The sequence below is a fragment of the Oncorhynchus nerka genome, linkage group LG24, assembly GCF_034236695.1.
Source record: "Oncorhynchus nerka isolate Pitt River linkage group LG24, Oner_Uvic_2.0, whole genome shotgun sequence".
NCBI lineage: Eukaryota > Metazoa > Chordata > Actinopteri > Salmoniformes > Salmonidae > Oncorhynchus > Oncorhynchus nerka.
Genome location: NC_088419.1, coordinates 80,549,087 through 80,753,691, shown reverse-complemented (window position 1 = coordinate 80,753,691; position 204,605 = coordinate 80,549,087). Strand labels below are relative to the sequence as shown.

The following is a 204,605-nucleotide window of genomic DNA, read 5'->3' as shown; positions in this document are numbered from 1 at the left end:
CCCATCCCTCTCTCGCTCGCTCGCTCCCTCTCCCCATCCTCTCTCTCCCCATCCGCCCCTCTCTCTCCCCATCCCTCTCTCCCTCTCTCTCTCTCTCTCCCCATCCTCTCTCTCTCTCTCTCTCTCTCTCTCCTCATCGCTCTTTCTCTCTCTCCCCATCCCTCTCTCTCTCCCCATCCCTCTCTCTCTCTCTCTCCCCATCCCTCTCCCTCTCTCCCCATCCCTCTCTCTCTCATTCCCTCTCTCTCCCCATGCCTCTCTCTCCCCCATTCCTCTCTCTCTCCCCCATTCCTCTCTCTCTCCCCCATTCCTATCTCTCTCCCCACCCCCTCTCGCTCTCTCCCCATCCCTCTCTCTCTCACCATCCTCTCTCCCCATCCCTCTCTCTCCCCATCCCCCCTCGCTCTCTCCCTCATCCCCTTTCTCTCTCTCCCCCATCCCTCTCTCTCTCTCCATCCCTCTCTCTCTCTCCCCATCCCGCTCTCTCTCCCCATCCCTCTCTCTCTCCCCATCCCTCTCTCTCTCTCCCCATCCCTCTCTCTCCCCATTCCCTCTCTCTCTCTCCCCCATTCCTCTCTCTCTCTCTCCCCCATTCCTCTCTCTCCCCATCCCCTCTCGCTCTCTCCCCATCCCTCTCTCTCTCTCTCTCTCTCTCTCTCTCACTCTCTCTCCCCATCCCCCTCTCGCTCTCTCCCCATCCCCCTCTCTTTCTCTCTCCCCATCCCTCTCTCTCTCTCCCCATCCCTCTCTCTCTCTCCCCATCCGTCTCTCTCTCCCCATCCCTCTCTCTCTCTTCCCCATCCCCTCTCTCTCTTCCCCATCCCTATCTCTCTCCCCATCCCTCTCTCTCCTCTCTCTCTCTCTCTCTCTCTCCCAATCCCTCTCTCTCTCTCCCAATCCCTCTCTCTCTCCCAATCCCTCTCTCTCTCTCTCCCCATCTCTCTCTCTCTCCCCATCATTCTCTCTCTCCCCATCCCCTCTCTCTCTCCCCATCCCTCTCTCTCTCTCGCTATCCCTCTCTCTCTCTCTCCCTATCCCTCTGTCTCTCTCCCCATCCCTCTCTCTCTCTACCCATCCCTCTCCCTCTCCCCATCCTCTCTCTCTCCCCATCCCCCTCTCTCTCTCTCTCTCCCTATCCTCTCTCTCTCTCCCTATCCCTCTCTCTCTCTCCCTATCCCTCTCCTCTCTCTCTCCCAATCCCTCTCTCTCAATCCCTCTCTCTCTACCCATCCCTCTCTCGCTCGCTCTCCCCATCCCCTCTCTCTCCCATCCCCCTCTCTCCCTTTCTCCCCCATCCTCTCTCTCTCTCCCCATCCCTCTCTCTCCCCATCCCTCTCTTTCTCCCCATCCCCTCTCTCTATCCCCAATCCCTCTCTCTCTCCCATCCCTCTCTCTCTCTCCCCATTCCTCTCTCTATCTTTCTCCCCATCCCTCTCTCTATATCCCCATCCCTCTCTCTCTCTTTCTCTCTCCCCATCCCTCTCTCTCTCTCTCTCTCTCTCTCTCCCCATCCCTCTCTCTCTCTCTTCCCATCCCTCTCTCTCTCTCCCCATCTCTCTCTCAAATTCAAATTCAAGCTGCTTTATTGGCATGAAAAACATTGTGTCAATATTGCCAAAGCAACAATGTATACAATATACATTGTAACAAAATTATAAATGATAGCAAATAATAATATAAAATGGTAGTAAATAATAATACAAAATGAAATACAAAAATAATAACAATAAAATGGTAACAGTCAATAGTAGAAATGTAATAAATATAATTATGGAAAATGAAACTATAACTAACTTATAACTAAATAACGGTCATCTTCTTCTTTATATCAATACTACAACTACAATCATCATTACTACGACTACTACTACCATCACTAAACTGTTATCACTACAATTACCAACCATATTTGGAATGATAAACATTAATAATTATAGTAATAACAATAATAGTAATAATAAGTAAGTTACTGTTTACTATGCAGATGTTATTATTCAGTGTCCCTCAGGCTATGGCAGGAAAAAACGTATTTGGCTGCAAGAGGAGCCATTGCTCCTTCGCCCATGAGTATTCTTAGTTTTTCCTCTGGGTTCAATTTGTAAAAATTTGGAATATATGTAGTCATTTCTGTGAATAATGAATCTCTTTGTGAGGAATATTTATCACAGTAAAGGAGAAAGTGCATCCCTGTCTCTACCTCCCCTGTCATGCAGTGACCACATACACGCTCCTCTTTGGGTAGCCATGTCTTTTTATGTCTGCCGGTTTCTATTGCCAATCGGTGGTCACTCAGCCTGTACTTGGTAAGGATCTGTCTCTGCTTCGTATCTCTGACAGAGTAGAGATAATCAGCCAATTCATATTCTCTGTTTAGGGTCAGATAGCAATTTAGTCGGCTTTGGGATTTTGTTTCGTTTTTCCAGTATTGTAAATATGATTCCTTTGATTGGTTCATGATTTTGCTTATTGGAATTCTTTCTTTTGAAGCAGTGCTGGTGTCTGATTGGTTGGTGAGGTCCAACACCAGCTGACTGAGAGGACTCGTTTCTGGGCTCAGCTCTTGGGCTTGAAGTGCTTTAAATTGCAGACTCGAATTTGGACTTGAATTTAGATGTAGCCAAAATTTTAATGATCTTTTCTGTATCTTCATTATTACTGGAAAACGGCCCAATTCTGCCCTACATGCATTAGTTGGTGTATTTCTCTGGACTTGTAGGATTTTCCGACAGAATTCTGCATGTAGGGCTTCAATTGGATGTTTGTCCCACATTTTAAAATCCATTTTATTGAGTGGCCCCCAAACCTCACTTCCATAAAGTGCTATTGGTAGGATTACACTGTCAAATATTTTAGTCCAAATTTTAATTGGGATGTTGATTTTGAATAATTTCATTTTTATTGCATACATTGCTCTGCGGGCTTTTTCTTTGAGTGCATTCACTGCCATATTAAAGTTTCCCGATGCAGATATGGTCAGACCAAGGTAGGTGTAATTTTTTTGTGTGTTCAATTAAGGTATTGTTCAGGGTGAATTTACATTTGTGTTTCTGACATCTCGTTTTTTGGGGGAAAATCATGATTTTAGTTTTTTGGAAATTTACTGCCAGGGCCCAATTATGGCAATATTGCTCCAGAATATTAATGTTTTGTTGAAGACCTTCTTTGGTTGGTGATAGAAATACCAAGTCATCAGCATATAGCAGGTATTTCACCTCTGTGTCAAATAGTGTGAGTCCTGGGGCTGGAGATTGGTCCAACATGTCTGCTAATTCATTGATATAAATGTTGAAAAGATTTGGACTCAAATTGCAGCCTTGTCTCACACCTCGACATTGTGAAAAAAATTCTGTTCTTTGGTTTTTGATTTTTATTGCACACTTGTTTTCTGTGTACATACATTTTATTAAGTCATACACCTTACCACCAAGCCCACTTTGTAGAATTTTGTAGAATAGCCCTTCGTGCCAAATCGAATCAAATGCTTTTTTAAAGTCAATAAAGCAAGCAAAGATTTTGCCCTCTTTTTTTGGTGGACATGTTTATTAATTAGTGTGTGTAAGGTGTATATATGGTCAGTAGTGTGATGGTTAGGAAGAAAGCCAATTTGACATTTACTTATTACATTTTTTTCTTGAAGAAAGGTTTGAATTCTTGAATTCAAAATGCTACAGAAAATCTTTCACAAGTTACTGTTGACGCAAATTCCCCTGTAATTATTGGGGTCTGATTTGTCTCCACTTTTGTGGATAGGGGAGATGAGCCCCTGTTTCCAGACATCAGGGAAGCAGCCAGAAGTTAAAACCATGTTGAACAATTTAAGCACAGCATTTTGCAACTCAGGTGTACTGTTTTTCAGCATTTCATTTCTGATGTTGTCTACACCACAAGCCTTTTTTGATTTAATAGATTTTAGCTTTTCATTTAGTTCTTGTTGGGTTATTGGGTAATCTAATGGATTTTGGTTGTTTTTAATGACTGATTCAAGGATGTTCAATTTTTCTTTAATTTCTAATTGGTTCTGTTGTAAGTCGTTTTGTGGGATGTTTTTGTATAGATTATCAAAATAAGTTTTCCAAATTCCAACATCTTGTATGACGAATTCTTGTGGCTTTGTTGTGCTTAAATTGTTCCACATGTCCCAGAACTGATTTTGGTCAATTGCGTTTTCAATTTCATCAAGTGTCTTGTTGGTATAATTCAATTTCTTGCATTTCAGTGTTTGTTTATAGTGTTTCAGAGTTTCAAAGTATTCATATCGTAGCTCTGGGTTGTTTTGCTGCTTATGTTTTTTGTTTGACATTTGTCTTAGGTGTTTTCTAATTGTTTTACATTCATTATCAAACCATTTGTCAGAAACATTTTGATTTTTGCTTCTGATGTTGCATTGCTTTGGTTTTCTCAAATTTGCTTTCGATGCTGCTTTTTGGAATATGCAATTGATGTTTTGGGTAGCTGAATTGACACCATCTTTATTGTTTTGGTACTGTGAGTTATTGAAAAACTGTATAGAGTTCATCATTTCATTTGAGTTCAATGTTTCAATGAATGTCTCTGCACTGTTTGGAGCCCATCTGTATGATTGGTTTATGTTGTAAAGTTTATTGGGCTGTTTTTTTGAATGAATATTGCCGGTTAATTTCTTCAGAAACACGTTGATCTGACTGTGATCTGACAATGGTGTCTGTGGTCTGACAGTGAATGCACTAATGGAGGAGGGGTCAATGTCAGTGATGGCATAATCGACTACACTTGTCCCAAGAGCTGAGCAGTAAGTAAACTGACCTAAAGAGTCCCCTCTGATTCTACCATTAAGCATGTACAGGCCTAAGGCTCGACAGAGATGTACTAACTCTTTTCCATTTTTGTTCAGTATTTGGTCAGGACTGTTTCTATTATTTATAATAGGGCTACTGTACAAGGAGGGGTGTCCAAATATGTGGTGGTTACCTCCCGCATCAGTGTAGTCAGGCTCAGAACCTGTTCTTGCATTGAAATCTCCACAAAGAAGCACTTTACCCTGCGCCTGAAATGTAATGATTTCTGTCTGGAGATTGTCAAAAAACTGATCATCATAATATGATGAATCTGAAGGAGGAGCATAAGCTGCACATATGTATACATCATTGTCACAATAGATTGTACCTTTGTTAAGTTTTAGCCAAATGTGAGTGGTACCTTTTTTCATTTCATTCAGTGCTAAGTCCTGCTTATGCCAAATGATGATTCCACCTGAGTCTCGGCCCCGTTTAACATTTTTATGTTTGATTGATGGTAGTAAACTTTCTCTATAGCCTGAGGGACACAGAGTATCTATGTCTCCACGACACCATGGTTCCAGTAGGATTATGATGTCCTGTCCCTTGATGTTTTTAATCAATTCTGGATTTGTTGTTTTATAACCAAAATGTGAAGACTATAGGCCCTGGATATTCCAAGAGCTGATAGTTAATGATCTCATTTATAATAAGTGATATTCACTGGTTTGAGTAAAGTACATCTCTCTCTCTCTCTCTCCCATCCCTCTCTCTCTCCGCATCCCCCTCTCGCTCTCTCCCCCATTCCTCTCTCTATCTTTCTCCCCATCCCTCTCTCTCTCTCTCTCCCCATCCCTCTCTCTATATCCCCATCCCTCTCTCTCTCTTCTCTCCCCATCCCCCCCTCTCTCTCTCTCTCCCCATCCCCCTCTCTCCCCATTCCTCTCTCTCTCCCCATCCCTCTCTCTCTCCGCATCCCCCTCTCGCTCTCTCCCCATTCCTCTCTCTATCTTTCTCCCCATCCCCTCTCTCTCTCTCTCTCTCTCTCTCCCCATCCCTCTCTCTATATCCCCATCCCTCTCTCTCTTTCTCTCCCCCATCCCCCTCTCTCTCTCTCTCTCTCTCTCTCTCTCTCTCTCTCTCTCTCTCTCCCCATCCCCCTCTCTCCCCATTCCTCTCTCCCACATTCCTCTCTCTCTCCCCATCCCTCTCTCCCTTTCTCTCCATACCTCTCTCTCTCTCTATCCCCATCCCTCTCTCTCTCTCCCCATTCCTCTCTCTCTCCCCATTCCTCTCTCTCCCCATACCTCTCTCTCTCCCCCATCCCTCTCTCTCTCTCGCCATCCCTCTCTCTCTCTCTCTCTCTCTCTCTCTCTCTCTCTCTCTCTACCCATCCCTCTCTCGCTCGTCTCTCTCCCCATCCCTCTCTCTCTCCCCATCCCTCTCTCTCCCCATCCTCTCTCTCTCTCTCCCCCTCTCTTTCTCTCTCGCCATCCCTCTCTCTCTCTCCCCATCCCTCTCCTCTCTCTCTCCCCATCCCTCTCTCTCCCAATCCCCTCTCTCTATCCCCAATCCCTCTCTCTCTCTTCCCCATCCCCCTCTCGCTCTTCTCCATCCCTCTCTCTCTCCCCATCTCTCCCAATCCCTCTCTCTCTCTCCCCATCCCTCTCTCTCCCAATCCCTCTCTCTCTCTCCCCACCCTCTCTCTCTCGCCATCCCTCTCTCTCTCTCTCTCTACCCATCCCTCTCTCGCTCGTTCTCTCTCCCCATCCCTCTCTCTCTCCCCATCCCTCTCTCTCCCATCCCTCTCTCTCTCCCCCATCCCCTCTCTCTCTCTCCCCATCCCTCTCTCTCTCGCCATCTCTCTCTCTCTCTCTCTCTCTCTCTCTCTACCCATCCCTCTCTCGCTCGTTCTCTCTCCCCATCCCCTCTCTCTCTCCATCCCTCTCTCCCATCCCTCTCTCTCTCTCCCCATCCCTCTCTCCCTCTCTCTCTCTCCCATCCCTCTCTCACTCCCCATTCCCCTCTCTCTCTCTCCCCATCCCTCTCTCTCTCTCCCCATCCCCTCTCTCTCTCTCTCTCTCTCTCTCTCTCTCTCTCTACCCATCCCTCTCTCGCTCATTCTCTCTCCCCATCCCCTCTCTCTCTCCCCATCCCCCCTCTCTCTCTCTCCCTATCCCTCTCTCTCTCTCTCTCCCTATGCCTCTCTCTCTCTTCCCCCTCTCTCGCTCTCTCCCCTTCCCTCTCTTTCTCCCCATCCCTCTCTCTCTCCCCCATCCCGCTCTCTCTCTCTCCCATTCCTCTCTCTCTCTCCCCATCCCCCCTCTCTCTCTCTCCCCATCCCTCTCTCTCCCCATCCATCTCTCTCTCCCTATGCCTCTCTCTCTCCCCACCCCCTCTCTCTCCCGCTCTCCCCATCCCCTCTCTCTCTCTCTCCCCATCCCCCTCTCGCTCTCTCCCCATCCCTCTCTCTCCCCCATCCCCCTCTCTCTCCCATCCCTCTCTCTCTCCCCACCCCCTCCCTCTCTCTCTCCCCCATCCCCCTCTCTCTCCCCATCCCCTCTCTCTCTCTCTCCCCATTCCTTTTCTCTCTCTCCCATCCCCTCTCGTTCTCTCCCCTTCCCTCTCTTTCTCCCCATCCCTCTCTCTCTCCCCATCCCCTCTCTCTCTCCCATCCCTCTCTCTCTCTCCCCACCCCCTCCCTCTCTCTCACTCCCCATCCCCTCTCTCTCCCCATCCCTCTCTCTCTCTCTCTCTCTCTCTCTCTCTCTCTACCCATCCCTCTCTCGCTCGTTCTCTCTCCCCATCCCTCTCTCACTCCCCATTCCCTCTCTCTCTCTCCCCATCCATCTCTCTCTCTCCCCATCCCTCTCTCGCTCGTTTCTCTCTCCCCATCCCTCTCTCTCCCCATCCCCCCTCTCTCTCTCTCTCTCCCATCCCTCTCTCTCTCCCCCATCACTCTCTTTCTCTCCCCATGACTCTCTCTCTCCCATCCCTCTCTCTCTCCCCATCCATCTCTCTCTCCCATCCCTCTCTCTCTCTCTCTCTCTCTCTACCCATCCCTCTCTCGCTCGTTCTCTCTCCCCATCCCTCTCTCTCTCCCCATCCCCCCTCTCTCTCTCTCTCCCCATCCCTCTCTCTCTCCCCATCCCTCTCCCCCTCTCTCTCGCTCTCTCCCTTCCCTCTCTTTCTCCCCATCCCTCTCTCTCTCCCCATCCCTCTCTCTCTCTCTCCCATCCCTCTCTCTCTCTCCCCATCCCCCCTCTCTCTCCCCATCCCTCTCTCTCCCCATCCCTCTCTCTCTCTCTCCCTTTGCCTCTCTCTCTCTCCCGCCCTCTGTCTCTCTCTCTTCCCATCCCCTCTCTCTCTCTCTCCCCATCCCTCTCTCTCTATCTTCCCATCCCTCTCTCTCTCGCTCTCCCCATCCCCTCTCTCTCTCTCTCCCCCATTCCTTTCTCTCTCTCCCCATTCCTTTCTCTCTCTCTCCCCATCCCCCTCTCGCTCTCTCCCCTTCCCTCTCTTTCTCCCCATCCCCTCTCTCTCCCCATCCCCCTCTCTCTCTCCCATCCCTCTCTCTCTCTCCCCACCCCCTCCCTCTCTCTCTCTCCCCATCCCCTCTCCTCTCTCTCTCTCTCTCTCTCTCTCTCGCTCTCTCCCCATCCCTCTCTCTTTCTCTCCCCATCCCTCTCTCCCCATCCCCTCTCTCTCTCTCTCTCTCTCTCTACCCATCCCTCTCTCGCTTGTTCTCTCTCCCCATCCTCTCTCTCTCTCCCCATCCCTCTCTCTCTCTCTCGCCATCCCTCTCTCTCTCTCTCTCTCTCTCTACCCATCCCTCTCTCGCTCGTTCTCTCTCCCCATCCCTCTCTCTCTCTCCCCATCCCTCTCTCTCCCATCCCTCTCTCTCTCTCCCCCATCCCTCTCTCTCTCTCTCTCCCCATCCATCTTTCTCTCTCCCATCCCTCTCTCACTCCCCATTCCCTCTCTCTCTCCCCATCCCTCTCTCTCTCTCCCCATCCCTCTCTCTCTCTCTCTACCCATCCCTCTCTCGCTCGTTCTCTCTCCCCATCCCTCTCTCTCTCCCCATCCCCCCCCCTCTCTCTCTCTCCCCATCCCTCTCTCTCTCTCTCCCCATCCCTCTCTCTCTCCCCATCCCTCTCTCTCTCTCTCCCTATGCCTCTCTCTCTCCCCACCCTCTCTCTCTCCCTCTCCCCATTCCTTTCTCGCTCTCTCCCCATCCCCCTCTCCCTCTCTCCCCTTCCCTCTCTTTCTCCCCATCCCTCTCTCTCTCCCATTCCTCTCTCTCTCTCCCCATCCCTCTCTCTCTCCCCATCCCTCTCTCTCTCCCCATCCCTCTCTCTCTCTCCCCATCCCTCTCTCTCTCCCATCCCTCTCTCTTTCTCCCCATACCTCTCTCTCTCTCCCCCATCCCTCTCTCTCTCTCCCCATCCCTCTTTCTCTCTCGCCATCCTCTCTCTCTCTCTCTCTCTCTACCCATCCCTCTCTCGCTCGTTCTCTCTCCCCTCCTCTCTCTCTCCCATCCCTCTCTCTCTTTCTCCCCATCCCTCTCTCTCTCTCCCCATCCCTCTCTCTCTCTCCCCCATCCCTCTCTCTCTCTCCCATCCTCTCTCTCTCTCTCTCACTCTACCCATCCCTCTCTCGCTCGTTCTCTCTCCCTCCCTCTCTCTCTCTCCCCATCCTCTCTCTCCCCATCCCTCTCTCTCTCTCTCCCCATCCCTCTCTCTCTCGCCATCCCTCTCTCTCTCTCTCTACCCATCCCTCTCTCGCTCGTTCTCACTCCCCATCCCTCTCTCTCTCCCCATCCCTCTCTCTCTCTCCCCATCCCTCTCTCTCTCTCCCTATGCCTCTCTCTCTCCCCATCCCTCTCTCTCTCTCTCTTCCCATCCCTCTCTCTCTCTCTCCCCCATCCCTCTCTCTCTCCCTTCCCATCCCGCTCTCTCTCTCTCCCCATTCCTTTCTCTCTCTCCCCATTCCTTTCTCTCTCTCCCCATCCCCCTCTCGCTCTCTCCCCTTCCCTCTCTTTCTCCCATCCCTCTCTCTCTCCCCCATCCCTCTCTCTCTCCCATCCCTCTCTTTCTCTCTCTCTCTCCCCACCCCCTCCCTCTCTCTCTCTCCCCATCCTTCTCTCTCTCTCCCCATCCCTCTCTCTCTCCCCATACCTCTCTCTCTCTCTCCCCCATCCCTCTCTCTCTCCCATCCCTCTCTCTCTCGCCATCCCTCTCTCTCTCTCTCTACCCATCCCACTCTCGCTCGTTCTCTCTCCCCCTCTCTCTCTCTCCCCATCCCTCTCTCTCCCCATCCCTCTCTCTCTCTCCCCATCCCTCTCTCTCTCTCGCCATCCCCCTCTCTCTCTCTCTCTACCCATCCCTCTCTCTCTCTCTCCCCATCCCTCTCTCTCTCTCTACCCAACTCTCTCTCCCCCAGGTGTTTGAGAAGCTGAAGGACCACATGTTGATCCCAGTTTCCAACATGGAGAAGGTGAAGGTGGATGGAGCCCTCACCTGCTGCTCTGTTCTCATCAACATGAAAGCCAAAGTCTGATCTGCTCTGTTGGGGGTCTCTCAGGCAGACCTGGGTTCAAATACTAGTTGAAATCGTTCACATACTTTGATGTGCCAGGTTTGCCAGTTTTGGACTATACTATTGGGCCATTATTACGCCAGGCAAACTCAATCAAGCACAGACAAAGTATTTGACTTGATTTCAAATAGTATTTTAACCCAGGTCTGCTCTCAGGGCAGGGTCGGCCCACTGCTGCCACCTTGCCCGGTTCAGAACCCCAACTACCTAGCCTGGGTGCAAGTCTGTTTCTGGCCAGTCTGTTTCTGCTGTCTTGCCCCCGAAAACAAATTGGCATCAAGGTTACCAACCCCCCTCCACCTTATGAAAGTGCTCATGTGTCAATCAATCCCTCTGCTTACTGGTCAATGTTTACAACCCTTTAAAAACAACCACTTCTACTATAATCAAATCAAATGTATTTATATAGCCCTTCGTACATCAGCTGATATCTCAAAGTGCTGTACAGAAACCCAACCTAAAACCCCAAACAGCAAGCAATGCAGGTGTAGAAGCACGGTGGCTAGGAAAAACTCCCTAGAACACAGGAGAGGTAAAAAGGACAGTCTGTTTCATAGAATGGTTTGGTGGAGCTATATAATGTTACGGTATAGTTAGTACAGAATATGCATAGTGCAGTAGCCGGTTTATAAAGAATATAAAACGCAAATATATTTACAATCAACTGCTGATTACTCTATACATATTTGTAATGATTTATTTTTAGATTCAATTCATCATGATTCATGCCACATAACAAGTATACGTTTTTATTGAGGGGGAGAAAGGAATTAAATCAAATCTACCTAGTTATGGGCAATTTCATGGTGACGGAATTACGCTGAGACTCTGATTCTTCACTTTTAAAATGTATATCAAACAAAAAACTGACTGAAAAGTGTAATGAACCACATAACTCTATAGACAAGGACTACTTTTAACAATTTACACACAAAATCTTACAAAAGCATATTTACAGGTAAAGCTGTAGATACCGATCGGTATCAAACCAGGATGTGTCACAGCCGGCCGCGACCGGGGGACCCATGAGGCGGTGCACAATTGGCCCAGCGTCGTCTGGGTTAGCTGAAGGTTTTGGCCGACTGGGTTGTCCTTGTCCCATCGTGCTCTAGCGATTCCTGTGGAAGACCAGGCGCAATGCACGCTGACACGGTCGCCAGGTGTACGGTGTTTCCTCTGACACATTGGTGCGGCTGGCTTCCGGGTTATGTGAGCATTGGGTTAAGGAGCAGTGCGGCTTGGCAGGGTCGTGTTTCAGGAAGGACGCACGGCTCTCGACCTTCACCTTACCCCTTTTCCTGCCCAAGTTTGTGATATTCAAAAATGTATAAAATGAAAATGTATAAAATAAAATCTGTGCTGGTACAAAGTTTAGTAACCGTAATGCTGTCCCCAAACTGCATATGGATAGTTTTTCAAGGTAAATGTTTACTTTTTTACTGTGTAAATTGTTCAAAGTAGTCATTGTGCATAGAGGTGCATGGTTTGTTGAACGTTGAAATCCATGGTTTTTATTTGGCATACATTTTAAAGTGACAAATCAGAGTCTCAGTGTAATCCCCTGACTGTGGGATTGCCCTTATCTTAGTCATATATAAATAGTGAGCTTGTTCTCTCTGTCTGCCATGGAGACCTGAGTTCTCTTACTTTACATCATTGTTGATTAAAAATGTATTGTTATTGATTATTGGACATGAATGTTGATTGATCCCTAGCAGTGTGGGGGGGGGGGTGCTAGTTATTCCACCTGGCTGATCAAGGGGTTATTTCTGTGATTCTGAAGTCTAAACCCAGGGTCGGAAATGAACTACAAAATTCCCCTGAAAATAAAATGTCAAAGGATGCAAAGTAAAAGTGAATTTCCTACCCTGTCTTAAACTAAGCTGTGCCCACTTTATAAAAGACGGAGACACTGTGTGACGTATATTTAATTAGGACCAATTGGCTTGTCATTACTCATGATATACTCTCAGAACTTTTAACATGCCTCAATCTGCTGTGTGCCTCCATCGAAAACCAAGTGGCTTAAATAACTACTGCTCTATACTCTAGTCAAGAAGCCTTTATAGCAGATTTCAATGCTTTTTGTTGAGTTTTTTAAGCCCATTGTCACTGTGTTGACTACTGATACTGACCCTGGTACTTCCTTCCTGTTATGCTCTTTCTGTATGAGAGCATGTTGGGAAATCAACATGAGACTGTTCCTCCAGCTGGAGAGACGATACACACTTAGTAGGGTCTCGCCACTAACCACCTCTAATCTATCCTGCTGTGTTTACATTGCATAGATAGCCTTTAATAAGATCTTTGAAGTCTGTTGACGACATAGAAATACATGTATAAATACTCAAACGGGATCTCCCATTCAAGTCAATGGACCGTGATCGTTGGACTGGTGGACACATGGAGTCTACATATGAGGGTGCAGACTTTTTCACCATTCTAGTAATTCTATTTCTATGGTTAAGGAGCTCTTCCCAACGGCCTCATCAGACATGAGCGTATACATCTCCAGCAGAGGTTTATGAACATACAGATGGCTACCAGCATCCACAACCAAAGCCTATTGCAGAGTGGGGCAGATGATGCTGAGCAAGAACCTGAAAATGTTTACTTTCGTTTGACACTTTTTCTTTCTTAATAATCTGATGCAGATGAAAACTATTTCTTCAAAGGAAGTGATGTCTTGCAGTAAGGAGCACAGCTAGAGACTCTCAGCTTGACGTCCATTGCTCTGGCCTGGAGTGATGTATAGCCTAGTCTGCGGCCGTTCAGGAATGGGCGAGCAGAATCATTGTGAGGAAACATGGAAAGAATTCATTTTGGAAGAGAGGCTTGTAAGCCAGTAAATACTCACTCTCTCTTAAAATGTTCTCTCTATAATTCTCTCCCCCTCTTTATGTATATGTATATATATATGTATGTATACATGATCCCTTTCCCTGCTATTGCCTCATACAAATTTCTGGGGTAATTTATGACAATGATATCATACAGTCTGGCAAAAGGGCGCAATGACCTGCAGTTAAAAAACATAATTTGTGACACTAGCAGTATATTTTACAGGAGGCCCTTGGCAGGTCCACTGATGATACCATAGTTGCTGTGTATCTAGCACAGACCAGAGCTGACGCAGTCAGTGGCTGTTTACATCCCAAATTGCACCCTATTCCCTACATAGTGCAATGCTTTTGACCAGAGCCCTATGGACCCTTGTCAAAAGTTGTGCATTATATAGGGAATATGGTGCAATTTGGTATGTACAATTTTTATGGAGGACAAAGCACCTGCTGCATTTGTAGCCTACTGCTGAAAGTTAGAATAATCGCAATATCCCACCTATCACACTGGCTGTTGCTTGTGATAATCTGAATTTTAAATCAAGTCCCCAAAATACAACTCTATTCAATCTTCCTTCAATTTGAATATTTTTTGTTGTTGATCTATCATCTTTTCTATTGGTGGTGACAACTTTCATTACTGATAAATGTGCTGCTCCCACTGCCAGCAACATAATGTGCTGTTCCACATGAGAAAGTGTTCCACTGGTAGCCTAGGTTGAATTCCTCATAAACTACAATAACATTTTAAGATGGACGTTTTGAGTGACCCTGTGTATCCCATAGAAGTGCTGTGAATTGTCCATTTTGTCTCAGGTTTCTTGGTTTTCGTGTATTGTAGATGTTAAGTTGTGTGGTAGCCTCGGTCAGCCATTTAACAGTATTTTTACACTGCATCTTGATTTGAGCTTTTCATCCACTTTCTACAATAAACTTCATTCTAACATCAAATTGAAGGGTTAACTTATTGTGCATTGTATGGGTTTATACTGCAGACTAACCAGGTTTCCATCCAACCATTTCATGCGGATGAATTACCTGACGCAGGAAAAAAGTCACAACCGTGCTAATGGAAGCAAACAGGATATGCCGGTACCATTTCATATAAAGACACTGCTCGTCGACATGGTGGGATGTTTTTGGTAATTATGCGAGAAATGGCGGTGGAAGCACCTTTATGTGCAAATATTGATATAATAACCATCATATCGAAGTAAACTTGGAGTTACGCGAAGACATTTTGTGTGGTCCTTCCACTACGACTCGGGAAAGCATGCAGTTTATTAGGCTACATATCTGTTGTGTGGTCCTCCCACTACGACTCGGGAAAGCATGCCGTTTATTAGGCTACATAAAGGATGAAGCACTTCACAGGGTGGTGAAGGTGCAAGTTGATGAGCTTGATGCACCTTTCCAATAAATATCGCGAGGGTCTTATTATGGTAACATGATGATCGGTGCTTGGCTGACGTTTGACAAATACAAATAATTTCATAATGTAGATAGTCTACCCGCACTGTATCTGCTAGCTGTTGGCTAGAGCGCATGTTTGCTATATATCCTAACCAACAGTTTTTGTGACAAAAACATCAGGAGTTGAGAATGTACAGAATGTAGTGTAACGACCCTGGGTTTATAAGCGCGGAAATCGACTCGATAACGCGCCGGACCTCGGGCTCGAAGTGTCAGAAGTGGGATGTACATGGGAATTTATCAGCAAAAGTATGTATGTGCACTATGTCATTACACATATACTTTTATCCGCAAAAAGTCCATTTGATGTAAACACAACTTTTTTTAAATGCACATATTGTTTTAAGCAGATTTTAGAATGCTCGATTCAAAATCTCGCAAATTGGATGGAAACCAAGCTAGTGATTGGGCTGCCCAATCAGTCAATTGCGTCACACATTCAAAATGAAGTGTTATATCGCCACATTGTGGTCGTATATGGGATAATAATTATAAAAGCCTTTCACAACTCATGGTTGCAAAGAGGAACATGAGCACAAATTTTATGGAAAATCTGTTAGGTTTTATTTATATATAAAAACACGTTGAGTATGATAAATAAATCATCAAGGACCTGAGCCACGGCCTAATCACCCCACTACCATCTAGAAGCACGGTGTTCTACTAAGCTAATATATGAAATTGTTTTAAGATGGTCATACCAAGGATCATTAAGCTATTTGATTATGAATTTTAGGACCCTTTTTTGTAGGTATAAAAGTGTATACTGAACAAAAAAATAAACGCAACATGCAACAATTTCATTGCTTTTACTGAGTTACAGTTCATACAAGGAAATCAGTCCATTTAAATATTCATTAGGCCCTAATCTATTAATTTCACATGACTGGGAATACAGATATACATCTGTTGGTCACAGACACCTTAAAGAAATGGGTCTTGCAATGTATTTTTGTGCATTCAAATGGCCACCAATAAAATGCAATTGTGTTTGTTGTCTGTAGCTTATGCCTGCCCATACCATAACCCAATTGCCACCATAGGGCACTCTGTTCACAATGTTGACATCAGCAAACCGCTCGCCCACACAACGCCATACACGTGGTCTGTGGTTGTGTGGCTGGTTGTATGTACTGGCAAATTCTCTCCAAACATTTTGGAGGTGGCTTATGGTAGAGAAATTAATATTAAATTATCTGGCAACAGCGCTGGAGGACATACCTGCAGTCAGCATGCTCCCTCAAAAATTGACACATCTATGGCACTGTGTTTTGTTATGAAACTGCACATTTTAGAGTGGCATTTTATTGTCTCCAGCACAAGGTGCACCTGTGTAGTGATCATGCTGTTTAATCAGCTTCTTGATATGCCACACCTGTCAGGTGGATGGATAACGTTGTCAAAGGAGAAATGCTCAATAACAGGGATGTAAACACATTTGCTCACAAAATTTGAGAGAAACAAGCTTTTTGTGCATATGGAACATTTCTGGGATATTTTATTTCAGCTCAGGAAAAATGGGACCAACACTTTAATTGTTGTGTTTATATTTTTGTTCAGTGTATACATAAAATATTTGATGAAACATTGAATTTGGCTTTACTGCTATTAGCCCATAGAAATGCATTGAATAACAGATAGTACAAGAAAAATCAGAAGGATTTGGTTTTGAAGTGTCTGTATCTGAGAGATATAAGAAAAATCAGGAAATTATTTTAAAACATGTTGGACACATATTTGACCCCTGTTTAAGGCACTGAGTCTTGTGGGTGTCCTCAGTTGCAGCCTCGGCATCCTAGATCAAAACAACTGACATGTACAGTCGTGGACAAAAGTTTTGAGAATGACAAATATTAATTTCCAAAGTTTGCTGCCTCAGTGTCTTTAGATATTTTTGTCAGATGTTACGATGGAATACTGAAGTATAATTACAAGAATTTCATGTGTCAAAGGCTTTTATTGACAATTACATGAAGTTGATGCAAAGAGTCAATATTTGCAGTGTTGACCCTTCTTTTTCAAGACCTCTGCAATCCGCCCTGGCATGCTGTCAATTAACTTCTGGGACACATCCTGACTGATGGCAGCCCATTCTTGCATAATCAATGCTTGGAGTTTGTCAGAATTTGTGGGGTTTTGTTTGTCCACCCACCTCTTGAGGATTGACCACAAGTTCTCAATGGGTTTAAGGTCTGGGGAGTTTCCTGGCCACAGACCCAAAATATCGATGTTTTGTTCCCCAAGCCACTTAGTTATCACTTTTTCCTGATGGCAAGATGCTCCATCATGCTGGAAAAGGCATTGTTCGTCACTAAACTGTTCCTGGACAGTTGGGAGAAGTTGCTCTCCGAGGATGTGTTGGTACTATTCTTTATTCATGGCTGTGTTCTTAGGCAGAATTGTGAGTGAGCCCACTCCCTTGGCTGAGAAGCAACCCCACACATGAATGGTCTCATGATGCTTTACTGTTGGCATGACACAGGTCTGATGGTAGCGCTCACCTTGTCTTCTCTTGTCTTCCAATCGGAAAGGGGATTCATCAGTGAAAATGACTTTATCCCAGTCCTCAGCAGTCCAATCCCTGTAACTTTTGAAGAATATCAGTCTGTCCCTGATGTTTTTCCTGGAGAGAATTGGTTTATTTGCTGCCCTTCTTGACACCAGGCCATCCTCCAAAAGTATTTGCCTCATTGTGCATGCAGATGCACTCACACCTGCCTGCTGCCATTCCTGAGCAAGCTCTGTACGTACTGGTGGTGCCCCGATTCCACAGCTGAATCAACTTTAGGAGACGGTCCTGGCGCTTGCTGGACTTTCTTGGGCGCCCTGAAGCCTTCTTCACAACAATTGAACCGCTCTCCTTGAAGTTCTTGATGATCCAATAAATGGTTGATTTAGGTGCAATCTTACTGGCAGCAATATCCTTGCCTGTGAAGCCCTTTTTGTGCAAAGCAATGATGGAGGCACTAGTTTCCTTGCAGGTAACCATGGTTGACAGAGGAAGAACAATGATTCCAAGCACCACCCTCCTTTTGAAGCTTACAGTCTGTTATTCGAACTCCAGCCTTGTACTCGTCAACACTCACACCTGTGTTAACGAGAGAATCGCTGACATGATGTCAGCTGGTCCTTTTGTGGCAGGGCTGAAATGCAGTGGAAATGTTTTTTGGAGATTCAGTTCATTTGCATGGCAAAGAGGAACTTTGCAATTAATTGCAATTAATCTGATCACTCTTCATAACATGCTGGAGTATATGCAAATTGCCATCATACAAACTGAGGCAGCAGACTTTGTGAAAATTAATATTTGTGTCATTCTCAAAACTTTTGGCCATGACTGAACATGACTGGTCAAAAGTTTAAGTACACCTACTCATTCAAGGGTTTTTATTTTTACTATTTTCTACGTTGTAGAATAATAGTGAAGACATCAAAACTATGAAATAACACATGGAATCATGTAGTAACCAAAAAGAAGTGTTAAATAAATCAAAATATATTTTATTTTGGGATTCTTCAAATAGCTACCCTTTGCCTTGATGACAGCTTTGCACAGTCTTGGCATTCTCTCAACCAGCTTCAGCTGGAATGCTTTTCCAACAGTCTTGAAAAAGTTCCCATATTCTGAGCACTTGTTGACTGCTTTTTCCTTCACTCTGCAGTCCGACTCATCCCAAACCATCTCAATTTGGTTGAGGTCGGGGGATTGTGGAGGCCAGGTCATCTGATACAGCACTCCATCACTCTCCTTCTGGTGGTTGAGAGAATGCCACGAGTGTGCAAAGCTGTCATCAAGGCAAAGCGTGGCTATTTGAAGAATCTCAAATATATTTTGATTTAAAAACATTTTGGTTACTACGTGATTATATACTGTATGTGTTATTTCATAGTTTTGATGTCTTCACTATTATTCTACAATATAGAAAATAGTACAAATAAAGTAAAAGCCTTGAACGAATAGGTGTTCTAAAACTTTTGACTGGTAGTGTACGTGTTTGTGAGAGTCACCTTTCCATAGGTGTGTAACCCAAACTGTTCAGACGCTACAGGCAGAAGTTGGCAGACAGGCAGTACCGATTTCAGACAAGTCCCGTGAAGCTTGTGGGGGTCGTAGAGCAAAACGGAAAAACACATTGTGTTTGTAAGTATCATCTTTCCATAGAGGGGTCATAGTTTCTAGGCCAAACCGTTTGGAAGCTACAGACATTTTCGGGATGTCTCACGGTCTGACAAACACACTATCTCTGTCACCTTTCACAGCAGATGTGGAAGACAGACATGGATTGATACACAGCCCATGCAACAAAAAATACCAGATTACTCTCAAACAGAGCTATTATGCTGACTAGATTTCTGTGGTCACAGACATCGACTTTAGGGGGTTTAAATAGTTACCTCTAGCCGGCCTCTGCCCAATACCCTGCCCTGAACCTTAGTCACTGTTACTAGCCGGCTACCACCCAGTACTCTACCCTGCACTTTAGAGACTGCTTTGCCCTATGTACATAGAGTAATTGAACATTGGTCACTATTAATGACAAATTGAGACTGTTGAGGGCAAATGGGGAAGCAAGTAAATATTATGAAGTGGTTCCTAATGTTTTGTACACTTAGTATATGTACTGTATTCTAGTCATGGCTCATCCTATATAACTGCAAGTGCAGGTCTGAACATTTTCATAACAACTTCATTATGTTATTCATAAATTCATTTTGAAATGCTTATTTTAAAATGATTGTAATTTGAAACCTAAGGGATCAAATTGATCAGTCTTACATCACCTGTTTGTTAACCATTATGACACTATAGTGAAGACATTTGTATGATCCAGGCCTACAGTTATAACATGACAGACAGCTAGAGCTCAGTCAATTCACTTTTCACAGAGGTGATGAGAGCCTTCTCCTTTTGGGTTACTATTACTTTATAGAGTTAATCTGCACCTTGCCACTTGAGAATGGAGGAGAGGAGTACTGGGAGAGAAACGCAAGCAAGCGGAGTGATTGATTGTTCACAGTTTCAGGTAAGAGCTGTAAATAGATACAAATAGTCCTAAAGCCTAGAATAGATTCAATTCGATCCGTGGAAGATCTGCTTTATAGCCGCTTGACATTTAAAGGTAGCCTAATTGTTGATTGAGCCAACATATGCTGCATTTCGCGTACTGTGTATGAGGGAACATTGCCTTTAAAATGTGCATCCCGGCCTAAATATAGAGGCATGGCAGGCGGGCTTGATAGGTCTATAACAAAATAGTCTACTCTAGTATCCTTTGGGCGGGGCAACTGCCAATAATGTTGCCAAGCACGTGCACCAGAGTGTGCCTTGCAGCTTACAGTTGTCCTCTTGACCCCGCCAGTTAAATGGCCTGTAGGTGTAACATTTGTATTTATGAGACTAGTCTAGAGTAGACCTAAGAGGCTACAGTGATATCATAAATATTCCCTATATAATTACAGTGATATCACAAATAGGGCCCTATATAATCGAGTCTCTCGAAAAATGCCTACTTATTCTGCGCAGGTTGCAACAAAGCAATTTGCAAGGTTGATTACCCCCGGACAACACCCTAAGTGCAATCAATCACCAAAATATGTCTGTGTCCCAAATGGCACACTATTCCCTATAGGCCCTGGTCAAAGTAGTGCACTATATGGAATTGGGTGCCATTTGGGGAGCAGACATCATAAAATAAAGGCCTGAAAGTGAAAGGTCACCTAATTTCTGTTGTTGATTCAGTTATGAAGGGCAAGCTCATTCAAGCGGACCTAAAAACACTTTAGATGTGTCCTCACATCTTCAGCATGTTGTCCCCTTTGTTTGTCCCGCGTTTCCCCAGTGTTTCCATTCCTATAGGTCGGTGGTAGTGTCAGTCGCACTGGTGTCACAGGGGCTCCTGTGACCTTGACAAAAGAGAGCCTGAACCAGGATGCTTCCGAGGCCACTGACCTCCACGGAGGTCAAGGATGTACCTGCTGAGGGAGTGGGTGGAGAAGGAGGGAAAGGAGGCCGAGGAAGAGTGGCAAAGAAAGATTAAGGAGGCCGAGCTCCGGCCCTCTGCAATGGAAAAGGACTTGGAAAGTGAGAAGACCAGGGCCTCCTTGCTTGAGAGGGAGCAAGAGGACACAAAGGCAAGTCTTAAAAGAAGTGAAGTAAGCAGGGCCTTGCATTTGAGAGCCATTGAAGAGGGACAGAGGAAGGTGGACAGGGTGGAGGTCAGGGTCTCTTGGAGGGAAAGAGGCCTGTAAGAAACATATCTCCAACTGAAGAAAGAGCAGAGCTGGAGACAATGAAAGATAAGAGTTAAGAGCAGTGAGGACTCTGAGCGCAGGCCCTAGAGATGGAGAATGTTAACACCAGAGTGCAGGGCTTCAAAGCTGGCCAATGCTCTGGAGGAGGAGAAAAGGCGTCAGAGGTCAAGGGAAGGACCTCTGGCCGAAAGAGAAAAGGAAGATGGAGCTTGACATCAATCGAAAGATTGAGGCAATCGGGGAGGTTGAGGAGAACATTAAGAAGGCTAGCAAGAAGAACGAGGAGGTGGTGAAGAAGAAGAAAAGGACCATTCAGAACCCGTGGGAGGTCCTAAGGGAGAAGACTGTCAAGCTTGAGGAGGATACCCGAACACTTGTGGCCAAGAAAGGGGGAATGACAATAAAATGTCAACAATGAATAAACAGCTAGAAAGGACTGAGGAAGAAAACAATGCCCTCAAGGACAACATCAAGGTCCTTCAGTCTAAGATTGAGAAGGATGAGGAAGACAGAGGGGCGGAAAGCACTGCCTACTGTAAGTTTAGGAGTGAGATAGGAAACATGGAGGAGGAGAGAAGGGCAGAGAACATCACCTACGACCAGCTGAGGAGTGAGCTGGAGAAAATGGAGTAGGAGAGTCAGGAGGAGAAACTTTCCTTCAACCAGCTCAGGACTGAGCAGGAAAACAATCTGGCAAGAGAAAATATTGTTTTGGAAAGGGCAACCCAGCTAGCACATTTGGTACCTCGGAGGTTCTGTGAACGTAAGTTTTTGGTTTCCCATTGGTTCTGGGAATGAACCCATACGTTTCCTGACTGGTAAAACTAAAAGTTTTTTTAAACATTCTGAGAACAGAAGTGACAATTTTGCCTGTTCTGGGAATGTACATTTTTAGGTTGCAGGGAGGTTCTGATAATGTTTTACTATGGTTCCCTGAAAGCTTTCCTGGGAGGTTTAATTCATGCTCAGAGAATGGAAATTATTGGTTATTTTGAGTTTTTTTTTGTTATAACTTGCTTAACTTTCACTGAATGTTTCAATAATACTTTTAATCATGCAACCACATGCATTTTTATTGTGACACACCATCACCAGGATGGAGCTAGCATGCCATGTTTTTTTTACACATACTAAGCTGTTAATTTTAGTCTATTTAAACAGTCAAAGGAAACAGGCAGTTTTTTATCCTATCAGTTTCGAAACATGGTCCAATGATGCACAACGACCATTCTCTCTGTGGGGTGTTTTGGGAAACACATGATACATCTTCGACTGTTGTAGGAAAGATGCATTGTTAAAACATGTGTAAGCCGAAATTCCATCGCTATCGGGAAAACGGGCCCAGGTTAGGTGTACGTGTATCACCTTTTCAGTTCAAGAAACAGGTTTCTCTGTCCGAGTAGAAGAACGGAGAACTTCCAGCTCAGGGGGAAAGATGGCGGAAGCGGATGATGAAGTGGATTCTGAATACAATGGCTGTAAAATCAAGGAGAAGTGGAGTATTGTCCAAAATAATGGAAAACGGAGCAAAGTGGTATACAGTGATGAGAATGACCCTTCATATCTAGTAGGAGTACGGTTTGTTAATGAGGAGCAGCTGAGCAGAGTACCAATCTTTAGAAACCATTTGAGTTCTGAAAACTGGTGGAGGGATTGCTGGGTAAAGGGAAGGCTGTGAGGATCACGAGAAGTGGGCTTGTTTAGATTTTTTGTGCTTATGCGGATCAGAAGGAACGTGCGTTGTGTCTTAACCAGTTTGAAGTGTCGTGTATGCCTCTTCGGAACAGGGCACCCCTCAAGGGGCTATATCAGGCGTCTCGTGGGAAGTTGATTTTGAAGAGATGAAAAATATTCCTGGAGTAATTGAAGCGCGTCGGATGAATTGTGCGGTGAATGCTGAAAAAGTGAAGAGTCTTTCTGTTCTTCTGTTTTTTGACATGGAGTCTCTCCCTACTCAAGTGCAGTTAGGGTATATTAACTACAGAGCATTTATCCCAAGACCAATGCAATGTGATCATTGTAAAGCTTTTCGTCATGTAGCAAGTGTTTGCAGAAGGGAGAATCTGAGATGTCCAAGTTCTGGATGGATCATATTATGTGTTGTAAAAGTGATGAATATGTGACATGTTGCAATTGCGGTGGGAACCATGAAGCCACATCTTCCGAATGCCCCACAGGGGTGAAAGAGAATGGGGTGGCCAAAGTCGGGGTTATAAAGGGCATTTCATATGCACTAGCTGTGAAAAGGGTTGAGGGTTTGAATGGTGCACCAGAAGAGTCCATGGTAGTGGATAGGCCTACACTGTAGGATGCAGGGGTTGCCTTTCACCAGCAGGATCCTGAAATGTTAAAGGTTAAGAAGGTGGACTTTGTGGCATTTATAGCTATGGTAATTAATGGGACTGCCAAGGTGGAGAGAAGGTCCAGGAAGATAGAAATCATAGTGATTGTGGTGTAGCAGTTCCTGGGGCTGAAAGATTTCACATCAGAGGAGTTAAATGGAATATTGGCACAATTCATACCACCCTCTCAGGTCCTAGAGCCTGAGAAGGGAGACATGGAGAACTAAAAGAAGGAAGAAGTGGGAGTTGTTTATTTTGGCTATGTACTATTTTTATTAGGATGGATTAAGTTACTATCAGTATTACGTATGGATTTATTTATTTTTTGGTTTCAAACCGTCCAGGTGGTGGCGGCAATACAACGTTTTGAGTGTAGTCCACCATAAAACCCACAGAAGAAGAAGCAGAACACAAGCACTTATTAAGGTCAGGTGTGGCCAATTATTGGGTGCAGCAAACACATCTGAACACACTTAACAAGATAGATCATGTTGATGACGCACAGAACAGAATGGATGTTTTAAATAACATTCTTAGAACGTTCTCTGAACGTAACTAAAGTTTTATTGTGGTCTTTATGGAAAGTTTTCACGTTCTTGGAAAACGATTGGAGAACATGACTTTAAATAAAACCATGAGGAAACAATGGGTCCGGGTTAGGGTTTGGCTGGGGTAGGCCGTCATTGTAAATAATAATTTATTCTTAACTGACTTGTCTAGTTAAATCAAGTTCAAATAAAAAATTGAGCATGACGAAAATAACTGCTCATAAAAGTTATGTCGCGTCTTGAAAAAAAATGGACTACTGCTCCTTTAAGAAAATATATTTTTACGACCATGTTTTTACGTCATTGCGTACTCTTTTACGGCAACAGTCACTCAAAATGGAGTAACCAGCAAAAACATCAAGCTTGCTTGCTAATTAATTAGGGGCATCATCTTATCTCTAAAGTTAAATTCATCGTATTACTAGCTGAGGTAATAATTTTATCAGTATGGCTGATAAGAAGAAACCGGACTCTTTCCATTACTTCATGAGTTACGATGATTTGAGTGACAGTAGCGATAGTAACAGCAGCGATTCTGATGAAGCGGGCCAGAAGAAATCAAGGGGGAAGGGGGTGACCGATGCTACTGGAAGCGGTAGCAAATCCCCCCAACACGGGACCAAGCGGGCTGCCAGTGGAGCTCCTCTACCAAAACCCGACGAGCTCTTCAAATCTGTCTCTAAGCCGTCCTTTCTGTACAACCCGCTGAATAAACAGATCGATTGGGAGAGCCGCGCCGTGAAAGCTCCAGAAGAGGTACTGCGTTTAACCAGCCAGCTAGCGTTCGTCCATTAGCTAGTTGTTGTCGTAACGTTCGTTAGCTTGGTCAACAACTAGTTAACTACCTACTTACTATGTATACTGACGAAAAATAGAAACACAACATGTAAAGAAAGTGTTGGTCCCATGTTTCATGCGCTGAAATGAAAGATCCCAGAAATTGTCCATAAGCCCAAAAAATGTGCTTTTCTTTCAAATGTTGTGCACAAATTTGTTTACATCCCTGTTATTGAGCATTTATCCTTTGCCAAAATAATCCATCCACCTGACAATGTGGCATATCAAGAAGATGATTACACAGGTGCACCTTGTGCTGGGGACAATAAAAGGCCACTCTAAAATGTGCAGTTTTGTCACACAACACAGTGTGTGCAATTTGTATGCTGACTGCAGGAATGTCCACCGGAGTTGTTACGAGAGAATTTAAGTTATTGAATCATCAACACATGATACATCTTTGACTGTTGTAGTGTAACAGTATAACTTTAGACCGTCCCCTCGCCCATATCCGGGCGCGAACCAGGGACCCTCTGCACACATCAACAGTCGCCCACGAAGCATTGTTACCCATCGCTCCACAAAAGCCGAGCAAAAGCAGAGCAAGGGGAACTACTACTTCAAGGTCTCGGAGCAAGTGACGTCACCGATTGAAACGCTATTTAGACCGCACCACCGCTAACTAGCTAGCCTTTTCACATCCGTTACAGTAGGAAAGATGCATTGTTAAAAAATGTGTAAGCATAAATTCCATCGCTATCGGGAAACCGGGCCCAGGTTAGGTGTACGTGTATCACCTTTTCAGTTCAAGAAACGGGTTTCTCTGTCCGAGTAGAAGAACGGAGAACTTCCAGCTCAGGGGGAAAGATGGCGGAAGCGGATGATGAAGTGGATTCTGAATACAATGGCTGTAAAATCAAGGAGAAGTGGAGTATTGTCCAAAATAATGGAAAACAAGCCCTCATTTTAGAGAATTTGTCAATACGTCCAACCAGCCTCACAACCTCAGACCATGTGTAACCGTGCCAGCCCAGGACCTACACATCCTGCTTCTTCACCTGCAAGATAGTTTGAAACCAGCCACCCGGACAGTTGATGAAACTGTGGGTTTGAAATTTTAGCAGAAATGATCAGAAACAGTCTCAGGAAGCTCATCTGCGTGCTCGTCGTCCTCACCAGGGTCTTGACCTGACTACAGTTCACATTGGAACTGACTTCAGTGAACAAATGCTCATCTTCGATGGCCACTGGCATGCTGGAGTGGTGTGCTCTTCACGGATGAATCTCGGATGAATCTCGGTTTCAACTAACGGGCAAATGGTGTCATGAGGGCAAGTGGTTTGCTGATGTCAATGGTGTGAACAGTGCGCACCATGGTGGCGTTGGGGTTATGGGCGAGCCAGAATTCTTGCTTGTTTGTAGGTGACCAAATACTTATTTTCCACCATAATTTGCAAATAAATTCATAAAAAATCCTACAATGTGATTTTCTGTATTTTTTTTCTAATTTTGTCTGTCATAGTTGAAGTGTACCTATGATGAAAATTACAGGCCTCATCTTTTTAATTGGGAGAACTTGCACAATTGGTGGCTGACTAAATACTTTTTTGTCCCACTGTAAATAGGGGAAACCTATACTTTTTCAATTGAAAAGATGAGTTACTTATAATGAACTTTTCCTGCAGCCTGCAAAGGAGTTCAAGGTGTGGAAGACTAACGCGGTGCCCCCTCAGACCTACGCCACGGAAGCGGAGAAGCCAAAGAAGGGAGCTCCCCCAGGGATGGACATGGCCATAAAGTGGTCCAACATCTATGAAGATAACGGAGAAGACGCTCCGCAGCCTCACACCGGCAATGCTGTCTTCCTGCCCACAGAGGAACAGCCATCAGATTCCGGTAGGGAGAAAAGTCTTACCCGTGTGACTGACCGCATTCTGCCTGCTTAGTATTACATCTTCCTCCCTACAAAGGTTAGTGGTACACTGTCCATACATCTGCTCGAACCAGAGCCCTATGCCTCGCAAACACACATAACTGCCCGCTTGACGAGGTACTAGCCACTTGCGCCACCAAAAAGCTAGCAGCTATGCGACTGGTATGCAGACATTTCAAGCTGTTGTGTGGGCTTACGGTACCAGCTTTACCTCTATCTGCTTATGCCTGCACATCTCTAAATCATTTTCTGCCTGAAAATAATTGATCTCTCTCCTCTGACACACAGTAACTTGATATTTACAGCAGGGGGGGGGGTGTATCGGTGCTGGTTATGCAGGATACAGTACGCAGCTGTGCATTCCCAGTTCATTTCTGAATGATTATGACGTGTTTTCTCCCTGGTGTAGATGAGGACGGAGACAAGGCCTCTGCGAAGAAGCGTAGGGTGGAGAGCTTCCAGCAGAAGGAGAAAAGGAAGAGGGATCTGGGCCAGGCCACATCTGACAAGAGTTTCGTAGAGGAAGAGAAGAGGATCCTCAGGCAGAATGCGGATTGAGGCCCAGATCTGGTTTGAAGCTCGGGTCTCGCTGCCCTAAGCCTCTGACTGTCCTGCAGCATTACCCCAGACACCCAACACTTTCCCTTCTTCTCCTCTGTGTCCAGCCCCTGGTTATGTGAATGGTCCAGTACTCGTCTACCTAGGACACATGATATAGATGTTATTGTTCTGAAAACTTTTGGACTGTTATTTTTAATCCCTTGTTATATCTTTGAGCATATTATCCAAACACTAGTGGAAAACGCACGTATTACTGAGTGTGTCTAGGTATTGATCAATGTTTCTTGTAAATACACAACCACCTGATCTACATAATATAGTCTGGATTTGGATGAATATCTCTGGACTGCGTTGGGCAAATCAATGTGTTCATCTGTTTGGATCATGAGCAGATGTATTTTTTTATATGGCAACTTATTTTTGAAAAGCAAGAAATGTATGGTAAATACATTTAGATTATTACTGTCTCTACATGTCTCTGTTGGTGAGACATTAGGTCAAGAAAGACTGCATTTACTAGAGTAATAAACTGTTCCTCAACATGTAATATTCGCTAGATGGCAGCCTTGGACCACATTTGGTACACAACCTTTTCACTGGTGGGGAGTAGTATCTTAAATGTTGCCATGTCTTTTAATGCGTCTATACAATATGTATACAGTTAACCACACACTGACAGTTTTGTCTGTTTTGTAGTAAATTCCGTTGTCTTACACAACTGATGCAATAAATGGAATGTGAATATAAGGTTTACTAATTGGCTCTGTCTTATCTTGAACTTAGAAATCAGCATTGATGTGAGAGTACTAGTAACACAAGCATAACTCTACTGAACAAAACAAAATGGTGTGTTTTGGATCTTAATGATCAAAGTGCTATATTTAAGCAATAAGGCACGTGGGGGTGTGGCATATGGCCTATATACCACGGCTAAGGGCTGTTCCATTATAAACTGGTTACCAGCGTAATTAGAGCAGTTAAAATGTTGTTATACCCATGGTATATGGGATGATATAGCATGGCTGTCAGCCAATCACCGTTCAGGGCTGGAACCACCCAGTTTATAATGTGAAAAGTGTGTGGCTTTTGTTGTCGAGAATAACTTAAAACTACTTTTGGTCATTCTGTACAGACAGTGTACTTCAGATAAGTCAAGGATGTTTTTCATTACATGGAGACACCTGGGAAGTTATTCTGTCAAACATTAACCCATGTTCTGGATTTGTTTTTAATGACTAAAAGTCCTTTTATAGCTACTCATTTAAAATGAAACTACACCTTGGTGATATGGGCATACTGCACTATTAATGAATACAGTGTTCCTTTGGTCTTACATTGACTTTGTTCATATTCAATTCATTGACTTGTTTTTATAACCTGGATTTCTGAGAATGTGCTCTGATTGACATGCATGAAATGTGAATTCCCTATTTAAATTTCTTTAGTAGTAAATGGAGCAAATATGTTTTTTTAGCCCAAGAAAAAAAAGCTGTGTTTCCGCAACGCTTCTGTGATCAGAGGAATTCCTACCATATCAGTCATCGACCGCTGACATGAAATACTGGCAAATATGCTTTTGATAACATTCCACCTCCAGGTATGTGCCTGGCCTTGCCTGAAATGCATACCTAATCCAGTTTTGGAAGAAGAAACATTGCTATTCCACAATACTAACTTAATTAACAGAGTGAAAACAAATAAGCCTCTACAGAATACAAATACCTGCCTGCTTTCCACCAGTGGAGGCTGCTGAGGGGAGATTTGTCAAATTATTTGACCTTTATTTAACTAGGCAAGTCAGTTAAGAACAAATTCTTATTTTCAATGACATCCTAGGAACAGTGGTTTAACTACCTTGTTCATGGGCAGAATGACAGATTTTTTACCTTGGGGATTCGATCTTGCAACCTTTCGGTTAGTAGTCCAACACTAACCACTAGGCTACCTGCCGTCCCAGAATGGAGTCAATGGAATGGTATCAACCACAAACACATGGTTTCCATGTAGTTGATACCATTCCATTGACTCCATTCCAGCCTTTATTATGAGCCGTCCTCCCCTCAACAGCCTCCACTGCTTTCCACCAGACACTGGGAAATTAATTAACCTTTCAGCAGGACAAGAATCTAAAACACAAGGCCAAATCTACACTGGAGTTGCTTACCTAGGAGACAGTTAATGTTCCTGAGTGGCCGAGTTAGTTTTGACTTAAATCTGCTTGAAAATCTACGGCAAGACCGGAAAATGTGTTTTGTCTAGCAATGATCAACAACCAATTTGACAGAGCTTGAAAAAATGTGCACATGTTGCACAATCCAGGTGTGGAAAGCTCTTAGAGACTTACCCAGAAAGACACTGTAATTGCTGCCAAATGTGATTCTAACATGTATTGACTCAGGGGTGTGAATACTTATGTCACTTTTGACTGGTACTGTAATCTCTATTAAACAAAACAAAACAAACAGATCATTCTGGAGTTCTATTTTGACAGTAGAATATAGCAACTGTTGTCTAATTAGTAAACCAAAATTCATGACAATCACTGTAATAGGTTGCACAAAATATCTTGAGTCATGCATTCCTCCTTGGACGTGTTAGTTATTCAAGTTATTTCTTGAATACGTCAGTGGTCTATTTGTTACACTTCCTATAGAGCACTAATAGAACAATCTTACTTTATAAGATGATTACTCATTATCTGACCAAATCATGGGCTGGTGCCACCAACTCTAAAAGTTAGTTGCAGCAGTGATACCAGAGGAAAATGTTAGTCTGGAGCCCTGTAATAATAGTAATTAACACTTAGGGTAGGTGTTGATTCAGGAGTACAGATATGCCAATTTACCACTGATTTGCAATATATCTTAATTATTTGGCTTGGCTTTTATAACTTATAAGGCTTAAGCAGACAGGCAGGCAGACAGACAGGCAGTGCAGCAGATAAGATGCTGATAGAGATGGACAGGCAGACAGACCGTGACAGCAGAGAAGATGCTGAGACAGGCAGACAGACAGACAGACAGACAGACAGACAGACAGACAGACAGGCAGGCAGGCAGGCAGACTGAGAAGATGCTGAGACAGGCAGTGCAGCAGAGAAGATGCTGATAGAGATGGACAGACAGACAGACAGACAGACCGTGACAGCAGAGAAGATGCTGAGACAGACAGACAATGACAGCAGAGAAGATGCTGAGACAGACAGTGCAGCAGAGAAGATGCTGAGACAGACAGACAGACAGACAGGCAGAGAAGATGCTGAGACAGACAGACAGACAGGCAGACAGACAGAGAAGATGCTGAGTCAGACAGACAACGACAGCAGAGAAGATGCTGAGACAGATAGACAACGACAGCAGAGAAGATGCTGAGACAGACAGACAACGACAGCAGAGAAGATGCTGAGACAGACAGACAGACAACGACAGCAGAGAAGATGCTGAGACAGACAGACAATGACAGCAGAGAAGATGCTGAGACAGACAGTGCAGCAGAGAAGATGCTGAGACAGACAGACAGACAGACAGGCAGAGAAGATGCTGAGACAGACAGACAGACAGACAGGCAGACAGACAGACAGACAGACAGACAGACAGACAGAGAAGATGCTGAGTCAGACAGACAACGACAGCAGAGAAGATGCTGAGACAGACAGACAACGACAGCAGAGAAGATGCTGAGACAGACAGACAACGACAGCAGAGAAGATGCTGAGACAGACAGACAACGACAGCAGAGAAGATGCTGAGACAGACAGACAATGACAGCAGAGAAGATGCTGAGACAGACAGTGCAGCAGAGAAGATGCTGAGACAGACAGACAGACAGACAGACAGACAGACAGACAGACAGACAGACAGACAGACAGACAGACAGACAGACAGACAGATAGACAGAGAAGATGCTGAGACAGACAGACAGACAGACAGACAGACAGACAGACAGACAGACAGACAGACAGACAGACAGACAGACAGACAGACAGAGAAGATGCTGAGCCAGACAGACAACGACAGCAGAGAAGATGCGGAGCCAGACAGACAACGACAGCAGAGAAGATGCTGAGACAGATAGTGCAGCAGAGAAGATGCTGAGACAGGCAGACAGGCAGAGAAGATGCTGAGACAGACAGACAACGACAGCAGAGAAGATGCTGAGACAGATAGACAGCACAACAGGGAGGCTACAAAATGGCTAGAGCAGAGACATAGTTATAGTGTTACCTCCAGTAGAGTGGTACATCCTCTGAATGTAGTTTGTATTTGTACATCACTACGAGTGAACTACTTCAAGTGTAGGAAACCTGTTACATACAGGTTTGATAACAGGCATGAGTTGATACGTTTACTGTAAGGTCAAGTGTATGTCCTTTATAAATGTCATGCATAAGCGGGGTTGGGTAGGTTACTTTCTAAATGAAATCCGTTACAGTTACTATTGACTTGTCCAAAATTGTAATCAGTAACATAACTTTTGGATTACCCAAACTCAGTAAGTCTTAGGATAAAGTAATCCTTCTTAGGATAAAGTAATCCTTCTCACCCCCTCTTAAAAGATTTAGATGCACTATTGTAAAGTGGCTGTTCCACTGGATGTCATAAGGTGAACGCACCCATTTGTAAGTCGCTCTGGATAAGAGCGTCTGCTAAATGACTTAAATGTAATGTAAATGTAATCTGATTACACTTTGTTACTTTTAGGTTACTTTCCTCTTACGAGGCAGTAGAAGAAGACAAAAATGTATGTTACCAATTGAACAACATCTATTGCAGGATAAATCAATGTTAAAGTCTACATAGCTGGCCATATATGGATGTTCAATTTTACTTTATGGGTTGGTTATGTAGGCTTCTTCTAACCAATCGCTTTCTACTCCATATAATAATATGATTCAATTATATCTTTACATTAAAAACCAAAGTCTATCAGAATTCCAGTCATTCCAATAAATGTTACACCCCTCGATCTTCAAGAACAGGACTTGGAAATATGGAAGTACAGATTAGCCAAATTGTTTTACCTGAGCATGACCCCAAAACTCTGTTGTTTTTCATTTTGTTGTCATGGAGAACTGATTGAGCTCATTGAGTTGAGTTGAAAAAGAAATGCTGCGCTCATGGAATTGCATGCTTTGAGCACTACTGAAAAGTGCTATTTACATGTAAAAAATGAATGTCATATGCTGCATTTGCTACAGGCCTATTGTTTACCTTTTTGTTGGTGACACTTTGATATGCTAATAATATGCAGCTGTTTAAAGAGAAAATCCAGAGATGAAACAATAACAAAACGGTTTTGGTAAAAAGCTGAGGGATGGGCCTGGAGAAATGTAACCACTCTCAGATTAATACACAGAGCTACGGATGCAAGGACTGACCCTCCATGAAATCCACATTTGTGTTTTAACCATGTTATGAGGCTATACAGTGTTTGTTTACAAACATTGGAGAAAACAAGCTTATATTTTGGGTTCTGATGGAGTGTGACAGTTGAACTAAGCTTGTGAAGCATGTATAAGTTATATTCTTCAAGAATCAATGGATATACATAATTTATAAGTCCAAAAATAGATGTAGCAACTACAGATACCCCCTTTAAGTCTATCAAAAGTCTGGGCTTTGACTTGGCCATTCCAAGACATTTAAATGTTTCCCCTTTAAACCACTCAATGTATTTAGCGCCATCCATCATTCCTTCAATTCTGACCAGTTACATTCGTGGACTCATCGAGGAGGAGGCTGAAACGTTGGTCACTCACATCTGCGACCAACTCAGAAAGTATGGTACTAGAACACCATTCATCATTTCTGTACACTTTGTCCTGTGGATTTTGAAGTGGGTAGCAGCTGAGAAGTAGGTAGCAGCTGAGAATGCTTCTCCAATGTGATCACATGCCAGCATGGTACAGTGTTCAGCGATAGCTAATGCCATGGTGGCCTCAGCCTTTTTTGCAGAGTCAATTCTTTTAACCATAAATGGCAGCTCAAAAGGCTTAGCCTTTTAGAGTATGTTTTTGAGTTTACTTGTTTTTTTTACATCACTAAGTTTGGCGTAGAAATCAGCCTTACAATACAGGCAGAATGCCCATGTATCATCTCCAATAAATGGCTTCAACCAGCCTTTGAATTCAGGGTTTGATTCCCACTCCTTTCTGTATTTTTGAGTGTACAGTTTAGACTGAGACATGATGAGCTAGCCAGCTAGATGTTTAGCTTATGTCACAGAGAGGCATACACACAGTGGACAAGGTGAGTAAGTGACAGGCTGTGTGAGTCAAATGCAGTGATTTATTTTTGTGCAGTGATTTATTTTAGACAGAGAACATTTTACATTTACATCCCACCCTGAATGTAAGCCAGGGCGGGATCAGCCAGCGGAGGCTTCCCTCATGCGCGATTCATTTGCAGTCTAGACGTGGAGGGGTGAACATCTCCTGCTCTGACTGCAGCTGGGAGGGACTGGGCCGCCTGTGAGTGCTTTTGGACGGGGTTGGGGCCCACGGCAGCACCTGCTGCTCGTTGAGAAGAGTAAGAACGATACGTGCTTTCACATCAGAGTCTCCAAAAGTCTCCAATAACACCAGAAAAAGTCACTAAATTTGTCGCTAGTTGATTTTTTGAAAATGTGTCGCTAGACGGGTCTGAATACTCGCTAAATATAGCGACAAAGTCGTTAAGTTGGAAACACCGCTCTTCCTTCTCTCTCGCGCCTTTACTTCTCACAGGGAACAACAGAACTCTGACCAATCTGCGCGGCTTTAAATGTTGCTAGGTTTCTCATGGGCATGGTTTTGCATCAAGTTTGGCGTGGATATAAAGGACACCTACCTCCCAGACAGTCCTAGCAAAATTCTTGCTTGAGAAATAGTTGTGTGCTAAAAAGCTATTTTTGGCCATTTTAATGGAAATCTATTACAGTACTTAATCTATTAAGGTACTTCATTCTTACTCAGAAATAATTTGATATTGATATAAAAATGGCTGCATTGGGCCTTTAACAATGCACTTTGTTTTGTGAAGCTTGCATTCAATTGATTTAAGTTATCTCTGTTACTTTATTTGACACTTAACAGGCACTAGCTATAGTATTATTATTTATTTTTTTATCTATTGAGATGGGAAATCATGTTTTTTTAGGTTGAAAATTAGCTGGTGAAATCAAAGGTTTTCTTTTGACAAAGTTACACTTGGTGGAAGTTACACTTGGTCCACAGTTGGTGGAACGACCACATTTTATACTGTATTTTATGTGTCATATAACCAGTAAAATCAAGCCTTAATGATGATGTCCAGGCATGACAAACAGAGTGCACTCTGGGACAAGACCTCTTTAATCCATAGCTCTGGCTGCTACTGCTCTGCTCTTAAAAATCCTTAACTACTCATTTCCAGTGAAACTGTACCTGTGTTATGGACATACAGTTAAAGTCGGAAGTTTACAAACACTTAGGTCGGAGTCATTGAAACTCGTTTTTCAACCACTCCACAAATTTCTTGTTAACAAACTATAGTTTTGGCAATTTGGTTAGGACATTTACTTTGTGCATCACACAAGTAATGTTTCCAACAATTGTTTGCAGACAGATTATTTCACTTATAATTCACTGTATCACAATTCCAGTGGGTCAGAAGTTTACATACACTAAGTTGACTGTGCCTTTAAACAGCTTGCAAAATTCCAGAAAATTATGTCGTGGCTTTAGAAGCTTCTGATAGGCTAATTGACATCATTCGAGTCAATTGGAGGTGTACCTGTGGATGTATTTCAAGGCCTACCTTCAAACTCAGTGCCTCTTTGCTTGACTTCATGGGAAAATCAAAAGAAATCAGCTAAAACCTCAGAAAAAAATTGTAGACCTCCACAAGTCTCATTCATCCTTGGGAGCAATTTCCAAACGCCTGAAGGTACCACGTTCATCTGTACAAATGATAGTACGCAATATAAACACCATGGGACAACGCAGCCGTCATACTGCTCAGGAAGGAGACGTGTTCTATCTCCTAGAGATGAACGTACTTGGTTGCAAAAAGTGCAAATCAATCCCAGAACAACAGCAAAGGACCTTGTGAAGATGCTGGAGGAAACTGGTACAAAAGTATCTATATCTACAGTAAACGGAGTCCTATATCGACATAACTTGAAAGGCCGCTCAGCAAGGAAGAAGCCACTACTCCAAAACCGCCATAAAAAAGCCAGACTATGGTTTGCAACTGCACATGGGGACAAAGATCGAACTTTTTGGAGAAATGTCCTCTGGTCTAATGAAACAAAAATAGAACTGTTTGGCCATAATGACCATCGTTATGTTTGGAGGAAAAAGGGGGAGGCTTGCAAGCCGGAGAACACCATCCCAACCGTGAAGTATAGGGGTGGCAGCATCATGTTGTGGGGGTGCTTCGCTGCAGGAGGGACTGGTGCACTTCACGAAATAGATGGCTACATGAGGGAGGACAATTATATGGATATATTGAAAAAACATCTCAAGACATCAGTCAGGAAGTTAAAGCTTGGTCGCAAATGGGTCTTCCAAATGGACAATGACCCCAAGCATACTGTAAAGAATTGCTATTATGCAGGAGACCAATCTACTGCTAAATACATGGCTATTGCATTGTTATAACTGAGACAACACATAGCAACGTATTTTCACAGTAAAGCCTGTGGGGTCCCCTACAGGATAGCTCCCACATTACACACATAATCTCCCTTTTAACCGAACACTGTGTGCCCGAAGAAGATTCTACGATGACGGACAGACAACTGAGCCAATGGCGGAAGACTACAGACTACAACCAGCTGAACCAATCCGGAGATCCGATCTTCCTAGAGTCAACCTACTTTCTGTGACGTATATAAGGGCTGTGCTGACTGTTTACTCTCTCTCTGCCTGCTGTTCCAACACGAACTAACGGAAGAGCCGTATTTACGTGTACCAGATATTCTCACTCTGAAATAAACTGTCGCTTGTCGTACAATTTTAACACCTGGTCTGAATCGATCCTTAACCGGCTCACCCTTCTAATATCCTTTTATCAACAATACTTCCAAAGTTGTGGTAAAATGGCTTAAGGACAACAAAGTCAAGGTATCGGAGTGGCCATCACAAAGCCCTGACCTCAATCCCATCGAAAATTTGTGGGCAAAACTGAATAAGCGTGTGTGAGCAAGGAGGCCTACAAACCTGACTCAGTTACACCAGATCTGTCAGGAGGAATGGGCCAAAATTCACCCAAATTATTGTGGGAAGCTTGTGGAAGCCCCCTGAAATGTTTGACCCAAGTTAAGCAATTTAAAGGCAATGCTACCAAATACTAATTGAGTGTATGTACATTTCTGACCAACTGGGAATGTGATGAAAGGAATAAAAGCTGAAATTAAATCATTCTCTCTACTATTATTCTGACATTTCGCATTCTTAAAATAAAGTGGTGATCCTAACTGACCTAAGACAGGGAATTTTTACGAGGATTAAATGTCAGGAATGGTGAAAAACTGAGTTTAAATGTATTTGGTTAAGGTGTATGTAAACTTCCGACTTCAACTGTAGTTAATGAAGACATTTTTTTCCATAATGTGCTAGTTGCAGTATCAAACCCAAATTATGATGGTACATCCACTTATAATTTCATCCCATGACTCTGGCCACGGCTATTATCTAACTGCTGGTGAGCTGTGTGCTGGTCTGTATTTACACCCTGAGGACTGCTAAGTGCCAGGAAAAAGGGCTGTCAGGCTGTCACCAAGGCTCGCTGGGAATGCTAGGTGGTGGGTGCTGTGTAGAGGAGCAGACCTGGGTTCAAATACTATTTCAAATTTCAATTACATTATCTGTCCTTGATTGAGCTTGCCTGGCCAATAGAATTGTCCAAAACCTGCAAACACCGCCCATCTGACAACTCCAGACAGGCAAGAGCAAGAGCACAAAGTATTTGAAAGATGACGAGTAGTATTTAAACCCAGTCTGCTGAGTGCTGAGAGAGGTGTCTTGTGTTGTCTCTCTCTTCCCACTGCCAGCAGGGGCCACAGGCAGATGTTTCTTAGAAGTTACTTTTCACACCACTGGCCGGCCCATACTGACAAACAGATGTTGCACAGTGGAAAACACGGAATAACAGCTAGTAGGGACAAATAATTTCTTAAATCTGTCATTAAATGCTTAATGTAAGGCAACATAAGCAGTGGTAGGAAAAGGCCCCAAATCCTGGTAACCTCACATAGGTCTTATTCCAGACTAAAGGGGAATATTAACTTGTGTAAATCAATTGTATCTGCTGTGTAAGTACAGGTAGTAACATACAAATATATGTAATATAGAATGAAAATACAGAAATTGTAAGGCATAAATGATAAGAACTCATTCAAAATCAATTGTTTTACCGTTGATTGATGCAGGCACGCAATAGGCTACTTTGTAGACATTAGAGTTTATTCATTCATCCTTCTCTGTGCTTTTACTCAGTGGTGGAAAAAGTACTTTATTGTCATACTTGAGTAAAAGGAAAGATACCGTACCTTAATAGAAAATGACGGAGGCGGCTTAGGGTAGAGAAATTAACATTCAATTCTCTGGCAACAGCTCTGGTGGACATTCCTGCAGTCAGCATGCCAATTGCACACTCCCTCAAAACTTGAGACATCTATGGCATTGTGTTGTGTGACAAAACTGCTGCACATTTTAGAAAACTGCACATTTTATTTCAGCTCATGTAACATGGGATCTGCACTTTACATATTGTACGATTTTCTTGTTTTTTAAAGTTACGGATAAAGGGCACACTCCAACACTCATAATTTACAAATAAAGCTTTTGTGTTTAGTGAGTCTGCCAAATCAGCGGCAATAGGGATGACCACATGTTTTCTTGATAAGTATGTGAATTGGACCGTTTTCCTGTTCTGCTAAGCATTCAAAATGTAATGAGTACTATTGGGTGTCAGGGCAAATGTATGGAACTAAAAAGTACATATTTTCTTTAGGAATGTAGTGGAGTAAAAGTAAAAGTTGTAAAAAAATATAAGTAGTAAAGTACAGATAACCCCAAAAATGACTTAAGTAGTACTTCAAACTATTTTTACTTAGTTACTTTACACCACTGAACGTAAGGCAACACGTTGCTGTTGCAGATGTACATCAGACGTGTGTTATTGAGATGTGTGTGTGTGTTTTGGGCAACACAACATAATCATTACATTTCTTTACAGGTAGTGTTATAAACCTACACTGAGGTTACAAAACAATAAGAAAATCTTCCTAATATTGAGTCAACAGCCTCAATTTGTCGGGCATGGACTTTACAAGGTGTCGAACGCATTTCACGGGGATGCTTTGCCCATGTTGACTCCAATGCTTCCAACAGTTGTGTCAAGTTGGCTGGTTGTCCTTTGGGTGGGGGACCATTCTTGATACACACGGGAAACTATTGAGCATGAAAAATCCAGTAGCGTTGCAGTTCTTGACACAAACCAGTGCGCCTACTACCAGACCCGTTCAAAGGCACTTCAATGTTTTGTCTTGCCCATTCACCCTCTGAATGGCACACACATGCACAATTCATGTCTCAAGGCTTAAAAACCCTCCTTGAACCGGTTTCCTCCCCTTAATCTACACTGATTGGAGTGGATTTAACAGGTGACATCAATAAGAGATCAGAGCTTTGACCTGGATTCACCCGGTCAGTCTATGTCATGGAAAGAACAAGTGTTCCTAATGCTTTGTGCACAGTGTATAGTAGACCAGGGCATTTGGTGAGTGGTATTGTGAGTGATTTTATAGAGGAAAGACAAACACACACACACAGGCCATGGCCCCAGTCACTTAATAGAACCTGGACAGGCCTGAGATCAATGATGTATGGCAGTAAAGTGGAGCCAGACCCAGAGAGGAGAGATTGGTGATGAATGGTGAACAGTAGCAAAGAGGTAGACAGGAGACAAAGAGTCTGACTGTGATGATAAACATGTCAGTGGCTGTCTGTTGATAAAGCCAAGCAGAGGGAAAGGCAGGGCAGGAGGGCTAGCCCCAACCCACTGAGCCCAGCCGGTAGCCTGAGCGATAGCCTGATAGCCAGCCTGGACAGCAGTAGGCTAATAGGAGAGATGTGTATCTCTACATCTCTGTCCAGGTCTTGTCCTGCATCAAGAGGCTTAAGTGGCCGGAGCAGGTCGAGTAGCAAACACATGCACTGGATTGGAGGCTTAGAGATAACACTGCCCTGGTCTGGGTGTGTCAATTTGTTGGTGAGTGTGTTGTCTAGATGCTTAACAGTGTGTACTACTAATAAAGCTGTGTCAAGATTTTAGGGAAGGGGTTGTGATGTTGTGATGTCAACATATTGTTTGGCAGTGGTTGGAGTACAGATTAATGTCTGCATTTCAATGTATAAACAAATAAAAAATGTTCACTTTAGGGACAATATCACAATAAACTGTCAGTTTGACTGCTACTGTATTTTCCCAGACATTTTGAAAAGAGAATAGAACATTTAACAACTGTGTTCTCAACTGAAGACATACAATATTGGGTTTGTGTTGTTTTTATGGTCTTCTCATCATTCGGCATTTTGTCTTCATCATGTCCTGCGTATATATACTTACATCTTTTCTTCAAATATCTTTTTATATATATATTTTCTTTTCTAAAAACTCAACTTCAAAACACTCTCCTGCAACCCGCCTCACCAAATAAAAAATAAAAAGTATTATTCACCTCAAATCTGAAATCCACAATAGAAGCTAGCCAGAAGCTAGCCAGAAGCTAGCCAGTTTACTGGCTAATGTTTGTATTCAGCTAACCAAGGTTGGTGGTCATCAGCTATCCTTTAGCTCAAAAAGCTATCGCCAGTTTTGTACAACGTGACTCAGACCAGAGCATACCGGACCTAATTTCTCTCCATATCTCCGGCTTCCAACCGCAAGCTCCCGACATTTACACCTGGATCTTGCAGCTAGCTAGCTGCTATCCAAGTGACTATTGGCTTACGTTGGTCCCGGAGCAAACATCAATTATTCCGGAGTTAGCCAGCTGAAGAGTTCCATCAGCCACTCCTGGGCTACAAACACCTATCCGGACCCGTTTTACTGCCGATGCGGGCCTTCACGACGGTACTACCGACGTTATCTGCCCGAGGGAGTTATCCAACTGGCCTCTCCGTCGCAACGTTACCTGAACACCCATCTGCGGCTGTCTTATCGGCTGCTATCTGAATAGATCTATCGGACAATTTTCTTGGGTCACTATAACTATATCTATTTTGACAATTGGATTGGTCCCCTCTACCACACGGAACCCCACTAATCTACCGACAGAAACGCACGAGGTGGCTAAAAACAGAACTCCATCCTCTGCCGGCTTGCTACCGATGGCCCGGCTAGCTGTCTGAATCGCCGTGACGCCAACCAACCTCACTACTCACTGGACCCTTATGATCACTTGGCTAAGCATGCCTCTCTTTAATGACAATTTGCCTTGTCCATTGCTGTTCTGGTTAGTGTTTATTGGCTTCTTTCACTGTAGAGCCTCTAGCCCTGCTCATTATACCTTATCCAACCTTTCAGTTCCACCACCCACACATGTGATTACACCTGGACCTGGTTTCAATTATGTTTCTAGAGACAATATCTCTCTCATCATCACTCAATGCCTAGGTTTACCTCCACCTGTATTCACATCCTACCATACCTTTGTCTGTACATTATACCTTGAAGCTATTTTATTGCCCCCAGAAACCTCCTTTTACTCTCTGTTCCAGACGTCCTAGATGACCAATTCTCATAGCTTTTAGCCGTACCCTTATCCTACTCCTCCTCTGTTCCTCTGTTGATTTAGAGGTGAATCCAGGCCCTGCAGTGCCTAGCTCCACTCCTATTCCCCAGGCGCTCTCTTTTGATGACTTCTGTAACCGTAATAGCCTTGGTTTCATGCATGTTAACATTAGAAGCCTCCTCCCTAAGTTTGTTTTATTCACTGCTTTAGCACACTCTGCCAACCCGGATGTCCTAGCCGTGTCTGAATCCTGGCTTAGGAAGACCACCAAAAACTCTGAAATCTCCGTCCCTAACTACAAAATTTTCACACAAGATAGAACGGCCAAAGGGGGCGGTGTTGCAATCTACTGCAGAGATAGCCTGCAGAGTTCTGTCCTACTATCCAGGTCTATACCCAAACAATTTGAACTTCTACTTTAAAAAATCCACCTCTCTAAAAACAAGTCTCTCACCGTTGCCACCTGCTATAGACCACCCTCTGCCCCCAGCTGTGCTCTGGACACCATATGTGAACTGATTGCCCCCCATCTATCTTCAGAGCTCGTGCTGCTAGGTGACCTAAACTGAAACATGCTTAACACCCCAGCCATCCTACAATCTAAGCTTGATGCCCTCAATCTCAAATCAAATCAAATTTTATTTGTCACATACACATGGTTAGCAGATGTTAATGCAAGTGTAGCGAAATGCTTGTGCTTCTAGTTCCGACAATGCAGTAATAACCAACAAGTAATCTAACTAACAATTCCAAAAATACTGTCTTATACACAGTGTAAGGGGATAAAGAATATGTACATAAAGATATAAGAAACCTAAGATGACCTGGGGTAGTAAGAAATAACACGTAAAAAAAACAAAAAAACTGCATAGTTTCCTAGGAACGCGAAGCGAGGCGACCATCTCTGTTGGCGCCGGAAGTGCAACTTCTCACACAACTGATCAATGAACCTACCTGGTACCACCCGAAAGCCGTAAACACGGGCACCCTCATAGATATCATCCTAACCAACTTGCCCTCTAAATACACCTCTGCTGTTTTCAACCAAGATCTCAGCGATCACTGCCTCATTGCCTGCATCCGTAATGGGTCAGCGGTCAAACGACCTCCACTCATCACTGTCAAACGCTCCCTGAAACACTTCCGCGAGCAGGCCTTTCTAATCGACCTGGGCCGGGTATCCTGGAAGGATATTGACCTCATCCCGTCAGTAGAGGATGCCTGGTTATTCTTTAAAAATGCCTTCCTCACCATCTTAAATAAGCATGCCCCATTCAAGAAATTTAGAACCAGGAACAGATATAGCCCTTGGTTCTCTCCAGACCTGACTGCCCTTAATAACCAACACAAAAACATCCTATGGCGTTCTGCATTAGCATCGAACAGCCCCCGTGATATGCAACTTTTCAGGGAAGCTAGAAACCAATATACACAGGCAGTTAGAAAAGCCAAGGCTAGCTTTTTCAAGCAGAAATTTGCTTCCTGCAACACAAACTCAAAAAAGTCCTGGGACACTGTAAAGTCCATGGAGAATAAGAACACCTCCTCCCAGCTGCCCACTGCACTGAGGATAGGAAACTCTGTCACTATGCTTTCCACCTGGCTACCCCTACCCCAGTCAACAGCACTGCAGTTCCCACAGTAACTTGCCCAAGCCTTCCCCATTTCTCCTTCTCCCAAATCCAGTCAGCTGATGCTCTGAAGGAGCTGCAAAATCTGGACCCCTACAAATCAGCCGGGCTAGACAATCTGGACCCTTTATTTCTAAAATGATCTGCCGAAATTGTTGCAACCCCTATTACTAGCCTGTTCAACCTCTCTTTCGTGTCGTCTGAGATTCCCAAAGATTGGAAAGCAGCTGCGGTCATCCCCCTCTTCAAAGGGGGGGACACTCTTGACCCAAACTGCTACAGACCTATATCTATCCTACCCTGCCTTTCTAAGATCTTCGAAAGCCAAGTCAACAAACAGATTACCGACCATTTCGAATCCCACCACACCTTCTCCGCTAGGCAATCTGGTTTCAGAGCTGGTCAAGGGTGCACGTCAGCCACGCTCAAGGTCCTAAACGATATCTTAACCGCCATCGATAAGAAACAATTACTGTGCAGCCGTATTCATTGACCTGGCCAAGGCTTTCGACTCTGTCAATCACCACATCCTCATTGGCAAACTCGATAGCCTTGGTTTCTCAAATTATTGCGGCAGGGGTATCCTAGTGGTTAGAGCGTTGGACTAGTAACCGGAAGGTTGCAATTTCAAACCCCCGAGCTGACAAGGTACAAATCTGTCATTCTGCCCCTGAACAGGCAGTTAACCCACTGTTCCTAGGCCGTCATTGAAAATAAGAATTTATTCTTAACTGACTTGCCTAGTTAAATAAAGGTAAAATGAAATAAAAATTGCCTCGATTGGTTCACCAACTACTTCTCTGATAGAGTTCAGTGTGTCAAATCGGAGGGCCTGTTGTCCGGGCCTCTGGCAGTCTCTATGGGGGTGCCACAGGGCTCAATTCTTGGGCCGACTCTCTTCTCTGCATACATCAATGATGTCGCTCTTGCTGCTGGTGAGTCTCTAATCCACTACGCAGACGACACCATTCTGTATACTTCTGGCCCTTCTTTGGACACTGTGTTAACAACCCTCCAGATGAGCTTCAATGCCATACAACTCTCCTTCCGTGCCCTTCAACTGCTCTTAAGTACAAGTAAAACTAAATGCATGCTCTTCAACCGATCGCTGCCTGCACCTGCCCGCCTGTCCAGCATCACTACTCTGGATGGTTCTGACTTAGAATATGTGGACAACTACAAATACCTAGGTGTCTGTTTAAACTGTAAACTCTCCTTCCAGACTCACATCAAACATCTCCAATCCAAAGTTAAATCTAGAATTGGCTTCCTATTTCACAACAAAGCATCCTTCACTCATGCTGCCAAACATACCCTCGTAAAACTGACCATCCCACCGATCCTCGACTTCGGCGATGTCATTTACAAAATAGCCTCCAATACCCTACTCAATAAATTGGATGCAGTCTATCACAGTGCCATCCGTTTTGTCACCAAAGCCCCATATACTACCCACCACTGCGACCAGTACGCTCTCGTTGGCTGGCCCTTGCTTCATACTCGTCGCCAAACCCACTGGCTCCAAGTAATCTACAAGACCCAGCTAGGTAAAGTCCCCCCTTCTGTCAGCTCGCTGGCCACCTGTAGCACGCGGTCCAGCAGGTATATCTCTCTGGTCACCCCCAAAACCAATTCTTCCTTTGGCCGCCTCTCCTTCCAGTTCTCTGCTGCCAATGACTGGAACGAACTACAAAAATCTCTGAAACTGGAAACACTTATCTCCATCACTAGCTTTAAGCACCTGCTGTCAGAGCAGCTCACAGATTAATGCACCTATACATAGCCCATCTATAATTTAGCCCAAACAACTACCTCTTCCCTTACTGTATTTATTTATTTAGCTCCTTTGCACCCCATTATTTCTATCCCTACTTTGCACATTCTTCCACTGCAAATCTACCATTCCAGTGTTTTACTTGCTATATTGTATTTACTTCGCCATCATGTCCTTTTTTGCCTTTACCTCCCTTAACTCACCTCATTTGCTCACATTGTATATAGACTTATTTTTCTACTGTATTATTGACTGTATGTTTGTTTTACTCCATGTGTAACTCTGTGTTGTTGTATGTGTCGAACTGCTTTGCTTTAACTTGGCCAGGTCGCAATTGTAAATGAGAACTTGTTCTCAACTTGCCTACCTGGTTAAATAAAGGTGAAATAAAATTCCAGATAGCGGGAGGATACAGCGGAAAGCATGCGAAAAGAATAGTGACTCTTGATCATAGAGGAGGCCCTTGGCAACGCTGCAGTTCTGACAGTTAGGGATCCAGTCTAATTTATACCCAGAGAAACACTCAGTGTCATGGACATACATTTAGTTGTGGTGCACACTGAGAAAAGGAAAGGCCCATAAAATAAGCTAGGGGGAGAGACTGGGAACAATGGTCAGCCATCAGGACAAGCGCTCCAGCAGCTGCAAAGCCCTCTTTCCAACACACACAAACACACACTCCCTGACCAGGCTGGCCTGAATGGGGGCCAGCCAAGCAGATGTTCTGCTTTGCCATCTCAAAGAGGAAAGCGAGTGATTGAAAAAAGAAAAAGAAATGTCCCGTTCTTTGTTCTTTCCCTGCTGTATCAGGGAGTTGTAGAAAAAGATGCAGAATAAATTGCAATGTGCTCTTACATGTACAAGGCTAAGATGCTCTCACTACTTGGCAACGCTGGTTGTTGCACAACTTTAATGTTACTAAGATACTAGCATTCTACTAGAGAATGTAAGGAATGTTGCTTTGCCATGTGACATCACTGACAATGTTATGCTTTAGGACGTAAGACTAAACTGACATGTCTGTGTTTTATAGGTTAATCTATGATAGCCTTGAGTAGTTATCCTGTAATGTTGATGGTATAAAACAGATCTATTACACAGTAGTAACACTGTATTTCTCTCTTCACTATTTCAGATCATTTGAGTCATCCACTGCTCACTTCTGTGATTATTGTTCATAGTTGTTTAAGTAGCTATCCTCTTTTACTAGTATAAACATGTAGCCTATATCAATCAATCAAATGTATTTATAAAGCCCTTTTTACATCAGCAGATGTCACAAAGTGCTTATACAGAAACCCAGCCTAAAACCCTTAACAAGCAGGGCAGATGTAAAAGCACGGTGGCTGGAAAAAAACTCCTTGGAAAGGCAGGAACCTAGGAAGAAACATCCTCTTCTGGCTGTGCTGGTGGAGATTATAAGAGTACAGTGCCTTCGGAAAGTATTCAGACCCCTTGAATTTTTCCACATTTTGTTACGTTACTGCCTCGTTCTAAAATTCATTCAATTTTATTTTTTTCCTCATCAATCTACACACCCCATAATAACAAAGCAAAAACATATTTAAAATAACCCCCAGAAATATCACAGTATTTAGACCCTTTACTCAGTACTTTGTTGAAGCACCTTTGGCAGCAATTACAACATCGAGATTTCTTGGGTATGACGCTACAAGCTTGGCACACCTGTATTTGGGGAGTTTCTCCCATTCTTCTCTGCAGATCATCTCAAGCTCTTTCAGGTTGGATGGGGAGCGTTGTTGCACAGCTATTTTCAGGTCTATCCAGAGATGTTCAATCGGGTTCAAGTTCGGACTCTAGCTGGGCCACTCAAAGACATTCAGAGACTTGTCCTGAAGCCACTCCTGCATAGTCTTGGCTGTATGCTTAGCTGTCATGTTAGAAGGTGAACCCTCGCCCCAAGGAACTCTCTGTACTTTGCCCTGTTCATCTTTGCCTCGATCCTGACTAGTCTCCCAGTCCCTGACGCTGAAAAAGATCCCCACAGCATGATACTGCCACCACCATGCTTTACCGTAGAGATGGTGCCAGGTTTCCTCCAGACGAAACGCTTAGCATTCAGGCCGAAGAGTTCAATCTTAGTTTCATCAGACCAGAGAATCATGTATTTCATGGTCTGAGAGTCTTTTAGGTGCATTTTGGCAAGCTGCAAGTGGGCTGCCATGTGCCTTTTACTGAGGAGTGGCTTCCGTCTAGCCACTCTACCATCAAGGCCTGATTGGTGGAGTGCTGCAGAGATGGTTGTCCTTCCAGAAGGTTATCCCATCTCCACAGAGAAATTCTAGAGCTCTATCAGAGTGACCATCGGGTTCTTGGTCACCTCCCTGACCAAGGCCTTTCTCCCCTGATTGCTCAGTTTGGCCCTGATGGCCAGCTCTAGGAAGAGTCTTGGTGGTTACAAACTTCTTCCATTTAAAAATAATGGGGCCACTGTGTTCTTAGGGACCTTCAATGCTGCAGAATTGTTTTGGTACCCTTCCCCAGATCTGTGCCTCGACACAATCATGTCTCAGAGCTCTCCAGACAATTCCTTTGACCTCGTGGCTTGGTTTTTGCTCTGACATGCACTGTCAACTGTGGGACCATATATAGACAGGTGTGTGCCTTTCCAAATCATGCCAATGAATTGAATTTACCGCAGGTGGACTCCGATCAAGTTATAGAAACAGCTCAAGGATAATCAATGGAAGCAGGATGCACCTGAACAAAATGTAGAGTGTCCTAGCAAAATATCTGAATACTTATATAAATAAGGTATTTATGTTTTTTATTTGTAATAAATTAGCAAAAATGTTTTAAAAAAATGTTTAGTAAATAGTAATAACCTGAACCTGGTTATGGCAATAACCCATGGTCCCATTTCCAGGCTCCTGCTTTCCATGTTGCAAGTTGTTGTGCGATGAGACATCTTTCACATACAAAAATGTTCACTTATGCCGTGTGCCATAAGTTATGCACAGTTGTTGTTGTGGTGGTCTGCATATAGAATAAAATGACCTCTCTTTCTCTCTCTCTCTCTCTCTCTCTCTCTCTCTCTCTCCCCCTCTTTCCCTACCTCCCTCTCTCTCTACCACTCTCTCCTCCCCCATCTCTCTCTCTCCCTCTGTCACTCTCTTCCTTCCCATCTCTCCCTCGTCTCTGTGCTTACCTGTAGGCTTTGACCTGTAAATATCAAATCAAATCAAAGTTTATTTGTCACATGCTCCAAATACAACAGGTGTAGTAGACCTTACAGTGAAATGCTTACTTACAAGCCATAACCAACAGTGCGGCTTTTAAACAAAAAATAAGAGTAAATAGCTGCCCAGACAAGGTCTAATCTATCAGTGAGGCACGCAAAGGTGACAGGTCTACATGGCTCCGCAGCAATAACAGATGCTTATCATTGTGTTTTACTTGGGGGTGCATGCGATCATTACAGACATTGTACTCTGTTTTATTCTCCTAAAACTGGATTCCCCAACTGGATGCACGCAGACCGAACATGTCCCGCGAGTCATTTTTAAAAATGTTTTTATTGTTGAACAGAAAAGACTGTAAAACACCAGCAAATCAGCTCCAAGTAATTTAAATTTTGGAAATCTGTTCCAAAGTATTCCCACACATAATAGAGAGATATACACCTGCGTGTACAAAACATTAAGAACACCTGCTCTTTCCATGACATGACCAGGTGATTCCAGGTGAAAGCTATGATCCCTTATTGATGTCACTTGTTAAATCCACTTCAATCAGTGTAGATGAAGACAGGTTCAATAAGGATTTTAAACCTTGAGACAATTGAGACATGGATTGTGTATGTGTGACATTCAGAGGGTGAATGGGCAAAACAAAAGATTTAAGTGACTTTGAACGGGGTATGGTAGTAGGTGCCAGGTGAACTGGTTTGTGTCAAGAACTGCAGCTGGATTTTTCACGCTCAACAGTTTCCCGTGTGTATCAAGAATAGTCCACCACCCAAAGGACATCCAACCAACTTGGCACAACTATGGGAAGCACATTGGAGTCAACATGGACCAGCATCCCTGTGGAAAGCTTTCGACACCTTGTAGTCTATGCCCCGACGAATTGAGGCTGTTCCCGAGGGCAAAAGGGGGTAGGTGCAACTCAATATTAGGAACGTGTTCCTAATGTTTTGTATACTCAGTGTATATGATCATATACAGATGTAAGCTGTGACTGACTTGGACTGAAATTGGTGCCGGTACTGTTTATATTTAGGTGCAGGAGCTCCACAATACTGTTGAGCTAATATTCTACAAGAGGAACTGGAGCTCCTAAAAATCTGCCCCTTTTGCCTGTGGTCAAGTGAGTTTTGGATGACGTTTTTGGCTGATGTTAGCATGATGAGAAATCCTCTTTAACATAGAAAGGATAGAGAGACTGTGTTGTTATTCCTCTAAATATGGAGTCATACTGAGGAGGAGATGTCTCCTGAATGGTTCCTTACACACCCACCATGATTATCCAGACTTTGTTCAGGGCTACTTGCATAGAGGTAGGGGTGCTGACGATTCTGCAGCACCCCCTGAAAAATCTAAATAGTTGTGCTCAGTTAATGTTGTGGTGGTCTGCATACAGAGTAAAATGCCCTCTCTTTCTCTCACTCCCTCTCTCCTGAAAATGCATCATATTTTTTCAAAATGAATATGTATATACTGTATATTAGCAGACCAATATAGCTGTCTGTAGCGCAGGCAAAAAACAAGTTAATCATATTTATCTGTATGGACACTCTGTCCAACATGTTTCCCTCTGAGGCAGGCAGAAGACAGATGTGTCTCTCTCTGCTGAAATGCTTCACAGCTATCTACCAGTGAAGGTGTTGATTTAAAACCTGATCAGAGTCTGGTCCTGTACTTTCATTAAACATATCAGGACTGGGATTTGAATGTGAAAAAGGATTTTCACTTAGAAGGAAGGAATTCCATGGGGTGGCGCACAATTGGCCCAGCGTCGTCCATGTTTGGCTGGTGTAGGCCGTCATTGTAAATAAGAATGTGTTCTTAACTGACTTGCCTAGTTAAATAAAGGTTAAATAAAAAATCAAATCCTGGCAACCTCACATAGGTTTTATTCCAGACTAAAGGGGAATATTAACTTGTGTAAATACATTGTATCTGCTGTGTAAGTACAGGTAGTAACATACATATGTAATTATATGTAATATAGAATGAAAATACAGAAACTGTAAGGCATAAATGATGAGAACACCATAAGAAATCAAGTGTTTTACAGTTGATTGATGCAGGCACGCAATAGGCTACTTTGTAGACATTATTCATTCATCCTTCTCTGTGCTTTGGTGGAAAAAGTACTTTATTGTCATATTTGAGTAAACGTAAAGATACCTTAATAGAAAATGTCAAGAACAGATCTTGAGATTGACAAACATGTTGCTAATAAACACTTATCACAGTTTAAAGATTATAGCTATCAATTGTTATAGATTCTGGACTGGCTTATTACTTAATATTATCATGAATTATTATTATTATTATGCCTATTTTGACTAGACCTATATGGACTCAGTGGGGATTTATTAATGCGTTTATAGCTTCACTGGAATATAACCAGTGATTTGCTAATCTGTCACATGTTGCCTCTAGGATACAATGGCACATGTTGTGTCAGTGGCATACTAGGCTGCGTTTACACAGGCAGCCCAATTCTGATATTTGTCCTACTAATTGGTCTTTTGACCAATCACATCAGATCTTTTCACAGCACAAGCTCTTATTCACAGCTGATCTGATTGGTGAAAAGACCAAATAGTGAGAAAAAAATATCAGAATTAGGCTGCCTGTGTAAACGCAGCCAAATGTTGACAAATTCTTAACATATTGTCGTGAAGTTCTACAATGTAGCAGGTAGCTAAATATTATACTGCTTGCGTACGAGTTTCATCCCCCGCCAGAAAATATTCCAAATATTTGAACAGCAAGCGCAGAGAGGAAGGGGCCGGAGAGCGGAGAGAGAAGAGAGAGAGGCGCAGTTGAGCAAGTGAGCTAAGTAGCTAAAGCCAGTCAGTGAGGCCGAGGCGGACAGTTTTGAGGTGACAGTGGAGAATGGGGAGGACTTTGCACGCCCGGCGAATTTTGTCCGCAGAAAGGGTGCTCAAACTCGATCTCTACCCATCTGAGAGCGTGTGCTGAAACTGGAGAAACACCGGTGGACAGGAAGGAATGGCTGATCCTCTGAGGAGGAATTTATTAGCAAAACTTCGGGGGAAGAAATCTAAGAAAGGGACGCCGGCTGGTGGATACGGCGCTGCGACTAATGGGGGCAGAGCAGGTAAAGGAAAAGTTTCTCAAAACCCAGACGGCCAAACTCCTCCAGTAGTAATGTTCGCAGAGTTGCATTGTCTGACAGACAACATCATGAGAGGTAACGATTGTTACGTTAACGACATTGTAGTAAACAAGGTTGGATTAGATCAAGAGCAGAGCACGGTAGGAGTTGTTGAGACGAGTGAGTTTCCCCAGCAGTACGAGGCTTCAGCTAACATGCACATAAACACTAGCCGGGGGCCGGGGGACAATCAGGGTAGCGGGTGCTCCGGGATTAGGGGTCGAGTAAATGAGGAACTCTTGGGGGTCTCACTTCAAAGAGCAACTCAGTACGAGGGGAACGATAGAGACGAGATGATCAGAATCCATAAACAAGGGCCCGGCTACTTCTCTGGACAATTACAACAAGGACACATAGGTAGAGCGCACGAACAGAGAAAACACTTTGTCCCCATTCCGCGACAGTATAGCGCAGGGGATTCAATAGGGTTTGGGAGCAATATTCCTAATAATCACATTATATACCACAGAAGGCCTGATGGGGTAGTTAAAATGACAAATGGCCACTATCCTGCTTCAAAGAGTAATGGAACAAATGTCTGCTTTGACAAAGATCTAAAGACTCGAGTAAGCCACGGGCAGACAGACGACTCCTGCCATCAAACTGTGTACAACTACAAGGCAGACAACGGGCAGAGGTCTATAAATGATTTCAAAGTTACGGCAAACGTGGATCCTGGCCACAACCAAATATTGAAAACAAATGTTACAAATAACGGGACGCAAATGTGTCCGCCGGGTATCCCGTGTGCGCATCATCTGGACAGTAATTACACCGAGGAAAACATTGTGATTAGAAACATAGAGAGTTACGGGAGCTCGCATGAATTTACAGGGGACAACATTAGGGTGACCCATTTGCAGAGCCCGACATTTTTCCCCACTGAATTGGAGATATGCGACGTTAACGTGGCCTCCCACTTCATATGCGCAAGAGAAGGAGCACTCCGACACTACTCTCTAGATAGCGAGGATGATGATTATTATGATAATGTAATTCTTCCCTTTTATGTATCTGAGTCATTAGGTCCAAATGATAGAAAAAGCTCAGATAAAATAGAAGCCATAGAGTCGGGAAAAGATGTTCCTAAAGGACAAGTCATTAGCGACAGTGTGCAGGAGACAGACAGACTGCGGAGCCAGTTGAAAGAGGCCTATTACCTTCTTATAAACACCATGCACGATATTAGTTTTGATGGTCAGGTCAGTGTCAACGGTTTTATGGATCAGGCAAGTTCCTCCAGTCACTCTCGGGACAGCATGTGCTCACGGTTGTCCATCAAGCACGTGGACAGTGATGCTTGGTCGTCGGGAGAGCACAGTGTCCAACAGGTGTCTGACACAGACTCCATCCTGTTGTGCCTGCTGAGTGAAAACCGAGGGGATCCAAGTCTAAAAAAAAATGTCATTAGCAAGAGCCTTGTGAATCTATCTGCCAGCAGGATTGGGCCTCCCTTACTGCGTTCCACTAGTGACAGAGCTATCAAATACCGCAGTGGTGCGCACAATGCACCCTGCATCCAGGCCCTCGGTTCCCAAAGCCCTGCCTGTGAGAATGGGGATGGAGCAAATAGGCCACAGGCTGTTGGAGCCTCTGACCCGTTTGAGAAACAGGCCAGCTACAATGGTGACACGAGCAGCGACGACCTGCTTCAAGACACCGGTGAAGACTTCAAGTTGAACGAGAGTAGTGGCTCGGTCAACAGCCTCACTGGATCGTCCGACAACGCAGACACCCAGCAGGGTGGTAACAGCAAGCGAGATGGAGAGATGAGCGCATGGGACCGGGGAGGCTCTGCCAAGCCCCATGGAGTCACCGTCAACAAGATGCAGGAGTGGATGCACAAAGGCCGTCTGTTGTCTTCGGAGATGAAGCAGCGCATCGCGGGGTCCACGCCCCAACCCCATGGCACCCACTGTGGCCTGGATAGTGCACCACGGCCCAGCCAGGGCCAGGCCAGCTCAGTTCCAGGTGGATCTAAACCAGCAGCCCTGACGACCAGAGTTCACGGGGCCATACCCGCCACTGTGGTCCCATGCCAGAGCCAGGCTTTGCATCAGTCAGGTAGGAAGGGAGGTGGTGGCCCCCCCTGGTGGAGCCACTCTCCGGTCCAGGGAATCTCCCCCCTGTCGTCCTCCTCCATCCTCCTTCACCCATATTAAACTGCTCCGTCTGGTCTGGTGGTGGTCTCACTTTCTCTCCCTCTGGATGCAAAGCAAAGGGACGGAATGAATAACTGCCTGTCTGACCGGCCCCTTTGCTTTCCTAGTAGGATTCTCTAGTCTAACTGGTGGCGGGTTCTGGTTCTTCTTCTTCACACACTAATGTAGGTTCCATTTTAACACTGAATAGCACATTGGTTATAGTGGGCCACACTGTAGTAGTAACAATAACCACTAACTCACTCTGTAGTCTCATGGTGTTGATAACAGTGATAATGGTTGTGGTGGGTATGAACATTACTCTTGAACAATGAAATGTATAATGTGTATTAATGTTTGTTTGAGACCATCATTTGAGATGAAAACATCTGTATCGTGAAACACAAATGGATATCCTGTTTTGATATTACCATGTTATTATGGTATTACCACAAAACCTGTCCTTTCATCTGCTGACCTATTTTTTAAGGAAATGGGATACATGTCTACTTTTGCAGGTTGTAAGGTTTAGTTGGTGAGGTGACATCTCTTTCTTGTTGTTTCCCTGTGATATTTTCTATGGTTGGTATGGATGTGTGTGTGTGTCAGGTTGGTGTTCCATGGTATGTGTATGACTGGTGGGTTGAGCCTCGTCCAGGGTAAATAGGGTGATAGGCCACATGTACCGGGTGCTGTTGTTGACTCTCTCTGGTGCAGGGCTAGAAATAGAGTGTGATCTCCGGACTGCAGCGGAGAGGGAGAAAAATAAAGAGGGTGAGAGAGGAGGAGGGAGAGAAGTAGGGAGAGGGGGAGCATGGGGAGGGAGAGGGGGAGGGAGGGAGATGGAGGGCAGCTGTTGGCTCTTCCGAAGATGGTTTGGCTGCTAACTTTCTACTTTCTCTATTTTTCTCTCTCCATCTCATATCTTTGTCTCTGTTTCTCTCTCTCCCTCTATCTCTCATGTCTCTGTTTCTCTCTCTCTGTCTTCATCTCTCATGTTTCTGTCTCTCTTTCTCTCTATCCCTCTCTTCATCTCTCATGTCGCTGTCTCTCTTTCTCTCTATCCCTCTCCATCTCTCATGTCGCTGTCTCTCTTTCTCTCTATCCCTCTCCTTCATCTCTCATGTTTCTGTCTCTCTTTCTCTCTAGCCCTCTCTTCATCTCTCATGTCGCTGTCTCCTTCTCTCTAGCCCTCTCTTCATCTCCCATGTCTCTGTCTCTCCTTCTCTCTAGCCCTCTCTTCATCTCCCATGTCTCTGTCTTTGTTTCTCTCTCCCTCTCTTCATCTCTCATGTCGCTGTCTCTCCTTCTCTCTAGCCCTCTCTTCATCTCCCATGTCTCTGTCTCTCCTTCTCTCTAGCCCTCTCTTCATCTCTCATGTCGCTGTCTCTCCTTCTCTCTAGCCCTCTCTTCATCTCCCATGTCTCTGTCTTTGTTTCTCTCTCCCTCTCTTCATCTCGCTCTGTCTTTCCCTCTCTGTCTCTCTATTCATCTTTGTCTACTCTACTCTCTTCTTCTCTCATCATAGAAAAGGTCAGCCTCTTCTGCACTTTTCCACTGTCTAACCATACCTGTTGAAGTCGACAAACAGGAGAAGACAGGGGAAAGAGAGGACAGAGAGACATAGAAGCCACTAGCTGTATGAAAATGGATGTATAGAAAGACTAGCTCAGGGACCTGGGAAGAGAAAATAAGGTTTCTCTCCCTGTAGGTTGTTTTATTCACTGTCGTGTCCCCCACTCCTTCCTTCATAAGTTCCATGGTAACTTGCATTTTAAAAGGACCTGGGAGTGAATATTTAGAATGCCAATCCTGTTGTTTAAATTGTTTGCTCCCTGTTACTTAATTCCTTAGTATGAATGAACAAAATGGGCAGCGATGAAGTATTTATTAAGGTCAGCCCCAGAGCTTATCTTACCCCTGTGGATCTCTCTCTCTTTCCCCTCTCCCTCTCTCTAGATCTCTCTCTCTCTCTAGATCTATCTCTAGATCTCTCTCTCTCTAGATCTATCTCTCTCTAGATCTATCTCTCTCCTCTCTCTCTCTCCCTCTCTAGATCTATCTCTCTCTCTCTCCTCTCTAGATCTCTCTCTCTCTAGATCTATCTCTCTCCCCTCTCTCTCTCTAGATCTATCTCTCCTCTCTAGATCTCTATCTCTCTAGATCTATCTCTCTCCTCTCTCTCATCTCTCTCTCCTCTCTCTCTCTCTTGATCTCTCTCTCCTCTCTCTCTGCTCCACAAAGAGCCATTTAAAAAAGTAATACCAAAACCTCTCAAAGCGTGACTATAAACTTAGACTATAAACGTTTCTTTTATAGGCGCTCTTTTAATTTATGCAGATATGTGTCTTGGCTGACACGCTAAAATGGTCCCCATTTATCCCCCTCCTGGTTTATTTATTGGAAATTAGAACTCACTTTGAAGTCATAAATATAATGCAGTTGATTAGGAGTGTAAAATAGATTTGACGACAGTCCTTTTAAAGTGTCTGTATGGCATCTTTGTACTTTTATAATTAGTGTGAAATCCCCCTGCATATATTCATCACCCACAATGTGCTATTCACAGTGATGTGTGTGTGACTGAGTGTCTTGGGAAGTAGGTTAAAATAGAGTAGTGAGAAGTTGTTAGATGGCTCATTGTGTGTGTGCATGTGTGCATATGTGTGTGTGTGTGAAGTGGGACCACCACGATATTGTTGATGGTTAAGAAAGATAGGGAAGATCTAGAATGGTACGCTGGGAAAAACACTGGCTGAGTTGTGTTGAGTTCAGTTATCTCCAGGTGTCTACTACCATGTGTAGCATGCAGGCAGTAGGTCTCTACTCAGTATTTTTGTTTTCCTCAGTTTGGGGCTCAAATGAATGGGGATAAATCAAACCTACTGTAGACCAATAGCTATGCCAGCCAGTAGGGTGAAAGGTCCACCAGACTGCTGTTTGAACTTTGAAGATTTGATTTTCTCTTTTTCTCAGTACCTGTTATGGCTCAGTCTGATCCCCTCGTGAGAGAATAATAACCAGCCTCTGTCTGCATGCTTTGGATATTAACCTTATTGGAAGTCACACACCTGAATTGGGATTATGGGTAATATTTGTCAGAGGTCACAATATATCATTTACAAGGCGTAAAGGCTTCATAAACCCTGACATATATGCTTCACAAATCATTTATATGCAAATGTCATACTTTCTACAGGTGATATATCTGGTCTTATAGGGACATTTTAAAACATGTCTACTCTATATTCATGATGTCCAGCACCACGCCAACATCAACATACTGTGAAAATGGCACATTTCTGTGTAAAAAAAAGACACAGGAAGATAAGTGATTCCAGTGACATCAAACCATTAGTAGTCAATGCCTCCTCATCATTGGTTAAAATCACTGATGCTTTTCCAAAATTGTGGCGTAACCCTTTTGCTGTAACATATAACCCAAGGTAAAGTGATCTCCCCTGCTCTTGTTAATGTATTAAAGTGGCTACAATATCAAATAGGCAGGAAATATTCAATCTGATGCTCTTTGCCAGCTTCCCTCCACTGTTAAGTCGTGTTAAGACTGTGTCGCTCTCTGTGTCTGCATCAAGCCAAGTCTTGTTACTGAGCTGCACTGTTTTCTCTCATAAACACACGTAGCACCAGTTCCAGATTACCAGGTACAATGCTTCCTCCTGTCTGCTGTTTGTGATACTAAAGACAGATCAGATGATGAATGAGATAGAGGAAGCAGCATCATGGTAGTAGAGCCAGACATCTTTATGTAGAGGGTGAGTCAAATACTAATCATAATACGATATTCTCTCCGAGTTTGTCTGTTGACTCTGCCAAGTCAAGCACCAGCATCTTCATTTTCATGTGATGTCTCAGGCAGGAAGTTATGTTTTTTTAATGTGTTTTTCTAGTTTAAGATTCCAAAGAAAAGGAGATAGCAGTATGAATGAATAGGTCGGAGAGAATAGGAACAATGATAAGGTGGAATTCTTGTTGTTTTTTCTGTTGGTATTCTATGTGACGGGGAGAGTGACACCATTTCCAATTCTCACCTCTGCAACAGGGAAGAGGACTGACTGACACACTCACACAAACAACACTGCATTATTTGCCCAGGCCATATGTTACCCCTAAGGTCTTGGGTGTTCATTGGGCAGGCATGCCACTCTCACAGGTCTCAGTCTGCATTACTTTTAATTGGCTGTGCGTGTGGTGACCACTGTGGACACTATTGGTGAAGGTTACCGGACTCTCATGCCAACTAGAAGCCAAGGGCGAAGGAAGGCTCAGGTCTTGGCAAGCTGTGTCAATCAGCGCAGAGTGCACTAAAGTTATCTCAGGGTCAGGTTAGGGCACGCACAAACACAGCGCACACACATACACAGCGCACACACACATTGCGTTCCCACAGATTAGGTTTATAAGGGCAAAGTCATATGTCTCTATCAAGGAAGTGTTGACCCAGTTTAAGTGTTTGTAACAGCTTTCCTCCTGGGAAGGGGTGGCGAACCAAAATGTAGCGTGGTTATAGTTCATGTTTTTTAATAAGAAAACTGAACATGAACAGAATACAAAACAAGAAACTTGAAAACCCAAAAACAGTCCCGTGTGGCACAAACACTAACACAGGAGACAACCACCCACAAAATACCAAAAGAATATGGCTGCCTAAATATGGTTCCCAATCAGAGACAACGATAAACACCTGCCTCTGATTGAGAACCACTCTAGGCAACCATAGACTTCCCTAGACAACTACACTGAACACAACCTCATAAATCGAATAAACCCCTAGACAAGACGAAACACAATAAATCACCCATGTCACACCCTGGCCTAACCAAAAGAATAAAGAAAACACAGATAACTAAGGCCAGGGCGTGACAGTGTTTTCACCACTGCTTTAGTTCTCACACAGTTTACTATGAATTAACATGTTTAACTGGAATCCCAGGACATTCCTGGGAACTCTTCACATCTCATCAATAAAATGACAAGACCAGAGAAATGACATTTTCCCCCAATATGGCACTAATGCAATTCCTCAAAATGCACAACATGTCAGCAGTAGATTAGCACAAAAAAAACACTAGAAAGTGACCATTCTGGATTATTTAGGACCAATGCCGATTTTGGGGTGTCAAGGAGGCTGAAGGCCACTAATACATAACAACAAAATGGCAATCATTTAATTTGAATGGTAAATGTCTTGATAAACTGGGTAAATGAAGATGGCATAGGCCTATTCACAATACAGGTGAATGCATATTCAATAGGAGTGTGTGCATGCATTGAGTTATTGAGCTTGTTTTGGGTGATCAGTGGAGTCTATGGTGCTAAGGATGACAAACAATCTGTTTGTCTTCCATTTGGGACTTAATATTATCCTACTGTTCAACAACATTTGCAAAGAAGCACCACTCCCGCATGTCACGCCTATATGGAAGGACATCATACAGGCACTGCTGTTAGTTTGAAGAGCATCTATGGGTCCAAAGTCATTTCATGATTTGATTTGTGATTGTGATGTGTGATCACTGGGGATGCACGCTATATCGGTGAAGATATCGGAATCGGACGATATTAGATAAAAATGCCAACATCAACATCAGCCCGATGTCTAGTTTATCGCTGATGTGCAAAAACCGATGTCAAAGCTGACATGCATACTTATATAACGTAGGTACATGACGTAATGACGCCGTGTACAATCTGGCACTGAGGAAAGTCCTATTTCATGCTCATGACTGTGCTGGTTATGCTGGTTGTCATACCGCAGCTGCCATTTCAATGGCATTTGAGAACATGTTGGAAACTTGGAAACATGAACACACTAGCTAGCTCCATTCGAACAACTGACTCGAGAAATAAGCTCATAATTTGCGCCTGCAGCAGACGTGATACCCTCTTATGGCATTGAAACGCCTGCTCAACAAAACTGCCGACCCAGGCTGTGAACAAGCGGTTCGGTGGCATTCTCTCTTTACTGTGTCACCACCATGCTCGATGCGATGTACAAGGACCACTACTTCGATGCAGACAAGAAACAGGGCTTACGTGACATGTTACAGACACAGCTGGACAAGGTGGAAACAGACACAATGACAGTGCGCACCGAGGAAAAGAGGCCATGGACAGACAGAGCTGAAATTTCACTGCTTGACATGTATGATGAAATCCTGGTTGAGAATGAAACGACTGAACAAATGAACAACAAAACAGCACAGCAAGTAAGTGAAAGAAATAGGTTTTGATTATGTTTTACTGGTAATGGGGTCATGCTAACAAAATAACTTTTTGGTCAGTGTGGTGTGTGTGTGTGTGTATAACCTTTATTTTACTAGGGAAGTCAATCAAGAACAAATTCTTATTTACAATGACGGTCTACCCCAGCCAAACCCGGACAACACTGGGCCAATTGTGCGCCACCCTATGGTACGCCCAATCTTGGCCGGATTTGATACAGCCTGGATTCGACCCAGACCCTGTAGTGACGCCTCTTGCACTGAGATACAGTGCCTTAGACTGCTGCGTCCATGTGTGTGTGTTAACTATTTAACTGTACTAGAATGCTTCAAAGGCCGCAAAAATGTTAAATATCGGTTATTGGTATCGTTTTTATTTTTGGTAAGGAAAATAGCCAAAAATGATCACGGATGCTTATGAAATTAGTATTTTCTTCTCATTATCTTTGGCTAGGATTTTTTATATTTTTTTCAGCTGTCAGGACACATCTCTTAACATCTCTGCTGCCAGGACGAAATTCTAAACAATTCAATTGGCTAGTTCAGCTATCTGTCAAGAAATTGCACGTTGTAACTTGATCCTACTGCTACGATGGGATAGAGCTAAGCTGTAACTCCGCTCCCTTTCACATCTCTCTGCATCGCTCATATCACTTACTGCTGTTTATTGCTACTATGAGAACTAGTTCAATAGCGATGGCATTTTCTTATCAAGCCATAAATGGGCATAATATCTTACAAGGAAAAAAAGGTGACACAATGATGCAAGTTCTGTCTGAATGACTCAAATCTTCCCATAGTTTGCAAAGTGAGAAGGTACACACACGTGCTGATCTACAGCTTTTTTGGTCCATAAGCATGCAGGAACATTCTTAGGTAGCTACACCTATTGCCAACCTTTATTTCGGCATTTTAAAACAGTTCCTTCTTTCTCTATTATGACAATCATCTAATCCAACTATTAACTGTAAATTTACTGAAACGATTGTGGTTGGTCAGGTCAGCACACCAGTAAATAGCTAACATTACACCGCAAATCAGATGGCTCCTTGCCGGAAATGGTGCATGTTCAAAATGATAACCCACTAACTTTAGCTAACTATGTTGGCTATTAGCTCCTATCTGATATATTATCACCATGTTTATCTAGCCAGCATAGTAGCTATAGATAGCTATCTAACGCCACAGATGAAAGGATTAGTTATCGTAATCTGTGCTAACAGGTCACATAGCTATCTGCTTAGCTAGCTACCTAGCATATTGCATGCATGTGCGGGCACGTCAACACAAGCCTTATTATTAGTGAATTAACTAAACTAATATCTGCAACAGGAGTTAGATTTTGGCCACTGTGTCAATTCATGCATTTCTCAATACTGCAACGTTCTGTTTGAGAATGATTTATCTTGCTGCTGCTGATTTTCCCAGTTAGACATTCCTCCGCATTGTGCAGTGCTCGTGGCTCAGGCGGTAAATTGCGGCTGGCCTAGCAGCAGTTTTGCTATGTAGAGGGACTATCCGCAAAGCCGATAAAGAAGGACCCAATATTTTGGCTCGACCGATTATCGCTTTTCTCTAAATAGCACATTATCCAAATAGGCTGTCGCATGGTAGCCTTTAGCCTAGAGTATTTACTTCATACAAAATCGGCATAAATTCAAAGTACATGCATAATTGACACTGCCGGACTGCACACGTGACCTGAATGCAGTTAATAAACCCTACCGGAAACCATATAGCCTATAAAATAACGTATACCTCTTTGAGCTGCTATTGTGACTGCAGACAGTCACACATTTGATAAGCCTATGCAGAGTTCACTACATAGGCATCTCTGCCACAGACAATGAAGTCTGTTAACAATTCATAGAGGCACGAGGGAAAATTATATTATTTTCCTGTCCTAAAGCCTAGGCTATTTTCCTATCCAGTCCCAATTCCAATGAAACCCAAAATCCTGTCGTGCATGACAATTCCTCATTTTATTCTGTAATCAATAGGTTGCATTATCAAAGCATGTCTCTTGCCAATGCACGTCAAAATAGCGATATAACATTTCCCCCGCTTCTCTGCGCTGTCTCGTACTTGCTGCCCATATGAGAGCTTCGGTAGAGAATATGTGATCGATAAACGGTATGAGAGTATATATGGATATTTTTAAAACAGGTTAAGATACCTTGATATTTAAACTATTTCCACTATTTAATCTGGTCTGCTATATGTATAACCATCAACCTGATTTTGCCAAATATAGGAGATATTCTGTCATTCTTTGATGGAAGTTATTTAGCAAGTTTAGCAACTTTGGTCATTTGACTTTTGTTACTGCCGTTACAAAATGTGTATGATTCGACAACGCTATACTCGAGGGACGCTCTGTGCATCTTGAGCGCGCTCTGTGTCGGGATAGCCTACTGCTGAAATGTACTGAATTGAGGAACATAACGTTCAAAATTGACGAATGGCCTGTTTCGCAATTCACAACAGTGTCATTGGCGATCAAAGACAGTTACTCTATCATTACTAAATATCAGTTTAATTTGCTCTGAAATCTTTACATAGTGGCACAGCACCCCTCTTATTTGGGGAGAATCCTGGCATAGTGACCATACAGAATCTTGGTTTCAAACACTTTAAATGGACTTCAGATTTTCGCGGTATTTCCCGGGACAATGTGGATAAATATGAATTATTCCCGGTATTGAAATTTGGGTGATTTTCTGAAGAATATTAATCCCAACAGTTTACTGAGTGTTCTAGAACCCGCACAAGTTATTTTTCAGTTGGTTCTTTCCACTGCTTGAGGCTCCATGGCAAAGGTTGTGACCTACATCAATAGTATTTTTTGTTTTCAGGGCATTGATATGAATTCAATATGCGTTTACAGTTTGAATGTGATGGTAGAGTGATAGTAGGAAATGGATGGAGGGATGTTGGAGGAAGGCGGTGCCGTGCCATGCATGATGAAGGTGTGAGAGGTGTTGAAGAGAAAACTGTCAATCTAGAGGAGCTGTGGTCTGGAATGTCCTACATGTGGGAACACGCTACCTCTGTTATTGAAGACCCCTTAAAGGAGACAGCTCTGCAGTGACCAGCTCAACTCACGCTAGGCTATACCACAGCAGCCTCTAATTCAACTTGAGCTAAGGCTAGCACTAATGCTAACATGCCATCCCCATGCTAAGAGCCTATTCTCATTGACGAAAGTTTAAGCAGAGGCACTACGACAAGATTTCAATTGACATAATATGTACATCAACTGTTTCAATATACATGACATTCTTGTCTTCCTTACATTTCGTTGAGGCTGGCAACGTGACATTCTTGCTCTGCAGCTCCAATTTACCGTAAACATCACAGTAGCCATTAGCAATGCAAACTATTCAACAATGCGAGTAGGTAGCAAACTAAACAAAAGTATTTCTGCATTCTCCCTAGTTACATCATAATAGCTGCATTAGCTAGTTAGCCGAATGCGGATGTTTGCTAAAACTGGAACTGCTTTGAGGTCCCTAAAAAATTATAATAATGTACAATAAATTAAGACTACAGATTATTGAATGGGATAATATACACCATTTTTTGAGAATGATAATTTGAAACATACAGTTTTAATGAGTAAATGTATTTATACATGTTTTCATTTTGATAAGACATTAAACTACAATGGATTGAAGGTTATTTGTTGATGTAAAAATCTAAATGTACCGATTTTAAGGTTGTGCCATTAGATTTGGGGTGAGGTGGGGTCACGGAAAATGTTTGGGGGAAAAAATGGGGTCTCCAGAAATTGTCTGAAAAAATGGGGTACCCACTGAAAAAGTTTGAATACCACTGCCAGGCTTAATTTTATCAATATCATAGAGCTCTTTATATGAGGTAAAAAGTTAATGTGCACGCACACACACACACACACACACACACACTGTGCCTTTAGGGCCCATGTCAATAAAATCAGCATAATCAAATCAAATTTTATTTGTCACATACACATGGTTAGCAGATGTTAATGCGAGTGTAGCGAAATGCTTGTGCTTCTAGTTCCGACAATGCAGTAATAACCAACAAGTAATCTAGCTAACAATTCCAAAACTACTACCTTATAGACACAAGTGTAAGGGGATAAAGAATATGTACATAAAGATATATGAGTGAGTGATGGTACAGAGCGGCATAGGAAAGATACAGTAGATGGTATTGAGTGCAGTATATACATATGAGATGAGTATGTAAACAAAGTGGCATAGTTAAAGTGGCTAGTGATACATGTATTATATAAAGATGCAGTAGATTATATAGAGTACAGTATGCACATATACATATGAGATGAATAATGTAGGGTATGTAAACATTATATTAGGTAGCATTGTTTAAAGTGGCCAAGCAAAAAATAAACTTAGTTTCAATCTAGTGAACTCGGAATAGCTTCCTTACGCAACTTTACAGGCCATGTTCCACTAATTTGATTGCACTGGTTAAAAATAAACGATTTATTCTGACACGCTGGTACTTTTTAATAGTACACTTCTTCAACCCTGCACACACACACACACCAACACCCAACTCTGGACCCTATGTATGTTGTTTTATAAGTGAAAACATTCTCGGTATCCAGTCTGTAATTTGGTGGTTGTAGCGCAGCTTGCAGGAAATCTGTTTCCTTAAGGGAAAGAGAACTTGTCATTAGCGTCTACTGTGGAGGGGCTCGTCTGGGCTGAGAGGAGAATGCACGTATCAAAACAGTCTTTACAGAGAGAAGACTGCCATGCGATGCGTGTTGCAACAGGACCCAGCCCTCATCACTCAGATCCAGCCTGTCTGTTTCCCTCTCTCTTTCCCAGCAGGCAGCATCTGCTCATCAGCCCATGGCTTGTCAACACTGCCTGCGGAAAAACAAGACCTGTCAGACAAACAATCTTTGCATGATTTGCAGGGTTACTTGCTTTGCGATTTGTAAGAGATTTGGCTTCTCTTTTTATTATCTGTTAGGTAAACTGTACACACAGAGCTGCGAACTGTACAGACACACAGAGACATCTCTTGTTGCGTTGAATGTGGATGGTACTTTCTGAACCCTTTGAAAAATGTCAAGCCAGAAGCTGCCTCATCACCACATTTTTTATCTGCCCCTATTGATGCTCATATCGGCGCTGGTTTTACTTATGTCAACTGACCAAACCATCCTCCTCACCCTCCATCCCATTTGCCTCATCCCTTCATCCCATCCTCCTCACCTTCCTTCCCCTCCTCGTCCTCCTGATCCCTGGCACCTCTATTTTCACTGCTGTCACGATGGCTGTGATTTTTCAGATTTTTCCCCCGCTCTGTTTATCGGAGCTCTGACTCTATCCCGTCTCTCTCTGTGTGTGATTTTCCGTTAGGTCTGAGCTCGCACATTCCCCAAGCTGACATTCCAGGGATGGGAAGTCATTGGAGGAGATGTGCCAGTGTTGCGAGGCGTTTGTGTTACAAGGGCCTGCCACGTAGTAATGATGTTTTGTGTTTTAGTCAAAATATAGCAGAACCAGCAGTGGAGAAAAATACCAAAACACACATTCTCATTCTGTCTATCAGAGGTGAAATACAGACGTGAAGAAAGATGATGTGTTTGGATTTTGAGTAGCTTGTGTGGTTGTATGTGAGCGTGAGAAGAGAGGGGAAAGTCCCTACACATTTCTCCATCCCAAGGCTGGGTAAGTCACTGTTGGTAAGTCACCTATGGTTTCATGATACAGATGTTTTCATTTAAAGTAACAAAGGCACAACGTTATCCTCGCAAGGCAAATATAATCAGGTAATCAAATGTTGGGGGGAGGCTATAAGTGGGAAGCTATGATTCAACAGGTTATAAAACATCCCACACTGTTTCCATGGTGATAGTTGCCAGAATATCTCTTTGTGTCTTAAGGCTCCTGTATGAAGGGATACAGGTGAGCAGATGGTGGCAGTGAGATATCAGTACAGGAATGCATCCAAAATGGCACCCTATTCCCTACATAGTAGTGCTTTACTTTTGACCAGATAATAGGATGCCATTTCAGATACAGCCTCAGTCTCTCCTGCTCTGCAGTCTGACACGTCTCTCTTTCTCTCACTCTCTCTCCTGCAGCTCTGATAGAGAATGTCCACTCCTCCTCCGACAGGCACGAGGTTGGCGAGGGCAAGGCCAGCGAGCTGTCATTATGGAGACCCCCACTCAACACCATCACCGTTTCCAAGAAACGCAACTGGCTCCAGCAGAGCTCTGGGAGGCCGCATCACACCACTCAGGATGACTCCCAGTGCATTCTGGGAGCAGAGGAGGACAATGGACATGGACATACACCCCGACCCCCTCCTAGCCCCTCCCCGGAGTACCTAAAACCCCCCGGACCGCCGCCCTCCCGGCCCCTCCGCCTGCACCTACCCCAGGTGAGCATGTGCCACGCCCACGTTGGACCCCAGCCCAGGTGTGTGGACCCGGCCGAGGAGAATGATGCGGATGACGAGGGGGAGATCTGGTACAACCCCATCCCTGAGGATGAAGAACCAGAGCTACCTCACATTTACAGACCCACCACCATCCCCCAGGTCAGACTGATGGTCCCTACACGGCCCCAGGAGCCCCAAGCCCTCCAGATCCAGAGGAGGCCCAGCCGGGAAGGGGTGGCCGGGCGGACCCTGGAAGGCTGCAGCCCTGACCTGGAGGGTGTGGGGGAGAGCCTGGGTGGCGGAGGTGGAGGTGGAGAGGGGAGTCAGCAGGGGAATGCTGTACATTCCATGGAGCCGTCGATACAGCTGCACAGACAGATGCTGCACACATGCAAACCTCAGGAGGAGGGGCCAGCCAGTTCCAGCAGAGCCACAGCTGCAGGTAAATAACCTCTAGAACTACGTCTATCCATCTCCCTCCTCCTAGTCTTACACTCTTTCTAATCTACTCTCACTCACTCTCTCCTTTTCTTTTCTTTTACTATCCCTTTCTTCTCTTTCTCTGTACTCACCTCTTTCCCTTCCTCAACTTAGTGCCGGCGGCTGTCTGTCTGTCTCTCAGTCAATCAGTCTTTCAATCAGTCTTGAGACACCACGCACACACACATACCTCTCCTCTCTCTAATCATATCTCTACATAGTGGTGTCAGTCATTAGGTTAGCTAAACCCACCCACATTAGTTAGCCAGGTGGAATTAGTTGGCATTCCTGAAGGGAATAAATCATTTTTTCTTTTTGACTGAAGCTCATTCCCGGGATTAAGCAACGCTGTAGACTAGGGCTGTCCGAGTTAACCAATTTACTGAAGTTCACTTTTTGTAATTTCAGTGCACAATTTGTTTATTTATTGCGATTAATCGCAATGTCTGAAAGCATTCAAAATACACTGGGTGTGTGTGGGTGGGTGGCAGGCCTGGAATTTTGTGATTTTAGTGGTAATCTACCAGGGCACCAAGGCCATCTGCTAGGGCACCAAGGCCATCTGCTAGGGCACCAAGGCCATTAACCAAAATAGCCAATTAAATTGCTTTGAAAACAGAAAAACAGTAGCCATTCTTTAAAAAAAAAACATATGTCTATGTAAATGTACATAAATAATTAGCCTACAGTACATCTAAAGTGTGCCCCCCTCATGTCAGCAGTAGACCGATGCTGACATGAGGGAGGCGCCAGAAAATGTAGCCACATTTTAATGAGACTTTTAATGACATGTACTGTATATACACTGCTCAAAAAAATAAAGGGAACACGAAAATAACACATCCTAGATCTGAATGAATGAAATATTCTTATTAAATACTTTTTTCTTTACATAGTTGAATGTGCTGACAACAAAATCACACAAAAATTATCAATGGAAATCAAATTTATCAACCCATGGAGGTCTGGATTTGGAGTCACACTCAAAATTAAAGTGGAAAACCACACTACAGGCTGATCCAACTTTGATGTAATGTCCTTAAAACAAGTCAAAATGAGGCTCAGTAGTGTGTGTGGCCTCCACGTGCCTATATGACCTCCCTACAACGCCTGGGCGGATGGTCTCCTGAGGGATCTCCTCCCAGACCTGGACTAAAGCAACCGCCAACTCCTGGACAGTCTGTGGTGCAACGTGGCATTGGTGGATGGAGCAAGACCTGATGTCCCAGATGTGCTCAATTGGATTCAGGTCTGGGGAACGGGCGGGCTAGTCCATAGCATCAATGCCTTCCTCTTGCAGGAACTGCTGACACACTCCAGCCACATGAGGTCTAGCATTGTCTTGCATTAGGAGGAACCCAGGGCCAACCGCACCAGCATATGGTCTCACAAGGGGTCTGAGGATCTCATCTCGGTACCTAATGGCAGTCAGGCTACCTCTGGCGAGCACATGGAGGGCTGTGCGGCCCCTCAAAGAAATGCCACCCCACACCATGACTGACCCACCGCCAAACCGGTCATGCTGGAGGATGTTGCAGGCAGCAGAACGTTCTCAACGGCGTCTCCAGACTCTGTCACGTCTGTCACATGTGCTCAGTGTGAACCTGCTTTCATCTGTGAAAAGCACAGGGCGCCAGTGGCGAATTTGCCAATCTTGGTGTTCTCTGGCAAATGCCAAACGTCCTGCACGGTGTTGGGCTGTAAGCACAACCCCCACCTGTGGACGTCGGGTCCTCATACCACCCTCATGGAGTCTGGAGGTCATTTTGTAGGGCTCTGGCAGTGCTCCTCCTGCTCCTCCTTGCACAAAGGCGGAGGTAGCGGTCCTGCTGCTGGGTTGTTGCCCTCCTACGGCCTCATCCACGTCTCCTGATGTACTGGCCTGTCTCCTGGTAGCGCCTCCATGCTCTGGACACTACGCTGACAGACACAGCAAACCTTCTTGCCACAGCTCGCATTGATGTGCCATCCTGGATGAGCTGCACTACCTGAGCCACTTGTGTGGGTTGTAGACTCCGTCTCATGCTACCACTAGAGTGAAAGCACCACCAGCATTCAAAACTGACCAAAACATCAGCCAGGAAGCATAGGAACTGAGAAGTGGTCTGTGGTCACCACCTGCAGAACCACTCCTTTATTGGGGATGTCTTGCTAATTGCCTATAATTTCCACCTGTTGTCTATTCCATTTGCACAACAGCATGTGAAATTTATTGTCAATCAGTGTTGCTTCCTAAGTGGGCAGTTTGATTTCACAGAAGTGTGATTGACTTGGAGTTACATTGTGTTGGTTAAGTGTTCCCTTTATTTTTTTGAGCAGTGTATATAGGCTAAACACCAGTTATGTTTGGCAAATATAATCTAGGATCATTCTTAATAAAGGCTTGATTCTGTCGACATACAGTGCATTCGGAAAGTATTCAGACCCCTTGACTTTTTCCACATTTTGTTACGTTACAGCCTTATTCTAAAATAGATTATAAAATGATTCCTCATCAATCTACACACAATGCCCCATAATGATGAAGCAAAAACAGGCTTTTAGAATTTGTTGCTGTCCCGTTTTTTTCTCTCCATTTTATGAGGCATGTCTTACCATGTTCTGACCATAGGAATGTTAAGGGGATTATTTTATAAACACTTCCTCATATGTCATTGAAACCAGTATTTATTTCATGTTGTCAACTTTCTTTCATTGTCCAGCAGCCAAAGGCACTATCCTAGTCATATTACCAACCCATGCTAGTTTTTGAGTCTTGTCCCGAAGCCGCTCCCGCGTTGTCTTGGCTGTGTGCTTCGGTCGATGTCCTGTTGAAATAGTTTATCAACATTTTAAGCTTAAACCTTCTGATCTGTTGCATCAGCCTCATTGCTTTTAAAAGTTTTTTTTAATGTACAGGGGTTGTATTCATTTGGGATCTATCGCGTCCCAGTACTGTCCCAGAGTATGTTTAGAATATTTTTTTCTTGCACAGAAGGACAAGCTGAACAATAGAATATGTCAATGTTTGTACATTGACATAGGCTAGTGCTTTTGCTGTTCGTTATTCTTCTTGTTAGCTGACGAAAAGTAAATGTGGACAATAACATCTTCAATATGCGCCTCGGATTTGGATAAGAAGGATGCGCTCCTTTGCATCCCAGGTGTGTCTTCACTTGTAACCTACTTCTGAGTGGGGATGCCTGTGAGAAGGACCCGATCATGTGACGGGCATTGGCTAATAAGAATTTAGATGTTTGAGAGACCCATGTGAGTGATAGGTGCTTCGGAGCATGGCGATTGGCAGCCGGGAGAAAGGAAAGGAATTATTATATTCAGCCCAAGGGCACAACGGCCACTTTGGCCACAAGACATGAATTCTTTTAGGCTTCATTGCTGGGAAATTTGAGGCCTGGTGTGTGTGTGTTTCTGTGTTGAGACTGTGCAACACGATTTTAACTATTATGTAGGGTGTCCTATCAAAAATGCATATTTTGACCAACTTCTTATCTCTATCATAATCTGTCCAAACTGTATTGAAGTTTTTACCCTTGTAGCATGGCCAGAATTAGGGTGACTAAATCAATGGAGGAAAGAGACAAAAGTGGTAAAAACATCTGGAAAATTGCTTTGCGTCAGTAAGGCTGGATTCTGTACAATAATTAAATCTACATGGCTACCTGACAGGCTCATCTTTCTTCTCGAATCCTCAGGACATGAAACAATATAGAGGTAAGAGGGATATCGATTTAGAGACATGACATGTAGTATTTTCATATTTTAGTATACGTTTAATTTGAAATTTCTCTTCTTTTTCGAAGATTGAAAAACCCCACTGAACGATTCAGAACATAAAAAAATATATTTGTCTTCACATAAGGATTTAAAATTTCATCACCAAAGTGCGTTTCACCCACTCTGGGCAGAGAGGGTGTACCCCCTATATTGTGATGACAGCCCCTACACAACTCTCTTAGTACGTTGTATTTTTAATTTTTTTACTTCTTCTTTTGACTGCTCTGATGTGGCAACACGGTTGTTTGGACATTTTGACAAATCTTGAAGTGAACCCATAATTATGACTTTTAACTACTGTCTTCTATGGCACGCAAAAGAGCTTTCTGGTTGTTGAACACAAAGCGAAGCTGAATAGCAAGGATATACTTATCCCTTCCGCATAATTGGCAGCAGCCATAGCAACAGAAATTCTTTATGAAAGCCATAACAAGCCTGACATGTGCACTGGTGTTGCTCACTTCACTTTGACTAAATGTATTAGTGAAAAGAGCAAACTACCAGATATCTATTGGTAATACTAGTTGGTTAGAAGTTTTAAATGTATTAAAACACTTTTTACATTTGTCTGAGTGAACAACAGCAAATGTTTTGGAACCTCCTTCATCCTACATCTCCAGTCTTGTCTTGGGGACATTCCCTCCAAAACAATGTGTTCTGAGGGGACATTCTCTCTCTGAACGTTTTTTGTGAGAGTGAGTGACATAACACAAGCGTGATTGACAGGTAGCGGCCAACAGCTAGAGCTCGGCCAATGGGTAACAACAAAGCCCCGGCTCACAGTGACATCACATGCTGAGTGGCCAAAGTCTCAGTCATGAAAGACTTTACATGCAGGATCAGGATTAGCCTTAGGCCAGGGCCTGAGTGGGGTCTCAGTGTTCCAGCACATGAATGCTGGAATAGCCACAGACACTGATTATAACCAATTAAAACTAAGCTATTTTCTGCTCTTGTCATTTGATATGGTACAGTGTGAAATTCCAGATATTTCCCACAGTCTTTCATGGTTAAACGATGAAAGGGGAAAGCACGTAGAAAGACTCCTCTGTGTAGAGAGAAGTTGCATGATTATTATGTTGGTTTATCAATCTGTTCTTATTCTGTGAACTGTGTGTGAATTCTGTGTGATTGATTTGTGACTGAGACAGAAAGGCATTTACAGGAACTTGTGTCATAAATGAGTCAGTATGTTGTTGTGTTGTGTGGAATGTGGCGTCCTTGTGATAGTGTAGGTTGCCTAGTTATCTGGGAGATGTGCTGCTTGCTGTGTTCTGTGTTGTGCATGGTGGGGAGTGTTCAGTGAGTGTTTTGTGTTCCAGTGTTCCACACTGGAACTCCCTGCTCGTTGTTGACTTTGCGGTCGGCTCCTGTGGTTTAGCCGACGCCACTCCACACTTCAACCAGTGTCTCAACAAAAAAGAACCTACCGCATTACGTGTCCTCAAAGAGAAAGTGCGTGTGTGTGTTACTACGTTGTGTGTGTTACTACGTTGTGTGTGTGTTACTACGTTGTGTGTGTTACTACGTTGTGTGTGTTACTACGTTGTGTGTGTTACTACGTTGTGTGTGTGTTACTACGTTGTGTGTGTTATTACGTTGTGTGTGTTACTACGTTGTGTGTGTTACTACGTTGTGTGTGTGTTACTACGTTGTGTGTGTGTTACTACGTTGTGTGTGTTACTACGTTGTGTGTGTTACTACGTTGTGTGTGTTACTACGTTGTGTGTGTTACTACGTTGTGTGTGTTATTACGTTGTGTGTGTTACTACGTTGTGTGTGTTACTACGTTGTGTGTGTTATTACGTTGTGTGTGTTACTACGTTGTGTGTGTTACTACGTTGTGTGTGTTACTACGTTGTGTGTGTTATTACGTTGTGTGTGTTACTACGTTGTGTGTGTTACTACGTTTGTGTGTTGTTACGTTGTGTGTGTTACTACGTTGTGTGTGTTACTACGTTTGTGTGTGTTACTACGTTGTGTGTGTGTTACTACGTTGTGTGTGTTACTACGTTGTGTGTGTTACTACGTTGTGTGTGTGTTACTACGTTGTGTGTGTGTTACTACGTTGTGTGTGTGTTACTACGTTGTGTGTGTTATTACGTTGTGTGTGTTACTACGTTGTGTGTGTTACTACGTTGTGTGTGTTACTACGTTGTGTGTGTTACTACGTTGTGTGTGTTACTACGTTGTGTGTGTGTTACTACGTTGTGTGTGTTACTACGTTGTGTGTGTGTTACTACGTTGTGTGTGTTATTACGTTGTGTGTGTTACTACGTTGTGTGTGTTACTACGTTGTGTGTGTTACTACGTTGTGTGTGTTATTACGTTGTGTGTGTTACTACGTTGTGTGTGTTACTACGTTGTGTGTGTTACTACGTTGTGTGTGTTACTACGTTGTGTGTGTGTTACTACGTTGTGTGTGTTACTACGTTGTGTGTGTTACTACGTTGTGTGTGTTACTACGTTGTGTGTGTTACTACGTTGTGTGTGTGTTACTACGTTGTGTGTGTTACTACGTTGTGTGTGTTACTACGTTGTGTGTGTTACTACGTTGTGTGTGTGCCAGCTAGGCCCCCAGTGAGAGGTGACTTTACCTATTTATCCATCAGTCAGTCACAGTGGTTGTGAACGGTGGTGAGCCCTATAATAATAATAATGATGATGACGACGATGATGATGTATGTGTCCAGGTCTCTGTAATGTGGTAAAAATACTCCCATAATCCTTTGGGATGTAACAGGAGCTGAGTGCCGAGACGCTGTCACGGCAGGAAGTGGCAGGGTGACAGGCCGTGTTTTGGGTTTGCAGGAGGACAATGTATCAGACATGTCCCTGACTTAACCCTATACATTCTGTATACTCCCCTTGTCCCATTTTTTGAGCCATTGCCACCACCCACAAGGTGTATAAACATCAACAATAAATACGAATAAAATAAGATAATAGATACAAAACAAAAACAAAAACGTGAAGAACATAAATCAGTCAATTCTAATTAGCACATGTAGGACAGTGTGCAAGTGTGTGAGCATGGACTTTGCAGATATTCTCACATGTGCAGCACATAGTTACATTTACATTTAAGTCATTTAGCAGACGCTCTTATCCAGAGCGACTTACAAATTGGTGCTTTCACCTTATGACATCCAGTGGAACAGCCACTTTACAATAGTGCATCTAGGTCTTTTAAGGGGGGGGGTGAGAAGGATTACTTTATCCTATCCTAGGTCCTTCTTTGGGGGGCAGAATTGGCATCTCTTCCTCTTGCCTGCCCCAGCTGCAGCCTCAGGTGGATCAGGACAAGATTCAGCCCCCTGAACAGCTTTCACAAGCGCTGCAGAGGCTGCTGTGCGGGGGAGGCGCTCACTTCTTTAAATATGTGGGGTTACAAGTGCCTTTCCCAGCTGCTCCAGGAACCCCCTCCTCTTGTTCCGCTTATCAGGCAACCAGGTAGGGTTGATCTTGTTCCATATCACGAAGGAATTGTATGAGGACACATCAATCATGTTATGGAAGATGACCAGGGGCCAGCGGGCAGTCATCCTCCTGCAGCTGTAAGTCCCAATCACCTTGTCAACGTTGTCCATGCCTCATTTGTTGTGGTTGTAGTCCAGGATGATGGTTGGCTTCCTGTCCTCACGATCACTGATCTCAGCCATTTTGTGCAGTGTGCTCAGGAGGACCACATTCTTGTTCCTCTTTGGAAGGTAAGAAACTAGAGTGGTGGTGGGGGTGAAGGCAAACTTTGATGAGAAGGCATCTCTCCCTCTTGTTGCAGGGGGAGCTCAGGCTTGTTCTTTCTAACTGTGCCAACCATGGTGATCTTCCTCTTCATGAGGTGCTGGCTGAGTTCATAAGAGGTGAAGAAATTGTCACGTGACATTGTGCCCCCTTAGTCCATCTGTCACATCAAGCACAACCCGCATCCCCTGGTTCTTCTCCGGGCCTCCACTGGTTGGCTTCCCTGTGTAGACTTGCATCTTCCAAGCGTAGCTGGATTGTGCATCACAGGCCACACATATCTTAATGCCATACTTTTCTGGCTTGCTGGGCATATACTGCCGGAAAGGACAGCGACCTTTTGACAAAAGAGATCACTATCAGTAATTAGTATCAGTGTCACAGAAAACAATCACATAAATCAATGATATTACAGCAATAGATAATAAAATGAACAGTGAAAATCACTTCCATTACAGATATGAAAATCCACATTTACCTCTGAATGGAACTAGTTGCTCAACGGTGTTACTTCAGGGTCGTAGAGGTACGGCAGACGCTCCACCACTTCTCCCAGACCTCTCTTGTCAAATCGTAGCATTCTTGAGAAAGTGTGAAAGACTTTCAGTGGCATTGTGGCACGGAAAATCGACCAAGTTTGTCATCTCCAGGATGATTGTTTCTATGGCTGGTGTGATGAACATGTAGAATGTGGAGGTGATGTCCTGGGCATGGGCAACTGCATGTCTTGTGGGTCATGAAGTCATCCTTATGACTTTTTGTGCTGCCATCCTGCCCTGGCTGTCATATGTTGACAAGGACCATGTTATTTTACTGTTCTTTGACAAAAATGTCTCTCTTTCAGCTTGGGGGATTTCTTCTTCATCTGAAGATGAGGCATCGTGCTCTGGGTTGTGTTCTTCTTCATCTGAAGATGATGCATCGTGCTCTGGGTTGTGTTCTTCTTCATCTGAAGATGATGCATCGTGCTCTGGGTTGTGTTCTTCCCCATCTTCTTCTTCAGATACCTCCTCCTCTTCTAAATCATTGTTCTCTTGTTCCTCCTGGACATCTGACAAAATCAGATCAACGACCTGTTGTGCACTGAGAATCATGTCTTCAGCTTAGTAGAGAACTGGGGGGACTGTCATCTGCAGCACCTTTATAGGGGGGACTGTCATCTGCAGCACCTTTATAGGGGGGGACTGTCATCTGCAGCACCTTTATAGGGGGGGGACTGTCATCTGCAGCACCTTTATAGGGGGGCTGTCATCTGCAGCACCTTTATAGGGGGGACTGTCATCTGCAGCACCTTTATAGGGGGGACTGTCATCTGCAGCACCTTTATAGGGGGGACTGTCATCTGCAGCACCTTTATATGGGGGGACTGTCATCTGCAGCACCTTTATAAGGGGGGACTGTCATCTGCAGCACCTTTATAGGGGGGACTGTCATCTGCAGCACCTTTATAGGGGGGACTGTCATCTGCAGCACCTTTATAGGGGGGGACTGTCATCTGCAGGACCTTTATAGGGGGGCTGTCATCTGCAGCACCTTTATAGGGGGGCTGTCATCTGCAGCACCTTTATAGGGGGGACTGTCATCTGCAGCATCTTTATAGGGGGGACTGTCATCTGCAGCACCTTTATAGGGGGGACTGTCATCTGCAGCACCTTTATAGGGGGGGACTGTCATCTGCAGCACCTTTATAGGGGGGGACTGTCATCTGCAGCACCTTTATAGGGGGTGACTGTCATCTGCAGCACCTTTATAGGGGGACTGTCATCTGCAGCACCTTTATAGCCTCTGACTGCATTCCCCATTAGTAAACAACGCTTTCAAGAAATGTTTATTTTGTCTGAAATTTTGTTAATTTTGTCTGTGAACTTGAGTCATGTGTGGGGTCGTGGAGGGGAGATGCTGCACATGCACAAAAAAGTTGTAGTTTTGTCTGAGTTCATCAGTAGCACGTATAATCTCAATATCTCATTGTGTGTGTGTGTGTGTGTGTGTGTGTGTGTGTGTGTGTGTGTGTGTGTGTGTGTGTCTTTGTGGTTTTTGTGGTGTGTAAATTATTTTATAACTGCCGGGTCAAAAATGACCCTAAGACAATCTTTGTACCCTGGTGGTGTACAGCTTTCATGGAAATATGAACAAAGGCGATGTTTCACTTTTTCTAATGTTGGGGTCTCTCTAGGAAAAGTCATCAAATTTGAAGCTGGAAAAAGATCATTTAGAGGTTTTTCTCTGCTGTTAAACATAGTGGGGGGTCATTTTTGACCCTTAAGACAACACGGTTAAGCAGGGTGTACTATTAGCTGGTTGGTGGGGTTATTGGGAGGGGAGGTAAGGTTGAGAACTTAAGTTTAATGGACAAATGTCTGCTGTGCTGTGTGATTTGGCCTTCTAGTCATGAGTGACTGACTGACTGGTCATGGAATTGTTTCACCCCTCTCCCCACAGGGAGTAATTGAGACCTGTCACTCAATCTGCTTTCCACAGACTACAGGGAGGAACAGACATGGGGGTAGTATGGTCACTGCTTTCAGTAATGCCATGTTGTCCACATGCAGCATGTAAAAGAAGGCCCTAGATAAGAATAAAAGGGGGATAGTAGAATGGAGAGGGGAACTATAGTGTCCTACTCCTTTTTCAGGTTTTTGTGATGCCTACATTCTATCACCCTCCTCCTCTTCTCTTCTCCTTTACAAAGTCTCAATCCCCTCTTCACTCAGAGCCAAACCCGCTAGCACAGAGGGCTACTTTATTACAAGTGGCTAAAAATGGATAACACTTTGTTACTGGCTTTGAATAATAAGAGTGTCTGTTGAATAATAATTCATTTATGCACGTTAGATTAGAATGACCCAGTCCAACACTAGACCTTCTATCTCTGTCTGTCTGTCCGGCTGGTTGGTTGGTTCTTTTTCCTAACCGGATACACCCTAGACTCCTCATAGGGCTGTCATTGACTGCTCCTTTGTCTGGCTGAATGCTGTGTTTGTATGGAGGATAATGACGGATGGACTATAGAGAGCATGTAGAGGCAGGTGTGTGTTCCCATAGCGCCTGGACAGGAAATCTGGAAGTTGGGCCGTTGGGGTCAAATGTGGTCAGAGCTATTTTTATGGTTGTTTGGATCGGATCAGCCTGCAAAAGTGAAGCGCTGCAGTAAATGAAGGATCACTTCATTCATTTTGACTCTGGTGATCACAAGAGTGAAAACACACACACACACACACACACACACACACTGGGCTGAGTTGGAATGCCTGTGGCAGTAGCCTTAGTCTACATAGAGAGCAAGACAGGCTGCGTTGGCAGGTAGCCATGTTGTTGTGCTATTGGAAGTATAGAAAGCATAGGGCCTGCCTGCCATGCCTGGCTATGGGTGCATCCCAAATGGCACCCTGTTTCCTATTTAGTACACTATAAAGCCCATAGGGTACTGGTCAAAAGTAGTGCAGTAGTGCACTGTAGGGAATAGGGGACGTATACTATATTTGGTCACCATTGTAATGAAACACCTCCCGTGGCTGCCTCTGAAAGGATTCCAGCACTGAATGATTTAGGCCCCAAGGAGAGGAGAGCCACCAATACAGTGTCTCTGTCTGTGTCCCAAATTGCAGCCTATTCCCTATACAGTGCACTACTTTGATCAGAGTCCTATGGTCCCTGGTCAAAAGCAGTGCACTAGAGAATAGGGTGCCAGAGAACAGTGCACTAGAGAACTCTCTTTCCTTCTCTGTTTGTGTCTATAATGAGTGTGTGAGTTTGCAAGGGAGAGGGCAGTTTTTCACTTTAAAATGTATGCCTCCCAAAAAAACATGATTGCAAAGTTAAAGGGATATTTTGGGATTTTGGCAATGAAAGCCATTATCTACTTCCCCAGAGTCAGATTAATCCGTGGATACCATTTTTATGTCTCTGCGTGCAGTTTGAAGGAAGTAGCTAACTAGCATTAGCGCAATTGCGAGCTAGCATTAGCGCAGTTAGCATTGGCTCGCAAAACTACCTCTAACTTCTTTCAAACTGGATACAGAGACATAGAAATGGTATCCATGTAGCAACAGTCATCAAAATTTTTAAAATGTTTTAAAAACAATTGTAATAAATGCAACAGTTGGAGAATATATGAAGATACTGTCGTTCTGTCCCTGAACAAGATAGTTAACCCACTGTTCCTAGGCCGTCATTGCAAATAAGAATTTGTTCTTAACTGACTTGCCTAGTTAAATAAAGGTTAAATAAAAAACTAAAAAACTAAATCCATCAGATATTGACAGAATTATAGCATATTCAACATTTTACTGGCATGGACAAATAATAAATGAAATTCAGGAATTTTGTTGGGAATTCAGGTATTCAATATAATGTCAAATATCACTTTTTTTTCATAGAATGTACTCATATTTACATTTTCTAATGCTATCAGGTCGGGTCGCACAAAAAGTTACATATGGCAGCTTTAACAATTTCCACAGAAAATGGTGCAAAAACAGATTTACTTGAAGAAAAGTGCAGATGCAAGGTTTGGTAATAGAATGACAGCACAAACAGCACAGACCATCATTCTGTTATCAAACTTTTCATCTGCACTGTTCTTCAAGTAAATGAGTCTCTGTTACTGTGGAATTGCCTAGGGGTAATTAAGGACATCAACTTTGTCTCCTATCACCTTCTGTCAGAGGAAGTACACTCATACACGCACAGTTACTGTTACAGAACACAGTAACTTTCTCACACTGCCGCATTCACACATACTATGCCCCCCCCACACACACACACAGTCTCTCTTTATGCCCACTCCTTCCACACACACACACCGCTCTCTCGCTTAGCACCTGTCTGGGCCCAGAACTTTTTTAAAGGCAATCAAGGGCCATAAATTCCTTTTCTTTGTTAGAGGGGTGTCAGTGACAGTCTGCCCGGGGTGGGCCTTGGGGTCATAAGGGAGAGGGGGGTGTATGGGGGCGACACTGGTCACCCAGCTCCGGTTCCAACGTGCGGAATGCTACCCTTTGCCCTTTGACCCTATGAACATCCCCCGGGGGTTAAGTATCAAACAGTTCCCCTGATCCTCAGGTAGAGGGTGTCGAGTGTCTGTCCCTCTCTTTCTCTCTGACGTTGCTGTAGATGTTGCCACAGGGTAAATGGCTACAGAATAGTGAGGGAACTATGGAGAACAGCACAGTAGTCATTGGATTTGTTTTAAAGGTAATGTTATTCTACTTGGTAAATGTTATATCCACCAGATTTAACTCAGTTGGCTGTTGTTGTGGATGAGGGTTCTGTTCATACCATTAGATTTAGGATAATTGCCAAATACATTTCCACATCATGTACTCATCTGAAAATGGACATAAAATCAGACAATACATTTGAACATACATTTGCTTTACAAGTAATTTACCTTTATTATAGGAGATTTTGAAAGTTGATTGGTCCAAAATGTGTTCCAGTGGTTTCAGTTCCTTCTGAAGGCATGTGAGTTTGGCCAAACCTAAACCTCAGTATCTGGGACCCACCGTAGATGTTGTTTGGCACTTCTTCCAGAGGTATTTTGCACCTTTGGTCTGGCTCTCTCCCCCTTTCCCCCTCTGTGTGCTGGTATTTGTTATTGTCAGGAACCACTAGCTAACAGGGATTTATATTCAGCAGCCTAAGGAAAGGGAATGGAGGCTAAACATGGTTTATTATGGAATGTCAGATAACACCCCCTTTCACTGGCCAGGCCTCTGATTCGCAGTACAAGGAGTGCCTTTGTCCCCCTCATACCCCCCCCCCCCCTCATCTTCTCTCTTCCCCTTTTCATGCATGCAGCAACCCACTCTGCCCTACTGCTGCCTCCATCTTACCCCCCCTCGCTACACCCTCCAACACCTCCTCTACCCCCTCCCTGCCTCCCTCTTACCCCCTCGCTACACCGTCCGACACCTCCTCTACCCCCTCCCTGCCTCCCTCTTACCCCCTTGCTACACCCTCCGACACCTCCTCTACCCCCTCCCTGCCTTCCTCTTACCCTCTTGCTACACCCTCCAACACCTCCTCTACCCCCTCCCTGCCTTCCTCTTACCCCCTTGCTACACCCTCCGACACCTCCTCTACCCCCTCCCTGCCTTCCTCTTACCCCTCTCTCCAGAATAGCACAGCAGGCCCCTCTGAAAATAGAGCAGGGGATGTTGGCAGGTCATGCTACCCTCTTCTGTGCTCTCTCTCTCTTTGCTTTCTTTTTCTCTTCCTCTCACTCTTTAACTCTCTTTCCCTCTATCTCTCTTTCTTCTACTTTCTCTTTCCTCTATTTTACTCTCCTTCTCCCCCTTCCCCTCTCCTTTGCTCTCTTCACAATGAATAGCCAACAGAATCACTCCTTTGTTTCAGCAGTGTGGAGGAACTTGCGGTTTGAAAACAGAAAACTGAAAATGATACGCAAGTGATAACTGTAAAGAGAGAATAAGCACATTGTAGTGTGTTTTGGAGTGATTTAATGTCTTATATTCAACTGTGTGGTTTTATCCCTGAATTCTGATTGGCTGAAAGTCATGGTATATCAGACCGAATACCACGGGTATGACAAAAGTTTTAGTTTTACTGATCTAATTACATTGGTAACCAGTTTATAATAGCAATAAGGCTCCTCTGGGGTTTGTGATATATGGCCAATATACTCAGCGTTATGTCGTGCATAAGAACAGCCCTTAGCCGTGGTATATTGGCCATATACCACACCTTCTCTGGCCTTATTGCTGAAATATTCAACTGTGACAGAATTGTGCTCAAAAAGTAACTGAATGTTGAAGAAATGAAATCAAGTTTTTGTTGTACTTAGTTACTGACTTATTGTCTTGGAAGGCCATGAATGTAGATACTACTAGTACTGCAGTGCACCAAATCATAAAGGTCTCTTAAAATGGTGGTGATGCAGACTGGTTTTGGTTCTGTACAATATATAAATGAGTTACCTCAGCCATGTTACATGTTTTGGACATTCTGTCCCTTGAAGCTGATGGTATTTCCCTGTGATGTGTGGAAAGGGGAGAGGATAGAAAACGGGAAAGGTTAGCAAAAGAGGAAATCCTATTAGGAAAGGGAAAAGTGCTCTTCTCTGTTTGAAACGGGCTCAAGAATCCCATCGGGGGACCAGCGGGACACTTCAGTCATCTAAACTGTAGCTGGCACAGCCTGAGGCTGGAGGGTGAGGGCTGTCCTGTCCATGTCCTCTCTGTCCACCGCACCTGGTGCTGGCTCGCTGCTGGGGCAGGCCAGATGGATTTCTTTAACCTGACAAACTTCTACTGAAACAAACTAATAGAATAGTTTGTCGCAAGAGGGGTGGGTTGTTGTTGTAGAAACAGAGTATGGCTGGATGGATGGATGGATGGATCATGGAAGCAGGCAGAGCCCACTGAAGGACAGTGCCTTGGGGGAAAGATTCTGAGAAGGAGCTCCCAAATTCAGTCCCACTTCATAGGCTTTCTTTCGACTAGACTCTCACTCTGGCCCCAGGCTACTGGTTCAGAGGCTTTCGACTCTCACTCTGGACATAAGACTACTGGTTAGGAGCTTCTCTCCAGGCTGTAACATTCCTGAGTGTAATTTAGGCAACTTGTAGATGCATACCATTGAATGGATGTGTTAGTAATGGGTTCTCCCTTCAGTAACGTTAGCCCTGAGCCCTGAAGCAGAAGTCTCTAATTCCTCTTTATGTAACAATTTGCTTCAGAGACCTGGCTCGCTCACACCTTTGCTAATAAGATCTACCGTAATCTAGAATTTACCTAGCATTTCATTTAGTTAACCACATCACAGGAGTTCATTCTTAGTTAACAACTGACCTATTTTTTCAATGGTGAAGTTTGTTACGGTCTGATCTGGAATGCAAGCTGTTGCTGATGGTGTAAAGCAATTGAATTTAGTCCCATATTAGTCTCATGTCAACCCCTGTCTAACTGTCAGCCGTCTAAAAAGTATGACATATACATAACTCAATTTATATTTGTTTAGCCTTCAACAAATCTTCCCAGTGCCCTTCTTTAGTATCTAAATGTTGAGTGTTGTGTCTATCTTTGTGTATTTTCTCTGGTGACCTCTGTGAGTTTCAACATGGTCTCTCTCTCTCTCTCTCTCTCTCTCTCTCTCTCTCTCTCTCTCTCTCTCTGTCTGTCCTTGTTGTTCTCACTGCAGCAGAAGGCCCTGACCTGGCCACCCCCGGCTTCTCGCCTCCCTCCAGCCCCAACCCTGTTAAGAAGGGAAGCTCCCTCAACTGGTCATTCCCGGACAAGATCAAGTCCCCGCGCACCGTCAGGAAACTCTCCATGAAGATGAAGAAGCTTCCGGAACTCAGCCGCAAGCTCAGCGTCAAAGGGATCCCTAGCAACAACAACACCAGCGGTAACGGAGCCAGCGCGAGCAGCCAATCAGAGACAAGGACCCAGTGTCCCAAAACCAATAGTGGGTCAGAACCAGGCTCCGCTCCTCCCAGGTTGTCCCCAGGGGGCGGGCAGGGGGCGACCGCCAGCCGTAATGTGATCTCGAGATATCACTTGGACAGCAGTGTGTCGACACAGCAAAGTTACAGCAAGAAGAAGAGCAGCGGGACCTCCATGTCGGCTAGCAAGGGGGGCTACCTCAGTGACGGGGACTCCCCAGAACTGGTGGCCAAGTCTGGGAAGCACGGGCCCTCAGAGGGCAAGGGAGGCAAGGGGAAGGAGAAAGACCCAGCCACTGGAGGAGGAGAGAGAACAGGAGCAGGAGGAGTAACAGGAGGAGGTGGCAGCTCTAAGCTGCACGGCACAGAACTAGACATTGACGCGTTCCGTCACTACGCCTTCACAGAACAGCCCAAGTGCACCCAGTACATCTCAGGCCTGATGAGCCTGCACTTCTACGGCGCCGAGGACCTCAAGCCGCCACGTGTCGACTCCCGGGACGTCTACTGCGCCATCCAGGTGGATTCGGTCAACAAGGCACGCACTGCCCTGCTCACCTGCCGGACCACCTTCCTAGACATGGACCACACATTCAACATCGAGCTGGAGAACGCCCAGCACCTGAAGCTAGTGGTGTTCAGCTGGGACCCCACACCCAAGAAGAACCGGGTGTGCTGTCATGGCACTGTGGTGCTACCGGCTCTCTTCAGGGTGACCAGGAGTCATCAGCTGGCCGTGAAGCTGGAGCCACGAGGCCTGATCTACGTGAAGTTGAACCTGATGGAGCAGTGGCAGAACTCCCTGGATGGAGGCTACGATGGGGACCGGGAGCGACAGATGTTTGGGGTGGAGGCCTGGAGGGTTGTGGAGAGAGAGAACTCAGGACTCATGGTGCCCCTGCTCATCGAAAAGTGCATCACGGAAATTGAGAAGAGAGGCTGCCAGGTGAGTTCAGCTCATGAGAGTTCATGTTTAATGTTTGTTTGGCAGATTTAGCGGATTCATCTCTATGGTGGTAGACTTGTGTGAATTTGATGAAATGTCATATTCTTCAAAAATGTAGTTATTGTAGTTATACAGTACTAGCTGTATGTTGCAGAAAACCATGTGAAAGTGATTAGTTTGGCATGATACTTGAAACTAGCTAACTTAACATACTGGATAGACTTGCTGAAATCAGACATAATGCCCTCTACCTCCTCCTATACTCCTCTTCTTCTTCAAAGGAGAGAGACTCCAGCTTTGGTTTATTTTAATTAGTTGAGACTCCGCCCAGCAGTAAAATTGTCTGGCTACAGCCAAGGGGGGGGCCTGAGAGGCTACGCCTTGGTGGGGGGGCAACCTCCTTGGGTCTTTCGCCATTACTTTCTCCGGGCCTCTCCACAGCTAATCTATCAAATGGAGGAGTACAAAGAAAACAAGTGGCCTGAGGTTTTATTTATTTGATTTATTTCACCTTTATTTAACCAGGTAGGCAAGTTGAGAACAAGTTCTCATTTACAATTGCGACCTGGCCAAGATAAAGCAAAGCAGTTCGACACATACAACGACACAGAGTTACACATGGAGTAAAACAAACATACAGTCAATAATACAGTATAAACAAGTCTATATACAATGTGAGCAAATTAGGTGAGAAGGGAGGTAAAGGCAAAAAAGGCCATGGTGGAAAAGTAAATACAATATAGCAAGTAAAAACACTGGAATGGTAGTTTTGCAATGGAAGAATGTGCAAAGTAGAAATAAAAATAATGGGGTGCAAAGGAGCAAAATAAATTAAATACAGTTGGGAAAGAGATAGTTGTTTCGGCTAAATTATAGGTGGGCTATGTACAGGTGCAGTAATCTGTAAGATGCTCTGACAGTTGGTGCTTAAAGCTAGTGAGGGAGATAAGTGTTTCCAGTTTCAGAGATTTTTGTAGTTCGTTCCAGTCATTGGCAGCAGAGAACTGGAAGGAGAGGCGGCCAAAGAAAGAATTGGTTTTGGGGGTGACTATAGAGAGATATACCTGCTGGAGCGTGTGCTACAGGTGGGAGATGCTATGGTGACCAGCGAGCTGAGATAAGGGGGGACTTTACCTAGCAGGGTCTTGTAGATGACATGGAGCCAGTGGGTTTGGCGACGAGTATGAAGCGAGGGCCAGCCAACGAGAGCGTACAGGTCGCAATGGTGGGTAGTATATGGGGCATTGGTGACAAAACGGATTGCACTGTGATAGACTGCATCCAATTTGTTGAGTAGGGTATTGGAGGCTATTTTGTAAATGACATCGCCAAAGTCGAGGATTGGTAGGATGGTCAGTTTTACAAGGGTATGTTTGGCAGCATGAGTGAAGGATGCTTTGTTGCGGAATAGGAAGCCAATTCTAGATTTAACTTTGGATTGGAGATGTTTGATATGGGTCTGGAAGGAGAGTTTACAGTCTAACCAGACACCTAAGTATTTGTAGTTGTCCACGTATTCTAAGTCAGAGCCGTCCAGAGTAGTGATGTTGGACAGGCGGGTAGGGGCAGGTAGCGATCGGTTGAAGAGCATGCATTTAGTTTTACTTGTAGGTCTGGCCAATGTGCTATTGGTTTTAGCCACTGGCCAAGTACGTTTATTAGTTGCGTTTTCTTTGTACTCCTCCATTTCTCTCTCTCTCCCCCCCTCTCTCTCTCCCCCTCTCTCTCCCCCTCTCTCTCTCACTCTCTCCCTCCTCTCTCTATTTCTCAATTTCTCTCTCCCTTTCTCTGTTGATTCAAGAGACAAACATAACTCAGACACTTGGTAGAATTTGTGTAGGGGAGATGATTATCACTAGATGCAGTTTGGAGCCATCTTTACCTGGGTCCCCTAGGGGCCCCGTTTGAGAGGGGTTAGGGGGGATCTACATCAGATTACACAGGAATGTATAGGACGTGTCACAGAGGCATGCAGAGAGAGCCAGACACACAGCATAGCATGTCTTTAGAAATAATTATGTGTATCCCTAGATGGAGACTACTCTCATTTCAGTGTCTCCATAAATGCATGGCCTTTGGGGCTGTAAAGTCTTTAAGGTACTGGATGAATGTGGCTGTTCTGAAACAACTGCTGATTGGTGTCCCAGAAGCGAGTTATGTGTGTGGGGTTGCTGTAAGGCGTGTTTTTGTATTTGTAAGAGACAGATGCCCTTTCAGAAAATGTATCTGTCTGATATAGTCCTGTGTGGTTCAGTTGGTAGAGCATGAGGCTTGCAATGCCAGGGTTGTGGGTTCCATTCCCATGGGTGACCAGTAAGGAGAAAATGAAAGTATGAAATGAATGCACTCACTACTGCAAGTTGCTCTGTGTAAGAGTGCCTGCTAAGTGATGAAAATGACATATGTTGAGACAAATAACTATCTGATATCAGCTCCACTAGTTCGATTATCTTTAGTAAAAAGTCAGTGAATTTTATTGCATTGTTTTCCTAGAATGGGGTCAGAAGTTTGTGAATGGTGCAGGTGCATCCATCTATTTGCTATCTGTCAAGATCGCCTAATCCCATCCCTACTGATTGGCTTAGTTAGGGGTCCAACAAGCCTGTGTGTGTGGCTGGGTGTGCGGGTGGGTGGGGGTGCATGGGTGCCTGCCTGTCCTCATGCTCGCTCATTCAGGAAGTCTCTGACTCACCACGGGAAACCATTCTGTTGTTTTTAATTAAGGCAAGGACATACCATTGTTTCCTATTGGTGTGTGTGTGTGTTGCTCAGCAGCAGATAAGGCCAAGGCCTCTTCACCATCAGCTGTCACACTACTGCCTGTCTGTGTGCTCTCTGCTCTCTCCTCTCAGAGCTGCTACTCACCCTAAACTAAAGAAAGAGCTTTTTCTCAATAGGCTTGTTGTTCATTGTGCCCAGTGACTTCTGTTTACTCTTGCACGAAGCTAAATCCCTGCCTAATCTGCCCATTTTTTACCCTCTCGTGTGAGTGAGTGGGGTTTAGAAATGTTAGACAGAACAGAGAGCTCTCAGTCACAAACAGTGTGGCTAGTGGCCTGTGTAGACATTAGTGGCGGTAGTCTGGAGGCCTGTTAAAAGTCATAGATAACCAGCTATGTACCAAGCTAGGGTCTGGAGCCTAGAGGCCTGTAAAAAATATACAGTGCATTCGGAAAGTATTCAGACCCCTTTACTTTTTCCACATTTTGTTACGTTACAGCCTTATTCTAAAATGGATTATATTAAAATTTTTCCTCATCCATCTACACAAAATACCCCATAATGACAAAGCAAAAACAGGTTTTTAGAAGTTTTTGCAAATGTATTAAAAATAATAAAACATAAATACCTTATTTAAATAAGTATTCAGACCCTTTGCTATGAGACTCGAAATTGAGCTCAGGTGCATCCTGTTTCCATTGATCATCCTTGAGATGTTTCTACAACTTGATTGGATTCCACCCGTGGTAAATTTAATTGATTGGGCATGATTTGGAAAGGCACATACCTCCATTTACATTTACATTTAAGTCATTTAGCAGACGCTCTTATCCAGAGCGACTTACAGATATACCTCCCTATATAAGGCCCCACAGTTGACTGTACATGTCAGCGCAAAAACCTTAGAGCTCAGAGACAGGATTGTTTTGAGTCACAGGTCTGGGGAAGGGCACAAAAACATTTCTGCAGCATCGAAGGTCCCCAAGAACACGGTGGCCTCTGTCATTCTTAAATGGAAGAAGTTTAGAACCACCAAGGCTCTTCCTAGAGCTGGCTGCCCGGCCAAACTGAGCAATCGGGGGAGGTGGGTCTTGGTCAGGGAGGTAACCAAGAACCGGATGGTCACTTTGACAGAGCTCCAGAGTTCCTCTGTGGAGATGGGAGAGCCTTCCAGAAGGACAACTATCTCTGCAGCACTCCGCCAATCAGGCCTTTATGGTAGAGGGGCCAGATGAAAGCCACTCCTCAGTAAAAGGCTCATGACAGCCTGCTTGGAGTTTGCCAAAAGACACCTAAAGGACTAATTTAATCAATTTTAGAATTAGGCTGTAATGTAACAAAATTAGGAAAAAGTTAAGGGATCTGCATACTTTCCGAATGCGCTGTAGATTTCCAGCTATGTGCCGAGCTAGGGGCTGGAGCCAGGAGGCCTGCAAACACCGTAGATATCCAGCTATGTACCGAGCTAGGGGCTGGAGCCAGGAGGCCTGTAAACACCATAGATATCCAGCTATGTACCGAGCTAGGGACTGGAGCCAGGAGGCCTGCAAACACCGTAGATATCCAGCTATGTACCGAGCTAGGGGCTGGAGCCAGGAGGCCTGTAAACACCATAGATATCCAGCTATGTACCGAGCTAGGGACTGGAGCCAGGAGGCCTGTAAACACCGTAGATATCCAGCTATGTACCGAGCTAGGGACTGGACCATGGAGGCCTGTAAACACCATAGATATCCAGCTATGTGCCGAGCTAGGGGCTGGAGCCAGCAGGCCTGTAAACACCATAGATATCCAGCTATGTGCCGAGCTAGGGACTGGACCATGGAGGCCTGTAAACACCATAGATATCCAGCTATGTGCCGAGCTAGGGACTGGACCATGGAGGCCTGTAAACACCGTAGATATCCAGCTATGTACCGAGCTAGGGACTGGACCATGGAGGCCTGTAAACACCATAGATATCCAGCTATGTGCCGAGCTAGGGGCTGGAACCAGGAGGCCTGTAAACACCATAGATATCCAGCTATGTACCGAGCTAGGGGCTGGATCCAGGAGGCCTGTAAACACCGTAGATATCCAGCTATGTACCGAGCTAGGGGCTGGAGCCAGGAGGCCTGTAAACACCATAGATATCCAGCTATGTGCCGAACTAGGGGCTGGAGCCAGGAGGCCTGTAAACACCATAGATATCCAGCTATGTGCCGAACTAGGGGCTGGAGCCAGGAGGCATGTAAGCACCATAGATATCCAGCTATGTACCGAGCTAGGGGCTGGAACCAGGAGGCCTGTAAACACCATAGATATCCAGCTATGTGCCGAGCTAGGGGCTGGAGCCAGGAGGCCTGTAAACACCATAGATATCCAGCGATGTGCCGAGCTAGGGGCTGGAGCCAGGAGGCCTGTAAACACAGTAGATATCCAGCTATGTACCGAGTTAGGGGCTGGAGCCAGGAGGCCTGTAAACACCGTAGATATCCAGCTATGTACCGAGCTAGGGGCTGGAGCCAGGAGGCCTGTAAACACCATAGATATCCAGCTATGTGCCGAGCTAGGGGCAGGAGCCAGGAGGCCTGTAAACACCATAGATATCCAGCTATATACCGAGCTAGGGGCTGGAACCAGGAGGCCTGTAAACACCATAGATATCCAGCTATGTGCCGAGCTAGGGGCTGGAACCAGGAGGCCTGTAAACACCTTAGATATCCAGTGATGTGCCGAGCTAGGGGCTGGAGCCAGGAGGCCTGTAAACACCGTAGATATCCAGCTATGTGCCGAGCTAGGGGCTGGAGCCAGGAGGCCTGTAAACACCATTGATATCCAGTTATGTACCGAGCTAGGGGCTGGAGCCAGGAGGCCTGTAAACACCATAGATATCCAGCTACGTACCGAGCTAGGGCTGGAGCCAGGAGGCCTGTAAACACCATAGATATCCAGCTATGTGCCGAGCTAGGGGCTGGAGCCAGGAGGCCTGTAAACACCATAGATATCCAGCTATGTGCCGAACTAGGGGCTGGAGCCAGGAGGCCTGTAAACACCATAGATATCCAGCTATGTGCCGAGCTAGGGGCTGGAACCAGGAGGCCTGTAAACACCATAGATTTCCAGCTATGTACCGAGCTAGGGGCTGGAACCAGGAGGCATGTAAACACCATAGATTTCCAGCTATGTACCGAGCTAGGGGCTGGAACCAGGAGGCCTGTAAACACCATAGAAATCCAGCTATGTACCGAGCTAGGGGCTGGAACCAGGAGGCCTGTAAACACCATAGATATCCAGCTATGTACCAAGCTAGGGGGCTGGAGCCAGGAGGCCTGTAAACACCGTAGATATCCAGCTATGTACCGAGCTAGGGGCTGGAGCCAGGAGGCCTGTAAACACCGTAGATATCCAGCTATGTACTGAGCTAGGGGCTGGAGCCTGGAGGCCTGTAAACACTGTAGATATCCAGCTATGTACCGAGCTAGGGGCTGGAGCCAGGAGGCCTGTAAACACCGTAGATATCCAGCTATGTACCGAGCTAGGGGCTGGAGCCAGGAGGCCTGTAAACACCGTAGATATCCAGCTATGTACCGAGCTAGGGGCTGGAGGGCTGTAGATATCCAGCCAGGAGGCCTGTAAACACCATAGATATCCAGCTATAGGGGCTGGAGCCAGGAGGCCTGTAAACACCGTAGATATCCAGCTATGGCTAGGGGCTGGAGCCAGGAGGCCTGTAAACACCTAGATATCCAGCTAAACTAGGGGCTGGAGCCAGGAGGCCTGTAAACACCATAGATATCCAGCTATGTGGAACCAGGAGGCCTGTAAACACCATAGATTTCCAGCTATGGGCTAGGGGCTGGAACCAGGAGGCCTGTAAACACCATAGAATCCAGCTATGTACCGAGCTAGGGGCTGGAACCAGGAGGCCTGTAAACACCATAGATATCCAGCTATGTCCGAGCTAGGGGCTGGAGCCAGGAGGCCTGTAAACACCGTAGATATCCAGCTATGTACCGAGCTAGGGGCTGGAGCCAGGAGGCCTGTAAACTCCGTAGATATCCAGCTATGTACCGAGCTAGGGGCTGGAGCCAGGAGGCCTGTAAACACCGTAGATATCCAGCTATGTACCGAGCTAGGGGCTGGAGCCAGGAGGCCTGTAAACACCGTAGATATCCAGCTATGTACCGAGCTAGGGGCTGGAGCCAGGATTCCTGTAAACACTGTAGATATCCAGCTATGTACCGAGCTAGGGGCTGGAGCCAGGAGGCATGTAAACACCATAGATATCCAGCTATGTACCGAGCTAGGGGCTGGAGCCAGGAGGCCTGTAAACACCGTAGATATCCAGCTATGTACCAAGCTAGGGGCTGGAGCCAGGAGGCCTGTAAACACCATAGATATCCAGCTATGTGCCGAACTAGGGGCTGGAGCCAGGAGGCCTGTAAACACCATAGATATCCAGCTATGTGCCGAGCTAGGGGCTGGAACCAGGAGGCCTGTAAACACCATAGATTTCCAGCTATGTACCGAGCTAGGGGCTGGAACCAGGAGGCCTGTAAACACCATAGAAATCCAGCTATGTACCGAGCTAGGGGCTGGAACCAGGAGGCCTGTAAACACCATAGATATCCAGCTATGTCCGAGCTAGGGGCTGGAGCCAGGAGGCCTGTAAACACCGTAGATATCCAGCTATGTACCGAGCTAGGGGCTGGAGCCAGGAGGCCTGTAAACTCCGTAGATATCCAGCTATGTACCGAGCTAGGGGCTGGAGCCAGGAGGCCTGTAAACACCATAGATATCCAGCTACGTACCGAGCTAGGGACTGGAGCCAGGAGGCCTGTAAACACCATAGATATCCAGCTATGTGCCGAGCTAGGGGCTGGAGCCAGGAGGCCTGTAAACACCATAGATATCCAGCTATGTGCCGAACTAGGGGCTGGAGCCAGGAGGCCTGTAAACACCATAGATATCCAGCTATGTGCCGAGCTAGGGGCTGGAACCAGGAGGCCTGTAAACACCATAGATTTCCAGCTATGTACCGAGCTAGGGGCTGGAACCAGGAGGCATGTAAACACCATAGATTTCCAGCTATGTACCGAGCTAGGGGCTGGAACCAGGAGGCCTGTAAACACCATAGAAATCCAGCTATGTACCGAGCTAGGGGCTGGAACCAGGAGGCCTGTAAACACCATAGATATCCAGCTATGTCCCGAGCTAGGGGCTGGAGCCAGGAGGCCTGTAAACACCATAGATATCCAGCGATGTACCGAGCTAGGGGCTGGGGCCAGGAGGCCTGTAAACACCATAGATATCCAGCGATGTACCGAGCTAGGGGCTGGAGCCAGGAGGCCTGTAAACACCATAGATATCTAGCGATGTGCCGAGCTAGGGGCTGGAGCCAGGAGGCCTGTAAACACCATAGATATCCAGCTATGTGCCGAGCTAGGGGCTGGAGCCAGGAGGCCTGTAAACACTGTATATATCCAGCTATGTACCAAGCTAGGGGGCTGGAGCCAGGAGGCCTGTAAACACCGTAGATATCCAGCTATGTACCGAGCTAGGGGCTGGAGCCAGGAGGCCTGTAAACACCGTAGATATCCAGCTATGTACTGAGCTAGGGGCTGGAGCCTGGAGGCCTGTAAACACTGTAGATATCCAGCTATGTACCGAGCTAGGGGCTGGAGCCAGGAGGCCTGTAAACACCGTAGATATCCAGCTATGTACCGAGCTAGGGGCTGGAGCCAGGAGGCCTGTAAACACCGTAGATATCCAGCTATGTACTGAGCTAGGGGCTGGAGCCTGGAGGCCTGTAAACACTGTAGATATCCAGCTATGTACCGAGCTAGGGGCTGGAGCCAGGAGGCCTGTAAACACCGTAGATATCCAGCTATGTACCGAGCTAGGGGCTGGAGCCAGGAGGCCTGTAAACACCGTAGATATCCAGCTATGTACCGAGCTAGGGGCTGGAGCCAGGATTCCTGTAAACACTGTAGATATCCAGCTATGTACCGAGCTAGGGGCTGGAGCCAGGAGGCATGTAAACACCATAGATATCCAGCTATGTACCGAGCTAGGGGCTGGAGCCAGGAGGCCTGTAAACACCGTAGATATCCAGCTATGTACCAAGCTAGGGGCTGGAGCCAGGAGGCCTGTAAACACCATAGATATCCAGCTATGTGCCGAACTAGGGGCTGGAGCCAGGAGGCCTGTAAACACCATAGATATCCAGCTATGTGCCGAGCTAGGGGCTGGAACCAGGAGGCCTGTAAACACCATAGATTTCCAGCTATGTACCGAGCTAGGGGCTGGAACCAGGAGGCCTGTAAACACCATAGAAATCCAGCTATGTACCGAGCTAGGGGCTGGAACCAGGAGGCCTGTAAACACCATAGATATCCAGCTATGTCCGAGCTAGGGGCTGGAGCCAGGAGGCCTGTAAACACCGTAGATATCCAGCTATGTACCGAGCTAGGGGCTGGAGCCAGGAGGCCTGTAAACTCCGTAGATATCCAGCTATGTACCGAGCTAGGGGCTGGAGCCAGGAGGCCTGTAAACACCGTAGATATCCAGTTATGTACCGAGCTAGGGGCTGGAGCCAGGAGGCCTGTAAACACCGTAGATATCCAGCTATGTACCGAGCTAGGGGCTGGAGCCAGGAGGCCTGTAAACACCATAGATATCCAGCTATGTACCGAGCTAGGGACTGGAGCCAGGATGCCTGTAAACACAGTAGATATCCAGCTATGTACCGAGCTAGGGGCTGGAACCAGGAGGCCTGTAAACACTATAGATATCCAGCTATGTGCCGAGCTAGGGGCTGGAGCCAGGAGGCCTGTAAACACCATAGATATCCAGCTATGTACCGAGCTAGGGGCTGGAACCAGGAGGCCTGTAAACACCATAGATATCCAGCTATGTACCGAGCTAGGGGCTGGAGCCAGGAGGCCTGTAAACACCATAGATATCCAGCTATGTACCGAGCTAGGGGCTGGAGCCAGGAGGCCTGTAAACACCATAGATATCCAGCGATGTGCCGAGCTAGGGGCTGGAGCCAGGAGGCCTGTAAACACCGTAGATATCCAGCTATGTACCGAGCTAGGGGCTGGAGCCAGGAGGCCTGTAAACACCGTAGATATCCAGCTATGTACCGAGCTAGGGGCTGGAGCCAGGAGGCCTTCCACAGTCAGTGCAGTACCCCTCTGAGTTATGCAAGAGAACGTGGTTTCTGCACTGTACTCATTAAACCTATTGTTTAGTAAGAAACAAAGCAAAGAGGCTTCGTACCACCCAGAACCATAGATAGGTGCTGCACTACCTGGAACATGGCAGTTCCCTGGCCGGAGATTAGGAAGCTGTATCATTGAGCTATTCATAACAGTGTAATTAAGTGTATATTGTGATCAGCCAGTACACACAGGCTCCGTGTTCCCATGGGTTTTCCATGGTGCTTTCACTGGTCATGTAACTACTCTGTTGCTACTCTAAGAGGTTGTTTACAGTGTGTGACTGCCATGGTTTGAACTGACAGCTGTGGGATCCTTGCTAGTCATTAGTGCTGAGCAATTAACTGACATTTCGGTTTTCAAACAACTAATTGACAGACATCGGTTCAATTATTTGAATTCCATTTTGTAAAAAATAATTCTGTCAGCTCAATGCACACGTTGTGCAGTTTCTGTAGAGATAAATCAGATCATGCCCGAAGTCTGTGATGAAGTAGGGAGTTGTAGTTTCCAACAGGCCAATATTCTACATAGTTTAGCGCAGAAATAATGTTAATTAACTACAAAGACCATAATCCATTGCACGCCTACTTGTCCGATCTGTTTCTTTTACACCTGTTTTGTAAAAGAGACAGAAGAATGCGCCATAGCACGATATGAAAGGGATGAAATACATGATCTAAGCCAAGGTTTCTCAAATTCAGTCAAGTGTTTATTTATATTTTACACTTTTAAGGGAATAGTGCCAGATTGTGGCAATTAAGCCCTTTTTATACTTTCAGAGTCAGATTAACCCATGGATACAATTTGTATTTGAATTGCCAAAATCGTATACTATCCCTTTAAGATCAGAGTGACAAGTTACAACATATATTTGGAGCAAACATAGCAAGTAGTGGTGTGAATGAGAGCCACGAGCGTCCAGCCACAGCTTGCTCCTCATAATTTCTACAGTGCAGTGGTGCACATCAGTTATATTTCAGATGTTGTCAACCTCATGTAATTTTTATGCATTTTGGAGTAGAATGTCTTTTTAAAGATCACCAGAAGTGCCTCCCTCCGCCCGTCCACTATCTGCTGAAAATCCTAGGGGAAACACTGTTGTATATAGATAATGGTATAACCCTCTGTGTATGACTCATGTATTTGGGACGGTGAGTATTTAACCTAGTCATGTGAGTGATTTTAGCAGGTTTTGTCTTTGTGTTTGACCTAGTTGTGTTTTTGCAGTTTTTTTTGTTTGCCTGTATTTGACCCATGTGTGTTTTTGCAGGTTGTGTGTATTTAACCTGGTTGTGTGTGTTTCTGCAGGTTGTGTGTATTTAACCTGGTTGTGTATGTGTTTTTGCAGGTTGTGTGTATTTAACCTGGTTGTGTGTGTTTCTGCAGGTTGTGTGTATTTAACCTGGTTGTGTGTGTTTCTGCAGGTTGTGTATATTTAACCTGATTGTGTATGTGTTTTTGCAGGTTGTGTGCATTTAACCTGGTTGTGTGTGTTTCTGCAGGTTGTGTGTATTTAACCTGGTTGTGTGTGTTTCTGCAGGTTGTGTGTATTTAACCTGGTTGTGTGTGTTTCTGCAGGTTGTGTGTATTTAACCTGGTTGTGTGTGTTTCTGCAGGTTGTGTGTATTTAACCTGGTTGTGTATGTGTTTTTGCAGGTTGTGTGTATTTAACCTGGTTGTGTGTGTTTCTGCAGGTTGTGTGTATTTAACCTGGTTGTGTGTGTTTCTGCAGGTTGTGTATATTTAACCTGATTGTGTATGTGTTTTTGCAGGTTGTGTGCATTTAACCTGGTTGTGTGTGTTTCTGCAGGTTGTGTGTATTTAACCTGGTTGTGTATGTGTTTTTGCAGGTTGTGTGCATTTAACCTGGTTGTGTATGTGTTTTTGCAGGTTCTGTGCATTTAACCTGGTTGTGTGTGTTTCTGCAGGTTGTGTGTATTTAACCTAGTTGTGTGTGTTTCTGCAGGTTGTGTGTATTTAACCTGGCTGTCTATGTGTTTCTGCAGGTTGTGTGTATTTAACCTGGTTGTGTATGTGTTTCTGCAGGTTGTGTGTATTTAACCTGGTTGTGTGTGTTTCTGCAGGTTGTGTGTATTTAACCTGGTTGTGTATGTGTTTCTGCAGGTTGTGTATTTAACCTGGTTGTGTGTGTTTCTGCAGGTTGTGTGTATTTAACCTGGTTGTGTGTGTTTCTGCAGGTTGTTTGTATTTAACCTGGTTGTGTATGTGTTTCTGCAGGTTGTGTGTATTTAACCTGGTTGTGTGTGTTTCTGCAGGTTGTGTGTATTTAACCTGGTTGTGTGTGTTTCTGCAGGTTGTGTGTATTTAACCTGGTTGTGTATGTGTTTCTGCAGGTTGTGTATTTAACCTGGTTGTATGTGTTTCTGCAGGTTGTGTGTATTTAACCTGGCTGTCTATGTGTTTTTGCAGGTTGTGTTTATTTAACCTGGTTGTGTATGTGTTTCTGCAGGTTGTGTGTATTTAACCTGGCTGTCTATGTGTTTCTGCAGGTTGTGTGTATTTAACCTGGTTGTGTATGTGTTTCTGCAGGTTGTGTGCATTTAACCTGGTTGTGTGTGTTTCTGCAGGTTGTGTGTATTTAACCTGGCTATCTATGTGTTTCTGCAGGTTGTGTGTATTTAACCTGGTTGTGTGTATTTAACCTGGTTGTCTATGTGTTTCTGCAGGTTGTGTGTATTTAACCTGGTTGTGTGTGTTTCTGCAGGTTGTGTGTATTTAACCTGGCTATCTATGTGTTTCTGCAGGTTGTGTGTATTTAACCTGGCTGTCTATGTGTTTCTGCAGGTTGTGTATTTAACCTGGTTGTGTTTCTGCAGGTTGTGTTTATTTAACCTGGCTGTCTATGTGTTTCTGCAGGTTGTGTGTATTTAACCTGGTTGTGTATGTGTTTCTGCAGGTTGTGTGTATTTAACCTGGTTGTGTGTGTTTCTGCAGGTTGTGTGTATTTAACCTGACTGTCTATGTGTTTCTGCAGGTTGTGTGTATTTAACCTGGTTGTGTATGTGTTTCTGCAGGTTGTGTGTATTTAACCTGGTTGTGTATGTGTTTCTGCAGGTTGTGTATTTAACCTGGCTGTCTATGTGTTTCTGCAGGTTGTGTGTATTTAACCTGGTTGTCTATGTGTTTTTGCAGGTTGTGTGTATTTAACCTGGTTGTCTATGTGTTTTTGCAGGTTGTGTGCATTTAACCTTGTTGTGTGTGTTTCTGCAGGTTGTGTGTATTTAACCTGGTTGTGTATGTGTTTCTGCAGGTTGTGTATTTAACCTGGCTGTCTATGTGTTTTTGCAGGTTGTGGGCCTCTACCGTCTGTGTGGTTCAGCGGCAGTAAAGAAGGAGCTTCGGGAGGCCTTTGAAAGGGACAGCCTGGGTGTAGAGCTCTGTGAAAACACCTACCCTGACATCAACGTCATCACAGGTAACATTACACTGCAAATAGAATCAGAACCTCTGTCCTGTAACACCTATTCAAACTATTGCTGTGTGTGTGACATGTACAGTGCCTTTAGAACGTTGTTTACAACAAGGCACTGAATGAATACTGCAAATAATGTGGCAAAGCAATTCAGAAAAAAGAATGGAGCTAAGCACAGCAAAAATCCTAGAGGAAAACCTGGTCCAGTCTGTTTTCCACCAGACACTGGGAGATGAATTCACCTTCCAGCAGAACAATAACCTAAAACAGAGTTGCTTACCAAGAAGACAGTGAAGACAGTTTTGATTAAATCTGCTTGAAAATCTATTGCAGGACCTGAAAATTGTTGACTAGCAATGATCAACAACCAATTTGACAGCTTGAAGAATTTTGAAAAGAATAATGGCCAAATGTTGTACAATCCAGGTGTGCTAAGCTCTTAATCGCTGGTAAGATGTAATCGCTGCTAAAGGTAATTCTAACATGTATTGACTCAGGGGACTGAATAGTTATCTAATCAAGATATATTACTGTTCTATTTTTCATATATTTTTTACAAATGTTATAATTTTTCTTCCACTTTGACATTACAGAGTATTTTGTGTAGGTCTTTGACCAAAAACGACAATTCAATCCATTTTAATCCCACTTTGTAACAAAACAAAATGTGGAAAAAGTCAAGGGGTGTGAATACTCTCTGAGTGCACTGTACACACGTCACACATGTGTCTGTGCATGTGTGTGTGCGTTTACATTTACGTGTGTGTGTGTACGTGTGTGTGTGTGTGTGTGTGTGTGTGTGTGTGTGTGTGTGTGCGTTTACATTTACGTGTGTGTGTGTACGTGTGTGTGTGTGTGTGTGTGTGTGTGTGTGTGTGTGTGTGTGTGTGTGTGTGTGTGTGTGTGCATGCATGCTTACTTGCATGTTTTTGTTTGTTGTAAAAGCATTCCAGTCAGCATACCACCAGCGTGTGAGTGTATCTGAGAGGAGAGCCCTCACATCAGCCAGCCAACCATCCAGACCAAAGTGCATTTAGGTCATTCCTTCATTTCCCTTCCCCAGGTTTAGACATGCCACTCGCTCTGACCACCCCCGCTCTGACACACACACACACACACACACACACACACACAGACCCCTGAACATAATTCACGCACTGAGGGTTACCATTATTTACATATTAAATAGAGGACAATAACCCAGTTTCACTCTGCTTGAAGTAATGTAATTCCTCACTGGTTTCTATCATTATCAATGACAAACTAGGACTAAACTGTTCTGCTTGGCCATGTTGGGATTGGAGTGAATGTCCAATATTCCCCTTCGCTGCAGCCTGCAGAAGGATGTTAGCCTGATCAAAATAGCTAAACAACACCAATGATCTGTTAACTTCCAGAGTATGTCTGCCATGTCACTTGTTAACCAGTGAATTCAGATTCCGGAATAGACAGGGGAGGGGCAACAGTTAAGAGAAAAATCATTTAAAAAAATACTTGTTCACGGATTATTATTTTCTTCCCACCGAAAAAGAGGAAGACCATGGAAGCCCCTTGGCATTGTGGGAGCTGCTGTTGGTTTTGGAAAGAGGCCCATATAGGCGTCCTCGTATCATGCCTGCTTCGATCCAAATGCATTAGCATGGCAGGGCAAAGAACACAGTTAACAGTTGAGCGGGTTAGAAAAAAAGGGCCAGCACCAGTGTGGATTGTTGGTTTTTGCTTGCTGTCTAAATTTACTCTGCCGAGCGTGTGGCTGTTGCAGATGGGCTGAGGGAGTGAGAGAGAGAGCGCGGGGGAAGGGTGGCTGGGCTGAGAGCAGTGATAGATAGAGGGGGATGGGGTTGGTGGTTTGAGTGTAGTCAGGTCAGCCAGAGAGAGAGACAGAGAGACTAGCTAATAAGCAGGCCAAATGGATGAGCTAAGAGGAGGCGGCGAGGTCTGGGTTGTCACCCGGCTCATTTAAAAGGCAGAGGTATTGAAAGGGATTATCCCGTGTCAAAGTTCAATCCAAAGCTTGCAAAACATGTGAACTGCCTAGCCTTACTTTGTTTCAAACCATGATCCCAGACAAAGGAAACAAGTCATCATGATTGTCATGCTCTGAATAGAGAATAGTTATGGTAACATACATGAACTGAATTTAGCCAATGGCTCTTTTTTGTCTCAGGCAGCGGAATTTCTGAGTTAGATTTTTTTATTGCGATACAGTATTTTTAGGTACAGACTTTTTTGGTATTAACATTAAAACTTGTCAGTACATTCAGAAGTTGTATGTAGGTTAACATGGATGACAACAGGAGTCTAGATGGTGTAGGTCTCTACTGTAATTGAATTAGTGTTGACAGCTGGGATGTGACTTAAATCAAGAAGGGTGGTGGAGGGGGGCAGGAGCTCTCTCTCTCTTTAGCCCCCTTTGACTCAGAGACATTCCTCCAGGGCTGTGAGGGCTTTGGCAGGACCCCGTGTCCACAGACCCGCCCCCCCCAGCCCCTTCAGTCAGGAGCACAGATGGAAGGACAAGCTGCTCATTTTAGTTTTAGTCATGGTGGTGTGCTTCGGTCACCGGCCAGGCATTACTTCAGACTTCTCTGGTTCTGATCTCAGAGAACGCCATGCTTTACACAAGGAGGCTTCTGAGAGGCCGACTAGGTCAGTCACAACATCTGCCATTTTGAAGTTATTATTGAAGTATTATATATTTCTAGTCTATGTAACACAGCAATGAGACTGTACGAGGATCATTGTAGATGTAACTGATGTTGTTTCTCCACCTGGTAGCTAATGCATGGAGTCCCATCTATCAACCCTTTCTTGGCAGGAAGCCAACACAACAAGAAGCCTCAGTGATGCGTTCTAAATTAAATAGAGCAAGGGTTGATGGTGAATCAGTGTAATTTCCCTCCTCTCCGTGAAAGGGAAGATAGTGGTTCGGGCTTAGTTCAGAGTCTGTACGTGTGACAAAGGTCATTACAAACCGAAAGCTTAGAAAAACGAAAAAATCTGAAATTGAATCTGATTTAAGAGACACCCTTTGTTAACAAGGATAAAGAGTCTAGTTTGTAGCCCAGCTAGCTGCCCTTCCAGTCCTCTAGTCCAGCCCTCCCCATGCAGTAAATATATGGAAAGTCATTAATAGTGCTCTCTTTGATGCAGAACACACAGATGGTATTTGGTTAAGTGGAGGCATGGTGGCTTAGCTGAACTCTAGGCCGAACAGGAGGCAGGAAGGGCCCGTCATACAAACACCTACAGTCCTTGTCCAGTGTGAGTGGGTGGGTGTCAGAGAGAGAAGCGGGCAGGGCAAGGCAAGGCCCCGCCCCCTGTCCTCTACAGCCCCTCTGACTCTCTCTCTACTGGTCTGGGAGTGTGGGGAGAAGGCAGGTGTTGGAAGGGGAGAACAAGCCCCTATTTGTTTCTTTAGGGCAGCATCGACCGACGGCAGCAGTCCCCTGTAGTTTTGTTTGAAAAAGGTGTTGGACCATTGCCATATGGGTCTTGTAGTGTTTCTTGTAGATATTCTGCAAAAGTCTACAATTTCAGTTGTGAGAAACCGTATGTGTAAGATTTGCCTGTCAATGACTAAACTTTGGACCAAAAACACAACACATTTCTCTATCAACTCAAAGCTCATTTCTGCCACCAATTCCCCTACAGGAAAATCCCAAAACAACTTCACTGAAAAAACAAAACACCTTCCCTGAACAACAACATTCCTCGTCTCCATGATGTGTTTGTTGCCTAACACATCACAGGCTGTGAAAATAAAGTCAACACCTGCAGAGGAAGGCCACCTGTTCCAAACTGAGCATGACCTTGCCTGGTGTGTGTGTGTGTGTGTGTGTGTGTGTGTGTGTGTGTGTGTGTGTGTGTGTGTGTGTGTGTGTGTGTGTGTGTGGCAAGCCCCAAAAGGGGTTAAGGTACTCCAACGGCAGAGTAAACACAGAGCTGTGTCATAGCAGGCTAATCATTTACCCCACACATAATGGCTGCATTCTCTCTGCTCTGAGTCACTACACATGCACACACACACAACACACACACACACACACAAACAGGGGACCAGTGTTTATATCAAAACTACTGCGGAAGGGAACATAGAATATTGGTGTGTATTGAGTTATAGGTGTGTTGTGTTCACACAGAGATCATTAAGGTGGTATAAGTGAGAACCTATAATCTATAATTATTTGGTCAGTAGTAAAAAAAAAAAAAAGAAGGTTATTTTCATTGTCACATTGCATTTCAAACTTGGTCCTAGTACAGCACTATGTTAGTTGGCGATGGAATAACTAGATTAAACTGAAGTTGATGAATCTATTTGTTTTTGTGAGGACTGATAGAACACTGTGTTTTGGTTTTGCTGGAGGATGTTCACAATCACTGCTTCTATCTGTCTGGGAAATCAGCATGTCTAAGGAAGTATCCAGAGAGCTAGAAGTAAAACCCTGTTACATTTATCTCCTTTATCTGTACTTATCTAACACTGCACATTCTAACTCTTTAATACCTGGTACCTCTGAGTCAAATGGGGAAAAACATCATGAATGAAAAAGCAAACAACATTGTAGCTGTTTGTCAAATGTTTCAAAAGCTCAATAGTAAACCAGGTAGAGTCTCTGCCCAGACTGTTGTTAAAGAGGGGCGGGCTGACTGACTGACTGGCAGGCTGGTTGGAGTGCTATCTATCACCAGGCTCCCTGAACAAAAATGTCCTTTTCATATCTGCTGTTTTCATCTAGGCATGCAGTCCTCCAGTCTGAACAGAGACCTGTCATCATTGTAGATCTACCTAAGAGAAAGGGGGAGAATGGTGGGGGGCTGGGAGAGGGGAGAGAGAGAGAAGAGAGAAATCACAAAATGTGACAAACACCTAATTGAGACTCTGCATGCAGAATTCTGCAAAAATATCCTATGTGTACAATTTAAAGCTCCAAATAATGCCTGCAGAGCAGAATTAGGCCGAAAGCCGCTAATTATCCAAATCCAGAAAAGAGACGTTACATTTCTACATTTCTTCCTAAAAGGAAGCGATTCCCAAACCTTCCATAACAAAGCCATTATCTACAGAGAAATTAACCTGGAGAAGAGTCCCCTAAGTATGCTGATCCTGGGGCTCTGTTCACAAACACAAACAGACCCCACAGAGCCCCAGGACAGCAACACAATTAGACCCAACCAAACCATGAGCAAACAAAAAGATAATTACTTGACACATTGGAAAGAATTAACAAAAAAACAGAGCAAACTAGAATGCTATTTGGCCCTAAACAGAGAGTACACAGTGGCAGAATACCTGACCACTGTGACTGACCCAAACTTAAGGAAAGCTTTGACTATGTACAGACTCAGTGAGCATAGCCTTGCTATTGAGAAAGGTCACTGTAGGCAGACCTGGCTCTCTAGAGAAGACAGGCTATGTGTCATGCCCTGACCTCAAAGAGCCGTTTTATTTCTCTATTTGGTTAGGTCAGGGTGTGATGTGGGGTGGGCTTTCTATGTTTTGTTTTCTATGTTTCTTTATTTCTATGTTTTGGCCGGGTATGGTTCTCAATCAGGGACAGCTGTCTATCGTTGTCTCTGATTGGCAACCATACTTAGGTAGCCCTTTTTCCCTCCTTCAGGGTGGGTAGGTAACGTTGTTTGTGGCACATAGCCCTTAAGCTTCACGGTTGTTTGTATTGGTTTTTGTCTGCGTCATTATCCTAAATAAAAGGAATATGTACATTCACCACGCTGCTCTTTGGTCCTCTTCATTCGACGCCCGTGACACTATGTGCACACTGCCCACAAAATGAGGTGGAAACTGAGCTGCACTTCCTAACCTCCTGCCAAATGTATGACCATATTAGAGACACATATTTCCCTCAGATTACACAGACCCACAAAGAATTCGAAAACAAATCCAATTTTGATGAACTCCCATATCTATTGGATGAAATACCACAGTATGCAATCACAGCAGCAAGATGTGTGACCTGTTGCCACAAGAAAAGGTCAACCAGTGAAGAACAAACACCATTGTAAATGTAACCTATATTTATGTTTATTTATTTTCAGTTTTGTACTTTAACTATTTGCACATTGTTACAACACTGTATATGGACATAATATGACATTTGAAATGTCTTTATTCTTTTGGAACTTTTGTGATTGTAATATTTACTGTTCACTTTTGTTTATCCATTTCACTTGATTTGGCAATGTAAACAGATGTTTCCCATGCCAATAAAGTCCCTTGAATTTAATTGAATTGAGAGAGAGACAGGATGATGCTTTAAGTGCCTACCGTGATGGCTTGACACAGCAAACTTAGTTGTTTTTTAGTAGAATCAAATCTGCAGCACCACCATGGCTATGTGGTGTAGGAATGCACAAACGGCAGACTCTGTCCTCTGCACTGCTATGTTGAGGCATGTTGGGTCTTGAGTACAGTTATGGAGGGGGCTCAGATTCTGACTCCTGATGTGAAAAACAGACCTGAGTTAGGGACAGAGGAAGGGAAAGAAACGGTCACACCCCTGAGTTTTATGTACTGTAGGTCAGGAGCGATATAGGAGGGAAATCCTTTCTTACACAGCAACAACTTTAAAGAGCATACAGTATGTATAAATCTTTAACATAGGGTCCTACTATATATATTTTCCTTAGATTCGATTTGTAATCAGTCTTACCACTAGACTATGCTCTTGCCAGTGTGTTTGAAGCTAGAATCCTTAATGTTGAAAAGGCCATGTTGGTTTGTGATATTACAACAACAAAGAAGTTACTGAAAACAATGGACACTGTCACCTCGGACATCATTGCACTCGCGACTGAAGAGCACAATATGTACTGCAACAACAACACAATCTCAGCTCGACAACGAAACCTATAACAGCTGTAGTGGGACAGCCAGCGGCGCTGTTTCCCCTACTGCAGATCCCATCCTTAATCTGCAGGAGTCTGGTGATGAGTAAAACACAACTCAGCCTGATGGGCATCTGGGAGTTTTCAACAGTGGACTGAATCTACATCACTCTGTCAACAGAAGTCCACCTACTGCATTCCCGCCAGACTACATGCTCTGGATGAAGAATAGAATAGTACTTTATTAGTCCATCTCTGGGGAGGAAATGCTGGTTATTCCACACACTAAAAAGCAGCCTAATCCCAGATCCCCAGTATGATTTCAGTCTGCTCTTTGTTTCATGCTTGTTTCTATCTGGATTAGAGGGTAGCATGGATAGAGATTATACCAGGCAGTCTGAAAAAGACTGGACAGCATTAAGTTAATGACTCCCTCTTCCTTAAGTGAACAACGGGATTGGACAGGATTAAAAAGTGAACATTGATTCATGCTCTTATTTCTCCTGTAAAGCTGTTAGGGAAGACGACTAGACCGTGAGTTAGAAATAAAATATGGGTAACAATTTACATAAAGTTCTTCTTATACCGTTGTAGTTATACTCTGGAGAACGGTTGTGAAAAAAGCCAAAACCCAATTAAGTGTACTGATTGTACTGGTTATATGCCATGCTTAATTGATTAAGCAGCTCTATTTACAGTGGCTTAATCTGGATGTTATTGTCAATCTAGTCACGTACATGCGTCTGAACTGAAGTTGTCTTTGTATGGTAATGGACCTGTAGTAGTTACTAACTGAAACAGCCTCAGTCTCTGTCTCCAAATCACTGAGGACCCACTGACTGCCCAACTCAAAGCTCTGCTCTGAAAAGCGATAGCTAGTTACGCACAGAAAAAAATATTATAATATCAATCCATTCCACCGCTGAGAATTGACACGCTGCCAAGACGTCTTTCTTTATTTCCATATTTGTCTGTTATTTTTTCTCCTCGCCTTTGAGGAAAATAAAATACTTTTAAGGGGGCTTAGTGGAGACAGACAGTGTGGGTTTCATGTTTGCTCGCCTCTTTTGTCTGGGCCTGTTGAAGGCTGAATGTGGCTGGAGTTACAGGTTTAAAAGTCTCCACCATCACAGAATCGAGTCCCCCCACCCCCTCTTCAACATTCTCAGGCTGCCATGTCACGCCCGATTCCAATCAGGCATTGCCCTAGATGCCCCCAGAACAGAGCCCACCACAACAATGGGTCCTAAAATCCTTGGCAGCCAGCAGAGTGTGTACCAGGCCCAGCCTGCTGTGTAAAAGTAAGGGAGAAGAAAAGCCTTTGATTTCTCAATAACGTCTCTTCATAAAGATTATATTGTTAGCAATTTGTCAGGTATTTAAGCTGTCTTGTGAAGTACATAAGAGGTAGTGTGTTTCACTCGATTGAGCTGTGAAAAAAGCATCTAAAGCCCAGCTGATCGAGCCTGAATCAGGTCCAGATGGCACAGACAGACAGTGGTGTTCTTCATGGTCTTCTTTCTGGTGAAAATCTTTTCTGCCCTCTGAAGTAACATCTGGTTGCTGTCATCATCGTTGCCAGAGTTGTTATAATCAGAGCTTATTATTCTGTTCATTCCATAAAGGGTTTCTCATGCTCCCCCCTCTCTCGCCGCCCTATCTCTCTTGCCTCTGTCTCTCTCTCCCTCCCTCTTTCTCTCTGTCCATCCCTTCCTCTCTCCAGGTGTGCTGAAGGACTACCTGCGTGAGTTGCCGTACCCCCTCATCACTAAGCACCTGTATGAGGCTGTGTTAGACTCCATGGCTAAGAGGCCTCTGCGTATTGGAGCAGGAGGATGTGAGAACGACCAGGCGGACACAGAGCAGACTGTCAGCCTGCTGGAGAACCTGCCAGAGGTGGAGAGGGTAAGGAGAAGATCCTTTTAAGGGCTTTTCACACTACTGAGCCGTACCTGAGCCAAACCAAGCTGTACTGAGCTGGCCTGATTATGAATCCTCCCTGTAGTTTCTGGAACCATGCTGTACTGAGCTGGCCTGATTACGAATCCTCCCTGTAGTTTCTGGAACCATGCTGTACTGAGCTGGCCTGATTACGAATCCTCCCTGTAGTTTCTGGAACCATGCTGTACTGAGCTGGCCTGATTATGAATCCTCCCTGTAGTTTCTGGAACCATGCTGTACTGAGCTGGCCTGATTATGAATCCTCCCTGTAGTTTCTGGAACCATGCTGTACTGAGCTGGCCTGATTATGAATCCTCCCTGTAGTTTCTGGAACCATGCTGTACTGAGCTGGCCTGATTATGAATCCTCCCTGTAGTTTCTGGAACCATGCTGTACTGAGCTGGCCTGATTATGAATCCTCCCTGTAGTTTCTGGAACCATGCTGTACTGAGCTGGCCTGATTATGAATCCTCCCTGTAGTTTCTGGAACCATGCTGTACTGAGCTGGCCTGATTATGAATCCTCCCTGTAGTTTCTGGAACCATGCTGTACTGAGCTGGCCTGATTATGAATCCTCCCTGTAGTTTCTGGAACCATGCTGTACTGAGCTGGCCTGATTATGAATCCTCCCTGTAGTTTCTGGAACCATGCTGTACTGAGCTGGCCTGATTATGAATCCTCCCTGTAGTTTCTGGAACCATGCTGTACTGAGCTGGCCTGATTATGAATCCTCCCTGTAGTTTCTGGAACCATGCTGTACTGAGCTGGCCTGATTATGAATCCTCCCTGTAGTTTCTGGAACCATGCTGTACTGAGCTGGCCTGATTATGAATCCTCCCTGTAGTTTCTGGAACCATGCTGTACTGAGCTGGCCTGATTATGAATCCTCCCTGTAGTTTCTGGAACCATGCTGTACTGAGCTGGCCTGATTATGAATCCTCCCTGTAGTTTCTGGAACCATGCTGTACTGAGCTGGCCTGATTATGAATCCTCCCTGTAGTTTCTGGAACCATGCTGTACTGAGCTGGACTGATTATGAATCCTCCCTGTAGTTTCTGGAACCATGCTGTACTGAGCTGGCCTGATTATGAATCCTCCCTGTAGTTTCTGGAACCATGCTGTACTGAGCTGGCCTGATTATGAATCCTCCCTGTAGTTTCTGGAACCATGCTGTACTGAGCTGGCCTGATTATGAATCCTCCCTGTAGTTTCTGGAACCATGCTGTACTGAGCTGGCCTGATTATGAATCCTCCCTGTAGTTTCTGGAACCATGCTGTACTGAGCTGGCCTGATTATGAATCCTCCCTGTAGTTTCTGGAACCATGCTGTACTGAGCTGGCCTGATTATGAATCCTCCCCTGTAGTTTCTGGAACCATGCTGTACTGAGCTGGCCTGATTATGAATCCTCCCTGTAGTTTCTGGAACCATGCTGTACTGAGCTGGCCTGATTATGAATCCTCCCTGTAGTTTCTGGAACCATGCTGTACTGAGCTGGCCTGATTACGAATCCTCCCTGTAGTTTCTGGAACCATGCTGTACTGAGCTGGCCTGATTATGAATCCTCCCTGTAGTTTCTGGAACCATGCTGTACTGAGCTGGCCTGATTATGAATCCTCCCTGTAGTTTCTGGAACCATGCTGTACTGAGCTGGCCTGATTATGAATCCTCCCTGTAGTTTCTGGAACCATGCTGTACTGAGCTGGCCTGATTATGAATCCTCCCTGTAGTTTCTGGAACCATGCTGTACTGAGCTGGCCTGATTATGAATCCTCCCTGTAGTTTCTGGAACCATGCTGTACTGAGCTGGCCTGATTACGAATCCTCCCTGTAGTTTCTGGAACCATGCTGTACTGAGCTGGCCTGATTAGTTTCTGAATCCTCCCTGTAGTTTCTGGAACCATGCTGTACTGAGCTGGCCTGATTATGAATCCTCCCTGTAGTTTCTGGAACCATGCTGTACTGAGCTGGCCTGATTATGAATCCTCCCTGTAGTTTCTGGAACCATGCTGTACTGAGCTGGCCTGATTATGAATCCTCCCTGTAGTTTCTGGAACCATGCTGTACTGAGCTGGCCTGATTATGAATCCTCCCTGTAGTTTCTGGAACCATGCTGTAAAAAAAGAACATATCTGAGGCAGCGCAGTACAGTTGTGTTAGCCTGCCCTGACCCAGCATGCTCTCTGTCTGTGTGATCCCAGTTGACCCTGCGGAGGCTGCTGGACCACCTGAAGCTGGTGGCGTCGCACCACGACGTCAACAAGATGACGTGTCAGAACCTGGCAGTGTGCTTCGGTCCCGTGCTGCTCAGCCAACGCCAGGAGGCCAGCTGCCATAGCAACCGCGTCTTCATCGACTCAGAAGAGCTGGCCAGTGCCCTGCACTTTAAGAAGCACATCGAGGTGCTGCACTACCTTCTGCAGCTATGGCCAGGTAACCTCCACCATAGAAATGCAATATTACTAGAGTGACCTATGTCATAAACCTTCATAACTCTAGAATGTAGCCGATTATGGAAGCCATCTTGGTCAGGGATAAATGAAAATCTAGTCAACTTCATCCTTCATCCATTTTTATAGTTCATTAATGACTAGCTTAATTACTAGGTACTTTATCTTGCAGTGGATGTATGAGGCTTTAAGATCAGGCGGTCTGTGATTATGAACATCCTGGGCATTGTGAAACACTGAGCCAACAACTTAATAAACAACTTATTACATTTACAGATATTAAAAAGCACTCACCCAAAAGCAAGACATTTCCTAGAAGGGCACTATGTTGGTGGAACTGCTTTCTAGTGCAAATTGCTCCTAGCTCTGTGGTTCTGTTCCAAACATGACTTTAAAAGGCTGGGCTGGCTCTTTGATCTCTGGTGGTTTGGCTTGGCTGACACACACAGCAATTAGCCATTCGCTGCCATCTGTTCGATCGTCATAGATGAAATGCTCCCCAGAGTGCTTCATCATATTGGGAGGGCCAAAGCCTTGTTGTAAACCAAGCTCATTGGGTAGCGCCGCTTTTATATAAATCACTGTCCAGAGAAAATATGGCACCCTATTCCCTATATATTGCATTTATTTTGTTCAGAGCCCTATTGGCCCTGGTCAAAATAAGGGCACTATAAAGGGAATAGGGTGTAAAGTGTTGAATCAAAAACGCATCTTTTGACCAATGGGTAACATACTATGTTAATTGTGTAGATACAGTGCATTCAGAAAGTATTCAGACCCCTTGACTTTTTCCACAATTTGTTACGTTACAGCATTATTCTAAAATTGATAGTTTTTTTCCCTCATCAATCAACACACAATACCCCATAATGACAAAGCAAAAACAGGATTTTAGAAATGTTTGCAAGTTTATTAAAAATAAAAAAATGAAATTTAAAATTTACATAACTATTCAGACCCTTAGTACTTTGTTGAAGCACCTTTGGCAGCGATTATAGCCTTGACCTAGAGTCTTCTTGGGTATGATGCTACAAGCTTGGCACACCTATATTTGGAGAGTTTCTCAAATTCTTCTCTGCAGATCCTCTCAAGCTCTGTCTGTCAGGTTGGATGGGGAACGTTGCTGCACAGCTATTTTCAGGTCACTCCAGAGATGTTCAATCGGGTTCAAGTCCAGGCTCTGGCCAGATCTAGGAAGAGTCTTGGTGGTTCCAAACTGTTTTGGTACCCTTCCCCAGATCTGTGCCTTGACACAATCCTATCTCGGAGCTCTACAGACATTTTCTTTGACCTCATGGCTTGGTGTTTTGGTTTTTGCTCTGACATGCACTGTCAACTGTGGGGCCTTATATAGACAGGTGCCTTTCCAAATTGTGTCCAATCAATTGAATTTACCACAGGTGGACTCAAATCAAGTTGTAGAAACATCTCAAGGATGATCAATGGAAACAGGATGCACCTGAGCTCAATTTCGAGTATCATAGCAAAGGGTCTGAATACCTATATAAATATGACGACCACCTGGATTCGGTCTTATGTAGAAACATTTGAAATTGTGTTTTTTACATTGGATAAAAGTAGAGACTCGGGGCTAGAAAATGGTATATGATACACTGCAGTTGAGGAACAATGGGAACGTAATTATGTTTGAAAGTTGATTCATTTATAACCCCACATTTGAGAAAATGGCCCTTGAATGTTTTGGTACTGGAGAGCTCTTCTTTGTCTACACCCATTCAGCATCGTTCACACCCTCTTAAGGCTTAGCCCCACCCATCTCTTTAAGGATTCACATGTGAGGCCATGTGGTAAACACACGCTATATCAAAATATTATTTGTCACATGCACAGGATACAGAAGGTGTAAATGGTACAGTCAAGTGGAACCTTGCATAGTAGCGATATCAAAACAGAAAGTGTCCTGATATTTGATCATTATTAGATGACGCTTACCCGCCACACTTGTCTACATTGATGGGTCATGTGAAGGAAATTCTATAACCATCCCTCAGCCACATCTAGCTAAGTGGATGGGTCACTATTGTCTAGACATGTACACATGTTCATGAAATACAATGGATGGCCATATCCACCCCCAGACACACCTGGCTAATTTGATGGGTCATGTAATAATCTGGGCGAAGTGGAGTCTTTTGTTTAGACATTTAGCTAGCTAAACAATGAACTGGCATAATCCCAACTCATATTACTACCAATACAAACATTGTCATAGCTGTAGTATGAATCTGCAGGTAGCTAAAGCTAACAAACTAGGTTCAATGTTAGCTAGCTAACATTAGGCTATAACTAGCAAATGGAATTTCTGATTCAAATAATATTACTACACAGATCATACACGTAACGTTAGCTAGCAAGTCAGCAAGCTAATGTTTGCTAACTAACTTGCAATAAAAATGACTTTCTGACCAAATGATAAATGTAGATCTGAAAATGTAGCTAGACTCTTACCCGTATACATAAATGAACGGTTCACGGTAGATTGGGACCATTTAACTTCGTTTTGCTTGTAGCCTCATCTCGTTTTACCTGTGTTGTGTCAAGTCGGTCTGGTTCACACTAACTGTGGCGCGTGCAGAAAGTAGCCCATTACTTTTTCCAACTGATCTGTCGATAGCGCCTGCTAAATAACGCATTTTGATTTTAAAAATTATGTTTACGTTCGAATGCCGCTCCTGTGAAGTAGTAACGTGTGACAAACGCCTACTTTCCTGAAACTGGTCACAATAAGGTATTTCTGTTTTTTATTTTCAATATATTTGCAAAAGTGTGTCATTAAATCAAATCAAATGTTAGATGTTAATGCGAGTGTAGTGAAATGCTTGTGCTTCTAGTTCCGACAATGCAGTAGCAACCAATGAGTAATCTAACCTAACAATTCCAAAACTACTACCTTATACACACAAGTGTAAAGGGATAAAGAATATGTACATAAAGATATATGAATGAGTGATGGTACAGAACAGCATGGCAAGATGCAGTAGATGGTATGGAGTACAGTATATACATATGAGATGAGTATGTAAACAAAGTGGCATAGTTTAAAGTGGCTAGTGATACATGTATTACATAAAGATGCAGTAGATGATATAGAGTACAGTATATACATATACATATGAGATGAGTAATGTAGGGTATGTAAACATTATATTAAGTGGGGTATTGTGTGTAGATTGATGAGAAAAATAATTTAATCAATTTTAGAATTATGCTCTAATGTAACAAAATGTGGAAAAAGTGAAGGGTTCTGAATACTTTTCAAAAGGTCCAAACTTCTGGTCTCTATCCTAATCCGTCCAAACGTTTTTGAAGTTTTTACCCCGGTAGCATGGCCAGAATTAGGGTGACTAAATCAATGGAGGCCAGAGAAACAAAGTGGTAAAAAAATTGGAAAATTGCTTCGCATCAGCTAGCAAGAATTAAAGATAAAGATACAATATAGAGGTAAGATGGATATCAATTTAGAGACATGACGTGTAGTATTTTCATATTTTAGTATACACTTTTCATACTAATTCGACATTCCTGTTCTTTTTCAAAGATTTCTCACAAAAATAAGCGTGTCTCTGTGAAATGTCAATGGCGCACTGAGCGTATACCAAGCATTTTCAAAGCATTTTACATTTATTTCAGCTGGTGTCATGTTATTTTAGCTTTTTGTGACCCATGGAAGCAACTTTAAAGACGACGACCACAATATGTAAAATCCTCAAAAGAGAAACCTGCACCACGATGTCAACAGAGCTCAGTGCTTATTATCAGATGTATTAGGTTACAAAATCTGACCTTTTATATATAGTTGAAGTCAGAAATTTACATACACCTTAGCCAAATACAATTTAACTCAGTTTTTCACAATTCCTTACATTTAATCCAAGTAAAAATTCCCTGTCTTAAATTAGTTAGAATCACCACTTTATTTTAAGAATGTGAAATGTCAGAATAATAGCGAGAATTATTTATTTCAGCTTTTATTTCTTTCATCATATTCCAAGTGGGTCAGAAGTTTACATACACTCAATTAGTATTTGGCAGCATTTCCTTTAAATTAAATAACTTGGGTCAACGTTTTGGGGAGCCTTCCACAAGCTTCCCACAATAAGTTGGGTGAATTTTGGCCCATTCCTCCTGACAGAGCTGGTGTAACTGAGTCAGGTTTGTAGGCCTCCTTGCTCGCACATGCTTTTTCAGTTCTGCCCACACATTTTCTATGGGATTGAGGTCAGGGCTTTGTGATGGCCACTCCAATACCTTGACTTTGTTGTCCTTAAGCCATTTTGCCACAACTTTGGAAGTATGCTTGTGGTCATTGTCCATTTGGAAGAACCATTTGCGACCAAGCTTTATGTCTTGAGATGTTGCTTCAATATATCCACATAATTTTCCATCTTCATGATGCCATCTATTTTGTGAAGTGCACCATTCCCTCCTGCAGCAAAGCACCCCTACAACATGATGCTGCCACCCCCGTGCTTCACATTTGGGATGGTGTTCTTCGGCTTGCAAGCCTCCCCCTTTTCCTCTAAACATAACGATGGTCAATATGGCCAAACAGTTCTATTTTCGTTTCATCAGACCAGAGGACATTTCTCCAAAAAGTACGATCTATGTCGATATAGGACTCGTTTTACTGTGGGTATAGATACTTTTGTACCTGTTTCCTCCAGCATCTTCACAAGGTCCTTTGCTGTTGTTCTGGGAATAATTTGCACTTTTCGCACCAAAGTACATTAATTTCTAGGAGACAGAATGGGTCTCCTTCCAGAGCGGTATGACAGCTGCGTGGTCCCATGGTGTTTATACTTGCGTACTATTGTTTGTACAGATGAACATGGTACCTTCAGGTGTTTGGAAATTGCTCCCAATGATAAACCAGACTTGTGGAGGTCTACAATTGTTTTTCTGAGGTCTTGGCTGATTTCTTATGATTTTCCCATGATGTCAAGCAAGGAGGCACTGAGTTTGAAGGTAGGCCTTGAAATGCATCCACAGGTACACCTCCAATTGACTCAAATAATGTCAATTAGCCTATTAGAAGCTTCTAAAGCCGCGACATCATTTTCTGGAATTTTCCAAGCTGTTTAAAGGCACAGTCAACTTAGTGTATGTAAACTTCTGACCCACTGGAATTGTGATACAGTGCATTATAAGTGAAATAATCTGTCTGTTAACAATTGTTGAAAAATTACTTGCACAAAGCAGTTGTCTTAACCGACTTCTGACTTCAACTGTTAATGTTAATGATATGTTAGAGAAAGAACCCACTGAACTATTCAAAACATGAATAATCATATTTGTCTTGTTAAAATGTACATTACAACATAAGGAAGTGAAATTTCCTCACCAAATTGCGTTTTCACCCACTCTGGGCAGAGTGGGTGGACACCCTGTAGGGTGCCGTTTGGGATGCAGACAGACACCCTGTAGTGTGCTGTTTGGGATGCAGACATACACCCTGTAGGTTGCTGTTTGGGATGCAGACAGACACCCTGTAGGGTGCTGTTTGGGATGCAGACATACACCCTGTAGGTTGCTGTTTGGGATGCAGACAGACACAATGTAGGGTGCTGTTTGGGATGCAGACATACACCCTGTAGTGTGCTGTTTGGGATGCAGACAGACACCCTGTAGGGTGCTGTTTGGGATGCAGACATACACCCTGTAGGTTGCTGTTTGGGATGCAGACAGACACCCTGTAGGGTGCTGTTTGGGATGCAGACATACACCCTGTAGTGTGCTGTTTGGGATGCAGACATACACCCTGTAGGGTGCTGTTTGGGATGCAGACATACACCCTGTAGTGTGCTGTTTGGGATGCAGACAGACACCCTGTAGGGTGCTGTTTGGGATGCAGACATACACCCTGTAGGTTGCTGTTTGGGATGCAGACAGACACCCTGTAGGGTGCTGTTTGGGATGCAGACAGACACCCTGTAGGGTGCTGTTTGGGATGCAGACATACACCCTGTAGGTTGCTGTTTGGGATGCAGACAGACACCCTGTAGGGTGCTGTTTGGGATGCAGACATACACCCTGTAGGTTGCTGTTTGGGATGCAGACAGACACCCTGTAGGGTGCTGTTTGGGATGCAGACATACACCCTGTAGGTTGCTGTTTGGGATGCAGACAGACATCCTGGACCAACTGTGGCTCTATGGTTGGTAATTTGTCTCCTTGTCCAACTGTTCTGCTCTCAGCAGCTGTCTTCTTTGTGTGCATGGTGACATGAGAACAGATACGCACCGTTGAGTACAGGGATAGAGGGAGGATATGAGAGGGAGAGGGGTATGAGTGTTGGGTTGCTAGGCGGTTTAGATGTCAAAGCCTGTGTTATTGTTTAAGTCTAAGGAGGATGGAGAATAGAAGCCTGTAAGGCTAAACCTGTCTGATCCCCCTCAGATCACTAACATTCCAACTGCACTAACTGCATTTAACTTCATAGTGTTGTTTACGTACGCTGCATGGTGTATTGCTTAAGCTTATACATGCAAGGCAAGCAGCTGATCTTAATACTCCTCGCTGTCCCTGCCCTTCAAATTGAATCCCATTCTGCTTATTAATATGTTAAAACATGACCTTTATTCATATTTTTATATGATTTTATTTGATATTTTATTAGTACAAAACAGACATCATACAAACATCAACTACATCACTCCTGCCCAGACCCACTAGCCCTCACCCCTATCTCCATCAACTACATCACTCCTACCCAGACCCACTAGCCCTCACCCCTATCTCCATCAACTACATCACTCCTACCCAGACCCACTAGCCCTCACCCCTATCTCCATCAACTACATCACTCCTACCCAGACCCACTAGCCCTCACCCTATCTCCATCAACTACATCACTCCTACCCAGACCCACTAGCCTCACCCCTATCTCCATCAACTACATCACTCCTGCCCAGACCCACTAGCCCTCACCCTATCTCCATCAACTACATCACTCCTACCCAGACCCACTAGCCCTCACCCCTATCTCCATCAACTACATCACTCCTGCCCAGACCCACTAGCCCTCACCCCTATCTCCATCAACTACATCACTCCTACCCAGACCCACTAGCCTCACCCCTATCTCCATCAACTACATCACTCCTGCCCAGACCCACTAGCCCTCACCCTATCTCCATCAACTACATCACTCCTACCCAGACCCACTAGCCCTCACCCCTATCTCCATCAACTACATCACTCCTGCCCAGACCCACTAGCCCTCACCCTATCTCCATCAACTACATCACTCCTACCCAGACCCACTAGCCTCACCCCTATCTCCATCAACTACATCACTCCTACCCAGACCCACTAGCCCTCACCCCTATCTCCATCAACTACATCACTCCTGCCCAGACCCACTAGCCCTCACCCCTATCTCCATCAACTACATCACTCCTACCCAGACCCACTAGCCCTCACCCCTATCTCCATCAACTACATCACTCCTACCCAGACCCACTAGCCCTCACCCTATCTCCATCAACTACATCACTCCTGCCCAGACCCACTAGCCCTCACCCCTATCTCCATCAACTACATCACTCCTACCCAGACCCACTAGCCCTCACCCTATCTCCATCAACTACATCACTCCTACCCAGACCCACTAGCCCTCACCCTATCTCCATCAACTACATCACTCCTGCCCAGACCCACTAGCCCTCACCCTATCTCCATCAACTACATCACTCCTACCCAGACCCACTAGCCCTCACCCCTATCTCCATCAACTACATCACTCCTACCCAGACCCACTAGCCCTCACCCCTATCTCCATCAACTACATCACTCCTACCCAGACCCACTAGCCATCACCCCTATCTCCATCAACTACATCACTCCTACCCAGACCCACTAGCCCTCACCCCTATCTCCATCAACTACATCACTCCTACCCAGACCCACTAGCCCTCACCCCTATCTCCATCAACTACATCACTCCTACCCAGACCCACTAGCCATCACCCCTATCTCCATCAACTACATCACTCCTACCCAGACCCACTAGCCCTCACCCCTATCTCCATCAACTACATCACTCCTACCCAGACCCACTAGCCATCACCCCTATCTCCATCAACTAGATCACTCCTACCCAGACCCACTAGCCATCACCCCTATCTCCATCAACCATCAGCCTCACCCCTACCCACCCACTAGCCATCACCCCTATCTCCATCAACTACATCACTCCTACCCAGACCCACTAGCCATCACCCCTATCTCCATCAACTACATCACTCCTACCCAGACCCACTAGCCATCACCCCTATCTCCATCAACTACATCACTCCTACCCAGACCCACTAGCCATCACCCGTATCTCCAGCGCCCGTATCACTTTCCACCACATGGCCTCAAACGGCACGATTTTGTTAAAATATTACTTTTAGTACCCTCTCCACCTAGGATATTCCAGTCCTAACCTTAACTCTTAGCCCTCCCAGCTTCACCCAAACATTTCACAATCATGAGATATGTCCAGCCTCTTCACGAGGACCACACCTTCCACTGCATTGTTGCATAGGCCTGGAGTGTGTGACCTGGGTTATGTAAATGTGTTTCTGGGGTTGTGTGAGTGTGCCTGGGGTTGTGTGAATGTGTTTCTGGGATTGTATGAGTGTGTCTAGGGTTATGTGATTAGGAGAGTTGGCTTGTCCTCTGTATTTGCTATGTCTTCAATGGGGGAGGAGGGTGTTAATGAACGGTGTGTGTGTGTGTGTGTGTGTGTGTGTGTGTGTGTGTGTGTGTGTGTGTGTGTGTGTGTGTGTGTGTGTGTGTGTGTGTGGGCAGATATGTGTCTGTGTATGTGACTGCTTAGCCTTGGTATTTGGTGAATTTCATAAGGAGGTGAAAGTGTGTGTGTGACACTTTGGCCTTGGTGACCACTGTGCTTTTCTGGTGAGTGTGGGCGTGCTTGTGTGTGTTGTGTGTGTGCTTGCGGCCGTGTGTGTTTGGGCAGAGAGCAGGTGGGCAGGGAGAGATCACAATATGGCAGAGTGGTGGAGTGAGGGGAGAGGAGAGGGGAGGGGAGAAGGGTGTGTGAGGCTCTGGATATTTTTAACTGGTCAGGGACAGCACAGTGGGAGCAGCTCTGGATTTGGAAGTGTTCAGGAGGGTGTGTGGCACAGGCAGGATGGGGAGGCTGGGAGTTCAGGGGTTGAGGTGATGGGGGTTCGGGGTTATTTGCTTATTCTTGGATCAATGGCAGATGCCTCCTTGAGCCCTGAAATAAGAACGATCCTGCTTTTCATCTACTACACGCTGTAACAGTCATCATCTGTTCATCTACTACACTCTGTAACAGTTATCATCTGTTCATCTACTACACTCTGTAACAGTCATCATCTGTTCATCTACTACACTCTGTAACACAGTTATCATCTGTTCATCTACTACACTCTGTAACAGTCATCATCTGTTCATCTACTACACTCTGTAACAGTCATCATCTGTTCATCTACTACACTCTGTAACAGTCATCATCTGTTCATCTACTACACTCTGTAACAGTCATCATCTGTTCATCTACTACACGCTGTAACACAGTCATCATCTGTTCATCTACTACACGCTGTAACAGTCAGCATCTGTTTATCTACTACACGCTGTAACACAGTCATCATCTATTCATCTACTACACTCTGTAACAGTTATCATCTGTTCATCTACTACACTCTGTAACAGTCATCATCTGTTCATCTACTACACTCTGTAACACAGTCATCATCTGTTTATCTACTACACGCTGTAACAGTTATCATCTGTTCATCTACTACACTCTGTAACAGTTATCATCTGTTCATCTACTACACTCTGTAACAGTCATCATCTGTTCATCTACTACACTCTGTAACAGTCATCGTCTGTTCATCTACTACACTCTGTAACAGTTATCATCTGTTCATCTACTACACTCTGTAACAGTTATCATCTGTTCATCTACTACACTCTGTAACAGTCATCATCTGTTCATCTACTACACTCTGTAACACAGTCATCATCTGTTCATCTACTACACTCTGTAACAGTTATCATCTGTTCATCTACTACACTCTGTAACAGTCATCATCTGTTCATCTACTATTCTCTGTAAACAGTTATCATCTGTTCATCTACTACACTCTGTAACACAGTTATCATCTGTTCATCTACTACACTCTGTAACAGTCATCATCTGTTCATCTACTACACTCTGTAACAGTCATCATCTGTTCATCTACTACACTCTGTAACAGTTATCATCTGTTCATCTACTACACTCTGTAACAGTTATCATCTGTTCATCTACTACACTCTGTAACAGTCATCATCTGTTCATCTACTACACTCTGTAACAGTCATCATCTGTTCATCTACTACACTCTGTAACAGTTATCATCTGTTCATCTACTACACTCTGTAACAGTCATCATCTGTTCATCTACTACACTCTGTAACAGTCATCATCTGTTCATCTACTACACTCTGTAACAGTTATCATCTGTTCATCTACTACACTCTGTAACAGTCATCATCTGTTCATCTACTACACTCTGTAACAGTCATCATCTGTTCATCTACTACACTCTGTAACAGTCATCATCTGTTCATCTACTACACTCTGTAACAGTCATCATCTGTTCATCTACTACACTCTGTAACAGTTATCATCTGTTCATCTACTACACTCTGTAACAGTCATCATCTGTTCATCTACTACACTCTGTAACAGTCATCATCTGTTCATCTACTACACTCTGTAACAGTCATCATCTGTTCATCTACTACACTCTGTAACAGTCATCATCTGTTCATCTACTACACTCTGTAACAGTCATCATCTGTTCATCTACTACACTCTGTAACAGTCATCATCTGTTCATCTGTTATCTACACTCTGTAACAGTCATCATCTGTTCATCTACTACACTCTGTAACAGTCATCATCTGTTCATCTACTACACTCTGTAACAGTCATCATCTGTTCATCTACTACACTCTGTAACAGTCATCATCTGTTCATCTACTACACTCTGTAACAGTCATCATCTGTTCATCTACTACACTCTGTAACAGTCATCATCTGTTCATCTACTACACTCTGTAACAGTCATCATCTGTTCATCTACTACACTCTGTAACAGTTATCATCTGTTCATCTACTCTGTAACAGTCATCATCTGTTCATCTACTACACTCTGTAACAGTCATCATCTGTTCATCTACTACACTCTGTAACAGTCATCATCTGTTCATCTACTACACTCTGTAACAGTTATCATCTGTTCATCTACTACACTCTGTAACAGTCATCATCTGTTCATCTACTACACTCTGTAACAGTCATCATCTGTTCATCTACTACACTCTGTAACAGTCATCATCTGTTCATCTACTACACTCTGTAACAGTTATCATCTGTTCATCTACTACACTCTGTACACAGTCATCATCTGTTCATCTACTACACTCTGTAACAGTTATCATCTGTTCATCTCATCTGTTCATCTACTACACTCTGTAACAGTTATCATCTGTTCATCTACTACACTCTGTAACAGTTATCATCTGTTCATCTACTACACTCTGTAACAGTCATCATCTGTTCATCTACTACACTCTGTAACAGTTATCATCTGTTCATCTACTACACTCTGTAACAGTCATCATCTGTTCATCTACTACACTCTGTAACAGTCATCATCTGTTCATCTACTACACTCTGTAACAGTTATCATCTGTTCATCTACTACACTCTGTAACAGTCATCATCTGTTCATCTACTACACTCTGTAACAGTCATCATCTGTCATCATCTGTTCATCTACTACACTCTGTAACAGTCATCATCTGTTCATCTACTACACTCTGTAACAGTCATCATCTGTTCATCTACTACACTCTGTAACAGTCATCATCTGTTCATCTACTACACTCTGTAACAGTCATCATCTGTTCATCTACTACACTCTGTAACAGTCATCATCTGTTCATCTACTACACTCTGTAACAGTTCATCATCTGTTCATCTACTACTACACTCTGTAACAGTCATCATCTGTTCATCTACTACACTCTGTAACAGTCATCATCTGTTCATCTACTACACTCTGTAACAGTCATCATCTGTTCATCTACTACACTCTGTAACAGTCATCATCTGTTCATCTACTACACTCTGTAACAGTCATCATCTGTTCATCTACTACACTCTGTAAACAGTTCATCTCATCTGTAACAGTTCATCTATCTACACACTCTGTAACAGTCATCATCTGTTCATCTACTACACTCTGTAACAGTTATCATCTGTTCATCTACTACACTCTGTTCATCTAACAGTCATCATCTGTTCATCTACTACACTCTGTAACAGTCATCATCTGTTCATCTACTACACTCTGTAACAGTCATCATCTGTTCATCTACTACACTCTGTAACAGTCATCATCTGTTCATCTACTACACTCTGTAACAGTCATCATCTGTTCATCTACTACACTCTGTAACAGTCATCATCTGTTCATCTACTACACTCTGTAACAGTCATCATCTGTTCATCTACTACACTCTGTAACAGTCATCATCTGTTCATCTACTACACTCTGTAACAGTTATCATCTGTTCATCTACTACACTCTGTAACAGTCATCATCTGTTCATCTACTACACTCTGTAACAGTCATCATCTGTTCATCTACTACACTCTGTAACAGTCATCATCTGTTCATCTACTACACTCTGTAACAGTCATCATCTGTTCATCTACTACACTCTGTAACAGTCATCATCTGTTCATCTACTACACTCTGTAACAGTCATCATCTGTTCATCTACTACACTCTGTAACAGTCATCATCTGTTCATCTACTACACTCTGTAACAGTCATCATCTGTTCATCTACTACACTCTGTAACAGTTATCATCTGTTCATCTACTACACTCTGTAACACAGTTATCATCTGTTCATCTACTACACTCTGTAACAGTCATCATCTGTTCATCTACTACACTCTGTAACAGTCATCATCTGTTCATCTACTACTCTGTAACACATCATCTGTTCATCTAACACTCTGTAACAGTTATCATCTGTTCATCTACTACACTCTGTAACAGTCATCATCTGTTCATCTACTACACTCTGTAACAGTTATCAGTTCATCTACTCATCTAACAGTCATCATCTGTTCATCTACTACACTCTGTAACAGTCATCATCTGTTCATCTACTACACTCTGTAACAGTCTACTCATCTGTTCATCTGTTCATCTACACTCTGTAACAGTCATCATCTGTTCATCTACTACACTCTGTAACAGTCATCATCTGTTCATCTACTACACTCTGTAACAGTCATCATCTGTTCATCTACTACACTCTGTAACAGTCATCATCTGTTCATCTACTACACTCTGTAACAGTCATCATCTGTTCATCTACTACACTCTGTAACAGTCATCATCTGTTCATCTACTACACTCTGTAACAGTCTATCATCTGTTCATCTACTACACTCTGTAACAGTCATCATCTGTTCATCTACTACACTCTGTAACAGTCATCATCTGTTCATCTACTACATCATCTGTTCATCTACTACACTCTGTAACAGTCATCTACTCATCTGTCATCTACTACACTCTGTAACAGTCATCATCTGTTCATCTACTACACTCTGTAACAGTCATCATCTGTTCATCTACTACACTCTGTAACAGTCATCATCTGTTCATCTACTACACTCTGTAACAGTTATCATCTGTTCATCTACTACACTCTGTAACAGTCATCATCTGTTCATCTACTACACTCTGTAACAGTCATCATCTGTTCATCTACTACACTCTGTAACACAGTCATCATCTGTTCATCAACAATTTCTCATCCTTCTCAGTCACGATACCCCGGCAAAAATCGGCATTTCATTTATCTGACTTTAATTTATCTGTATGTCCAGTCCTTATATTTAACCTCACAATGAAGTTTTTTGACATTTTATTTTCAGGACAACCAGGGCTACAAGTAGATCACAAATCAATTTGATATAAACAAATGCATTCATGATTTATTGACAAATGTCAATACAAAAAAGAAGGTCCACCAAAGCAAAAACCTGATAAAAAATGAATTTATACGAATGTAGGTACAGAAATTGTTTGCACACTGGGAAATGACAGTGACAACAGTTTGGAATTTGAGACAGAAACTATGTGAGCTTATTACAGTATTATAGACACTTCGTCCTGGGATTTCCTATGTAGAAGAATCCCATACCTTCTAACAACTCTTGTGTAGCTTGTGAAGTCATAGAGCAAAACATGTTACGTGTTCGAGGGAGTCTCAGCTTTTAATTAGTCAAACCATCCGGACTCTACAGACGTTATTGTCAAAATACCCGGCACACCGCGCCAGCGTTATGGTGGTACTCATTGAAAGCATTCATACAGTATGATATCAAAATCAGCTGTTGGCTTTGCTGTTCCACTGTGGGGCTTGTGTACTTTACTTTCTACCTTCTTCAGCATGAAATAGCTGTAACAGTAAAGTCGAGTTTCAAGGTCTTTCATGTCAACTGGCCGCTTGACTGGTTGCTTTTTGTTGCAGTGAGTGGACATATCAGTTTTACCTCTGGAATGTGTTTTGTTTGTTTTATTCCACCACTGACTGTAGGAGGTATGTAAAGGTGTGGGGGACACTGTGTAATAGGAACACAGAGAGACAGACAGGTAACTGGGCTGTGGTGGTTGGACTGTTGGCGTGCTCTGTGTTCTGTTCATCTTCCTAGCTCAGACATGCTCATATCATGTGATTCCCTCCTACCCCTTCTTCACCCCACAGAAGGGACGTGTGTTAGGTTAGTTCACAGACATTTGAAGACTAGGTCAAATGTACAGCTGTAGAAGTGAAGTAGTAGAGTGTGTTGGAGTGGCTTTGGCATATTTCTATGCAGCATGGCATGGGTTAATGTCTAAACTACCACCTTTAGACCGTGGCTGTACTCCAGGAGGACCTTGTGTATACAGTGTGCTTGAATGAAAATTATCATATTTTTGAATTGGTTTGCACCAACAGTGCTTGAAGAGCTTGTGCCATACACCAGGAGTTAACAGAGCTATAGGACTATGGCACTGACTGGATAACTTCCTGTTTACTCTTTAACTAACTCTTTCTTTCTCTCTCCTGTCTTTCCATCTCTCCTTATAGTGGTGGACCCACATGGAAAGACCTCATCCCCCATCCTGGAGCACCCCGGCCCAGCCGACCAGCCTGCCGCTCCACCCCTGCGTCGGAGGAAGGAGCGTCCCCAGGTGCTGAACTTGAGTGATGCAGAGATGGCCGGGGTGCTGCGACCTAGGCCGGGCCGACTGGACAGCCCTAGCAACCGTTACGCCGGTGACTGGAGTCGCTGTGGAGAGCGCTACCTCCCCCCTCCTCTGGCCCAGGAGGAAAATGACTATGATGATGTTCCTTCTGAGGATATGGAGGTCACTGAGGAGGGACAGGAAGGAGAGGACAGGGGGGAGGAAGGGGGAGAGGAGCTGAGACCGGAAGGATTACTGGAGAGTCGACAGGAGGAAGGACAGGCAGAGCCACCTACAGCAAAACAGGAACCCCCACTACTCCAGGAGGTGATGGAGGGACCTGTAGAGAAGGAGGAAGAGGAGAGAGAAGCAGAGGAGGAGAGCGATGTCTCCAGTGACGGTCAGCCATCAGACGATAGGGTGTGTGATGATGAGGATGAGCGCATCCTGCCCCTCCACAACCCCAAAGAGCACACATACCAGGCTTACATGAAGATCCAGGACATCAGCCCCGTTCTCAGCAACAGGGTCAACCTGCGAGACCTGCAGGAGAGCATCGACACGCTCATAGGCAACCTGGAGAGAGAGCTCAACAAGAACAATCTCAAAGTTAGCTACTAACACAACACACATTCAGCCTCACAGGCTACTGACTCAAACACACAGCCCAACAGGCTACTGACTCACACACAGCCCAACAGGCTACTGACTCAACACACACTCAGCCCAACAAGCTACTGACTCAAACACACAGCCCAACAGACTACTGACTCAAACACACAGCCCAACAGACTACTGACTCAACACACAGCCCAACAGACTACTTACTCAACACACAGCCCAACAGACTACTGACTCAACACACACTCAGCCCAACATGCTACTGACTCAAACACACAGCCCCCGAAGATGGAAAAGGCTTAGCTAATTCTAAGGGCTTCGAGACTGGAGAGTTGTTGGGGTTCAGGAATTTGGCTCCAGGGTTGCCGTGGTGACCTTTAATAAAGACGACTCAGTGGCACGTGCACCCGTGTCGTGCGCCCCTGCAGAACTCTGGTGTTTAGAACTCTGGTGCGTGATTGGCTGGACACTTCATTTAGCACCTACCCACAAGACATTATTAGATGTTTCATTAATGTTTTGCTTTTGATGACTTGTTTTTACATGTCGCTCATGTTCTGTTGTTCTTATCCGGTTGTTGTTGTTGTTGTTGCTTCTCTTCTTATTAGAAGAACCCATTGACCCCCAGGGGTGTAAACGGTGCCTTAATTGTGTGAAGGTGGGACTTTAAGGCAGGGGAGAGCTTTTCTATTGAGGTACGAAACATTATGACGTACAGCAATGCACTTATGAGGCAGGCTTTAGTGTATAGTACAAGTCATTTAGGTATATGGTACATGCAGTATAGCTGGCTATGGACTGGGAGGAGAACCAGGGAGGGGGCTAGACCTCTGAACCCTCCTCCTCCTCAGGTACGAGTACAGACGTATCATACAGTCACATACATACCTGCTCCAATACCATGGAGAAACACAGAAACAAGGAGATAATGGGTGATAAGTGTTTCTCTCTACCTGCTAGAACAGAGCAGCTAATCTGTAGCAACAAAGAGAGATAGAAAAAATAACTAAAGTGATGTCATGTATTTGAAAAATGAATAAGTGAATATGACATGGGTGAAAACCATTAATATCTGGTTTTCTTTTAGCCCTTCTTCCCCAACCTCCCACATGATCTAGACCAGGGTTTGGTCTTAATGTGCACCCAGGGGTTCCCCAGAACCCCTGATCAAGACCACACGTACCAAACTCATTCCACGGAGGGCCCAGGGTCAGCGGGTTTTCGGTCCTCCCTTGCGCTTAATTGATTAATTAAGGTAATTAATTAGTAAGGAACTCCCTACACCTGGTTGTCTAGGGCCTAATTGAAATGGAAAAACCCAAAAACCTGCAGACACTAGGCCCTCCATGGAATGAGTTTCAGACCCATGATCTAGACAGACAGTGATCACCTGCGGGTTTAAAGAGGAAAAAGTCCAATATGGGAAACTTACGTATGGTACATACTGACTGCAGAACAGCAGTTCACATGTTTCATAGAAACAGTTACTGTGTGGAGAGGGCTCTGGCTAGTACGACATGTGAGTCCACTACCTAAATAGATAAAAGCAAGTTTTCAGAAATCCAGGGATTCAGAATGATCAGTATTTAACATATTTATGTATATATAAATGTATTTGGAGTATATATATTATTTTTTACAGCTTATATATATATTTCCATACAGGCATATTTAAATGCTCACCATAACCTTGTAGTGTTGACCCATGATAGACTATATAGACGGATTGGTTGTTTAGCAACAAAACCAACACATGTGCAACTATGGGGTTAAACAGATGGGGTTGGCTTAGACTGTTGATAACATGTCAACTATATTTTGTTTCTAACGTTCATTGAAAACAAATACATTTGCACAATGAGCACTTGTCTCTCAAATACATTGTTACAGTTGGTTAGCTAGCTAGAGAATATTCGCCATATTAGCATAGACGTGACATCAGTCAAAACAAGACATGGTATCAAGCACAAGATAAAACAAGCTGAAACGAGCCACCTACATTTCCCCACATGGCAGCTTCTTGTCATTGTTGCTAGCTATCTGGCCATCCAGGACCACAACACACAGCCTTCTGCCCCATTGAAATGGGTGCATGGTTTTCGTGACGTTGTCACCTAACCTGTCTATGTTGCTTTGTTTCCTCCCACTTAAGCTACCTGTACACATCTTAAACGTGCTGGACTAATGGTACAACTTAAGCTGTAATATATATGACATAGAAATACATTCTTGCAGAAAGAGAGATATTGTTATTTTTGTTATATTTTTTTGTACATATTTGGCATCTGTTTTGTCGCCGGTTGGTCTAATCTGAGTTCATAGTTGTGTTTAAAAGGTACTGATGAACATTGTTGCATGGTCAAAAGCTTTATTACTAACTTAAACAAGTATATTTCCCACCTGAGGTTATCGTATCATATTTATGTGTACATGGAGATTCTTTTCTATTTGTTCCTATCCCACTTTTTTTGTCATCCCTTTGACAGCTGCTGACACAGACTAACAACCAGGTTCAAAAGAACATTTAATTGAAAGACTAAAAGAAAGGAAAATAATTCATCTAGCTAGTCCCTAAGGCGATTGCACTGCAGTGCAGTAGTTTCCTATGGTGATGGGAAACTATCCAGTGAAGCTTTCATTATATAAGGATGTTTTTCTGGTTCTAGCCTGACCCTTGTTCCTCTCCTCCGGATCTGGCCCTTGTTCCTCTCCTCCGGGTCTGACCCTGGTTCCTCTCCTCCGGGTCTGACCCTGGTTCCTCTCCTCCGGATCTGGCCCTTGTTCCTCTCCTCCGGGTCTGACCCTGGTTCCTCTCCTCCGGGTCTGACCCTGGTTCCTCTCCTCCGGATCTGGCCCTTGTTCCTCTCCTCCGGGTCTGACCCTGGTTCCTCTCCTCCGGGTCTGACCCTGGTTCCTCTCCTCCGGGCCTGGCCCTGGTTCCTCTCCTCCGGGCCTGGCCTGGCCCTGTGTCCTCTCCTCCGGGCCTGGCCCCTGTTTCCTCTCCTCCGGGCCTGGCCCCTGTTTCCTCTCCTCCGGGCCTGGCCTGGCCCTGTTTCCTCTCCTCCGGGCCTGGCCTGGCCCTGTTTCCTCTCCTCCGGGCCTGGCCTGGCCCTGTTTCCTCTCCTCCGGGCCTGGCCTGGCCCTGTTTCCTCTCCTCCGGGGCTGGCCTAGCACTGTATCTATCAATGCATTCCTCCCTCTTCACTCTTTCTCTAACCCCCTCCCTCCTTCCCTCTTAATCAGTGTGTCACATGTCCACATTGTGTCTGAGCACGTGCACATCGTTGTTTGCGTGTACAGTAAGTGTCATACGGTCAACGTGTTTCTGTAATAGTTGTTTTGTTTCATCTCTGTCCTGTTTGTATGTCTGTCTTGGAAACAGAAAGCTATGATGAAAGCATCCCTAAATAGAATAATACTTTCTACTGATCTTGAGAAATGTATGGTCATATTAAAGTATATATTTCATATGGCCTTGCGTCTTTCTGGTTATTACATTTTGTCAAGTTGATTCAACCATGTTCTGCTGCCAAATCCTCGGCCGGTAGATGAGAGTAAAGTGAAACACTCAAAGCATCCCATTTTGAGATGTAATGTCTGTTATATCTTTTTGCTATTCACTTTAGACCAGTATTAAAATTTCTAACATTAACAGTCATTAACAGTCACTTATTTATTGGGTCTTGGTTTCTACCGATGTTGCTTTCAGAATCCGCTACTGTGCTGTGACCTCCTGCCTTTAAGTTAGAAGGGATTTCAAATAAGGGTTTTTAATGTATTAGGATTCAAATAAGGGTTTTCAATGTATTAGGGTTCAAATATGGATTTCCAAGGTGTTAGGGTTCAAATATGGATTTCCAAGGTATTAGGGTTCAAATATGGATTTCCAAGGTGTTAGGGTTCAAGTATGGATTTTCAAGGTATTAGGTTTCAAATATGGATTTCCAAGGTATTAGGGTTCAAATATGGATTTTCAATGTATTAGGGTCAATCTATCTTTGCTATGGAAAAGTTAGAGCAAAGCAACAAAAGACAGGAAAGATGGGAAGTGTTCCTGGCTCTGCAGAGTTTTGGGAATATTTTTAGGATGTGGGAATCTCCCAGTGCTTGGCACAGTTTCGGGGACATTCCAGAACGACAGCCCTCATCATTTTAACTCTGTGGAGTAGCCTGCTACCTTTCTTTTCTTTCTTTTTACGCTCCGTAACACAATTACCCCACTGAGGGACATTCTTTTAAAAAGTATACTCTTCCATAACAGACTTTATATGGGCAAATAAAACTCATGGAATAAAATGGAAAGTTTTACGTCTTCCTAAGTCTGAGGGTGATTTAATACATCCAGACTTGGAATTATATCAACTCGCCACCCAAGGCTTTTACTACGGACATATAGTTAAATGCACTAAAGAGGAACAATGGGTACATATTGAAGATGCTCATCCTCAGAATCTTTTTACGTGTTTGTTTTCAAAAGATTAAGCTAAGAACATTAACAACTTCATAGTTAAGAACCTCATAACAACATGGAAGAACATTAACAACTTCATAGTTAAGAACCTCATAACAATATGGAAGAACATTAACAACTTCATAGTTAAGAACCTCATAACAATATGGAAGAACATTAACAACTTCATAGTTAAGAACCTCATAACAATATGGAAGAACATTAACAACTTCATAGTTAAGAACCTCATAACAATATGGAAGAACATTAACAACTTCATAGTTAAGAACACCATAACAATATGGAAGAACATTAACAACTTCATAGTTAAGAACCTCATAACAATATGGAAGAACATTAACAACTTCATAGTTAAGAACCTCATAACAATATGGAAGAACATTAACAACTTCATAGTTAAGAACACCATAACAATATGGAAGAACATTAACAACTTCATAGTTAAGAACCTCATAACAATATGGAAGAACATTAACAACTTCATAGTTAATGTGACACACTGATTAAGAGGGAAGGATGTGGATGGAGGACGTGGACGTGCAAACTTCCAAATTCCAAACTTCAGACTGGCCTGGACATGTACTGGCGTAAGCAGGGGGACACGTCTGGCACTGCAGGATTTGAGTCCCTGGCGGCGTAGTGTGTTACTGATGGTAGGCTTTGTTACTTTGGTCCCAGCTCTCTGCAGGTCATTCACTAGGTCCCCCCGTGGGGTTCTGGGATTTTTGCTCACCGTTCTTGTGATCAATTTGACCCCACGGGGTGAGATCTTGCGTGGAGCCCCAGATCGAGGGAGATTATCAGTGGTCTTGTATATCTTCCATTTCCTAATATTTGCTCCCACAGTTGATTTCTTCAAACCAAGCTGCTTACCCATTGCAGATTCATTCTTCCCAGTCTGGTGCAGGTCTACAATTTTGTTTCTGGTGTCCTTTGACAGCTCTTTTGTCTTGGCCATAGTGGAGTTTGGAGTGTGACTGTTTGAGGTTGTGGACAGGTGTCTTTTATTCTGATAACAAGTTCAAACAGGTGCCATTAATACAGGTAACGAGTGGAGGACAGAGGAGCCTCTAAAAGAAGAAGTTACAGGTCTGTGAGATCCAGAAATCTTGCTTGTTTGTAGGTGACCAAATACTTATTTTCCACCATAATTTGCAAATGTGATTTTCTGGATTTTTTTTCTCATTTTGTCTGTCATAGTTGAAGTGTACCTATAATGAAAATTACAGGCCTCTCTCTCTCTTTTTAAGTGGGAGAACTTGCACAATTGGTGGCTGACTAAATACTTTTTTTGCCCCACTGTGTGTGTATATATACATATATATATGCCCCCCCCCACTTCTTAAATCAAAGTTGTGCCACTGCTGAAAATAATATTAATCAAATCTTTCAAATAATAATAATTATAAAAAACATATGATAAACACCTTCAGCAGTAAGTGAACATAGAGTTCCAAACAATCCAGAGCCATTTGAGCTGTAAATGGTTTTGTAACTTTTTGGTTGTGATGGGTATTCAGCAAGTAAACCCGTCTGCCTAGGGAGACTAGTGTTCTTGTGGAATTTTTACGATTTCTTATGAACTAGTGAAGCTTTAGGGTACAGAGTGTATAGCACCGGTGACTGTTTTACTGTAGCCTGTGGGTATGCCTTTTACCAACCTGTGGATTTGGATGGAATTCCAAACTTTCAAATTCCAAAGTGAGCCAACTTTTCATTGAGAATTTAAAGATGTACAGTGGGGTCTGAAATTATTGACACCTTTAATAAAGATGTGCAAAAATGACTGTATAAAATAAATAATTAAAATACTGAGCTATATGTTATGCTCAAAATGGGAAAATGATATTATTTTATACTAATACTATTGCTCAGAAAGAGATTTTGTTTAACAAATAATACTTTTCTTTCTCTAAAGGGTAGCAGTCAAAATGATTGACACCAGTCTTTTCAATGCCCCAGATCCACCACCATATTGTACAGGAGGTATGGGGTTCTTTTCTGCTTATGCATTCACTTTTTGTTTTACCCCCTTTTCTCTCCAATATCGTGGGATCCAATTGGTAGTTACAGTCTTGTCTCATCGCTGCAACTCCCGGACGGACTCAAGAGAGGCGAAGGTCGAGAGCCATGCATCCTTCCGAAACACAACTCAACCAGGCCGCACTGCTTCTTGACACAATGCCTACTTAACCCAGAAGCCAGCCGCACCAATGTGTTGGAGGAAACACTGTACACCTGGCGACATGTCAGCGTGCACTGCACCCGGCCCACCACAGGAGTCACTAGTAAGCGATGGGACAAGGACATCCCTGTCGGACGATGCTGGGCCAATTGTGTGCCGCCCCATGGGTCTCCCAGTCGCGGCCGACTGCGACAGAGCCTGGACTCAAACCCAGAATCTCTAGTGGCACAGCTAGTACTGCGATGCAGTGCCTAGACCACTGCACCACTCGGGAGGCCCATCCATTCTAATTTTGATGCCAAACCCACCACTGCTGTGTGTGGTGAAGAGCTCTATTTTCATGTCATCCAACAAAAGTTGCCACTTGATAACAGCCCGTCTGTTGTAGTGAACTCAACTGAACCTGTTCATTTTCTAATTGGAAAGAGAGAGACTCAGTGAGCATAGCCTTGCTATTGACTTTCCAAGATGGCGTAGCAGTCGGACGTGTGTTTTGTCTTGTCCCGTCCTGTATAGTGTAAATATAGTTTTTTTCCTCTTTTTTTCCGTATATATTTCGTACATATTTTAATCTCACTTCCCAACCACAGGCTGAATATACTCTCCTGCAACCCGCATCACCCAATGTGGTACGGATCTGCTTTTTCTATGCTTTAGAATCGGAACCCTCATCAGAAGCTAGCCGCTAACTAGCTACTAGCTAGCCACTGCTAGCGGTCTTCAACGCTAACTAGGACACCAGCGCGACATCTACCCAAAGCATATCAGACTGCTTTTTCTCTACCACATCTCCGGATTCCTACCGCAAGCTCTGAAGCTTTATACCGGATCATCGTAAATAGCTAGCTGCAATCCGAGTGGCTACTCCTGGCTAACGTCTCTGTCCCAGAGCAAGCACCAGTTAGCCTGGAGCTAGCCTCGAGCTAAACCCATCTCCCGACTACCCGAAGAGGTCCAAAATACCTAATTTGCCAATTGGCCTGGACCCTCGACTGACCCTCTACTGCCGACACGGAGCCCCGCCGATCCATCACGACTGGTCCGCCGACATAATCGTCCGAGGGGTTTCAACAGGCTTCTCCGCTGCGACATCGCCAAAGATCCATCTACTGGCCAAGGCCCGCGAGCTTTCTGAATCGCTGTATCTCCAGCTCACCGCATGAAGAGGAATAAATAAACAGACTCACCCCATCGCGACGTCCCCAAAGGTTAACTCTCTAGCCCTCGCTATCTCCCTGCTTGCTAATTCGGCCTGCTAACGGCTAGCTTGTCAAGCTCCGGTCCGCTAACTGCTACCTTGTCTAGCTCGGGCCTACGAACTGTTAGCTTGTTAGCACAGGCCTGCTAACCGTCTGTACCACCGCGTCCCAATCACTCTCTGACCCCATTTACTTTCTATCTCTTTTTGATTTTTAATTTGTTTATACCTTCCGGAAACCTGCCTCACCCAATGTGATACGGAATCGCTATTACTTTTACTCTTATTTTTATTTTTATGACACTCAAGAACCTCCAGACGCTTAACCAGCTAACTAGCTACAAGCTAGTTAGTCATTGTTAGTTAAAAAAAAAAAAAAAAAAAAAAAACCTGAATCACTCGCCAGCCCCCCTGCCCATCCACCGCTGCCCCCTGGACACTGATCTCTTGGCTACATAGCTGACTCACGCTGGACTGTCCATTAATCACGGTACTCCTTTCTGCTTGTTTGTCTTACCTGTCGGCCCCGTTGCCTAGTCAACGCCATTTTACCTGCTGTTTGTTGTGCTAGCGGATTAGCCTCGCCTACTGTTTTTAGCTAGCTTTCCAAATTCAACACCTGTGATTACTGTATGCCTCGCTGTATGTCTCTCTCAGATGTCAATATGCCTTGTATACTGTTGTTCAGGTTAGTTATAATTGTTTTAGTTCACAATGGAGCCCCTAGACCCACTCTGCATACCCCTGTTACCTCCTTTGTCCCACCTCCCACACATGCGGTGACCTCACCCATTACAACCAGCATGTCCAGAGATACAACCTGTATCATCATCACCCAGTGCCTGGGCTTACCTCCGCTGTACCCGCACCCCACCATACCCCTGTCTGTGCATTATGCCCTGAATATATTCTACCATGCCCAGAAACCTGCTCCTCTTATCCTCTGCCCCCAACGCCTAGGCGACCAGTTTTGATAGCCTTTAGCCGCACCCTCATACTACTCCTTCTCTGTTCCGCGGGTGATGTGGAGGTAAACCCAGGCCCTGCATGTCCCCAGGTACCCTCATTTGTTGACTTCTGTGATCGAAAAGCCTTGGTTTTATGCATGTCAACATCAGAAGCCTCCTCCCTAAGTTTGTTTTACTCACTGCTTTAGCACACTCTGCTAACCCTGATGTCCTTGCCGTGTCTGAATCCTGGCTCAGGAAGGCCACCAAAATTCAGAGATTTCCATACCCAACTATAACATCTTCCGTCAAGATAGAACTACCAAAGGGGGCGGAGTTGCAGTCTACTGCAGAGATAGCCTGCAAAGTAATGTCATACTTTCCAGGTCCATACCCAAACAGTTCGAACTACTAATTTTGAAAATTACCCTCTCCAGAAATAAGTCTCTCACTGTTGCCGCCTGCTACCGGCCACCCTCAGCTCCCAGCTGTGCCCTGGACACCATTTGTGAATTGATCGCCCCCATCTAGCTTCAGAGTTTGTTCTGTTAGGTGACCTAAACTGGGATATGCTTAACACCCCGGCAGTCCTACAATGTAAGCTAGATGCCCTCAATCTCACTCAAATCATCAAGGAACCCACCAGGTACAACCCTAACTCTGTAAACAAGGGCACCCTCATAGACGTCATCCTGACCAACTGGCCCTCCAAATACACCTCCGCTGTCTTCAACCAGGATCTCAGCGATCATTGCCTCATTGCCTGTATCCGCCACGGAGCCGCAGTCAAACGACCACCCTCATCACTGTCAAACGCTCCCTAAAACACTTCTGTGAGCAGGCCTTTCTAATCGACCTGGCCCGGGTATCCTGGAAGGACATTGACCTCATCCCGTCAGTTGAGGATGCCTGGTCATTCTTTAAAAGTAACTTCCTCACCATTTTAGATAAGCATGCTCCGTTCAAAAATGCAGAACCAAGAACAGATACAGCCCTTGGTTCATTCCAGACCTGACTGCCCTCGACCAGCACAAAAACATCCTGTGGCGGACTGCAATAGCATCGAATAGCCCCGTGATATGCAACTGTTCAGGGAAGTCAGGAACCAATACACGCAGTCAGTCAGGAAAGCTAAGGCCAGCTTCTTCAGGCAGAAGTTTGCATCCTGTAGCTCCAACTCCAAAAGTTCTGGGACACTGTGAAGTCCATGGAGAACAAGAGTACCTCCTCCCAGCTGCCCACTGCACTGAGGCTAGGTAACACGGTCTCCACCGATAAATCCACGATTATCGAAAAGCTTCAATAAGCACTTCTCAACGGCTGGCCATGCCTTCCGCCTGGCTACTCCAACCTCGGCCAACAGCTCCCGCCCCGCAGCTCCTCGCCCAAGCCTCTCCAGGTTCTCCTTTACCCAAATCCAGATAGCAGATGTTCTGAAAGAGCTGCAAAACCTAGACCCGTACAAATCAGCTGGGCTTGACAATCTGGACCCTCTATTTCTGAAACTATCTGCCGCCATTGTCGCAACCCCTATTACCAGCCTGTTCAACCTCTCTTTCATATCGTCTGAGATCCCCAAGGATTGAAAGCTGCCGCAGTCATCCCCTCTTCAAAGGGGAGACACCCTGGACCCAAACTGCTATAGACCTATATCCATCCTGCCCTGCCTATCTAAGGTCTTCGAAAGCCAAGTCAACAAACAGGTCACTGACCATCTCGAATCCCACCGTACCTTCTCCGCTGTGCAATCTGGTTTCCGAGCCGGTCACGGGTGCACCTCAGCCACGCTCAAGGTACTAAACGATATCATAACCGCCATCGATAAAAGACAGTACTGTGCAGCCGTCTTCATCGACCTCGCCAAGGCTTTCGACTCTGTCAATCACCATATTCTTATCGGCAGACTCAATAGCCTCGGTTTCTCGGATGACTGCCTTGCCTGGTTCACCAATTACTTTGCAGACAGAGTTCAGTGTGTCAAATCGGGAGGGCATGCTGTCCGGTCCTCTGGCAGTCTCTATGGGGGTGCCACAGGGTTCAATTCTCGGGCCGACTCTTTTCTCTGTATATATCAATGATGTTGCTCTTGCTGCGGGCGATTCCCTGATCCACCTCTACGCAGACGACACCATTCTATATACTTTCGGCCCGTCATTGGACACTGTGCTATCTAACCTCCAAACGAGCTTCAATGCCATACAGCACTCCTTCCGTGGCCTCCAACTGCTCTTAAACGCGAGTAAAACCAAATGCATGCTTTTCAACCGATCGCTGCCTGCACCCGCATGCCCGACTAGCATCACCACCCTGGATGGTTCCGACCTTGAATATGTGGACATCTATAAGTACCTAGGTGTCTGGCTAGACTGCAAACTCTCCTTCCAGACTCACATCAAACATCTCCAATCGAAAATCAAATCAAGAGTCGGCTTTCTATTCCGCAACAAAGCCTCCTTCACTCACGCCGCCAAGCTTACCCTAGTAAAACTGACTATCCTACCGATCCTCGATTTCGGCGATGTCATCTACAAAATGGCTTCCAACACTCTACTCAGCAAACTGGATGCAGTCTATCATAGTGCCATCCGTTTTGTCACCAAAGCACCTTATACCACCCACCACTGCGACTTGTATGCTCTAGTCGGCTGGCCCTCGCTACATATTCGCCGCCAGACCCACTGGCTCCAGGTCATCTATCTACAAGTCCATGCTAGGTAAAGCTCCGCCTTATCTCAGTTCACTGGTCACGATGGCAACACCCATCCGTAGCACACGCTCCAGCAGGTGTATCTCACTGATCATCCCTAAAGCCAACACCTCATTTGGCCGCCTCGTTCCAGTACTCTGCTGCCTGTGACTGGAATGAACTGCAAAAATCGCTGAAGTTGAGACTTTTATCTCCCTCACCAACTTCAAACATCAGCTATCCGAGCAGCTAACCGATCGCTGCAGCTGTACATAGTCTATTGGTAAATAGCCCACCCATTTTCACCTACCTCATCCCCATACTGTTTTTATACTGTTTTTTTATTTTATTTATTTATTTACCTTTCTGCTCTTTTGCACACCAATATCTCTACCTGTACATGACCATCTGATCATTTATCACCCCAGTGTTAATCTGCAAAATTGTATTATTCGCCTACCTCATGCCTTTTGCACACATTGTATATAGACTGCCCATTTTTTTTTCTACTGTGTTATTGACTTGTTAATTGCTTACTCCATGTGTAACTCTGTGTTGTCTGTTCACACTGCTATGCTTTATCTTGGCCAGGTCGCAGTTGCAAATGAGAACTTGTTCTCAACTAGCCTACCTGGTTAAATAAAGGTGAAATAAAATAAAAAAATTGAGGAAGGCCGTTGTAGGCAGACCTGGCTCTCAAGAGAAGACAGGCTATGTGCACACTGCCCACATAATGAGGTGGAAACTGAGCTGCACTTCCTAACCTCCTGCCAAATGTATGACCATATTAGAGAAACATATTTCCCTCAGATTACACAGATCCACGAAAAATCGAAAACAAACCCGATTTTGATAAACTCCCATATCTACTGGGTGAAATACCACAGTGTGCCATCACAGCAGCAAGATTTGTGACCTGTTGCCAAAAGGGCAACCAGTGAAGAACTGGTAAGAACTGGTAAATACAACCCATATTTATGCTTATTTATTTTCCCTTTTCTACTTCAACCATTTGCACATCGTTACAACACTGTATATGGACATAATGTGACATTTGAAATGTATTTATTATTTTGGAACTTCTGTGAGTGTACTGTTTACTGTTAATTTTGATTGTTTATTTAACTTTTGTTTTATTATCTATTTCACTTGCTTTGGCAATGTTAACATATGTTTCCCATGCCAATAAAGCGCCTTGAATTGAGAGATAGATATGGGTCTCTTACGGTAAGCAAGAGAGAGAGATAGATATGGGTCTCTTACGGTAAGCAAGAGAGAGAGATAGATATGGGTCTCTTACGGTAAGCAAGAGAGAGAGATAGATATGGGTCTCTTACGGTAAGCAAGAGAGAGAGATAGATATGGGTCTCTTACGGTAAGCAAGAGAGAGATAGATATGGGTCTCTTACGGTAAGCAAGAGAGAGAGATAGATATGGGTCTCTTACGGTAAGCAAGAGAGAGAGATAGATATGGGTCTCTTACGGTAAGCAAGAGAGAGCGATAGATATGGGTCTCTTACGGTAAGCAAGAGAGAGAGATAGATATGGGTCTCTTACGGTAAGCAAGAGAGAGATAGATATGGGTCTCTTACGGTAAGCAAGAGAGAGAGATAGATATGGGTCTCTTACGGTAAGCAAGAGAGAGATAGATATGGGTCTCTTACGGTAAGCAAGAGAGAGAGATAGATATGGGTCTCTTACGGTAAGCAAGAGAGAGAGATAGATATGGGTCTCTTACGGTAAGCAAGAGAGAGATAGATATGGGTCTCTTACGGTAAGCATGAGAGAGAGATAGATATGGGTCTCTACGGTAAGCAAGAGAGAGAGATAGATATGGGTCTCTTACGGTAAGCAAGAGAGAGAGATAGATATGGGTCTCTTACGGTAAGCAAGAGAGAGAGATAGATATGGGTCTCTTACGGTAAGCAAGAGAGAGAGATAGATATGGGTCTCTTACGGTAAGCAAGAGAGAGATAGATATGGGTCTCTTACGGTAAGCAAGAGAGAGAGATAGATATGGGTCTCTTACGGTAAGCAAGAGAGAGAGATAGATATGGGTCTCTTACGGTAAGCAAGAGAGAGAGATAGATATGGGTCTCTTACGGTAAGCAAGAGAGAGAGATAGATATGGGTCTCTTACGGTAAGCAAGAGAGAGAGATAGATATGGGTCTCTTACGGTAAGCAAGAGAGAGCGATAGATATGGGTCTCTTACGGTAAGCAAGAGAGAGATAGATATGGGTCTCTTACGGTAAGCAAGAGAGAGAGATAGATATGGGTCTCTTACGGTAAACATGAGAGAGAGATAGATATGGGTCTCTTACGGTAAGCAAGAGAGAGAGATAGATATGGGTCTCTTACGGTAAGCAAGAGAAACTAGATCTACTCCACCCGTCTAATATCATCCCCCCCTCCCTCCCTGTCCTTCAACCTCCTTCTCAATCTCCCCCCTCAACCTTCCATTCCAGCTAAACAATGGTATATACAGTAGCGTTTTGCAAATGTAAAAAAAAATATATCATACACAGTAATATTTTACACACACATGAAGTTACCCATAAACTATCATTTCTAATAATAAAAACACAAATGTGAAAAATTGGTTGATATAGCATCAAGGAAATTAACTCGTCTTTAATGTTCCGTACTAACGAATGTGAGTCATTAGAGTTACTAGTTGGAGCTAAGCCTCCATAATTGCTGGGAACCTTTAGATTCAAAAACAACCCCAGCCAAGACAGACATTCCATACATGTGGTGTCCTTCAATAAGATGATATTAATCACATTTTATCCAAAGTCATGCTTCCTTCTGATGTATTTCTCTTTTGTTCCTGCCGGTGGCGGCCCTGTTACTTGGCAGCTCATCTGAAGCCGTAGTAGACAAATCACTGACAGATTCCTCTTGTAGCTAGCTGTGTTCAGGGCCAGAATGATGAGATGAGAAGGGAGGGAGGGGGTATAAGAGGAGGTTTAGAAGAGAGGAGGGAGAAAGAGGTGAAAGTGAAGACTGGAGAGGGGGAGAACAGAGAAGCAGTGTGATGAGAGGGAGAACAAAGAAGAGGAGAGGGGGTTATATATACGGGGAGACGATAAGGAAGAGAGGAAAGGGAGAGGAGAAAGTGAAAAAAGGTGAGAGGATGAAAACAGAGAACCGGTGCTTCTGATCCTGTGGCTGGAGCCTCAACGCAGATTAACCACCCTCCCCTGGCCTCCCCTTCTCTCTAGCCGTGGTTACACCTTGCATTAATGTGTGATTGTCGTCATCTGATCGAGATTTGTCTTCACATAGTATTAAAACGTATCTCTTATCTGCCCACTGCCTCTGCATTGTGACCAGATCCCTGGTCCCTCCCTGTATGCAAATGACTCCAACTCGCCTTGGACCTCCTGTTACACACGCCTCTGTGAAGAGGAAATGCAACACCCTGCTACAACTCGCCTTGGACCTCCTGTTACACACGCCTCTGTGAAGAGGAAATGCAACACCCTGCTACAACTCGCCTTGGACCTCCTGTTACACACGCCTCTGTGAAGAGGAAATGCAACACCCTGCTACAACTCGCCTTGGACCTCCTGTTACACACACCTCTGTGAAGAGGAAATGCAACACCCTGCTACAACTCAACTCCCCATGAAGTGAAAGAGGTATGGACGGACTGTAGGTGAGAGTAAGGATGACAAAAGTCCAAATTTACCATTTACTAGGAATTTATTCCTTTACACGGTAATATGGGGAAAAGGGGCTGGACGGAACCAAAGCAAAGAAAGTAAATGTCAAAGCCCCCCTTTCCTATATAACCTGCCTACCCACTACCTATCTTACTTAGCACCACCTGGAGCGCTAACCAAAATACAGGGGGTGGTCCGCCCAGGTCTTATCTAGTGTGCCTAGACAGCGAATATACTACGGGTATATGTATGCCCGCGGGCATCTTGCCTAAGCACTCCCTAGGTGCCTTCCCCTTCTCCCCCTGGGAACTAATTAAACACAATATTAAACAATCCACTTCACAACAAAACCGAAAAAAAACTCAGGCCAATTTTTTATATATTTTTTAACCTTTATTTAACTAGGCAAGTCAGTTAAGAACAAATTCTTATTTTCAATGACAGCCTAGGAACAGTGGGTTAACTGCCTGTTCAGGGGCAGAACAACAGAATTGTACCTTGTCAGCTCGGGGGTTTGAACTTGCAACACTAACCACTAGGCTACCCTGCTACCCCATTAAAGAAGCTCTGACAAAGCAACAAACACAGAACATACCAAAGCTGCTACCAACAACAACTAACATAGTACATACCACTGACCAACATGCTATACCCCTCAGCCATCAACCTCCTCTCTCAGCAATGATCTTTATCACAATCAATCTTTCTCCTGAACAACAGAACACTGGCTTTTATAGCTCCAGAAGGCATTGGAAATTGGAGACAGCTGCGTCCTGACGAGGGGGCGGGGTCAGCTCTCCAATTAATCGTGGAGTCGACCAATCAGCTGCTGGGGGATTTCAGGAAGCCTTCTCCTGAAACACACTCAAATACACAAACCACAACACAGAAACTGGGGAACTTAACAACTCCCTTATCACAAAATCTGTATAAATTAACAGAAAACAGCACACTTTTATAGTTTTACACTCATCATTACAACCTATATTTGTTATCCAATTATTTAAATATTAGGAGGCCTCCTGGATGGCGCAGTGGTCTAAGGCTCTGCATCGCAGTGCAAGCTGTGCCACCAGAGACTTCGAGCCCAGGCTCTGTCGCAGCAGGCCGCGCCCGGGAGGTCCATGGGGCGATGCACAATTGGCCTAGTGTCGTTAGGGAGGGCTTGACCGGTAGGGTTATCCTTGTCACATCGTGCGGGCCGTTTGCAGTGCACGCTGAACAGGTCGCTAGGTGTATGGTGTTTCCTCCGACACATTGGTGTGGCTGGCTTCCGGGTTGGATGGGTTGTGTTTCAGAGGATGCATGGCTTTCGACCTTGGTCTCTCCCGAGCCCGTACAGGAGTTGTAGCGATGAGACAAGATAGTAACTACTAACAATTGGGAGAAAAAGGGGGTAAAAAAATATTAGATATTTCATATATCCTCCTGTTTAAAAAATAAGTAAAACAGCTAAGCCTAGATGCATTGGTTGTGTTTAGGCAAGACATACAAATAATTAGCATATCAGAAGTTTGTATTTCGAAGAACCTTTAATATAACTGTGGTGAAATTATCAAATTGGATAAAAGCAGCAATGGATAAAAATTGAGAGAAGCACGTTTGTAAAGCAAATGCTATGGATTTATAAAGGAATAAAGTGTCATCTTAAAGTAGCCTAAAGAGTCCTTCGTCTTGTGGCCTTGCTTGCAAAAAAAGCTATGCGCCTTTACACATCAGTTTAGATATATTCTGTACTTTATTGCTAGCTATTTATATGAAAATTATTGCATTTAATTCCAGGAGTCCGATTCTTATTTAGTATAGGCCTAAACAGTTCCAAAGACAAATAAATCAAAGACAAATATTTGCGCCGAATATTGTTACGCGGAGTGGAACAGGGGAACCCAAGAAAGGACTCAGACGAGGAGACTGGGATGAAGTAACCAAGGTATTTATTGAAACACAGGGGGAGATGGATTGCAGGTCAGGGGAAGCTTGGGCGGGTTGCAGGAAACCAGGTGCGGAGGCTGAGGCTGGAGCAAGAGGGGTTGAGACAAGGTAAGTAGGTCCGGAGGGGAATCCAAGGGAGTAGCAGAGTGGGGAATCCAGGACAGATCAGCAGAATGACGAGACGTGAGACTGGAGACAGGGACCAGAGTCAGAGGGGGCAGAACTGTAGCGGAGAGGAAAACAGTGTCAGGCAAGGAAAACAGGCACAACAGGATCTGAATAGTAACAAATGGCTAGAACCGTAGACTGACTGAGCAGAGATTACAATCTGGCAGCGTGGAAGTAGCAGGGCTGAGTATTTGTAGAGTTCTTGATTATGGAACAGGTTGCAGCTGGTGGGGATCTGCTCTGACTCCAGCACACCTGTCTCCGCTCACACAATCACACACACACACACACAGAGAGAGCTAGAGGGCGAGGGAGAGAGTACTGGAGGAGTAGCGGCAGGTCAAGAAGACACAAGATGAGCAGTGGAGGGCGATGCAGAAGCAGATGTGACTGAATAGAACAGGTGTGTATGGTGTACCTTACCGTGAAATTACAGTGAACTGCTTACTTACAAGCCCAACAATGCAGTTTATTTAAGTAAGAAAAGACTTGCTAAAAAATGAAATACAAATAAAGAAATATAAAGAAACACAATAAAATAACAAAAATGAGGCTATACACAGGGGGTACCGGTACCAAGTCAATGTGCGGGGTGCAGGTTCGTTTAGGTAATATGTACATGTACAGTGCATTCGGAAAGTATTCTGAATTTTTGTTATAGTCTTATTCTAAAATTGATTACATATTTTTTTACTCATCAAACTACAAACGTTTTTATTTTTAAATACTGAAATATCACATTTATATAAGTATTCAGATCCTTTACACATTACTTTGTTGAAGCATCTTTGGCAGCGATTAAAGCCTAGAGTCTTCTTGGGTATGACGCTACAAGCTTGGCACACCTCTATTTGGGGTGTTTCTCCCATTCTTCTCTGCAGATCATTTCAAGCTCTGACAGGTTGGCTGGGGAGTGTCGCTGCACAGCTATTTTCAAGTCTCTCCAGAGATGTTCGGTCAGGTTCAAGTTCGGCCTCTGGCTTTGCCACTTAAGGACATTCAGAGACTTGTCCCGAAGCTACTCCTGCGTTGGCTGTATGCTTAGGGTTGTTGTCCTGTTAGAAAGTGAATCGTCGCCCCAGTCTGAGGTCCTGAGCGCTCTGGAGCAGGTTTTCATCATGGATCTCTCTGTACTTTGCTCCATTCGTCTTTCCCTCAATCCTGACTAGTCTCCCAGTCCCTGCCTCTGAAAAACATCCCCACAGCATGATGCTGCCACCACAATGTTTCACCGTAGGGATGGTGCCAGGTTACCTCCAGATGTGACGCTTGGCATTCAGGCCAAAGAGTTCAATCTTGGTTTCATCAGACCAGATAATCTTGTTTCTCATGGTCTGAGACTCCTCTAGGTGCCTTTTGGTAAACTCCAAGCGGGGTGTCATGTGGCTTCCGTCTGACCACTCTACCATAAAGACCTGATTGGTGGAGTGCTACAGAGATGGTTAGCCTTCTGGAAGGTTCTCCCATCTTCACAGAGGAACTCTGGCGCTCTGTCAGAGTGACCATCGGGTTCTTGGTCACCTCCCTGACCAAGGGCCTTCTCCCCCGATTGCTCAGTTTGGCCAGCAGGAAGCTCTAGGAAGAGTCTTGAAGGTTCCAAACTTCTTCCATTTGAGAATGATGGAGGCCACTGTGTTCTTGGGGACCTTCAATGCTGAATACAGTTTTTGGTACCGTTACCCAGATCTGTGCCTCGACACAATCCTGTCTCAGGGCTCTACGGACAATTCCTTCCGACCTCATGGCTTGGTTTTTGTTCTGACATGCTCTGTCAACTGTGGGACCTTATATCTTCAGGTGTGTGCATTTCCAAATCATGTCCAATCAATTGAATGCACCACAGGTGGACTCCAATCAAGTTGTAGAAACATCTCAAGGATGATCAATGGAGACAGGATGCACCTCAAATCAAATCAAATTTTATTGGCAACATACACATGTTTAGCAGATGTTATTGCAGGTGTACCAAAATGCTTGTGTTTCTAGCTCCAACAGTGAAGTAATATCTAACAATTTCACAACATATACCCAATACACACAAATCTAAGTAAAGGAATGTAATTAAGAAGATATAAATATATGGATGAGCAACGTCAGAGCGGCATATACTAAGATACAGTAGTATAGTATACAGTATAGAATGCAGTATATACATATGAGATGAGTAAAGCAAGGTCTGTAAACATTATTAAGGTGACTAGTGTTCCGTTTATTAAAGTAGCCAGTGATTTCAAGTCTATGTATAGAGGCTGCAGCCTCTAAGTGCTAGTGATGGCTATTTCACAGTCTGATGGTCTTGAGCTAGAAGCTGTTTTTCAGTCTCTCTGTCCCAGCTTCGATGCACCTGTATTTACCCCGCCTTCTGGATGATAGCGGGGTGAACAGCCAGTGGCTCGGGTGGTTGTTGTCCTTGATTATCTTTTTGGCCTTCCTGTGACATCAGGTGCTGTAAGTGTCCTGGAAGGCAGCTAGTTTGCCCCCGGTGATGCGTTGGGCAGACAGCATCAACCTCTGGAGAGCCCAGCGTTTGCGGCGGTGCAGTTGCCATACCAAATTGTGATAAAGCCTGATAGGATGCTCTCAATTGTGCATCTGTAAAAGTCTGTGAGGGTTTTAGTTGCCAGGCCAAATTTCTTCAGCCTTCTTGAAGAGGCACTGTTACACCTTCTTCACCACACTGTTTGTGTGGGTGGACCATTTCAGTTTATCAATGATGTGTACGCCGAGGAACTTGAAGCTTTCCAGCTTCTCCACTGCGGTCCCATCAATGTGGATGGATGCTCCCTCTGCTGTTTCCTGAAGTCCAAGATCATCTCCTTTGTTTTGTTGATGTTGAGTGAGAGGTTATTTTCCTGGCACCACACTCCCAGGACCCTCACCTCCTCCCTATCGGCTGTCTCGTCAGTTTTGGTAATCAAGCCAACTACTGTTGTGTCATCTGTAAACTTGGTGATTGAGTTTGAGGCGTGCTTGGCCATGCAGTCATGGGTGAACAGGGATTACAGGAGGGGGCAAAGCACGCATCCTTGTGGGGCCCCAGTGTTGAGGACCAGCGAAGTGGTGGTGTTGTTTCCTACCTTCACCACCTGGGGGCGGCCCGTCAGGAAGTCCAGGACCCAGTTGCACAGGGTGGGGTTCAGACCCAGGGCCTTGAGCTTAATGATGAGCTTGGAGGGTACTACGGTGTTGAATGCTGAGCTATAGTCAATGAACAGCATTCTGACATAGGTATTCCTCTTGTCCAGTTGGTATAGGGCAGTGTGCAGTGTGATGGCGATTGTATCATCTGTGGATCTATTGGGGGGGTAAGGAAATTGAAGTGTGTCTAGGCTGACAGGTAAGGTAGAGAATATATGATCCTTGACTAGTCTCTCAAAGCACTTCATGATGACAGAAGTGAGTGCTACGGGGTGAAAGTCATTTATTTCAGTTACCTTTGCTTTCTTGGGTACAGGAACAATGGTGGACATCTTGAAACATGTGGGGACAGCAGACTGGAATAGTGAGAGATTGAATATGTCCGTAAACACTCCGAACAGCTGGTCTGTGCATGTTCTAAGGACGAGGCTAGGGATGCCGTCTGGGCCGGCAGCCTTGTGAAGGTTAACACCCTTAAATGTCTTGCTCACGTCGGCCATAGAGAAGGAGAGCCCACAGTCCTTGGTAGCGGGCCGCGTCGGTGGCACTGTGTTATCCTCAAAGCGGACAACGAAGGTATTTAGCTTATCCGGAAGCAAGACGTCGGTGTCCGCGACGTGGCTGGGTTTTCCTTTTGTAGCTCTTGATTGTCTGTAGACCCTGCTATATATGTCTAGTGCCTGAGCCATTGAATTGCGACTATACTGATGCTTTGCCTGTTGGATTGCCTTGCGGAGGGAATAACTACACTGTTTGTATTCAACCATGATCCCAGTCACCTTGCCATGGTTAAATGCAGTGGTTCCATGCTTTCAGTTTTGTGCGAATGCTGCCATCTATCCACGGTTTCTGGTTAGGGTAGGTTTTAATAGTCACAGTGGGTACAACATCGCCTATACACTTCCTGATAAACTCAGTCACCGTGTCAGTATATATGTCGTTGTTATTCTCTGAAGCTACCTGGAACATATCCCAATCAAATGCCGACTGAATTATCTCTCAAGATAATTTTCTTTGGTTACAGTCATGGCCATGTATATCCCCCTTCAAGCCGATACTATGACGGCCCTCAAAGAACTTCACTGAACTTTATGCAAACTGGAAACCATATATCTTGAGGCTGCATTTATTGTAGCTGGGGATTTTAATAAAGCAAATTTGAGGAAAAGGCTGCCAAAGTTCTATCAGCATATCATCTGGAGTACCACTGTTACACCAACTTCCGGGATGCAAACAAGGCCCTCCCCCGCCCTCCTTTCGGGCAAATCTGAGCTCAATTTCAAGTCTTCTAGCAACGGGTCTGAATACTTATGTAAATAAGTTATTTGTGTTTTCACTTTGTCATTATGGGGTATTGTGTGTAGATTAATGAGAAAAAAACATGTATTTAATCAATTTTAGAATAAGGTTGTAACCTAACAAAATGTGAAAAAAGGTAAGGGGTCTGAATACTTTCCGAGTGCACTGTAGGTAGGGGTAATGCAACATGCTGGGAGAATGACGGGGTTTAGTTCAGTAAAGGAGTCTCTTTTACTCATGGAGGGTTGATAGAGTGACATACTAGTGACGCCGGGATGCTGGCCTTCTAGGCAGAGTTCCTCTGTCCAGTGTCTGTGTTCTTTTGCCCATCTTAATCTTTTATTTTCATTGGCCAGTCTGAGGTATGGCTTTTTCTTTGCAACTCTGCCTACAAGGCCAGCATCCCGGAGTCGCCTCTTCACTGTTGATGTTGAGACTGGTGTTATGCGGGTACTATTTAATGAAGCTGCCAGTTGAGGACTTGTGAGGTGTCTTTTTCTCAAACTAGACACTCTAATGTACTTGTCCTCTTGCTCAGTTGTCCACCGGGGCCTCCTACTCCTCTTTCTATTCTGGTTAGAACCAGTTTGCGCTGTTCTGTGAAGGGAGTAGTACACAGCGTTGTACGATATCTTCAGTTTCTTGGTCATTTCTCGCATGGAATAGCCTTCATTTCTCAAAACAAGAATAAACTGACGAGTTTCAGAAGAAAGTCCTTTGTTTCTGGCCATTTTGAGCCTGTAATCGAACCCACAAATGCTGATGCTCCAGATACTCAACTAGTCTCAAGGACAGTTTTATTGTTTCTTAAATCAGCACAACAGTTTTCAGCTGTGTTAAAATAATTGCAAAAGGGTTTTCTAATGATCAATTAGCCTTTTAAAATGATAAACTTGGATTTGCTAACACAACGTGCCATTGGAACACAGGAGTGATGGTTGCTGATAATGGGCCTATGTTGATATTCCATAACAAATCAGCTGTTTCCAGTTACAATAGTCATTTACAACATTAACAATGTCTACACTGTATTTCGGATCAATTTGATGTTATTTTAATGGACAAAAAATGTGCTTTTCTTTAAAAAACAAGGAAATATCTAAGTGACCCCGAACTTTTGAACGGTAGTTATACAGTGTAACTACTCTCCCCATGCCTCCCCTTCTCTCTCAGTCTAAACTATCCCTCCTCTCTCTCTCTCTCAATCCCCCTCTTTCTCGCTCTCTCACTCACTCACTCTCCCTCCTCCCTCCCTCCCTCTCTCTTTTTCTCTCCTCTCTCTTTCTCTCTCTCTCTCGCTCAATCCCTCTCTTTCTTGCTCTCTCACCTGCTCTCCCTCTCTTTCTCTCTCCATCTCTCCCATCTTCAGGAGAGCGCAATCTCAGGATGAGGTCCTGGGACAGAAAAGTGAAAGGTCAGCTTTAACAGCTGTGTCGGTCTCTCATTTGAGATTGTGGCTCCTTCTATTGGCAGGTGACAGATCTCAACTAGCATCCACTTTCATTCCAAAACCAACCTTCAATGTTTTCTCCTACATTTGCCTTTGGTTTTATTGATACAGGACATGGTTGTGGTGATGATTATATCCTCAGAGGAAGAAGCGAAGGGATATCATTGGTATCCCAGATTGCCATGATGTCACTGCCCAGTCTCCTCTCAAAGTTCTACTTAAATCATCTCAACTCAGGCTACCCAGAGTGCACTGGGACTGTAAGGCAAGACTGTCGTGATTGCTTCCTGTTCCTCGGCATAGATGCGGTGGCTTAGAGGTTGGCGTCACTCATTCTAGAATCCCCCCGTAGGTCATTGGAGAATTGGAGAGTGTTCTAAGATCATTCTAAAACTAAACATTTTTGAGGGGATGTTGATATTACAGTTCCAAACACCTGACACACAGACACAGACACACACACACCTTCAGATACCTCCCATTGCCAAGTTGTGGTATGTCCCTCAAACTTCAGCTTTTTGGTAGAGAGAGTAGGCCTAGACTAGACTTGGGTCAAAACTCAACATAGCTTTCAATTGAGAAAACTATAGGAGTCAAGAGGTAACATTCCATTCCAATACCCTGGCTACCTGATCTGTTATGGGGTCAAAGGTCAACTAATGAAATTCACCCCCCACCCCTGAGGGGACTTTAAAGAAAACCTGAGCGATTTAGGTGTGTGGCCACATTTGTTATGAAGCAGCAAATTCAAATCAGTCTGTAAAATAGGCTAAAGTGTTAGGGCTCATGTAAATGTAAAGGTAATTTCAGATTGAGCCGACACATGCAGTGTAAACCATGAGTGCAGTCTCTGCTAACGCGGTAACATTGCCTTTAGTTCACACTGTAACGCTGGGATGTGGAAGCTAGGGTTAGAATTGATCCGAGATGTGGAAGCTAGGGTTAGGGTTGATCCGAGATGTGGAAGCTAGGGTTAGGGTTGAACCGGGATGTGGACGCTATGGTTAGAGTTGAACCGGGATGTAGAAACTAGAGTTAGGGTTGAACCGCGATGTGGAAGCTAGGGTTAGAATTGAACCGGGGTGTGGAAACTAGTCCCTGTAGCAGTGTGAGAAATTAGAATAGGCTAAAGTGTTAGGGCTCTATTCAATCTGGATCGCAAGCATTTATGATTGCGCAACAGAAATGTAAAGGTAATTTCAGATTGAGCCGACATATGCAGTGTAAACCATGAGTGCAGTCTCTGCTAACGCGGTAACATTGCCTTTAGTTCACACTGTAACGCTGGGATGTGGAAGCTAGGGTTAGAATTGAACCCGGGATGTGGAGGCTAGGGTTAGGGATGAACCGGGATGTGGAAGCTAGGGTTAGGGTTGAACCCGGGATGTGGAAGCTTTGGTTAGGGTTGAACCGGGATATGGAAACTAGAGTTAGGGTTGAACCGGGATGTGGAAGCTAGGGTTAGAATTGAACCGGGGTAGGGAAACTAGAGTTAGGGTTGAACCGGGATATGGAAACTAGAGTTAGGGTTGAACCGGGATGTGGAAGCTAGGGTTAGAATTGAACCGGGGTAGGGAAACTAGAGTTAGGGTTGAACCGGGATATGGAAACTAGAGTTAGGGTTGAACCGGGATGTGGAAGCTAGGGTTAGAATTGAACCGGGGTAGGGAAACTAGAGTTAGGGTTGAACCGGGATATGGAAACTAGAGTTAGGGTTGAACCGGGATGTGGAAGCTAGGGTTAGAGTTGAACCGGGATGTGGACGCTATGGTTAGAGTTGAACCGGGATGTGGAAGCTAGGGTTAGAATTGAACCGGGGTAGGGAAACTAGAGTTAGGGTTGAACCGGGATATGGAAACTAGAGTTAGGGTTGAACCGGGATGTGGAAGCTAGGGTTAGAATTGATCTGCGATGTGGAAGCTAGGGTTAGGGTTGAACCGGGATGTGGACGCTATGGTTAGAGTTGAACCGGGATGTGGAAACTAGAGTTAGGGTTGAACCGCGATGTGGAAGCTAGGGTTAGAATTTAACCGGGGTGTGGAAACTAGTCCCTGTAGCAGTGTGAGAAATGAGAATCTCTGGAGGAAAACATGTCCATGGCAACACTGGCATTATGTTACCTCCTGCTGTCCTCCTCCCAGAGCAGCACAGCCGCCTCCTTCTGACTTTGCAGTCATATGCTCATATTTGCCTTCATGTCATGTGACATTTCACGCTGCCACTTTAGTATTTGCATCCACTCCAAGCAGGGGTGTGTGTGTGTGTGTGAAGATAAACGCATTACGTGAGTGTATGTGTGTGTGAAGATAAACGCGGGTGTGTTTGTGTGTGCGTGCGGGCGGGCGGGTGGGCGGGAGAGTGTTTGTGTTAAGTGTGTGAGCTCCAGAAAACACTCTTTAGCTCCTGCAGCTGTGCCTAAGAGCTCAGATGAACATGTGTGAAATGTGTGGAGTGCCCCCTCACAGAGAGATTTAGACCTCCCTGTGCACCCCACCCCCACCCCCTTACCCTTCCCTCACACCCCCACACACCCCCACCGAGCAGCTAGCAGCTAGGGCCAGGCCAGCACAATGCCCAGCCAATGGCTTAATTATACAGGCCAGATTTACAGGCCTCCTGCCCAGCACCTGCTTCCATTGTTTCCCAGGATTTGGAGGATAAATCTCAAGCAGTGGCTAGCAGTGATAAAATAGGAATGCAGCCCATTCCAGCCCAGGCTACGCTAGGCATCCCGCCGTAGTCAGACGTCCCACAGTTAAAGATCTCCTCTTTTTATGTTTGGGAAATCTCTTAGATGAAGAAATCAACTGACGAAGATCTGACAACATGAATAGCCTCCTCCTAAAGGGGCAGTGGTGGAGTTCTGGAGTTGCTGTTTGCTGTTCTGTGAGACCGTCTTGATAAAAGCCTACAGCAGCATTACATTTACATTTTAGTCAATAAGCAGACACTCTTATCCAGCACAACTTATAGGAGCAATTAGGGTTAAATGCCTTGCTCAAGGGGGCATCGGCAGATTTTTCACCTAGTCGGTTCAGGGATTCGAACCAGCATTACTGGCCCAACGCTCTAGGCTACCTGCCGTCCCATATTTTCTGTGTGACTGTAGAGAGGGTTTGCGCTTTAACAATGTATACTTTCTAAGACTACAATCACCAACCCATTTATGCTTTTATATTATATTTATATCAAATATGCCCTCACGGGCTTCAGAACTATCTTGTGATAGTGTTATAACTGTCTTATAATCACAGAGATGACATGTTTGAGCACATTCCATGGCTCCAGGGGGCAAGAGGGGTGTTCCAGTCAGATCAGGTCCCAGTGAGCGTTAAGGAGGGGACAGAGGGGAGGGGAGATGGGGGTCCTTTGTCACCCTGCCCTTGGTTCCTGGGGGCCATATGGACGCCTGCCTCTGTCCCCCCTCATACCCCCCTATGCCTCTCACCCCTCCTCTCTCTGACAGGTCCATGTGAGTGAGTCGTGGAGAGAGTGAAGTCACCCATGTGGCGTTTAATCCATCCGACACTGCAGCATCTCATTTCCGCTCAGAGGCCCAGTGTGTGCTCTCTTCTCTTTCTCTCCCTCTCTATCGCTCGGTCTCGCTCTCTCGCACCCTTTCACGCTCGCATTCAGACTTCCCCACTGACGCTAACCCACTACCCTCTCTCTCTCTTACTTTTTCTACTTCACCTCTCATTCTTTATCTCTATATATCTCATACTTTCTTCTCCTCTTAACCAGTACCTTTTTCATTCATCCCTCTCTCTCTCCACATTTCCCTGGTGTTCTCCATGTTCTCTCATATACTCTGTGTATTTCTCTTACGTTGGCATCTGACCCACGGCGTGACAACCTGGCAACAGGCAGCTGCCTCTGCATTATGCACTATCCTCCCTCCCCTCATCCCTTCCTCTTATCATCTCTCCCTACCCTCCACCAATCTCTTTCATGGTAACCACCACCAGCCGTCACTGGTGACTATGGAGCTGTTTACCCACTCTCGACCTCTAATGGACCCTGTCCCTCTCCTTTCAGACTCCCCCAGGGAAGAGCAAGCCTAGGTGCCCCCATAACAACCTAGACCAAACTCACTCTATTCAACCCTTAACTCATCACTGTCAATCTCAAACCCAGCCTCTGCAGAGGGTAAACCCTGGTAGTTCCAAATATTTTAGAAACAATTGTTATCTGGAATGTGCAATATTTGAAATTGAACTGTTGAGGTAAATTGTCCAAATAATTCAAGCTACTCTTGAATAACCATGCCGTAGGGATCACAATTATAGTGGCTATATATCCTTTCATGGCGATGAGTTACAGTACAATGGACATGCTAATTATAATCTCTACTGTAGTGCTGAGAGTATCTGCTGAGTGCTGCAGTGTGGATCAATACTGTTTAATCAATATCAGGCGGACAAGGAGTAATCAATACTTCATATGAGAGCAGAACCATGAAACCAAAGACCTGTGAAATGATTTCCTGCTGAGTTCAAATCCTTGGGTACTCACAATGTATTTCATTATCAGGGGCTCTGGGGAACCAATGATGAACCAGGGAGGATGGCAGGCATTACACAGTAACCAGAGTTCACGCAGACAAATATGTATGTATGTGTATATATTTTTTATTTTATTTAACCTTTTTTTATACAGGTTTTTCTCATTGAGATTACATTTATTTTTCACGAGAGACCTGGTCCAACAGCAGCAGGGAGAACAATGTTTCAGACAAAACAACTTACATACACTTAACACAACATTGAACAAAACTATAGACACACATACAGAACAACAACTACATATTACATTAAGAAACACAAATATCATAACAAAAAAACAGCTGACTTGTGTGTGTGGAAAACTCACTCAACTCTGAGGAATCTCTCCATTCACTACATGTACAAGCAAAACAAGATGCATACAGTTTTCTGAACAATTTACTAAAACCAAATGGAGCTTTTAATACTGTACATAGAAAATAAAAAGTGTAACAATTCCATTTTCAATTGAATAGACACTTTGTAGTACTGTGTTAAATGAGTTGTGTGGTAGGCCTCTGGTTTCAGGGAGCATCAGACATCAGCCTGAACACTGGACACCAGGGTTGGGGTCAATTCCAAGAAGTAAACTGAAATGAAATTGACCCCAACCCTGCTGGTCACACAAGGTGTGATATCAGGTGTCAGACTGAACAGTGGATTAGGGTTAGGATGTCAGATGTCAACCTTGTCTGTGTCTGGCAGCAGCCCCATTTCCTTCAGGATGACCGTCTCCAAGGACAAGTAGTCCTCATACTCCTTCATGGCCTCCTCCAAGATCTGCTCCACCTGCTTCTCTGGTATGATGGGTTCCTGGGAGGGGGACAGACCAAGGAAACATGCTTTTGGTTCATCTTGGAAAAGAGAAATTAATAACAACCACAGTCGTATGTTGTTCAATTTATTTCAACCCTTCAGACCAATTGTGAGACCTCTCACAACAACCTCACAGAGACAGATTCCCAGCTGTAGATAGTTTTCCATCATAGAGAAAATGTAGAACTCTTATCTCTGTGATCAGTAATTACTCTACCTCGTCAGAGAAATGCTAAGATCAGTTATATAAAGAAGGTCAACCAACCCATTGTATTGTCTTTCATAATATCCTTCTTTAAACCTAACCTCATTTAAAACATCAGAGTTTGTGGTCTCCCTAGCAACAGGCCAGGACTAGCAAGTACAAAAATTCAACGTGTGGTGTGAGAAAGTGAGAGGATAACAAAGTGAATGTTTTTTTAATATATAATGGCCATTTTGAATTTCCGTCTTATCAGGGCCAGACGGGAGAAAATCTAAACACACACACATTTCTGAAAACAGTAATCACCGTGTTTGGTTTTAAATTCTTGAGGTCTGCGTCTTTGTAGCCTACTCATAAAAGTATTTGGTCTGGATGGAATTTAATTTGTGTGTTTCTCTCCAAATGAGTGCAAAATAATAGGTTGGGAGACATGTCTGAATTGAATGTTGGTTGTTTACTTGAAAAGAAATGTATTCACTAGCCTTAAGATAGTCTTCGATCATCTTAAGTCAGCGGGTTAGGGGATTTATTCTAAACTTTCATTTGTGCCATAACAGTAATTTTGTTCTGTCTGTTTGGGAAGAAAGACAGAATAAATATACATGAGCTCTGGGACAAATGCGCTATCATTGTTGCACAAAGATATACAACTGTGTTTCAATCATAATCACTGTAATTTTCCCTTATATGTAGATGGTGTATAGTTTAGATTGGGAGTAGACATTCCATGGTGGGTGGCAAAGATCATTTAAATCTGATGATTTAGAATGATCTTAAATGGTTACAGACTAAATACTGTTTAATGAGAATGAGAGCATTTAAAGACTGAGTGAATTAAAGGTGAATTAAACAAACTCAAAGTTTGCTCAACAACAACTAGAACCAAACTGGCAAGGTGTTCTTTCAGGGGGACACAAGGGGAAGTATACGTATTTTTTCCAGTAACCTTGGTTGAAATCACAGCCATAAATTGCCCACTCAAGCATCAGATAGTGGGTCTAATGGTTATGTGAAACCAGTTAGCTAGTTTGGCAAGGAATGCTTTCCTTAGCCTGAAAGGTTTGATAAACCAGTGAACTAGTTTGGCAAGGAATGCTTTCCTTGGCCTGAAAGGTTTGATAAACCAGTTAACTAGTTTGGCAAGGGATGCTTTCCTTGGCCTGAAAGGTTTGATTAACCAGTTAACTAGTTTGGCAAGGAATGCTTTCCTTGGCCTGAAAGGTTTGATAAACCAGTTAATTAGTTTGGCAAGGAATGCTTTCCTTAGCCTGAAAGGTTTGATAAACCAGTTAACTAGTTTGGCAAGGAATGCTTTCCTTGGCCTGAAAGGTTTGATAAACCAGTTAACTAGTTTGGCAAGGAATGCTTTCCTTAGCCTGAAAGGTTTGATAACCGCTGTCCAGACATCTCTCTCTGATAGACCATTATGAATGTGGATATTACAGACTGTACACCTCTCCTTCTCTCTGCTGCTGAGAATCAAATACCAAGTAATGAGAGTGAACAGATTCCCGCTCCTCTCACACACTTGACTTTGCAGAATTGGACTGAGCACATCTACAGTTGAAGTCAGAAGTTTACATACACCTTAGCCAAATACATATAAACTCAGTTTTTCACAATTCCTGACATTTAATCCTAGTAAAAATTCCCTGTCTTAGGTCAGTTAGGATCCCCACTTTATATTAAGAATGTGAAATGTCAGAAGTAGAGAGAATTATTTATGTCAGATTTTATTTAATTCATTACATTCCCAGTGGGTCAGAAGTTTACATACACTCAGAAGTTTACATACACTTAGTATTTGGTAGCTTTCCTTTAAATTGTTTAACCTGTGTCAAACGTTTCGGGTAGCCTTCCACAAGCTTCCCACAATAAGTTGGGTGCATTTTGGCCCATTCCTCCTGACAGAGCTGGTGTAACTGAGTCAGGTTTGTAGGCCTCCTTGCTCACACATGCTTTTTTAGTTCTGCTCACACATTTTCTATAGGGTTGAGGTCAGGGTGTTGTGATGGCCAATAAGTTGACTTTGTTGTCCTTAAGCCATTTTTCTACAACTTTGGAAGTTGTGGCAAAATTGATCCATTTGGAAGACCCATTTGCGACCAAGCTTTAACTTCTTGACTGATGTCTTGAGATGTTGCTTGAATATATCCACATAATTTTCCATCCTCATGATGCCATCTATTTTGTGAAGTGCGCCATTCCCTCCTGCAGCAAAGCACCCCCACACCATGATGCTGCAACCCCTGTGCTTAACGGTTGGGATGGTGTATTTCAGCTTGCGAGCCTCCCCCTTTCCTCCAAACATAATGATGGTCATTATGGCCAAGCAGTTAAATATTTGTTTCATCGGACCAGAGGACATTTTTACAAAAAGTACGATCTTTGTCCCCATGTGCAGTTGCAAACTGTAGTCTGGATTTCTTATGGCGGTTTTGGAGCAGTGGCTTCTTCCTTGCTGAGCGGCCTTTCAGGTTATGTCGATATAGGACTCGCTTTATTGTGGATATGGATACTTTTGTATCTGTTTCCTCCAGCATCTTCACAAGGTCCTTTGCTGTTGGTCTGGGATTGATTTGCACTTTTCGCACGAAAGTACGTTCATCTCAGGAGACAGAACGCATCTCTTCCTGAGAGGTATGACGGCTGCGTGGTCAAATGGTATTTATACTTGCGTACTATTGTTTGTACAGATGAACGTGGTACCTTCAGGCACTTGGAAAATGCTCCCAAGGATGAACTAGACTTGTGGAGTTCTACAAAAAAGAATCTGAGGTCTTGGCTGATGTCTTTTGATTTTCCCATGATGTCAAGCAAAGAGGCACTGAGTTTGAAGGTAGGCCTTAAACTACATCCACAGATACACCTCCAATTGACTCAAAGGATATCATCTGTCATTGCCAACAAAGGGTATATAACAAAGTATTGAGATAAACTTTTGTTATTGACCAAATACTTATTCTCCACCATAATTTGCAAATCAATTCATTAAAAATCCTCAATGTGATTTTCTGGATTTTTTTCCCTCATTTTGTCTGTCATAGTTGAAGTGTACCTATGATGAAAAGTACAGGCCTCTCTCATCTTTTTAAGTGGGAGAACTTGCACAATTGGTGGCTGACTAAATACTTTTTTGCCCCACTGTATATATATTTTTTAAATGCGCAGACAGTCCAACTTTAAGCAGGCAATATTCGATGCTCTGGCTTTAAACGTATGAGCTAAAAATGGCAAAACTTTAGAACCAGTTTGAATCGGTTCTGACCATGTGACATTATACACAGATAATGTTTTCCATCAGTTAATAATCATCTCTATATACTGTATCTCACCGTCTTCTTTCTCAGCTCCTCTGCCTCGTAGTCTTTCTTCTCCTTGGCTCTCATCTCCCTCCTCTTCTCAAAGTACACCAGCCTGTCCACCTCCTTCTCAAAGTACTTACTCATGCTCAGCTTCTACACACACACACACACACACGCACGCAGACGGAGGATGGTAGAGCTATATAAAACGCATTGGAGAAAATAAAACACAGATGGTAAAATTTAATACATCCTGTTGTCCTAGAGGCCACCTCCAGTACAAACCTCATTGCTGGAGGGGCTGCGAAGTGTCCATGGGATCTCCAGAATATGCAGAGTGCCCAGGTGATCAGACACAGCCAGGAGATGCTGCTTTGCTGTTTGTACAACCAACAAAAAGTGAATCAGATTAATACAGAACTTTCTGAATCGAACAATAAATAAATACAGGGATCCAGCAGCAGCAGCATTAGCAACATAGCCTGGTTCCAGATCTGTTTGTGCTGTCTTGTCAATTCCTACTGCCACAATGACCATACGAGTTGGCAAGACAGCACAAACAGATCTGGGACCATGTTGGCAGCACCAAGATCAGCGGCAACTCACAAGAGACGATCCAGGGTTTGATGCATGTGATCTGGGTGGCAGTGATGTTCTGGGTCTGGGAGGGCTCATGGGTCTTCTCCAGAAGGTCCCACACATCAATGTTCCCGTCCTCCTTACCGATGAAGAGCACAGCTGGACGTGACTGGGACCAGTATCCCACAGTGCACTTCTTCTGAGAACACGATGACTGAATGATGGGGCCGTTCTGATAGGTCGTAGATCACAACAAGTTCAAATGCTTAAAAACATTCTATAAGCCTTATCATAAAACCTTATAAAGGCTCATATATACTTACAACAAGTTAGAATGCATTATAACCGCAGGGTTTAAGTTAAGTGATACCAAATTATCTTAATGAGTCTGTGTTTGACCAAATGTTGTTATTGTTGTTACCGTGACGCCCTCCTTCCAGATGGCAAAGGTCCATCCTCCCACGGTCAGAATGATGTCTTTAAAGAAGGGAGACCGACGAACAGTGTTCACCTGCCCATCATGGATTATAAACCGATGAGAGGGCTTGGCACCTGAAAAACATAGAGAAGTAGACAGAAACAGAGAGAGAGACAGAGAGAGAGAGAGTGTGCGGTTAAAGTTGGCAAAAAACACACACATTTCTTTCAACGGGGCTGGGCGGTGACATGGGGGAGAAGCTTAAGCCCACCCTCTTCAACATATATATCAACGAATTGGCGAGGGCACTAGAACAATCTGCAGCACCCGGCCTCACCCTACTAGAATCTGAAGTCAAATGTCTACTGTTTGCTGATGTATGGTTCTTCTGTCCCCAATCAATGAGGGCCTACAGCAGCACCTAGATCTTCTGCACAGATTCTATGAGACCTAGGCCCTTACAGTATATCTGTTAGACAAAAATAATGGTGTTCCAAAAAAGGTCCAGTTGCCAGGACCACGAATACAAATTCCATCTAGACACCGTTGTCCTAGAGCTCACAAAAAACTATACATACCTCAGCCTAAACATCAGCATCACAGGTAACTTCCACAAAGCTGTGAACGTTCGGAGAGACAAGGCAAGAAGGGCTGTCTATGCCATCAAAAGGAACATAAAATTCAACATACCAATTAGGATCTGTCTAAAAATACTTGAATCAGTTATAGAACCCATTTCCCTTTATGGTTGTGATGTCTGGGGTCCGCTCACCAACCAAGACTTCACAAAATGGGACAAACACCAAATTGAGACTGCATGCTGAATTCTGCAAAAATATCCTCCATGTATAATGTAAAACACCAAATAATGCATACAGAGCAGAATTAGGCCGATACCCGCTAATTATCAAAATCCAGAAAAGAGACAAATTCTACAACCAACTAAAAGGAAGCAATTCCCAAACCTTCCATAACAAAGCCATTACCTGCAGAGAAATGAACCTGGAGAAGAGTCCCCTAAGTATGCGGATCCTGGGGCTCTGTACACAAACACAAACAGAGTCCACAGAGCCCCAGGACAGCAACACAATTAGACCCAACCAAATCATGAGAAAACAAAAAGATAATTACTTTGAGAAAGAATTTACAAAAAAAACTGAGAAAACTAGAATGCCATTTGGCCCTAAACAGAGAGTACACAGTGGCAGAATACCTGACCACTGTGACTGACCCAAAATTAAGGAAATATTTGACTATATACAGACTCAGTGAGCATAGCCTTGCCATTGAAAAAGGCCACTGAAGGCAGACCTGGCTCTCAAGAGAAGACCTGTTGGCACAAGAAAAGGGAAACCAGTGAAGAACAAACACCATTGTAAATACAACCTATATTTTTATTTATTTATTTCCCCTTTTGTACTTTAACTATTTGCACATCATTCCAACTCTGTATATAGACATAATATGACATTTGTTATGTCTTTATTCTTTTGGAACTTTTGTGAGTGTAATGTTTACTGTTAATCTTTTACTGTTTATTTCACTTTTGTTTATTATCTATTTCACTTGCTTTGGCAATGTAAACATCTGTTTCCCATGCTAATGAACCCCTTAAATTGAATTGAAATTGAATTGAGAGAGAGAGAGATTACCCCAGTTCAACCACATAGGAGATGAACCATATTGTCAGGCGGTGGGTGGAGCTGGTGCATGAAGTCAGGTGCAGGAGAGCAGAGATGAGTGAACAACGCACTTTACTCAAGAAAATAGCACAAGTAACAGTACCAATGTGCGAACAATAACGGTTGCTACAAAACATGGGTGAAAACAGCACCCGCACAAAACCAGCCGGAAATGTACCGACATGAACAATAAACAATGACACACAAAGATATGGGGTAAAAAGAGAGTTAAATACATGACCAGTATTTGGGAGATGAAAACCTGGTGTGTGGGAAAACGAGACAAAACAAATGGAAAATGAAAAATGGATCGGCGATGGCTAGAAGACCAGTGACGTCGACCGCCGAACACCACCCAAACAAGGAGAGGCATCGACTTCGGCAGAAGTCGTGACACACATGAAAATGAGTCTGAGGTAGGTATGTGTGTCTGTGTCTGAATGTTTCATCAAGATTTGAATCAACAGTGGTGCCATTTCCAAGGACCAGTATCTTCCTATTGGGATACAGTAATAACGTTAAAGCTAAATAAACAGTCTACTGACCACTAGGAGCACATTTTATATTATAATAATGTCATTTCCCTTGGGAACCATTTCCCCCTTTACCATTAACTAACATGAGGAGCGTGCTTTATAGGGAGCAATTTACCATTAATGTACAAGCAAATAACCTTTGTCTACCCTGACGCTGTTGTGACACGAGACACAGTTTATTATTAAGTAATCACATTCCTGTGCCCTGCCAAAACAAGATGAGGGAACCAAGTTTAATCTCCTGTAATTGGTCATAAATTGCTGAATGACTAAATACTTTAGTAGTGATACTATTGTAGTCTAGCAGCCATGATATTAAATCTATTTCCCAGACAGTAAATGCCTTGTTTTGTTTCTTGACTGCCTCAAATCTCTTGTGCTTAAACAAACTATGATTAGGAGGAGAATAGGAGATCCTGAAGGCATTGTTTGAGTCTCCATGGAATCTGTAGAGCAGTTACATTCATGATACTTAAGATATATGTAACAAGCAACCAATCTCCCTGATTACTCAGAGCTCTAGAGGTTTAGGAGATGATGTATTTTCCTTGGCTGTGAACCAACGGACGTGTTAACTGTAAGAGTATAGTTTAAATGATATTATAGCCCCTCTCATATATGATGATCTTACTGAACAGTCGTCCAGAGTCGTTGTCCTTCTCCAACTTCCAGTCTGTGTACACAAGCTCTCCATCCTGAGGGCAAAAAGTGGTAGAAAGAACAAGTTGTAGCTGAGTTTTACCTTAGTGTAACTAAGCCCCAGGATGGATAGTTTACAGTTGGCATACAGTATGAAGTGACCTGTGACTTGAATTGAGTTCTTCATGAAAAGTATTAACTCCATAACTCATCAATGAAACACATTCCACCTCTAGTAGTACGTACTTTTCAGTTACTTGATAATAGTTCCCCCTTGGAACTTCCTTCCATCCATCCATATAATAGTTATGGAGAAGAAAGGCTACGTTACCTCGGTCCCTGCGTATAACCGGGTGCAGATGTCCTCCAGCGGTTTGAGTTGTTTGGCTGAAGGCACTCTGAGCAGGGCGTACTCTGGAGCAACCTCTGACCTCTCTGCATTCAGGTGGGCCCTGTCTGTCAGGGGTTAATAGGGGGAAGCACAGAGTGAGCAGTGTTGTTATGCAGTTAAACATCATAGTTAGGGCATTTATTCCAGATAGCCTTTTGTAGCTCTTTAATGACTGTTACTCTGTGAGTGAAACAGCCAGGGCAGTTGACCGGAGAGCACGCGGGGCTGTGGCTCTGTAAGGCTTGGTACCAGCTCAGTCATCTGACCACCACCAACAGGAGAGGGAGAAGGAGAGGAGCGGCCTTTTCAGTGACAAAAGCCCCACTGTCTGCAGTGATAGTGCAGGACTCGACAGCATGTTCACAGCCCTTTATCGCCATATTATATTAGCTATCTCTAGGGTATGATCACTACACACTATTAGTTATAGGAGATGTAGGCTACTCATTAGAACTGTGGTTAAGATCAAATTGGGTTACACTAACAAACGTTCCAGTGATGACTGATGACATTGATCATCATAGTGTCATTGATGACACGAAGATCACCACCTTCTACAATCTAAACCTAGTGTTCCTATTGGGTTGGAGGATTGTAGGGAGGAGTCTTTAAGACAGGACAGGTAACACCTTCCAATCAAGACTCTCTACCTGACCTTCCATTCTCTAACAGACAAAGCCGCTACCCACCTTAACTCAAGACAGCTGACCCTATTCATTACATAGATCATATCGAAACAGCCCACGACATGCCCAAAAAAACGCCCCAAAAATTCAGCACCTTTTAGGTTCAGTAACTGAAAATGAATTCATTCCATAACCACTAAGAAAGCTGTGTGTATAAATGCAGATCTTAAAGCAGCAAGACAAAGGCAGGTTTTCTTCTTGATGTACCACCCGAGACACAGGAACATCTTTTGGCCCCAGGGGCTCAGCAGCATATTGCAAACAGCTGACAGTCAACAAGGTTAATGCCCCCTGACTATGAGAGCCTTGTCTAGGTCTGGGACCGATCGTTTAATAAAACAGTATGAAACCAGAGGCGAGAAGGGTGAGATGGGTGAGGGGGGGTGGTGAAGGGAGAGACGGCCATGCCCCACTGATCATAGTGCTCACTGATCCAAAGTAGAATCTGAGACAGTGGCACACTCAAACACATACACAAGCATGTCGAACGCAATGTACAGACACACTGACAAACACATCATACACTCCACAGACAGTGTGTGCCCTGCGGGTCCATTACAAAGAGTAACTAGTCTCTTATATCTTTATCTCCTAAGAGTCTTGATTTGAAGACAGATGTTGTTTTGGCTTGCTGTTTAGTGTTCCGCTCATCTGTGTTGCTTCAAGGGGTTAGAAATAAGGGAGAATGAAAATAGGAAAAGAAAGAGTGACAGCAAGAGAAATAAAGATGCTCACCTGCATCACTGCCTGAAGGAGAAGGAGAGAGAAAAACGGTAGAGGAAGAAGGTAAATACTCACCTGCGTTGCTACCTGTATGGTTGTCACAGGTGTTGTCTCGCAGGCTGATTTTCAAAGGGCTGTATTCCCCGCTGGTATCAATCTTAGGCAGGGAAACCTGACACATGACAAGACGATAGCTTTGACATCTATCTAATGCCTTTAGAGAACTGTCAAACACACAGTACATTCCAAAAATAGGCAACACTAGGAACACCACTCTCCCTTCATATTTTCTATGTGTATTTCCGACAGATCAGAAGTGTAGGGGAAAATTAAAGTGTAGATAAAGGGGTTGAAGTGGAGACTGAACCTTGGTTTCTGGGGTCATACCAGGAGTGTTACCATTTAACCAAGGGGTCTGTTATAAATCAGTAATGGTACAGTATGATATATGCTGTACCCTGATGAGTGGTTTCCATGTGAGGTCGAGGTGTTTGAAGGTGTTGGGAACACCGTGAGGATTCTCCAGGGGTTTCTCCTCCACCTTCTGTTTCCGCTGGTCGGCCATGGTCTGGAGTACCCTCGGAGCACGAATATCCCAGAACATCACACAGCTGGTAGGGAGAGAGACGGACACAGGGAGAACAAAATAAACAAACAAAAACACCAACAAAGAGACAGGACCTAACATTTGATACATCTAAATTATAATTGTATTGTTTTTCATTCAATATTCTATTTTTTATTTTTTATAAAACGATTGCATTTAGTCAGTCATTTAATATTAATGTCACTTTGTACCAATCAGGGGCGCAGGTGACGATCTGAACACATATTCCATTCTTGTTCTCCATCGGTACCCCCATTCTAGAGACCTTATCAGAATGAAAGAGAGAAAATGAATGAATATCTACTACACCACAGGTAGGCTTTTCAGTCCTTGTCACGGTGAGTAATGATATCCCATTTAGGGTCGGAACCTTGTCCTAATAAAAGGGAGCACTTGGGAGCATAGACCATTGTGCAGCTGTATTTAAGTCCTAGAATAATGCTATCACTCCCTCTATGGTTTTACAGGTTTGGCTCCCTGGGGACACTTTGATAATTGCCTGGTTTCACTTAAACCAACGACTGTCCGTGGATTGCAACGAAGCGTTGCACCACCCACACGCTTCTTTAGACATAAGACAAAAGACACACTTTATTAGATGGTATAACCAATGAATGTTCACTCACTTTAAACACAGGGCATACAAGGAGATTGAGGAAGGGATAACTTCGTTACTATCCACCTCTTTAATAAAAACCATGCGAATGTAGCCTGGGTGTCAAGTCTGTTTCTGCTCTCTTGCCAACTCCTTCTGGAATTGTCATGCTCAATATTACACTGGTACCCAGGCTAGTGTGAAAGGCTTGTAGTGATATTACTACTAAGACAGCACTATATAGGCATCACGACAAGTCACTTGAAGATACGAGTTACCATTTCCTGCTCTGACCTGTTAGGGAGGTTTGTGTTGACAAGATCCCTGACATAGAGATGATCTCTATGGTGCTTCCTGACGTAGATGGACCACAGCAATTATGTCTAAAAGCCTGTTGTGACATTCACCCTTGACCACTCCTATAAAGCTATTCCTATAGACCTTCTCTACTGTGACTACTTTCACTGATCATCTATCTCAGATCCTGCTAAAAATGTATTGTGTAACGGTCAAAGTGCTTTTAAGTCAGATTGGATCGTAAATTAAACAGGGTCATCATACCAAAATTAGACTCATAAATCATTAGTGTGATAAGAGGACCTAGCTAACCCTTTTAACGTAAGTGTTTGAATATCAGTGTGTAAATTAGGTGTGAAGGCTTAAAAATGTCAGTTCTCACTGGACCCTGGTAGGTTGGTACTTTGTTAAGTGTATTTACTTTAGATTTCATAAGGTGTGGCCTCCCGAGTGATGCAGTGGTCTAAGGCAATGCCTCGCAGTGCTAGCTGTGCCACTAGAGATTCTAGGTTAGAGTCCAGGCTCTGTCGCAGCCGGCCGCGACCGGGAGACCCATGGGGCGGCTCACAATTGGCCCAGAGTCATCCGGGTTAGGGGAGGGTTTGGCCGGCAGGGATGTCCTTGTCCCATTGCGCACTAGCGATTCCTGTGGTGGGCCAGGCACAGTGCACGCTGACACTACAGTGTTTCCGCCGACACATTGGTGCGGCCTGGTTGAGTTGTGTTTTGGAGGACACACGGCTCTCGACCTTCGCCTCTCCCGAGTCCGTACGGAAGTTGCAGTGATGATACAAGACTGTAACTACCAATTGGATACCACGAAATTGGGGTGAAAAAAGGGGTAAAACATTTGTGGTGAGAGCCGAGTGTGTTGAGACCAAAACTTTCAAGAATTATTCATTTGGACAAAAACAGAAAAGTCATATCACATTAGTATTTTCCCATGGTAAGAAATCACAATCAAATAATTAGCTAATAAAACATCTTAAAGGGATAGTTCAGGATTTTTGCAACTACTAACTGGATGGAGAGAAATATTCACAAGTTCATCTAACTCATCCCCTCACAGTAACTCCCCTCATCCCCCTACAGTTCCTCCCCTCATCCTCCTACAGTTCCTCCCCTCATCCCCCTACAGTAACTCCCCTCGTCCCCTACAGTTCCTTCCCTCATCCCCCTACAGTAACTCCCCTCATCCCCCTACAGTAACTCCAACCATCCCCCTACAGTAACTCCCCTCATCCTCCTACAGTTCCTCCCCTCATCCCCCTGCAGTTCCTCCCCTCATCCCCCTGCAGTTCCTCCCCTCATCCCCCTGCAGTTCCTCCCCTCATCCCCCTGCAGTAACTCCCCTCATCCCCCTAAAGTAACTCCCCTCATCCCCCTACAGTTCCTCCCCTCATCCCCCTCCCCTGCAGTAACTCCCCTCATCCCCCTAAAGTAACTCCCCTCATCCCCTACAGTAACTCCCCTCATCCCCCTCACAGTTCCTCCCCTCATCCCCCTACAGTTCCTCCCTCATCCCCCTACAGTTCCTCCCCTCATCCCCCTACAGTAACTCCCCTCATCCCCCTACATTTCCTCCTCTCATCCCCCTACAGTAACTCCCTCATCCCCTTACAGTTCCTCCCCTCATCCCCCTACAGTTCCTCCCCTCACCCCCTACAGGTCCTCCCCTTTTCCCCTACAGTTCCTCCCCTCATCCCCCTACAGTTCCTCCCCTCATCCTCCTACATTTCCTCCCCTCATCCTCCTACATTTCCTCCCCTCATCCTCCTACAGTAACTCCCCTCATCCCTCTACAGTAACTCCCCTCATCCCCCTACAGTTCCTCCCCTCATCCCCCTACATTTCCTCCCCTCATCCTCCTACAGTAACTCCCCTCATCCCCCTACAGTTCCTCCCCTCATCCCCCTACAGTTCCTCCCCTCATCCCCCTACAGTTCCTCCCCTCACCCTCCTACAGTTCCTCCCCTCACCCTCCTACAGTAACTCCCCTCATCCCCCACAGGTCCTCCCCTCATCCCCCTACAGTTCCTCCCCTCATCCCCCTACAGTATCTCCCCTCATCCCCTACAGTAACTCCCCTCATCCCCCACAGTTCCTCCCCTCATCCCCCTACAGTTCCTCCCCTCATCCCCCTACAGTTCCTCCCCTCATCCCCCTACAGTTCCTCCCCTCATCCCCCTACAGTACCTCCCCTCATCCCCTACAGTTCCTCCCCTCATCCCCCTACAGTTCCTCCCCTCACCCTCCTACAGTAACTCCCCTCATCCCCCCACAGTTCCTCCCCTCATCCCCCTACAGTTCCTCCCCTCATTCCCCTACAGTAACTCCGTACCTCAAAGGTTCCCGGCAGCCACTGGATGTCTGTAATGGGTGCTTTGTGGCCATTCTCTATGCCTGAGACAGCACAGTAACGCACCACAGGGGTTTCATTCTCCCGCTTGTCTTCAAAGCCCTGCTGGGGTGACAAACACACAGGGATTACAGCAAACAGCAGGGTGTTAGTCACACAATACAGCAAACAGCAAACAGCAGGGTGGCATAAGCACGGTCAGGTCAATCAACAGGTTCCATACCATAATAGCACTATGGAGGATACAGAGTGAAATACTTTAATGTCCCAGAATTGTCCTTTCTATTCTACTAAAGACAGAATTGAAATAATATACAGTTAGTTGCTTTGCTAACAGTGGAAATTAAGAATGTGGTTTATATTATATACAGAAGGACTTTAGTTTTTTGCTCTAAATGGTTTAGGACCTAGAGCAGTGCATGTGATTTCACTTTGCACTTTGGCCACCGCTGTCGTTGGCTCTGTTTCTCATTAAGACTGAGATCACTGGCTGATTGGAAAGAGATGTAGACTTAGCAGTAAAGCTGCATGCTTGGAGAGTGCTGTATATGTTACTGTTTGTGCATGTCTACTGGGTTCTGGCACCCTTTTCCCTATATACTGTAGCGCACTACTTTTGACCGGGGACAATAGGGCTCTGGTCAAAAGTAGGGCACTATGTAGGGGATAGTGTGCCATTTGGGACATAGCCTGTCTCTACAAAAGGTGTGAATATGGCAGGTTAGGACATACACACGTTCCCTTAAAACCGTACGGGGGGTTTACAAGGCATTAACAGGTGCTAGTAAAGGACATCTTTAGCTGATAGAACTGCCATTGTTTGTTCTGAAAACACATAGCTGTAATCAGGTGTGTGTGTGTGTGTGTGTGTGTGTTTTAGGCCATGAAAGACCTATCAAGGGCATAGAGGGGTTAGGCAACAACTGGAGTGTGGTGTGTGTGTGTGTGTGTGTGTGTGTGTGTGTGTGTGTGTGTGTGTGTGTGTGTGTGTGTGTGTGTTTTAGGCCATGAAAGACCTATCAAGGGCATAGAGGGGTTAGGCAACAACTGGAGTGTGGTGTGTGTTGGTGTTGTTGACTCTGGATACTGGATGTTGGCTCTGGAGTGAACAGGGACACAGTGTATGGAGGGAAGGAAGACGGATGCAGCTGCTATCATATTTTACTAGGTAATAAAGAAAGAATAAACTGAGATAGAGACTAATGAAGGTTGGATATTAGGGCTGTGACGATAACAGTATCGTAATATTTTTCCACTGCAAACATGAAAACATGAAGTTGACCAAACTCTTTAGTTCTTTAAAAACCTGCTGTAAAATATTGTGTGCTATAGGTTGGAAAATAAATACATGTGAGTCTGGATGACAACATAATGATATTTTTTTCCATGTTTGTTTCTTAAAGAAGTGAAATCCGCTTCATGTTTTGTTTCCTTGCCACGATACTAATGAATATCTCAATACTGGAATCGTCCCACCCCATTGGAAATGGGATGGATGTGGCAGGCAACAGCTTTGGGGTTCCAGGTTTTCTGCTTACTAGTTAAGGCTGGTTTTGCCACGGTATATGGTTAGGTTAGGTCAGAGATGGTCTATAATGTTGTAGTAATGTTGCCCTTGTAACAGGCTTTGGTTAGGTCTGACCTGGACAGAGTTGAGGTTTGTGGGGCTAAGCTGCCTAAGTATATGGGTTAGGTCTGGCTTGCTGTGATCGCCAGGGTTGGCTTGAAAAGGACCATCAGGACCGCTGCATTCCCCTTTAATTAAAGGCTGAAGAGAAACCCGGCAAGCCAATGTGTCATCATTTCACTGCGTCACAGGGCTTTAACTCTAAAACTTAGCCTAGAACTGGGCATCTAGATTGAAGATAATATTATGACCCCTCATAGACTTGCAATGACCTCATATGCAGAAGCATGCCATTGGGATGATCAGTGTGATCAGGACAGAACGTTGATTAGTACTTACTAAAGCGTTGGTGTTTGCTGCTATGTTCTTTCCACCACTGGTGCGTGTGCCCTGTAATTGTTCTACATGGGTGGATATATCCCATAACACAACCTGAGATGACAACAACACAAATAAGTGTATTACTCAGGGTGGATCAACAACTACACCTTCACCTCTCATAAAACCCTCTCCTTTTAACATATTATTAATGCTTCAGTTCAATATGAACATTTCATGAAAGAAAACCATGGAGAAAACAATGGAGGATAATGGCCAAAGAGGATAAAGATAACAAGGAGAGAACGAAAAGAAAGCTGCACCTTCTATAAACAGCTATTTATCTGTTTTATCAGATTCCCTTGAAATGAAGCCAGTGAGGCCAGTGAGGCCTGGGACGGAGGAGGACATGGGAAATGAAATCTACTCCTGAGATGGTTATATAATACGGCCTCATAAGAAAAACTCCACAGTGCTGACAGTTAGTGGGCACTGAAACAGAGACAGGGAGGTAGGTAGATAGGGAGCGAGGAAGGGAGGGATAGAAGGAGGGAATGAGGGAAAGGGAGAGAGGATGAGGGAGAGGGAGCAGGAGGGGGGAGAGGGAAAGGGAAGGGAGAGAGAGAGGGAAATACGTGGGTGGATATATCCCATATTCCATAACACAACCTGAGATGACAACAGCACAAAGAACCTGAGTGAGAGAGAACGTAGTTGAGAGGAGTATTAACATCAAGAGAGAAACATTTGGTCAGCAGCACCAAAGAGGGCAATAGAAATATGTTAACTTAGCAGTAAAGAGATGGAGAGAGCGAGATAGAAAGAGAGAGAGAGAGAGAGAGAGAGACGGAGTCAGAACCTGGCCGTTCATGCAGCCACCAACAATAATATTTGGGTCGGAAGGGCAGAACTCAAAGGAGAAGACGTCGTCTGGGCACTCCAACAGCAACTGCAAACAGCAGAAAAAGAGAAACCCACAGCGTTACAGTGGGCTGAGGCATTACATTTCAAAGCAGAGAGAGACTTTCAAGTACTATGGTCCCTCGAATGTATTTATTTATTCTAGTCATTCAATAAACTCAGCATTTTAAATCTATGGCCTTGGCTAATCCCATGTGCAAATGATTCCATTTCACTGAACATAAAACAAACAAAAAAATAACAGAGAAACAGCTTTGTAATGCAAAACAATGAGTTAGGCTACATTATGTTCAAGTGCAGCACTAAATGTGGTCTATTCCTAACAAGTGCAAAGCTGAATTTGGTATATTCCTAACAAGTGCAAAGCTGAATTTGGTATATTACTAACAAGTGCAGAGCTGAATCTGCTGAAAATGTATTGCAGTATTTTTTAAAAATCCCTAAACCACCTCATATACAGTACTTTATAATGGCTCTATTATCCTTGGGTAAATTCGACTGCTCAACTCAATTGTAATTAATTAAGAGGCTCTTACTTCAACTTAACCAAACAAAGGCGTTGAATGACAGTTCAAAGCAACTTCTAAAGCCATTCTCTTTTTAAGAGAGCTCATCTCAAACAGATCTGACGTGAGTCAAGGGTGAGAAGAGAGATATTGCTTGTAAACTGTCAGTGAGGATTTATCCAGAGAGAGAGGTAGAAGAGGATGAAATGAAAGAGAAGACTTTGCCATACCATACCTGTGGGTTGATGGGATCAGAGAAGCTCCAGAAGAGAATGAGGGAGGGGTTTAGGAGCAGCTTAGTGGAGCCATTGATCCTGTCCTCGAAGGACAGCCTCTCTGTCACAGCCACCGCTATCACACCTAAACACAACCACATATTCTTTCTTACTATGTGTAATACAGATTGTGTCTGTATACCCATCTGTATGTGGATGTTGTCTGTACCTTCTGTCTGTACCTTCTGCCTGTACCTTCTGTCTGTACCTTCGGTCTGTACCTTCTGCCTGTACCTTCTGTCTGTACCTTCTGCCTGTACCTTCTGTCTGTACCTTCTGCCTGTACCTTCTGTCTGTACCTTCTGCCTGTACCTTCTGTCTGTACCTTCTGCCTGTACCTTCTGCCTGTACCTTCTGTCTGTATCTTCTGCCTGTACCTTCTGTCTATACCTTCTGTCTATACCTTCTGTCTATACCTTCTGTCTGTTAATTCTGTTTAGCACTATTTCGCCAGCTCGAATTCCGGGCACATGTAAATGTACTTAAAGGTGATTCTGATAAACACTGTCATAACGTTACAGAACCATACAGAAACTCCTACAACCACATATAACCACTGTCAAAACCATACACATGTATTTGATACCATCCCGCTCCAGTCATTACCAAACCAAATCAAATCAAATCAAATTGTATTTGTCACATACACATGGTTAGCAGATGTTAATGCGAGTGTAGCGAAATGCTTGTGCTTCTAGTTCCGACAATGCAGTGATAACCAACAAGTAATCTAACTAACAATTCCAAAACTACTGTCTTATACACAGTGTAAGGGGATAAGGAATATGTACATAAGGATATATGAATGAGTGATGGTACAGAGCAGCATACAGTAGATGGTATCGAGTACAGTATATACATATGAGATGAGTATGTAGACAAAGTAAACAAAGTGGCATAGTTAAAGTGGCTAGTGACATAAGAATGCAGTCGATGATCTAGAGTACAGTATATACATATGCATATGAGATGAATAATGTAGGGTAAGTAACATTATATAAGGTAGCATTGTTTAAAGTGGCTAGTGATATATTTACATCATTTCCCATCAATTCCCATTATTAAAGTGGCTGGAGTTGGGTCAGTGTCAATGACAGTGTGTTGCAGCAGCCACTCAATGTTAGTGGTGGCTGTTTAACAGTCTGATGGCCTTGAGATAGAAGCTGTTTTTCAGTCTCTCGGTCCCAGCTTTGATGCACCTGTACTGACCTCGCCTTCTGGATGATAGCGGGGTGAACAGGCAGTGGTTCGGGTGGTTGATGTCCTTGATGATCTTTATGGCCTTCCTGTAACATCGGGTGGTGTAGGTGTCCTGGAGGGCAGGTAGTTTGCCCCGGTGATGCGTTGTGCAGACCTCACTACCCTCTGGAGAGCCTTACGGTTGAGGGCGGAGCAGTTGCCGTACCAGGCGGTGATACAGCCCGCCAGGATGCTCTCGATTGTGCATCTGTAGAAGTTTGTGAGTGCTTTTGGTGACAAGCCGAATTTCTTCAGCCTCCTGAGGTTGAAGAGGCGCTGCTGCGCCTTCTTCACGACGCTGTCAGTGTGAGTGGACCAATTCAGTTTGTCTGTGATGTGTATGCCGAGGAACTTAAAACTTGCTACCCTCTCCACTACTGATCCATCGATGTGGATAGGGGGTGTTCCCTCTGCTGTTTCCTGAAGTCCACAATCATCTCCTTAGTTTTGTTGACGTTGAGTGTGAGGTTATTTTCCTGACACCACACTCCGAGGGCCCTCACCTCCTCCCTGTAGGCCGTCTCGTCGTTGTTGGTAATCAAGCCTACCACTGTTGTGTCGTCCGCAAACTTGATGATTGAGTTGAGGCGTGCATGGCCACGCAGTCGTGGGTGAACAGGGAGTACAGGAGAGGGCTCAGAACGCACCCTTGTGGGGCCCCCGTGTTGAGGATCAGCGGGGAGGAGATGTTGTTGCCTACCCTCACCACCTGGGGGCGGCCCGTCAGGAAGTCCAGAACCCAGTTGCACAGGGCGGGGTCGAGACCCAGGGTCTCGAGCTTGATGACGAGCTTGGAGGGTACTATGGTGTTGAATGCCGAGCTGTAGTCGATGAACAGCATTCTCACATAGGTATTCCTCTTGTCCAGGTGGGTTAGGGCAGTGTGCAGTGTGGTTGAGATTGCAAGCCCACCACGAGCCCATCCTCCCCAATCAAGGTGCCACAGACCTCCTGTATTGAAGGGTCTGCAGTGTGACTGTGGTTATGAATGATTGTTACTGTGGCCCAAAAAAAGATCAGTGGAATCATTTACATTTAGCAGACAGACAGTGATATACAGGGGTGACTGTCTGTCAAAATGAAGGAACAGTAATGTTCCGCTACTGAACAGAACATACAGAATACTTATCATCATCAGTTACTGTATGGGTGTTACAATCAATTCAAAGTTTATTGGTTGTTTAAACAGATTTGCAGATGTTATCAGGTGCAGGGAAATGCTTGTGTTTCTAGTAGCTCCAACAGTGCAGTAATACCTAGCAATACAATAACAATACACGCATAATCCCAAAAAATGAAAAAATGTATTATATAGGAGGAGCCATGACTACAATACAGTGTATACTTATAAAGTGGTTGAAACAGTATGTAAACATTATTAAAGTGACCAGTGTCCAATGACTCTATGTCACAGTAGGCACCTGTACTGTTCCCCTTGTCTCGACCCCGTGTCCAGGTTCCTCATATAAATATGATTATACCTCCTGGTTAATGAGGACGCTTCCTGCTGTACTTCCACCGGCCAACCCATTAAAGCCTCATTGACTTCTAGTAACTCTATTTCTATGATGTTCCTGTCCCTTACCGTTGATGGTGGGGTGCCAGTTGATGTTGCTGATGGTCTTCTCCTTGCTGAAGTGCAGGTCAGTGAAGGACTGGTACTCCTTCAGGTGTGGGTCAGCCTTCCGTCCGTAGCCACTGTCCTCCTCACTCAGGGCCTTCCAGTCGTCAAAGAACACATCCATGATTTCATTCTGCTGGATGGCCATCTCAAACCTGGGAAGTTCATTTAATAAAGAACACACACATCTTTACAGGGCGTATACACTCGAGACGGCATCGCGCGGTGAAACAGTGGCTTCCCATTCATTTTCAATGGAAGGAAAGTTGTGAGAAGTAGAGTGGGCGGGGGGACCGTTGGGCGATGCGAGCATGGGCGAGGGAGCTGAACAAGGCGGGACGAAAGTTGGGCAAAGCTGAACTTTATGCAAATCTACAGCGATATTACGGCGCAAGTAACCAATCGAAGCTCACCATAGCTTCCAACCCCTACTGGATTGGCTGACAATGGCTGTTGATACGTAGCACTACCTAGCATGCTTGTTAGCACCCACATGCAGGCGGCCATAGCGTAGCTAGGCGAGTTACTGCTGTAGAGTATAAAACCATTTTTGTGACATTGTCAGCTAACCCATCTACAGTATATCTCGGCCGTCAGGTGAGGTGCTGACTAACGAAAGATAAACTATATATATATATATATATTTTTTTTAAGTAATACTCTCATCTCTCCTTCTCAGATGTTTTATTTTTTATGTTAGCCTGGATCCTGTCTCTGCTCAGCTATTACATTCCACTCCTTGTCACTCCTGTCATTTGCCAAATATTCAGGAATGGCAAGGAGTGGAAAGTTAGCTAAAAAGATTGGTAACCAGACTAGTCTAATGTACAGAACAGGATGTAATGTAGAACACAGTAGGTCATGTAATAGATTGATGGTATACAGATAGGATAGGACTTTATCGAATACTAGTCAATAAAATGTTATTTTAGATTGACTTTAAAAAACATTAGAGCTTAGAAAACATACATCAGCATAAACCATGGAGAATTGCCAGAAGAAAAGTTAAGTCTCCATAAGTTACTTTGTGCATGTCTTGATCAGGCCTTGGCTTTCATAATGTATGAGAGTGGATTCCTCAAGGCCTCAAGGCCTCAAGGCTGCACTATAATGTATAACTCTGGTTGGCTTTCAGTCATTCCATGCATTAAAACGCTCCCATTGAGTCCCAGAGACTCGATCATATGCATAATTTAAATGATCCCTTACCTGGAGGCCACAGAGTTGACAAAATTCTTCAGCTTCTCAGATTGGAGGCAGTTCTCTTTCTTCTCCTCGCTGAACTCTCTGGGTTCGTACTGCGTGCACATACTCCTTGGATATGTCCTATGGAACAGAACAATAATGGATAAAGTAAGCAAACTTTTGCTTCAATGTTCAATTCAGATAATCTTTCAAAATAGGGTATAGTCATTCTAAAACGATAAAGCATTTGATGATTCATTGTAATGATTCATAAAAAAAAAGTGATGAATCATTACAACACATCTGACATTGTTAGGTACTGCCAATGTGGACTAGTAGCTACAGGACTGTACCATGGTCTATGTTCTTCCCCTGTTCTACCTGGCTCTAGTTACAACATGACCTACCACTGTGTTTGGGTGCTGGAGTTCTTGAGGTTGGGGATAGTCTGCACCCCAGTGTGTCTCTCCATCTGCTTGAGGCTGAAGTTCTTGTCCTGGTAGGGGGTACATTCAATGAAGCCATCCTTGGTCTCCATGGCATTACGGTCAGAGAAGAAGATCGGTGCCCCAAACTCCCTCCGCACCCTGGAGATCCTATACTTCAACTGAGACAGAGGAGGAGAAAGAATAATGAATGAGAGAGAGAGAATTTAGCCATTAGATCATTATCTAATTCATTCAGAACAATCATTTAGTAACAATTCTATTTTCTGTTTTGATATTTGAATGATATTTTAGGGCCCTAAATGTTGTTCCGGTGTTTTACCCTGGGTCTGGAGTCAGTGACAGACTCTTCCTCTATCTCCTGTTCACTGCCCAGAGAGATCCAGGGCTGGGGTTCAGAGGTTTTCTGTGATGCAAACACCTCCGACGGCTCCCGCTCCAAAGCAACCTCAACTCCCAAAGCCACTACAGGCTACATGGGCAAGACATACAGAGAACACTGTAATGAGTAATAGGGATTATATTGAAGACATGAATGATATTCTTCTTTAGATGTTTTGAATTTGAATCATTACTTTCTTTACTTATTTTATAATCACTTTATCGTTCATATACAGTAGTAAAGGGTGTTTTTCTCCTAGTATGTCACATAGTACTGTTTTTAAAATGTTTTTTTATTCTTCTGAAGAGGAGAATACTGGTGGTAAATGGACTCACCTTAAGGTGCCTCTCCTTGGCATCTGCTGTTAGAACCAGATAGAAGCTGGATCCGTAGATGAAGTCTCTGTCGTAGACCAGGAGGAGCTCATCTTCAGGGTAGTCCTGTTGTATCACATAGGAGAGAGGGTATTGAGAGCACAGTGCACTGCACACACAGAGACTAGCAGGTTGGCATAACATGTAAGTACAATTTGACTAAAACAGTGATATATTTTCAAAACCAGATTTTTTTACTCTTAATGAGTGCCATTGTGAGTGAAACGTGAACTAGTAGATAATTTATAAGGGCTGGGGGGGTCTTGGTCAGTGAGAACCTGAATTGTTGTCTCAAGGTCTTAGAGAGGACAAACAACCACACACACGTCAACATGGAAACAGCATTACCCCACACAGCGGAGTGATATTTGATGATCAGGTTTGGGGAATAACGGATTACATGTAATCCGTTACATGTAAAGGCATGGTAACTGTAATCCCTTATGTTACCAGCTAAAATATTGTAATCAGATTACAGATTCTTTTGAAAAACTAGATGATTACTTAAACTCAGAAAGGATGTTTGTGAGGAGAAAAATATGCTCAAACTTGCACACTTTTGATAGACTTAAAGGGGCAATCTGTAGCTGCTACATCCATTTTTGGATTTATAAATTATATATATATATATATATATATATATATATATATATACAGTGCCTTGCAATTGTATTCATCCCCCTTGGCGTTTTTCCTATTTTGTTGCATTACAACCTGTAATTTAAATGGATTTTTATTTGAATTTCATGTAATGGACATACACAAAATAGTCCAAATTGGTGAAGTGAAATGAAAAAAATAACTTGTTTCAAGAAATTCTAAAAAAAATACTACAGAAAAGTGGTGCATATGTATTCACCTCCTTTGGTATGAAGCCCCTAAATAAGATCTGGTGCAACCAATTACCATCAGAAGTCACAAAATTAGTTAAATAAAGTCCACCTGTATGCAATCTAAGTGTCACATGATCTCAGTATATATACACCTGTTCAGAAAGACCCCAGAGTCTGCAACATCACTAAGCAAGGGGCACCACCAAGCAAGCGGCACCATGAAGATCAAGGAGCTCTCCAAACAGGTCAGGGACAAAGTTGTGGAGAAGTACAGATCAGGGTTTGGTTCTAAAAAACTATCAGAAACTTTGAACATCCCACAGAGCACCATTAAATCAATTACTAAAAAATGGAAAGACTATGGCACCACAACAAACCTGACAAGAGAGGGCCCACCAAACCTCATGGACCAGGCAAAGAGGGCATTAATCAGAGAGGCAAAAAGAGACCAAAGATCAAGGAGCTGCAAAGCTCCACAGCGGAGATTGGAGTATCTGTCCATAGAACCACTTTTAGCCAAACACTCCACAGAGCTGGGCTTTACAGAAGAGTGTCCAGAAAAAAAGCCATTGCTTAAAGAAAATAATAAGCAAGCACGTTTTGTGTTCGCCAAAAGGCATGTGGGAGACTCCCCAAACATATGAAACTCTGGTCAGATGAGACTAAAATGTACCTTTTTGGCCATCAAGGAAAATGCTATGTCTGGCGCAAACCCAAAATCTCTCATCACCCGAGAACACCATCCCCACAGTGAAGCATGGTGGTAGGAGCATCATGCTGTGGGAATGTATTTTATCGGCAGGGACTGGGAAACTGGTCAGAATTGAAGGAATGAAGGATGGAGCTAATTACAGGGAAATTCTTGAGGGACACCTGTTTCAGTCTTCCCGAGATTTGAGACTGGGACAGAGGTTCACCTTCCAGCAGAACAATGACGTTAAGCATACTGCTAAAGCAACACTCGAGTGGTTTAAGGGGAAACATTTAAATGTCTTAGAATGGCCTAGTCAAAGCCCAGACCTCAATCCAATTGAGAATCTGTGGTATGACTTAAAGATTGCTGTACACCAGCAGAACCCATCCAACTTGAAGGAGTTGGAGCAGTTTTGACTTGAAGAATGTGCAAAAATCCCAGTGACTAGATGTGCCAAGCTCATAGAAACATACCCCAAGAGACTTGCAGCTGTAATTGCTGCAAAAGGTGGCTCTACAAAGTATTGACTTGGGGGGGTGAATAGTTATGCATGCTCAAGTTCAGTTTTTTGTCTTATTTCTTGTTTGTTTAACAAAAAATACATATTTTGCATCTTCAAAATGGTAGGCATGTTGTGTAAATCAAATTATACAACCCCCCCCCCCCCCCTCAAAAAAAGATTCCAGGTTGTAAGGCAACAAATATAGGAAAAATGCCAATCCATTGATTCTTGAAGAATATAACTTAGAAATGCCTCATGAGCTTAGTTCAACTGTCACACTCCATGAGAACCCAAAATATAAGCTGGTTTTCCCCCATTGTAAACATTGTACATGTAATAGCATGGTTAAAACAATAATGTTGATATTATGGAGGGTCAGTCCTTGCATCTATTAATCTAAGAGTGGTTACATTTCTCCAGGCCCATCCATCAGCTTTTTACTAAAACAGAGGCGGTACGACCGTTTTGTTATGGTTAAAGACAGCATAAACAGATATGGGACCAGGCTAGGAACTGAGGCAGTGTTTTTCCCCCAGACCCCTCAACCTAAACATGAGCCATGTGAATCAATCGTCATATTGGTTGGGAGGATATGACATTTTAGTAATCGTGAGTTAATATATTTTAATACTGGTCCCCCGTCGGAATCAAACCCACAACCCTGGCTTTGCAAGCTCTACCAACTGAGCCACACGGGATTGCCTTTATGCTTCCTCTGTATGACAACAATAACAATGACATAGAGATCAGCCTACCAGCACCAGCTGCTTCATGGGGCTGAAATCAGACACAGCTGCCCTCATCCTCATGTCCTGCACAATGTCCTCTTTCCTCAGGATCTTGTAGGGGTTGTCCCCCGTGACGTCCTCGTCACAGCGACACCCAAACAGCTCCTGGGTAGCCGAGGTCAACGTCAAGGGCAAGATGTCATTAGGATGACCTTGATGTGAGGGGGACAAGGGTCAGACTGTTCAGGGAATTTGTCCAATAAGAACACATACTTCTGTTTTCTGTTGCAATACATTTTGCTGTGCTGTGGCCTACCCTAGAGTGTACCTCCAATAATTCCCAGTTGCCATAACAAGAAAAGATCAAATACAAAAACGTACAGCACTGTTCTTAATTGTGTTTTATCTGATTGTAAAAAAGCATGATAATACAAACATCATCACCAGCCTACAAACAATCAGAAGAACAACATGATTCCAGTAACGCCATGTGTATAACACCAGAGCACGACAGTATTCCCTTTGAAGCCTTTTGGTAAACAGGCTAGGAAGCTTCTCTTGTATACTTACTAAAATAAACTTATCTTGGACATAAACACAGGCTTACAGTGCATTGCATGCTATAGTAAACAGGGCTTTGCATAATTATAGCTCTCATCTCACCTGTGGCCTGCATCAAAGCCTTTCCACAGGGTTGAGGCTGAGGAGACCCAGAGAATGCTGAAGTACAACTTAAGTAACCACTTCCCAACTAGGTGTGTCTTCCCTTTGTATTCAGACCACCAGCGCCCATGCCAAATTATTGTAGTGGAAACTCACACCATTCATTTACAGTGGGTGATGTGTTAAACATGCCATGTGGTAATTATGGAAAATATGTTATGCTTGAGTGATGATGAGAGGTTAAATGTAACATATGAAAAACAGGTGCTATCTCCTTTCAAGGTCAAATCCATTAAGTGTTTGTGAATCATATTGTTACCACCAACACCACACATTTTAAATCCAGTACATGTATTGGAGTTTGTCTAAGACGTCTCTTTAAATGACAGAATATAGACCAAGCATATAGCTCCAACTATTCTTCAACACATTACATTCAATAGGGCTGTATCATACTGCATCAAGTGAGACAACCCTCCCAAGTGCATAATGCTATCATGTTCCCTTTACATGATAGCCGATGACCTAATCTAAAGTAAAAAGATACCCCTTTCCTTCTGCTGGTCTGGCCGGCATTTGATAAGACTTCAAATTGAGATGGAAGACCAAAAGCATGTTTGCAGGGGTGGCGCTGAAACACATGAAAGCAGCTCTCCCTCTGACAATGAAGGTATGAGATTGAGTTGTAGAGAAATATACCAACAGTTATGTGTATGTCCACAGGGTTTGCAACAGTACACCCACGCTCACATGAAAAGCATGCATAGGGTATACAGCCCTTCTTACACAGATGGAAGCAATCAAATACAGGCTTGTCATTCAATCAGGAGGGTAGTTTGCCGAAAGATGTTGTTTTCTGTCTTGTTTGTTGTGGAACAGGAACACATTTGTGTACTGTGTTTCTTTCTGCTACGATGGTAATGTGATGAGAGGCCAGATGTAGATCATGCAGGTGTTTATCAGACAGACCTGATTGTTCACAAGAGGGGAATTAGTGCCTTAGGACTACGTTGTAAGGCTATAGTCATATTCTACTATGGCAGAGGCTGCAGTAATTAAGGAAAAAAGTTTTCACATGACCCTTTGTGTTAGGGACCAGGATTGGGTAGGTTTATTTCTAATGTAATCTTACCAGACCCTGCAACACTTCCTGCAGACGACTCATCAGCCTTTTTGTCTACATTGATTCAAAACAGCAGAAAATGTGAATTGTCATACTTGATGTACTTTTATTTTACTTTTCATGTACATTTGCATTAGTATGATTAAAATTAGGAAAATAAACATGACAGGTGAAGTATGATACAAAAAAAGTCAGATGTATTGAAGGGATCATACATACCTTTCCCCTTACTGGTAGTGGGTGTGCTCTTGGGTCTCTTTGTGGACATCTCTGCAGTTAAGCCTAATCACAGAGATATTTGCTGTGGGGCATTAAGATATTGAGAGTTACTGTGCTGTATCAAACAGCCGTCTACACCTACTCTCTTTTGTCTATAAATGAGATGTGTCTAATCTAAAAAATAAACATCTATGGAAATGGAGTGAGGCTTGTTCACTGTGATTTTTAGCCTAGTTTACAGAGCCGGATAGGCAAAACATATGCTGTGGCGACATCCGGTGGCAAATACTCGCTACTCTTCTATTTTTAGAGACAGTGGTTACAGAGGGCGAAACTAAACTGTGTTCAGAAAAAAACATTGATGATAGAATAGGAACTATAAAGTGTGTAAACGAGTTGGTGGAATTAGCTAGCTGGTTGGGTCTCTGGCTGGCTAGTTAGCTAAAGTCAGCTACAGCTAATTCTAGCTGGCTAACATTAGCTACAACATTATTCGAGATAGACAGCCCTGTATTCGTCTGACTGCTAAATGTTGCTGTTAATCGTGTTAGCTATGTAGCTAGCTAGATGTTAATATACATGTTCAAATAACCACAAAGGCCTCCCTTATGTTTACCGTACATTAATTTCGGGGTTCCCTCATTCTCAGCGACCAAAATAAATCACAAACTTTCGCTGTTCAGCTTCAAGAACAAGTTTCCTGCATCAGTTTGGTTGCTAGTAGTTACTTGAGCAAATTAGCTGATGGACAGGTTGAACAGCCAGTCGCGGCCACATGAAATGAAGCCTCCCACTTGGCCGCGCATATTTTACCACACAACCCGCAAAAGACACCTGTTGCTCACTCGCGCTTTTAATTCTGGGACTCTTGATTATATTGACAATTGGGACATGACTCATTATGATTTTTTTTATGGACTATTATTGTCAGGACGGGACAGCTCAGGATTTGATTCTTCACATGGAAAATATTAATCATATTTATCCAGGCTACAGCAATACTTGAATATACAATTAAAATTGGATAATGTTGAGATAATTGTCTGATGAAATTAACTATCTAATCATCGGATATACTGGTTACTACTGTATCCCATCTCAAGTGGACTGGGGACTCATTTTTGGATACATTTTGGATCGCAAATGTGACTGACCATTCATCAACTGACATCAATAACAGCCAATTAGCCAGCAACCAAAAGTAGATGGTAAGGAGCCTATCAGGACCATTTCTCAAATGATTGATCCCAGTCAAGTGTGCTCGGGACGGGTCCAGTTGGGCACGTTGGGTAGCATACTTTTTTAGCTTGTCCCCCACTATGCTGCATGCTTAGTGTGCTGTTTTTGTGTTGTTGAGCGAAATGGTGGAAAGTGATCATGTGTCAGAATGTGAGATGCGGTTTGTTGTTCAGCACTGCTCGGGTCAAAGCTCAGGTAAGAAAGCGAGCTAACCTGACCCATTCTCTCATTGTCTTCCGCTAACTTACTTTCAGAATGAATGATGACAAACGCAGGACGAATGTACAGAGAGTGAAACAATGTCATGATGATATGCTACCAGTAAACACAACGCACATACCGTGTTGAACAAACTGAATGCCTATTCGTAAAATGCCAATCTTGCCAGTGCCACATCATTTCTGCAAGGTGTCATTGTCCAATTTGCTCACCTGGGTGTGCAAACTAGTCCAACACAATTACAGTTGTCAGTGTCACCAAGAATGAGGAACAGACACACTGCACAGCATTTAAGTTAGGCTATTTATCAAGATAAAGTAAACCACTTGCCTGGTGAGCAGGTTCTTATCCCACAGCATGTATGGAAAGGATTTGTGAATTGTCTAGAGTCTGGCTATCAATTGTGTAAAAGTGAACACTGTTGAACACAAATAGAATCACTAGAATGGGAATAGATTATATTTCTATGATTAAACGTGTATTGTTTCTATTTCCTTTAGAGATGGAGCACTCAGGTGGTTTGTACAGCTCTGTGTATGAGCCAAATGGGCATGCCGCCTGGGCAGACGACCAACAGCATCAGGACAAGGAGACAGCGGACAACCTCAGGAGGAAGATCAAGTACTTCTTCATGAACCCCTGTGAGAAATACAAAGCCCGCGGACGGAAACCATGGAAACTGATGCTCCAGATCATCAAGATCGCCATCATTACCATCCAGGTACTGACCAATGAGCGAACAGTCAACAGAGACAGGGTTACTTTTTTGTTGTTTAGTTCTGAACTATTCCGTATCCAAACCTAGAAAGACCCAACATAGAAATAAATAAATAAAGAGAGACAGACACAGCCATTTCCTGATCACGCGAATAAGCAGTGTCGTAGTTTTAAACCATCCCAACTATACCAGATGTATAAGGATAAGATCTGGATAAGAGCGTCTGCTAAATGACTTAAATGTTAAATGTAAATGTAAAGATGTAGGCCATATCCCAGTACTCATTGACAGTGGTCACCAACTTTTTCATACATAGTGATGGAAGCCACTATATTTGGCATTTTGTTGGAATGCATCCTCCGTGTGTCATTAATAACTTTTCTCTTCCCAGTTGGTGTCTTTTGGACTGAGCAATCAGATGGTGGTAACCTTCAAAGAGGAGAACCTCATGACATTCAAGCATCTCTTCCTCAAAGATTACGTGGATGGCCGTGGGGACTCTTATGCTGTGTACAGGCAGGATGAGGTGTATGAACACATCTCTTACATAGTCCATAAGGTAAGGACAGTCAACAGCTGCTATCTCATTCTATCAAACATGTGATTGGAAATTAATGATATACAGGGATATCTCCTCTGTATTGCCTTTGGTTTCTAATTGAGGACAGTAGGTCAAACCTGTGAGATGGTAACCTGTTTTTGTTGCCTGGAAATCAAAAGCTAGTTCTGACCATTCCCTCATCATCCTGTGAGACTCTGTGTCCCGAGAACTCAAAATACTGTTTACCAGGTGTATTCCCCCTAGTCCCACCACCTAGATAACAATATTTTGCATCCTGGTTTACTCCTTTGTTTTGTCACATTACTGTCAATCATTGGTTGAGTTTTATAGGTAAAGTAGCTTGTATAGTTCTGTCCTCTTAGAGGACTTTGTACGGTACCTAGCTCCTTTCATTGTCGATGGCTTATTGCTGTGTGAAGGTAGTGTTTATGGAGCATGATTCCAATGAAATACCTACCCAATGTCTGTTTATTTTTATTTGTGTTTAGCCTCCAACTTCTGTTCTGTCATAGCTTGATAGTTCACCAACATTTTCAAGTTGTAGTAGTCGTATGTACAGGATACACATGGTATACACCGTCCAACAAAATGCTTACTTGAGGTTCCTTCTCCACAATGCAACAACAATAAGAAATAAAACAATTAGAATATGAACATAAAGTAAATGGCTCAGTAGAATAGAATAAACATTTTTAGCATAAGTATAATACAGGAAGGCACAATTTAGAGTCCAGTATTTACACATGTATCAAGGAAGGGGGGATTGGGGGGCAAGTGTTAAAATTGTGCAGTATTCATGTCATCCCTTGTCAATCAAACATCATTTGAGTAAATACAGTATGTGATTGCTTACTTTTTAATGTTACAGTTGTCATTCTCTTATGTCCTAATTTTAGTATTCCCGTCTGCGAAATATCACCGTTGGTAACCATGCCTATGAGAAGAAGGGGGACACCTATTCCCCTCTGTCTCTGTGCCAAGAGTTCTACAGGAATGGAAGCATTTCACCAGCCAATGAGACCTTTGATATAGACGCACAGATTGAAACTGGTAGGCTAATGGTCGCTGTATGCTATATGTCATTTGCAGTTTAGCTTTCAGTGGTGTGTAAGAGTTGCCTGACGACTCAAACTGAATTCTTCCACTGCTCTATTGTTCGCTACATACGTCAGTCTGAGACTGCCATTATTGAAGTTGTTTGTGGTGACATCAAAATGAGCGGTGTTGTACAAAGTAATCAGCAATTGGATCATCTCTAACCAATCAAAGCCAATGACACATTTTAAAAACGCTGCTTTACACACGTGTGTTCTGGGACCAATCAGACGGTCTAGAATGGATTTCCATTCTTGAAATCGTTGGAGAGACATTCCAATCCAGACTCAATGCGGAGAAGAAACTAATGGCCATGGGTGTATCGTTTGGCCAGAGCAAGGAGTTTGAGTAGCCAAGCAAGTCTAAGATGTTCGACATGCTTTAATCACTTTATCAGAATGGTCTGAACAGAATGTTATGATTTGGACTGAGGAGGTTTTGAATAGGAATCTTTTTAAATTCAGATTTTTTTTTTCTTGCTGAAATGTTTTTAAAAGTCAACTTTTGGTTATTTACCCCACAACAGAATGCCTTGAGATTGTTCCAGTATTCCCCATGGGAAGCACAACCGAGGATGATCTGTTGAATTTCGTTGTGCATTTCAAAAGGTATCAGGCCGTGATATTAAACTTAGAATTTTTCAATGCATAATCATAAGTAAAAGAACTGTATACTTTTAACAAAAACATATATTTTTTTTGTTGCTTATAGTACATGGGTGTGGGGTGACAGCTCTTTTAACAAACACATGACATAATATTCATAACTGAGACCCTCATGTTTTTGTCCTAAATGTAGGTTGTTGTACTTGTCAGTGATTACGATACTGTATTTATCTTTGACTTGCAGATTGTTAAATGTGAAGATCAAGTTCACTCTGAAGGCCATAAACCTACAAACAGTTAGAAACAGAGAGCTGCCAAACTGCTATGACTTTGATGTCACGGTATGTCATCTGACTCCAGGCTGTTCCTCTACCTCACCTCACTTATTGGCTAGGCAGATTATAGACCTATTCCCAGTATGACGGAATGTTCTCTGCATTTAGAAGTTTGTTCCCATTTGTATCCATTCGAGTTCCACCGTTTTCTTCAAAGTTGGTAGTTAATTGTTTGAAACTTGAGGAAAGTATTAGGTGTGACTGGAATGCAAGCTAGGACTTGGCCAGTTAAACATTAACTCTCATCCTTCCGTATTTAAAAGCCGTGTATCTTTCTCTGGTTAACAGATCACCTTCAACAACCAAGCCCACAGTGGCAGAATAAAGGTCGACCTGGACAATGACGTTGACATAAATGAATGTAGAGACTGGAAAGTAACCGGGGCCTGTATGTTCAGTGTATAATCATTAGCCTTTCCTTTTTCATTTTAGAGCTATCTGTATTTGAAATGGTGTGTTTTATAAATCAAAGTTCTAGTTTAGTTTTCTCTCCCCAGCTCCCAAGAACATCTATTACTCACTGCTGTTTGACTGTCTCATCATTGTAACCTGCATCACCTCTCTGGCCCTCTGCACACGCTCTGTGCTCAACGGGATACGGCTACAGTTTGTAAGTCTACTACTCTGCCCTACAAAGGCAAAGTGCAGTAACTACGAATTTGGTTAAAAAAAAACTTTAATCTGTTGTTATGGCCAGGTATACTATCTGATTAATGTGGTATTTCGTTTCCCTGACACAAGAACAAGCCAGTCGATCAGAATATGTCATGAAGTACCAGAAATTGCTGTCTGTCTAATTACGTAGGCACTGCACTTTTGCAGGGCAGTATTGTCAACAGTGAATAGTGAGTGAGGTGAGTTGTTTTTGTGTGTTATGGCTTGTTTCTGTAAAGCTGTCTGTATCCGCCTCATTTTTCCAGGAGTACACAGACTTCTGCCTAGTCCGTCAGGGGAAGAAGGTTCCATGGTCCGATAGGCTGGAGTTTCTGAACGGCTGGTATATCCTCATCATCGCCAGTGATACACTCACCATCATCGGTTCCATTCTTAAAATAGAAATCCAGACAAAGGTGTGTGTGACATTTTATTTGCATTAGCCTTCACACATTACACAAATATTATTAGTCTAATTTGAATGCTTTTCTCTTAGATTCTCACCAGTTATGATGTCTGCAGCATCTTTCTCGGAACAGGCACAATGCTTGTTTGGATCGGAGTCATACGCTACATGGGATACTTCAAGAAGTACAATGTAGGACACTCATGTTGAATTCAACACTTGATGCTTCACACAAGACATATTATATGTTTTTTTTAAGTGGAATACTGGGTGAGTTCCATAGGAATTCCGTTGATCTGTGGATTGTGATTGGTTATTCCTAGATTCTCATCCTGACCCTGAGAGCAGCTTTCCCAAATGTGGTTCGGTTCATCGGTTGTGCCGGAATCATTTACCTGGGGTACTGTTTCTGTGGCTGGATCGTGCTCGGGCCCTACCATGAGAAGGTAGGAGATCAAACGAGGATTGAACCCACAACCTGTTGGGAGTGTTATCACTCAACCACACAAGTGCCAGGGGTTTTTAACAGCAAAAGGAGGCTTTAACTGGATTTCTTTTCTTTTTTTAAAATGTGTTTTTACCATAACTTTGTCTGTTTTTGTTCTGTTAGTTCCGGACCCTGAACACAGTATCAGAGTGCCTGTTCTCGCTGATCAACGGAGATGACATGTATCCCACCTTCAAGTACATGAAGCAGAAGAGTTACCTGGTGTGGCTGTTCAGCAGAGTCTACCTCTACACCTTCGTCTCGCTCTTCATCTACATGATTCTCAGCCTCTTCATCACCCTTATCACTGATACCTATGACACCATCAAGGTTAAGATTCATTATAGGCAGTGTAAAGCCGGCAGATATTGAATAGTTCTGGATAGTGATTTGCTAACCATATGTCTAAACTAAACCCTTACCTTAACAGATTTCCATGCCTAATATTTAGATCTGATGGTCGAATATGCACTTCTGTTGTTATAACACTTCACTTGCTTTTGGTTACGACACTATTCCTAGTAAAAACATTTCCTCACCAGAACAATCCTATCGTTTGTCTTGCAGCAACAGCAGCAGGAAGGGAGCCCAGTGTCGGAGCTGCATTGTTTCATGTCTGAGTGTAAAGATCTGCCCACCTCAGGACGCTACCGGGTAGAGGGGGAGTCTGGCTCCTTCACCTGCTGCTTCCCCAGGTGAGGACAAACTTAGTGGCATTTTGTATTTATTAGGGATCCTCATTAGTTGCTACCAAGGCAGCAGCTAATCGTCCTAGGGTCCAAGCACATTAAGGCACTTACATTACATATAAAACACTACATCAAATAACATTATTATACAACTACATATCTATTATATAGAATGTAAAGTACTACCATACAACAATATTACAATGTATGTGAGTAGAGTGCGTGTGCTAGCGCTTGTATGCGTGTCTGTACCTTTGTTTGTCTCTTCACAGTCCCTGCTGTTCCATAAGGTATATTTTATCTTTTTTTATTTTTTATCTACTGATTGCATCAGTTACCTGATGTGGAATAGAGTTCCATGTAGTCATGGCTCTATGTAGTACTATGTGCCTCCCATAGTCTGTTCTGGACTTAGGTGTGCTATTAGTTGAAACCGACAGCTCTGTGCATTCAGCTTGACAACACTTATTACAAAAACAAGTAGTGATGAAGTCGATCTCGCCACTTTGAGCCATGAGAGATTGATATGCATATCATTGTTAGCTCCCCATGTACTTTCAAGGGCCAGCCATGCTGCCCTGTTCTGAGCCAATTGTAAGTCCCTCTTTGTGGCACCTAACCACACGACTGACCAGTAACATAACTAGGGCCAGGCCTCCCGGCGCAGTGGTTAAGGGTGCTGTACTGCAGCGCCAGCTGTGCCACCAGAGACTCTGGGTTCGCGCCCAGGCTCTGTCGTAACCGGCCGCGACCGGGAGGTGCGTGGGGCGACGCAAAATTGGCCTAGCGTCGTCCGGGTTAGGGAGGGCTTGGCCGGTAGGGATATTGTCTCATCGCGCACCAGCGACTCAAGGTTGCCAGGTGCACAGTGTTTCCTCCGACACATTGGTGCGGCTGGCTTCCGGGTTGGATGGCACTGTGTTAAGAAGCAGTGCGGCTTGGTTGGGTGTATCGGAGGACGCATGACCTTCAACCTTCATCTCTCCCGAGCTCGTACGGGAGTTGTAGCGATGAGACAAGATAGTAGCTACTAAAAACTATTGGATACCACGAAATATGGGTTAAAAAAAGCAAATAAATTAATAATTTAAACATAACTAGGGCCTGTAGAACCTGCTAGTGTTGTTAAGGCAGAACAGTGCTTTATTATGGACAGACTTCTCCCCATTTTAGCTGTTTTATTTTAACCAGGCAAGTCAGTTAAGAATACATTCTTATTTACAATGATGGCCTGCCCCGGCCAAACACAGATGACGCTGGGCCAATTGTGTGCCACCCTATGGGACTCCCAATCACGGCTGGATGTGATTGACTGGATTCGAACCAGCGACTGTAGTGATGCTTCTTGCACTGAGATGCAGTGCCTTAGACCGCTGCACCACTCGGGAGTTGTATCAATATATTTTGACCATGACAGTTTACAATCCAGTGTTACTCCAAACAGTTTAGTCACCTCAACTTGCTCAATTCCAACAATTATTCATTACAAGATTTAGTTGAGGTTTAGGGTTTAATGAATGATTTGTCCCAAATACAATGCTTTTAGTTTTTTAAATATTTAGGACTAACTTATTCCTTTCCACCCATTCTGAAACTAACTGCAGCTCTTTAAGTGTTGCTGACGTGTATATTGTTGAGTCATCCGCATACATAGGCACACTAGCTTTACTCAAAGCCAGTGGAATGTCATTAGTAAGATTGAAAAAAATAATGGGTCTAGACAGCTGCCCTGGGGAATTCCTTATTCTACCTGGATTATGTTGGAGAGGCTTCCATTACACCCTCTGTTTTCTGTTAGACGGGTAACTCTTTATCCACAATATAGCAAGGGGTGTAAAGCCATACGTTTTTTCAGCAGCAGACAATGGTCGACAATGTCAAAAGCCGCACTGAAATCTAACAAAACGGCCCCCACAATCATTTTAATGAATTTCTCTCAGCCAATCATTTGTGTAAGTGCTTTGCTTGTTGAATGTCCTTCCCTATACGTGTGCTGAAAGTCTTTTTTTTTACTGTAAAATAGCATTGTATCTGGTCCAATTTTTTTTTACTAAAGTTTACTAAGGGTTGGTAACAGGCTATCAGAGGTTACCTCTAAAATATTATGTTCTGAGTCTTGAATTCTGGACCACAGCAGTACCAGGGTTGGGGGTCAATTATATTTAAATTCCAGAAGTAAACTCCATTTCCAAATCAGTTTACTTGAAATATAATTGACCTCACCCTTAAAGAAACCAATGATTGAACACAGGTTATGTGAAGTGACATGTTATTTCAGTCCAAAGATGAACAAATGTAACTTTCAACTAACCTGTTATTGTATTGTTTTCCCCCAGATGCAAGGACTCACGAGAAAGGCTGAGCTCTGAATCAATAGACTCTGAGCCATAGTGGACCTTTTATCGGTCTGAGGTTAGTAAGAAACCTTACACACAACCATGACCAGCACTTTACTGTACAGTTTAGCCCAGCAAAACATTGTCCTGTACTTCTAGACCTGTTTTAATCTTATTCACCAGTTAACTTGATGCAGTAGCAATTGAGCCTGGGGTTGAGGTTAGACCTGCTATGAATTGTCACTGTGTAAGATGCCTGTTAATGTACTAAAGTTGATGACCACAATGATATGTACTGATGAATGTTGATTATTTGAATGTACTGTAAATATCAAAACATGATTTGTTCAAAGACATGGGATGGCAACATTAATAAAATGAATAGCACAAAAAAGTTGCTATTCCCTAAATGTATATTTCCCAAGCCCAGTAGATTGCAACATTTTAGTTGGATTCCTAAAGGGCAGTTGGCATCTAATCACGAGCAAGGGTTGAATTGGAGTGGACACGGAAATGCAAATAATTCTTTGTTAAAATGAGGCTTTATTTCCTCAAGGTGGGCATACACCGGAAGTAGAAAACATTGCGGACCTGTACAATTTATTTTACTAATTTCTTAACTCTTCCATCAACATAAGCTTACAAATGATACAAAATAAAAATGCAATTAAAACAAGTTTAACTATGAAAAATCTGTTAAATTGTCAGTTTATTGCACTGTCTGGGTCATTCACACTGAGAAAGGCTGAAAGGAGCCCAGTCAACATAACAAAAAAAAGTAACATCTCTGCCAGAATAATAAGTCTGTACATTAGGACTCCATGATTTAGTGTGGTAGATCCATTTTCAGTTAGGGCTTTGGTAGAGGAATGCATTTGTGTGCTGGTTTCTGGGCTGAGAGAAGCTGAGGAGAGGTAGACAAAAGCTGGTCAGTCCGAGATGGGCTGGTTAGGGTCGAAGCTTAGGGGTGGTGGTGGGACCCGCTGCTCGTCCATCCGGTTAGCCTGGGAGCGCAGGATAAGGCTAAAGAAGTCCTCAGCTGGGACGGTAGGACCTCTAGTGGAGGGAGGGGGTTCTTCACACCGCTGGTCATTCAGTCTTGAACCCTACACAAGCACATTGGGATAGACCGGATTGTGATCTCAAATCAGCAGTCTTTTTCAATAACTTTGGTACATAAGTTACCATTCATCTTTACAATAGGTGCTAATTCATTATGTAAGCAAATACAGGCTTATACTAACTTCATTGTCAGAGAACCAACTAAAATAGGCTGTCTTGATTACCTGGCACTTGACTAGCATGTCAAAGAAGACGTCGTCATCCTGAGGCTGGTCAGCACTGGTCATCAGGTGACTGAGCATGGGGTGGAGCCTGATGGGCTGATCGGAGGTGCTGAGACGTAGACCGGGAGGCTGCTGCCCATGCTGGCTCTCTGCTCGTCCAGTCGACTGCCCTGGGAGCTGTCCCGCAGATCCAGGAAATGCCCAGGCTCCGGGTTGGCCTCGCATGCGGAAGTAGCTACAAGAGGTAGAAGAGGAAAGGGAGGTGAGGATTGAATGAGTGGAAGGAAGGAGTAGTTTCAGTTTAGCCTGAAATCCACTTCTCCAAAGCAACCCTTTTCCCAAACCTGTTTCATCATAACCACAAATCTAACAAGGAGTAAAATAACCAGTGCATGAGCTCCTATCCCCGAATAAGGGATAGGCATTGGATGACACGTAGGTCACCAAGTGCAACATTGGTGGGGGTGGCATGCAGAGGGGGGCCGGGGTAACTCACATTTCCTCATGGCTACGGGCGGGGTAGTACAGGGAGAGAAGGGATCGGAGAGACGGCTCTCGCCGTCCAATAAGGAGCACCTTTGGTCGTCCATTCTGCTGCCCTGGAAACGACTGAGGAGGTCGAAGAAGCCATCGTCACCCAGAGTGTCAGAACATCCGATCTACAGGAGAAAAGATCAACAAAACACCCATTAAAACAACCAGAAAAGACTGTCACGACAAACATCAGAAAGACTATTACTAAGGCGAGCATGTAACAATAGACTGGATATACCACATTATGGATTTACTGTACTAAAACCACAGGAATAGAATTTAAAATAATAGCCAAACCAATTCCATTATTTCTATGTAAAGACATATCCCCAAGGTTAAAGCTACCTTGACTCCTGACTTATGCGTGTCCATCTCTCGGGCCGTGGGCTTGTTGCTGGTGTCCTGGAGGACCCCACCTCTGGTAGGAGAGCTGTGTTTCTTGTGTTTCTTCCCTCTGAACCGGTTGATGAAGAACAGTTTGGATGAGGCCTTGGCCATGCTGGATTTAGGGTTAGAAGGCCTGAATACATCTTCGTCCCAGTTCTGTGGTAATGGCAGACAGTACATGAAACAACACAGAGGGCAAGGGGGGATAGGTGGTGTCTTGGCAGTTTAGTTGAGATGTCACTGCTGCTATATAACCAATCAATAAAAACAACATTTACATAAATCAATACAATTGTAACATGATTGATCAGAGACATTTCTGCTCCTAAGCCTATGTGAGTGTTAATATGCATGTGTACTGTACATATTTTTGTACACACTTCTACAGTTGTTTTCTCAGGGCCCAGTCCTATATGCTCCAAGTCCTCCATACTGTTACTCCTTCCTTCTGACTTCACACCTGAAACAAACATCAGAGGTGGGTATTTCTCCAATATGGATCAACATGCATTCGTGTCGCTTTGCCAGGCTTGCACCAACTGACTCCGAACTACAGATGTGTAAGGTTCAGAATAATGAGTAGAAATGGAATAATGGTTATTTCAAATAATAATAAATGCCATCTACAGTAGGAATCAAACTCACGATCGATGTTGCAAGTGCCATGCTCTACCATTTTTATTTAAACTAAACTCAATAAATATAGTTTATAATAATGTTACAGATAGGTAGGCCTGTAGGGACTTACCTGGTACGGTATCCTGCTTCCTGTGGTTCTCAGTCAGAACAGAGCTGTTGTTGGTGTTGAGGCTTGAGCTTGGGTTCTGACCCAGACCCAGCACTAACCTCAGGTCTGCCATATTCATCCTGGCTGTTGCCTCACCATTTTTGTCTCCAGTCTGGACCAGATACAGGATGAGAAGAGGGAGAACTAGCTACATAAGAACATAACTTAAACATAGCAAGGGAATAATGTGCCCATATAGAGAGTTGAGGTTTTGTTGTCATCGCCCCTCCCCTCAGTTATTTTATCCATAGGGAATTCGCAGAGTTGTGACTTATTGGATAATAATGAGCAGGTTATTTCCATGTAGTTCCTCCGATGTGCAGCAGAAAGAGATGTGACTAGATAACAGGTACTGATAACATGCATTAGATTGGGAGGAGTACACAGTTGACCAGTAAATAGAGACCTCTTTAGATATCTCCAGATGCTTCTCAGCAAAGTGAATGGCCTTCTGATGATTCCCCAAGGCTGTGTGGGCATTTCCTAAACTCCAGCATGCTCTGCCCTCCCCAACCCTGCACAAACAGAAAGAGGAGCCCCAATGAATTTAGAGAACACTTCACTACTGTGATCACATTGAGCATGTTCAACAAAGCTTGCGTGTCATTTACATTACATTTAAGTCATTTAGCAGACGCTCTTATCCAGAGCGACTTACAAATTGGTGCATTCACCTTATGACATCCAGTGGAACAGCCACTTTACAATAGTGCATCTAAATCTTTTAAGGGGGGGGGGTGAGAAGGATTACTTTATCCTATCCTAGGTATTCCTTAAAGAGGTGGGGTTTCAGGTGTCTCCGGAAGGTGGTGATTGACTCCGCTGTCCTGGCGTCGTGAGGGAGTTTGTTCCACCATTGGGGGGCCAGAGCAGCGAACAGTTTTGACTGGGCTGAGCGGGAACTGTACTTCCTCAGTGGTAGGGAGGCGAGCAGGCCAGAGGTGGATGAACGCAGTGCCCTTGTTTGGGTGTAGGGCCTGATCAGAGCCTGGAGGTACTGAGGTGCCGTTCCCCTCACAGCTCCGTAGGCAAGCACCATGGTCTTGTAGCGGATGCGAGCTTCAACTGGAAGCCAGTGGAGAGAGCGGAGGAGCGGGGTGACGTGAGAGAACTTGGGAAGGTTGAACACCAGACGGGCTGCGGCGTTCTGGATGAGTTGTAGGGGTTTAATGGCACAGGCAGGGAGCCCAGCCAACAGCGAGTTGCAGTAATCCAGACGGGAGATGACAAGTGCCTGGATTAGGACCTGCGCCGCTTCCTGTGTGAGGCAGGGTCGTACTCTGCGGATGTTGTAGAGCATGAACCTACAGGAACGGGCCACCGCCTTGATGTTAGTTGAGAACGACAGGGTGTTGTCCAGGATCACGCCAAGGTTCTTAGCGCTCTGGGAGGAGGACACAATGGAGTTGTCAACCGTGATGGCGAGATCATGGAACGGGCAGTCCTTCCCCGGGAGGAAGAGCAGCTCCGTCTTGCCGAGGTTCAGCTTGAAGTGGTGATCCGTCATCCACACTGATATGTCTGCCAGACATGCAGAGATGCGATTCGCCACCTGGTCATCAGAAGGGGGAAAGGAGAAGATTAATTGTGTGTCGTCTGCATAGCAATGATAGGAGAGACCATGTGAGGTTATGACAGAGCCAAGTGACTTGGTGTATAGCGAGAATAGGAGAGGGCCTAGAACAGAGCCCTGGGGGACGCCAGTGGCCAGGGTAAAGATGATAAACTGTGTGTGTGTGTGTATGTACACTACATGATCAAAAGTGGCGGCGAGTTTTACCCCACTCCAGCCGACATTTAGCATTGTGCATGGTGATCTTAGGCTTGTGTGCGGCTGCTCGGCCATAGAAACCCCTTTCATGAAGCTCCAGACGAACAGTTCTTGTGCTGACGTTGCTTCCAGAGGTAGTTTGGAACTCGGTAGTGAGTGTTGCAACCGAGAACAGACGATTTGTACGCTCTTCAGCACTCAGCAGGCCCGTTCTGTGAACTTGTGTGGACTACCACTTCACGGCTGAGCCGTTGTTGCTCCTAGATGTTTCCACTTCACAATAACAGCACTTACAGTTGACCGGGGCAGCTCTAGCTGACTTGTTAGAAAGGTGGCACCCTATGACGGTGCCATGTTGAAAGTCACTGAGCTCTTCAGTAAGGCTATTCAACTGCCAATGTCTATGGAGATTGCATGGCTATATGCTCAATTTAAATACACCGGTCAGCAACGGGTGTGGCTGAAATAGCCGAATCCCCTAATTTGAAGGGGTGTCCACATACTTTTGTATATATAGTGTACCTGTCCTTGAGCTCCTGTGCGATGATAAGGTGTTTGAGGTGGTAGTCGATGGCTCTCTGGTAGTCCTGCTGCAGTGTGTAGGTGTTCCCCAGGCTATAACAGGCCTGAGCCTCCACAGCCTTATCCTTCAGCACCATGGCCAGCTGCAGAGTCTTCCTGGGTAGAGGGGGAGGGCAGAGGCACAAACAGGTCAAGGGTCAGAGGGTGAGTAAGAAGCGGTCACCACCAAACACTAGTCTTGCTTGTTCATAATTTATAGGCAGCTGTGGGCAGAGACTGCCAAAAACACAATATTTCCTTATCATTTTCACCTCACTAAAACTCCTCTTCTCATTGCTTGCCCTCACTCATGTTTATTTATTAAGTTTATCAAGTTAATTTGGACAGGGACAATGTACAACAAAAACAAACATCTCAGAAGTAAGAAGTGATGCGTTCCACCAAAGTTGCACCAGAGTTAGCGAACATCTGTCAAACAAGTGTGGACCAACTAGAGAGCACTAGACAGGCGTGTCTGAAAAAGCACTGGGCCGCTGATGGTTGGTCTAGGGAAGTGAGTTTAGTAATCTACTACTCACTTGTAATGTTCAGCCGCCACTTCAAACTGGTCTAGGAAGATGTATGCGTTGCCTAGGTTATAGTAGGCCCTCCTCTCAGCCGCCCTGTCCCCAAACTCCTTAGCGATGAGGAGACGCTACAACAATAAGTTAAAGAAGCAGATTGGTCATTGGTTACAGGTTCTCAATCCCTCTACATAATAACGGAGAGATCATGCAATACAACATTATCTACACAGGGATGTCCATCCCTTCGTCACAAATGGCCCCCTATTGCCTATATAGTGTAAATAGGGCGCCATTTGGGACGCATACTGTTATAATCTATTACCTTGACTGTTTATGGATGCAAGTCAGGTTCTATGATGCCACTAAGTTAGGGTATGTACCTGTCCATGGGCCACCACAGCTCGCTGGAAGTTTCCGAGCAAATAGTGTGTGTTACCTAGGTTACCATAGGTCCGCCCCTGTGCTGCCCGATCCCCCAAGTCCTTCACAATGGAAAGGTTGAATCTATGGTAAACAGAAACACACAAAAAATATATAAAAAGGTAACACATTTACAAAAGTCTATTTATTCAGACTGTCAGACAGACTTAATGTAAAATCTTATTTTTTAATGTAAAAGACTTATTTTTCAGCAGACGCAATCATAGATACAATTAAAAACGTAACACACTAACAAAAGTCACATTTATATATTGACACATTTTAAATGGGCAGATTCCATTTTAGAAACCAACTGATTAACTCACTCGTAATACTCTGTGGCTTTGTTCAGAGCGACCTTGGCCTCCTCAGGGATTTCTCCTGGCTCTGCTCCAGTCCAGCAGATGCTTTTCCCCTTGGCATGGTAAACGTTGCCAAAATTATACAGCGCTCGGGCCTGCCCAACCTACATGCACACACAGGCACCACCAGACAGGAACAGACCAATATAACCAACGTTGTAATTATACACTTAAAATACATTACCCAGCACACAAACACAGGGGTCGGGCGTCAAACTATTCTAGACATCAGCACATAACTATTCCTCAGTTATTCTAGTTCCCCAACTATTCAGCTGTGAGAGACCAAGCTGCCTGTTATGGCCACCACCAGTGGTCACCAGCCCTAGTCCTGGAGAGTCCTGGGTATTCACGCTTTCGTTCCAGTCTAGCACTAAATCCCAGTTAACCATGTTTTGGTTGAATGTTTGAATCAGACGTCTTAGTGTTGGGCTGGATCCACGATCAGCACACCTTTCAGCTTTCCAGGACCAGGGTTGATGACTACTACTCATTACAATCACAGTATATTACTTGTACTCACCTTATCATACATCCCTCTGGTAATGTCATAGTGTCTTTGGCAACAGACCACTGCTTCCTCAAACCTTCCCAAAACCTTCAAAGTGTTCCCAAGGTTACCACTGGCTTTTGCTTCTCCAAGTTCATCTCCAATGGTTCTGGAGAGAAATCACATCCCCACACAGAATCTTAGACATGTCAACGATTTACAGTGCCATGTCACTTCCCCAGCTCTCATTTCTTCAGACATTCACCTTTAAGAGCTTAACAAACCTCGGCTTGGACCAGTTTTCAAGAGCAGCATAGCTCCTCTACTTGCCTAGTCTTATGACGTCTTCACTTGAATAAAGGCAGTGGCTTAGGGCAGACCTTAGGTTCTAAGGGTCATGGCGGTGCTGTGTACCTGATCATAGTGAGGTCATGGCGGTGCTATGTACCTGGTCAGAGTGAGATCATGGCGGTAGTGTGCACCTGGTCAGAGTGAGGTTGTAGCTGTTTTGTGATGTCATGGCGGTGCTGTGTACCTGGTCAGTGTGAGGTCCTTGCTAAGTGTGTGTACCTGGTGAGGTCGTGGCGGTGCTTGGTACCTGGTGGAGTTGAGGTCGTGGCGGTGCTGTGTACCTGGTGAGGTTGAGGTCGTGGCGATGCTGTGTACCTGGTGAGGTTGAGGTCGTGGCGGTGCTGTGTACCTGGTGAGGTCGTGTAGATGCTGTGTACCTGGTGAGGTTGAGGCGGTGCTGTGTACCTGGTGAGGTTGAGGTCGTGGAGATGCTGTGTACCTGGTGAGGTTGAGGTCGTGGAGATGCTGTGTACCTGGTGAGGTTGAGGTCGTGGAGATGCTGTGTACCTGGTGAGGTTGAGGTCGTGGCGGTGCTGTGTACCTGGTGAGGTCGAGACGGTGCTTGTGTAACTGGTGAGGTCGAGACGGTGCTGTGTACCTGGTGAGGTTGAGGAGGTGCTGTGTCCCTGGTGAGGTTGAGGAGGTGCTGTGTCCCTGGTGAGGTTGAGGTCGTGGAGATGCTGTGTACCTGGTGAGGTTGAGGTCGTGGAGATGCTGTGTACCTGGTGAGGTTGAGGTCGTGGAGATGCTGTGTACCTGGTGAGGTTGAGGTCGTGGCGGTGCTGTGTACCTGGTGAGGTCGCGACGGTGCTGTGTACCTGGTGAGTTCGTGGCGGTGCTGTGTACCTGGTGAGGTCGAGGCGGTGCTGTGTACCTGGTGAGGTTGAGGCGGTGCTGTGTACCTGGTGAGGTTGAGGAGGTGCTGTGTCCCTGGTGAGGTTGAGGTCGTGGCGGTGCTGTGTACCTGGTGAGGTCGAGGCGGTGCTGTGTACCTGGTGAGGTCGAGGCGGTGCTGTGTACCTGGTGATGTCGAGGCGGTGCTGTGTACCTGGTGAGATCGTGGCGGTGCTGTGTACCTGGTGAGGTCGTGGCGGTGCTGTGTACCTGGTGAGGTCGAGGCGGTGCTGTGTACCTGGTGAGGTCGAGGCGGTGCTGTGTCCCTGGTGAGGTTGAGGAGGTGCTGTGTCCCTGGTGAGGTTGAGGTCGTGGCGGTGCTGTGTACCTGGTGAGGTCGAGGTCGTGGCGGTGCTGTGTACCTGTTGAGGTCGCGGCGGTGCTGTGTACCTGGTGAGGTCGAGGCGGTGCTGTGTACCTGGTGAGGTCGAGGCGGTGCTGTGTACCTGGTGAGGTCGTGGCGGTGCTGTGTACCTGGTGAGGTCGAGGCGGTGCTGTGTACCTGGTGAGGTTGAGGCGGTGCTGTGTACCTGGTGAGGTTGAGGAGGTGCTGTGTACCTGGTGAGGTCGTGGCGGTGCTGTGTACCTGGTGAGGTTGAGGTCGTGGCGGTGCTGTGTACCTGGTGAGGTTGAGGTCGTGGCGGTGGTATTCTAGAGCCTTGCTGTACTCCTGCAGGTGGAAGTAGGCGTTGCCCAGCTGGCTGTAGATGGCGCTGAGGATCTGGAGGTCCTCTGTGCCAACCTGGATTGCCGACTCAAAGAAGGATACCCCGGCACGGTAATTCCCCACCTTACACTGCCTCTCCCCCTCCAGGGCCAACTCCAGACAAGACGTCTCCATCCTAGAACGAGAAGAAGAACACTTTATAGCCCATAGTCTCTGTGTGTGTGTGCGTGATCAGACTATCTAGGAACATAAACTAATATCAGAGGAAATTCAGGATAAAACAACATTAAAAGCCAACAACAACAACCACCACTTGACAACAAATATACACATACGATAAGATAGAAAAAAGCAAAAGGATCAGTTACGGTCAGAGTACTGCCCCATTCAGGTCTGTTTGCACACATGACAACTGCTATCATTGTCAAGCCAAACATGGCATGACAAGAGTTGGCATGATAGCACAAACAGACTGGCACTCAAGCTGGCACAATTACCGTGTATGGATGAAGACCATCGTGAAAATAAAATAACCGCCTTAGCCGTAAATAAAACAACAGCTGACTGAAGATGGGACCGCCGGGAATTTATCAGTCAGTTTCGGCCATAACATGGACTCTTAAAAATGTTATGAACATTTGATTTGAGTTTCTAAACATAGTCTATCGGTAAATAGCCCACCCATTTTTACCTACCTCATCCCCATACTGTTTTTATTGATTTACTTTTCTGCTCTTTTGCACACCAATATCTCTACCTGTACATGACCATCTGATCATTTATCACTCCAGTGTTAATCTGCAAAATTGTAATTATTCGCCTACCTCCTCATGCCTTTTGCACACAATGTATATAGACTCCCTTTTTCTCTACTGTGTTATTGGCTTGTTTATTGTTTACTCCATGTGTAACTCTGTTGTTGTCTGTTCACACTGCTATGCTTTATCTTGGCCAGGTCGCAGTTGCAAATGAGAACTTGTTCTCAACTAGCCTACCTGGTTAAATAAAGGTGAAATAAAAAATAAACCCCGAGGTCCAACATCGTGATACTTTCGGGGACTCCTGCGAAGCAGACTTGGCAGACTCGACCAGGGTTTGGGAAGTCAATGAGATAAGTTAAAAATTATTCCCTAGTTGTTCATTTTCTCGATTTCTAAAGGCACGACCTACATTCCAGCCCATGTCTTAAGTAGCTAAACATGTTATTACTCCAACTTTATGAAACTGACACGTTTGTCTTTTAGCCAAAGACAACTTTACCGAAGGAGTGACTTTCGTTGATTGCATGCACATGCGCAGTTCGTCGTGACACAACCGTTAGACCCAATGACGTGTTTCTGCGCGCAAGTTTAGCTAGCCAACGTCGCCATGACATCGCCTAAAGCTGTGATCGGGGACTTCCGTTGGAGAAGCAGTTTCTAAAATTATTCATACTAAATCATCTTTGTTTTGTTGCGTCTTGCAGAAACAAGCAACTGGGTCTTCGGTTGCCAAGGCAACGCACCCCACAATGCAGCAGCACACATAAATATAATCAATAGAAAGGGCTTGGAACCTCTAACCCTGGCAATTTGACTGGTAAACCCATGGGTACACTCGCAATGGCTGTCTGGTATTGTGATGCAATCATTTCCATGTTAATGTAGAATGTTCATTCAAATTATGTTACTGATGTGGCTCATGCAATGGAATATATTGTTTGTAATGTCAGTTGAGTTGAATCAACAAATCATAGCACACATTTTACACATTTTACAGCAGTCCACCCAACATAATGCCATCATTGACATGACTGGGGATGCCTGTTCTATATATTCAATTTCTATGGCAGCACATGCAGTTCGTAGCAGATGAGGAGAAAATGTGTAGTCACATTTTTTTTGTATAATAATAATAATAATATTATTATTATTTAATTTTTTGGCTAATCAAATAGTTATTACGGTGAAGTGGTCATTTGGCTGTCCAATTACTGTCATCCAAAATTCCATGACCATCAACAGCCCTACACCAGACCAATGACATGGACTGTAGAAATACCTTGTCATGTTGGTATACAGAACCAAACTTCTCTCCACCAATGCAGTTCGGCTCCACAGCACACCCATATGTGTTTGTGGTTAGGATCTGCATCTATACTGTAGAACTCCACAGTCCACACCCTGCCACCACTGGCTTCTAAAACAGCTGTGGTTGGTTACTCCTCCAGGAGGTTCTGTTGCTTTCTTAAAAGGAAAGGCTTCAGGCTTCCTTTCATGCCACTACAGATAGAGACAGAAAAACAATAACAAGTGATTCCATATGCTCTCTCCAGGATAGCAATGTCGTTCACCAGACTCTTGGGCTATTAGCTTGGGGACGAGATTATCTACCAGGAGAATATAGTGCTGAGGTGGTGGAAACTATGGGATTATTATGACATCACATCATTATAACCTACATCATGGCTTAGTCCAAGCATGACTCCCACCTCCATATGGCACAGCATATTACCTACAGTATGCTGTATGCATGGGGTCTGGAGTGGTAAGAACATTGTCAACTCAATCCAATACCTGAAATACAATAACCACCTGCTCTATTCATACCAATCAAACACTTCCCAGCATCTGATTCAAACTTCAGTGAACATTAGCTGACTGAAATATAGCACTTCATGAACAGCAACAAACCAATGTCCATCTCAAGACAAATCGTTACAGTGTTTAGAGTTATATTAGAATATAATGCCTAAGTTTTGGGCCAGTCAAGAGCAGTATTCAATAGACCTCAGTGCTGTACCTGTAAACAACATACAGTACTGTACCTGTAAACAACATACAGTACTGTACCTGTAAACAACATACAGTACTGTACCTGTAAACAACATACAGTACTGTACCTTTAAACAACATACAGTACTGTACCTGTAAACAACATACAGTACTGTACCTGTAAACAACATACAGTACTGTACCTGTAAACAACATACAGTACTGTACCTGTAAACAACACAGTACTGTACCTTTAAACAACATACAGTACTGTACCTGTAAACAACATACAGTACTGTACCTGTAAACAACATACAGTACTGTACCTGTAAACAACATACAGTACTGTACCTGTAAACAACATACAGTACTGTACCTGTTGCCTCTTTTCATCCTCACCCACTCTCGAACCCTTGACAGGATGGACATCTCAAGCTTCTCGATCACTCTGTCACTGGCTATGATTGAGACCTGCTCCTTCAGGGTGAGACAACTCAGCTGCTGTCGTTTCACGTGCTGACACATACCGAGGACGGTGACCTGTTAGCCAGCCCAGACAAAAAACCTCCTCTCCCTAGTAAGACTCTCCACCAACGACACAGTCTCTAAACAGTCTCTCTGACCTGCCGTAACAGCACAACTTTGGGCTACAACTGCCTTCTGTCCAGAGATTCCTGACCCCTCCCAGTTGGATGTCCAGACTGTCAAATCTTTTGTTGACAGTTCAGTCAGGGCTTCAGTCTCTGGGTAACGTTAGGTTTTCACGTACAAGAATGGGTTCAGGAGTTGTAGTGACTACAGTAAGCTGGGCTAAGCCGACGGCTGCATTTCTGGTTCAGCCTCCCTCCTCATCTGGGCCACCGGCTGGTGTGTCACATCTCATTAGCCAGCATGTTCAGAGGTAATTACAGGGGCTACTAAGTGGCTCCAGGGACGACTATTGCACTCTGTCAAACTCACTTCTTTTTACTGGTGTCACAATAAAGCAGTTAGCCATAATACTGGACACTTATTGAAAGATGTTATTGTCTTGAAACAGATCTTAATAAAAAGAGACGAGATGCAGTGAACCCGTACATGAGAGTCAGTGAGGTCGGACTCTTTAGCCACGTTCACATTGGCACTTTGAAGTGACTCAAATCCTATTTATTTGCGTATCCAATTCAAATCTGTTATTTTTCCTGCATTCTGCCAGTTTGAAAAGAACATGTGGTAGCTAATTAGCTTGTTAATTGTTTACAAACAAATGAGTGAATGTGCTAGAAAGCAAAACAGCTAGCTAGGACTCATTTTGAAAGTTGGATTATCTTATTCTATTAAGGCTTTAAAATTATTCTTACCCTATGATTGTGAACATCAAAGCAACTGAGAAATGTCCATAGCAGGCATTGTCACCTTAGCTTGCTACATAACTTCTGAATGATAGGAAGCACAAGCACCACCAATCAGTCTACACCACTGCGCACACACCCGTCGTTACTATGACAACTAGCGTAGACTTGTCAGCAAACGACTGCTGTCTGAACACACATAAATCCGATTTGGTCATTTGTAACTTGCTGTTTGGACAGTCATTAGTCCAAAAAAGATTTGAAAAACAAAACTGATTTGAGTATTAAGGCCTGCAGTGTGAACAAGGCTTAAGTCACAGATATCATGAAGTCAGATACTACAGCAGCATATTGAACAGGGTAAAAACTCCATTCCCCACAATGCAGTTGTAGCCCTCTCCTTATCCTTCAATCAGGTAAATAAAGCCAATCTGTAGAAATCCACTTGTGTATTTGTATTTGACTGTCCTGGCCCAATGTGCCCTTGGATTGGGTGTATGCTATGGTCAACCACTATGTCCACAAATTAGCTTTCACAAGGACAGATTGGCATCAAAGCTCCACAACCCCAACTGACCAGGCACTGGTTAGGTCAAGCCTCTGATTTAGACTATATTGAATTAAGGTTTCAGTCAAGGACATGGCCATGACATGAGATTATTTGTCTGTTGACCTGGATCTTTACTCCCATGAAATGAGGCTGGCTATTTTTAAAAGCAAAAGAGACGTTGCTATGCAATCTATATGATATGGGAGTTTAAACATAGGATTGAATCCAATCCAGGGAATTCTATGGCTTTCTACCAAAAACCTCAAAGGCTGTTTGTCAACACATGTCAACGTATTCGACTGTCAGGGTAAGTGATGTTCTCAGACTAGGCCTATGTTCCAGGAAAACCGGTCTGTGATATGACAATTGTATACATTTTGAAATATTCTTCAGTTCAGAAACACGCTCCAAAATGGAGAGTTCCCACCAATGTGTAGTTGGGTTCACACAGTGTGCGCTGTGGAGGAGAGAAGCCAAACTGTATAGACATTTGAAAGCAAGTCAATCACTTGAGGATTCTCATTAATGTTTCATTCTGCTATTAAATATTGACAGGAACGAGACACTGCTTTACAACCCAGGCCTCTTTTGCCTACTCCAACAGGCCTCTCAGCTCCATATCACTGGCCTCCCACTGGGGGGTAGGTTTACTGAGACTGAGAACACCCCTGTCATTGTCACCACAGGGAACACAGACTGAACACTGAATTAACCAAAATGCACTGAACAAATAAACACAATACATCTTTGATAATACGCCAGATGTGATTTTTTAGTATACTCCTTCCCTACTGCCCTGGGAAAATAGTTTTTTCTTGAATTAGACTATGGTATAATTTGTTATAATATTCCTGCTTGCAGATCCCTTTAATTGATAAGCACTCAGCAGCAAGTCTTCAACATTCCAAAAAGGGCAGCATAGTTACATGCCCAAAACGAGAGGAGAGAACACACATACCTGTGGCGGACATGAAGAGCTTGCTGCTTGTCCTGCGCACTTAGCAGAGAAACACTGGTGTCCATTTGGGTGCATAGCAAGCAGAGAAGTCCTTATGTGATCCACATTAAAACCAGGTGGGGAAAAAGAGAGCTGTAGAGCATGGTGGGGGGATCCCAACCAACCATCTGGGAGAAATAAAATTCAGTTGCTTAAATAAATCTAATCCAGATGTAAACAAATTCAAAAGGAAGTCATGAAGCCACTGCTGTGTGAGTGCCAGAGGGCAAGAGACACAGTGATACAAATACCCCACACAAACACTCTACAAGGGAACAAAGACCTTGCACAGGTAAAGTAAGCTCCCCCTCTCTCATTTCACTTGTTCCACTCTCCATCTCTCAATCACCCTCGATCTACCCATCTCTGTTCCATTAGAGGGAAACTGGAGATGCTGTGTGAGGGCAAGGCCTTATTCTCCATGTGCAGCACCATAGCAACACTGACCCACTGACACAGGTACAGTAGCCAGAAGCTGCATCAGCTGGACATATCAATGGTGAAGGTCATTTCCATGTAAAAGGAGCCATGAGCACCAACATATGAAGTTCATAGGAGCATATCAAATGGTGTCAAATTAAAGATAAGTGTCTATATTTTGGGGAAATTAAGGCACAGATATGTTTTCAACCATTTTCTATCCTAAAAATTTGGAAAAAGCAAAGGCTTTGATTTCTGGTCACACAGAACAGGGGTCTTAAAAAACATCTACTAGAAGTCTTAAACAATGACATGCTGGTGGGTGGTAACATTAAAATAAAACCCAGCCCTGAAACTAAATGTAGCCTGAAAATAATTTATAATAGGAAAAGACACCACATTCACACGGATTTGCAAAAGTGGGCAGTTCGGATGTCACTTCAAGCCCAAAATTATTCCGAAATGATTGACAAACTTGATAAAGATGAGCAATTCAACATATATTCCACATCGGTTCAACGCAATTTCCAGTGTGTGCCCAGTGGGCAATGACTGTATAAGATAAATAATTCTATATTGTATGCTCAAAAATCTTGGGAAATTATATTATTTTATACTAATATTTGCTCAGAGAAAGAGATTGTTTAAAAAGTATTTTTTTTCTCTCTCAAAAAGTTAAGTGTTCAAAAATATTAACACCCCTAAAAAAGTGAATAAATAAAGTAGTCAAAAGTTTAGTATTTGTTTCCATATTCCTTGCACAAAATGACTATATTAAGTTTGTGACTTTCAGATTATTTTGTGCCCAATAGAAATTAATGGTAAAATCATGTATTGCCATTTTGTAGTCGCTTGTATGATAAGAATATAATGTTTCTAAACATCTCTACATTAAATGTGGGTTCTACTATGAATACAGATAATCCTGAATTAATCATGAATAATGATGATTGAGAAAGTTACAGAGGGTCAAAGATCACACCCCAAGACATGTTAATGTCTCACCATTACCAATAACATGGGAGGTTAACATGCCTTGGGGTATGATCCTTGACCCTCTGTAAAGCATGTTACACACAGAGAATCTCACTGCTGTAGGTACTTATCACAGTGGGAGGCTGTTCTTTCTCTTGCTAGAACAAAAGCGGGACTTGCTGCGTGCTGACCCTGGTAGTGATGATTCTTCTTGTAGAATTGCGATGCTTGTCACTGGCCAACAACTTGAGCCAACAACTATGAGCCAATCAGAATGCACAAACCCCTATCTGGGGGAACAAACAAAAAAATTGGAAACAAATAGGGCATTTTCTCTGTACATCCATGGATGAGCCAGTCACACTTCATATGCAATGTAGGCTATGGGATTGGCTTAGCTAGCTAAGTGTACAAACGCAATGCACACAACACTAAACACTTCCTCCAAGCTAGTGACCCACTGTAGCTAGTATTGGACATTTGAATTAAATCACAATGGATTAGCTAGTTTCCATGAAACAGCTGCCAAATCAGTGCAGTGTCCTTAGCTTGTATGTTTTGCTAGCTAGCGAATATACTAAACGTGAAACATAAGACGTCTATGATTGGTAGAGATTTGGTCCGGTCAACCAAATTTGTCCGTTTGTGGAGGAGCTCATTAGAATAATAGCAAAGGGAGAAATCTGTCGTTCTACCCCTAAACAAGGCAGTTAACTGTTCCC

At 44.1% G+C, this 204,605-nt stretch overlaps 5 protein-coding genes and 1 pseudogene across 12 annotated transcripts in view; 4 read left to right on the top strand and 2 right to left on the bottom strand.

Annotated features, from left to right (window-relative positions):
* The window catches only part of ddah1 (dimethylarginine dimethylaminohydrolase 1), a 163,028-nt gene extending 148,885 nt beyond the window's left edge, over window positions 1–14,143 (top strand). Inside the window, exon 6 of the mRNA XM_029633226.2 lies at window positions 10,197–14,143. Within this exon, the coding sequence (XP_029489086.1) occupies window positions 10,197–10,313 (117 nt within the window). The 3' untranslated portion in view covers window positions 10,314–14,143. The remainder of the gene's footprint in view (window positions 1–10,196) is intronic.
* Window positions 14,144–24,123: 9,980 nt separating this feature from the next.
* LOC115108646 (UPF0690 protein C1orf52 homolog) lies at window positions 24,124–27,831 on the top strand. Of its 2 annotated transcripts, none has more exons than XM_029633223.2 (3): window positions 24,124–24,563; window positions 26,270–26,480; window positions 26,927–27,831. In XM_029633223.2, the coding sequence occupies exons 1-3, from the start codon at window positions 24,255–24,257 to the stop codon at window positions 27,073–27,075; spliced, it is 669 nt and encodes a 222-aa protein (XP_029489083.1). In that variant the 5' UTR covers window positions 24,124–24,254; the 3' UTR covers window positions 27,076–27,831. The 2 variants fall into 2 exon arrangements, with proteins under 2 accessions (XP_029489083.1, XP_029489084.1); XM_029633224.2 differs by having other exon boundaries at window positions 26,270–26,554; window positions 26,927–27,014.
* Window positions 27,832–50,256: 22,425 nt separating this feature from the next.
* syde2 (synapse defective 1, Rho GTPase, homolog 2 (C. elegans)) lies at window positions 50,257–126,766 on the top strand. 3 transcript variants are annotated; one of them, XM_029633220.2, is made up of 7 exons: window positions 50,259–52,680; window positions 65,109–65,852; window positions 81,572–82,761; window positions 96,000–96,126; window positions 104,693–104,874; window positions 107,111–107,342; window positions 122,575–126,766. In XM_029633220.2, exons 1-7 carry the CDS (start codon window positions 50,451–50,453, stop codon window positions 123,291–123,293), a joined length of 5,424 nt encoding a protein of 1,807 aa, XP_029489080.2. In that variant the 5' UTR covers window positions 50,259–50,450; the 3' UTR covers window positions 123,294–126,766. The 3 variants fall into 3 exon arrangements, with proteins under 3 accessions (XP_029489081.2, XP_029489080.2, XP_029489082.2); XM_029633222.2 differs by having other exon boundaries at window positions 50,261–50,559; XM_029633221.2 differs by lacking the exons at window positions 104,693–104,874; window positions 107,111–107,342; window positions 122,575–126,766 and adding an exon at window positions 99,778–101,851 and having other exon boundaries at window positions 50,257–52,680.
* Window positions 126,767–151,048: 24,282 nt separating this feature from the next.
* On the bottom strand, window positions 151,049–179,203 carry dnai3 (dynein axonemal intermediate chain 3). 3 transcript variants are annotated; one of them, XM_029633217.2, is made up of 23 exons: window positions 179,097–179,203; window positions 178,476–178,557; window positions 178,266–178,310; window positions 176,498–176,682; window positions 173,675–173,779; window positions 173,280–173,429; window positions 172,919–173,118; window positions 172,536–172,652; window positions 171,291–171,481; window positions 168,427–168,551; window positions 167,624–167,713; window positions 166,786–166,878; window positions 164,802–164,924; window positions 161,760–161,833; window positions 161,419–161,572; window positions 161,037–161,133; window positions 159,493–159,617; window positions 159,154–159,217; window positions 156,308–156,438; window positions 155,914–156,118; window positions 155,593–155,684; window positions 155,338–155,460; window positions 151,049–151,794 (listed from the first exon to the last, which is right to left on the bottom strand). In XM_029633217.2, exons 2-23 carry the CDS (start codon window positions 178,522–178,524, stop codon window positions 151,657–151,659), a joined length of 2,676 nt encoding a protein of 891 aa, XP_029489077.1. In that variant the 5' UTR covers window positions 178,525–178,557; window positions 179,097–179,203; the 3' UTR covers window positions 151,049–151,656. The 3 variants fall into 3 exon arrangements, with proteins under 3 accessions (XP_029489077.1, XP_029489079.1, XP_029489078.1); XM_029633219.2 differs by having other exon boundaries at window positions 155,914–156,085; XM_029633218.2 differs by having other exon boundaries at window positions 164,802–164,921.
* Window positions 179,204–179,296: 93 nt separating this feature from the next.
* On the top strand, window positions 179,297–188,234 carry mcoln3b (mucolipin TRP cation channel 3b). Of its 3 annotated transcripts, none has more exons than XM_029633214.2 (14): window positions 179,297–179,683; window positions 180,434–180,654; window positions 181,043–181,210; window positions 182,110–182,263; window positions 182,835–182,916; window positions 183,158–183,254; window positions 183,537–183,636; window positions 183,746–183,858; window positions 184,169–184,318; window positions 184,399–184,500; window positions 184,632–184,754; window positions 184,919–185,125; window positions 185,363–185,490; window positions 187,821–188,234. In XM_029633214.2, the coding sequence occupies exons 2-14, from the start codon at window positions 180,436–180,438 to the stop codon at window positions 187,873–187,875; spliced, it is 1,698 nt and encodes a 565-aa protein (XP_029489074.1). In that variant the 5' UTR covers window positions 179,297–179,683; window positions 180,434–180,435; the 3' UTR covers window positions 187,876–188,234. The 3 variants fall into 3 exon arrangements, with proteins under 3 accessions (XP_029489074.1, XP_029489073.1, XP_029489075.1); XM_029633213.2 differs by lacking the exon at window positions 179,297–179,683 and adding an exon at window positions 179,694–179,909; XM_029633215.2 differs by lacking the exon at window positions 179,297–179,683 and adding an exon at window positions 180,188–180,266.
* Window positions 188,235–188,512: 278 nt separating this feature from the next.
* LOC115108769 (G-protein-signaling modulator 2-like) lies at window positions 188,513–200,395 on the bottom strand (annotated as a pseudogene).
* Between the last annotated feature and the right edge of the window lie 4,210 nt (window positions 200,396–204,605).

What these genes read in the sequence shown, in the direction of transcription:
- mcoln3b (XM_029633213.2), top strand. Translation starts at nt 179,837, where the DNA reads ATGGTGGAAAGTGATCATGTGTCAGAATGTGAGATGCGGTTTGTTGTT. An exon ending in AAATAGAAATCCAGACAAAG is followed by an intron (nt 184,319 to 184,398) that starts GTGTGTGTGACA and finishes CTTTTCTCTTAG; the next exon opens with ATTCTCACCAGTTATGATGT. An exon ending in TCGGGCCCTACCATGAGAAG is followed by an intron (nt 184,755 to 184,918) that starts GTAGGAGATCAA and finishes TTGTTCTGTTAG; the next exon opens with TTCCGGACCCTGAACACAGT.
- LOC115108646 (XM_029633223.2), top strand. Translation starts at nt 24,255, where the DNA reads ATGGCTGATAAGAAGAAACCGGACTCTTTCCATTACTTCATGAGTTAC. An exon ending in CCGTGAAAGCTCCAGAAGAG is followed by an intron (nt 24,564 to 26,269) that starts GTACTGCGTTTA and finishes CTTTTCCTGCAG; the next exon opens with CCTGCAAAGGAGTTCAAGGT. An exon ending in GGAACAGCCATCAGATTCCG is followed by an intron (nt 26,481 to 26,926) that starts GTAGGGAGAAAA and finishes TCCCTGGTGTAG; the next exon opens with ATGAGGACGGAGACAAGGCC.
- syde2 (XM_029633220.2), top strand. Translation starts at nt 50,451, where the DNA reads ATGGCTGATCCTCTGAGGAGGAATTTATTAGCAAAACTTCGGGGGAAG. An exon ending in TTGAGAAGAGAGGCTGCCAG is followed by an intron (nt 82,762 to 95,999) that starts GTGAGTTCAGCT and finishes GTGTTTTTGCAG; the next exon opens with GTTGTGGGCCTCTACCGTCT. An exon ending in ACCTGCCAGAGGTGGAGAGG is followed by an intron (nt 104,875 to 107,110) that starts GTAAGGAGAAGA and finishes GTGTGATCCCAG; the next exon opens with TTGACCCTGCGGAGGCTGCT.
- dnai3 (XM_029633217.2), bottom strand. Translation starts at nt 178,524, where the DNA reads ATGTCCACAAAGAGACCCAAGAGCACACCCACTACCAGTAAGGGGAAA. An exon ending in CTGATCCCATCAACCCACAG is followed by an intron (nt 167,714 to 168,426) that starts GTATGGTATGGC and finishes TGCTGTTTGCAG; the next exon opens with TTGCTGTTGGAGTGCCCAGA. An exon ending in GGTTATACGCAGGGACCGAG is followed by an intron (nt 159,218 to 159,492) that starts GTAACGTAGCCT and finishes TTTTGCCCTCAG; the next exon opens with GATGGAGAGCTTGTGTACAC.